Genomic DNA, 278,683 nt, shown 5'->3' with positions numbered 1-278,683 from the left:
GTAATCTGGCACTGGTGCAGTGTTTTTATAATTAATGCATTCCAGGCTTCCATCAAGATGTTTACCAGTGATTTGTGTTTCACCTTGACTGCTGGCATTTGTTAATTGGTGTCAGACAAATGGCAGGTGGTGATTAAAAAAGAAGAAGCTGTGAACGTGGTAGACGTGGGTGACTCCTCACCGAGTCACCAGGCTCAGCTTGACTCCTTGCATACTTCAAGACACGGGGGTAGAAAAAAGACACCAAGGTGTCAAAGAATGAACAGCAAAGACAAATGAAAGTGGGGAGAAAAAACATTTAGACTTTTAAATGAATAGAACTGCTGCTAATTGTGAAAATACACCAAAACTAATCTGGAATTTTGTTCAGGCAGAAAACTCAAACACAATGTCACAAACTACACTGAGCTTCACATCAGGCCATGTGCAAACACTTTTTTCTACTACTGTACATATCAAGTCAACATTTGATTACTTGAATCCTCTATATTTCTACCTCTACGTGTGTGCAGAGCTGTGGAGGAAAAGTCGATGTTTCCAGTTTTTAAAAATCATTTTAAATCCTTAATATTTTTTAAGACTTTATGAAACAAGGAATGATTCTGACATGAAAGTCTAGAGTCAAAGCCTTCTACTGTCTTCATTTTGCAGACTTTATAATACTCTTCCATTAGGTAAATTCTTTGGGTAGTATCCTGCAACATGTTGCTTGCTCTTATGTTGCAATCACACAGAGATTGCATTCAAAGAAACGTTCATTGATTACATAGGCTTCTGGAACTTTTATTGTGCAACACTGCACCTAACAACCCAGCAATACACAAGTTTTAAATCTGCAGATATGGCCCAGAGTATAATTCAGTTAAATTGTATTCCTTTTTTATATATAGTGCCACATCACAGCAATAGTGACCTATTGGTGTGTCGTATGCCTCATGAGCAAACACTTGGTGACAGTGGGAGGGAAAAACTCCCTTTTAACAGGAAGAAACCTCAAGCAGGACGAGGCTCAGGAAGGTGCAGCCATCTGCTGGTTGGGGATTAGGGGAGGAAAATAGGACAAAACACACACTGAGCCAGAGATTAAAATTGAAATGAATCACTATGAATGAATGCAGTAGTCATGTATAAACACATAAAGAGCGAAGAAAAGGGGAGTGAAGAAGAAACGCTCAGTACATCCATGAAAGCCCCGAGCAGCCTAGGCTTATCATAATGTAACTAAGGGAGGATTCAGAGTCACCTGATCCAGCCCTAAGTATATGCTTCATCAAAGATGAATGTTTTAAGCCTAATCTTAAAAGTAGAGATGGTGTCTGTCTCCTGAACGCAAACTGGGAGCTGGTTCCACAGAAGAGAGGCCTGAAAGCTGAAGACTCTGCCTCCCATTCTACTTTTAAATATGCTAGGACCAAGTAAACCTGCAGTCTGAGAGCAGAGAGCTCTATTAGGATGATATTGTACTATGAGGTTTTTAAGATGTAAAGGCCATAAAAAGGGCATTATTGATGTTCACTAGTGCTTGAATGAAATTCTTCAAATTGACTCTACATGTCTCTCTATGACTTTCCTCAGGTACAGAAACCATCTCAATATTCAGATTTCAGCACATGAGCGATGAGGGGCTACTAAAATACAACTGAAATATAAAAATTATGCTCCCATCTCTTTTGACAGCAACTTCTTTTCAAATAAAAACGAAAGATATGAAAGTACTCCCAGTAGACACATTCATGCACAGACTTAGAGACAAATCTTTGCACTATGTTCATTCCTATTCCCAAAATCACATGAAGCTACAGTGACAAAGTCCACCGGGGATAGGACAACAAACAACAGCATAGCAAACATCACTCTTTGACCTTATTAGTCATCATCGCAAACACACCAGTGAGAGAATTTGTTATCTAAAATGAGTCTACATTTTTTTAGGTTGCATGTTATGTGGCATTGCTTGTGCGTGAACGCGTGTGTATAGTTGCCGCCTGTGATTTAATGACTTTAGATTTAATATGACTGCATTTCTGAGCTGATTGCATCAAGTCACTGTCTTCTGTTTACTCGTGTCTGTTTACCCTGGCAGCTTTTTTAGAAAGGAGTTGGACTGTGAAGGATGTGGCTTTCCCCAATACAGAACCTGGTGTGAACTGAATGTGAAAAATGTAGAAAAATACAAGAGACTGCTGGGAAATGTGTTTACCCAGGTAATATTTTCAACCCTTGTCCTCATTTTCACCCCCCTCCCACCTTCCCACCAGCCCAATCAAGCTCTCCTCTCGTGTCACCCTTTACACCCATAATAATATTCGCACTTCCTTTCTAATTTCACAATCTTCCTGGCTCAGTCTTCACACTGAACTGGCATTTTTACTTTGTTCTTGTCAGCCTTTCATGTTTTTCTGCAACAATTTGGTCACAAGACAAATGAGAAAAAGTCCTCGTGAAGCAGAAAAAGGTGCTGACAGATGTCCCAGAAGAAGCAGACGGAGTTTTTTTTTTTTTTTTAAAAGAGAGAAAGAAAAAACTGGTAAACGGGGAGGACTGATTCACCGATACGCATATGATACTGATAATGTATATTTGTGTGTTAATGGTGTGCGTCGATGCGTGTGTGCAGACTGATCTCCTCCCACTAGATGACCATTGAACTGTCACCCCAGTCCTCCTGCTGATGGAGATAACAGGGGGCTGAGGTCCACCTCCACGGAGACACACAGACCTCACACCTCCACCCTCCCCCTTCTCCACATGGACTCGTCCCCCACCAAGGGACTATAAAAAGTCTGCCCCCGCTGAAGTTGTTCAGTCTCGTCCAGAACTCCACCAGGTAAGAGAAGCAACTTTGCGGTACTCGCAGAACAGAATTGGAAGCCGGAGAGGACTAAGTGTAGGGGAACTTTTTGTTAGAACTAAGTTGATAAACAAAGGGAAAAAAAAGAAATTGCTGGAAGTAAAATTCTTAATTCTGACTTTTTGTATTTTTTATTTTATTAGATATAACTTTGGGATTGTTCTCTTTAGCCTGAGGTAATTTTGCAGCAGTGCTTCTCCACCAAGAGCGTCTCCTGCTAATTCTATGACCGTGTTTTACAGCAAAAGCTGAAACAGGATTATGTAGCAGCTTAGGTCTGATCTCCTTAATCATCCTCTGTAATCTACTCAGATTACAAGTTCCTTTAATAGCTTGCTATACATTTAGTGCAAACTCATTCAGGCTAATTCAGCAATGTGCTGGGCTGTTAAGACATTCTTACTTCTAAGACTACTGAGTCTGCTTTAGGCACAGGATTCAAGCTCTGTTGGATTAATGAATTCCCACTATTCAGTTGGATGTTCCTTTCCTAATCATTAACTGCTTTTCTGCTCTAGACCATCACCATGAAATTTGTGGCTCTAGCTCTCACTCTTCTCCTGGCTGTCGGTGAGTACTGAACGCACCCTTTCCAACCTGAGGGAAATCATTTAAAATGCAGGTGGAACTTTAGCAGGTCCACTTTACCCTTTAAAAGTTTTTCCCTCTTCGCTTGCCAAAGGCTCTCAGGCTGCCTCCCTGCAGGCTGATGCACCTTCCCAGCTGGACCAAATCCGGTCCGCTGTGGATGTCTACCTGACTCAGGCGAAGGACGGTGCCGTCAAAGCCCTGGACCAGCTTGATGACACTCCATACCAAGAGCTCAAGTAAAGATTCTCATTCTTGTCCATCAGCCGCACTTTTTTGTAATTGGTCCATGCATTGCCAGGGGTTCGTTTAACTTCCTGCCTTAGTCAGTTTTTACACTTTGCAGTCGACATTTGGTGTGTACACTTAGCTTAACTAAAATGGCTTTGCTTTCCTATCTCTGTTCTCTCTCAGGACCACCCTGGCTCAGCGCCTGGAGGGCCTGCACACTCAGATCAAGACTCTGCAGGCTTCCGTTTCTCCTGTGACCGACAGCGTCTTTACCACAGTCTCTGAAGCCACTGCTGACTTTCGTAACAGCATTGTGACTGATATTGAGGCCCTGAGAGTCGAGCTGGAACCCAAACGTGCTCAACTGAGGGAAGTCATTGAGAGACACGTGGCGGAATACCGCAGCCAGCTCGAGCCCATCGTCAGAGAGTACCATGCCAAGCACAATGCTGAAATGGAAGAACTGAAGACAAAGCTGGAGCCCGTTGTGACTGAGCTGCGTGAGAAGATTCGCACCAATGTGGAAGAGACCAAGGCTGCGTTGACACCCATTGTAGAGAGTATTCGTGCCAGGGTTGCTACACACGTGGAACAAGCAAGGGAAAAGTTGGCTCCCTATGTTGAAGAATACAAGGAGCAGCTGAGGCAGGCCTACGACCGTGCACAAAACGTCAAAACTGAAGACCTTACTGCCCTGAAGGAGAAGATTCATCCTCTGACCGAAGACATCAAGGCAAAGCTCCAGCAAATCTTTGCAATCGTTTCCGAAACCTTCCAGAGCTAAATCCTCCCTACCCTGTTCCTATAACTAACCTCCCTTTCCTATCATGTCTAGATCCATTCCAAATTTCTCTCGATTCCTTCTTTCTTCACAAACAGACCACTTCCCTAAAATTTAGCCTTGCTGATGAATTAAACGGCAGGACTCTCTCTTCCCCAGCTTACTTCATGCATACATGATCAAGCACAAGCTCCCAAACACACAGACGTGTAGATACTCAGCACATAATTGCTCTATTCTTCACATTCTGTGCCCAACTTTTTGTGTAGCAATCATATGTGAATTATTGCACGTGCTCAAACTCCTGTGTAATGACGCTTGTCTGACGAAAAGTGTGCCTTGATGAATTACAGCTCAATAAACATCTGACTGTTTATACTACTCTGAAATGATTTTTCTCTCCTATATGATATGTAAAACTTTTCCTCATCCTAGAATTCCCCAACAGTAGCATTGAACATCTACGCCTTTTTTAGGGTTATCAATGCTCATATTCAGATTCATTAGAGTGTTTAAGACCTCAGTGAACCCCTAAGGTTATGTCACACAGACACACACAGCATTTTAAGAGGTCATCATTGATCAGAAAGGTCTGCTAGAGAAGAATATTAATACAATCAGTTGTACTTAGGAATGGTGTACGATAGCACATGAGACATTTCTGTTTGTGAACACCAAAAGCCGTGATTAATGACTTGATCACACAGTGACCGGTCTATTGACAACTTATGTCTTGTGCTTTATTGGAGAAAAGCATTCTTTCTGCTGTGTGCTGCTACCCTCCAGGCTGGATCCCTTCAACACTGTCCCATTGAGCTACACACACACACACACACACACACACACACACACACACACACACACACACACACACACACACACACACACACACACGCATAGAGTTCTTATATGAACAGTAGTTGTCTGGTCATCATGCAACCCAAGATGATTTGCACAACAACACTGTGAGATGAACTTTCTCCAAAATCTAAAAAAAACAACAACAACATTCATCAGTGGATCCTTGACAAGAGATGATGTTTAAACATGCCAGAGTCTTGCTTCTAACCAGCCTCAGAAATGTATACCTTGGTCAGTGTTAAGGAGTAACCGGTTCGCTAATTAGTAAGGTGTTGAAAATCTGCTCCCAGAAAATACTCTGAATAATAAAAAGCAGCTCGATGATGTCCTCATCTGTCTGCACCCTGTAACACTGGACCGATTAGGGTGTTATTAATGTGCTAAAGGTTGGTTAGGACGAGCTTCACTTATTGCTCCAGGCCATAAGAAACAATAGGTAATAGAGCAGAGAGTTCTACATGTGTGTGTGCACGCGCACATTTTTGCCTTAACTGTTCTCAGGGCGGCAAGTGAGTGCATCTGTGATTAGTGTGTGTCAATGGCACCGTGAATATTGTAATGGATGAGTCCACCATGGAAGTCCCCAGTGAGAGCCTCATGGTGTATAAAACCAGCTTGTTTCTCACTGCAACCAGACACTCCACAGACCTGGATGTACATCTACTGCAGCACCTGAAAACTGGAATACAAATTGTTCTTTTCAGTCCCATGTTGCTTTGCAAAACTGTGGGTGAATGTGTTGACTAGATCTGGATGAAAAGACTGGAAAAAACAAAATAGCACCTCCATCTATGTTATCAGTAAGAGGTGTTGAAATTATGAATGGTAAGTGTTTCGCACTCCAAGTTATCGCATCAAAGCTCATGGGCAGAATCTGTTCCAACAAATATGAACAGAATTGTATTCTCTCTTCTCCTCAGGTCTTCAGCTGTCTCAGAGCTGTGATCTGTCTCTACCCTGCTGCGCAGACGAAGGGTCACTGTCGAGCACAAAGTGCCCCCAGATCAGTGGGGTCAGAGTTCAGCTGGAGATGCAGGCACTTTGGCAGCAGTTTGACCAGCTGGGCACAGAGATGATTGTTACCAAAGCAGGAAGGTGATGAGAATCCTCACATTTATGCATACTCCTACTAAACATCATATCTTGTATGTTTCCTATTTGTCTTCCTGCACTACCTCTCACTAGAATCTGTTTGTTAACTTGCAGGCGGATGTTTCCGACATTCCAGGTACGGATCTCTGGGATGGATCCCTCTGCCGAATATGTTCTTCTCATGGATTTTATCCCTGTCGACAGCAAAAGATACAGGTCAGAAACACAACCTGCATAACTGTGTTTAGTGTATTTGTGATGTTTAACAGTTGTGTTATTTGCACGAATACAATTCTGCAAGCATCGATGCTCTGTAAGTCCTGCTTTGAACATTTTACACTTTTGTGTGTGTGTGTGTGTGTGTGTGTGTGTGTGTGTGTGTGTGTGTGTGTGTGTCAGATATGCATTCCACAGCTCATCCTGGTTAGTGGCGGGAAGAGCAGATGTCGCAGCCCCAAGCAGGATGCATTTCCACCCAGACTCACCTGCCCGTGGAGCCCAGTGGATGAAGCAGACTGTGTCCTTTGACAGCCTAAAGCTCACCAACAACCTGCTGGATGACAACGGACATGTTAGTGAATGTCTTAAATGAGGGGCTATGATGCTAAACGGGCTTTTTCGCACAGAACATTAACTGAGGAGCTGTAGTAAGGATTATTTTGAATTGTGAATCATGCAAAGCTTCGCTAAAAGATTCCAATGGAGCAGACTTTGAAGGCCAGAAAAAGAGATCATAGCAGTGTGCAACAATAAGTACTAAGCTATTTGTGTTTTCTCATGTCCCCCCACTTCCAGATGATACTGAACTCCATGCATCGCTATCAACCGCGCTTCCATGTGGTGTATGTAGATCCAACGCCGAACAGCCACTTGAATGCATACAAGAACTTCTGCTCTTTCTCGTTCCCTGAGACACGCTTCATGGCTGTAACTGCTTATCAAAACCACAGGGTACGGAACTGAGTGAACCAAGATGCAAGCTAAAAAAAAATTATGACATTACAATGTTTTTATCTGTTTGATTTTTGATTATTTTTTTTGTGTGCATTAAGCGATTCTTTGCTTTTCATGCCATTTATTTTAACCTCTCCTCTTAGATCACTCAGTTAAAAATTGCAAGCAACCCATTTGCTAAGGGCTTCAGGACTACAGACCCCCAGGCTTGGTGAGTGTCACACTTTCCCTGCACTTCACCTAATTTAATAAACATATCTGTCCCTAGACCATAGACCAGAAGAAATCACGACATGATGACACTGTTTCTTTATCACTTTTATCACCCGTTAAATAGTGATAAGGCGAAAGTCTTGATGATAGCTAATCTTTGACCTTTGTATACAAAGAACTGACGTTCATAGATGACAGGTTATACATGTCCGGGATGAACACCTTTGCCTGCCATGTATTTAATTTGTGTGTGAGGTTAAGGTGAACACTTACCTCTCCTCTTTCTCACTATGGTTTCTTGTGTGTGTTTGTATGTAGGGCGGGTAATCCCAGTCCTCTAGCAGTGTGGTGTCCAGCAGAGGGCAGAGCAGAATCTCAAATCGACAAATCTGGAGAACAAATAAACTGTGACTCAAAGACCTCAACCAGTCAGTATCTTTTGCATTTTTTTAAAACAGTGTTATATGTGGTTAAAGTCTTTTTAGCTCATGGAATAAAGAAATTTTAACTAGTAGATACCTGTTTGAATTCAACCTACTTAATGAAACTGTACGGAGAAGGATTATTTAAGGAAAAGACTGTAAAAACGCAGCCTGTTTGGGGCTTTATTTGCCCACCAGTCCTGCAGTGTTTTAAAACTGGATAAGAACAACCACATTATTTAAATAAGCTTTTGGCAAATGATTTATATTTATTAGACAGCAGATTTGGTCTAAATGTTCTTCAGTACCTTTCTAAAGATTTTTCTTCTCCATCTTCAGGGCAGGAGGGCCTGGACCCGCTGATGATGGAGCAGTGTGAACTGTTTCATCACAGTAAAGACTCCATGGGAGGCACGGAGAGGAAAGGTGGGAGCAGTTTTTTAGCACCTGCCTCCTGCCTCCATCTCCCCTCCTTCTGGGACCGTGCAGGGTCATCATGAGACCACCAATCTGTCAAGGTTCAAAAGAAGTGTTTTAAATGAAAAAGGACCCTCCTGTTATATAATATTATGTGATAACTTCACACTGTGTTCATTGTCATTTTTAGTAACTATTTTACAAAATAATGCCTAATGGATACTTATAATCATTAATTGTAATTATTATTAAGTGTAACATAAAATCCAATGTCTACATGAATTATGACAAACACTGTGAATAATACCATTCAAGCACTTCAAGGACATAGTAGGGTCTAGTGTTAACGCCGCAGTTATACAGTTATAGTGTTATGTTATCTATGCAGTTATAGTTCGTCTCCATAGCAATATTTATAAAATCGTGTGCAACGTTTGTAATGCATCTGTTTGTTGTCTGAGATAATAAAACAGCACCCTGAAGTTTTGTATGAATGTTTGGTGTGTTTCTGATATTGGAACTGATGATTTGCAAGGGAGTACTGGTGAAAACTACATTCCCCAGGATGCAATGTTTCTTAGGGACAGTTTCCAAACAACCTGCGAGACCTACAATACCGCGGCTTCAGAATAAAAGACGATATGAAAGCATTACAGGCTATACAGAAAGAAATGTCGAGGAAACAAGAGCGATTTAATTTAAATGGAACCAAGTGTAACCTTTTCTGTTGTAAAACTGAAAACTAAGGAATTATAAAGAAAGTACTGTAAACCAGGCAGTTCCTTTTAAACAACCTTGTTTTAAGTTAAATCCTCTTTAAGAAAGGCGTATACTCCAAGCCTTCTGCAGTGGTTTGACACGTGATGTGTTACCGTCAATGTGTAGAGCTGCAAATAATCAGTGCCGTCTAATTTTAGAACTCATTGGGGTAAAAATGTGGGCCTTTCATGCTTTTTTGCTTATGCAGGCGTAATCGGTGTAAATTGTTTTATTTTGAAAAGTATTAGAGGAAATTGTGTGGCTATGTAAGCTAACTTGACGGAGGTGATGCTCGCGCTCTTGCAGCTCTGATGGATGCAGAGGGGTAGATGGAGGAGGAGGTGAAAGACTTGAAGGCGGAGAACAGAGAGAACGTGTCGGGCAGGGGGAAGGATGCGGATTATGGCAGCCTGCCGACCGTCCTGCCTGTCAGCGGTGAATGTCGTTTGACACGAAGATGCGCGGACGGAACTACGCAGGCCTGCAGTTTGTTGGCTCACGGAGGCACAGACTGTAATTTACGCGTCGGTGACACCAAGGATTGCCTGGATCAGCTGTGAGGGCGATTTATTATTATTTTTTATTTTATGCTATTTGATTTATTACTCATGCTAGTTGTTGTAGCATGAGTATCCCCCCCTCGACGTGTCATTTAACATGAAGAAAACAGGAGTGAACGCAGAGTGACCTCGTCTCTTCGTGTTTGTGGTTTAACTGCCATCATGCTTTTAGCCGTCATCTTAGCATCCTCACCACCTGAGCTCTCCCCCTGGGTTGCTGCGGACTGGATGTCAAACTGAAGCGAGTGTCGTTAAGTCAGACTTGAACACGACAAAATCAAAACTTTTACCCGGTTTCACCATGGACATGTTACAGCCTCGCTGGTTAACGGGTATATTTATATGGACGACTTTATGTCTGCTCAGCAGCGGTCAAACCGCCCCCAACTCCTCGGGCCTGTCTCTAGCCATCCGCGTGCCACTGCGGCAAGGTGCTCGCGGCGAACAACCACCGCCGCTGCCACCTGCCGCCTCCGCGAGCAGGAGCCCTGCGCGCAGGCGGAGAGGAGCGCCAGCGGGCGGTATCAGCTTCGTGGACATGATTGATAACCTGCGTGGGAAGTCTGGCCAGGGATACTACGTGGAGATGGCCGTGGGTTCTCCTCCGCAAAAGGTAGAGGTTTCATTCACAAAGAGTAATTGATTTGATGTCCCCTGACTCCTCAGTGTGTATCTCATCACCTTTTTAACCAATGAACACACACCCACTGTAAGAAAATCAATGTAATTAACACCAGGCACACCCAAAAAATCAATATCTTATCCTTAAAACATCCTTCTTTAAGAGTACTCAGACCTATCAGGCAAAACCAGCTTGAAATTATCATTGGATCCAGGGTTATCAATTGGCACAAGACATACCCTGTGATGTTATCTGTATTACACAGTCACCTTAGTGTTGCATCAGTGTGTCAGCATATATGCTCATATATATAGTCTTTGTTAGAGTACGTGTGTGAATCCCTGTGAAAGTGTGAGAAAGGACTGAATGATACGGGCAGATAATGGAACCATTAATTCTGCAGAGTGAGGACTGCCAGCTGGGTGCAGCTGCGGTGTACAGGCTGGCACACAAAGGGCGAGCACGGAGGGAGAGATGGAATGAGAGGATCTGCCAAAAGAGAAGGAGGAAAAAGGAAAAGATGGAGTGGGGTGACAGGGACAGAAGAACATAAACAGAGGGACAAGGGTCAAAGAGAAGAAAGTGGGAGTTTGAGAGTGGAAGAAGAGGAAGGAGAAACAAGTGTGTGTGTGTTACAGAGGGAGGACGTGGAAGTCAGACAGGCAGCTTTCAGGAAACAAAAGCAATGAGATGGTGTGGGAGATGGAAGGCCGAAGGTGCTAAGCGGAGGTGTCACTTTGCCACTGATTCTTCCTGTGTCAGTGAGAGAGACAGAGGTGAGAAGGAGATCTGTCTGCTGCAGATCAGTCCCCGGCAGCAGAGGCCAGTCAGCACTGACAGGCAACACTGTGTGTTGGTGGCTGGAGTGATTGTTATTTATTCATTATTCTAATCTTTCAGCGCAGGAAGCCAAAGTCTGACGTTAAGTGAAATATAGGAAGCCGTGCAGGAAATCTGTCTTCAAAAAAATATATTGATTGTAATTTGAGGAATGCGTCAGAGACTGTTTGTTGGCATTTTCTGAATCGTTGTGTTGCAGACATAACCTTCTAAAAAATAGAAAGAAAACAAAAACAGTGACCTTTGATATGTAGCCGTGGAAGTAAGAAAGAGCATCCAAAATTTAGAGGTGTTAGAAGCTCAGTGAGGTAACCACCCACAGAACACTTTTATTTACTTTCATTTCTGTAATATAAATAACTTTAACTAAAAAGCCAGTCTTCTAGTTTGTTATCTATCATAAATTCTTTATGAGTCAAAAGGGTGTCTTTTTACTTTTGAGCCTGATCATGCCAAAAAAAAATCACTGTCACCCTGGTAACTACCAGCTCGATGGCCCCTGACCTGAGGATAATCAATATGAATTCACTTAAGGGCAAAATCCAATTTTGTTGAAAGCTCGTCAAAACTGTAGCCACCATTTTTCTTTCTCCTGCCTTTATTTCTCTGTGGTATGAAATAAAAATGTGTTTTAACTAACTTTAGGAATTTTTAAGATAGATAAAGGTTCTAATTCTCAAAGATTTTTTCATCTGTGTGGTGTGGACGTAGCTCTGAGTCTGAAAAGTGAACCCAGGGAAGGCTTACTTTAAATCTGCAATGTTTTTAGAGGTCACCAGGGGGCGACTCCTCTGGTTGCAAACTTGGCATCCAGCTGTGTAGTCTGTGGGGATCCTTGTCTCTCTTGCTCTGCAACATCAGAAAACACTGATGAGTTTATCGGCTCAGTCACTAGTGTAATGTCTTAATGAGTAAAATATTAAGTTAATTCTGTAAAATTATTGTCATTGTCACAGTCACCCTAACCCTAACCCCCAAAATTATCAAGGTATGTCAGGGATGTGTGGTGTCTTCAGCTTCACAATCATTTTCGCCACTTTCTCTTCCCTTCTGGTTTAAAAACACTGGGATGGAAAAACACACGGAAAAGTCTTGCTATGAAGCCTCAGTGGGTGACTTCATAGTAGCTGCTTTAATCTTTTATATACAGGTCTGGGAACATTTGGAAAGAACCTAAACACTGTCATCACACTTTGATTAAAATGTGGGAAAATCCTTGTTGATACTTGGAATATTGAGACATCACTCACAAGAGATATGTTTGACATATGTTTAACAGATTACAAGCCAATAAGTCATCTATTAACGGTTAAATACCGACAGTTGTTTTTTGGCAAATACAGTTAATCACTCTCTGGCAGACGATCATGGCGGAGTCTGCAGCTTGGATATAAACATTATTTTTATTGCACAAATGGATGAGTCCGATGGGAAAGTACAAACTACATCCAGAACAGAATGAACTTTGTTAAGCTCAAATTAGAGCTGGGCGATAGAACGATAACGATATGTATCGCGATATAACTTTTACTCGATAGAGAAATTAAGCTATCGCAATAGACCTCGCCGCTCTTGTCCTCTTAAAAAAAAAAAAAAAAAAAAAAAAAAGGTCAGCCAATCCAAATCAAGTAGCGCAGAGCCGAACCAATCACAGCCGCAGCGTCACGTCGCGTGACTTGTTACGTACAGCACAAGTGCCAAGCCGCACGTGTGTTTGTTTGGGAAGCAGCCAGCGGGTAATGGAGCCAGCGCGTAATGGAGGAAATGAGTGTGCCGACTAGAAAAATCAACCGAGCGTGACCGAAGAGAAAACAGATGATGGTTCCAATGCCGGAGAGATTGTCAAACGGAAGAGCCAAAGAAGTTCCGTAGTGTGAAGGTATTTCGGCTATTTCAAGTCTGACAAAAAACAGAGTAGCGTGCACTGTAAATTGTGCCGAAAGCAAGTCTGGAAATACATGCGTCACACTGGTTTCGGTGAAATGAATTTCTACAATACTGTTACTGTTAATTCTACTCTCTGCAGTGTTTAAATGCTTACATATACACACACAGTTACTGTCCCTCCACACATACGACTCGGTTCTGCTTCTATGCCCCAGCTTTGTTTACTTTTTCCCACCGAGGCTTCTAGACTTCTGATTGGCCAACATTTCTGCACGGTTAGGAATCTAACTCCACCTGCTGCTTTGGCATGTTCATAGCAGCGTTTTCCTTCATTTCTGCCTTTATGTGTGGACGGGATTATTTTTTAAAACGAAAACGGAAAATCTCCGTTTTCAAAAATACCCGTGTACGTGTGGACGTAGCCTCAGTCTCTGACTGGAAGCGCTAATTCATCATTCGGCTTTTGTCAGACTAAAGTAACTGTTAAAACTGTTTGAAAAGCTCAGCTATACAACAAGGAGAGATTGAGAATTTCCTTTTAGTTCTCAGTTTATTTGATATTGACAAAAGTTAGTCAGTTTTGTCTGTTCTTCTGTAAAACAAACTAAGATTTATTTTTAGAATTAATATTTTGTTTCTAAGTGGAATTGACAATTTAGTCTGTTTCGTTTGTTCTATTTTGAAACTTAAACGCTTTAGCGGCTGCCTTTTGTGTAGTTTGCAATATTTGCCTTTATTTATCTGAAAAAGTCTCATGTTCCTTAAGTACATCTACCCTGTTGAACTTATTATGGGAAATAAATATTTAAATCAAAACAAGCTGCTGATTATTTCACATTTTACTTGTGAGCAACGGCACATTTAAATCTTACAAATATAGTTATTTGGCTTATATCGTGATAGATATCGTTATCGCCTGAAATGAAAAAAAACCATATCGTGATATGTAAAAATCTCATATCGCCCAGCTCTAGCTCAAACACAACTTCAGCTCTTTGGAAACATCTGCACAGATCATATTTAGGTACATTAGTAACATATCATTAATGCTGCAATCCCGAACAGGTTGGAATTCAGAGATTTTGCATTCCTAGTTGTAAATGTTTTGTGGAACGTCCCCAACAATCCAAGATGGTTGCACTAAATGTAAACAGTGCTAAAACTTTAAACTTTTAATCTGTACAGCCTAGAGCAGGGCGATATGGCCAAAAATATTTATCACGATATATATTTGAAAATTTGCGATAACGATATAACCGACGATATAATTGATGCGAGACAAAATACAACTCCACAACATTACTAGCACAAAAAGACAACCTTCCATTTATTTTCACTTAAACAAGAAGCTGGTTTTTATGTACATTAAAGCTTTATAAAAATGTAACAGTGCAAATGCAAATTCCTTGCTGAAAGTTTAACCAAAAGGCATTTCCAGTAGAAATGGGCTGACATATCCTGAGCATAACCATGTATAATATCCACTGAAGTTAAAAAGAGGTGCTTTGCAGTCTGAGGTACACCTGTGCACTACTCATGATGTCAGATCAACATCCTGATGTGGCACACCTGTGAGGTGGGATGGATTATCTCAATATAGCAGATGTGCCCACTACCACACATTTGGACTGATTTGTGACCACTGTTTGGGAGGGATGGTTATATTGTGTATCTGGAATGAATTTTAGGTCTCTACGTCCATCCCATGGGGAATGGGAGCAGTAACAAAGGTGTTGCGTTTATATTTTTGTTGAGTGTATATGTGTGTTATCATTTTGGATGCCACAAAGGGAAAAATTCCCTGTTAATTTCCTTCTGGTGACTTGGTACCATATTTTCATTGCTGATATTTGTGGCAGCTAGTGGACTTGTCTCAACTTAAGTCAGGGACTTGAACCATAAGACTTTCAAACACAAATAGCTGTTATCCTGTAATCTTAACACCGTCTATTAACAGTATTACAGATGGGGAAAACATTTGCTGCCTACCTTCAGGGCTGAGTTTTATCGTTATAATTTTTTATTTAGTAATTAGATTTTTTTTTTTCATTTTTACTCATTTTTTAAAAAATTCTGTTTACTTTCAGTCAGTTTTCAAAGAGGTTTGTCTTATTTCAGTTTTTATTGTTTGAAAATGTTTAATCTAGTTTAATTAGTTTTAATCTTTTAAAATGATTAAAATGTGGAGGGCATATGGCAGATGCAAGATTTAGGAAAATCAGTGTAGGTCTTATAATATAGTATATACAGTATACAATAGAAATGCAAAACCTTTTGAAGGCAGTTGTTTCTCAGTCTTTTAGACATCCAGAGTCTCATCCATCAATGACTGATCAGGCAAGTTGTAAGAACATTTTTACTAACAAATACAAAAACTTAAGATACTGCCTCTATATTTTTTATTCTTTATTTTTATTAATTTTACAAGTTCACAAAATTGTTTCAGTTAAATTACTTTTTGCTTTTTATTTTTATTTTAGTTGACTGAAATGTGTTTTAAGATCTACTTTTAACTAGTTTAGTTTTAGTTCACTATAATAACCTTGTTATTGGACAACTAATGTGGGTTATGTGGCTAATAGTTAAATGGCTAACGTGCACCAGTCAGGTTAACATTTATGGTAATTGTTCAGTACTTTAGTATTAAAGAAACATATGCTTTACTGATCTCTTGAAATTCTTCATTAAAAAAAACAGGTGATAATCTTTAAGATGCTTCATCAAAGTTTGTTGTGCTGCTGTTCACACGTTCAGCTGCTAGTGAGGGGAGGGGCATTGTGCTGGTCTGCAGAGCTGCAGTTGTTTCTCAGCTAGAGGAGAGGAAGATGCTACTGTTGCAAATGAGTATCTAATCTGATTGTAGTATTTAGTATCAATTATCCAAGTAGCAAAACTTTTTCTCCTATTCATTACAAATGCTGGCTACGGTACCTGTGGTACTGAAAAAAGTTCTCAGAATTTTGGTATGGAAAGGTACCACAGGTATGTGTTCTGGTGACATCCCTGGTGACAGTCATGTCAGAATTGCTACCGGGCCAATAATAATGTGTATGTGAATAATGCTTACAAAATGCATTTTTAATTGCATTTTGGTAGTTATTAAAACAAAAATTATTCATAACAAGTTTATTTGTTTTGTTTTGACTGTCCGTCACACACCCCTGGAGATCCTCAGAGCCAACTTCAAGAAGTAAACTATAGAGTATACAAACCTTTGGATGTAGATATGTATGTGTTAGAGATTAAGAGTGGCACTATAACTCAGAGCACTAGATGAATCATTTGGTCAGCGTTGGCCAAATGGTCTTGAATTTTAATGAGCACATACAGAGACACGAAGGAGACACTTTACATTTATTTATTAGAAGTAATGTTGCGGAAATGACCCTGATCCATTTACAGTAACTTTCAAAAACAGAATGTAGGTCGCATTCTGTTCTCGTAACTGCTAAATGATTTCTCCTCCATAGTGAAGGGGGAAGGGTGTATAATGGATGGAACAGACAGGCACTCTGCCAGAGAGGACAGGAAGACAGATAGAGAGAGTGCAGGGAGAGGCATGAGGTCTCAGTGTGTCAGGATGCAGTGGCTTTCGTCATTTGGGATCCTTGTGTGTGTGGCCCCGCGCACATCTCGGTGACTCAGGATGCGTGTGTGAAAGATTCAGACCTATAAAGTGTAGTCAGCAAATTTCTTTCCAAGAAAGGAGGACAGGGTGCGTACAGAAATATGGCTGACCGTGTTTTTGGGGAAAGTACAGGTGGATGTCAGTGATGTGAACATATGTATGTCTCTGTGTGTGTATGTATGTGTGTGTGTGTTGGTAAGATAGACAGTCAGGATTTATTCTGGGCTTTCAGTGCTGGCCCTTGAGACTCCAGCACTTCTCTGGATATTTAAAGAGCCAATCCATTATTGAACAGCTTGCTGTTGGTTCAGTGTCTGCCTGTGTGTTCATCTGTTTGGGTTTCTCTGTGCCACTCTGTCTCTGCTCTCAGCTGAAGTCTCGGTCTTTCTCTGAATTTCTCATTTATCAATAAAATGCAGTCAGAAATGGTGCTGTGCAACATGGGGTACACAGTCATGCATAGTTGTAAATGATCGTGTAGTATTATACATAATTAACATGAGGCAGACGTGGCTTATTTCTCTTCTCCTCGCTGTCTGCCGCGGTGCTCCATTCATACTTTTACTAACTGTTTTGACCGACTACGCAAAATACGATACTTGCATTAGAGATGCTGACAGAAGAGGAGGAGACGGGGAGTAGAATGGGCAACCTGAGAGGAGGGGAGGGTTGGAGTGGAGACTGAGAGGGGACAGAGAAGGACATTCAGGTCAAAAGGAAGCATCACAGGACACTACAACAATACAGTGATGTGTACAGTAAATTCCTGAGGTGAAAAATGAAAGTCAGTTAGAGATGAGGCTAATTACTTGCCAAAAACAGCCTGTAAGACCTTAAACTATCTATAAAATATTGATGTTTTCGATTGTAGACAGCAAACGTAATATTGTTTTACAAACTTGTGGTATGTGTTTAATAAATCCCTCTCTCTGCTTTCCTGCATTCAGTTGAATATCCTGGTGGATACTGGAAGCAGTAACTTTGCAGTCGGGGCGGCTGCTCATCCTTTCCTGCGCAGATACTACCATCGATCGCTGTGAGTAGAGACTCAGTCAGATATAGAAGTTGTTCGGAAACATTTTATGAAGGCTGGAGGAGAGTAAAACGAATCCTGCCCATTGTTCATTAACAGCTCCACCTCGTACCGCGACCTGGGTAGGAGTGTGTACGTTCCCTACACACAGGGACGCTGGGAAGGAGAGCTGGGCACCGACCTAGTCTCAGTCCCGCATGGACCCAACGCCACGCTGCGCGCCAATATTGCTGCAATCACACAGTCGGATCGCTTCTTTATCAATGGATCTAACTGGGAGGGAATCCTGGGGCTTGCCTATGCTGATATAGCCCGGGTAAGAATCACTCTGTCTTTCCAAAATATGAGAAAAGAAAATCTCAATTCAAACTTTACAAGACACTTACAAATGCCATTATCCAGAGCAGCCTAACATATTAAAGTTAGGGCTAGAAGTTAGATTATGTCTCGACTGCTAATACACTTACTTAAAAGTGACATGTGATGAAATTATAAAGGAGAACAAATGAATGTGAGGACATGCAAAATAGATTTTATTATCACATCATACATCTATATTTAGCTCTTGTGGAAATTAGTGAGAGCATGTGACCAAACTGTCAAGCGGCACAGTATCAGATGTGGGTAAGCGATGCTACTAATCTAGCAAAAGATCAAGAAACTATTGAACTGGTGATGAAAAAAGTTTGGTTCTTTCAATTTAAACCTAAACCTGTGATTCGATTTTGTTACTCAGATGTCAAAGATCAGTGTAGTTTTATTACATACGGCATAAATGCCCACTTTATGATACAATAAAAAGTAAGTAATTTTATTCGCGACAGTAAGGTGTTTGGGGGTTTTGAATATGTAATTATTTGGGGCTGTGACAGTGGTCTGAATTAGGTTCACTTGTTCATATTTTCATGCACAATTTCCACAGAACATGGAAGTGGATTCAAAGTCCAAGGAAAGACCTTGGACTTTGAATCCTGTATCACACTTACACCTATTGGCATAATAACTGCCACACTGACATCTGCAGAAAAGTAATATGTGATTAGACAGCAGAACTGCTGATGTGTCAGGAGGAGGATATTTAAGAAACTGAAAGCAGGTTGGGACGGGACAAAATATTGACCCGGCAATATATTTCATTGCATCCTCCCAAACATTATTTACAGAGAGGTGCCAAATATTAACATTTTTATTGAAACATTTACCTAAAAAATTACAATACTGAACTCTATTAAAATGAGAAAACAGTGAACACACACATTAACACCACGGTGCAGTCAACACATAGTTTTTGCATCTTTCCTTTTTTAGGGTCCGGTTACACAGATGATGTCATGTGTGGTAGATGATTATTCTTTATAATCATTGCTGTATAGATATACCATTTATATCATGATAGTATTGAATCTGTAGCTATGGTCTGATTCCCGGTTCTATTCTGGACTTATTTGTCTGTGTTTCCCTCCAGCCTGATGAGAAATTGGAGCCTTTCTTTGACTCTTTGGTTCGCCAGACTCCTGTCCCCAACCTCTTCTCTCTCCAGCTGTGTGGTGCAGGCTTCACACAAAACTACTCCCTGGGCAGCGCTACAGTTGGCGGAAGCATGGTGAGAAACACTTATAGCTCTTTTCCACTCGTACCTACTCGACTCGACTCGACTCGAGTCTTCTTGGTTTCGGTCATTTTCCATTACAATTGAGCACCACCTAATGCTCATGGGTCGTTATAGCAACACGCCCGAAACTCCTGTGACTTCATTTGTATCTAACACAAACACAAGACAACAGTGGGGGACGTTGAGGCGATGGTATACCTGCTTCTCAGTATATGGCTGTTTGTCAGATTCAGGTACCACGTGGGGTTTTTCATGTAACCATTGCCCTTGTTGCCGGGTTTCAAAAATGGTGGTTTATTTTCATGAAGAAGATGCTCTCATGGTTCATCGAGTGACGCCAATGACTAGCCAATTGGTGACATGCAGTCTGCTGACGTCACATTTTCAGATGGACTCAGATTGGACAGGGCATAAGTGGACAACTCTAAAAACCAAGCAAAGGCAAGCAGGGTTGAGTAGGTACTAGTGCACATGTGTTAGGCCGGATTGGACTCTGTTATTCCCCTTGCTTTCAGATCATTGGAGGTGTGGATCCATCACTCTATGTGGGAGAGCTTTGGTACACACCCATCCGCAGGGAGTGGTACTATGAGGTTATCATCGTACGTATTGAGGTAAACGGACAGGACCTGAACATGGACTGTAAAGAGGTGAGGCTCGATAAGTAGATTCCTACGAAAGCTAAAAAAAACACAAACAGACTAATGAAGGATGTGTAAGAAATTTGAAATATGCCTGACTGTGTCACTGTCTTCTACAGTACAACTACGATAAGAGCATTGTGGACAGTGGAACTACCAACCTTCGACTGCCTAGAAAAGTGTTCCAGGCTGCAGTCAAAGCTATTGAAGCTGCCTCCTCAGTCAGTACTACTATAATGTACCATCACGTTTATATCACCGCCCTGGTCGTCTGGTTTGTACTGAGTGGATTATGAGAACCAACTAATGTCCTTCCGACCCTGATTTTTCAGACCGAGCAGTTTCCCTCTGGGTTCTGGCTCGGGGAGCAGCTGGTGTGCTGGCAGGCTGGCACCACGCCCTGGCACATCTTCCCCGTCATCTCCCTCTACCTGATGAGCGAAGTCCGTAACCAGTCCTTCAGAATCTCCATCCTGCCGCAGGTAGTCACAGCAGTCTCGCTCTGGATCTGAGTATAATTTTATAAAGCTGGAGTTTTAGAAGGGTCAGGGACATAAAGCTGTATTGCTCAACCTTGAATTCTCTCCGGGTGATGTGAAATTAAATGTTATTTTGTAAGATCTTTTAATGAGAAGATTACATTTAAAAATGTTATTCATTTCCGTCATTGGTGCAAGACGCAGTTATGCAAGAATGTAGTTAGCATGCCGCACACTGTATGAGGTCTCGACACCGTGTATTCATCAGTAAGTGAAAAGTTTTAACTTTCATTTGGACTTTGCACAGTACAAAAACTGTGGTCAGAGCAAACACACCAATATATGCAGTTCCACTCCTCATGGAATGAAAGCACAACTAGAAACCGTGACAAAAGAAAAGAGCACGTTTGAATGTCCTTTGAATATATTTTCTAAAGGTTTTAAAAGTAATTCAACGTCCTTTTTTGTTGTTTTTTTATAAATTGGAAGCCGCTCAGACAGACCTTGATGGTGACGAGATTAATAGAATTTGAGATGTCAAAGAAAAGTTCACTGCAATAAATATCTGAGTGGGTTGTGACCTTGATACTGTCAGAAAAATTAAAAGCTTATTTATTTTACTTTGTGTCCCTCTGTTTGAATGTCTGTAGCAGGTATAATACAGTGAATGACTTTGCTATAACAACTGCATATACAGGAACACTTGAGCTGGAAAAATCTGCCTCTGTAATCTGATTGTTATTTGTTCTGAATAAGATCCTTTAAATATGAAAACATATGATCGCTCTCTAGTGGACAGCTTTGCAATTACATCATTGATTCTAGGTCATAGCTCAGTACTGATCAGCAAACAATATCTGCTACTAGTCCAGTGTGGCGTTATAGCCAGGATGTTCATATTAAACAAGTCCGGTTAGTGAGGTTAGTGTATGTACAGTCAAACTGTATGAGCCAAAAAATCATACGGTCAGCTTTTGTGGGGCAGCCACTGAAAAGGAGGTTGACTTAAATAAAGCTAAAACAGCTTGTTTCAGGCAGCTGAGGGCACTTCAGTAAGGCCCGGTACAAGATAAATAAGGATTATTTCCCACTATGCAAAGCTACTCTAACAGGCTCTAAGAATAAAACTGTGCAATGAGAAATTAGGGTGATACAGGCATTTTAGTGAGCTCTCTAGTCTCTGTATAAAAAAAAAGTAACCAAGTTACTCAAAACACAAACCTTGTTGTAAGTAGGGATTTAAACGGTGCTTAAACGGTGCTCGAACCGGTGCTCAAAGAATGGAAAACACAAACTTTGTCCAAAAACCTCTCATGTTTAACTGTTTTCCACTTTTTCTTTGGTCATTTTAGCCTTTTTGGCCAGGGTGAAGGGAGCATCTGCCATCAAACAAGAAGACAGCCGCATGTAACTACGACGGTGTTTGCTAGTTCACCTTACGTGCATTAATGTAATAACATGGTTAGCGTACTCAACGTAAATTACACACGGACAACATTAAGCTACTCACGCAGAGAAGAACGGCTGCTGCTGCCGTCATCATCCATCATCATTTCTGCTACACTGGCAGGGCTAGGTGCCAGGACTCTCCTCTTCGGGTTCTTGGGGGATGTTGCTCCGTGTCCAATAACAGGCACCACACCCGCAGTAGATGTGCTCGATGTGAGGTCTCGCAGCAAGCTATCAAATACGGTGCATTTCTCGGCTTTAAAAAAAGCTCTATGTGTCAGGTGTTTCATCAGATTTGAGGTGTTACCTCCTTTGCACAGTATCACAGTATCACCTTAAAGCACTTGTTGCAGGCTGCTGAGTTTGTGTCTTTTGCTGTAAAGTACAGCCAGACTTTTGACCGCTTCGCCTTGAGCATTTTTAATCTGTAGCTCTGCTCTAAAAGAACGTACGTACCTGGGCCCGCCTACTATCCTCGGAAAGGTAAAATGATTGGCTAGAATCTGAAGTGTATGACATCTCAGGAAAAAAAAGCACCGAAATAAAGCACTGAAATGTGCGCTGCTTTTCGGTCTGGTTACTACCATCTAGTTGTGAGCACTTTGGTTTGGGAACTATTTTCTACACGGACATTTCTTTCTGCAGATTGATTTTGTTTATGTCAGGAGAAAAAAAATGCTTTCTACATTTTATACCATTGTCATGATTTCTGGAGACATCGCTGCTATCTCTCGTTCAGCTTCATCTAGCACTCTGACATTGCAATATCTGAGCATGATGCACAAACTCTCTGTCTCTTTGCCTGTGAATTCCTCCTACACATGCAGGAGTTGAGCAACCAGGCTTGACAGGTACATCTTAGGCCCCTGAAGGCTTTTATCTATATCACATACTAAGATGTTTTTTGAATCTGATAACTCAAGAATGTAGTTGGTACCATCAGTGCATCTACTGGGAGGCTGAGGGGTAGCGCTGGGTGTTGCCCGTATTTTTAATATTTATGCACCTCTAACATCTTATAAAAGCATAGCATTGTTTTAATTTCATGACAATGACATCTAATTTATATCCAAAAATTTTGAATTATGGATGATGTATTACTTCGTCATGTTGCCTAGCGACCACCTAACAATCAGCCAGGTGACCCGCTTTTAGCCATGAAGGCACAATATCGTTTTAATTTCTTTACCGTGTCCTCAAACGCTGTTACAAAATAGCTGAGATGTTTTGTAAAGAGTAAATAACAACAACATGCAGTGATTTGCAAATCTCACATGATGGTGTATTTTAAGAATGAAGTAATGGTGATTACACAAGGGCTGTGCATGCCCGATGCTGGGTGTCTGACTCTACTTTTTTTCTTTTCTTTTGTATGCAGCAATACTTGCGTCCAGTGGAAGACGTGGCCTCTGCTCAGGAGGACTGCTACAAGTTTGCTGTGTCCCAGTCCAGCACCGGCACAGTGATGGGCGCCGTCATCATGGAAGGCTTCTACGTGGTGTTTGACCGCGAGAAGAAACGCATCGGATTTGCTGTTAGCACCTGCCATGGTGAGGAGCAGGGGATGGAGGGATGACAGAGAAAAAATGGGAGAAAAGAGAAGGAGGCAGAAGAAATGTAGGTAGTATTGTTCTGTTTCTTGACTACATACAATCCTGTTTTGTTTTTTTGTTTTTTTTAGTGCACGATGAGTTCCGCACAGCCTCCGTGGAGGGTCCGTTCCACGGGGTCGACCTGGAGGACTGCGGCTACAACATTCCCCAGACGGACGAGTCCACCCTTATGACCATCGCCTACATCATGGCGGGCATCTGCGCTCTCTTCATGCTGCCGCTGTGTCTCATGGTGTGCCAGTGGCGCTTTGCCCGCTGCCTGCACCCACATGGGGACTTCGCTGACGACATATCGCTCCTAAAGTGAAAGGGAAGACGTGGAGGTCATATAAAGACATGTGCTTGAAAGGCAGGATAAACATGGACTGTGGTTAAAAAGTGTTTTAAAATGTCGGTGCTGTTAAAACAGGAGCTTTGAAAAGATTTTTCAGCTAACGTTAACTAAAGAAAATGGTGACAGCCTTGCTGCCCTCAAGTGTTTTGCAAGGATAACTAGAGCCGTTACAAAAAAGCCGTTTTCATCAGCATCAACTTTGCCTGTTTGAGCTACCTATGCAGATCAGCATGGCTATAGAGAGCAGGTGCAGGAAAATGTGAAATGAAAGAATAATGATTATAAATAGTATATAAATAAATCACAACAATGGATTTGTTTTGTAATTCGGAAAGGTTTGTCTCTTAACATTTGGAACTTGAGGAAAGAGCATTTAGAAACATTAAAACACTTTTAATGAAGAAAATCACGCCAGATATGAGTACTGGATGGAGATAATGTAAACATATGGACGTATGAACTGGTCACTGTGTGCGTGTGTGTGTGTGTATAGATGTTCTGTTTGTGGCTTAGAGTGAATGAGACGAGTCTGATACATGTGAGCATGCCTGTAGATGTGCGCAGCTGTACTGTAAGTGAGAAGTGTACTGAGAGGTTTAACAAAAATGGAAACATGATAATAGCGCCAATGAAATGACATATGCCAGCAAATGAATCCTGCAATGCAAAACAAGTATGCATAACGTGGCTAATTTGATTAAATATCAGACGTTATATTTAAAGTATAAAAATCGGTTTTGCTTTGTGTGAAACTGAGACTACTGAACACAGCAGATGTCACTTTTTCTTATTATATTGATGGCTTCAATTATCTACTGTACATAAAGGTTGTGCATTCCAGATCATGTATTTGCGCAGACACACACAAAACACACAGAGCTTATATCCCTGCATATGACTGCTGCACCATCTGATGATTACCACATGTAACAAGAACACATGACAAGCAAACAAACCAAGACTTTATAGGGCTTTTTTTCCACAAACACAAACTGAATCACTCACCACATCTTTCAAGGGGGACCATACATGTATGCTTGGACAAAGATACCAGCCCAACGTATGTTATACACTAAAGAACACTATGTATGTCTATAAGAGACTGTTTGTATTGTCTCCGAACAAGGTGTAAATAGGTCAACTCAGAACTGTTTATTTATCTGCCAGGCGCTGGCAGCACTGTTGAACCAATAAAATACTAATTGTAACTGGAAAATGTGTTGTCTATGTACGTGTGTGTGCGGAATTATTAGGCAAATGAGTATTTTGTCCACATCATCCTCTTCATGCATGTTGTCTTACTCCAAGCTGTATAGGCTCGAAAGCCTACTACCAATTAAGCATATTAGGTGATGTGCATCTCTGTAATGAGAAGGGGTGTGGTCTAATGACATCAACACCCTATATCAGGTGTGCATAATTATTAGGCATCTTCCTTTGCTTTGGCAAAATGGGTCAAAAGAAGGACTTGACAGGCTCAGAAAAGTCAAAAATAGTGAGATATCTTGCAGAGGGATGCAGCGGTCTCAAAATTGCAAAGCTTCTGAAGCGTGATCATCGAACAATCAAGCGTTTCATTCAAAATAGTCAACAGGGTTGCAAGAAGCGTGTGGAAAAACCAAGGCGCAAAATAACTGCCCATGAACTGAGAAAAGTCAAGCGTGCAGCTGCCAAGATGCCACTTGCCACCAGTTTGGCCATATTTCAGAGCTGCAACATCACTGGAGTGCCCAAAAGCACAAGGTGTGCAATACTCAGAGACATGGCCAAGGTAAGAAAGGCTGAAAGACGACCACCACTGAACAAGACACACAAGCTGAAACGTCAAGACTGGGCCAAGAAATATCTCAAGACTGATTTTTCTAAGGTTTTATGGACTGATGAAATGAGAGTGAGTCTTGATGGGCCAGATGGATGGGCCCGTGGCTGGATTGGTAAAGGGCAGAGAGCTCCAGTCCGACTCAGACGCCAGCAAGGTGGAGGTGGAGTACTGGTTTGGGCTGGTATCATCAAAGATGAGCTTGTGGGGCCTTTTCGGGTTGAGGATGGAGTCAAGCTCAACTCCCAGTCCTACTGCCAGTTTCTGGAAGACACCTTCTTCAAGCAGTGGTACAGGAAGAAGTCTGCATCCTTCAAGAAAAACATGATTTTCATGCAGGACAATGCTCCATCACACGCGTCCAAGTACTCCACAGCGTGGCTGGCAAGAAAGGGTATAAAAGAAGAAAAACTAATGACATGGCCTCCTTGTTCACCTGATCTGAACCCCATTGAGAACCTGTGGTCCATCATCAAATGTGAGATTTACAAGGAGGGAAAACAGTACACCTCTCTGAACAGTGTCTGGGAGGCTGTGGTTGCTGCTGCACGCAATGTTGATGGTGAACAGATCAAAACACTGACAGAATCCATGGATGGCAGGCTTTTGAGTGTCCTTGCAAAGAAAGGTGGCTATATTGGTCGCTGATTTGTTTTTGTTTGGTTTTTGAATGTCAGAAATGTATATTTGTGAATGTGGAGATGTTATATTGGTGTCACTGGTAAAAATAAATAATTGAAATGGGTATATATTTGTTTTTTGTTAAGTTGCCTAATAATTATGCACAGTAATAGTCACCTGCACACACAGATATCCCCCTAAAATAGCTAAAACTAAAAACAAACTAAAAACTACTTCCAAAAACATTCAGCTTTGATATTAATGAGTTTTTTGGGTTCATTGAGAACATGGTTGTTGTTCAATAATAAAATTATTCCTCAAAAATACAACTTGCCTAATAATTCTGCACTCCCTGTATATATATATATATATATATATATAGGTGTGTGTTATTAAACTCAACTGCAATAGCCTTGCAAGATTTGTAATTTAAAATAAGCCCTACATGTTTCTTGGCCTTGATGTGGCCCTCTATTTCTTCCATTGTCTAAAACAAACCGTTATAGCTCAACTTTCTTCTGATTGGCTGCCCCTTGCAATCAGAAGAGGTCGATGGGGCTTCTGTGGTCACAGACAGAGCTGTGTGCAAAGGATATTAGGGAAATCTCCCATTTAACATAATTAAACATAAAAAACTACCAAACAGTAATCATTTAGTAACTACATAAGCACCTCGTATTAGAATGATATCTTCAAACTTAAAAAACGAAACAAAAATGACAGAAACGTTCCTGTTTTTCTCCTAATATCTACAATAAAAAGTACAGAACTTTTTCTGTGCTTTTACACATTCCCTCCTGCAATGTAAGCCCAAAGATATGGGATCAGAACGATGCCACCTTGAAATGAAACCGAAAAAAAAATATTGTAACTGAAATAAATGTACTGAAAACTCTTGTATTGAAACTGAAAAAAATTGATAGTGAAAAACAAATAATTGAAACTGTAATTTTTTTGTTTTCGCTTACAAATTTCTTTTTTTTCCAGTTTCAATCCATTTTTCGGTTTCAAACCATTTTTCAGTTTCACTCTGCTGGCACTGTTTTGGCGTCCAGGGGCGCGCTGGGGGGCCTTCAAGACCTTTTCAAAGTCTTGAAGGCAAGCTAAGCCTGAAGGAAAAAAGAAGGAACACACACATGTAAAGGAAGCACTCAAAACTTGCAGCTATCCTAAATGGGCGTTTTTAAAGTCAGCAAAGAGGCACAGAAAAGAAGATCAGACACCAGCGAGGGAGGATAAGAAGGACAGACGCAACAACATTGTCATCCCCTATGTAGCCGGTGTATCAGAGAAACTCAGGAGAGTTTTCTCCAAGCATGACATCCCAGTGTATTTCAGACCCAGCAACACGCTCAGACAGAAACTGGTTCACCCGAAAGACAAAATGCCAAGACACAAACTTAACAATGTGGTGTATGCTGTACAGTGCAGCGAGGAATGCTCAGACCTCGACATCGGAGAGACCAAACAGCCACTTCACAAGTGCATGGCACACCATAGAAGAGCCACCTCCACAGGACAAGACTCAGCAGTCCATCTGCATCTTAAGGATAAAGGACACTCTTTCGAGGATGCCAATGTTCACATTTTGGACAGAGAGGACAGATGGTTTGAAAGAGGAGTGAAAGAAGCCATCTATGTCCACTGTGAGCGACCATCTTTGAACAGAGGCGGTGGTTTACGACACCAACTCTCTGCCATCTATAATCCAGTTTTGAGATCCCTTCCCAGACGCCTTAACGCCCACTCACATCCTGGGCCATCTGACCTCAGGAATTCGCATGATAAGGTGGGGCCAGGTTTCACAATGAGCTCACCCGAAACTCTGGCTGATTGGGACCCACGCCCAGTTTCCCACCTTGGCTCAGGCGATTAGAGGATCATCAGGGGGTCCTTTTGTCCCTCTGTGGGGGGTTTCTCCCACTAGGTTTATATCTGGGACTCTCCACCATTTGACCTTAGAACTGAAGAAGCTTCTCGGATGAGAGGTGAAACGTCTTCAAGTAACTTAAAGAAGTCCAGACGCTTTTCTTTGCAAGCTCTTTTGGCCATGGTGAGTATATCCTTCTCTCATCCTCCCCCTCTTCTCACGAAGCTTCTCCTTCAACCTCAGTTCTCACCTCCTCAGCAAAGAGAAGCAGAGAAGACATCTGCACTGAAGAGGTAAGTGCAAAGAGGTGCAAGGTAAGTGATGACACGTTCTGTGGCCCTTTAAGGGGACGCTGTGGAGCGTGTGAGCAGCTTCAAGTTCCTGGGAGTCCACATCTCCAAGGATCTCACCTGGACGACCAACTGCTCCAAGCTGGTCAAGAAGGCTCACCAGCGCTTCTTCTTCTTGAGGACTCTGAGGAAGAACCACCTGTCCTCAGGCATCCTGGTGAACTTCTATCGTTGCACCATCGAGAGCATCCTGACCAACTGTATAACAGTCTGGTACGGGAACTGCTCTGCCTCGGACCGGAAGGCGTTGCAGAGGGTCGTGAAAACTGCTCAGCGCATCGCCGGAGCACCACTTCCTGCAATAAAAGACATCTACAGGAAGCGGTGTCTGAAAAGGCCTGGGAAAATCATCAAAGACCCCAGTCACCCATCACATGGACTCTTCACCCTCCTGCCCTCTGGGAGGCGCCACAGGAGCCTCCGGACTAAGACCACCAGGTACCGGAACAGCTTCTTCCCCACAACTGTCAGATTCCTGAACTTTGCCTCCTGACATCTGACCCACGTTAACACATGGACTGAACATACCCACACCCACAATGGACAACTGTACCCTCAAACACACAATAATAACATGGACTGAACCACCACTCACAACCACTAGCACTTTATATAGCCTCTGTAGAAACTATCTACACCCTCACTTATCTTAACTGCACTACTGTATAGCTCTGTGTAAATAATCATTCTGTACATTCGATAATCTTTAATCCTACAACTGTTTACAACTTGCATAGTTCCCATTTCTGTATAGCTGTATATCTCAGATTTCTGTAAGTTATTTATTTCATATTCTGTATAGTTTTTCATATTTATATCCTGTTCATAGCCTGTACATAGCTTGTACTCACTACAGACTTATAGTTATAGAATATTCACAACATACTTCATACCGTGTACATTATAACATACCATAATAGACCCATTTCTGTAATATACTCACATATCTATATTATTACTAATATATATTGTAATATATCTATATCACTAAAGCACTTCTGGATGGATGCAAACTGCATTTCGTTGCCCTGTACCTGTGCATGTGCAATGACAATAAAGTTGAATTCTATTCTATTCTATTCTATTTGTATAATATTACAGTTTGTGATGCTTTATACATGTTTTTATTGCTTCATTTCAAACTAGGAGATATAAAACAAACCAGTTTTCATAATAGTTTCTGTCTCTTTAGTTGTTTTCTTAATAAGTTATTTGGAACATCATTGCAACCCGTCAGCTTTTTATTGAGGATTTAGAAAGTTGCTGGTGGCCCGAGTGTGTACAGTGGGGTGTTGTTTTTGTCACATGGTGAAAGTGACCTTGGGGGGAGCAAAAAGAACAACTGCACAATTTAGGGATTCACAGACTTTGGTAATCGTTAAAAAAAATGAAGAAAAATTGTTCTGTGTGAACAAGAAGCTCAAATATAAACCCTACTGACACAAATGATCTGCTATCTGTAAGCAGGAAAATGTTTTCATGAGCCTGGGTGAAGCTAATTTGTATGAGTTTAACCTCCTGGTCAAAAACTTTTAGAAGATTAATACGTTCACCTGCTGATTCTTACTTGGCCTGAATGTTTGAATGTTTGCAGTTTCAGGTCCTACTGATCAGTTTTAAGTACTGTAGAAAGTGAGCAGCAATTTAATCGAGTCCTGGGATGAAATGGGACAAAAGGGTAATGTGACAGCCACATTAGTTCCCTTCCCTCGTTTAACAACGTGTAAGCAGACTGCTTTAACCTGCAATTTACTGCATGTTGTTAGGCTGCATGATACAACCACAGTCTGCTAACCACCCGTGGTGAGCGAAGGTTTTGAGGTCTTGCTCGAGCTACTGATGAAGCTTTATCAAAGCTTGTTAAGTTTCCCAACCACATTTCATCTCGATGGTCCAAGGCTTACATCTTTAAGTTCACAAATATACTTCTGTAATTAATCAGTAACCAATTTATTACTTTAAGTTACAGTGTGAGGGGCATTGATGAACATAAATTAGATTTAACTGGATTATGTGTTTAGGTCAAGAGACACAGACCTTCATCTTCAAGAGGCTCTTCTTAAATGTCTGATTACGATGTCTGTGTTTGTCTGCAGCATCACTGTAGCAAAGAGAGTATAACACAAGGCCACAGTCGTGTGGTATTCTGTCCTGCTATTAAGTGAATAAAATACTGAAAAAACATCTAGACACTAGATACAGTCACTGGCCACTTCATTAGTTACACCTTGCCAGTACTGTTTTGGACCTTCTTTCACCTTCGGAAATGCCTTAATTCTTTGTGGCGCAGATTCAACAAAGACCTGGAAACATTCCTCACAGATTTAGTTTCATATTGACATGATAGCATCACACAGTTGCTTCAGATTTGTCGGCTGTGCATCCATGTTGCAAATCTCCTGATCCACCACATGACAAAGATAATCTGCTGGATTGACATCTGTTATAAGATGAGTATACTGTGGTCATAAAACGATGGGCATGGTCAGCAGCACAGCTCAGGGAGGTTGTACCTCTGGAGAGGCCCCTTCCTACACCTGAAGTTTTTACCAGTGAAAAGAACGGAGGTTTCCTCACAGTGTTTCCTAGTGTTTCATCAACAAAGGAGAATTTATTCCTTAGACTGTGCAAAATTTCTTTCATGGTTATCCTGCTGCAAGGGTTAGCTCTGAGATGGGCCCAAGCCATGCTTGCTCCTCAGCAGTCTTTATTTAACCTGATATGTCAAACCCAATTATTGTGGAAGACTGCTCCGACTCTGGTTATGCTCTGACTCTGGTTATGCTTTCTGTTTTTTTAAATGAGCAGAAATAATACTTGCAATAAATGTAGCCTTTATGCAGCTCTGGAGGCTTGGATCGCTGAATTGGAAACCGAAAAAAAAAAATGGTTTGAAACCGAAAAATGGATTGAAACCGAAAAATGGATTGAAACCGAAAAAAAATGGATTGAAACTGAAAAAACAGTTTCAATTAATTGTTTTTCACTATCATTTTTTTTCTGTTTCAATACAAGATTTTCAGTACATTTATTTCAGTTACAATATTTTTTTTTAGGTTTCAATATTTTTTTCGGTTTCATTTCAAGGTGCCATCGTTCTGACCCCATACAAAGAGTGCTAAGAAGATTTCTTGCATTCAATAGAGCAGCAATTCTTTTATCTTGTACAAAAACAAAAACAGACATGCTGTTGAAATTGCACTTCTTTTTTATATTGAGGGAAAATTGTTAATGATTTCTTACGATAAATCTTCGATTACGATAAATGCTCCAAGTGTTTTGAATAACTTGCTGTTGTTGTTTTAACTGCAGTGCTTTACGCCGTGGCTCTGGGCCAATCAGGAAGCCCACACGACGTTTTGCGCAACGCGTGACGTAGCACCTAGATAGCGACTTTTCGAGCGTTGTACGGAAATGAGATGATTACCTTTGGTTCCCTGAATTTCACAAACGGCAGAGGACTAAACGGGGATTCAGTGGAAAACTAAGCTGAAGGTGTCTGACTACAGATAATTTTCAAACAGCTACTAATTCGTACTACTTTATCTAATAAAAGAATAGCGAGCTTACTCGTTAGCCGCCAGGACAACTAGCTCGCTTACTAAGCTATGATAACAACGAGGCTGGGAACGAAACCCGACTCCCTCTTCAGGTTGTTGACTTTTTTCCTCTTTCTTTTTCTGTTCTTACTACATTATAATTTTATCGAGTGTACGTGGCAGTGTTTTCACAGACACTGTAATTATACAACAAATCTCGGTCAAACGTACAGCTAGCTAGTAATCTGAATAAAAACAAAACAAAAAGAAGTAATCAAAACTAAGAAGTCACGAGAGCGTACTGTTGGGTGACAAGGCAGCTAATGCGTATCAAAGAGAAAGAGCCACGATTTAAATAGCCGTAAATGCCTTTTTAAGGCTATCAATATCATAATTCAGATTTTCGATAGGACAGCCATCGGTAATGTCTTCGGCTGTATGTCTGATGTGGTTATAGATGTTACATACGCACATTTGCGCAGACTGGACGTTTTCCTGGTGATTGATTTGTCACGTTATTTGGTTCTGTGAAAAAACCTGAGGCATACATGTAGTACAACCTGTTGTTTGGCTAGAAGAAACCGCCCACAACAGGTATGATTGATGTTGTTTTGCAGGTGTTGGAATGCACTGTGTGTCTCACTGGTGCAAAGGCTTTGATTTAACCACAGGGTTTATCTAACACAGATGGCATCGAGTTAGTAAGGTGCTGTGAATTTGATACATTGCTTCTGAATACAGCATGCAGATGATAAACACCAAGGCGCACTGATTCACAGATTGTCCTCACTAATGACACCTTTTTCTCTCCCTGTCTGACTCTGTCTGATGTTCAGGTCGCTTTTCCAATGAGGAGAACTCGCCCTTTTGGCCCCGTGCATCACCCTTCCTCGCCATGGCAAAGCTCTATCTGCCTACTTTCCTCTTACTGATTTTTCTGTCCTCCTTCGTCCTCCTGCTGCTCATCCTTCTGACCCCTGTCACCCCCTCACTTCCTTTAGCGCCTGCCTCTGATCCCTCACTTTGGCCGTCACCCTCTTGCAGTCCAGGTCAGTCCTGGGCGGTTCGACTGCACATTGGTCTTAATCACAAGGAAGAAGATGGTGAACACGGTGCTGTGCACATGGATTTCATAGCCAACAAGGTAGAGTACTTCATTCATGCTTTTTCAGATTAGACTTAAGAGCTTGCTATTTGCTGTTGATATTGTAACCATAATAGGCCATTTCGTACACTTGCATTTGGACTTAACACATTCACATTCATTAGCTTTTCATTTCACCAAACCTTTCAGTTGTTTGTTTTTTGCTCCCTGTTCGTATTCTCTTTTTATCCCATGGTCTCTTATCTATGTAGTGATTTGACAGGGTTTGTTTTACAGGTTTGCTGTAAAAATGCTTTAGGACCAAACAGTTCTGTGAAGCATTCTCACTACGATACTTCCCACAGAACTGCATACTGTTAGATCTTTTACGTTTTCCTTTTCTTCTTTTTTTTCCATTCACACAACTGATTGCATTTCTGAGCAACATATCCAACAGCCAGCCAGCTGTTGGCATAACAACAACTAAGCTACAAACACAAGAATGAGTTGGAGGACGCTGTGATTTGGAACATGTGTTTACTGAGTGTCAGGAGTTTCATGATAATGCTGTAGTTGAAAATTAGAGATGTGATTTGGTTCACTTTTAAAATGCATAACATAACATTACAAGTGACTCATTACTTACATGTTAAGTACCGTATACAGAGAGCTGCTAATCTTACACCGAGGCTTCCTGCAGTTCCTGGTGCTGCTCCTGATTACCTCCAAAACCCCACTAACCAATCACACCTACCCACATTAAGAGCACATGCCAGCCTGTTGGAGTTATATTCCAGTAAATCATACCAATAGTGATTCACTTTCATGATCTTCTCATGGTATGTCAGTTAGCACCTGCCAACAGTTCCTTCAGTCTGGATACACACACACACACACACACACACACACACACACACACACACACACACACACACACACACACACACACACACACACACACACACACACAAAATTTGGACTTCCTCCAAATGTTATAAGATCTATAAAAAGGTTTCTCTGGACCAGCAGTGCCTTACATTAGTCTTACATGAAGGTGGCCACGTTTAGATGCATTGTCCTAGTTTAATTTTTTCAGTCGTCATCTTTGTTCTCTCTTGTCACAGGTAGCGGAGCAGGCTGGGCTGCACAACCATGGCCAGATAGGACACCTGGAAGGCCACTACTTGCTGTGCTCTACAAAGCCCGGTGCTGGGTCTGTAGGACGCATCAAGAGACAAACTCTCCGGCCTGAGGATGTTTTAGCAGGACACCCTCATGTTATGTGGTACTCTCAGGAGAGAGTGCTCAGCCGCTCAAAGAGATCGATGGCCTTCAATGACCCCAACTACCCCAAACAGTGGCACCTGGTGAGGATGCATATTAACGAGCGACCGTGGCTCAGGGGTTGGGAAGCGTATCTGTAACCGGAAGGTCGCCGGTTCGATCCCTGGCCTCTCTGTCCTGGTCGTTGTGTCCTTGGGCAAGACACTTTACCCTACTTGCCTACTGGTGTTGGCCAGAGGGGCCGATGGCGCGATATGGCAGCCTCGCTTCTGTCAGTCTGCCGCAGGGCAGCTGTGGCTACAACTTTAGCTTGCCTCCACCAGTGTGTGAATGTGAGAGTGAATGAATAGTGGCATTGTAAAGCGCTTTAGGTGCCTTGAAAAGCGCTATATAAATCCAATCCATTATTATCATCATTATTATTATTATATGACTGACTCTGTCTTTATGATGAAATGTGGCATTAACATTTTTAACTAATTCAGAGGCTGACAATCAATTCATATCTTAATTAAAAAGCACTTTTAGCTCTAAATTCTATTTTAACAACTCAATCAGAATGGAATTTAAGCCAGGCAATTTAAGTGTGAATCAATCTGTGTGCGACGTGACATTTGGTGTTATTTTTAACGGTTATGCCAAATGCTACGGAGCAATATCAGACAGCTTACCAAGGAGAGAGAAGGAAAGTAAATTGTTGCCTAAAGTGAGAATGAAGTGCAAAGTGAAAAGCTAAATACTGCCTCTCAGTTGATTGTAACCTTTGAGCTTGCGCCTCTTTTATAGTTTCCTGATTTATAAGCTTATTACTTTGTTTTTCACAGCTGTCCAATATGTGGGTACAAAAACACAAAACAGCCATAGTGGATTTCAAAGCTCTGATTGGCTTCACAGAAATGCTTGTTGTACAATAAGACCCATACTGCCAGATACACCACTTCACCTTTTCTCCTTCTGTTCTCTTGTTTTGATTTTTGTTCTCGTTTTGATTTACCTTGACATTTCTATTTCCACCTCTTCCTCTCATCCTTTTTTTACTCTGCCTGTTTTTGCAGCACAATGACGTCAGTAAGGGCATGGACATCAACGTGACAGGAGTGTGGGAGCGTAACATTACCGGCCAGGGAGTCACAGTGGTGGTTGTTGATGACGGGGTGGAGCACACCCACCAAGATATTCAGCCAAATTATGTAAGTCAAAACTGTCTAAGCAATTTTTTGATTTATTCCTATTGCTTAACAATGGGAACTGGCATGGATTTATTTGTTTCGTAGGGAATCCAGTGTTGAATCACTGTAATCGATACTTTTTTTTTAGTCAATTCTGCCAGTGGGCTTTTGTATTATAGTTTAGCAACTGCAGGCCAGACAAGAATCATCTTGCTGTGGAGGAACCACTGTGGCAGATTTAACTTTAAACAGCATGTTGTAGATCAGAGGAAAGTTATAAAGTAGAGAGAATGTCGCTGTCAGCAGAAGGGAAGCAGTTTTTTTGTTTTGTTTTGTTTTTTACAGTGTAGACAGACTTACAGTCCGCACTAGTAGAAAGGTGATCACACAGTGAAGAGAACATCAAAGTGAATTGGATAATAAGAAGTTCTAGTTGTAATAGTTTTCTTGATTGTCTTATTAACGATTCTAGTAATGTTTAAAAACTGATTTTATGTCCTCCTTAGAGTCCAGAAGGCAGCTACGACCTTAACTCAAATGACCCAGACCCCATGCCTCACCCTGACATTCACAGCGACAACCACCACGGTACTCGGTGCGCTGGGGAGATTGCAGCTGTTTCCAACAACAGCTTCTGCGCAGTGGGAGTGGCCTATGGCAGCAAAGTAGCAGGTACAGACCGGAAAATCTTGATTTTTTTTTTTTTCCGTTGTTAAAATCTGAAGATGACAGAGTTAATTCTGAATTTATCTCATTTGTGACTTGTTGCTTGCTTCTAAGGTATTAGAGTGCTCGATGGCCCGCTGACAGACAGCCTGGAGGCTATAGCCTTTAACAAACACTACCAAGTTAATGACATCTACAGCTGCAGGTCCGACTGTTTCCCCTGTGTAATTAAGCGGTGTTTTAATATGCTGTAATATCATATTAATGAAGGTTCTCATGTTCTTGCTGATGTTGCTCGTTGTGTGTTTTTTAGTTGGGGTCCAGATGATGATGGGCATACTGTGGATGGACCTCATCCTCTGGGCAAGGTGGGATCATCTATTCACAGAACTCTTTGTCCAGCAGAGGGCAGTAAAACACAACAGCTCAGCAGCTTGGACATGTAGAAGACCACTGCAGATTTTCACTTCATGTTTTTGTTATTTTTTTTGTTTTTATGCTAATGACTTGTTTGTTGTCCCTGTTCCACAGGCAGCTCTGCAGCACGGGGTGATTGCAGGCAGACGAGGATTCGGGAGCATCTTTATAGTTGCCAGCGGTAACGGTGGTCAGTACAACGACAACTGCAACTACGACGGGTACGCCAACTCAATCTACACCATTACAATCGGTAAGAACCGGACATTCTTAGGCGTGCCTGTGCCCGCCCTGTTTCTGCAGGTTTATTTGTGCAGTATGTGTGGCGCATGCAAGTAGTTTCTGTGTTTGTTTGATGCAGGAGCGGTCGACGAGAAAGGCAAGATGCCATTCTATGCTGAGGAGTGCGCATCCATGCTGGCCGTCACTTTCAGCAGTGGGAGGGGCTCTTTGAGGAGCATTGTAAGTCTCATCAAACAAAGACAACTAAAAGAATTAAGTGCATGAATAGCGAGTCAACTTAGTTTAGCTTCATTTAGCTGGGTTAATAGTGGCCATGACAGTGGTTTGACACCTTACATGTTCGGTGAAATTCAGACTAGAGGTGTGTGCGTTCTGAACTAGACAAACAGCTTTAAATCATGTGCATCATGTGTAAAGTAAGCAACTAGACAGAGATTGACTCAAAGGTGAGTCTTGGCATTCTTCCAAGTGGATGTTAGCACAGTTTGTAGATAACTACAGCATTGCGTGATGCTAAATGTAGCAGAAATTTAAAAGTTTAACTAATATTTGAACTGCAGTCTTTAAAGAAATTTGTGGAGGCAGGCTGTTCTGTATCTCCACTCAAGCTGAAATAACTTGTTACATGATTACAAGTATAATAAAAAGTTCCCAAAAATTGTTACTCTCTCCAAAGCCTTCTTTCCACTAGCACAGACTTGGCTTTGCTTGACTCTGTTTTTCCATTAGGTGGTAGTAGCAGGAGGCCAGGGTTCCAACTGTTTGCGTTGCATGCAAATGATGTTACGGGACTTCTGTGCTGCTGTGCGGCACCAATGACCACACCCACATTGAGGTGGTGCTAAATTTTAATCAAAAATCACCAAAACAGAGTAAAGTCGAGCCAAGGTGGCACTGGAAAGGAGACATAAAGTTGAGTTGTGTCTAGGTGAGCTGTCAACCTCTTGGCCAGCACACACGTGTGAGTGAACAGATGATCGCCAATATAGAAAATCTATATAAAATTTTCAAAAGGGTCTGTTTCTTGCTCTACATGTTTAAAAACTGTTGTGCTGCGTATATTTAACCTTACTGATTAAGCCTGCAGATACCAAACTCCAAGACATGACATGCAGACCAGTGTGTTTGAGTTCTCTACTGGAAAGGTCTAAAACTGTAGTGATGGGGACAGCTGTTTGAAAGAGCAGCTCCACATCAAGAGCAACAGGGAGTGTTTTCATCTGAAAACCATGACTAATGTTGACAGGGGTAAGAGCCCATTGAAGCCGCTGACTTGTATTTGCTGTTGTTTGTGCATCACCACGGTAACGCAGTTTGGAGCGGCAGATGTCATCGCCTGAGGGAGAAGAGCTTAGCCAGGAGTGGGCTGCTGACCACAGTATGGTCACAGGCCAAATGCTGTCCAGACGCTGCCTGTTAGTTCAATAGTCTCCAGAAACTTTTACCAAGAACAGCTGCTGTCACCAGCGCGCTGAGTTGGGATTTATTATTGAGTTTATAACATCTGGACAGTCATGAGAAAAAAAAGTAGTGATATCTTAGAAATTACTTCTAAGCTGTTGGCAGTTTTTGCATCTTGTACTAATGGAGGATTGAAGATATTTTAAGGGCTTCAACTCTCATAAAAATAATGTAAGTCCCAAATAATAGCTGTGACTAATTAAAACATGATGCTCAGTGTTGGAGATGAAGAAATTCAGTTGTTTGAAATAAATACACCATGACTATTTCTAAAAGACATGTGGGCCTTATAAAACCTCGTATGTGAGTTAAAAAAGAGCCTCTAATGCTTTGAACAATGGTGACCACGGTTTGGCAGCATATTTTGTTTCTCATGTGTCCATCACATACTGACTTTTACATCAGTGTATCTGGTAGATAGCAGCAGTTGTACTGGCAGCATTTGATTGACTGAATGATTACACTTTGCTACCTTCACTAGGTGTCACCACAAATAGCAGTTATATCGTTGTAGAACGGCGCTTCATTATTCATTACTGGACAACTACAAGGGGCTGCAGTCTGCGTAGCCTTGCCAACAGCTCTAATACCTGTAGTGGATGTTGTAAATAAGGAGGTTGAAAGTTAGAACAAAAGATTGGATGTGTAACTATTAGACTCAGGCAATGCATTACCCACTTAAATAGGTGGCTCAAGGATGGCTTCCTTCAAGGAATGATAGTAAGAGACTGGTTGATTATTTTCCTCAAGCACAACTTTCTAGGGGCAAACAGTTCTTTGTTAATGTTGGCTGTGTCATCTTTGATCAGTGGGACTAAACCCAAGATACTCATGAACAGTTTACTGGTTACTTTGTTTTCTGTTCACTGTTGTTATGTTGCACAGCTCGCTGAGCTTAGCACTCTGTTGGATTTGCGTGTTTAAGGTTTAGTTTGTTCTTGTTTTCATCAGCTGAGAAATATTAGTTGCTGTTCATGCTTTTATCTCATCTTTGGACTATTGTAATTTACTCTTCGTCTGCCTCAGTAAAACCTCCTTGGACCATCTATATCTTCCACAGATTGCTGCTGGTAGGCTTACCAGATCCCCCAACGTTGCTCATCTCACACAGCTGCTGATCTCAATGCACTCACTCCCTATTAAATTTAGAATTCAATGCAAAGTTCAACTTTAGCACCGAAATATATCAGTGAACCTTTGCAGCTATGTGTCACCAGTAGGACTCTCAGATGTTCTGATCAGGGTTTGTGTTCAGCCATAAAAATTCCTCATTTAAAAAGCTAACTGGGCCTTAGTATTTTATTTTGTCTTATCGTCTGTTTCGTTTTTAATTGTCTGTGTTTGATATGAACCACATTGTGATTTTCATCTTAAAAGGTGCTATATAAATGAAACGTTCTTAATAAATTACTTATTGTGGATCAGGAGACACTGCACATTGGTGGCAATTTAACACAGTGCAACAGCACAGAAGACCAAAATACATCATCTTCTTACTAGCTAAACAGAGATTGTATTGAAAATCATACTGCAATACCACCCACATCCAATCATAATTGCCTTTTTAAAAACATTTTTGAGACCCAGTACATGTACAGCACTGCGCTGTATTTGATGTCCATGAGAAAACAGCAATAGATCAACAGCTGGGAATAGCTGTTGATCTTTTGCTGTTTGCTCAAGGAGGTGTCTGGATTGTCTTTGTCTGTGTATACACATTTTAATGTATTCCTCCCTGTGGTTTTGTTCGTTTAACCTCATTTATTTTACTTTTTTTAATCTTAATGTGGCTCTTAAATTCTTCTCTGGGTGTTGCCAGTGTCAAATTGTACTCCAATAACTGCACATACAGAAGGCTGAACTCTGGTTACATTCGTTCAAATGGGTCAAGATGGCTTTTTAAAAGGGTTTGATAACAGTTTATATTCAGACTCCTGACAGTTTTTACTACCGTGACACTGTTTATACTGTGCACAGTTTCTCCAAACTATCCTTCCAACACTCAGCCCATCTGTGTGGTTCTTCAGGTGACTTCAGACTGGTCCATGCAGGGGGGCACAGGTTGTACCGAGGGCCACACCGGTACGTCTGCTGCAGCACCCCTGGCAGCAGGAATGGTGGCACTCATGCTGCAGGTCCGGCCCTGCCTCACCTGGAGGGATATCCAGCACATCATCACCTTCACTGCCACCAAGGTAAGCCTGATGAAATTCAGAAACTTGGTTATTACAGTACACACACACACACACACACACACACACACACACACACTAACATTTGCATTATTTGGTGTAATGTAATTGTCGAGTATCTTTTTGAGTAAAGCCCTTGTGTGTTCTGTTGTTCAGCCAATCAGGTCACAATACCAGCTGTTCACAGAATGATTCAAAATGACATGTCAAAACCTGAAAGGTGAAAATGGGATGCAAAGTAAACTAAATGTAGGCTCTGACACAATTTAGCTCACAGTTCTAACAGTGTTTTGAAATCTTCCCTTAATCTTTTTTTCAGCAGTGTTTTGCTTCAGTGGCTAAAAATCAAGAGTTATTGGCTTATAAAAATTTGTGAGTCTTCATCGCTGACATATAGAGTGCAGTAAAAACAGACAAGCGGGAGAAAGTGGTGATTTCAGTAACATGCAGCTACGGCCCAGCCAACCAGGAATCAAAGAGAGAACTCGGCTGATTAGTCCCTGTGTTAAGTCTTGTGACTGTCGAGCTCCACAAGTTATTTTTATTATTAAGGAATTGTGTGTAGATTGTCAGGATATGGTGACAATTTTTTTTATTTTAATTTTTTTCGTAGCCTTGGAAAGTCCTGCTAATTTTTCTGCACTTCCGATATCGTCAGCGTGTGATGTTGAATGCATTTTGATACATATGAAGCCTCATCTACCCCCATTATTGCTAGTTACTCTTCCAGTAATCATAAATAGTAAAGCAATGCTTCGAGTGTTATGAAGGCCAGATAAAGAATCAGCTTTTATATGGATGGGTAAGCCCTGTCCAAACTTACTGCTGCTATATTTACATAGTTACAGGCAGCAGCCAGTTTATATGAGACTCAGAGAGCCAGCCTTTGTCCAGGGGTAACAAAATTTGCCTAAGAGGAAAGCTGGCTCATTAACGTGCCAGATCTGATGTAGCTCATTTCCCAATACTCCTGGAAGTGGTCTCTGTTGTTTATTTTGTCATTTCTGTTGCTCAATAAAAGCATAAACTCGATCTTGGCTGTGTTTGTTTTGACAGTGCGACAGTAGTGCCGACTGGAAGGTGAACGGAGCAGGATTTCATCACAGCCACCAGCACGGCTTCGGTCTGCTCAACGCGTGGAGGCTCGTCAATGCCGCCAAGGTTCACACATACGCACGTAGAGACACAGCCACTGCTCTCAATAAAGATGTCCACTCCAGGTTAGGCTGAAGATGTCTCTGGTTTCTGTTTCAGGTGTGGGAGTCAGTGCCATTCCTCTTGTCCTATCAGAGCTCTGTAATAAAGGAGGAAACCCCCATTGTGATCTATCCCGATGAGCTCGTCCTTACCTGGGAAGGTAACCCTGCCTCAGTGTCTACTCTTCTCTCTCAGCTCTGTACTGGACATTTACTTGTCAAGTTTACGCACTGCACTCATGTAGCTAACTCCCTCTGCCCCTCCCTCTCTGCCTGCCTGCTCCTCAGACAGGCTGCTTGTCCATATTTGGTAATGTTCTCTTTGTTTGTGAGTTCCCTTGGCGAAATTATTTTTCCAGATTTCTTTGCAGGTTTTTTTCCCCATTTTCTTCAATTTTTTTCTGATATAACTACTTTAACATTTCTCACTATTCATTTTGTTCCTTCATCACTTCTTACCGCTCTGAATCTCTCACATTCAGCTATCTGTGTATGTAATCTCTCCCTTGTACAGTTTTTTCGCATATGGTGACCTCATTCTAGCAGAAACATTTCCTTCTCCCTCATCTCCTCCTCTCCTCCCTCGATCTGTATCTTCCCTCTTTTATGGGCTTGTTGATTTCAGGAATACAGCCAGATGTGTGTGCGTCTGTGTGTGTGCGCACAAAGAGCTGCTGTTAAAGAGGTGCTGTACTCCACATTTTCTCCTTTAAGCGTCGTTTCAGTCAGTATTGGTTGGGGCTCTTTTTTTCTTCACCACTGACGCTGTTCAGACCTGCCCGTCACACTACTCGGGGTTTGTTGTGGTAGTTTCTATGTGTTTTGGCTGACTCACTAACACGCCCCCTTTAGCTTTTCAAAATTTCTTCTTCCCATGTGAACATTTTCTCCACTTGTAAGCGCACGCTGCAACTTGCTCTGACCTGTTCATGGCCAGTCACATCAGGTTTCATCAGCCCAGCTCAGGGCGAGTGGGTGACGTTAGTTTACAGACAACTTGAGTTTGACTTTTCTGAGGGAGAGAGGATGTGTGGGAGCTCGCAGTCTCACGTTCCTGTGAAGAATAGAGGTTTTAGGTTGCTGCGAGGTGAAGGAACGCCAGTGAGTTAGTTGTAAAAGAGAAACACGATGGTAAAAGCTCACAGCTGCTGCGTCATCACATTCTAACCCAGAGCAGTCATTTAGCAGAGTTGGTTTGTGTGGTATACTCAAACCTGTCATCTCAGACAAAAGTTGGGATTGAAAAAAAAAGTTTCAACAATCTTACATCATTTTTATAACTCTACACTGAATTTATTTAGTTTGGCCTAAAGCTCATGACCAGCCCAATGACAAAGATATAAAAAAAACCATCATCTGCTTATTTAGAAAAGCATGCAGTCTTTTATCCCAGGATACATCTTCATCTTCATGTGTCTTCCCTTCTTGAGCTATGAGCACAGGTCAGCAGCGTGCTGTCTGGAGTTTATTACGCACTCACCCCCGCACCCTGTTTATTGAATGCATATCAGGTTTCCTTAAAATTTCCAGTGAAAACCACTGCCAGACCAGTGCATTCATGGAAAATCTTCCAAAATCTGAAGTTGATTTGAACTCTGAGCTGTCAGAGCTTCTAGCATTTAAAACCTTTCTCCAAGCTTCTTCTTTGTCCTTTATTTCATTTCCCCTCTACAGTTGCTTTCTTTTCCTTCTTACTTTCCTCTTCTCCATGTGTCTCCTTGTCCTTGCTGCCCCTCCCTTTTTCTCTACATCTGTCCCATGCCTCTCCATCTTACCGTCCACACCTCTGTTTACACGTCTCCTCCTCTCTCCTTGGGCCCTCTGCGTCCTTCCCTGCCCCGAGGATGTGTTCAGCCCTACATGGTCAGATAGAGCCATGGCCCATTAGCACTCAGAGCCCAGGAAATACCAAGAAATTACCAGACACTCGCACTGGGAGGGCAAGAGGTGGTCAGGAAGACTCACTGATAACAGATTCACGTTTGAGGGAAGATTGAAATTATAGAGTGGTTTTTATTGATTTGCTCTGTTTTAAAGTCTCTCCAGATTAGGACTGATTTCATTCATTAGCTAAACTCTAATTGTTTTTAAAGGAAATGTTATTTGCTTTGTCATAACAGCAGCAAAGAAGTTTTACTGAAATAAAGTTTTGTAAATAATAGGACGAGTAGAAAATTGAATTCTTATCACCACCGTATTGTGAAGCAGCACTTAAAATGACGCTAGTGAGCCCTGAAATAGAAACTTAAACATGCATTCTGAATGATTTCAAGCATATTCACATACTCTTCATTGTTTACCAGGTTAGAATAAAGGGTCAAACTGTCAAACATACAAACAGTGTGAGCCGCTCTGTCTCCTCTCCATCAGTCTCTGCTGCCGACCTGAGACAATCTGGAATGGAGACCCTGGAGCATGTGGCCGTGACCGTGACAGTCATCCATCCTTGCCGTGGCAACGTGGAGTTCGTGTTGATCTGCCCCAGCGGTATGACATCAGTCATCGGGGCTCGCCGTGCCATCGACAGGTAGTTTCTGTCTTTGAGCTTTGTAAAACAACACTTTACGGAAAATGGTAATTGTAAAACGTACTCACGTTTAAGGTTTCTAATGTATCTCAAGATTGCACTGAAAATTGTTTGTGCTGCAGTCTAATGTAGCTGTGTGTGTTTTGTGCTCATAGAGATAATGCAGGCTACCAGGACTGGACTTTCTCCACTGTGCGCTGCTGGGGAGAGAGAGCCCAGGGCCTCTACACCCTCAAGATCTCTGACCACAGTGAGTTTCTGCCCTGCTTACAGCTTGACTTGTTTGGGTTTTTAAATTTTTTTATTTGTTTGACTCTTCATCATGACCTCCTCACTCCACTTTTTCTGTAGAAGATGAATCTTCTGTCCAGTGTGCCACTGTGGGAGTGCTGAAGGAGAGGAAGTTGACTCTGTATGGTTCATCTATGTTGTTCAGCGAGGTCAAGGAAAGACAGAGGCAAGAACCGATACACAGTCGGCATAACACTTGCGCAGATGTTTGGAGTGAACATGTGATTTTTAGGAAGATGTTCTGTGAGTTTGATGGGCTGTGCATCGATTGACAGGCTGGTGGAGGAGGCAATGACTGGGAAGTATCTGCACAGCAACTTCTCTCTGCCCTGCCCTCCAGGCCTGGACCTGCCTCCAGAAATCACCAAGCCCTTCACATCCAACAACCTCAAGGTAAACAGCGCGGCGTTTACGTTGCACACTCAGACAAGCCGCGTCATGGTTACCATGCTGTTGCCCACTGTGTGCTTCAGTCTTTTGAGTTCTTTGCGGACTGTGTTCATTTTCTCCCTGGGGAGGTGATGTGTGTTTGTTGTTGTTTTTTAACATGTTTCTTGTACAACTTTCATGGTTTTAACCATCAATCAGGGAAGTGTTTATCATAAAGTCTCCAGTGATTAAATATATCCTCAGGCCTTCATCTTTCTTATTTAGTTAAGATGTGCGTAACTTAACTTAGCAGTAGGATGGTGGACATGTGAGAGGGTAACTAAAATCTGTGAGCCCCTGGACAAAAGGGTATAAAACAAATCGAGTATTGATTAATTAACCCTTCAGCTAACCTTTAGGTGTGTGTGCTCCTTCTCCTTTTCCATTCTTTATCAGCTCCCTTCCTTTGCACTTTACCAGCACATTCAGCCATCACTGATTGACTCTTCCTGTGGTGATTTACATTCCTTGTTTCTATAACCTGTGTCCTCCTCCTCTTCCAGTTCATGCTGTTGCTTGGCTGTTTTGCTCTCTTCTGGTCCCTCTACTACACATTGGAGGTTATGATGGCCCACGTAGACTTCAGGGTCCTTCTCTGCTTGCCCAGGAGACAGGGTGGTCACAGGAGGGGGCGACAAGGGAAAGGAGTGGAGGAGGCACTGATTGGGGATGAGGAGCAGGACTCAGGGGTGGAGTTGCAGGCTGTGCTGGACTCTGATGTCAAAGAGCCGCTTGCCAGTGGAGAATGGCTGGCAACATAGCACTGAGCCAGATTAAGGGCTAAAACCATCACACTGTTAGTCCTTATAGGACCTCTCAGGCTTACACCTTCATTTTGCCACTCACCAACTTAGCCTTCCACACTCAGCTTCCAGCAGTGGTGTTGGAGGGTCAAACCAGTGCACTCTTGTCCTTCTTTGCATTCCCCTTAAGAGTGGCCTTCAGTGTGTTTGTGCTGCACGCAAAGGTGTGTGGCTTGTGCACATCCCCTTAATAAAGGTGATCACATTTTTTTTTCTGCGATCTCTTTAGACATGAAAGAAAAATTTGGTACGAAGGTTAAAATTCCTGTAAAGTAAGTTAATGCACAGGTCTGGTATGACCATCAGATGGACTTAACAGGGTTCCTGGTTTAATTACATGTGTGAAAGTGTTCATTTGCTCATATGTTTAAAATGTAACCTCAAAGAAGAGCTTGATAGGATACAATACACCTGTGGAAGGAAGAACTGAGATGTGCACTTAAAAAAAAAAAAAAACAGGTGTGAAAGTGTGTGTGTGTGTGTGTGTGTGTGGTGTAACCTGAGCGATTGTGTTTGTGATATGCAAGGTCTTCCATGGAAAAAGTGACCTATGGTAAAATGTGAGGCTTCAAGTGGGTACTGTATTTCAATAAAAAGATTGCTTTTTGAGGAAATTCCTTTATGCATTTATTTTTTTAAGCCTGGTGTTTTCTGTGGCTTATCTACTACTGAGAATTTACAAATAAAAGAAAAATACAAACTTGAAATGGGATTTTTGCATTGTGGGATTTGCAAATCAATTTTTTAATAAAGTATAATATATAGACAATGTGCCTGCTGTACAGATGTACTATGCTGATGGTGTTTTTACAGTGCTTTTTTTTTTTTTAAAGACTATTAAAGAAGTATAATTTTTTTAATGTAAACAGTGTTTGGAGTGATATTGAAAACCATTACTGTGCAAGTCACAGGCAAGTTCAGTGATAATAAACAATGCTTGATTAAGTTTTCTCTTTGACTGATTTTTGTACTTTTAAAATAGTTTTAAAACCAAGTTCACACAAGCACACACCTCCAGTAAGTCACCTGTATAAATTAATCTGGTATGGTAAATGTATGTGTTGAGTGGTTTTACACATTTTTTTAATCGAATAAGTCATTTGAATTGAGTAACTGACTACATTTCAAGGTAATCTGAAACAATCCTGGGTATGGTTACAGAGGTTTTTAAAGTCTATTATGGTAACAGTTGCAACATTAACTTGCACTGAACACAAACAACAGCATGGATACAAAGTAAAGCAAAAACAAAGAAAAATTAACCAATGGGAATGTCAAATCTCAGAACTGCCAGAAGACGACTGTTTTCCCGTAAAATAAGACTTTCCCATTTTTGAATTCTTTTATGTCGACGCTTACACGCCTACAGATAAAAATGTGATAAGTGTTCCCCGTTGCAATGTATTCTTAATCTGGGTCATATAAACATGCATGCATGCATGTTGGTGCGTGGGTTGTTTGAAATATTAGTAGGAGAGATCCCACCCCATTTTCCAACAAGGGAACCCTTAAAGAGCTGGAAACACAAAGTCAATTCGGAGATGTATTTCAAAGTCATTATTTAATAAGTCAATGTACAAAAATATGAGCGCTGATACAGCAGGCGCAGCGATGTGGGACGTGTACTTGACACGGTAGCAGTAAAAATGAGGAGCATTGGTGCAACATGGTTGTGCTTGTAAATTTGAGAAGAACGCTTTACGGCATGTAAACGAATTCGTATTTCTGTCAGAACCCATCAAAATTCAGGGAGGCAGATGCAACACGAGTTCCTTATCGAAGGAAAGACCGGATCAACTTTTGGTATGTGAAAGGTTTTTGTTTGGTTTAACAAGACACTTTTTGGTCATTTTTCATGGCTACAATTGCAGCTTAAGACTACAAACATTCAGTTGTTACTGGTCCGAAGACAAAGCATAGTTGAACCCTGCATTGATCACCAGTGCGAGCATGTAAATAAGGGCTCTGTGACAGTTATTAAGTTTAAGGAGGACCAAAGGGTGTAAGAGATCGTAAAAAGCACCAGAGGTTTTGGTTAAAAGAGGGGCTAAAGAGGTTTGGGGTACTGATGCAAGTGCTGCTCGCTGCAGACAACAGGTTTAGCTCCATCTCTCTGAAGTTGGAGTTAGGATGGTGGCATGGCTGGACCTGGAGATGGAGTTGGACCAAGCCAGTGGCTCTGCAGTGAGCGCCCTTTCCACTGGCGGCTCAGTGACTTTACAGGATCTGTCGAGGTCTTCCGTAGCTCATGCCCTCCTGACTGGCTCCCTTATTGGAGCCCATCTGTAAGCCAATCACATTTTTGCCAGCCTTCATCTGCTCATCGCTGAAGTCTCGCTTGTTCTCCTGTGCCTTCCTGCAATGCAACATTGAAAATTGTCACAAAAAGGTGCCGGAGTCATTGTGTTAACAGGGCTCCGTTTAATTTTAGAGGACTCACTTGAAGAACCAGTTGGGGTCTCCCTTGTATGTGCCTTCATCCTTGGTAACGGCCAAGCTTCCCAAAGCTGACAGGGTCCTCTGCACCGCTGCCAAGTCCTTACCTGTCCCAACACACCATATTAACAACAGCACCAGTCAAAATATCAAATATCAATCTCTGAAAACTAAAACCAATATGTGGAAACAACTAAAACCTGCTGTTCCTCTAATGACCACCTCCTCTAATGGCAACACTCTGAAAATAACACGTGGTGACCACATTCATTAACAAAAAAAAAAACATCTATGGTTGCACCATACAATCCAAGTGCCTAAACCCTCCACTATTAAACAATCCTGAGAGCATGAAACCTGTCTGACCTTCCCAAAGGTCCACGGTCTGGAACATGTCGGTCTTCGTGACGCCGTATTTCTCGGCAGCGTTGAGAAACTGGGAGATCTGTTCCATCTGCTTGAAGGCCATGGGCGAGCTCTGAATCTTCTTCACAGGCTTCTCGCCGGCAAACAGACTGTTAATGAGCTCGCTCAAGACCTGGAGAGAAAAAAATGAAACCAAAAAGGAGAGTAGAAAAGGGAGGGCAGTTAAAGGGAAGAAGAAAGGAAGGAGAAGCACAAATAAAAGATTTTTATCTTAAAGCAATTTCTATTAGAAAACATCCGGGCAGCTTGTGCACTCACACATCCGTCCTTGAGCCAAGCCTGGAAGCCCTGTTTGCCGGGCTCTGGCTTCCCCACACCAGATCCACACTGACGGCTGATCCACTCCACCAGGATCTGCTCCAGGTCTGGGTCGTACTTGCTGTCGATCTTGTCCTGGACCTGCCGACTCAGGCCGTAGGATGGACCTTTGTTAGCCATGCCGGCACCCTGGGGCAGGCGAGAGAAGTGAAGTGAAGGATGGAAATGAACGAGAAATACATGCCTTCAAAGAAAAAGGGCTAAAAGTTATGATCCCTTGATGTCACGTAATGATGGGGATTTCAGTCTCTCTGATCTTAGTCTTACCTGTGATCTCTTTTTATCAAATATTGTCACTTCTATCTTTGTCTTGCATATACGTTTATACCTATTCCATTCATAGTTGCTTTTAGCAGCTCACATGTTTGCACTGCAGTATCATTTAGGTTGAGTCTAAAGCATATGCAGAAACATGCATAGTTGTGCAAAGAATTTAAATAAAGCCACATTTACTCGGGAACACGCATACACCTCCTCCTGACTATATGCTGTAATCATGATACACCAGTACAAACATTAACACCATGCATGTCAGAAGCGTGTATAGAAGCGTAAATGCTCAGCATTCAGTACAATTATAAACCTTCCCAGGAGCACCAGCAGTAACAGTGCTGCGTCTCCCAGTGCAAACCATTCAGCCCCGTCAGGATGGACGGTGTGCAGAGGGAGCTCGCTATCAGCCAGCTGATTTTTGCATATGTTCCTCTGTAATGCCAGCACACACACACACACTCTTTCTTCCTCCCTCTCTCTTTTTTTTTGGGTTTTGCTTTGCACCAACGCACAAACACACATACAGCCAGCACTTGTTTTTTTTTGTTTTTTTTTCTCCATTTTATGCTTCTGTATTGCCTTTGGGCCAACAGCCAATGAGTGCAAATGAGTGCAAAAACTCATATCAAAGTGCTGTCTGCACCATCCAACCTTTGTTGCCATCTTGATGTCAGGTCACGTCAACTTCCCTGTTCCTGGAGAGGTTTAAAGTCGAAACATTGAAAAGGTTAAACTTCTCCTCTGGCTGGAGTAGCGACTCGTTCTGGCACAGGGTGAGGAATGCTGTTGTTCTGTTTTTACACAATGCACAAGTTTTTCTGATTGGATTCTTTCCACTGTAGCAGAGGCCTGTAGGGGCACTGACAGAAGATAAAGTTGGGACTTTTTTTCTTAAAACGTTCCTTTCTTTCACATTCCTCTTATTTTCATTTGCTCATTTATTCTTTCTCACTCAATGATTTGTGAGGCATGGAAACCTGTGATGGAAACAACGTGCAAACACAATACTGGCACATTCCCACTTTGGAATATTCAACCTACTTTTAGCTCCATGTTTTTGTTTTTTCAGTTTTAATTTCACCCGTCTCCTACTCGTTGCTGGATATGCAGCTGATGAGTGAGCCAGTGTAGCTGTGTTTATGTAAATTGCAGATTATAGGCTGTACTTTATGGATTTTTACATTACATTTCAATGTAATTACTTATTTAGTTTAGTTTGGTAAAGGGATAAAAGACATGTGGATTTTTTTGGTGTCGTGGATATGATAAATAAAACCATTGTACCATTGTACGAGTACATATCCCCCATGTCTGCGTATTAGAGGCTGAATGCCAAAGAAGTGAATGGCTCCCAGCCCAGAACGTCCAGAGCTCGTTACCTCCAGCCCAGTTTCATATTCTCTGCATACTCTGTGGTGCTTTTCCAGACCACAGGAAACCAAACACACATGCTGGGGAGCACGCTCACTTACTTACAACCACAAGTTCAGATATTATATCTCTTCCACACACACACACACACACACACACACACACACACACACACACACACACACACACACACACACACCTCTCATTATTCCGCCTGACATTTGCCATTATATAATTATTATTTCAAAGCAATGTGTCTCTGGTATAATTTCAATCTGTCCTTTTTTTTCTCTTTTTAAACACTGGCCCTCCTGAAACACTCTGTGGGCTTTGACCACGAATCCTTCACGCTACACTTTTTTTAAATAGGAAAAGTAATAGACGGCATCTTTACCACACTGTGCACTCAGTGCCTTCTCCCACCACGAAGAGGAGAAAGTGTGCACTGCATAACAACCAAACAAAGCTTATATAATCTTTTTTTTTGGAGGTTAAGTAAATCCATTAAGGCCTAGTCTCTATTTCTGGTATTTATGTGCGTCCAGGGGCCTGATGTTGTGTTTGGGACCCGGCCCAGGTCCAATAAATATCTGCTAAACAAGCTTCTGTGCTGTCTGGCTGCTTCTGCTTAATTCTGCTGCATGGGGAGCTTTTCATTTATAGCGACTTCTAATGCTTTGTACTGTAGAAAGAAAAGGATGGAGATTTTTGTGTATGAGCAATATGGCAGTATGAACATTTAAAAAAAAAAAAAAAAAAATCACCAAAGATGGCCAAAACCACAGATTTGAAGTAAAGGCGAGCCTCAAATACCTCTTCTCAAAACTCCCAAAGAGCTCTATCCCACAGTCATGACTTCATCACCTCAGTCCATTCATCTCTCCCTCTCCTGTGTTTTCCCCCGTCTGTTTCTCTATCACCATGGCAAATGTGCCTAATGCCAGAACAGGAAACCAGTTTGAGGGCTGTGGCAACTGCGGCAGCCCGAGGGGACGTGGCATCGGACAGCCTCGCCTCCTCTACAGTTAACCAGCTAACCGCCATCTAATGATTTGTATGAATAAGCTGTGGGGTGCTTGTGGAAGCGGCGCACGCTCTATCCTTTTGTTTCTCAGCTTTTTAGAGAGTCAGGATTTGGCGTAAATCTGCTGAACTTTGTCAGCTGAGTCATCTGGCTGAAGGATGCCATCCCAGCTTGGTGATGTGCTGGTTTTATTTTATTTTTCCAGTTTATTCCAGGGGCACAGAAAAGTTTACTCCGACCTGCCACTTTCTGAAAGCCCTTTGCAGTTCTGATCATTCTGACAAACTTTACAACAGTTGTACATGTGAGCTGATGTACTTCTAGTGACTGTGTCATGTGAGCACTGCTGTCCGGCTCACAGCAACTATGCACTCTTACAAAGACGTGATCAGTCCCTGGCTTCTATAAACCTCTGCTGTGTTTATGTACTGCTCCTGGATTGGCAGCACAGATAGTGTTATCTCCTCCTGTTGCTGCTGTTCAGAAACTCAGCTACCCACTAATACTCCTTCCCCTCCTTCTTCCCACTGCTACTGCTGGCTGGCTTTACTGGAATCACTGGGTGTGCTGCCATCTTTGATGATTTGCTCATTATCTTCTCTCCAAACGCTGCTCCACATCAGGCAGCAGCTTCATAATGTATTCATAAAGACAGATGGAAACTTTGGACAGCTCTGTATCCTCATTATATAAGTGGCTGTAACTGTCTGCTCTGTAACTCATTACGCCTCAGAAGCTCATGTATGGCAGTGGATCATTTGCTTGTACAAATAAAACTATGCAGATGTGGAGATATATGAAATGCTGTCTGGCTTTTATGTCCTTTCAGTTTAAGGGAAATATATATATATATATATATATATATATATATATATATATATATATATATATATATATATATATATATACATATATATATATATATATATATATATATATATATATCAGCCCTCAAATAAGATATGCACCGCATTACAGTTAAACGGTGAGTTTATTTGCACAAAGTTTTAAGGTATGTATATAAAACGGTACAACCAGGCTTCCCGTACAGCAGTTTTTAATCAGAGAATGAAGATTATAAGCAGCTGTACTCAATCACGTGCAGATATTTGCAAACTTTTATTCAGTCAAATGCGCAAAAATCTTTAGTAAACCCGATAGTCTCTGCATACGTCGTAAACCATTGGTGCATATGGATGTTTGAGCTCCCATCTGCTCCTGGATTTTTCATGCAAACAGCCCCTTTGACCTCCGAAGGATGAAATTAGTCATATTCTGTATGTATTCCTTTTGATATGAATTTAACACCCCGCATCTGACCATCATCAACCAGACAACCATCACTTCCAGGAGTTTTACAAGGGAAAAAAGACAAGCATACTCACTGTGTGAAGCAATAGGTGAGTTCTCCGCTGGTGAAGGCGTGAGTGTGGATGCTTGACTGAGTGTTTGTATATGCTTGGCAAGGGACCTCCCTCTCAAAAATGCCGGCTTAAAAGGAGCAGATGAGGCCAGATGACTTCACTCCTCTACTGAGAGAGTGAGAGAGGGCGGAGGAAGGAGGGAGCAACGAAAGCCAAGAATGAGGGCGAGTGAGAGGGAAAAAAAGGAAACTTCATCCTTAAAAGGGCATGGCCTTTCAGCAGCTCCCTCTCCCTCTGCCTGTTGCGTCTCTTCCTCTCACGTCTAGTCAGAACGCCCAGCCTTATTTGGGTACGGCTGTTCCACGCAGAGAGGAGAGAGACGGCAGCATTGGTTTGGTCGGCGAGAATTCCCCAAATAGTTTCGCCGCATTGCGCTTCGTTCAAAGTGGCATCAAGAAAAAAAAAAGTGACAGCAAGATGGCGGAGGGAGAGGCTGGAGGGAAGCGGGGAGGAAGGGTGATGGGATGGAGGTGGAAAGAAAAGAGAGGAAGTGACAATTGGTTGTGGGGGAAATAACTAAAGTATTGTTCTATACTACTGTAGGGACTGAGCAGTGTCAAAAGTGACTATTTCCACATTTGTGTACACTGAGGAGGGAAGGAGGAGAGGAGAGATAAACAGGATGGGAGTAAGAGAAAGTCATCAAACTTTGAGACAGAAAGCTCCATGTAAGTCCAGGGTGCGTGCATGGATCCCACCGCAAACATTCATGACATTTCCATCACCTCCTTTCCAGTACAAGCACATTTCAGCACGATGCTCCTGTGTGCATATGAGAATTCAAACGTATAGTTACAAACTCTCTGTGAAGCTGGACAGATCACAGAGCGAGAAGCTAGTTCAGACCACTCCTACATAAAACAAAGCATCTATTCATACTGACAATGACAAAGTTACACTCTTAAACTGCATTTAATAAACTCTGCCAGCTGTCATACATTATGTTTTGTCCACATACCTGATAGAAGTAATGAATCGCTTTGCGTCGCAATCACTTTGTCGTGTCACAAAACATCTGTCTTATGATCATTGGTTTCCATCTTTAGCACTCTAATATTCAAGTTACATGACATTGATCTTCTCCTTTAATCCTGCTTCCATAAGCTGTAAAAATAAAAGGAGAGCCAGATGTTTCTGTGTGCTTCATCGAGTGTTTTATTGGGTGACTATGAGATATGAGGTATGTTAGTCTTTGATAGATGAAGACGTAAAATGGCAAAATAAAAACGAATCAAACACAGAAAAGAAATGCACAACAACGTCTCATATGTGCTTCTTTGCACGTGTCAACAGTGTAGGAATAAATCTTCCACACATGGCTGTGCGGTTGGTACTGGTGGTTTTTGTGCTTCGTGCTCAGTGTTGCAGAGTAATCACATTACAGTTACTAAGCTAGCAGTCATATTATTAAGGCTTGATAGAAATCTAAAAAATGTGCAGGAAAACAGCTAAAATCGCAAACAGTTTCCAGGCCAGAAACAACTGCTGACAACAGGACAGCTACTGCTAGCATGCATCTGCAAATACAGCATGCTAACACATAGCTAGCAGCTTGTGGTTTTCGCCTTTGCTCACACTCGAGCACAAAAATCTTTCTCTTAAAAAAGAGTGCTATGTAAGTGTAAGCATCACCCTTTGAAAATGTACCAACTCATGTGTATTTTTTTACATATCTAGTAATATGTTTGTATAAATGACTTTTCATTGAGTAATACTCCCTGTACCAAACCCCAGCCCCAGTAGTACTTGGCGCCATCCCAGTAGGTAGTGCCCAGTTCCTTAAAAGGACGACTTGAAGCTGATTCCAAAAGTGAGTCAGTTCCCATACACCCCAAAGTAAGACGCTAAGCTGCAGCAGAAATAAATACTTGTGCTAAATTTTGCATCCTAACCCTTCAGGGTGTGGATTTTTTCTTTATATGTTACCTGTTTAAATAGAGTTTTAAAGTTGTGTGTTATCAGACTTGAGCATGCTTTAAATGATGGGGTCCCGACTTAGCCTCTTGCTGTCTGCAGGGAGTCAACTCAGCGTGACTGGTATCGCCAACGTGTTTGTAGTGATAATCAGAGACAGGCTGATGGGGGGAGGTTTGGGTTGTTTTGCATATTTTGTTTTTCTTTCTAAGAACTATAAGTGAGATCATATATCATTTATACAATTTCCTCCAACCTCCAATCTGCAGTAAGTTGGGATCTTCTCTCACTTTAACGACTAAAAATAAAGTGCTCTGCTACCGCAAAGAGTACAGTTCTGTACATTAGTGAATGAAATACTCAGATGCAATTGAATGCAGACTTTCAGCCTTATTTTAGCAGGTTGAACAAAAAGTTTACATAAAAATGCTAGAGGAAAATGCTTTTTTAACACGATCCCTTCATTTCAAGGGATCTAAAATAATTGGACAAATGAAATAACCGAAGATAAAATGTTCAATACTGTTGTTATGCTTCTTCGAAAACCCTTTGCTGGCAATGACAGCCTAAAGTCTTGAACTCATTGACATCACCAGATGCTGGGTTTCCTCCTTTTTAATGCTTGCCAGGCCTTTACTGCAGAGGCTTTCAGTTGCTGTTTGTTTGTGAGCCTTGCTGATGATGATCTTGATTTCATCTGTCCAGTGAATGTTTCCCAGAACTGTGCTGGCTTTTTTAGATGTCTTTTAGCAAACTCCAATCTAGCCTTTGTATTCTTGAGGCTTATGAGTGTCTTGCACCTTGCAGTGAACCCTCTGTATTTACTTTCAAGCTGTCTTCTCTTTATGGTAGACTTGGTTATCTATATGCCTACCTCCTGGAGAGTGTTGTTCACTTGGTTGCATGTTGTTAAGGGGTTTCTCATCACCAAAGAAATGACTCTGTGATCATCCACCAATCACAAAACTGTAGACTTTGCCACTCCTTTTTTCAGTTTTCACAGCTCAAGGATTAAGGATAGCTTGTTTCACCTGCATCGAGAGCTCCTTTGAACGTATGCTGTCGGTTCACAGCAAAATCTTCCAAATGCAAGCACCACACCTCAAATCAACTCCAGGCCTTTTATCTACCTAATTGAAAGCTTTAACTTTGCCTTTGTTGGCATCTTTAAAATATCTTTTTAAAAATCTGTCAGTTTCATTAAGTTTGTTGTTATCGGCATTTTTGTTGTGGTCCCCGTCGTTTTACTTTGATAAACTTTGTGTATTCACTCACAGTGAAAACCTTCCACAGTAAAGACAGATTCAGGGGAGCATTTTAATCCAGTATCACATAGCTTGTACTGTTGTGGTGCGAGAAATTCCAGTATTTTATTTGAGTGTCTCTAATTAGCACTTTTCTAAACAAGCTAGCTAGCATTAGTGATCCATCCTCTTGTGTTAGTGTGTTCATCGCAAGGTCTAAAAACCAGTAACAACACCCACTTCAGAGTCTGCAAACAATTTAGATAAAATGTGTGTCATTAGGAGCAGCTGCTTGTTCAGTCTGGCTTAAATATTCACCATTATCAGGAATTTAATATGCCATGAGTGAGCCTGTTATCTCTGTTTCTGTGGTCAGAAATGAACTTTGACCTTAGTTTGATAATAGAATGAAACTGTTCTCATTCCCAACGCATAACATACCGATGATTTGTCACGTCCCGAGGCATCACATAGGAACGTGAAAGGTAACCTTCTGCATCCATATGGATTGTGGATGGAGTCCAATAGAATGATGCTCCTGGCAGTAACACACGTTCCAGCCTTGGATTCCAGCCTTGACCCTAACCATAACCTTATCCCTAACCTCAATCGTATTAGATTGTGTTTTCCAAAGTGATTCATGATGAGAAAGTAAAATAAATGTACATGTGTAGATTCATTCCAAATAGTTCTCATGTTTCTGAACGAGTAACATACCAACGATTTGTCACATAGTGTCAGTATGTTATGCTTTGGGATGAGAATGTGTTGATAGAATAACGGATCTGGATCCTGATGCAAACAGGCAACACTTAACATGTTGTGTGTCTTGCACTGAGTACAAACTGAAGAAAACAAGAGGCTAGCTGTTCGTGTTTTACCAGTCTTTGTGCTAAGTTAAACTCCTCTGAGAAGTAGCTACATATTAAACAATTAATCATATATTCACAAGTTTACAGCTTTTCACAGCAATAAAAACCTCTCTCATGGTTATTGGTATTATTAGATGAACAATTAAGTAACATAAAAGTTCCAGTTGTAAGCCTTTGATTTACTACAGCAGCATTTCTTTCATGTGTAGGATAAGAAATGCTCTTTTTGCACCTTTTTTCTCATATTCAGATATCTCTTGAACTAAATGTATAGTTTGGAGGACTTCCCTTTTCTAAGCTCAAACTGGGCTGTATGTGGTCCATGATGTAAAATGAGTTTGACATCCCAGCTTTAAAGTAACAACATGGACCCACCAGCCTGTGCTTCTGGCTTCTACACAGAAGCTTCCTATTGGAATGACTGGTATGTCCAATTTCTCACAGCATGTGCGTGCATGTGTGTGTAATCTGCTCCTACATCATGTGTTTGTTTAACTGAAGGTGGGTCGTGGCCAGATGCCATCAGCAGTAGCAGCAGCATTGTTATGATCCACTGTCATCCTTCCTAATTTTTTAGAAAAACCTCTCACTGCTTTTTCCATTCATGGATGTTGCCTATGTGAGTGTGTACGAGTTCTGAAATTAAACACACGCCATCACTGTCAACTAAGCTTTTATTATGTCATAACCCAAAAATTTCACACTTTATCTTTATACAGACAGACTTTGTATAATTTATTGACACAGATTTAGATCTTAATCATGGAAATAACTTTGAAGAAGTGATTTTCTTGTTTTTCTTCTAACTATGCACAAACTGTGTTTCTTGGCATATTATGTGATAGCAACAAACATCTTTGTAGTTTTTTGTTTAAATCTAATGCAGGGGCTCTTAAACAATGGGACCTGCCCCACAATAAATCACAAACCTATATCTGGTGGGTGAACACTAGTATTTTGATTTCAATCCATTTAAGGTCCTGGAATGAGAAAGATGAAGTGACCTGGCTCTCCAGGTGGTGTATTAGGCAGCAATGTAGGGGTACAGGATGTAACCAGTGAAGACATTGTACTGAAGATTTGTACAGAGTTTCCTCCCAGACGTCAGGTCAAGGTAGACCTGATCGCCCCTCTGCATTTCCAGTGCAACGACCTGAAAAACAGATGGTAAATTGTGTTTCTCACTGTTTCTCTCAAAAATGACACAGTCTCACATTTAGTAACTGTATTTGTAGCAACCAATTTACCTGCGTGGCGCTGTCCTCCGTATCCTCTCGATTATTCTCCCACACACTGGCTCCGCGCTTCCCATTCTTCATAAGCTGGACCTGCACAGAAAAGTAAGGTACAACTCATTTTGTTGTTGCTATACAGCGAGACCAGTCAAATGTTATCTGATATCAGAAATTTCAATCTGCTTTGTTTACTTTATGGTAGAGGCGCCCATTCTCTCCCACAGATGAGTAGGTTGTGAAAGAAAAGACGTAAACACCAGGAAAGGGGGCAGTGAAGATACCTGAAGAGACAGAGAGTGCAGAGTTAGTGAGTTAAACTCATAGGAGTCATAGGAGTTTAAGCCTTCTTTTTCTGTGTGTGTCTTACCCAAGGACGGGTTATATCCATTGCCACTGTTGAGAAGAACAGAGTTGAAGGGAACTGGAATATTAATATTGAATGGACCAAAGCAACGTTCTGTTGATCCAGGAACCATAAGGGCAATATTTGGGTCCATTGTGGCCTTGAAGGCAACCTTGATTTTATCTGACAGCGAGAAGGGAGAATTAATACTGAACAACAGAGGTCAATGGCCTCAAAACACTTTGAATTTAATAAACAAGGGTGTTCACCTGTGAGTGACTGTACTCTGCCTTTCAGTGTGCTGATGTCATGCCACAAAAAGGTCATCCTTTCTAAGATATCCTCTTCTAATTGGAGCATGTCCCTTGCTGCACAGCAGCAGCCGCGCTGTTGATTGAAAGTGCAATTGCAGTCCGATGTTTCACAAGTCAGAGCTCCCTTCCAGTTAACTGGAAAAAACAGAGGAACACCAAGAAGGGCAAACAGATATGGCTTCAGCCGTCAAACTAAAGTTACTAAACTTAATGTTATATAAGAGTTTGTCAACAAAATAAGGCCGGATAACATACGTGCTGCCTGTTTCAGCATTAAGATGGTGTCGGACTGGGCCTGCACTGGATTACAGAGAAACAGTGACCCCAACAGGAACAAAACTGGTAATACAACCATCTGAAAAAAACAAAAAGCAGAATCCAGTATTTTATCAGACTAGAGAGGCCAAGTACTCCTTTCTTATAGATAGTAAGCTAAACACTGCTGAGCTAATGCAAGCATTTTCAGGCCTATCAGCACTAATTCTCACACCTTTAACTGAGTAACTGAACTTTTTAACATAACTGCTGGAATTACCTAAAACTAGCTACCTACCTTACCATACAACAACTTAAGTATTGTGTGTAAAGTGAAGAAGCTCATGTTTACTCAGAAAATTCTACTTAGATTTTGCCAACCTTTAGCAGTGTATTTTTGATCTTCATTCTGAGGTGTGTTGTAAGGAGGAGTTAAATGCTTGAAGCCATTCCCACCAAACAACAATGGTAAGGACGAATGTGCTGCGTTACTTAAAAATGCTGGTTTCATCTCTTGCTAATTGAGTGTGTACAACATGGCTATTACTTTTCAGCCACATTTAGTGTTGTTTAGGCTTAGTTTTGACCTGCTCTGAGCTATGTTATCTGCCTAGCCAATTAAGCTAGCTGCTAGCAAGTAAAAATACCAAAACTTATGCTTTCCTCAGAAAAATCCCAATAAGCTAGTATATACCCAGCTTAAACTCTAAGAACATGATGTTTATGTCGGCTAGATGTCTACTTGGATTTTTAGCCCTCTGTGTATGGATTCTTATTTCTTAAGAATTTTTTTGTCATCTAGGCTAAGTCCAAGTTTCACATTAATATTTCAAAATTTTGACTTACACAGGCGTTACTCAAAATTTTTAGATGTTTCATAAATTTTAATTTCAAGATTGTCTCAAAAAAGTTCCACTTAACTCTGGCTGGCAAATTTTTTCAGTATTAGCTTTAAAATATGACTGACTTTGTAACTCATACCGACTTTTTGGACTGCTTTTTTAACCTAAATTAAAATGGGTAAAACTGAAATGTAGCAGAAAGCAGAGATAATGAATTTGACCTTGATAATATACATCAATCTGGTACCCGTGATACTCTTTATCAAGGCCATAAGTCAGTAGTTGAAAGCTAGAGTGTTAAGTATTTTGGTTATCTTACTGTAATCATCATAACATGTATATTAGTTAATGTCTGCATATAAACAATTTCCTTTTTCAGTCCCACATACAGCAGTATTTTTTTTTTAATTTTATATGTTTCAAATAAAGGTTAATTATATATCATCCCCCTGCGAAAGCAATGTAACGTTCTTCATTTGTATTTGTTTCACATTTCTATAATGTATATGTAAGGACTTAATCATAAAACTTACTGTTTTTCTGGTCCTCTTCTTGTTCTGAAAGACTGGGCCTGTGTCAGGTTCTTGTGAATTTAAGAAAGTTAATGGCGGAGGATGAATTCAGCTTCTTATTGTTACACTTTGGGTGATCCAGCCCATGAGGGTGCGAATGACAGTAGCTCCACCTTTTCACATGAACACACACACAAACACACAAGTAGACATTGGACAGCTAAGCACTAGCTATCCAATCCCTGCCACGGTGACAGCCTCAATTGCCTCTGTAATACAGTCCTGTAGATCATTTTCCTCTAGTTTAAAAGAACAAAAAGTGTTCTCACAGCACCTTTTAGCACTTATTGTGTGGACAGTAATACTCGTTTTTAGGACAGCAGTATCTGGTTGCCATTGTTCAAATGATGCCAGCTGCTCAAAAATGTAGATAGTTGTCAGGTCCCCGAGAATATAATAACACTGAGATAAGAAGACAAATGGAGCTGAGTTTTATCTGATTTAACAAAAACAATATACAGTATTGCTTTCCCACGATTGCTTTCTCTATAAGTATTGTTGGAAACTCAGATAGTGGTAGTAGCCCAGTTTATCATCGATATGAGATAAAATAAAAAAAAAAAAAGTGGGAAACACTTTAACCTGGTTCAGAGAATTGGCCTAATAAAGTCTTTTGTTGTGCAAGAATATGTTAGCTGACTGCACAATCGTCATAAGATATTGCATTCTGTTGAGGCCTATAATATGTGCCTAGATATGTCTATGTGTAGATAAGAAATCACGATTGCCATTATTTGGGAGTAGATTGATAACATAGACACTTCATTTGTTATCTCACTTAGAAACTTTGATCGTTTGAGTATGAAATTTTGCTTTACAGAGGTTAAACTCTGCTCTCCATGTGGTAGAATGGTGAAGTTGTTTCAAGTGAAATACTTGGAAAATAAATGAATGAACTGCACCAAAAACATTTGGTGCAGAAAATCATATTTTTTAACCAACCACCATTATTTATAGAAATATACAAACATAAGTGGTAGTACAGTGTATATAAGGCAAATCTGAGTTTTTACAAAGTATTGAGCTTGAAAATGAATATTTGGTTTGACCACCTACTCAATCGTTCTTATAATTTCTTTAAGCAGTCTTCAGGAAAAGTTCTCCAGACGTCTTGAAGGAAAATTCAAACCTTTAGATCTTGGCTTCTTTTCATTCGGTTCTCTGTCAAGATGATCCCACATTGCTTCAATAATGCTGAGTTCCAGGCCCTGGAGAGATCAATCCACTCTTTGTCTGTTATCCAAGTATTCTTTTACTGCATTGCCAATGTGAGTAGGGTTATTGTGGTAGGGTTGAACTAAGCATTTTCACCACCACCATCTTAGTGTTCGAAACTTGACATGATGAATAAGCAGTGGATCTGACTGCACTGAGGATATATCCCGGCTACTCTAATTGAACACAATTTATTAAAATAAATAATAGTTTTGATTCACTAGGACTTGAAACTAGCGACTGTGTCTATAAAATCATTTACAGAGAGTTTATTGAAAAAGGGTTCTAGGAGGCATTTTCTTAGACTTCTGTACACCCAAACTTCTATGTAACCAGCTGGCCACTAGTGACTACCTGACAAGATTTTGTATGGTAAATGGCCCAATTGTTAACCCATTGTTAGCTATAAAAATGAATTGCCCCATCATATGGGGAAGCAAATAGATAAATCTGTGTGTGCGCTTAATACAACATCATCCTTAGCATGAAGTTAACAAATAACGTGATTGTACCAAAGTGTATATATTGAAATCATAGTTGGATATTTTTTTACGCATAAAAGTTAAGCATTTAAAATTAAAATATTGGCCCCATTAACAAGGGTTTGCTGTACAGCAGATCCTCATTCACCTCTACTGTTTGTTATTAACCTGAAACCAGGTGTTTTGTTCAAAAAGACGTGGCCCTATTTGATAACAGGGTTTTTCATGTGTTGACAACCACATTTAAAAATGTCCGTACTCCTGGAAAAATGTATTATACACTCAACAAAAATATAAACGCAACACTTTTGTTACTGCTCCCATTCCCCATGGGATGGACGTAGAGACCTAAAATTCATTCCAGATACACAATATAACCATCCCTCCCAAACAGTGGTCACAAATCAGTCCAAATGTGTGGTAGTGGGCACATCTGCTATATTGAGATAATCCATCCCACCTCACAGGTGTGCCACATCAGGATGATGATCTGACATTATGAGTAGTGCACAGGTGTACCTCAGACTGCCCACAACAAAAGGCCACCCTGGAATGTGCAGTTTTTTGCGCTATTGGGGGTCTGGGGACCCAGAACCGGTCAGTATCTGGTGTGACCACCATTTGCCTCATGCAGTGCAACACATCGTTGCATGGAGTCTATCAGATTGTCAATTGTGGCCTGTGGAATGTTGGTCCACTCCACTTCAATGGCTGTGCGAGGTTGTTGGATATTCGTGGGAACTGGTACACGCTGTCGTATACGCCGGTCAAGCACATCCCAAACATGCTCAATGGGTGACATGTCCGGTGAGCATGCTGGCCATGCAAGAACTGGGACATTCTCAGCTGCCATCTGCCCTGAACAATGTGAACCATGATTCATCCGTGAAGCGCACACCTCTCCAACGTGCCAGACGCCATCGAATGTGAGCATTTGCCCACACAAGTCTGTTACGGCGACGAGCTGGAGTCAGGTCAAGACCCCGATGAGGACGACGGGCATGCAGTTGAGCGTCCCAGAGACGGTTTCTGACAGTTTGTGCAGAAATTGTTTGGTTGTGCAAACCAATTGTTCCAGCAGCTGTCTGGGTGGCTGGTCTCAGACGATCTTGGAGGTGAACCTGCTGGATGTGGAGGTCCTGGGCTGGTGTGGTTACACGAGGTCTGCGGTTGTGAGGCCGGTTGGATGTGCTGCCATGTTCTCTGAAACGCCTGTGGAGACGGCTTATGGTTGAGAAATGAACATTCAATGTACGGGCGACAGATCTGGTTGACATTCCTGCTGTCAGCATGCCAATTGCACGCTCCCTCATTGCTTGTGGCATCTGTGGCATTTTGCTGTGAGACAAAACTGCACATTCCAGGGTGGCCTTTTGTTGTGGGCAGTCTGAGGTACACCTGTGCACTACTCATGATGTCAGATCAGCATCCTGATGTGGCACACCTGTGAGGTGGGATGGATTATCTCAATATAGCAGATGTGCCCACTACCACACATTTGGACTGATTTGTGACCACTGTTTGGGAGGGATGGTTATATTGTGTATCTGGAATGAATTTTAGGTCTCTACGTCCATCCCATGGGGAATGGGAGCAGTAACAAAGGTGTTGCATTTATATTTTTGTTGAGTGTATTTGTCTTTTGTTCATCACTTGTGTGTACGGAGTCTCAAATCAGTTGACCTGGTTCATCGCATGGTTTCATGTTCTTCTTATCTGATCTTCTCAATGCCAGGGTATCTCAGGTGTTTTATGTCTGATTTCCTGTCCTCGAGATAATTCATGTAGCACCTGGGGACAAAACTGGCATGCAGTGTTATAACCTCAGATGTGATTTCAAACCAGAGATTGTTTGATACGCGTGTGAAAATGTGCCCGAGTTCATTTCAGTATGACGAAACCCATCCAGAAAAAGACTGCTTTCTTTTGGAGTAAAACAACTAGTAAAAAGGTCCCACTGCTGTTTGTTTGAAAAGTATAATGAAATACTACTAATTCTTTGAACAGTTTTCATTTCTTTTATTTTTCAGATTTAATAATTCAACTTATTGTGACAGAATGTATAAAAACTGCCCAGCAAATTTAACTTCTTAACATCTAGCTAGAGGCAGTTTTAGACTTAAGACGCATTTTGGCCTAATTTTTAGCAAGTTTTAAAAACTCTTTTGATCACGAGTCACGGCTATTCTACTGATGACTTTTCTACTGATCACGCTATCAAAAACTAATGTGGATATTCAGTCTATTAAATGTCTTTGTGATTCAACTTGGGTATCATCCATCCGTCGTGCTTATCAAGAACCTGGTCGTGGGACCAGCAGCCTAAGCAGAGAAGCCCAAACCTCTCTCTCCCCAGCCACCTCCCTGAGTTCATCCAGGGGAACAAAGAGCCATTTCCAGGCCATTTGACAGATATAATCTATTCAGCATGACTTAGGTTTGCCCCAAGGCCTCTTTCCAGTAGGAAATGCCCAGAGCACTTCACCCAGGAGGCGCTCAAGAAACTGGGAAGTGCTAATTCTCATTCCTGTCGCTTTACACTCTACGCTACGAACCGCTCCGGTGCAACCTATTTCATTTCGACTCAACATGCCCAGCGTCCCTGCTTTTGAAGTTCTGCCTCAGGTCGGTGTTAAAGATCCCACAGACCGGGCCTCTGCCAGATTTTCCAAGTGCACCTTCACTATACGTTTGTATAGTGTCCAGCATCTTTCCCCAACTTACCACCAGTTGATATGGACACCTTTATGGACAAATCACTATTTGCAAAGAAGTCTTATGACAGACCCGCCTTCGGGTCTCACTATTGTTACCGATGTGAGAATTGAAGCCCCCCTTTAAGAATCACCAGATGACTCTAGACCACTTTGGTATACAAACCATGGCCGACTCAGTGACTATAAGGTGCCCAGGTCAGCATGTACTTGTACAATTTAACATGTAAAAACATGGTGAAAGTCCTTCACCCGAACATCGTTCTCTGAACCCCTGAACAGGTGACAGGTATAAGATCAGGTTTAAGGTGGTACCGGATGAAAGATTAGTTGGATGCATCTGACTGATGTTATTGGGTAAATAAAATAAAGTATATTAAAATGGACTGAAATCCACCATATACTAAATGTTAAGACATTCATCTCATTGATACTGTATGTGTCATGTATGTCTGTCACCAGAGTGGTAATATGGTTTAATAAGGCTTCATATTCATGCTCACTGTGAGCAAGATTGTAAATAAAGTTTTTTTTAATTTAATTGATATATGTGTGTTACTAAATATAGTTCAATATAAAGTTGGTCTGTGGAAAACATCAATACCTAAAAAAATAAACAGCATAGTACCATCAGTATTTCAATAGTTTAATTTTCCAAACAATCACACAATTGTTCAGGTAAAACAAACCTTTTGATTACAGTTCATGTAATTTTACAAGGTGCATGGCTGCTGATTGTATATACACATTACAGGCCATTACTGAAACAAGAAAATATATGTTTTTTTCAGAACAAAGATACTCTTATAGTTTCTTGGTTTAAGCTTTCAGATTGTACAAGCTGAATCAAAGCACGATGAATTTAAAACCGGGACTTTCTCAAAAGAATCCCCAAACAATAGACTGATGCAGAAAATTTCACCTAGCAGACTCTAACCTTAAAAGTGGAGCAAAACTTGCAATAAAAACCAACCATCCTCCAACTTATTCAGTAACATAAAGCAGAAAGCCACTGAAGGTGTTGTAGTAGCTTTCATCACAGAGATAGCAGCCACTGCTTAAGGTAACAGTCACCATGTCTCCAACTTTCAGGTGCATGGCCACAACTATGGTGGCGCTATCTTCTTGGTCATTGGTATTAAACTCTTTGGCTCTTGCCATCACTTTATTGTTAACCTGCAGATTGGCACAGGCAGCCAGCATGTTGCCGGGAGACCCTGCGTCACTGAAGATGGTGACTGCGAGACTGTAGACGCCTGAGAAAGGAACGGTGAAGACGCCAGTGTTCATGTTGTAGGCTCCGCCCAAGTTAAGGAAGGCATTTTTGTAGATGACGACCTTGTTCATTTCGCTGAAGGGGCCGTAACACTTAAAATTCTCATCGCTGAATAGAGAGAAAGAGAAGGCAACGCGGCTGGCTGGAAATGCAAAAGGGAGGTGGTGTGTTAGCAGTGCAAAAAAATCTGCTTTTGCTGTTATGTCCTTTATAATTGATCACTTACCTTCAACCACCCTGAGACTTTCTTTTGTCTTTTGGAAGTCCTTCTCCAGCTCAGTCATGCTCTTGTTAAAGTAGGTCTTCAGCCTGTTCACCTCTTGCACCATCAGGCAGCAACCACAGGAGAATTTGTCCGTGCTGCATGCTGAACACAAAGACACATTAACACACTTGCAACAGAGAATATATGAGCACACACTTTTTGTGCAGTCACAGTTCCTCACCACTGCCTGCGTTGGGGTCGGGATCTGGAGCAATCCGGACGGGTCCGTTCCAGGAATATGCGTTTTGAGCAAACGCTGCATTCAGCAGACACAGCAGTACAAGAGCTGTGGAGAAAAATGTGAAAGAGATAAACCAATTAAGAAAGAGAAAGCGCTACTTACTAGATACCTGTTTTGTGTGTAAACGTAGGCTCACCTCTCATGCCGACACTAAATGATGGCAGCTTCATGAATGAATGAAAGGTAAGAGAGACTGATGAGCTCAACAAGAGTCATGGATATATATTTTTCACAGCGCTCCTCCCTTATTGCCTTCCAACTTTGACAACGCCCCTTGTTGGGTTTTTTCCCTGTCCTTTTTACCTGTGCAACTGATAAAGCTGTATCATCACCACTTGATCTCAGCTTTAAAAATCACACAGAAGCAGGTACACACCCTGACTCTAAGGCTTTGTTGTGGATGCCGGTGAGGTGTCATCTATCATCTGGAAAGAGGTGTCAGTGTGTTCTCATTAGCAGACAAGGTGTAAAGTGCTGGTTGATAGTCTAGTGTACTTTTCTATGCACAGTTCTAACCTGCCTTTACAAAAGCACTGTCATTTTACATGCTTGTGCTTTCAGTGTGATAGATAAGTTGACATATTTTTGGTCCAACAGAAATGTGTTAGAAGGGCTCTATACACATGGCAGGTAGGAATGATTTCCTGTGTCATTCAGTGGTGCTTTTTGGTAATCTCAGTCTCTCACTGAACGTGAGAATATATGTATATAGTAGGAAGACTGGAGCAACGTTCTACACTGCAGGCTTATACTGTGTATATTATACAGTGTGGTGCTGTGATCATTTTTACATTAGGAAATAATCTGTGTAGATTAGAACGAAATGAAAGGGTGACAAATGAAGCTGCCAGTACTCGTAGTTTCACATGATTTGTTACATTGTTACAGCATCTTAATTAGCTACAGAATGTATTCAGAATTATATACACCAATAATATATTTTAATGCTGCACTGTTTGTTGCAATTTAGGACATGATTAAATCTTGCTTTAGTCATCCATCCGCTTCCGCTTATCCTTTTCAGGGTTGCTGGTACGGACCAGCTGTCCCTGGATACCCTGGACAGGTCGCCAGTCTGTCGCAGGGCTAACACATAGACAAAGACAACCATTTGCACTCACATTCATACCTATGGGCAATTTAGACTTTCCAATTAACCTATCCCCACTAAGTGCATGGCTTCGGACTGTGGGAGGAAGCAAGAGGACCCACGCAAACATGAGGAGAACATGAAAACTCCCAACAAAAAGTGGTGTAATTGACCTCAGGACCTTCTTGGTGTGAGGTAGCAGTGCTAATCACCATGCCACCATGCTGCCCGTTATTTAGAAAGCATCCATCCATCCTATCAAATTTAAGATAGAGGGTTGACTCAAGTGAGTTGTCTACTAATTGGATCAGTTCTTGGTCCTCCAAGGCATCCTTGGGCAAACACACATACCCCCAACGTAACCCTTGATGAATCTATTAGAGTGTGTGTAAATGTTAGACACAAAGTACGAAAATAAAAGTGCAGTTTGTGTGTGTGTGTGTGTGTGTGTGTGTGTGTGTGTGTGTGTGTGTGTGTGTGTATATATATATATATATATATATATATATATATATATATATATAGTGAATGATACGTAGACTCTCTGACTGCTCAACTTGAGGAGTAGTAAGCCAGTACACAAGTATCATTTGATTTGGGCAAGAGTTGGATTACACCCTGCGCTGGTTGCTAGGCCATCACAGGGCTTATTGGGAATTTCATTGGTGTGGAATAGCATTTATTTCAATTTATCTTTTTATTTCACAAAGAAGATAATGATTATATATCCTCTATTTTCCACTCAAATTGTGAACAGCACACTATGCTAGTACCACCGTTACAACTTTGCTTTATTTGTTACAGAATGGATCAAAAATTATAACAAAGGCAACTGTGTTTTTTTAAAGATCTGATTTATTTCATCATTTTTATAGGCTTGACAGATTTCACAGACAAGTAATATAACATTTATAACTAAATCAAAATCAATAGCAGTTATAGCCAAGACACTTCAACAATCTAAAAAAAAGATACAGCTGTAGTAATTCAAGGGTTAATCCACATAAGAGTGTTTAAGAAACATCTCTTCAGCATAATGACATACAATCTCAGAAAGAACAAAACAAGTCACTGATGTCACCATAGAAAATTTTCATCTAGCAGGCTTACATTTTGGCTGTATTAGGCAAACGTTGGTACAAAGCACACTATGCCAACTTAATCAGAAGCATAAAGCAGAAAACCAGTGAAAGTGTTGTAGTGGTTGCTGTCATCGCTTAAGGAGCATCCTTGGAGCAGCCTGGCAGACAGCTGGTCCCCGGCGTTCAGCTGCACAGCCACGACAACACTGGTGCTGTCTTCAAGGTCCTGACCACTTCTTTCAATGGCTTCAGCCACATTTTCGCCGTTAACCTGCAGAGTGACGCAGTTGCTCAGGGTTACGCGAGCAGAGCTGTAAACCGTGACGGAGAGGCTGTAGACGCCGGAGCGGGGCACGGTGAAGATGCCAGTCTCCACATTGTAGCCGTCTCCCAAGTTGATGAAGACATGTTTGTACTTAATTATGCTATCACTGGAGAAGGGGCCATAGGAGACCATGGCTGAGTTGTTGTTTAGAGCGATGGAGAAGGCGCTGCGGCTTCCTGGAAATGCAGAGAAGAAATAGCTTAGCGAAATGAGAAATCTATCAGCTTCGACTTTTAGTTTATTGGCCACTTGATGTCACTCACCTCTCATATTGTTGAGGATCATTTTGGAGCTCATGAGCTCGTCCTTCAGTTTGTTAATGCTCATGTTAAAGAACTTCTCCAACCTGCCTATTTGTTTCTGCATTAGACAGCAGCCACACGACGCCTGGTCAGTAACACACACTGCATACACACACAAATGAGTAGGTTTTCAGGTAAAAACATGCAGAGCTATATTGAGACATGAATGCAGACCTTCTTATTTAACAGCCTCTCACCTTGGCTTTGAACGGGGGCTTGCTGCGGTACATTCTCCAAAGGTCCAAGCCAGGAAAACTTGTTGTCCTGACCGAAAGCTGCATGCAGAAGACACAGCAATACAATTGCTGGAGAAAAAGAAGGGCATCAGACATCTTTGTTATTTTGAAATGTTGAACTGACTCTAAACCACTACTATTTTCTACCTTTTTTCAATTTGTGGAATTGACGAGCTTAATTGGAGATATTCAACATCCCAAAATGTAAAAGATTCTTCTAATATACTTTTCATTTTCACATGGTTTAGTTTCCTAAATGTAAAATTCTAACACGCAGTCTTTAGTCCTTTTTGCCTACTAGAGTCTGAATATTTTGAACCTGAGCTAAATCCATTAATGTTCTTTGCAATTAAAAAATCTTCCTCCAAAATCTTATTTCAATGTAGATACAGCGTCCATCTAGTCTCACCTCTCATGTTGATGCTGATATATGGCAAATGATGATGCTTCTGAAGGGTGGAAGTTTGTACTGACTGATCATGACACGAAAGTAATGGATATATAGTTTTCTAAAAGCCCCTCCCTTGTAACCTCTTTTCACACGACTCCTCCTCTCTCTTTTTTCTTTGTTGTTCATCCCCTTTCCCTCTGTGACTTTATAGCTCAAGATTAATCTGTTTTTTTTTTCATCACTAGAGGCTCTCATTTTCTCAAATCCACACATTGACAGACAGCTTATGTGTGAGTGCTGCTCCAGGGTGCCTTGTTTGATGTTACACACATATCTTTGCTATGAGCAATTTTTTTTTCTAGTCAGATTACTAAACATTGTTTTTGCACTCTCCATGTTCATGATTGAGTTAAAAACAAACAACAAACCTGCCTTTTTGGAAGGATAAACTGTGCTGATTGTAAGCAGGATTTATTTCATTAAGCTGCTGCTGAGATCAGCACGACCCTCTGACTGCCAGTAGTCCTACATGGAAGCTCACCTGCATGTTGTTAGAGTCAGGTAGAAAACAGCAATGCTTTGAGGTAAATCCTAATGCCAATGCTAACATATTTATGATCAAACATTTCATTAATCATGTACACCATCTTACCATGTTAGCATGCTATCACTTTCTAATTAACCTTATAGGTAAAGTACAACTAAAAGACATTCATTCTTACTTATGCTGATGAACTATTTCAGTCCAGACCAATTTGTTTGGGCGGATCAATATTAGAGTGCTGCACCACTATAAGCTGTTGAATTATTTAAATAATTATATGCTGTGGACTATATACTTGGTCGCTTTGGAATCACATGATTGATACCATTGTCATGACTGTGTGGCTGTAATTTGCTTAGTAGAAAGACTGAAACAGAGGGAAATATGTTTAATTATGTTTGAAGAGGTCTATGCAAGCCATAGACAAAATAAAAAAAATCTTTTGCTTTCTTTGCTGAAAAACAGGCTATTCAGTAAAGAGGGCCAATGTGGAGATTTTGATGGCAGAAAAATTAAGACACGTGTAAGCCCCGTGTGACTCAACACAGAACCTGTACGAGCTGATTGGGTGGCCAGTGGTCACTGCGTACCTGCTTAATGCCCAGTAGAAATCTGTATTGAGGCACACAAGTAGGAATACAGTGGAACCACAGTGTGTCTCATGTTTAAAGCCTTTCTGTTAATCTCTGCTAATTATCTGCTTCTGATAGCTTTATACTGAGCAAACAGGGGTATTGCTTTCTATGCTGAAATGAAAGCTTATAATTACTCATTAGTATTTACAACAGCTGAATGTTGTATGAAAACACTCATTTAAACTGTAAACAACCCATTAAATTACAGTCTACCTCCAGATCGGAATCACTGTATTTAAAATTCAATGCTCTTCTTTATAATGATCATGTGTATTAGTGCATTACAGTAACTTACGATTCACTTTCCCCTTACTTTTGGCAGATTGGTTTTACTTGTCTGCCCTAATGCTTTTTCATGTGTCACCTGCAGACTTTCTTGGGCTTTCTTTGACCTGTGATGAATCTAAGATTAATAAAACTACTGTACTTTCTTATGCACAAAAAAACTACTACTCCACAGGAAGAGATTGTTGACTTGAATCCAGACTAATGTAGTTTGCGTGGAATTTAATCCAAAGAAAAAGTAATGCAAATCCAAAAAAATGTCCTTCCTGCAGCTTGACCTTGGTTCAACTTGCAGCAGTTTCCAACTATGTGAGTCTCAGCTAAATAAACCAAACCAAAAGTTCAAAAAAGATAAGAAACTAAAGAAGTTAGCGGCCATTTGCATGCTCGACTCTCAAAGTACAACTTAGTGGCTCAAATGATGTTGCTGGAGACAGCATAGTTTAAAAAGCAGAATCATCCTGTTCCTAATCTCTGCTTGAAGTCTCAAGAGAATATTTGCAATTTTAGCATGAAACAAGAGAGAAGAAAGCAGATAAAATGAAAGACCTCTGCTTTGTTTTTTTGATACTTTTTAGGATATCCATCCATCATGACTGATAAATATCAACCACTAAATCAATTTACAGCTTTCTGCTGTTAATTGCACAGGTTTAAACAAAACAATTTACACTACTGTTACTTCAGATAAATGTGGATGATATTTAAAGTTTATCAGTGAGGTTTAAGTTTCCACAAATCCCAGAGCAGCTTATTTTTCCTTAACTCAGTCAGTAGCATACAGCAGAAAACCAGGGAAAATGTTCTCTGTATTCTACTGCTACCTAACAGTTAGCCTGCAGATCAGTCACCTTCATCCTGTCAATCAATCAATCAATCAATCAATCAGTCAATCAATCCATCCATCCATCCACTTTGTTCATGTAAGTAGGGAACCTTCTGCTTACAGTAAGGTTAATAATGGAGTTCCACAGGGTTCTGCACTAGGACCAGTTCTGTTTATATTATACATGCTTCCCTTAGGCAGTATTATTTGTATCATTTTCTGTATCTAAATTCAGATTAAAATAACAGCTGGCAAAGAAGTGAGATATGGAACTCAACAAAACATTTACCTCACAGCAGGTGCGTTTCCTAAAGTTGCATCTTTTTTCTAACCATATCTAGTCTCACCTCAGATAATCTTGCTAACAGCACGCCAACATGTGCACCTCCCAGGTCTTTTGTTGTCATTGTAGGTCAGGTATCACCTCTCCTCTGGGCCAAAAAAGGTGAGTGTTTTTACTTTGTGTCCACAAGTACATGCTTAGTCATTTTGCACTGAATATACTTTTGTGGTCATATTAATGATTGCAACACTAGCGTCACCAGGTTTAACCAATAATGCTGTAGTATATTTATATATATGAGAACAGTGCCATTCTAAAGCATATGTTGTTATCTTAGAAGGCTGGGATTTGTTGTATCTATTTAGCGTGTCCAACTTTTTCAATCAGGGCGGGGTTGCAACAAACTGTTGCCAAAACATGTAAAATGAGCTCTTCCTTGTTCTCCTGTGAATAGTGTTTGATTACTAACTAGTGCAAAGCAAGATATTTTCTGAATATCTGCACTGAGAGAGAAAAGACTTACACAAGAGTTTCCTTCGGAAAAGTAACAAGTCAGTAAGGAAGAACCAGAGTTAAGGCTAAACAGACCAAACACAAATCAGGACTTTTCAGCTCATCGTATCTGTGTGTGGAGAAAGATCGAAATAAATATGGGAATACTAAATATATTGTAAGTGCAGAATGGAGGGGAAGCTCTAGGCATAAAGGTCAGTGAGATATAGAGAAGATCAGCATTATATTGGTTATGTGTTTGGTCACATAAGAAGGAAGAAATAGACCCAATGCGCTATAAGATACAGTCAGTCAACTCATTTAAAAAAAAAAAAAAATGCTAAAACAGATCACAGAGGTATGTGTTGCAAGTTTATTAATCTTTTATTTACTTACATAGACATATTAAAATTAATTTATATTACATGAATCATGGTTGGTGCAAAATCATTATGTAAACAAGAACTGACTGAACTAGTTCTCTCCAGAGCAAGAAGGCATCCTTGACATCCTTTTTAAAAACCTTAAGCTGTTACATTCTTGCAGCCAGATAAACATCTTTAATCAAAAACATCAGATAATTACTCTTGTGCACATCAGTCTAATTGGCAAATGGTTACTGTAGCACCTACTCTTGCCCAGAATCTGAATCCTGGGAACAGAGGGCCAGTGAACTGCTGCTGGTGTCTGTGGATGAGGGTAGCCTGGTTTTGGGTGATGCTGTAAAAGGCCAGAATCCCTGAATGCTGGTCCAGGTAGATGCCGATCCGTTTGGCCTTTGGTGCACCCAGCAGTTTTTCCTGGTTATTGTGCCAAAAGGAAAATCCGCTCCCAGACCAGTACAGACTCCAAGACAGCTCATTGTGGCCCAAACGGCTCTTGTCATCATTACTCTTGCGTTCTATCTCTTTGTAGGAAACTCCGATGGTGACCTGCATGATGGGAGTGAGGAAAATAAATTCAGTGAGGGGCACAAATGTAAGAGTCGTTTGCTAATCACATTAAAAAACAAAAAACAAAAAGGGAAACAACAGAACTTTAAACTACAAATTGAGACCATAAGATGACTAAGAATATATTTATCAAGGTCATAAATAAATTCAAAAGTAGGATCAAATTTTCATAGATTTTTATACAATGTTACTTTTTCTTTTGCAATCAGAAGAGTCGCCCCCTGTTGGTTATTAAAAGAGCCTGTTTAATGCACAAGTGCATTAAACAGGTTTTCAGAACTGGAGGTCATGTGGCTCTTTTTTAAAAATAACCTACAAAAATAACATATGACAAATATGTATGTTGAACAGATTGTGTCTTTTAACGAGCGCAGCCGTGACTAATAGAAATGTCAGTAATTTTTGTATTTATAGCACTTCTGTCCTTAGGGCCTCTCTGGTACTCTAATACAGTATGACTTGGCATAAACTATGATGCAACTCTGTGCATTGTGTGAGAAAATGAATTACTTTCCAGGCAGAAAGTAATTGAAATGATTGGTTTCCTTTGAAGTTTCTGTATACATGGATTCCATTAGCCAATTAAAATGGAGCACAAAGGGCAGTTCCCTCTATTACCAGACTACCTGTGTAGACAAATGCTGGCTGCATGATTTAAATCCTCAAAAACATTTATTTTAATTAAAATATATAAAACTAAAAATGCTTTATAGCCAAAACCTATCCTAAAAGGAATGGTAGGACATAGAATATTGATTTAAGCCTTCTTTAGTCAGACTTACTATTGTGAGACTTCTATTTTGCTTTTAGGTCTGAAGACTTTTATGGCATTAGAGTTCTTTCATAACCATTACTTAGCACTGACTGGGCAAACAAAGCATGTTAACTAATTCTACGACTCAAACAGTTACAGTTGAAAACACACACACACACACACACACACACACACACACACACACACACACACACACACACACACACACACACACACACACACAATCATATCCAAGCACCTTCTGGCCAGTCCACTCCACCTCCCAGTAATAAGGGCTCCCTCCCAGCGGCTCTTTGCAGAGAACCTGTCTCCAGAACTGGAATCGATCAGGATGGTCTGGTGGGTTCAGGTTCTCAGCCCGCATCGTTGCCTTACGATTGCCATCCGACAGCAGAATGTGGCGATACACTGTGTTGGGGTCCATAGTGGGTTCGAAACGAACTAAAGAAAGAGGATTTGTCATTTTACCTAAGACTGGAACAAACAAAGGCTTCGATAAAGGGGTCTGTATTCTGGAGTACAAAAGACTTACATTTTATGAGTTCATCTCGAGTTTTTGGTTCTGGTTTCATAAATCCCACTGATGATACAGAAGCTGTTAAGACAGAAAAAAAATACACCATTGTAAAAAGGAAAAGTAACATTTAACCCCAAGATACTCTAAGAGGTATCTGTGAAAGGTCAGGTGAGCAAAGCTGTCCACAGCCAGCTTTTATCTCCTACAAGACGGGGTAACTGCCTGACGTGGATATCGTCAATGATAATGTTTGTGCTTTTACCTTGACGTCGAGGAGCAGGCAAGGGTGGAGGTGGGGCTGAAGCTTCATTCACAGAGAGAAGCAACAAACAGAACAGTTAAACTAAAGCATATCTAAACTCTATGACAGCCAACATTAGAGAAACCCTTTCAAGCATTACCTTGAATGTAAGCAGAACCACCAGACCTTGAAGGCAGAGGCCCTGAGGTGAAAAAAAATAAAAACAAGAGTAAAATATGAACTCAGTGTTTTTTCAAATGCCACATTAAAGTATATTCTGTGTGTGTGTGTGTGTGTGTGTGTGTGTGTGTGTGTGTGTGTGTGTGTGTGTATGTTTTACCTTGAGGTCGCAAAGGTGGCAAGGGTGGAGAGTCTGTTTTCATTTCATACACTACAGAAGAAAAGGGTTTACATGTAAAAAGGTGTCCTTTCCACAGTCAAAAGCTAACAGTCAAAATAAAGCTTTTATTGGACTGGTATTTAACGTACCTGTACTTTGGGCAGGAACCTGAGCTGGTAGCGGGTCTGCAGGTAGTGGGCCTGTTGGTACTGGTCCCGCTGGTAGCGGGCCTGCTGCTTCCGGACCACTGGTAGTCAAAGCCAAGGGGTTATTCACTGCAAAAGGAAAATTTTGACCTTATGTTATTAAGAGAAGAGAAAAGACGAGAAGAGAGTAGAAGAGAAGAGCTGACCTATTGTGATGATTTTTTCCAGGCTGCCTTTGCAGAGATCCTGAACTGACTCCTGCAGTTCTTTCATGACTGAGCGGACTGACGTCACCATGGTTTCCTCCTGCCCAATCACTGTGGCATCAGTCTGAACCAGCGGCTCCATGAGGAGGAAGTTCTTGAGAACAAATACCACAAATTCCACAGTCAGAGACTACAGATCTAGTTTAGCACTAAAATATGTGCACTCCGCTTCACACTCGTTACCTTCAAGAAACAGACATCGTCCTGCATGTCAGCCAGTCTGCTCAGCTCTTCACTCTTCCAGTTGAGCTGTGCAACCTGCTGCTCCAGTCTGTTGAGCTGCCCCTCAGCCTGGCTGCCTAAAGAGGCCTCGTGGGTAGAGAGGAGCTCGCTGACCTGGGTGCCTGTTAGATTCACGTTCTTGGCTAGCTCCATGAATAAATCTGTGCTCTCCTTCTCTAGAGCCTGGACCAAGGCCTGGTAGTGTAGACAAGCAAGATGAGGACATATTGTCACCACAATTTCATATTTTTCAAAGTAAACAAGGATGGCATGAATTAATAAGGTTTTCTACATGCCTTGTCTTGACGTGCAAAATGTGGGAGTTCCTTAATCTTCCTATCCGTCTCCTGGAGCCTCCTCTGTACCTCTGCTTGCATCTGAACAAGCTCTTTCTATACACAAACACATGCACACATACATTGTGAGGCAGTAATGACTGTACTTGAGACTGTACAGGCTATTTGTGATATTGTTACATAGTTTTGCTGGGAATCACTATAACATCAGTAAGGCGCACTTCAGACTTGTTTTTCAAGTCCTTCAAGATTAGCTTAAGAAATGTTTTAGTTACACTTGGAAACTGCATTTATAGTGGTGTATTTCTTTTACCAGCATTTTACTTTAATTTTAAAAGTTGTTTAGAGACCCAAAAACAAATAAACAAAAATAAAAGCAGAGTGAAAATATCACCTGAAATAATTACAATTACACACCTGTCTTTCTTTTCTCTCGTCTCTCGGTTTGACAACACGGTGTCCACTGTGTCCATGCTGGCAACACACCTCACACACACACTCCCTGTCGTCATGGCAAAACAGGTCCAGGGGTCGGCCGTGTTGGTGGCAGGGTTTGGGTTCCACAGAGGGAAGCTGTGGGTACACGCTGCCCTTTCGTTGCATTGTATCTGGCTGGACCTCCAAATAGACCGGCATGGATGGTGGGCCGGGGGAAGGAGCTGTGAAGGAGTGCTGCTTCAGGCTGTTGGTCCTCAGCTTCTCCATAGCCTCTGCTAGCAGGGTGCTCTTGGCCAGCGAGGGCCGAGGGTTAAACACCTGCCTACACTGGGGGCAGCTATACTGACCTTTGCTGCCCCCTTTGTCCCAGTGGCTCTGAATACAAGCCAAGCAGTATGAGTGTCCGCAGGGTAGAGTGGCTGGATCCTTCAGGGTTTCCAGACATACTGGACAGGCAAAGCTTTCCTCTTCAGTCCAACCTGAGGCCATGCTCGCTGGGAGGAGATGAGCTTAAACTTTCTTTGTATGGATCACAAAGTTCTCTGTGTGAAGTCACGGAACTGATACTACAGCAAACAGGTCAGAGAAATTAAAGCAATGACACCCAACAAATGACGAGGCTAAAATGCCAGTTCATATGAATCACCTGCTGCTTAAAACATGAAGAAACGGCTCAGGGTGGGGCTGGTTAAACAGGTGGAGTGAGGAGTCTATCAATCTGACATCATGGGTTTCAACAGTTTGTTGGAGCCTCCTAATGGAAAAATGAATTTTGCTACTCAAACGAATTAATTAAGTTTAATCATCCAGTCACATTCATTCTTGCCAGGCAGTCTGCCCATAGGCAAAAAACTGTAAAGAGCGCCTGTTTTAGTCTCCTCTGTAAAGGAAGCGGGCCTACACAGTCCAAACGAGAAGGACTGGTTTTAAAAACCTGTTACATAAACTGACATCATTTGGTGCTTTCCACGTGATTTAATCACTAAATAACGTAAACGTCGTGTCTTAAAACCAAACTTCGGGAGGGGATAAAGAAAGCACAACAGGCTAAGCTTGAATGCTGTGCAATAAGTTTGGCGTCATCACGACGTGGTGAGGGCAACACTGACGCGAGTGAAGCTAGCCGGCGCCATATTGACTGCTGGCAGCCGCCCAGCCGCTGCTGATTCAGCTTTCAAGGTGAGCATTTTCTGTGTTAAAATGACGTTTTACTGTCATACTTGGCACCTTGGTGTGTTTTCTGACATACCGTGAAACACGTTGGGGCTTTGTCATAAGCCAAATCTGAGTGTTAGCTTTGGGGTATGAGCTACTTCAGCTGTTTGGTTTTTGTTTTGATCGCTCGGTCAGTTAGCCTGCGTGCGCTCCTTACTCGTTTTAAAGACACTGAAGATTTTCTCGCCCAAAAAGCCTTCTTTGCATGGGTTTAGTTGGCGATGAGGACGTCTGAACATTGACAATGTCATATTTTATATATATATATCGTCATCACTGCTAACAAATGAATACAGCTAGCTAGCTAGCTGTATTCAACCCAAGTTTGGGAGAAACTTGAGCCAAACGTGAACTCCGTATTCGAAGCTAATATATAAAATACGTTTCTGTGTCTTAACAGCTTTGAACAACAGTTAAACGTAACACCGAGATATGACTGTGAGAGCACAGTGACCAGTATTACTGTAGGTAGGTTTGGGTGAGCCTCTGATCTCGGTTAAGCCAGGGTATCTTCAGCCCTGTTTACCCATGTTATCTGATCCCTCACCTCCCCTGCTGGCAGAGACGAGCAGATTTTAGTTCATCTTTCACTTCTTTCAAGTTGGTTTAACTAGCTGATGAACACAACTAATTGACTAATACATTTACGATCATATCTGTATGTTTTGTTTCCGTTTATAGGATGTTGGCAAGTTCTCGGATTCTGACTTGGTCTTGCCCCAAAAGATCATTACAGCTGTTAAGAGACTCTCATCTCTGTGCTTTTTCCGAGATCACATGTGCTGGATGGCAGGGAGCAAGTCACGAGAAAGGAAGGAGACACTCAGAAATAAGTGGAACAGGCACCCACAAGGATGGACCATCCACAGAGACTGTTTATAGTTCAGCACCAGTATCTTCTTGTAGCTTCAATTATAAGCTGAGACAGACACGGTTTGAAAACCCTCTATTCAAAGCCATTTTATTAAACCACCACCATTCTGCCTCTACAAAAACCAAACAAGTGTGTGATCCTGTGCGCACTTACTGGAACTGTTTAGTCAAAATAACCTGCCTTCAGCGCTGGAGAAAACCTTGGGACTTTCACCTGCCTTCTTTTAGCCACACCAGTAAGATTCAGTGTAGCCTTCTTCAAAGCTATTTAACTCATGGACAGGACTTCGTTAGACCTCTCAGCTTGTCAGCACATAGTCCCTGGACTTTAGAAAACAAGCACAATAAACCACAACTCCCTAGCCTCAGTTTCCACAAAACCATAGCTACTCATCAGGCTGCCACGTGCATGTCAGATACCTGGAGAGATTGCTTATCCCCTGGGAATGAAAACAGATGTCGACAGCACTTGGGACCTAACTTGAAGCTCTACGAGTTGCAGAAGGGGAGGAAAGAACGAAATCAGAGATGGGCATCCGTCCTGGTCTCCCTCTGCTCTCTTGATGGGGAGCCTGCATTTCTCTTCACCCTGCGGTCCAGCACTCTGAAGGGCAGGCACAAAGGAGATGTCAGGTTAGTGGTAGATTAGAAGCAGGCTATGTCTTAAATCTTACTTATTGGAGTACTTTATGAGTCCTGCCTTTTTTTTTCTTTCTTTTTTTTTTTTTTCCGTCCAGCTTTGCTGGAGGAAAGAGCGATCCTTCAGACAGCGATGTGGTGGCCACAGCATTGCGGGAAGCCAGGGAGGAGCTGGGTGTAAATGTGAGAATAGAAAAGGTGTGGGGCGTCCTGAAGCCACTAAGAGATGCGGTGAGTGGAGCTGTGCTGGTAGAACTCTCAAGTAGAAATGCATATTAAAAAATAATTGACAAAATCATACCATATTTATGTTACCCTAAATAAGCACTTACCACTTTTCTTTTTGTAAATTCATTGTTTGGTTGATAAATAATGGTGAAAAAGGATTATGTGACATTGTAAGAGCTCTGTGTTGATTATTTGGTCTGACCATCTGCCCAAAATACCCAAAGATTCCTTATACAAGTAGATAAAATAGAAATGAGCAGGAATTTCTGTAAAAACCTTCAAAACATTCGAATACCTGAGATAAATTTGAATTAAAAATCTGTTCATGTGTTTCGGTCCAGTCGGGCATGGTTATTGCTCCTGTGCTGGCTAACCTCGGTCCTCTAGAGGAGCTGAACTTCAAACCAAACCCTGGGGAGGTACGATCATCTGCCATTTTCTGTCTGTTTGAAAAGAACAGGGTGAGACTAGAGTTGACTAGTCTCATGTTATTCTTGACCCTAATATATAGTACTGTGCAGAAGTCTTGAGCAACTCCTCATTGCTTTATATTTTGCTTCCAAGGAGCTGGACAATTTTTAAAAATATAATTACTGAAGCTGAATCGAATAAAAATGCCAAAAGTTTGAGAGTCTGTTTCCCGCTTCCAGGTGGATGAGATCTTCACCCTGTCCTTGTCTCACTTGTGTAACCCCCAAAACCGAGGCTACACACACTTCCGCACCGGTGACAAATACGGATACACTCTTCCGGTGTTTAGGAATGGCAAACATCGAGTGTGGGGCCTGACTGCTGTTGCCCTAGACCATACCCTGAAACTCATTGTCCCTCCATAATAGAGCACAACAACTGAACTCAACAACTGAAGGATTATTCTGACAAATATAAGCTTTGCACCAAGTGAATCTGAGCAAATCCAAAATGGTTTAATACAGCCGCTTTTGTTTTGGAAGGTAAATTCCTCTCTTGAATTTATTAGAGTGAAGAAGAAGCTCTTTCTGCTAGTGCACTTTCTGAGCCTTAAATTTGTATGATTGTTTAAAAATGAAAAGCAGGTGTTGGAAGCTTTTCTAAGGAAGAACGTGAACCTGGTGGGTCAACGTTATAATTTTACACCGAGTGATTCTTATTCAAACTCTTTACGTTTTTAGGTAAGTCTTTTAATTATTTCTATAATAAAAGTTACCACCTGGGTTAAAATAAAATCAGTGAGTTGCTTTCTCAGATCAATTATGTCACATGACTGTGAATTGTTAAATGTTTGTCAGGGCAGCAAAGTACCGCTGTGACAGCCTGTTTCCTGTGTTAGCTAACATTAGATCAACTGAAGTAATCGGAGTATTTAGGAGTGATGTGGTGTGTTGAAGAACAATGCAATAAACTTTGTTTTAAACATATTTTCTCTGCATGGTTTATTTAATTTACAAGATTGACATCAAAGCATTAAATAAATACAGCAATTTACAGTAAAACAGTCTGATTCCCGTCGGAGATCGAAAGCTTTCATTTTACTTAGCTGTCTACTTTAAAACTGCATGTGGTCTCATATATACTGAGCACATGTATTACAAACTGTGTTTAAAACTGTAAACCTTTGTTTCCACTAAGGTAAGTAAGGTCCTCGAACGCTCTGGTATTTCCTGCCTGGGCCTGATTATGATCTCAAAGGTAACTGGACTGTCCCAGCTTCAAGGCAGTGAGCACTCCAAGGGGTCCTGTGAGTCTGGGAGAAGGTGGCAGTTGAAGGGCCAGCTGAAGGAAAAGAGATCCAGGGCTTGGCTGCATTGCTGCTCGGCCGAGGAGCAGACTGAGCGGCAGGGTTGGAGGACGCCGCCCTGAGGACTACACTGGGGCAGAAACATCCCACAAACCAGCCTCTGCAGAGGCTCAAAGCACGCCAGCTCCATCAGCACCTGGATGACAAAAGGAGGGGAGGGAGGATGGTTCGATGCCTGGTTTGAAACAGTTGCCAGCTACAGCTCCAGATGTCTGATGAAGCTTTTTGATGTGACTTTTACCCGATACTGTCCCAGGAGGGTGGCCGCTTCTCTCTGGTCAGCAATGGACAGCCAGATGTTGGGGAATGAGGTGAAGTTGTAGCTGAGGCCCCGACACATCTCTACTTCAATGTGCTCACAAGACGAGGCTACTTTCATGAGAGGAAATTATTCATTCAGAGAAACACTTACAAATAGAAACCACAAAACCATGTCGACATAGAGGTGAAAAGTGGTAACATTTCTATTTGGTGGTTTTCTCAGAATATGAAGCCATCGGCAATTCCTGTTATTTCAACACTTAAGTTTCTTCCTGCTGCTTTTCATTGGCAGTGGAAACAAAAACTGGCTGTGATTGAGGTCAGAGATAAACCAGACTCACTAAAGGGAGGATAGGTGGAGTTGCCACAGCCCTGTTCATCCGCACCATCGGGGCAGTCGTTCCAGCCGTCACACAGCCACTGCTGCTGAACACACTCCCCTGTGCTGCAGGCGAACTGCCTGGGGCCGCATGTCCCTTTAAAAATAAAAAGGATGTAAAAGAGGTTTATAGAAAGCTAATGCAAAAAAAAAAAAAGTAATATTAAAGTATGAAAACTCACTGCCCAGCACAGACACAGCCTGGTATGTTACATTGAAGCCACTGTCGGCCACTCCCTCATCAGCCACAAACACCACTGTCATGTGAGGGCCAGAGGAGGTCAGCTCTGGGGGGAAGGTGGTACCACAAAACCTGGCACAAAGGGAGAAGAGACACAAAAGGTACTCCAGAAAACTGGTTGTTTAACTAGCATGAAGGTAAATGTGTTTGTCCTTAGTTACCCTCAGAATTAAAGACTGTGGCACTTCTCACCTTCCGAGGACTCTTCCAGCTCCGGTGCTGACGCTATCATGCACCTCCACATAGTCAAACTCACACACATCCTGAGTCTCCAGGCTGAAGTTTCTGAAGCTCAGCGTGATCACGTGACCCTCCTCAACAGATATATGCCATATACACAACTGGAAAACATCAGATTAGTGGAGAAAACTGCGTGGTGTGGTGTGGCTGTCGGACTGAGAATGTGTTATGCATGTGGAAGTACTTCTGAATCTTTATAATTTTGTGTTTTCAATTACTATTAGGATTATTTTTCAGTTTGAATGGTTTAGAATGTAACCTGCTGGTGAGGGTAAGGCCCGGGGTGGTTTGGACTTGCCAGGTAACCATACGGCCCAATCTTCTGCCCACCGCATTCTGTGAAAAAGAAAAGCATCTCTTCAGTGGCTCCCTGTTAATCCCAGAATTGAAGTAAATCCTTCTCCGCATATACAAGGTCTTGAATAATCAGACCCCATGTTTTCTTCAAGACCTCATAGTACCATATCAACCCAATAGGGCACTTTGCTCTCAGACTGCTGGTTTACTTGTGGTTCCTAGGGTATTTAAAAAGCAGAAAAGGAGGCAGAGCCTTCAGCTTTCAGGCCTCTCTTTAATGAAACCAGCTGCCAGTTTGGATTCGGGAGACAGACACCTTATCTACTTTTAAGATTAGGCTTAGCACTTTCCTTTTTGTTAAATCTTATAGTTAGGGATTGATCAGGTGGCCCTGGATCCCCCCTTAGCTACACTGCAGTAGACTAGGCTAACTGCTGGGGGATTCTCTTGATGCAGATGATGGCCGCCCCTCCGTGATTGTGGTTCTGCTGGAGGTTTCTTCCTGTTAAAAGAGAGTTTTTCCTTCCAACTGTTATCAAGTGTTTGCTGGTAGGGGTTCATCTGATTGTTGGGATTTTCTCTGTTATTGCAGGGTCTTCATCTTCCAATATAAAGCACCTTGAGGTGACAGTTGTGATCCAATGTTATATAAATAAAAGTGAGTTGAATTGTGACCTTTGACCTTTCCTGTCTCTGTTTTAGTTCCATATGTGGACTCTCACCCTTGTGCTTGTGGCTGCAGTTTGCCTCGTCCATCTGGTCATGGCAGTTTGGATGACCGTCGCACACAGACACAGGCAGCAGGCAGCGGCCGCCGTCGCACATGAACTCTTCTCTGGAGCAGCTTTCTGAGAAAACACAATGTGCTAACTTGAACATTGTTGCAAAACATATACAAGAGTGAACGCATGTGCTCCCAGATGCAGGCTACTGACTGTGTCCGGGGAGTACCGCCCTGTACTGGGCAGTGAAGCCGTTGCCTGCGATGCTGCCATCAGAGTGGAAGGTGACCCACACCGTACTGCTGTTTGTGTTGGCCGTCGGTGGCGCTACGTTACCACAGAACCTGCAAGGGAGACATTTGTTTTTGATCAGTCTCATTCTTGTTCAGCTTTGGATTGAACTTTGTGCCTGAGCCATGCAGCTATAAATTCTTAAAAGGATTTGTAAGCAGGAAATGTGTTACGTAGTTAGAGGAATTTAATGAATCACGTTACGACACTGTCCAGGAATGTGAGCAAAAAGGTCAACGTGTTGATACGTACAAAATTTCCAAAAACCCTTCAGTACATGGAAACGCTTTCCAATGATGCACGGGCTTTTGGCGCCATCTATCAGCAGTTTAGTGAAACAGCATAATGCTCCTACTCTGATTGTGTATAAAAATGTTGCTTGTGGAAATATGGAGGTGTGAATGATGTTCATAAGAAGGTATGCTTCATGATCGCTGACCTGGTGACCACAGAAGTCTGCTCGATCTGCTCCCGCACCTCCACCCAGTCAAACAGGCAAGGAGAGGGTCCCTCCACAGTCAAAGAGGAGACATGAATCTGGACCAGGTAGGGGGGCGGGACCTGAATCACCCACACACACAGTGAGTTTGGGGGGTAGGACGCAGGGTGATTTGGAGAGCTGAAACTTCCTTCAGTGTCAGTTAAAACACCTCCACATCCTGAGAGGCAGAGAGAGAGAGAGACCTTGTGTCTTAGGTCAACAAAAAGTATTTTGGGTAGAGAGGCCAGACCTACTTGGTTCAGATGGAGGGATTCTGGCAGGTTGTGGTGCAGCTGTACTGTCCTCTTTACTTCTATTGATAGGGACTGTAGGTAAAGCTTGGGACTGTCCATCTCCTGCATGCTGTAGGCCTGAAGTGGCAGTGGTCAGCACCTGATCCTCCACTGCCTGGTTCTTTATCTCTAAATAAGGAAGCAAATACATCTGGGTCAGAAGATTTTTATGATGTGCAGTGAGAGCACTAGTCATGCTGAGAAACCTTTAAACTCCAGTATCTGTGAGTTCATGGTGTACTTTGAGGTTTTAGCATGGATCCTGGGTTTATGAAATCACTCAATACTTTTAATCAGTTTGAGATTGTGGTAATGAAGCAGTTGATGTGCAGCAGTGACTCACGTGTGAGAATGAGGACCAGCATCAGTCCTAGGGCTGCTAATAGGAGCAGGACAGCAGAAGAGACCACTACCACCCCCCAACCGCAGCCCGGAGCACGCACACGCATCACACACACACCGAAAAATCCCCAGACTAGGCCTGAAAGAAATGCATAGTACATCTGTAATCTCTTTTTCCCCCACTTTGTTTTCTTTTTTGTTTTTCAAGAACTGTATTCTGGGAAATGCATTCATTTGGAAATAAGGACATCACTGAAAACTTCCAAACTCACCACGTCTATTTAAAGTTGGCATAACCCTGATGACATCACTATGATATGTTTATGGGATTTGTTTCCTTTGAGAACAGCTAAAGAAGGCATCAACTGTACACTTTTTACAACTTGAGTACAATTATCATGAGGCCACATTTACCTATATTTCAAGAAAACTGAGCTTAAGTGATAAAATGATCCCGTTAGGGTAGAGGCACAAGAAGCAGCAAGCTGATTGGCTGACTCACTTGGTCCTGGTGGTTTGATTGGCTCAGGAGTAGAAGAGGCTGTCCTGAATCCCTCCACCCTCTCCTCCTTCTCCCCCTCCAGCTCAAAGGCGGGATTGCAAAAGACATTCTGCGGATGTAAAAATCAAAGATTCACACAAGTGCTGGTTTTAAAAAAAAGCTTTTTTAAACTCTTCCTCTGCTTTCAAATAAAAAGCAACAAAACACACCTTCAGTTATTAGAACACACACATCTTATGGTTCCATTTCACTACTGGTCGGGTTACATGTAACATTTCATATGACACTGACCCATCATTACCTTCAGATCTGGTTAGCCAGATATCTGACTCCTTTGTGGCTAAATGTCCAGGTATGTTAACCAGCTAGTTACTGTGGAAGTTAGTTTTTGCTACAAAAAAAAAAGGATATTCTAACTGCATCACTGAAAAATTTCAAATTATTTTCTCAGAAGCTTGTGTTAATGAGTTGAAAGTTTGAGATATAAAAATTTGTTTTTCAGTAGTGTAAACAGCTTCTATATGTTATTGATTGTGTCTGATGTTTGCGTGGGAACCCTGCTCTTTGTTATAGCTATAAAGTTAGCCACTTGCTAAAAGAAAAAAAAAACAGCAATGAGAAAAAGTTACAGAAACTAAACTATGACCTATGACCGGGTAAGAACTTCTTTGTGAGATTACCAGTGTGCTTAGACACTTTTCTCACATTGCTGTTTTGTAAAAATTCAAAAAAGCAAACAAATCATTATAGTATCATAAGAAATGTCCAGGAAAGAGCCAGAGTTTGCAAAGCCACACAGTGGGCATAGATATATTTGCAGTATACTCAAACAGCAAAAGTTTGTTTTCTAGACGACAAATACATGTTTCAAAGCAGAGGCAGAATGTGCAGGACAATAACTGCCAACATCGTCTCTTAAGCCTATTAGCGGCTCACTTAATGTGCAGACATTTTACACTGGACTACCTTTCTATTCTTGTTTCAACAATATTACCCAGTCTTCATCATCTGAAGTGAAACCCTTAACAGATTAATCTCCACAACAGCTGAATGGCTTTACTCTAAAGGCTGACAGCTGTGGAAAACAAGCTCGACGGCAGCCTTGAGCTGAGATTGTTTTGTCAAACCAAACTACTTAAGCTCTTAAAACTAGATTTTGATATAAGGCCTTTCTACAAATTACTAAAGTCCAAGTGATGCTGACTAAAGCACGAGATCTGAGCCTTTAGAACATTTGCCCAGTTTGGTAATCCAACTACAACCAGGAAAATTGGCGCCGTAGCTCCATAACATATCCGGTTAAAATCCAAAAACATGGGGAGTCAAAATCAACATATCCTACTCACCTTATAAATGTCTGAGGAGTCAGGGTATACAGCGACTTGGCTGAGTTCAGACATCTTTACTCTCTCAGTGCGCTCCTCTTCTTAAAGACTCCAATGTTGTTCTGAAAACATTTGGGATATGATCCTGAAGATATCCTTTTATCCGCGAGGGAATTTTAAAGATGGTCCCCTGAGTTTTCTTGTCATTGTTCACTTTTTTGCCCTGACTGCAAACCTCCACATGAGCTGTGAAAGCCTACAGCGCTCAATCCCCCAGCACAGCACAGTCCTTTGTTTAGACCCCATCAAAAATGGGGCCTAAACACTGCTAGAAATGAGAGAAAAGTACAATCAAATTCCGATCTTCAGCAGTAGAGATGACTGTGGTTGCTGTCTGTCTAGTTTATCGCAGTAATTATTATTATTTTCTTTTACGTGTGTTTGTGTGCCTGGTTAAAAAGGTTTTAGAAACTTGCTCACATTGCTGAGCAAATCCTTGTCAGGTGAGAGGACTGAGCCCTGGAGGAGGCGGGAAGAAGGACAAGGAATGCCAAAGATGGGGTTGGGGTGGAGGTGCGGGGGTCCCTGTTAAATCTCGGTAATCCCCTTAATGATGGTTTAAGCTCCTAAAATGTTTCACTGAAATGTGCACCTGCGCACAGCCGAGTGAGCAAACACCGAGTGAACGCTGCTGCAGAAACGGAGCAGTCTCAGTCATCTAACACGGATTCTGGGTAAGATGGCACCATAGCAACGACGGCAGCGTTCAGTGTGGAGAAGCAGGAGTGACATCTGATTGTGAGATCTGAAACTGTGTGTTGTGCCAAAAACTGATCATCTGAAAAGAAGTGATTTATGATATTTGTGGGGGTTTTTAAGGTCTAATCTCTTTCTTTTTTTTTTAATTAAAACATTTAAAAAACAATGTAAAAAAATTGGTTTTAGTTTAATTGTTTTAATTAAATTGTGCTTTTTATGGACCTTCTGTGTTTTAAATATATATTTTTATTTTTTTGGATCAATTATTATTATTATTATTTATTCATGTTTGTGTTTTATTATTTTATTTTATTTATTTTTCTGTAATTTTATTCTGTCCTTAATGTTTGGTCAGCATTTACTGTTTCAAAGTGCTTTATAAATACAGTTGAGAGAAAAGCCGATAAGCTGATCATTGATCAGTTTCATGATTGAAGTAGAAACAGGAGAGGGAGGGGGGAGAATGAGAGAAAAAGAGGCACCTCTGCAGCAAAGACACTCAATAACTCCAGCTTTGTGTCTTTTTCATTGTAGCTGAAGTACAGGACAAACTGTTCCTTTTCACCACAATACAAAACGCTCTGAATACCAGATGTTTCTGTTTTTTACAGGACGGTTGGCAACTCTAATAATTAACCTTATGAACAAAATAAAGTTCAACATCATTAACATCATAGCACCCACCCAGCTGTATAGAAACTCCGTCATGCTAGCTAGCACGCAGTACGGAAAAAGTCAGAATAACGAAAATAAACTCCACCTAAACTTGGTTTATATCTGACCCAGAGAGACTGCAGGTCATAACTTCTTACCTGAAGTTCAGTTCACACCGGCGGCTGCCTCGGGTCTCTCTTCCTTCTGTCCCCTTTCTCTCATCCACCTGCTGGCCTCCACCACTTACTAATGTTACTGAATCTGTGGAAGCTCCGTGATAGCCACCATACGAAGTAATGAGTAACGACCCTATCTAAATCCCAGTAACGACTAACGCGTTCCTGATTTTGGTGATAGTAACTAGTTACCGTGCTCGTTACCACAATAATAACGTAGTTACTGTAACGCCACTGGTCTATCAAAATTTAAAACAAATTTCCTCTTATGTGGATCTAATTTTTCTCAGAAACAAAGATCAGATAAAAAAAAAAAATCAGGTAATTCTTTGTTTTTACACTCATCAGGTCCCAATCAGCCCAAATAGCAAAGAAAAGTTAAAAATGCATGCCATGAAAGAGTTCAGGTCTTGGGAGGTTAAATATGCTGTCACATTAATGTTGGGAGCTGTGATGCAGGGTCCCACATTGCATGCAGGTCTGGCACGGATCTGGTGTCAAGCCAGCACTGCTGGCTTGACACCAGATATGGGCCAGGCCTGGCATAGATGGCACTGTCTATGTGATGGCATGCCATATCTGGCTCAATTGTAGTTTTGTTTATGTCGCCCAGGCTCATAGAAATCAGGCCTGGCCCAGATCTGCCATCAAGCTGTCACTTCTGACTGACTGGTGTCATGGCCGGGTGTATGTCTACCAGATGTGGGCCAGGTCTGGCAATGAGGCACTATTTATGTTCCTATTTTCCAATTTTAGTTAGAAGACCCAAATGCCACGTTGCAATACTATACTGCTATGGTAGCCAACGTTTTAAATGCAGATTTGACAGGTTTGTGAGTGTACACTTTATCCAAAACCTAGTGAGGGTTTATGCACGTCTACCACATGCTGGATGTAGCTCAGGAGGTACAGCAGGTCACCTGATTGGAAGGCTAGTGGTTCGATCCCTGGCTCCTCCAGTTTGCATGTCAAGAGTATGATAGTACTTAGGAAGCACGTCATGTTCCTTTTGCACTATTATGTTCCGGCACATGTTGTTATTACGTGGCTTGATTAAGGTACACATTAGGCTGACATCTGGAGCCAGAGCTGAAGCTGGGCCAGCACAGGACCACCAGTGTGTCTGCAGCTGGTCCATGTGTGGGCCACCAAAGGGCCATCATTCTTTGCGGTATGTGGGCCATGTGTAGGCACATTGTGTGGGCCACCAAAGGGCCATCATTCTTTGCGGTATGTGGGCCATGTGTAGGCACATTGTGTGGGCCAGATCCGGGCAATACCAGTTTTGCTATGTGGGGTGCTGGTATCTTATTTCTGAATAAAAATGTTCCAAAGTGTCACACCTTATTTACCATCCTGCAAACACAGAAACATCCCTCACTCACTTTAGTTAGGATGGATTCTCTCTCGTTTCTCCACACAGTTCTGTACATTTAATTAACGTGGACATTCATGTACGCATACCTGATATCTATGTCTGAAATGTTATCTCTTATCTAACTTATTATAATAACATGTAAATTAATATGATAATGGCAATATGGTCTCGAACCTAGAATGTTTATTCCAAACATCTTCAACATGAAACAATGGCTGATCTTTCTATGAAAGATTTTGGTCTTCCAAAGTGAGATTTATTAATTACTCAGGTAATAGCAGAGCCTGTACTGCACCTTTTTAACACTTGATTACAGTGAGTACAGTTGTGAGCAAAGTACTGGTGGTGGCACCACTGTTAAAACAATTTTTAACATTTATTTGCTACAAAAAAAAGGTTTTGAAACTTTTGAATTTCCCATGTTTGTTCTTCGCAACATCATAAGTTGCCCTAACTTAGTTATCTTAAATGACCTTTACTTAGTCTTTTTGGGCAACAAGTTTGAATAATTTATTTAAAGTTCTGGGAACTAATTCGATTTTACAGTGTAGAAAGGTGTAAAAAACAAAAAAACAAAAAACAAAAGAAAAACAACTGCAAAACAAACTTTGTGTCACTGACAACTTTTGTCCACAGCTGTACAGATTTGTTGGAAACAGCTGTTCAATCCATCATAGGCTGTGTATAAATGAGCTTATCAATAAGGTGAAACTTAAGTCACATGGTTTCTGGGAAATCATGTGGTGTAGCCATTCTACTTTGACTTTAGTTTTTTTTATTACTCATTTGAAACTCATGAAACTCCTTATACATCTTATATGACATCTCAGTTATTGGGAGCAGATGGGAGGAGTTTGGGAGGAGCCTCAATTTTATCCCACAACTTAGACATTCACATTACTCACACTCTCATTACACATACATATAGGATCTTGGGGGTGGGCACGATACACGGACTCCAAATTACCATCAGGGTGTACACCTCACCCCTGGTGTCGTTGCCCACCTCTCAATTTTAAATACACGTAGGTATTGAGGGCTAGCAGGAGGGACCGTGCGCTTACCTGCTGCTCTCTGGCAGGTAGCTCCATGCCCGCCTGGGTTTTCAATGCACCTTAGAACACACATGCATCAACACTACAATGAGCGGGTGGAGGGAGGTTTGGAGTCTTCTCTCACCCCCATTCTCTGCGGCCTGCTGGAGCGGGGGGGCTAGGAGGAGGAGTTGGCCGTCCGACTGTGGTCTGGAGTGTGGGGCCTCCCTGCTGCTGCGGAGTCGGGGCGGTCTGCCTCCCCCCACCGCAGGGAAAAGGGTAACACCACCTGGGTCTGGGTGCAGTTCCCCCCTCCAGGGGCAAGGGTACCTAGACCCGGTTCGTAGAGTACGCTTGGGGAGTGTGATCGTGTGTACAGCGTCTCTTCATGTCTGTCTCCACGTTGGTTGAGTGTGGAGTAAGTGCATATGAGAGCATGAGGGGGGGAATGGATGTTTGTATATGTGTGTGCCTGTATGTCTGTGTCTATATGTCAGGTTGGGTGTCAGACGCCACCTCTCTGGGGACATCTCGGGCCCTCCAAGGTTTGGAGGCCTATCTCCCCCTACCACCACTTCCCCTGCCAGTGGCGGACTCCCTCAGACATCGGTGCGTTGGTGGTTCTTTGTGTCCGGGGATGGGCGTCCAGGTACACACCGGCTCACTCCTTGGCGGCCGCTTGTCGGGGCCTGGAGCCTGGGGCTCGCTCGGGCCACTTCGGAGGAGGGGGTGGCCCCGGCCTCTCGGCCTGGGGCTCGGTCACTCAGGCACGGCTGGCTGCCGGCGGAGCTCACGGGCGCGTCACTGCAACTCCCCCTGGCTTCTGCTCCGCGGCTGCTGAGTGAGCCCTCATCTGGGACTCTCCTCAGCTCTTTCTGGGACAGTGGCGCGGCTGCCCCTCTGTTGGTCTTCCTTGGTCTCTTGTGTTCTGGGGGCCTCTGGATGTCTGGAGTTTTGATCTCCTCCATACCTGCTTCATGCCCTGGAGGACGGGGCTGTGGCCCCCCCCACACCCTCTAGCAGATCATTACATGAAGGAACCTTTTAAAAAAACACAAGCGCGTCCATGCTCACAGGTGTACACACGGGTGATGACACCCACAAACTACACCCTTTTTGGCTCCTAACTCAAAGCACACTGTGTTCTGTTGATCTTATGTGCTGCACAATAATGTTTAATATTTAGTATTTACTGTCATATTCCCATATATCATTGTGATGTTGTTTATTCTATTACTCTTGTTCTCTTCTGCTTGTTTTCTTTTTTCTTTCTCAGCAGGTGATCGATATATGCATTTTTTTCCTTTTTTTTTTCCCCTCTGCCCGTTCTGTTGGTTTTTGTCTTTTGCCCTTCTCCCCCGTCCCTCTTCTCAGCTGTTTCTCTTTCCCTCTTTCTTTATCCCCTTCTTTCCCCCAGTCAAGTCTGTCCCGTATTCAGCAAGTGAAAATAAACTAAACAATAAAAGGTGAATCAAATGGACCATTACGGCAAGGCTGGGATGGTCAATTTGGTAAAGTAAATCCATTGGGCATTGTCAAGTGTTCTCTGACTGTGAGGTGCCCACACACTTGAAAAAGACCAGACTTTGAATTTCACTCAACTTTATTTTGACCAGGTAGATAGGTAGGTAGCAGCAGCAGAGACTTTCTGAAGTGGTGGAGGTGGGAAAGCATCGGAGCCGCTTGCCAGCCGAGATGTGGAGGGTGTCGTTGTGGGAGCTGCCAGCCAGGGGGTAAAGAAATGACGCTTGCAGAAGAGAGGGAGATGGAGATCGTGAGGAATGGCCTGACTTACTCAACTGGAGATGACCACAACAGTGAACCGCATTGGCATGCCAAATACCCATGGGTAGAAGATCCAGCAACCTTGTCAAATAACAGGAGAGCAGTAGAAGCAACATTCATCAGAACCGAGATGAAGCTATCTAAAGAACCTGAATGGAAGAAGGCCTATGCTGCACAAGTTCATGAGATGGTAAACCGCAGAGCTGCAGTGAAGCTGTCCAAAGAAGTCCTGCAGAGTTGGACTGGGCCAGTATGGTACATAAGCCACCTCATCGCGCCAAATCCACACTCTGTCTCTACCCCAGTGAGGTTGGTGTGGAACAGCAGCCAGAAGTACAGAGGCCTCAGCCTGAATGACATCCTCATCAAAGGTCCTGATGTCCTGAACCCGATAAGAGCTGTCCTGCTGAGGTTCCGAGCTGGTGTCTACGCCGCCCTTGGTGATGTCCGCAAGATGTACAACTCTGTCTGGCTGGAAGATCGAGAAGTCCACTTGCACAGATTCTTGTGGCGTGACACAGAAGATGCAGACATAGAAGACTATGCCATAACAAGAGTCAACATTGGAGACAAACCTGCTGGTTGCATAGCCCAAGTCGCCATGAGAGAAACTGCAAACCTACCTTCATTCAGTCACTTCACAGAAGAGAAACGTGTGCTGGAAGAAGATGCTTATGTCGATGACATCCTGACATCACACAATGACCTCGACCATCTGAGACGCCTAACAGCCAACATTGAGCACATCCTGAGAGCTGGAGGATTCTACATGAAGCCTTGGGTCTACTCCAGTCAAAGTGGGAGGGAGGAGTCGAAGAAAGAGTTGCCTCGATCAGAGCCAAAGACTATGATCCTGCCGAACCAGCTGACGGAAGATGACAACAAAGCCCTTGGCCTTGGCTACACCATCAATGATGACAAGCTTCATGTCATGGTTGCAGTGAACTTCTCAAAGAAAAGGAGGAAAATGCGCCTTGGTCAAGACCTGCTCAGAGAAGAAGTCAGAGAGCAAACACCTGATCCACTCACCAGGCGAGAACTGCTAAGCCAAGTCTCCGGCCTATACGACCCACTCGGTCTAGTGACTCCCGTCAAACAAAAGGGTGCCATCCTGGTAAGGAGAGCTTTCCAAGAAGCAAAAGTAAAGCACTGCCTCGAAGACACATGGGACGCAGCCTTGTCTGAAGGCCTCCGAGAAGACGCTATAAAGCTTCTGGAAGAGTATGCTGACCTGAAGAAACTGCATTTCACTAGAGCCCTGACTCCACCAGATCCTTGTGCAGAGCCCAGTGCCATCACGTTCTCTGACGGCAGTGAACATGCATATGGTGCAGTGATGTACCTTCGCTGGAGCTGCAGCCATAGTGTCATTGTGAGACTAGTAGAGTCCAAAGCCAAACTGACGCCTCTCAATCACAAAGGCGATCCTGTTAAAGCAGAGATGTGTGGCGCAGTCTTTGCTGCCCGTCTGAAGACCTACTTCCAGAGACACTGCAGAATCCAGGTCAAAAAATGGTACCACCTCGTTGACAGCCAGACCGTCTTGGGTGCAATCCAGCGTGAGAGCTACGGTTTCCAGACCTTCTTCGCAAACCGCGTTGGTGAAATCCAGAGTAGCACTGATGTCCAAGATTGGTGGTGGATTCCTGGGTCAGCAAACATTGCAGACATTCTCACCAGAGGGGCCAGTCCAGATGCCCTAACCGAGGACTCCGAGTGGCAGTCGGTCCCAAAGTTTCTCCAACTTCCTGAAGATGAGTGGCTGAAGAAATCCGCCGGAGAAGTCGCTGCCCAAGCTCGAGAAAAGGTCACAAAGCTACAGAAAAAGACTTTTGTTGCGGTCCTTACCAGAGTCCACATCAAGGCAGCTCAGGACTCAGCACACGTAGAGTCGAGAAGACCACGAGGAGTAGCAACCCAACAGCTAATCGACGAAAGGCGATTCAGCAACCTGAGAAGGCTGATTGGGACCGTGGCGTGGGTCTGGAGGGTTGCCAAAAAGTTCATGAGATCCAAGACCAGAGACCAAGAAAAGTGGGAGGCAGTACCATCTTTGGGTGTCCTCACAGTCTGCGAGAGACAAGATGCTTTTCGAGACCTTTGCCTAGCAGCACAAGAGGGCGTCAACTTCCCAAGCACCACAACAGACAGACTAGTTGTTTACAGAGACCAAACAAGTGGACTTCTAGTCTGTGGTGCTTTCTTTGCCTTTAGACAACAATTCTGATGGCAAAAGAGCTAAACGGGACAGGCAACAAAAAAAAAAAAAAGATTAAACAGTACAGCATGGATACGGCTTTACTCCAGTCTTAACCCTAAAGATAGAAACTGAGTTTTCAATTCCAGAAAAATAAGCAACTTTCACTCTAAAGCCTTTACTGTTTGTGTTGCAGCTAAAACCACTTTAAGAATAATACTGGAACAAATTTAGGTTACACTGGATTTTGGACTGCAGACAATCTATATGTGATAGCATTTCATGTTGAAATAAGTTCGGGCTTTGAAATACTGCTATTAAATAGATTAAATGGTGCTATAAACAATATTTTTTAAATGCAAACAGAATATGGATAAAAAAGTTTTGGTTCATAATTTTTATCAACACATCTTTACCACCAAACTCATTATAACTGGGTCAGCTGGGAGGAGTTTGTGAGGGGCAGACCTTTCATCAAATACTGATATCTGATCAGTATTTAATGATACTGATCTCTATATAAAGAACAGTGTCTTGTAGGATTCATAAGAAGGCAAGTGGAACTACAAAAAACGGAGGTGAGTTAATTATTATTTGGTAACATTTCTGTTGTGTGTGTGTGTGTGTGTGTGTGTGTGTGTGTACCTGTGTTTTGCCATCCCTAGTTTCTCTTCCAAAACTGTAAAAAGATGCATCAGAGCCAGCAAACCTGCAGCAAAGATAATTAATCACCTACATAATGTGATCTTCAGTCAGTTCTTCTTCCTGACATCATCACCTTGTGTCTGTTGGTAAAACCTCAAAATCCCATCCTTTCGTGAACCTCGGGACCAAAAATGGTCCCGCCCCAAAAGTGCTCTAAAAATGTTATACATCAATATTTTTTTCTACTTTAAATTAGTCAGTCTTTTAAAACTACTTCTGCTTAAAATATCCATATCAACTTTTAATTATATTTTCATTGTTTTAACCCTTTAAATCCCAGTTTTATTACATGAGCGCCCTGTTTTTTTAGCCCCAAAAAACAAAAAAACTAAATATTTTCCAAAAAAAACATTTGAAGTAATATTTGTTTGTTATTATAATTAGGCCTTTAGATGGACAAAAGATTGGCACCAACATTAATTTCGATCCGGTTTTAATTTTTTTTGCAGAAGCCAAAAATGTCCCCAGGCGGCGCTGCTGCTCCTGCTCCCCCGGGGAGGAGTGCCTCTGCCGCGGGTGTGTTTCGCGCAGCGCCGGAGCATATGGTTCGGTTCCCGTGTCTGCAGCACACACTTCCGCTACCACGTGAAAACAAATACGTCATTTCCTGTTGATTAAAAAAAATTAATGCACCCTCAAATGATCCTAAGGTCAGAAAATGGTCCGGAACGAGCAGCGGGCCAAGCTGCTGCTGTACGCGGGAAATTAGTCTGCCTTTTCCGGGTATCTGTCTCGAGCAGGCCGCTGGAGAAGGTGTGTATGTTCCAGCAGGCGTCACATGTGGAGCAAGGGCGCCACCCGGTGGACAAATAAAAAAATTACAACTCTAAGGCCTGTAGTCCAAAACAAAACCTAAGCTGGAAACCTGACGATCCCTTTGACCGTAATTTTTCTGGCGTGAAAAATAGCGTTTATAATGGGTTTCAATGGGGCACAAATCGGCCACGAGGTTCGATAGTGGATGTATGCCTTTTATTCAGCCATTTAAGCTCATTTAAAAAACTCAGACTGAAATTTTAAAATAAAATGGGAAAAAAATACATGTTTGAAAATTTGGCTATACTCCATTAAACACAGTGGAAATGGCGTGGAATTAAAAAACGGAAAGGCCACGAAATGGTCCCAGGTTCTACCAAGGGTTTTAATGAATCAATGGTACAGAAGTGGAGGAAGCAAGAAGAATGAGTTTAATAAAGTTTGATTTATCTGACTGCTTTGTTTCGCTTAATGTGCCTTATAATCCCGTGCACCTTATGGTCCGAAAAATGCGTACTGCACACTGCAGTTTAATGTTGCAAAGCACCTCTTTTTAACTTCAGTGGATATTATACATGGTTATGCTCAGTTTTTTGGGCCGGATTGACTCGGTGCAATCCTTTTAGACTCAGAACTTCTCAGTGTTCCCTATAAGTGAATTTCTCCCAAGCCAATTACAATCATGGAGAAACACACTTTGCAACTGTTTACAGTAATAATATTTTATAGCTCTTTAAACCTCAATCTTTCAGGCCTGGTTTAAAGAGCTGATTGTTAAATCATGAACTCCCAAAATATCAACATATCACCACCGGTGGATCACACCTCTCAGATTTTCTCCTCAGTGCACTGTAACAAAAACAAAAACAGACATAACCAACAAAATACTACTAAAATAACACAAACTAGGGCCCGTTGCAGACATGTCCAGCATAAAGCTATCCCTCTCTCGCTTACGAGAAAGAACACAAGCCAAAGCTCACTGATAACATCAAGCTAGCGCTAAGCAAAACCAAAAAATCAACCAGAAATTCACAGGAACGTTTTGCTTCCTGCCGGGACAATATTGTGTGGGAATGAGAACCTCAGGTGCCGTAACTCCTTTTGTTCCTCCTTGAATTAGATCTCAATCACAGAAAATGCCGTACTCCAACCTAAACTTACACTATTAATTCATCATCTTCACTCTGTGCCACTGTTCCTCATCAGGGCTGTGTGAAGCACAGCAAAGAATTCAGTCAAGGCCTTGAGCCATAAACAGACATCACGCACAGACATTGTTTTCATAACCAAACCGTTTTAGACCTTATTCCTAAAATCTACACAAATGCCCTCTGGGTGACATATAACACATTCTAAGTATTTAATGGTAATCAATGGCTCCTTATAAAATTATGCATCTGGATGTTTGTGTGCAGCATTTTGCATATCAGCATAAGCAAAGCATTCTTCATTGCATCAGCGTGTATGTGTGTGTGCGTGTGGATCACTCTTCATTGCACAAGCGTGTGCATGTGTATGTGTGTGCATCACTTCTCAGTGAATCATCATTCCCATGTGTGTGTGTGCGTGTGTGTGTGTGTGTCATTTCTCACTCACTCAACGAGTGCCCGTGTTCATGTGTGTATTTCACTTCATTCTGAATCTGTGTATTTGGAGACGTGTGTGTGTGTGTGTGTGTGTGTGTGTGTTTGTTCATCACTTTCCTGTTCTGGTGTTCTGGGTAAACCACGGCCTGAAGCATGCCCTGGGGTCCTGCCCTCCTCCTTTTCAGTTTGTTTGCGACCATTGCTGCTGCTGCTGCTCAAAGTTCTGTCCGTCCTGGTTCTGACCCCAATTGGGGCAGTCCTTTCTCCAGTGTCCATGCTCACCGCAGGTGAAACCTGCATCTTCTCCTGTGTTTTTTTGTCCATTCTGAGGTGCCTTCTGACCTCAGTTACTCCTCCTGTCTCGGTCACGCCCTTTTTGCCGCCCGATCATCCGTGTTGGTCCATCACTGTCCTGCACAGTGTGAATGCAAAGTTATCAAGGTCAGCATTCTTTTGCTCGGCCTTACTTTTCCTCTGGGCTTGGCGGGCGTCTCGTCACAGCTGAGCTCTGTCAGCTGACGCAGTCTGGGAATTTTCCCCCGTGTAGTGAAACGGGCCTTAGGTTTAGTGCTCTCCGTCTCGTCTGCATGAGATCACATTCATGCAGGTCTGTTGACATTCTCAGGTCGTTGTTGTGGGTCCAGCTGTTGCAGCATTTGGTCAGTGTCACGTATGGGGGAGAGCAGGAGTCCAGTCAGCCTCGGCTTTCAGGGCCGGCAAAGCAGCCTGTAATTAAACATAAAGAGAAAAACAAAAAACAAAAACAGACAAAAAACAAAAGCAAACGAACAGGAAAATGATGTTGTGTTGGCTGTATTTCAACGAGAGGGGAGAAACACCGGGACCAGGCCCTGTGTCAGCCTTCTCTCCCCCTTTTTTTGTTTTTTTTTCTCTCCCGATATAATCAACTCCTAACCCACCAAGTTGACAGGACAACATGCACCTGTTAAAATTCTTAAGATCATGTTTAAAAGCCCAAAAAGAAATTTTCTTTCATTCAGTAATCACTTGTAATCAATCAGCAGAAAACATGTCACAATTTGAATCTTTTAACCCCTAAATTTGTTGTGTCTTGCCTGGTTGGTTAGACCAGTGTCCCCCTTTTTTTTTTTAGTTAAATTGTTGTCCTGCAACCCAGAGGGTTTCTTTGTCAGTAATGTATAGACTTCATCATTTAAGTATGTTAATTTTTCTTTAACCTTGCTGGAAAATCTTCACGTGTTCATGAGTGTAAGCTGTTTCTTCATTGCGTGTATGTGCATTTGTATAAAAGCAGGTTAATTTTAACTTTTTCTCAAACTAGGCGTTACCTTAAAAGGAGCCTTTCTCTCAGATTTCTCTGCTTGTGTATGTTTTTGTTTCACCTTTTTGTTGTGATGCTCCGGACGCCTTCCCAACCTCCACAAGTCCGTTGGCCCCAATTTTATGAGTTAAAAACTTCTCTTAATTCTCTCCTCGCTGCTGTCTGTTTCACAGCTGCTGATTCGTGCTGGGTGTGGTTCCCATTACCTATAATTTTGCTTCGGCCGCTGTGCTTGTGGGGGCAGTTGGTCCAGGTCCGCAGCTTCCTGTATTAACACACTAAGAGATTTATTTTAATTTCATTTTCATCACTTTTAAACCGATAAGCAGGCAACACGCCTACCTCGACAGCGTAAACTGCACGCCAGTCTCCCAACACATTCCTCTCTCTACTCCTCCATAAGTCTCCACTACACACCTCTTACTATCTCTCCTTTTTATTTTTATTACACCACAGAGTAATACACCCAATTATGCCCGTCTATCTCTATGTGGCTCCAAATTCCCTCTTTATTTTAATTTCTCACTCGTCAGGGGACAGGCACACAACAATTTTAACCACTGAAACGAGGAATTTTAACCTTTTTATTTCTTTACTAATCTATGTACCTAAAATTTTACTTTGTATTATGACCGCAGCCCTTAAAACTCGACTGACGCCACAAACCACCGTCAAACCTCTATCCAATGTACTAAAATTAGCACCAACCACTACTGCACTTCACGGCCGCACCACCGGAACACGGCCGTATCATAAACCAAACCTACGGACGTGTTTCGCTCTCGCGTTGCCAGCGTTCAACTGCACCGTGAAGCCAGCATCTGCTTTTCCTTAAATCAACTTCTATTTCATAGCCGGCAAAAGCCAGGACGTCACTGACACCATAAACAAAATAAACAAACCTCGACTTCAATGTACTGGACTAATGGCCGCGTCTTCAGAAGAAATTCTAACGTATTATTGCTACAGAAGCCAGTATTAGACAAAATTAAATGTGGAAGGTAAAGTGGCTGCAACTAGTCCAACGTAGTATGTTATTAGTATCTCGGTAGAAGCAGTTTACTGCAACTAGTCCAACGTAGTATGTTATTAGTATCTCGGTAGAAGCAGTTTACTTAACACACTGGAATTCAGCCTCAACTTATGTTGTTAGTATCTTGCGCCAAAAACCAGACACCGACAAATTTACTGTGAAAATACGTGTAACTCAGTGAACAGATTAATTTGGAAAGCCCAATATGCACATTTGGTATTTATAATACAACAGGCTGTGCTTACCTTTCTGTTTTAGGCCGGCCTTCTGTTCACCTCGCCCCACGATCTCACCAAAAAGCCAAATCTGCACTTCCTCAGCACACCAAAGATCCGGGTCACACGGCACCAAGTTGTTGAAATCTCCCAATTCTTTGAATCTTTGGGCTGAAGGAAGGACAATACTCGGTGTATAAATGCTCAATCAACAATCATTTATTTCCATAGAATTCAACACTTATGAGCATTTAAGCCATCATGATGGGGAGAGCTGCATGCAGAGGGTCACAGCAAGTCTCAAAATGGTGACAGGTTGCTCAGCTTTTTATAGTCTCTAGTGGCCCCCATCTAGTCGTAAAAGCCAAAACATCACATTCTTTCTCTGTTACAGCTCCTAAGTTATGACCTCGGCAGTTGTCTCTCCGCTTTTCTGTAAGGTGGGGGTATGGAATGTGGTCTGTCTATCTCCCCTGTCTTAGACACAGAGTCTCCTGCTTACAATCTTCTCTTCATGATTCAACAATTAAGCATGTAATACATTCACAGCAGATCAAGGATACAGAGTGATGCACACTTATCTAATAAACTAATCAGTGAATATGTTCTTTTAACTCAAAAGTATAACGAGAACTAAACTACATACAGATCACACACTCTGTATTAAAGGGTATAATATGATCTACAGCAGTATTCTAATTCAACTACTTTGATTACATATATAAGGTAACATATAATAACAGAATAATATCACAATATGTCAGCCCATTTCTACTGGAAATGCCTTTTGGTTAAACTTTCAGCAAGGAATTTGCATTTGCACTGTTACATTTTTATAAAGCTTTAATGTACATAAAAACCAGCTTCTTGTTTAAGTGAAAATAAATGGAAGGTTGTCTTTTTGCGCTAGTAATGTTGTGGAGTTGTATTTTGTCTCGCATCAATTATATCGTCGGTTATATCGTTATCGCAAATTTTCAAATATATATCGTGATAAATATTTTTGGCCATATCGCCCTGCTCTATGCACGACCCCCCCATCCCCTGGAAATGAAAGAAATAGCTCCATGGGGTGTAATCCCGATGAGGTATTTTATGGTCTGTGTACCCTTGTAATGAGAGTATGTTTGTGCGCGTGCCTTTAAATTAGATGGTCTTTCTGTTCGAATCTCAAAACAGTCAACAATGATGGCTACTCGTTTTCCAAAAGTTTCAGTAAACTGTGGAGGCATTGTCGCCTGCAGACAGTGCCTCTCAGGCCAGTGCACCAGTGCTCCTAAGTGGGCATACAAAACATCAATGGTATCGGTGAAGACAGAAGACAGTGTTTTGTGCGACACATGGAATAGATGACAAAGATGCTGGACTGGAAGATCAAGTCTCAGACGCATTAGTGTGAGTAAGAGCATTTGGAAACCTGTCAGTTTCTTCGATATTGGCAGGAAATCTTTGACAGTGTTGAAGAGGGACATTAAGACTGCATAACAATATAGTCCAGTGTAATATCTTACTTTTTCGGTATCGTCCTTTAAGAAAGTTTCATTCAGCTCTGTCTTTTGCAACTGTGCTCGAAGCAGTCTGTTCTCCTCCAACAGCCGGTTTATTTCTGCTCTGCCCTGTTGACTGCACACACAGTCCTTCGTCTGCCCTTCAGCTTCCGTGACGCTGTCACTCCCATCACCACTGGATTTGTTACATCCATTTCATATGCTGGTTTGCCTGCAATAATGCCAAATCAAAAGCTATTCAGTCGACATGACGTGGTTCTGCAGCATCACACATTAGCATGTTTTATCTCATTATCTATGACCGCAGCGCATTGAAAAACCCCCCACTAAAAGCCTTTTAGTTTGGTCCTTTTACAGCATCCTGCCATGCGATTACATTTGTTCCTGACCACCGAGAACACTCACGTTAACTTTTATCGAGTGGAAAAAAAGTTAGCGTGTTTATATTATGCTAACATAGCTGTGTCGCTAGCGGTCACGTAGCACATCATTATATACCAGCTAGCCCAACTTCAGTAACCCTACAAATGTCACTGCTGTTTAGTTTTCTGTCTTCATTTATGTTGGAAGTGATAAGAAAGCTGTACGTTTTAATTTGTTTCCAAAACCCCGCAGTCAGGACATGCTATATTGTATTTAGATAGAAGCTAGCGAGCTAACTTGCTGCTAACTTCTAACTCATATGTCATAAATTCCATTTTCATGGATGCCTGGATGTTTAACTCAGTTGTTACACCTGGTAGAGCAGAACGCTGATAATTTTATTAAAGATGAAAGACTTAAGACAGTGTTTTAACTCTCAGTAATGCCACAGTGATCATTTGATATATGGACCTGCAGCAGAGTTTAGGCCCAGACACGGCTAGTGACGTCAGACTGAACAATCGGATAGTGATATGAATTACTTTAGAACTCACCGGAGAGAAAATGCCGCGAGCAAACCAACAAAAAGCTGGGGATTGCACGGAACTCGATATCCGCTCGTCTCACCGCTGCAATCCATGCCTGGCGTCTTTGTTTGGTGATATCGGATACATGGGATCCCTCACGTTGCCGCCAGGATGGAAAACGATGAAAAGATTAATCCAGTTTCTTGCCTTCACGATCGTGAGCTCTAACGTTGCAACCGACTACACAACACGTACCATAGCTGAAGCTGTATCCTTTGTCTGGCCTACTGTGATGGCGGCGGGGGGCGTGGCCCGCCTCATGTAACGTCACGCTCCAAAGCCCTGTGACGTTTCTGTGTTCTGTGACGTTGTCCCAAAGACGTTGTCCACCTCTGTTGGAGGGAGTAATGTGGGTGACTGTGTAGTGTAGTTGGTGTAATAGTTTTCGACTCCACACAGTCACTGCTTTGCTGTGCTTCTGCAGCGTATCCAGTAATGGTGACAAATCCTCCAGTGTTGCAATAGGAAGCTGCTCTTAAGCGCAGAAAGAATTGTTTCCAGGGATTTCTATTTGTATCCAGCTTGGCGTGCAGGATCCTTTGTGTAATCTATGCTTACATATGTATTTTACACACAGACAATGTGAAAAATACAACACATTGCTATGGATTGATGCTGAAAGTGCTAATTGCACTAAAAAATTTAGCTGAAAAAATAACACCAACTAAATAGATAAGCATGTCTGTTAACAAAAAAACCCAAACGCTTTACCCAACTGGGGTTTTTCAACTACCTCAGGGACAAAGCTTTACCAAAATCTTCCAACTCAGACCCTGTGACAAGGTCTGTGAAAACCACGTTTTTATGCCTGAAATTCTACAGTACTACACTCCCACCAGATGAGCTCATGCAGCCTGTCACGAACCGGGACATACAACCATGACAAAACAGGAGATGCACACACAATTTATTGTGTTATTAATTTAGATCAACTGTGCTAATATAGTATACAGCCTGCAATGCGTCCTGTCATAGAACCCTCCAACGCATAGTGAGAGCTGCAGAGAGGATCATTGGTGTCTCTCTCCCCTCCCTCCAGGACATTTACAGCACCCGTCTCACTAAAAAAGCCCTTTGCATAGCGGCTGATCCCACGCACCCAATGCAAAGCTTCTTCAAGCTGCTGCCGTCAGGGAGGAGACTGCGGAGTCTCCAGGCCAGGACCAGCAGACTGAAGGACAGCTTCATCCATCAGGCTGTCAGGAAGCTTAACTCCCTCCCGATTCTGCCCCCTCTCCCCTCCTCTCCTCCATGGTCTCACTGAACTCTGTCACATACACACACACTCTCTGACTCACTCACTGGCCTGCACCAGTTACCAGTCACTTTGTGGAGCATTGGACTGCCATTACCTCATAAGACTTTGTTGTTATACTATCTCTAACCGTATATTACTAGATCTCCATTTGCACTATTTGCCTATTTGCACTACTCTGCCTGGTTTACACTCAATGTCATTTACCCTTACCTGAATATTGTATATTGTATATTGCATAGCTTTCTTGTTAAATTGTATTGTATTTATTTAAATTTTTACTTTTTAATTATTTTATTTGCATTTTTTAATCACTCTCTTATATTTAAATGTTCATTTGCTATTTCATCTAGGGTTTGAGAGTAACGAAATTTCTATTCTCTGTATGTCCTGTACATGTGGCAGAATTGACAAATAAAGTTGACTTTGACTTTGACTTTGAGATATTTGAGGTTGTGCTGAAAATAATGGTGCCAAATAAGGCAAGAAAAACATATTTTAAAGGTGAAATATAGAGGTAAAATCAAAAATAGTCAAGAACAGCCAATTATACCCTGGACCACAGAGGGTTAAATTTGAAAACGGTTTAAAAAAAAACATCCCCATTCTAAAATGTCATGTGACAATCTGATTCATGAAGAGTGATGATGTCACAAGGACATGTGATGATGTCACAAGGACATGTGATGATGTCACAAGCACATGCCTTTGAGCCTTTGAAGTTTTTCTATAAATAGGGGTCAGGAGCAGCAAGTTTTAGTCAGTTTGTTCGCAGCCTTCAAACGTTCGAACAGAGCTATATTTGAAAGTATTTGTAAACCTCTTCAGAGTCACTGAAATTTTTTTTAAACGTTCTCACCAATTCACTGAGCAAACAAACACATTTCGGTCAAGATGACTTTCACCTCAAATCATCTTGAAATATGTAAAGGGACCCTTTTGGGAGGTCACTACAAGGTCGAGGGTTTCCTTGAAGAAGGGGGCTTTGGTATTGTAACCAAATGTTGCAATACAAAAACCAACAAAGTCGTTGCTATTAAAGTCAACAAGAGCGACCCTGAAATTCTGCAACAGGCAAAAATGGAAATTTACATACTGGAGAAGCTGCGAGGCTTGGATGCAGATAGATGCAACATTGTTAAATGGAACGACTTTTTCATCGACGGTGACCGCATCTGCTTAAATTTTGAACTCCTCGATGAAAGCCTGTGGCAGTACATGCGGTACCGGAGGAACCGGGTTCTCCCAGTAACAGAAATCGGGCCAGTGTTATTTCAGCTCGCAAATGCTCTGTCCCACCTGGGTTCTTTGGGAATAGTGCATGCTGACCTCAAACCTGGAAACATAATGGTTGTGGACCGCTATGAGTGTCCCATCAAAGTCAAACTTACAGACTTTGGTTTTGCATGTCCCGCATCTACAGTGATTCCTGGTGACTGTGTGGGGACGGTTGGTTATAGAGCACCTGAGGTTATGATTGGTAGTCTATTTAATGAAGCAATAGACATGTGGTCCCTGGGGCTGGTAGCTGTGGAGCTTGCTACAGGGTTTCCTTTCTACCCTGGGAGAAATGATTATGATGTTTTGAAATTCATCATACAGACCCAGGGACAGCCACCAGATCATGTTTTAGACTCTGGCTTATACACTGATAACTATTTCATAAAAGACAACTACAACGGACAACGCTGGACATTTAAGACCGAAAGACAATTTCAAGATGAGACAGGTTGTCAGTCCAAGGACACTCGATCCATAAAACTTAAGTGCCTCGATGACCTTGAACAACTACTGAAGATATGGGGGTGTTGGGAAAAAATCCAAAATGTATTTGTCAGCCTAATCAAAGAGATGTTAGCATTGGATCCAAACCAGCGCATAACACCCTCGGAGGTTCTCCACCACCCCTTTTTCAATCCTGGCCTCTCTAAGAGTTCTCCCTGCACTGACATGAGTAGCACAGGGGGACAAAACCTTGTGGTCTCTCAGCAGCCTTCTAGTTGCAAAAGAGAAGAATCACAGAAAATCAGCTGCAGTTCCCAATACTCAGAAGAATTTTCTCAACAAGAATACGTCAACGCATCAGCCAACACATCCTCCTCTATAGATGATCTTGAAATATCTAAAGGGACCTTTTTGGGAGGTCACTACGAGGTCGAGGGTTTCCTTGGAGAAGGGGGCTTTGGTATTGTAACCAAATGTTGCAATACAAAAACCAACGAATTTGTTGCTATTAAAGTCAACAAGAGCGACCCTGAAATTCTGCAACAGGCAAAAATGGAAATTCTCATCCTGGAGCAGCTGCGAGGCTTGGATGCAGATAGATGCAACATTGTTCAATGGAACGACTTTTTCATCGACGGTGACCGCATCTGCTTAAATTTTGAACTCCTCGATGAAAGCCTGTGGCAGTACATGCGGTACCGGAGGAACCGGGTTCTCCCAGTAACAGAAATCGGGCCAGTGTTATTTCAGCTCGCAAATGCTCTGTCCCACCTGGGTTCTGTGGGAATAGTGCATGCTGACCTCAAACCTGGAAACATAATGGTTGTGGACCGCTATGAGTGTCCCATCAAAGTCAAACTTATAGACTTTGGCCTTGCATGTCCCGCATCTACAGTGATTCCTGGTGACTGTGTGGGGACGGTTGGTTATGAAGCACCTGAGGTTATGATTGGTAGTCTATTTAATGAAGCAATAGACATGTGGTCCCTGGGGCTGGTAGCTGTGGAGCTTGCTACAGGGTATCCTTTCTACCCTGGGAGAAATGATTATGATGTTTTGAAATTCATCATACAGACCCAGGGACAGCCACCAGATCATGTTTTAGACTCTGGCTTATACACTGATAACTATTTCATAAAAGACAACTACAACGGACAACGCTGGACATTTAAGACCGAAAAACAATTTCAAGATGAAACAGATTATCAGTCCAACGACACTCGATCCATAAAACTTAAGTGCCTCGATGACCTTGGACTACTACTGAGTATAATGTGGGGCTGGGAAAAAATCCAAAATGTATTTGTCAGCCTAATCAAAGAGATGTTAGCATTGGATCCAAACCAGCGCATAACACCCTCGGAGGTTCTCCACCACCCCTTTTTCAATCCTGGCCTCTCTAAGAGTTCTCCCTGCACTGACATGAGTAGCACAGGGGGACAAAACCTTGTGGTCTCTCAGCAGCCTTCTAGTTGCAAAAGAGAAGAATCACAGAAAATCAGCTGCAGTTCCCAATACTCAGAAGAATTTTCTCAACAAGAATACGTCAACGCATCATCCAACACATCCTCCTCTATAGATGATCTTGAAATATCTAAAGGGACCTTTTTGGGAGGTCACTACAAGGTAGAGGGTTTCCTTGGAGAAGGGGGCTTTGGTATTGTAACCAAATGTTGCAATACAAAAACCAACGAATTTGTTGCTATTAAAGTCAACAAAAATAAACCTGAAATTCTGCAACAGGCAAAAATGGAAATTTTCATCCTGGAGCAGCTGCGAGGCTTGGATGCAGATAGATGCAACATTGTTCAATGGAACGACTTTTTCATCGACGGTGACCGCATCTGCTTAAATTTTGAACTCCTTGACCAATGCCTGTGGGACTACATAGAGGACCCGGAAAACCAGGGTCTCCCCATAAGCGAAATCAGGCCAATTTTACATCAACTCACAAATGCCCTGTCCCACCTGGGTTCTGTGGGAATAGTGCATGCTGACCTCAAACCTGGAAACATAATGGTTGTGGACCGCTATGAGTGTCCCATCAAAGTCAAACTTATAGACTTTGGCGTTGCATGTCCCGCATCTACAGTGATTCCTGGTGACTGTGTGGGGACGGTTGGTTATAAAGCACCTGAGGTTATGATTGGTAGTCTATTTAATGAAGCAATAGACATGTGGTCCCTGGGGCTGGTAGCTGTGGAGCTTGCTACAGGGTATCCTTTCTACCCTGGGAGAGATGATTATGATGTTTTGAAATTCATCATACAGACCCAGGGACAGCCACCAGATCATGTTTTAGACTCTGGCTTTTACACTGATAACTATTTCATAAAAGACAACTACAACGGACAACGCTGGACATTTAAGACCGAAAGACAATTTCAAGATGAAACAGATTATCAGTCCAACGACACTCGATCCATAAAACTTAAGTGCCTCGATGACCTTGGACTACTACTGAGTATAATGTGGGGCCGGGAAAAAATCCAAAATGTATTTGTCAGCCTAATCAAAGAGATGTTAGCATTGGATCCAAACCAGCGCATAACACCCTCGGAGGTTCTCCACCACCCCTTTTTCAGTTCTGGCCTCTCTGAGAGTTCTCCCTGACATGAGTAGCAAACGGGGACCAAACCTTGTGGTCTCTCAGCAGCCTTCAAAACAGAAAGATCATAGAGAATCAATCTCCAGCATTGCTTCAACCACGGACAAAAATGACAAAAACACAAACAGGGATTGTAAAAAGCCATTAACAGCAGATTACATTGCAAGAATTAATTAAGCTGCTCCAATAATGATCACTTTGGCTTTTTTGTCTTTTTTAATTTTCACTCCCCCCACCCCAACCAGTCGCGACAGATGGCTGTCCCTTTAAGAGCCTGGTTCTGTCGAAGGTTTCTTCCTTTTAGAAGGGAGTTTTTCCTTCCCACTGTCGCTCATTGCTTGCTCATAGGGAATCACTTGATTGTTGAGGTGGCCAAAACTCTAGGGGAACTAGCAATTCTTGTGAAAATTGAAAAGGGAAAAAAAGCCTAAAAACATAAAAACAACTGATGAATATGTTCTTGAACTAAGGCACAATTTTGCTTAAAATCCATTAAGTAATCTCTGTGTCAAGTTCTTACCAATATTCAAAGCGGAGCAGCGGACAACTTACCATTACATCAGTCCTTCAATCAGACATAATTTGATCCAAATTGGAAATAAACTGGATGTTTATTAAATAAACCAGCTTTAAGCATCATCTAATTGTTGTTTGTAACTCTTTTTAAATATAGTGCTAACCTTTAGCCTCCTAGTAGACATACATGTTTTATAAATGGGAAAATCCTCTTTTCTTTAGAAAAGTTAAGCTCTGACCTTGAAGTCAAGGTCCCTGAGATTTAAACCTTACAGAGATTTTTAGTAAATGCTACCATGGTATTAATTTAAAAATTCTACATTGTCTCGTTCTTGAGTTATTGCATTCACAAACTTGGGTGTCCACAGCGCCCCGCCATATACCAGACTCAAAAGGTGTTTTGTTTTTGTTTGTTTGTTTTTTAAGTTTTTTCATAAAGATTACAACATAAAAATAACACAATTGGGAATATTATTGTCATTTTTGAAAACACTATTTTGATGTTATCTAATGCAGTGCAAAAAATAAATAACTAAATTGATAACTGGCACTGAGTCTTCTGTGTGCACACATTCTGCATCAACACACAGGGAGACACTGAGACTTCAGAAATTTTTCACTGTGTTTGTCTATACAGCCACAACTTTCAGATTTTTCACAAACAAGCAGCACGGATTTTGTCCTCATCATTTCAGCTAGAAGTACTTTATAAGGGGGTCTTTCAAGTGAACATTGAACAGGTACAGGTGCTTGAAATCCTTGAAAATGCTCGTTCAGGAGTTAGGCCTTTTTCATACAATCCCCCCATTTTCAAAGGCTCAAATTGGATTGAACAAGCAAGTTTTTTTGTTAATAATTTGGAGTGTAGAACTCATAGATATCAAATGTTGTTTCCTCCCTTGCGAGGCCTTTACTGTATCTGCCTTCAGTTCTGGTTGCTTTGCACTGTGAAGCTATTTGAAAGTATTTGTCAAAGAACAATGAGCACTAGATATCCACTAGATGGTGTTATAGTAAAACACAAGCATAACCCTCACTTAGACAATTTTACCTGATACACAGTTTGTGACCATGTATTTACTCTTCTGGCACTTTGCCTTCACAATTTTGTATTAATTTCACTACCTTTTGGCATGATCACCTTTTAATTTGTTTCTCACATTTGTGACAAAGACACTGCACTGGAGGCAAACAAGACTGTGTAAATACATTCAGCAAGTTGGATTAGTTTCCAGTTTCTGCTGAATACAAGCAAAAACCAGTCACTTCAGAAAGATGTTCAGAATAAAAGCTGTAAAACTGCCAAAGAGCAGCACGTGAAGGTAACCGACATGAAGATAACAACAGGGTAACAAATGCAAGTGAATATGAGCATCTTTTTATTCGCAGCCTTCCGTAAAGACGCTGAAACACAGTTTATTGCTGTTTATCATGAGAGCACAGGTCAGAGATAAGATCCCTCCAGGCTAAACCCTTTAAATCTAAATGCAAGCCCAAACCGATTGTCATATTTGCATGCCAAACACTGAGTAGCGCAAAGGCCTAGCACTCAGTATTTACATGAAAACAGGAATACTTATTTTCTGTTTATGTAAGAATATAAGGGTGAGAACTGTGTGTCCATGTTCTCATTAAGTAATCCTCCCATTGTTGTCACTGAAGCTTTTGTCTAGCTGTTTATTTATATCTAAAAGCAAAATGACTGTTTTTGTATTTTGCTGTTAAAGCCGCTGCTCCTCATGCCAACCACACCCCTGCAGCAGTTCATTTGTACTGAAAACGCTTCGGGCTCTTTAATTATTTTGGTATCAAGTGTGAAATTAGAGCTGTCATCGCAACAGGGGCCCAATTGATTTTAATTACATGTCTCTCTGGGACCGGGGCAATGAGCAAACTGCTTTCCTGGATCCCATTTCACCTGATGAGGCAGACACGGGATCACTTTTCTGTTTTAAATATCTCGAGCGTACATTTCAGCTAACGGCTGCAGCGGGCTATCAGCCAGTCAGCATTCACCTGTCTGATTCCCACGTGATTTTTTTTAAGCAAAGATGTAACCAGGAGCTTTTTTGGAAACTATCAGAGATAAAGGGCAGAATTCTGCCCTTCTGTCGTTTAAACAACCGCCAGATTATTTACCTGTGGCTAAAGGGATTATTTTCTGTGCACTTTTTGCAAGTTTAATCTGTGTGAAGGCATTATGGTTTGTAATTTCTCCATTCCCAACTGTAATATTAGAGGCTGTTCCCGTGTTTTTACACACTGCACACTGATATGTAACACCTAAAGTTTGGGATTTTGAGACAGAAAAGTTTGTTTGGAAACAGATGTGTGCACTATCTCCTCGTTTAAATATAAGACATTTAAAATAACGCAGTTAAATAGAGTTTCAGCTGACAAAGAGGCGTAAGCTTCTATCAGAAAACAAAAAAATGAAATAGCGGTTGTACAGTATTGCACAATCTCCTGTTTGGGGCTAATTACAGATTTTTTATCTCAGTCTAATTTGTTAATTCAGATTACAGAGCTACACGTTTTGTGAAAGTAAAACATTTAACCACTTTGCCACCTTCATATTTTCAAAACGAATGTTGCAATATGAAATAAAATGAAACCATCAACAATTAAGATAGAGCCCAATTAGACTCGATTAAACCTAAATGAAACAAGCTTTGCGTAAAAGCTCACTTTGGGCACTTTGAAATGGGATACTCCCTAAAAATGAGCACAGGAAACACAAATGAGGTTTACACAACTTATTTTTTTACACAGCATTAGAGCTGGGTGATAGAACGATAACGATATGTATCGCGATATAACTTTTTCTCGATAGAAAAATTTAACTATCGCGATAGACCTCGCCACTCTTGTCCTCTTGAAAAAAAAAAAAAAAAGAAAAGAACAGCCAATCCAAATTAAGTAGCGCAGAGCCGAACCAATCACAGCCGCAGCGTCACGTCACGTGACTTGTTACGTACAGCACAAGTGCCAAGCCACACACGTGTATTTGTTTGGGAAGCAGCCAGCCACCGTACCGCCCGGGTAATGGAGGAAATGAATGTGCCGACTAGAAAAATCAACCGAGCGTGACCGAAGAGAAAACAGATGATGGTTCCAATGCCAGAGAGATTGTCGAACGGAAGAGCCATAGAAGTTCCGTAGTGTGAAGGTATTTCGGCTATTTCAAGTCTGACAAAAAACAGAGTAGTGTGCACTGTAAATTGTGCCGAAAGCAAGTCTGGAAATACAATAAACTGGTGCATGCGCTACGTCCACACGTACCCGGGCATTCTTGAAAACGCAGATCTTTCTATGCGTTTGCACCTTTCGTCCACACGTAAACGGCGTTTTTGGTCACTGAAAACGAAGATTTCAAAAACTCCGGCCAGGGTGGATATTTTTGAAAACTCCGTTTTTGCATTTAAGTGTGGACTAGAAAAATGGAGAAAACGCAGCGTCAAAGGTGTGCGCATTTTTTGATGTCACACTGTGCGCCACGTTATTGTTTCGGTGAAATGAATTTCTACAATACTGTTACTGTTAATTCTACTCTCTGCAGTGTTTAAATGCTTACATATACAGGGAGTGCAGAATTATTAGGCAAGTTGTATTTTTGAGGAATAATGTTATTATTGAACAACAACCATGTTCTCAATGAACCCAAAAAACTCATTAATATCAAAGCTGAATGTTTTTGGAAGTAGTTTTTAGTTTGTTTTTAATTTTAGCTATTTTAGGGGGATATCTGTGTGTGCAGGTGACTATTACTGTGCATAATTATTAGGCAACTTAACAAAAAACAAATATATACCCATTTCAATTATTTATTTTTACCAGTGAAACCAATATAACATCTCCACATTCACAAATATACATTTCTGACATTCAAAAACCAAACAAAAACAAATCAGCGACCAATATAGCCACCTTTCTTTGCAAGGACACTCAAAAGCCTGCCATCCATGGATTCTGTCAGTGTTTTGATCTGTTCACCATCAACATTGTGTGCAGCAGCAACCACAGCCTCCCAGACACTGTTCAGAGAGGTGTACTGTTTTCCCTCCTTGTAAATCTCACATTTGATGATGGACCACAGGTTCTCAATGGGGTTCAGATCAGGTGAACAAGGTGGCCATGTCATTAGTTTTTCTTCTTTTATACCCTTTCTTGCCAGCCACACTGTGGAGTACTTGGACGCGTGTGATGGAGCATTGTCCTGCATGAAAATCGTGTTTTTCTTGAAGGATGCAGACTTCTTCCTGTACCACTGCTTGAAGAAGGTGTCTTCCAGAAACTGGCAGTAGGACTGGGAGTTGAGCTTGACTCCATCCTCAACCCGAAAAGGCCCCACAAGCTCATCTTTGATGATACCAGCCCAAACCAGTACTCCACCTCCACCTTGCTGGCGTCTGAGTCGGACTGGAGCTCTCTGCCCTTTACCAATCCAGCCACGGGCCCATCCATCTGGCCCATCAAGACTCACTCTCATTTCATCAGTCCATAAAACCTTAGAAAAATCAGTCTTGAGATATTTCTTGGCCCAGTCTTGACGTTTCAGCTTGTGTGTCTTGTTCAGTGGTGGTCGTCTTTCAGCCTTTCTTACCTTGGCCATGTCTCTGAGTATTGCACACCTTGTGCTTTTGGGCACTCCAGTGATGTTGCAGCTCTGAAATATGGCCAAACTGGTGGCAAGTGGCATCTTGGCAGCTGCACGCTTGACTTTTCTCAGTTCATGGGCAGTTATTTTGCGCCTTGGTTTTTCCACACGTTTCTTGCGACCCTGTTGACTATTTTGAATGAAACGCTTGACTGTTCGATGATCACGCTTCAGAAGCTTTGCAATTTTGAGACTGCTGCATCCCCCTGCAAGATATCTCACTATTTTTGACTTTTCTGAGCCTGTCAAGTCCTTCTTTTGACCCATTTTGCCAAAGGAAAGGACGTTGCCTAATAATTATGCACACCTGATATAGGGTGTTGATGTCATTAGACCACACCCCTTCTCATTACAGAGATGCACATCACCTAATATGCTTAATTGGTAGTAGGCTTTCGAGCCTATACAGCTTGGAGTAAGACAACATGCACGAAGAGGATGATGTGGACAAAATACTCATTTGCCTAATAATTCTGCACTCCCTGTATGGCTGATCAAACTTCCCACACCTCTATAGCCGCAGAATCGGAATTTTCAAAGCTAAGTTAGACAATGCCACATTGACCACACAGTTCTTCATGTTGGCAGTAGTTAAACCATCACTCAAAAATCATCACTTGACCCAGCTGTCCTAGCCAATCATAGGCCAATCTCCAACTTTAAATATCCCCACAAAAGCAGCTGGAAAATAGCCACAAAGGAATGCCTTATTAAAAGAGTTTCAGTCAGGTTTCAGAGCACATCACAGTATGGAAACAGCTTCGATGAAAGTTAAAAAATGATCTTCTTAAGGCCTCTGACAGTGGATTGATCTCTATGTTCAATACTGTTGACCATAACATGTTATTCGAAGAATCCTCCCACACACACAACACTAACCATTGAGCTTCACAAGGTTTCACACCAGGATCTATTTCTATTTACATAACACATGCCTCCTTCAGGTAGTACCACAAAAGACACAACATACCTCTGCCGTGCTGATGACACCCTCTCTCTCATCCAGTCATGAAGCCAAACAACACACACCTGTCAGTCAACCTAAAGGAATGCTCTGAATGGCATTACCTTGGTCTCCATTAACACTGTGAGGTTTCTTGGCCCAATATGCACTAATATGCACTTTTTAAGGACTGCTTTCTTCAATTTCTGCAATATCTCTAAAGTCCTATCCCAGAGTGATGCTGGAAGACAAGTTCATACATTTATTACTTCTAGGCTGGCCCGCTGTAATTTGTTATTATCAGGATGTGGTAAAAACTCCTTAAAAAGCATTCAACTATATCAAAATGTTGCAACATGAATACTGGAAGGGACTAGAATGACAGTATATGCTCCTATTGACTTCTCTTCATAGGCTCCTTGTTAAATCTGTTGTAAATTGCCATCCTGCTCCTATAGTACTATATCTCCCCACTTGACTCTCAAACTTTAAGCTTACTAGAATATTTAAAAGTAGAATGGGAAGCCAGGCCTCCAGTTTTTAGGTCTCTGTTTGGAGTTATTATTAGTTATTATCAATCTCTGGCTCTCCTACACAGCATAGTTTTTGCCTTGTCTCTTTCTCCTCACCCCAGCTGGTCACAACAGATGACCACTCCCCCCTGTGCCCAGTTCTACTGGGCATTTATTCCTGTTAAAAAGGGAGTTCTCTTCTCCAAATTTCTTGCTAAAAGTGGGTCAGATAAATAATCATGTTTTATTTTTGCAGTTTATCCTTAGATAATAGAGTGGCTTTAGATGACTGGCATCGTAATTTCATGCCTGTTCAACCTTGAGTTGAATACTATACAGCTTGACAGCCTTTGTTCTTATAGAAAAATAGCCATTGAAAAGCTAAAACAGCTGTATTAGACTAATAAAAACCTTTCTCAGCCATGCATGGATTTTCAGTTTATAGACACTAATCATAAAAATTCCCTAATTGGACCTTGTTACACATTTTGGTGGTGGACTCTGAAGCAGACAATTACTTCACACCCCATTTTCCTTAACTTGAATGATAGTAAATTTTGGACCGTAAATAATACATGTAATTGGTATTATGTTTACAATACAGCTGGATGGCCATGATGAACATTGAGACCTCCTGAAAAACAAACAGTTCTAATTGCATTGTAAAAGGTCTACTTCAACAGTTTGTAAATTTGTATTGTACTAGGTCAATAGTCGCTCACCTATAGAGGTTTAATCATACTGACTCAACTCTGCCTTACCTTCTTCAAATTCTTTTGGAGCAACCTCGTTCTCGGCTGAAGTCTCGCGGTGACGGCGCGTTTGCTGTAGCTGCTGTAGCGGTCTTATGGAACAACCTTCCTGTCGCTATCCGGGCGTCTGACTCTATGCCACTGTTTAAATCACGGCTGAAGACTTATTTGTTTAATCTTCTCAGTTTGCCCCATACCAATGAAAAGTCCTTCTCTTTCCTCGGCTTTTTTTTTTTTCTCTTTTTCATGTTCCTTGTCCAAAATGACCTTTTCGGAAATCCAATTTGTACTTGGTTGCCAAGTGCCCGGTCAGACTGCATGTCCCTCCTCAGTGCTTCAAACTCTACCATTGCACACTGTAACTCAATCAATCAAAGCTTTATTCGTCACATGGAGGTTGTGCTGCAGTGAAATGGAACCCCCCCCGACCTTACACACACAGCACAGACATTACATGGGGATACAAGTCGGAGATCGGTAGCGTTACAGAAAAACACTGAATTGTACACTACAGTGGGAAAGTACAAGAGGGAAAAAAGAGACCTCTACTCATGCTGTGCTTCCATGGTAGGACAGCATGGGAACAGGAAACAAAAAATCTCCTCTGCACAAAAGCACATAAATGTCCACAGCACAACATTGTGAGACACATGACAAGCCACGGGGTTGGGTCGGGGGTGAGGAGTCATCTGAAGCGAACACAGCAGCCATCCTGCACAGCGCTACCATTCCAGCGCGGCACACAGACCCGCCGTGTTCCCGCGCAGGAAACAAGCATCGAAGGCGTTTGGAAAGGGAGGGGGATGAGTGTGTGCTTATCAGTGTAAGTGTATGTGTGTGTGTGTGTGTGTCCAGAGTCAAGCTGAGACACTGTCCTTCGCCCTGCCAGGCTAAGTAAACAGTCTTCCAGCCAACTCAGGTGGCCTTGCATAGGATGGGCAGGAACAGACAAAACACAATCATTATCAGGGAGTTTTTGTTCAGCTCCAGCCTTGAGCCCACAGCTGGCGCCGAAGGGGTAGCTGCATGAAATGATGATGGTTTTAACTTTAGTGCGAACAGCTCATAAGAATTTCAAAGCTGTTCTAACAGTCCAATACTGGTCTCTCAATCTGCCGTTGGAGAGCCGTGAGCTTCCTATGATGTTATCCAAACTTACGTTCCGTGGTGTTGTCATTCTTGTGGTCAAAGAGCAGGTTCTGAGAACTCACAACTGCGGTGCACTTCCCAAGATGTGTTCAATTTGCACCCAGAGGTGTTATTCCGAGCTGGCCCCTCCAGATGTAATCAGTTTGCACTCAGAGGTCTTGTTCTGAGTATTCACGGCAGCCGTGTGGTTCTCCAAGATCTCATCCGTGTTGCACTCAATGACCCATTTCGAGAAACTCGCGCCTCATCCCATCGTTTTAATCCCAGTGGGCAGCTTTGTGGGGGTTTGAACTGCCGGTTCCACTTCCTTAATTCTTCGATAAGCCAGGGCCAAGCCAGCTCCGATCAGCAAGAACCCTGTTATCATGGTTCCGAATAGGTGGATATCTTCAGCAGTCAGGCTCACCCAAGCCCAGAGTTCTCGTTGAAGGGGTGTCAATTGCATTCAGAGACCAGTTGATCAATCCATAATTCCTCTTTTAGGTTTTAGAGAACAAACTGTGAGAGAGTGTTCCAGGGAAAAGTAATAGTTTTGTAATAGATGGAAGTTTTCTTCCATCACTCCTGTTCTCACTGGCTTGCACTGGCTTCCAATTAAATACCGCATTCAATTTAAAATGTTACTTTTCACCTACAAAACCATTAATAACTTGGCGCCGAGCTACCTCAATGAGCTTCTCAAGTTACACACTCCTGTCCGAGCACTTAGATCTGCTACCCAAATTCTTTTGGAGCAACCTCGTTCTCGGCTGAAGTCTCGCGGTGACGGCGCGTTTGCTGTAGCTGCTGTAGCGGTCTTATGGAACAACCTTCCTGTCGCTATCCGGGCGTCTGACTCTATGCCACTGTTTAAATCACGGCTGAAGACTTATTTGTTTAATCTTGCCTTTCCAACCTAGTTAACACTTGGTGTGCGTTGGTACATTTTTATCCGTTATGCTTGTGAACTACTTATATCTTATGATTGTCAAGGTTTTTATAATTGATACGTGCCTGGTCCTTCCTCTTTTCCCTCCCATCTCCCTTTTCCTATTTTATTTTTGTCAAGCACCTTGGTATACCCTTGGTTTTTTAGTGTGCTTTATAAATAAAGTTTATTATTATTTATTATTAATAAAAGCACGAGACAAGACGAGGACATAAGAAGCTAAGCAGGGAAGATAAGGGAGAGGAGAGGAGAAAAGTGCGACGACCTTCGCTGAGAGCCAAACGAGAAGGAAACTAGAATAGAACTAGAATAAAGTAATTTAGTTCTGCAGTTTTTGCTAGAGAATGCATTTGAGTACTTTAAATATGTCAATCCACAGAAAACTGGACCCTGCCACACACAGGAAAGATCATTTATGCCCCATTTTTCTAATTTGAGGTTTGCTCATTTTTTGCTGGGGATGAGGCGTTAACCTCTTTCCCTCCAAAATATCGGATAATTTAGATTTTCTCTTCTGTTTTTTGTTCATTCTTTGGGAGAGTTAGCAATTTAGCTCTGCTAAGCGATTTGTTTCTCCCCCTTTGCCAATGCAGTTAAGATTATGACAGAATCCTTCGCTGCTTTCTCCTCCACACTGCATTCATTTTTATTTTTCTTCCTTTTGAAAAGAACTACAAATTGCACACACACAGAATTATAGCACTGTGGATAGTTTAGTGCTGCACGTTTAGAGCTAGCATCTTACTTCTAGCTTCAATATAGGAAGATAATCTGATAAAAGACAGATTATTTGTCATATCTGCATACAGATTTACACATATGTACACATTTGCACCCACACAGTTACATACATGTCAGGAGGATACCCAAGAACAGTGTACCAGGGTCAGAAACAGCAGATGTTTCAATTTCTCATTTTGTGTTACCAGGGATCCTGAGTATCATCAGTACCTCAGCTTTTAGTAAATCCCCATGTATAGGTCTCATCCCTTCAATAATGCAATGCTCATAAGGTGATTAATAACTTCTCTAAGTTTACTTATCTGTCCCATGCCCTACTGAGGTTCTAATGCTCTGTGTGTATCTGTTCTAGTGTCAATGGGAGTCATGTCTGAGCCCTTTATGTATTAAGCTGCGCCGATCTGTTTTATTTACATGAATCGTCAATCCATTGCCGGAGGGTGAACCGGTGAAACTTCTTCACGGTCATCAGCGGGAAGGGTGTGTGCGTGAGGAGGAGGGTGAGGGGGATCTACTCGCATTTGTATTGGCTGATCCTTTTAGTGGGCGTGGCTAACCGTCAATAACAGTGCTTGATAACGAAGTTAATCTTTAATGGATAACTAGACAGAAATACATATTGGAAATACATTACTACCAATTATCCTAGAATATCATTTGACAGCAGTCAGAGGGGATAAAAGGGGGAAAATAGTACAGGGTTTTTTTTTATTTTCTAAGAATTCCTTATAAGTATTTAAAGGTTGTGGGGTAAATGGTGGATATTTAAACCTCAGGGTGTAGACTTCACTTTCTTTATTCCCACTATTCACATGGAAAACAAAAGAAATGACAGAGAGCACAAAAGTTTATTTGTCTGACCCACTTTTGTTAAAACAGCCCATTTCTGGAAATATTTGACTTCATTATGAGATCAAAAAATGACTTTCACACTCAAACTCCTCTCTACTTCAACAAGCTCATGAGTACTTCAGACTAATCCCTTAGTACACCTACGCTTGTTCCTCAAATTAAAAGGTGCCGTCATCCTAAATTGCCATTGAGTTCATTAACTGAAATCCAAATGGAATAACTTCAGCTGCTGAGTTTGTGTGAGATTGTTTACTGATGGACCAAAATCAATGCAGAGGTTTCAGCCTTTGACCTTTAGACAAGCTGAGCACTGATTAGGTGGGTGGTGCACTTGCTTCGTCATGTCTTTGCAGTGTAACTGAACAGTACAGCTTTAAGTGTTTTTTTTAGGTAAAACCTGTTATGTACAAAATACACACAATACTGTTACTTTTTATGCTTACAGCACAACCACCAACATTTCTCTCCCAACAAATTCAAGGCGTATGTGATACCCACCAATGTGTGATCACATTTATGTGAATTAATTTAAGTAATTTCACTTTCAATGTAAGTGATATTTCCATTTGGAAATGCCCTAAATAACTACAGTAATTGTAACAGGAAACTTGGTAACTACCCTGGGATATTTGTAGCGGACGCTTCATTTTTATACCAATAGGTGGCAGTGTGAGACCATGGTTTGGCCTGTTGTTAGCAGCCTGAAGCGCATGCTCCGCGCTGTTTTCTCATAATGGCGGAGTATTCAGGAAACGGCAAGCCACGTCTCCCTGTCTGATCATTTCTTTCCTGTTTACAGGTTCGTATCGTGCCCGAAATAGAATATAATAGCAATCACACCCATTATATAGCATAGACTAACCATTACGGTTGGAAAGTGAAAGCGTACAACATTGTGTCGTACAGTAAATTACACTTTTGTAAGTATTTGTTTACGGCTTTAGCAGCATGCTAAGGTTAGCATGTTAGTTTGGGTCACACACCTCCTATGCTCTGTGATGTTAGTGATCGGCTCCACCGTTATTCTGTATTGTTTTAGTATCTTGTTTCTGCCATAAAGTGTTTCCGTGAATTCAGTGCACATGTCAAGATGGTGCTGATTACACCATTCTTTCAAGCTATTTGAGATTTATAGATTTGTCCTGTTGGAATTCATTTTAAGATAAGATAACCTTTATTAGTCCCACACGTGGGAAATTTGTTTTGTCACAGCAGGAAGTGGACAGTGCAAAAGTTATGAAGCAAAAATTAGGATACAATAAGAATAAATACAGTACACAACTGTACAGAATAGAATAAAATAAAATACTATATACAGTAGAATAAAATAAATATACAATAAGATAAAAATAGAATACAAATATAAATGCTATATACAACTGAGTAAAAATACAACGATGACAGAAAGGATTATTGCACTTAGTATTATTGCATATGTATGGATGTGTGTGCTCGATCAGTTAAAGTCTTTATTATGGAGTCTGACAGCAGTGGGGAGGAAAGACCTGCGAAATCTCTCCGTCCCACACCGCGGGTGCCGCAGTCTCCCACTGAAGGAGCTGCTCAGTGCTGTCACAGTCTGCTGCATGGGGTGGGAGATGTTGTCCAACAGTGATGACAGCTTAGCCACCATTCTCCTGTCACTCACCACCTCCACTGGGTCCAGAGGGCATCCTAGAACAGAGCTGGCCCTTCGGATCACCCTGTTCAGTCTCTTCCTGTCCCCAGCAGAGATGCTGCCGCCCCAGCAGACCACACCATAAAAGATAGCAGAAGCCACCACAGAGTCATAGAAGGTCTTCAGGAGTGGGCCCTCCACTCCAAACGACCTGAGTCTCCGCAGCAGGTACAGCCTGCTCTGCCCTTTCCTGTAGAGGGCGTCTGAGTTATGAGTCCAGTCCAGTCTATTGTTCAGATGAACACCAAGGTACCTGTAGCTGTCCACAGCCTCAATGTCCATACCTTGGATGTTCAGTGGTTGCAGTGGAGAATGCTTGTGCCTGCGGAAGTCTACCACTAGTTCCTTGGTTCTACTGGCGTTGATCTGGAGGTAGTTCAGCTGGCACCAGTCCACAAAGTCTTGGGTTTGAACCAACCATTTTGAACCAACCAACCAACCATTTTGAACCAAGTCTTACAAGAAAATTGGTCATGTTTATTAGATTTGGAATGTGTTAATTCCCTTTAGTCTAGATTGTAACAGTTGGTAACACATATGGAGAATGTGTGTGTGAGCTATGTTAAGAATAAGTAAATACACAGTTGTAATACTGTAAAAGTAATGAAAGGAGTGCATAATTGTGAATTTGAATAAATAATGGCGGAGTATTCAGGAAACGGCAATCCACGTCTCCCTGTCTGATCATTTCTTTCCTGTTTACAGGACACATATATAGCTGTCTACAGGTGCTGCCACCCGGTACCTGTAACACGTACATTTCAACACTTTGGACAGTTCCCACACTACTTTTGTTGTGCATGCTGGAGTCAGTCTGACCTTTTCAAACCATAAAAGGAGAGACCCGGGGTCAGGCGCCCACTTTGACCAGAGAGAGAGACACAGAGACACAGGTGAACTGCAAAATTCAAAACAGGAAATGGCAGTTATCACCCTTGAAAAGTTGCATCAAGAAGAAGAAGAAGACGCTGAACATCTAAAAATATCTACAACAGATTAAAGCATTTGAAAGTCATGCCAATGAGAAATAAGAAAAAAAACAAAAACAAATGCCAAATTGCACAAGAACTGCACTAAAAATCAGTGGCAACATGCTTTACGGATGATGAATCCATATTTGAATAATGGAAAATTATGGAGTTATGAAAAAAGAAAAGTACCATCAGATTTTGATCCACCATGCAATACAATTTAGAAAACATCTGATTGGCAACAGCTTCATGTTTCAGCAGGAAAATGATGCCAAACACGCTGCAAATGCAGTAAAAGCATACCTGGATAGACAAATGAGTGCATCTGGTTATTAGATATTGGAAATAAGCCTGTTTATTTACTCTTATTTTTACATGCCTCGCTGTAACTCTTCAGCACATTTTCTTAAAAATGAAAGAAATCAACAGCTTTTCATTCCAGCTTACTGACTCAAGTCAGGTCACTCATTTCACGAAAACATGATGCTTTTTCTAGTAATAATAAACCAGTGATAAACAACGAGACTTCACTCTTTCTGCACTCTGAGCACAGCTGCTCTTTAAAAGTATTTTTCCTCTGAAAGAACACAGTTATCCTGCAAAATTTCTCCTTGTGATCTTTTAAAAAGATTTTAATCATGTAATAAGAAACTTTGGAGTTTTTCTTATTTCTCTTCTTCCAAACACAATATGAAAATAGATTTTTTTATTCAATTTTTTTTATTCAATAGAGACAGAGGACATGAGTTGAACATGAGCAGGCCAATGACTTGCAGCAAAGGGGACATGCTGCTTAGGTCAGCCAAGACAGTCTTTGTTTTGCCGCCATCTTGTGGATAAATGTTTTACCTGGGTGCAAAGACTAGCCAAGTGAATACGGACAGCCAGTGATGTGTAAACTGTGTCCTGCCACAGGCGACTTTAAAGTCTGCCTTATCAGTGGGTTATACATATATGCTGAGGTCAAAGGAAAACTAAATATACACACACCAGCACTTTGGTGAATTAACTCGAGTCTTTGCTTTAATCTGTGCTAAGTACAGTAGGAGGTTTGGTAGTACATATGAAGATAAGTTCACACATGCACAGAAACATCAGAAGACACATGAAAGTATAGATATTTCTATTTTAGAAAAAAAAATCCATCGTATCTTGTTTTTTTTCTTTACGTTTCTTTGAATCTGTTTAATATAATCTAAGTTGTAGCTCGTTTGTGCAAGTGTCTCTCTTTTTTTCCTTTGATGCTTTTGATGATATGTTTTCCCTGTTCTACCAGACCCAGTGAAAAATGCAGGGAGCTTTCCTCTAGTTTAATATTCTTCAGGCTGCAATAGGTTTCTGCTCAACCACTCTGCTCAGAATATATGTCTTATTCAGTTTTGAGAGTGTGGTAAACCATGTTTTATCTTTGCAATCATAAATTCTTTTTACATTTTGTTTTGCTTTGAATACTACAGATATTATTTGTCATATTATCGGTAGTGTTTGTAGTTGAATAGTGTTATATTATTATTATGTGTTAGGATTTGATCAATCCATGACGTGCACAAATGCATTCACAATGGTCTTTAAAAGCAAATACATTTTTTCTCTCTAACAGCTGCTGTATTTACTTTCCTCTTCAGTCCTTCCTGTACTTGGTCAACCTCCTCTCCTCTTCCCAGTCGGTGTGGCAACTGCTGGGCCGACAGTCTTTGGCCAACAAAAGCGAATACACCCTGAGGGAGATGCCAACCTCCATACCTGTAAGTGTTTTTCTTCTTCTTCTTTTCCACACACTGCAGTTTTTTTTGTCATCCATCTGAGGGCATGTTTGCACTTTTTAATTGGCCTCCAAACACCACCCACCCATTTGTTTTACTTCAAACGCATTCAAATAAACCCTCTCACACTGAGACTGATATACGTTCTCCACCTTACCCATTGTAAATTTCCACACAGTTTTCGTTTTGCACCCTATCCGGTGCATTCTTGTTCAAAGCCTCTCATTTTACTCCACAGGATTTGATTGACAGACTGATTGCCGTGAATTCGGATGGGAAGATTCATTCTCTCTTCCACTACGAAGAGAGTCACACATTCGTCCTAAGGTGGGATTCTTTTTTTTTTTCATATTACTTAACATCAGTGGGGAAGTACACGATATCAGATTATCACCTGGTGACTGCACACACACTTCAGCCTCTGGCAATAGGAGACTGGCATGGTTCTTTATACTTTGATTACCCAGCATTGAAAGGCTGATGAAAGGATTTCTCTGGATAAGAGAGAAATAAGCTGGTGTGTGTGTGTGTGTGTGTGTGTGTGTGTGTGTGCTTGTGTAAATACTCACATCAGCCTGTACTTTGCATTCTGTGAGAGCCGTATAAAATACAGCAATGCATAAGTGTTTTGAATGAATAGAAATGTGACACATGAGAAGGTGTGTCTGTGACTGTTCCTGTATAACTTATTTTCAGACTAGTTAACAAGTTATGCTCCGGTCATTTGATGTTACCAAGATAGATGTCCTTTTGTAATATAGTTAAATTTTCTTTGTACATTTCATTTATCCAACATCATACATTAAGCCAAGAAGAGTTCATTATACTAACAAGAGGTATCAACGCTGGGCCAAAGTGCAGCACGTGGTTAAAGTTTGTAATCCAGCCGGGGTGTAAATATCACTCAGCAGCCAGTCGCAGAGATGAAGCAGGCAGCATCAACACATAAATCTACTCTACCCGGCTTAAATCAAAAGACCACCTCTGACTGAAAAGCTGTAGATTTTACTTTTTTGCACAAATTAATTCAGATTCACACTAATTCTGTTCACAGCTCCAACAAAATGAGGAAGAGGAGGGGGAGAAACACAAGTAGATTGAAGTACAATTGGATGAAAGTCGAGGAGAAGGAAGTTTAGGATGAGGAGGAAGAAAAGCAGCAGGAGCATCTTTAGGGATCCCTATGATGTCATTGAGGTTTATTTCATTAATATTGTCCTCTCACAAAGAAAGATGACTTGTTTTAGTTCACCTACCTACTTCCTGTATTAAATAGTGATGTGCAAAATGTTGTGGAAAACCACGGAGCAGGCACGTATAGTGCATCTGCAGGTAAATGAACATCAGATCTCTCAGACTAAAATCTGTATTATACTTTTAGTCTTAAGAACATATGTTGTATATTTATCACCCTTATGATAAAACCCATGTCAGCCATTGGTTTATGGACTTTGTATTTAGAAGCCTCAACATTTGCTTTATTGCTATCGCTATGTTGTTTTTTGTGAGCCTTTTAGGACCATATTAGGACAAGGGATCAGAATCTGGAGTCGTGCACACTACTGTTTCATTTAGCGTGTATCCATAAGATTTGTGCAGCAGATCCAAGTTGTGCCTTGAAAACAGGAAGGTTGTCTGCATAGAGGAGAACTTTAATAGCAGGCTTGTACAAAGTGAGGCTTTGTGCTCACATTTGCTGCAAACACTCGTTTTAATTCTGTTACCCTGTTTTGATGCAGAATTGAGTTGAAATCAGGCACCTTCTGTTTTAATGTGTTCTTGTGAATTGATTGTGTATCGCATACATTTGATTTGACTTTCTGCGAGACAACAGTCGTCCGCTGGCCAAAAAAAGTTTTCCAAATACCTCCACGTGATCAAGCCTGGATTTAGAAAACAATAGCAAAAAAAATCTGCACCTCCTGCTTCACATGCAATTTGTGTTTGTGTGTTCAGAGGCGGCGGCGAGAGGGGAGACCTCGGCTCATCCAGCTGGAGAGCCTGACCAGGAGGAGTCGAACATTAACTCTGCTCTTCCAGGGCACCCTGCAGACTTGGCTGCTGGCATTGGCGAGGGAGTGCGGCCGCCGCTGGGATGACGTGAACGCCAATCATAGGTCGACTGCAGGTATGCGAGTCAGACCTTCTCAGGAGGGTTTCACTTTTCTCTCTTCTTTATAATTGACCCTTGTTTTCTCTCTCAGCTCCTTGTCTCAGAGTGGGAGGGATTTGAAGCACAAAGGGAGGAGCTTGTCGTTTGGTTGGCTGATATGGATGTCCACCTGAGTGAGGTTGACCAGCTGACAGGAAACACCTGTGAAAAACTGAAACAACTGCAGGTGTGGGGTTGTTTTGATATGACATATATTTGATATGATACATACGTCATCCTAAACTGGACTAACAAAGAACCATGAGTCCAACATGAAACTTACCTTGCATAAGCAGGGCTCGCAAAATTTCAAAATCCCTGGTAGCCCTTCGGGCAGGCACTCTTCAGTTTTTGGTAGCCCAAAATAAATTTAAGAAGCCCAAATAAAAAAAGGAGGACAGTTTTTTGATTGATGTTTTGTTTCCTTTACAATATTGTAAAGGAAACAAGACATCAATCTAAAAATATTTAAAACTCTTAGACTGTTGGAATTGGTTCTCCACTGATATAGAATTGCCAGTTTCAAGTGTATTTTGTCACAACAGTAAGAAGTCTCCAAAGGTTGATTCTGTTCATCTGAATGTAGCGTTTTCAGTGGGAAAAATGTCTCGTCACTCATCCAAGTGACTTCTTCAGTGTCAGCTGACTGCAGGTTTCCCCAATCTTATAAACAGTATATTTGCATAATGACTGAAAGTAGCCCCCTGAAGGAACAGTGGGCTTGGAGGTCAGTTCCTTCATCACAATTATGCAAATTCTCATGACCATTGATCAACAACCACTGATCAAAGACCCATGAGTAGAAGGAAGAAAGAAGTGCCAAGATACAATTGTCAGAAATGGGATTCAAACCTACGCCTCCAGGTGAGACTGCGACCTGAACGCAGCGCCTTAGACCTCTCGGCCATCCTGACACATTGCAGCAGCCAACTAGTTGAATAATCCCACGCAGTTGCTGATTTCCATTTGACATACTTGTATGTTAAGTGCATGTAATAAACAAATAAAAATAATTACTAAGAAAATATATTGATTTAAAAGTTTGTGTTAAATGTTGTAAGTCAGATCGAAATAGAAAGATCAGGTGTGGTGGACAGGAATGATTAGATGTCAACAACTTGATTGGATGGCCAAAGTGTGAAATGTGACGTCCTGTGAGGGAAGCGTGAAAAAGCGTGAGCAGGTATAAAAAGACATTCTGGGTTCTTCTATTTTGTCTTTTGCGAGATGAGCAGTTGGGAAGGTTGGATCTAAGAGGTTCACAGTTGAAAGTTCAAGCAGACACGCTAGAGGGGGAACCACAGCCCAACCTGTGAACTGGTTTCAAATGAATGCCCAGCTGCTTTCCTGTTGGGTGGAGTGGAGGAGTGGAGGATGTAGTTGCAGCTGTCCTGCAGGTGGAGGTGGTGCCGGACAAGCAGAGCAGCAGATTTGTGAGTGTTTTGGACTTGAATTAAAAAGACCAAGACATGCTGATGAGGCTGCTGTGTGATCTAGAGACAAGTATAAGGATGTGTATAAAGATTAGGTCTAGCTGTATTGCTCAGGCTGCGCTACAGCATCTATTCACAGGTGCGATCCCACTACTGAGCGACACGGGGGCTTTGACCTGCTCCGACTCCAACCTGGGCCGGTGCACCCCTCCTTAGGTGACCTGGTGGTCTCAGGCTCCCCCAGGATCACCATATCAATGCCGAACGTAATGCGGACACCCGATCGACATAGCCTGCTGCAGCTCAGAGCTCCTGAGCTCAAACGATCCTCAAACCTCAGCCTCGCGGTAGCTTGGATTACAGGCACGCGCCAACGCACCCAGCGTGAAGCACTTACGTTAACAGGGCTTTTAACCATGTCTGAGGTAACATCATGACACTAACCTGCTGCCCATCATTAGCAAAGTTGTAATGATGGGCAGCAAAGATGAGGAATGAATGGTGCACAATTGTTATATGCAAGTTTTTAGAAAGCTCGTGGTTAACCCAAGAGTATTTTGTCACAATATCAAGAAGAGTAAAGCTTCAATGTCAGAAGTGGGATTCAAAGCCACACCTCCAGAGGAGACTGCAACCTGAACGCAGCGCCTTAGACCGCTCAGCCATTCTGACATTGCAGTGCCAGTTTGGTGGAGGTTACCACTGTTAGATACTTTGGAAGAAACACACATTATCCTTCTCATAACACATATAGCAGCTGTTCAGCCATGGAAACGTAGTGCGAATAATCTACAATGTCATCCATACTGATCATTTGGCTGAAAACTTTTAGGCAGGTTGCCATGACATGACAGTTCACACAGCTTCTCATCGGTTCCATGGTGTAATGGTTAGCACTCTTGCGTGTCTTACTGTTTCCTCCTTTCGACACACCTCCTCCACCACCATTTTTTGACGTTCGGTTACAGATGCCTGTTGCCACCGAGGTTGCCAAGACCAAATCCTTCTCTGCCCTGTTGGACGCGACCCACCATGTCATTATGGCTCAGAGCCGATTTGGCCTGTAGCACAGACGTGGCTGTGGTCCACTTCCTCCCTGTTGCTAGGGTGGGAGCAGCGCCCCTCACTATGGGGTCCCGGGAGTCCTTGAGTGACATCTCAAGCCTCACTCAAGGAGTGCAGTGTTGTTAATCCGCCTGAGGTCATTAGCCAAGTTTTGCCTTCGTTTGTCAAGTTGCCAGGTATCATTGAGGTCTACATTATACCACCGTCCCAGGCTCTTGATGGACATCTCTTAGACTGTTGGAATTGGTTCTCCACTGATATAGAATTGCCAGTTTCAAGTGTATTTTGTCACAACAGTAAGAAGTCTCCAAAGGTTGATTCTGTTCATCTGAATGTAGCGTTTTCAGTGGGAAAAATGTCTCGTCACTCATCCAAGTGACTTCTTCAGTCTCAGCTGACTGCAGGTTTCCCCAATCTTATAAACAGTATATTTGCATAATGACTGAAAGTAGCCCCCTGAAGGAACAGTGGGCTTGGAGGTCAGTTCCTTCATCACAATTATGCAAATTCTCATGACCATTAATCAACAACCACAGAGAGTTAATCCCATACAGCTTATGACAAAATTTGATCCGAAGTGATTGATGGCCCTAATCACGACCTTTTGACCTCCCGCCCCTCCCCCCCGGAAGCGTGTAATGAGCGTGACGAATCGCATCCGGAGAAGGGGGGTGGGAAACCCCCCGCGTGACGAATTGCATCCTGAGAAGGGGGGGTGAACCCCGGAAGCGCGCCATCTGTTGCTAACCGTGTCGAATTGCATCCTGAGAAAGGAGGGGGGGAACCTCCGGAAGCGCGTCATCTGTTGTTGGGAAAAAAAAGGTTTTAGAGGGGAGGGGGAAACCTCCGGAAGCGCGCCATCTGTTGTTGGGGAAAAAAAAAGTTTTTAGAGGGAGGGGGAAACCTCCGGAAGCGTGTCATCTGTTGTTGGGAAAAAAAGTTTTTAGAGGGAGGGGGAAACCTCCGGAAGCGGGCCATCTGTTGGAGGGGAAAAAAAAAGTTTTTAGAGGGAGGGGGAAACCTCCGGAAGCGCGTCATCTGTTGTTGGGAAAAAAAGTTTTTAGAGGGAGGGGGAAACCTCCGGAAGCGCGCCATCTGTTGGAGGGGAATAAAAAAGCAGAGAGGTGGAGTCCGTCACAATTTCTAAGGCACAGACACAAGATGGATTTCCTTCTGCAGCCCTGCAACGTTCCTGTGTCTGATGAGATCTGCTCTCCCAAAGAAGAAGGCTTTGAATATGACATATTCAAATACAGCATATTTACTATGGAAGGCCTCGATCCGGACCTTATGACCCTACCGGAAATACTCCGGAAGTGTCTAGTCATTTTCAGACCTGTTGCGTCATGTTCCCTAAGCACAGCGGTGATGCAGCAGATGATTCTGTGATGTATAGAGAGACAGAGCGGGTGTAATTTTACTTTCTTAAGCTGCACCGGCGTTTGTAATGGAAATAAAGAGTGACTTCCTGTAGAGATTTCAATAGTATTTTATTTTCCTATAATACAGACGCTGTAAAAAACCTTTAAGATACACCATAGCTTGTGATGAAAAGAAGAACTTTCTATCCGCTTGTAACCTACAGGCTGCCTATGTGTAAAAAACGAATAAATATCCCTTAGTGAATACTACTTTTCCTTTTGAGAGACTGAAAAACAAACCAGCGACAGGCGATCTTGTTTCACTCACACACACACACACACACACACACACACACACACACACACACACACACACACACCCCGCGGGCCAAGGAGGAGTTTTTTTCTTCAATACTTTAACAATAAGTTTTCTCAATAGATAGAAAATGATGACGCTGAGGAGTCAACATCCGATATTATCATTGCTTGTAACCCGGTAAATAATTTCGTACATCTCCCCATAAAACAAGTCTTAGTGGAAAAAAGCTCATTTTCGAATAAGTTTATTAAAGCACCCCCCTCTGTGGAAAAGAGTCAACCATGAGGCGAGTTTTGTCAACAGCAAGAACAACTGTTGCCCATAAAGTAAAACAAATATCCGCCTCAAAGTCGTATTTTACCGTTGCAGAATGTGGAAAACAGACAGCCCTCACAGGAGGCACCATAGTTAAAATATTTAAATTTCAACTAAATTTGTAGTAATGATCGGATTTCCTCACTTATCTACACCACACTCCTTGTCCTTGATTTCTTATCGTTTCTTATCGTTCCTCTGTCCCTTAATAGAAACCACATATATAGAAACTATCCTCCCTTTCAGTTGTCTTTTGCACTTCCATATCGCAAAGCAGTTACTGTAGGTTATTTTCTGCTTATGCATTAATGTAATTAATTAACTTATTTATCCTTAAGTAAGGTAATGACTTGAGTTCTAATGCTTTTTGTCTCTTGAGTTAGCTGTCAATGTGGGATTTTTTTCCCCTTTTGTTCAGTTAAAGCTGCCTTTCATTCTTCAACACAGCTTAAACTCTAATAGGTAAGCTTTCTTGTAATTTCTTAGTTCTGCAGGCTTCTTGAAAGACATCCGAGACTCTTCTTTGGATGCTGGCTGCCTTTTGTTTTGTTTTCTGTCAAGATGATCCCACACTGCTTCGATTATCTTGAGGTTCGAACCCTGGAGAGATCAATCCATGACTGATGCGTTGTTTCATCCAGGCATACTTTGACTACATTGGCAGTATGTTTGCGATCATTGTCGTACTGAAAAATGAAGTTGAAGCCAATCAGACACTACGTGGTATTACATGGTCGATCAAAATCTGGTGGAACTTTTCTACATTCATAATTTGATTAATTTGGATAAGAGCTCCAACAACACTGGCTGAAATCCAGCCTCAAAGCACGGTAGAGTATCCACGCTGTGTTAAAGACGGCTATAGACATTCACTGTTGTATCTCTCTTCGGACCTCTTCCATGCATATTTCAAATTTGGATTCATTACTCCATAAGACATATTACAGCTGATTTCTTTTTCCAGTCAATTTCTTGTGTAATTTGGCACACCTCAGCCTTATTTTTCTCTGTTCTCCTTCCTTAAGAATGGCTTATTAACAGCCACCCTTCCAACTCAGATAACTTTTGATGAGGTTTCATGAAATGTTTACAGCACTTGAGTTACTCGCCACGGCCATCCTAAATGCTAAAAACACTAAACTTTAATTCTAAATTACGTAATTAACGTTAACCAGAAAAAACAAGCCAAAGTCGAAATGTTGCTGAGCTGACCTGTGGTATGCTATGTCTTCTAAAGCACGTATAATGTAAACAGAACTGGTCTTTGCACAGAAGCCTGTGGAGCTTCATAATTAACCTCAGTGTGTGAAGAGGACTCTCCATTTAATAATAGCTGTAATAAAATGTTCTGGCCGACAGTGTTAAACGCTGCACTTGGGTCTAGCAGGGAAGATTTCAACTTTTCAATACGAATGAAGGCTGCAAACTGATTAGATTAATGTCTGATGATCTTTTCCGTGCTTCTTCAAGTTTGTAACACCAAACATATTAAAGGATGATGTAAGGCTCACAGGAAGAGTTTAATTAGACACACATTTACTATTTTCTTTATACTCTTTCTTTCTTGACATGTTTAATATGATTACTATCAGAGGAGAAAATGAACCTTGTGTAGTCTAAAAACTTTTTTATTTAATCAAACTGTAATGTTGTTGAACTCTGACAGACGTGTCTTTTAATCTTGTCAACAAATCCTTAATCATCTAAATCTGCCATTTATCATCTTGTAAAATGTTCCCTCTGCTTCTGTTGCACATCTCCCCCCGACACTCTCTGCTTCACCAGCCCTGTGCAGCTGGTTCAACCCCTGCCTGCCTCCTTAAACTGGGGTGTTTAAATCTCTTTACCTCTGTTGTGAACTTCACACAAAGTTTGTGGTAACAAAATCAAACTGACGAGGATCTCGTTTGAAAAACACACACACTCACGAGACAAAATAAAAACAGACTGCTCAAAGCAAAAGCAGAGCCCTCACAGCTGGTAGTACAAACACAGTGACAACATGCGTATTAGATACCCTCAGTGCCAGAAGCATAAATATGAAAAAGGTGGGATCACCAAGAATATCCTAAAAATGGCGTTGAGGTGGGTGTTACAGTGAAAAAAACAAAAAGCAGCCAAATTTTCATCTGAAAATGTTGAATTTTAGTAAAAACAATGCTCTGTAGTTTGATACTGTCGTTACAGACAAAGCAGATGTTTAAAGCCTTTGAACGCTCATTTAAAATGCGCTCATTCTCCTTATCAGCTGGAAACATTAAAGCCGTAAAATGACTTTTTCAAACGGATAAAAACTATTGAACAGCAGCAATGATGAGCCTGTACCAGAATTTGAATGTACATGTGTTGAAGGTACGGGTCTTGTTGAATTATTAAACATACTTTCTTTAATTTTTCGAGGCACAAAAACAACAACTTTTAATTTTCTTCTGCTTGAGTCTCGGCCTCGGGTAGCTCTACTTATCATTGCTCAATCAGTTGTGTGTTTGTGCTACTTTTTCAAGGAGCAGCGGATTATTGGTAAGGGTGACTTTATGTGTTTAGCTACTTAAGTGGAAGTACTGTGGATAGTTTTACCTTACATACATAGATCTACCAATACAGCTTCTGAGGTAACTGTTTACAAAATGTTATAATCTATTCAAAGGTTCTTTGCAATTTTACATTGATAAACATTATCCTTAACACATTTGACCCGCATAAAGTGCTATGGCCATCACACTGTCATTTAGAATTGTTTAAATAACTCGTGTCTTAAGTCCTTCCATCAAACAGAAAATAAAAAAATAAAAAAAATAAAAAAGTCGCATGGATCACTTTATATTTCTAACATTTTGTGATATAAAGTCGTTCATAACAAACTGAAAGGCTGGGAGTTTAAAATGCAAACCGATGGAAGCAGCAGTAGAAGACTATAATGTCACAGAGCACACGGTGTCTATTATTGTGTAGACAATTATAAATAAGAGCTTAATAAAGATGCTTAATTTCTTAAGAAATAAACAGGTGGAGGGATCTTTATCAAAAGTGGATGTTGCATCTGTGGCTAAACCCCTGTACCCAAAAACTTTAAAAATCTACTGTGTGTGAGGCTGTGTAAGTAAAGCTTGCCCTTCACACCCGCGTGTAACAAACCATTTGTTGGGGGTTGTGGATTTGACACCTCAGCATTGTGAAAGTGGGGAAACATGTTTCTGGCTGTGCATAAGATTTCTGCTTACAACTTAGAATCTCAGTTCTAAATGAAATTCAGATGTTTTTTAAGTATGGCTAATGTATTATTTGACTTCTAAGGCACGCACACACACACGCACACACACGCACACGAACAACAACACCAACACAGAGAAGAAGAAGAGGGGGTCGGCAGACTATGAATAAATCTACATACTCTGATATATGGTATGTGTTTTATAAAAACCTACTCTACACCAGCTGAGGAAGTAATTAAACACAATGTTTTGCCAAGTTTCCCCTCTGGGAAAAAGTCTGTCTTCATTTATTCAGTTATTGTACTAATGTATGCACATTTCTATGCTATTAAAGGTACTGAAAAGCTTTACTTACACAATACTTTGGGTACTGAGTTGACTTACAACAAAGATTATGCTGAAATGCTGAAAAAAAAAAAAATATATATATATATATTATAAACTATATAAATAAAAAGTACTTTTAATAAATTAAATTATTTTTTCACATGAAAACAATATTTATATTAATAAATTCTCGTTTAACAGAAATCTCTGATAATGTTTGTGGTGTCAGCTTTTTCCTTTTCAAACTGTGCGAGAGAAGAAGTATCTCATGACATTCACGCCTAATGTGTTCAGCATATTCTGCACAGTCTGCATCGTCACTGGTACCTGTTTAAGGCTGACGGGGGGTTGAACAGCAGGCTCTGGACACGGGCCCCAGTGAGGAACCTGAGCCCTGATGATGGGGAGGGTGAGTGCAAACACCAGAGCCAAAGGTAGCTTCATGGTAAAGATGTGGCTTTATTACCTAAAGAGAGTATGAAAGAAAAGCAGGTAAGGTAACACAAACCAAAAGAAACATGGCCAACGCAAACAAGATTACTGCTACATCAACTCAGGCAACATTTTTCTTGGCAGAAATAATCTAATATTAACTAATTTATAGTTTAATCCTTCGCATGTATCTCCACAGATTTCTCTTACCTCTGTGTTCCAGTGGTTCAGATATGTGCTCTGTCTTTAGAGATAGAGAGACAAGGCCGTGTGACCGATGGTGACATGGAACTGAATCTGAGCCCCAAAGAGAGAATAAGAGTTATGCTTTTGCACCATATTGTGTTTTCACCGTTCTTTCATAGCAAGAAGAATGATTTTCAGTCAAATGATCCCTACAATCAGTATATTTAATTTCAAAATCAGCCACCCTGGAAATCAACCTACCATCTGGATAATTGTCAGATACTTCTTCCACCACAGGTACTTTTGGATCTTAGGTCCACAGGAGGCAAGACTGTAATACAGGTACATCAGGACATGGATCATCGCATTCATATGTGCACCAAAGAATGCTGCAGTAGAAGAAACAATAAGTTTTTAATTTTGTTCTGCTTACTATAGTTAAAAAAAATCTTAAACTGAGTTGCTCTGAACTCCTGCTGTCTGTATCCAATAAAAAGGCAATAGTTGAGGGGGTGGGAGATACAAACAAGTGTAGGTCCAGGGGCCCATGAATCCAGATTAAACTATCCAAGCTACATATGACGATACTATGCTTGTGGGTTTCAGTGAAATTTGTCATCTAGCTTCCTCATCAGTGTTCAGACTCAGTTTACTCTCAGTCACAATCATCTACTTGCAAATATACATATAGCTGCACCTGTGTTTACTAATTAGCAAGTGATAGCGTGTTATCATGCTAAATACATACTGTGAACATGATAAACATTGTACCCAATAGTAAACTTCAGCGATTAAATGCTATTACTCTCAACATGTTGCCTTGTTGGCATTAGCACTTAGCTCAAAGTGCTCCTCTGCCAATGGTATACCTTTACAGAGTTGCTAGCATGGCTGTTAATATGCAGATGCATATTATAAAAAAAAAAAAAAAAAAAAAGCTCAACAAACAACAATAATGAATACATTAACCAGTAGTGAATAAAAGGTTTATAGACAAGTAGCTCCACATGTTTGGTTTAGCTTCCTGAAGCATCCACCAAGGCATTTGTGTCTCTTCCCAGCCCTCACCCAGTATAAACCACAAAACTACAGAGCCGATGAAGGCTTTATCAACAGCAATGCTGATAAATTCATATATATATCATATAGCTGATGTCTGCTGTGTTGTAAGCTACTCACACTGTCCTCCTGCCACCCACTTGATGCCAATCCACCAGAGCGTGAACATGGAGCAATGATGGTAGACGTGCAGGAAGGTGACCTGGTTAAATTTTTTCCTCAGGATGAAAAACACAGTGTCCAGATACTCAATGCCTTTGGAGATGAAATACCTCCACAGAGTTCCTGCCACCTGACTCCCGCAGAAATAAAGAAGGGGAAGAAAAAGACTGTTAACATATGAACATATATGATCAAGAGCTACATGTGTGTGAACTCTGATTTTGGAAATCCTAACCTCGACCCGAGACTGACTCACTTGTGGTTTCTGTTTCAAACTACGTCATAGAGCAACAGGAAGGAAGGTGAAACTGAACACCATTCAACTCCGGCTTGTACTTTTTTCTGATAACAGACCCGTGCTCTAAATGTATGGATGCCTCTCATGTTTCTAAAAGCTCTCTGAGTGACGTGTCCCTGGCAGGCTGACTGTAATTTTCTGAACCATGGGTACAGTGGAGAATTATTAACAGGTAGGGATCTGGTTCCAAGGAAACTAATTATTGTAGACACAAAAGTCTTAAGATAGTAAGTTACATAAACAGCTGAAGTCCCACTACTATATTCAGAGTTTATCTATGCAAGCGTGTGTGTGTGTGTGTGTGTGTGTGTGTGTGTGTGTGTGTGTGTGTGTGTGTGTGTGTGTGTGCAGTCGGGAGAGTTGGGGTATCCAATTTCCTTTTTTTGAATGCCTTCTTGTGAACGCTGTCTGTTTTCCACATTCTGCAACGGTAAAATACGACTTAGAGGCGGATATTTGTTTTACCTTATGGGCAACAGTTGTCTGGCTTTGTTCTTGCTGTTGACAAAACTCGCCTCATGGTTGACTCTGAGAAAAAAACTCTTTCCCACAGAGGGGAATAAACTTATTCGAATATGAGCTTTTTTCCACTAAGACTTGTTTTATGGGGAGATGTACGAAATTATTTACCGGGTTACAAGCAATGATAATATCGGATGTTGACTCCTCAGCGTCATCATTTTCTATCTATTGAGAAATCCCATTGTAAAAGTAATGAAGAAAAAAACTATTCTGCCGTCTCACTCCTCCTTGACCCGCGGTGTGTATGTGTGTGTGTGTGTGTGTGTGTGTGTGTGTGTGCCTTCTGTTTTCCGCATTCTGCAACGGTAAAATATGACTTTGAGACGGATATTTGTTTTACCAAATGGACAATTGCTGTTGACAAAACTCGCCTCATGGTTGACTCTTTCCCACAGAGGGGGGTGCTTTAATAAACTTATTCGAATATGAGCTTTTTTTTCCGCTAAGGCTTATTTTAGGGGAGGAGATGTACGAAATTATTTACCGGGTTACAAGCAATGATAATATCGGATGTTGACTCCTCAGCGTCATCATTTTCTATCTATTGAGAAAACTTATTGTTAAAGTATTGAAGAAAAAAAACTCCTCCTTGGCCCGCGGGGTGTGTGTGTGTGTGTGTGTGTGTGTGTGTGTGTGCCTTCTTGCGAACGCCGTCTGTTTTCCGCATTCTGCAACGGTAAAATACGACTTTGAGACGGATATTTGTTTTACCAAATGGACAATTGCTGTTGACAAAACTCGCCTCATGGTTGACTCTTTCCCACAGAGGGGGGTGCTTTAATAAACTTATTCGAATATGAGCTTTTTTCCCCGCTAAGACTTGTTTTATGGGGAGATGTACGAAATTATTTACCGGGTTACAAGCAATGATAATATCGGATGTTGACTCCTCAGCGTCATCATTTTCTATCTATTGAGAAAACTTATTGTTAAAGTATTGAAGAAAAAAACTCCTCCTTGGCCCACGGGGGGTGTGTGTGTGTGTGTGTGTGTGTGTGTGTGTGTGTGTGTGTGTGTGTGTGTGTGTGAGTGAAACAAGATCGCCTGTCGCTGGTTTGTTTTTCAGTCTCTCAAAAGGAAAAGTAGTATTCACTAAGGGATATTTATTCGTTTTTTACACATAGGCAGCCTGTAGGTTACAAGCGGATAGAAAGTTCTTCTTTTCATCACAAGCTATGGTGTATCTTAAAGGTTTTTTACAGCGTCTGTATTATAGGAAAATAAAATACTATTGAAATCTCTACAGGAAGTCACTCTTTATTTCCATTACAAACGCCGGTGCAGCTTAAGAAAGTAAAATTACACCCGCTCTGTCTCTCTATACATCACAGAATCAGCTGCTGCATCACCGCTGTGCTTAGGGAACATGACGCAACAGGTCTGAAAATGACTAGACACTTCCGGAGTATTTCCGGTAGGGTCATAAGGTCCGGATCGAGATTGAATATGTCATATTCAAAGCCTTCTTCTTTGGGAGAGCAGATCTCATCGGACACAGGAACGCTGCTGGGCTGCAGAAGGAAATCCATCTTGTGTCTGTGCCTTAGAAATTGTGACGGACTCCACCTCTCTGCTTTTTTATTCTCCTCCAACAGATGGCGCGCTTCCGGAGGTTTCCCCCTCCCCTCTAAAACCTTTTTTTTCCAAACAACAGATGACGCGCTTCCGGAGGTTCCCCCCCTCCTTTCTCAGGATGCAATTCGACACGGTTAGCAACAGATGGCGCGCTTCCGGGGTTCACCCCCCCCTTCTCAGGATGCAATTCGACACGCGGGGGGTTTCCCACACCCCTTCTCCGGATGCGATTCGTCACGCTCATTACACGCTTCCGGGGGGGGAGGGGCGGGAGGTCAAAAGGTCGTGATTAGGGTCATCAATCACTTCGGATCAAATTTTGTCATAAGCTGTATGAGATTAACTCTCTAACCACTGATCAAAGACCCATGAGTACCAGGAAGAAAGAAGTGCCAAGATACAATTGTCAGAAGTGGGATTCGAACCCACGCCTCCAGGTGAGACTGAGACCTGAACGCAGCGCCTTAGACCGCTCGGCCATCCTGACACATTGCAGCAGCCAACTAGTTGAATAATCCCATGCAGTTGCTGATTTCCATTTGACATACTTGTATGTTAAGTGCATGTAATAAACAAATAAAAATAATTACTAAGAAAATATATTGATTTAAAAGTTTGTGTTAAATGTTGTAAGTCAGATCGAAATAGAAAGATCAGGTGTGGTGGACAGGAATGATTAGATGTCAACAACTTGATTGGATGGCCAAAGTGTGAAATGTGACGTCCTGTGAGGGAAGCGTGAAAAAGCGTGAGCAGGTATAAAAAGACATTCTGGGTTCTTCTATTTTGTCTTTTGCGAGATGAGCAGTTGGGAAGGTTGGATCTAAGAGGTTCACAGTTGAAAGTTCAAGCAGACACGCTAGAGGGGGAACCACAGCCCAACCTGTGAACTGGTTTCAAATGAATGCCCAGCTGCTTTCCTGTTGGGTGATTTTCATCAACACAGAACACGGGGATAAATGCATTTTTGGTTCCATCCTCTCTCCTCACCAAGGAAATGTCCTACTTTGAGTTTGTCTCCACCTGCTGGGCGGTGGCGTGTTTAGAGTGGAGGATGTAGTTGCAGCTGTCCTGCAGGTGGAGGTGGTGCCGGACAAGCAGAGCAGCAGATTTGTGAGTGTTTTGGACTTGAATTAAAAAGACCAAGACATGCTGATGAGGTTGCTGTGTGATCTAGAGACAAGTATAAGGATGTGTATAAAGATTGGGTCTAGCTGTATTGCTCAGGCTGCGCTACAGCATCTATTCACAGGTGCGATCCCACTACTGAGCGACACGGGGGCTTTGACCTGCTCCGTCTCCGACCTGGGCCGGTGTACCCCTCCTTAGGTGACCTGGTGGTCTCAGGCTCCCCCAGGATCACCATATCAATGCCGAACGCAATGCGGACACCCGATCGACATAGCCTGCTGCAGCTCAGAGCTCCTGAGCTCAAACAATCCTCAAACCTCAGCCTCGCGGTAGCTTGGATTACAGGCACGCGCCACCGCACCCGGCGTGAAGCACTTACGTTAACAGGGCTTTTAACCATATCTGAGGTAACATCATGACACTAACCTGCTGCCCATCATTAGCAAAGTTGTAATGATGGGCAGCAAAGATGAGGAATGAATGGTGCACAATTGTTATATGCAAGTTTTTAGAAAGCTCGTGGTTAACCCAAGAGTATTTTGTCACAATATCAAGAAGAGTAAAGCTTCAATGTCAGAAGTGGGATTCAAAGCCACACCTCCAGGGGAGACTGCAACCTGAACGCAGCGTCTTAGACCGCTCAGCCATTCTGACATTGCAGTGCCAGTTTGGTGGAGGTTACCACTGTTAGATACTTTGGAAGAAACACACATTATCCTTCTCATAACACATATAGCAGCTGTTCAGCCATGGAAACGTAGTGCGAATAATCTACAATGTCATCCATACTGATCATTTGGCTGAATACTTTTAGGCAGGTTGCCATGACATGACAGTTCACACAGTTTCACATCGGTTCCATGGTGTAATGGTTAGCACTCTGGACTTTGAATCCAGCGATCTGCGTTCAAATCTCGGTGGGACCTGCTTATTGGGAGGTGAAACCATACTGCATGTCACATAGTGATAACTTGTTTTTGGTCGCCAAGCGGGCGAAGGCACTGCGTTCAGGTCGCAGTCTCCTCTGAAGGCGTTTGTTCGAATATAGCAGCTGTTCAGCCATGTAAACACATACTACGAAGCTCGTGGCGCCCACTTTCTGTGCTGACTTTGAGGTCGGAAGAGGTTTGGAGCTGTACAGTTAGTGAGTCAGCAGAGTGTTTGTGACTTTTGCGCACAAGCGCACCTCAGCACTCGGATACTCCAATCTGTAACTTTGTGTGGGTTGTAACTGAATTTCAGACAGCTCTTTAGTACCACATAGTGACTGACAAGTGAAGGAACTCTTTAGTGATTGACAAGTGTTTTGTAAAGGCAGACGTCATGGTTAGCTGCTTGATTTTATAAAGCTCTCACAGAAAACACAAGTCATACAGAAATTCAATGTGCCAGAGAAGACATGCAGTATGGTTTCACCCCCCAAAAATCAGGTCCCACCAGATTTCACTCCATAAGAGTTTCCTCTTTTCAAAACTCTCCCAATTCATCCAGTGACCCTGCTTGGCCAGCGCTATGGCTCTGGCGTGTCTTACTGTTTCCTCCTTTGGACACACCTCCTCCACCACCATTTTTTGACGTTCGGTTACAGATGCCTGTTGCCACCGAGGTTGCCAAGACCAAATCCTTCTCTGCCCTGTTGGACGCGACCCACCATGTCATTATGGCTCAGAGCCGATTTGGCCTGTAGCACAGACGTGGCTGTGGTCCACTTCCTCCCTGTTGCTAGGGTGGGAGCAGCGCCCCTCACTATGGGGTCCCGGGAGTCCTTGAGTGACATCTCAAGCCTCACTCAAGGAGTGCAGTGTTGTTAATCCGCCTGAGGTCATTAGCCAAGTTTTGCCTTCGTTTGTCAAGTTGCCAGGTATCATTGAGGTCTACATTATACCACCGTCCCAGGCTCTTGATGGACATCTCTTAGACTGTTGGAATTGGTTATCCACTGATATAGAATTGCCAGTTTCAAGTGTATTTTGTCACAACAGTAAGAAGTCTCCAAAGGTTGATTCTGTTCATCTGAATGTAGCGTTTTCAGTGGGAAAAATGTCTTGTCACTCATCCAAGTGACTTCTTCAGTGTCAGCTGACTGCAGGTTTCCCCAATCTTATAAACAGTATATTTGCATAATGACTGAAAGTAGCCCCCTGAAGGAACAGTGGGCTTGGAGGTCAGTTCCTTCATCACGATTATGCAAATTCTCATGACCATTGATCAACAACCACTGATCAAAGACCCATGAGTAGAAGGAAGAAAGAAGTGCCAAGATACAATTATCAGAAGAGGGATTCGAACCCACGCCTCCAGGTGAGACTGCGACCTGAACGCAGCGCCTTAGACCGCTCGGCCATCCTGACACATTGCAGCAGCCAACTAGTTGAATAATCCCACGCAGTTGCTGATTTCCATTTGACATACTTGTATGTTAAGTGCATGTAATAAACAAATAAAAATAATTACTAAGAAAATATATTGATTTAAAAGTTTGTGTTAAATGTTGTAAGTCAGATCGAAATAGAAAGATCAGGTGTGGTGGACAGGAATGATTAGATGTCAACAACTTGATTGGATGGCCAAAGTGTGAAATGTGACGTCCTGTGAGGGAAGCGTGAAAAAGCGTGAGCAGGTATAAAAAGACATTCTGGGTTCTTCTATTTTGTCTTTTGCGAGATGAGCAGTTGGGAAGGTTGGATCTAAGAGGTTCACAGTTGAAAGTTCAAGCAGACACGCTAGAGGGGGAACCACAGCCCAACCTGTGAACTGGTTTCAAATGAATGCCCAGCTGCTTTCCTGTTGGGTGATTTTCATCAACACAGAACACGGGGATAAATGCATTTTTGGTTCCATCCTCTCTCCTCACCAAGGAAATGTCCTACTTTGAGTTTGTCTCCACCTGCTGGGCGGTGGCGTGTTTAGAGTGGAGGATGTAGTTGCAGCTGTCCTGCAGGTGGAGGTGGTGCCGGACAAGCAGAGCAGCAGATTTGTGAGTGTTTTGGACTTGAATTAAAAAGACCAAGACATGCTGATCAGGCTGCTGTGTGATCTAGAGACAAGTATAAGGATGTGTATAAAGATTGGGTCTAGCTGTATTGCTCAGGCTGCGCTACAGCATCTATTCACAGGTGCGATCCCACTACTGAGCGACACGGGGGCTTTGACCTGCTCCGTCTCCGACCTGGGCCGGTGCACCCCTCCTTAGGTGACCTGGTGGTCTCAGGCTCCCCCAGGATCACCATATCAATGCCGAACGCAATGCGGACACCCGATCGACATAGCCTGCTGCAGCTCAGAGCTCCTGAGCTCAAACGATCCTCAAACCTCAGTCTCCCGGTAGCTTGGATTACAGGCATGCACCAACGCACCCGGCGAGAAGCACTTACGTTAACAGGGCTTTTAACCATGTCTGAGGTAACATCATGACACTATCCTGCTGCCCATCATTAGCAAAGTTGTAATGATGGGCAGCAAAGATGAGGAATGAATGGTGCACAATTGTTATATGCAAGTTTTTAGAAAGCTCGTGGTTAACCCAAGAGTATTTTGTCACAATATCAAGAAGAGTAAAGCTTCAATGTCAGAAGTGGGATTCAAAGCCACACCTGCAGGGGAGACTGCAACCTGAACGCAGCGTCTTAGACCGCTCAGCCATTCTGACATTGCAGTGCCAGTTTGGTGGAGGTTACCACTGTTAGATACTTTGGAAGAAACACACATTATCCTTCTCATAACACATATAGCAGCTGTTCAGCCATGGAAACGTAGTGCGAATAATCTACAATGTCATCCATACTGATCATTTGGCTGAATACTTTTAGGCAGGTTGCCATGACATGACAGTTCACACAGTTTCACATCGGTTCCATGGTGTAATGGTTAGCACTCTGGACTTTGAATCCAGCGATCCATGTTCAAATCTCGGTGGGACCTGCTTAGTGGCAGGTGAAACCATACTGCATGTCACATAGTGATAACTTGTTTTTGGTCGCCAAGCGGGCGAAGGCACTGCGTTCAGGTCGCAGTCTCCTCTGAAGGCGTTTGTTCGAATATAGCAGCTGTTCAGCCATGTAAACACATACTACGAAGCTCGTGGCGCCCACTTTCTGTGCTGACTTTGAGGTCGGAAGAGGTTTGGAGCTGTACAGTTAGTGAGTCAGCAGAGTGTTTGTGACTTTTGCGCACAAGCGCACCTCAGCACTCGGATACTCCAATCTGTAACTTTGTGTGGGCTGTAACTGAATTTCAGACAGCTCTTTAGTACCACATAGTGACTGACAAGTGAAGGATAACTTTAGTGATTGACAAGTGTTTTGTAAAGGCAGACGTCATGGTTAGCTGCTTGATTTTATAAAGCTCTCACAGAAAACACAAGTCATACAGAAATTCAATGTGCCAGAGAAGACATGCAGTATGGTTTCACCCCCCAAAAATCAGGTCCCACCAGATTTCACTCCATAAGAGTTTCCTCTTTTCAAAACTCTCCCAATTCATCCAGTGACCCTGCTTGGCCAGCGCTATGGCTCTGGCGTGTCTTACTGTTTCCTCCTTTCGACACACCTCCTCCACCACCATTTTTTGACGTTCGGTTACAGATGCCTGTTGCCACCGAGGTTGCCAAGACCAAATCCTTCTCTGCCCTGTTGGACGCGACCCACCATGTCATTATGGCTCAGAGCCGATTTGGCCTGTAGCACAGACGTGGCTGTGGTCCACTTCCTCCCTGTTGCTAGGGTGGGAGCAGCGCCCCTCACTATGGGGTCCCGGGAGTCCTTGAGTGACATCTCAAGCCTCACTCAAGGAGTGCAGTGTTGTTAATCCGCCTGAGGTCATTAGCCAAGTTTTGCCTTCGTTTGTCAAGTTGCCAGGTATCATTGAGGTCTACATTATACCACCGTCCCAGGCTCTTGATGGACATCTCTTAGACTGTTGGAATTGGTTCTCCACTGATATAGAATTGCCAGTTTCAAGTGTATTTTGTCACAACAGTAAGAAGTCTCCAAAGGTTGATTCTGTTCATCTGAATGTAGCGTTTTCAGTGGGAAAAATGTCTCATCACTCATCCAAGTGACTTCTTCAGTGTCAGCTGACTGCAGGTTTCCCCAATCTTATAAACAGTATATTTGCATAATGACTGAAAGCAGCCCCCTGAAGGAACAGTGGGCTTGGAGGTCAGTTCCTTCATCACGATTATGCAAATTCTCATGACCATTAATCAACAACCACTGATCAAAGACCCATGAGTAGAAGGAAGAAAGAAGTGCCAAGATACAATTGTCAGAAGTGGGATTCGAACCCACGCCTCCAGGTGAGACTGCGACCTGAACGCAGCGCCTTAGACCGCTCGGCCATCCTGACATACTTGTATGTTAAGCGCATGTAATAAACAAATAAAAATAATTACTAAGAAAATATATTGATTTAAAAGTTTGTGTTAAATGTTGTAAGTCAGATCGAAATAGAAAGATCAGGTGTGGTGGACAGGAATGATTAGATGTCAACAACTTGATTGGATGGCCAAAGTGTGAAATGTGACGTCCTGTGAGGGAAGCGTGAAAAAGCGTGAGCAGGTATAAAAAGACATTCTGGGTTCTTCTATTTTGTCTTTTGCGAGATGAGCAGTTGGGAAGGTTGGATCTAAGAGGTTCACAGTTGAAAGTTCAAGCAGACACGCTAGAGGGGGAACCACAGCCCAACCTGTGAACTGGTTTCAAATGAATGCCCAGCTGCTTTCCTGTTGGGTGATTTTCATCAACACAGAACACGGGGATAAATGCATTTTTGGTTCCATCCTCTCTCCTCACCAAGGAAATGTCCTACTTTGAGTTTGTCTCCACCTGCTGGGCGGTGGCGTGTTTAGAGTGGAGGATGTAGTTGCAGCTGTCCTGCAGGTGGAGGTGGTGCCGGACAAGCAGAGCAGCAGATTTGTGAGTGTTTTGGACTTGAATTAAAAAGACCAAGACATGCTGATGAGGTTGCTGTGTGATCTAGAGACAAGTATAAGGATGTGTATAAAGATTGGGTCTAGCTGTATTGCTCAGGCTGCGCTACAGCATCTATTCACAGGTGCGATCCCACTACTGAGCGACACGGGGGCTTTGACCTGCTCCGTCTCCGACCTGGGCACCCCTCCTTAGGTGACCTGGTGGTCTCAGGCTCCCCCAGGATCACCATATCAATGCCGAACGCAATGCGGACACCCGATCGACATAGCCTGCTGCAGCTCAGAGCTACTGAGCTCAAACAATCCTCAAACCTCAGCCTCGCGGTAGCTTGGATTACAGGCACGCGCCACCGCACCCGGCGAGAAGCACTTACGTTAACAGGGCTTTTAACCATGTCTGAGGTAACATCATGACACTATCCTGCTGCCCATCATTAGCAAAGTTGTAATGATGGGCAGCAAAGATGAGGAATGAATGGTGCACAATTGTTATATGCAAGTTTTTAGAAAGCTCGTGGTTAACCCAAGAGTATTTTGTCACAATATCAAGAAGAGTAAAGTTTCAATGTCAGAAGTGGGATTCAAAGCCACACCTCCAGGGGAGACTGCAACCTGAACGCAGCGCCTTAGACCGCTCAGCCATTCTGACATTGCAGTGCCAGTTTGGTGGAGGTTACCACTGTTAGATACTTTGGAAGAAACACACATTATCCTTCTCATAACACATATAGCAGCTGTTCAGCCATGGAAACGTAGTGCGAATAATCTACAATGTCATGCATACTGATCATTTGGCTGAATACTTTTAGACAGGTTGCCATGACATGACAGTTCACACAGTTTCACATCGGTTCCATGGTGTAATGGTTAGCACTCTGGACTTTGAATCCAGCGATCGGCGTTCAAATCTCGGTGGCATCTGCTTTTTGGGAGGTGAAACCATACTGCATGTCACATAGTGGTAACTTGTTTTTGGTCGCCAAGCGGGCGAAGGCACTGCGTTCAGGTCGCAGTCTCCTCTGAAGGCGTTTGTTCGAATATAGCAGCTGTTCAGCCATGTAAACACATACTACGAAGCTCGTGGCGCCCACTTTCTGTGCTGACTTTGAGGTCGGAAGAGGTTTGGAGCTGTACAGTTAGTGAGTCAGCAGAGTGTTTGTGACTTTTGCGCACAAGTGCACCTCAGCACTCGGATACTCCAATCTGTAACTTTGTGTGGGTTGTAACTGAATTTCAGACAGCTCTTTAGTACCACATAGTGACTGACAAGTGAAGGAACTCTTTAGTGATTGACAAGTGTTTTGTAAAGGCAGACGTCATGGTTAGCTGCTTGATTTTATAAAGCTCTCACAGAAAACACAAGTCATACAGAAATTCAATGTGCCAGAGAAGACATGCAGTATGGTTTCACCCCCCAAAAATCAGGTCCCACCAGATTTCACTCCATAAGAGTTTCCTCTTTTCAAAACTCTCCCAATTCATCCAGTGACCCTGCTTGGCCAGCGCTATGGCTCTGGCGTGTCTTACTGTTTCCTCCTTTCGACACACCTCCTCCACCACCATTTTTTGACGTTCGGTTACAGATGCCTGTTGCCACCGAGGTTGCCAAGACCAAATCCTTCTCTGCCCCGTTGGACGCGACCCACCATGTCATTATGGCTCAGAGCCGATTTGGCCTGTAGCACAGACGTGGCTGTGGTCCACTTCCTCCCTGTTGCTAGGGTGGGAGCAGCGCCCCTCACTATGGGGTCCCGGGAGTCCTTGAGTGACATCTCAAGCCTCACTCAAGGAGTGCAGTGTTGTTAATCCGCCTGAGGTCATTAGCCAAGTTTTGCCTTCGTTTGTCAAGTTGCCAGGTATCATTGAGGTCTACATTATACCACCGTCCCAGGCTCTTGATGGACATCTCTTAGACTGTTGGAATTGGTTCTCCACTGATATAGAATTGCCAGTTTCAAGTGTATTTTGTCACAACAGTAAGAAGTCTCCAAAGGTTGATTCTGTTCATCTGAATGTAGCGTTTTCAGTGGGAAAAATGTCTCATCACTCATCCAAGTGACTTCTTCAGTGTCAGCTGACTGCAGGTTTCCCCAATCTTATAAACAGTATATTTGCATAATGACTGAAAGTAGCCCCCTGAAGGAACAGTGGGCTTGGAGGTCAGTTCCTTCATCACGATTATGCAAATTCTCATGACCATTAATCAACAACCACTGATCAAAGACCCATGAGTAGAAGGAAGAAAGAAGTGCCAAGATACAATTGTCAGAAGTGGGATTCGAACCCACGCCTCCAGGTGAGACTGCGACCTGAACGCAGCGCCTTAGACCGCTCGGCCATCCTGACATACTTGTATGTTAAGCGCATGTAATAAACAAATAAAAATAATTACTAAGAAAATATATTGATTTAAAAGTTTGTGTTAAATGTTGTAAGTCAGATCGAAATAGAAAGATCAGGTGTGGTGGACAGGAATGATTAGATGTCAACAACTTGATTGGATGGCCAAAGTGTGAAATGTGACGTCCTGTGAGGGAAGCGTGAAAAAGCGTGAGCAGGTATAAAAAGACATTCTGGGTTCTTCTATTTTGTCTTTTGCGAGATGAGCAGTTGGGAAGGTTGGATCTAAGAGGTTCACAGTTGAAAGTTCAAGCAGACACGCTAGAGGGGGAACCACAGCCCAACCTGTGAACTGGTTTCAAATGAATGCCCAGCTGCTTTCCTGTTGGGTGATTTTCATCAACACAGAACACGGGGATAAATGCATTTTTGGTTCCATCCTCTCTCCTCACCAAGGAAATGTCCTACTTTGAGTTTGTCTCCACCTGCTGGGCGGTGGCGTGTTTAGAGTGGAGGATGTAGTTGCAGCTGTCCTGCAGGTGGAGGTGGTGCCGGACAAGCAGAGCAGCAGATTTGTGAGTGTTTTGGACTTGAATTAAAAAGACCAAGACATGCTGATCAGGCTGCTGTGTGATCTAGAGACAAGTATAAGGATGTGTATAAAGATTGGGTCTAGCTGTATTGCTCAGGCTGCGCTACAGCATCTATTCACAGGTGCGATCCCACTACTGAGCGACACGGGGGCTTTGACCTGCTCCGTCTCCGACCTGGGCCGGTGCACCCCTCCTTAGGTGACCTGGTGGTCTCAGGCTCCCCCAGGATCACCATATCAATGCCGAACGCAATGCGGACACCCGATCGACATAGCCTGCTGCAGCTCAGAGCTCCTGAGCTCAAACAATCCTCAAACCTCAGCCTCGCGGTAGCTTGGATTACAGGCACGCGCCACCGCACCCGGTGTGAAGCACTTACGTTAACAGGGCTTTTAACCATATCTGAGGTAACATCATGACACTAACCTGCTGCCCATCATTAGCAAAGTTGTAATGATGGGCAGCAAAGATGAGGAATGAATGGTGCACAATTGTTATATGCAAGTTTTTAGAAAGCTCGTGGTTAACCCAAGAGTATTTTGTCACAATATCAAGAAGAGTAAAGCTTTAATGTCAGAAGTGGGATTCAAAGCCACACCTCCAGGGGAGACTGCAACCTGAACGCAGCGTCTTAGACCGCTCAGCCATTCTGACATTGCAGTGCCAGTTTGGTGGAGGTTACCACTGTTAGATACTTTGGAAGAAACACACATTATCCTTCTCATAACACATATAGCAGCTGTTCAGCCATGGAAACGTAGTGCGAATAATCTACAATGTCATCCATACTGATCATTTGGCTGAATACTTTTAGGCAGGTTGCCATGACATGACAGTTCACACAGTTTCACATCGGTTCCATGGTGTAATGGTTAGCACTCTGGACTTTGAATCCAGCGATCCGTGTTCAAATCTCGGTGGGACCTGCTTATTGGGAGGTGAAACCATACTGCATGTCACATAGTGATAACTTGTTTTTGGTCGCCAAGCGGGCGAAGGCACTGCGTTCAGGTCGCAGTCTCCTCTGAAGGCGTTTGTTCGAATATAGCAGCTGTTCAGCCATGTAAACACATACTACGAAGCTCGTGGCGCCCACTTTCTGTGCTGACTTTGAGGTCGGAAGAGGTTTGGAGCTGTACAGTTAGTCAGTCAGCAGAGTGTTTGTGACTTTTGCGCACAAGCGCACCTCAGCACTCGGATACTCCAATCTGTAACTTTGTGTGGGTTGTAACTGAATTTCAGACAGCTCTTTAGTACCACATAGTGACTGACAAGTGAAGGAACTCTTTAGTGATTGACAAGTGTTTTGTAAAGGCAGACGTCATGGTTAGCTGCTTGATTTTATAAAGCTCTCACAGAAAACACAAGTCATACAGAAATTCAATGTGCCAGAGAAGACATGCAGTATGGTTTCACCCCCCAAAAATCAGGTCCCACCGATTTCACCAGATTTCACTCCATAAGAGTTTCCTCTTTTCAAAACTCTCCCAATTCATCCAGTGACCCTGCTTGGCCAGCGCTATGGCTCTGGCGTGTCTTACTGTTTCCTCCTTTCGACACACCTCCTCCACCACCATTTTTTGACGTTCGGTTACAGATGCCTGTTGCCACCGAGGTTGCCAAGACCAAATCCTTCTCTGCCCTGTTGGACGCGACCCACCATGTCATTATGGCTCAGAGCCGATTTGGCCTGTAGCACAGACGTGGCTGTGGTCCACTTCCTCCCTGTTGCTAGGGTGGGAGCAGCGCCCCTCACTATGGGGTCCTGGGAGTCCTTGAGTGACATCTCAAGCCTCACTCAAGGAGTGCAGTGTTGTTAATCCGCCTGAGGTCATTAGCCAAGTTTTGCCTTCGTTTGTCAAGTTGCCAGGTATCATTGAGGTCTACATTATACCACCGTCCCAGGCTCTTGATGGACATCTCTTAGACTGTTGGAATTGGTTCTCCACTGATATAGAATTGCCAGTTTCAAGTGTATTTTGTCACAACAGTAAGAAGTCTCCAAAGGTTGATTCTGTTCATCTGAATGTAGCGTTTTCAGTGGGAAAAATGTCTCGTCACTCATCCAAGTGACTTCTTCAGTGTCAGCTGACTGCAGGTTTCCCCAATCTTATAAACAGTATATTTGCATAATGACTGAAAGTAGCCCCCTGAAGGAACAGTGGGCTTGGAGGTCAGTTCCTTCATCACAATTATGCAAATTCTCATGACCATTAATCAACAACCACAGAGAGTTAATCCCATACAGCTTATGACAAAATTTGATCCGAAGTGATTGATGGCCCTAATCACGACCTTTTGACCTCCCGCCCCTCCCCCCCCGGAAGCGTGTAATGAGCGTGACGAATCGCATCCGGAGAAGGGGGGTGGGAAACCCCCCGCGTGACGAATCGCATCCTGAGAAGGGGGGGTGAACCCCGGAAGCGCGCCATCTGTTGCTAACCGTGTCGAATTGCATCCTGAGAAAGGAGGGGGGGAACCTCCGGAAGCGCGTCATCTGTTGTTGGGGGAAAAAAAAGTTTTTAGAGGGAGGGGGAAACCTCCGGAAGCGTGTCATCTGTTGTTGGGAAAAAAAAGTTTTTAGAGGGAGGGGGAAACCTCCGGAAGCGCGCCATCTGTTGGAGGGGAATAAAAAAGCAGAGAGGTGGAGTCCGTCACAATTTCTAAGGCACAGACACAAGATGGATTTCCTTCTGCAGCCCTGCAACGTTCCTGTGTCCGATGAGATCTGCTCTCCCAAAGAAGAAGGCTTTGAATATGACATATTCAAATACAGCATATTTACTATGGAAGGCCTCGATCCGGACCTTATGACCCTACCGGAAATACTCCGGAAGTGTCTAGTCATTTTCAGACCTGTTGCGTCATGTTCCCTAAGCACAGCGGTGATGCAGCAGCTGATTCTGTGATGTATAGAGAGACAGAGCGGATGTAATTTTACTTTCTTAAGCTGCACCGGCGTTTGTAATGGAAATAAAGAGTGACTTCCTGTAGAGATTTCAATAGTATTTTATTTTCCTATAATACAGACGCTGTAAAAAACCTTTAAGATACACCATAGCTTGTGATGAAAAGAAGAACTTTCTATCCGCTTGTAACCTACAGGCTGCCTATGTGTAAAAAACGAATAAATATCCCTTAGTGAATACTACTTTTCCTTTTGAGAGACTGAAAAACAAACCAGCGACAGGCGATCTTGTTTCACTCACACACACACACACACACACACACACACACACACACACACACACACACACACACACACACACACACCCCCCGCGGGCCAAGGAGGAGTTTTTTTCTTCAATACTTTAACAATAAGTTTTCTCAATAGATAGAAAATGATGACGCTGAGGAGTCAACATCCGATATTATCATTGCTTGTAACCCGGTAAATAATTTCGTACATCTCCCCATAAAACAAGTCTTAGTGGAAAAAAGCTCATTTTCGAATAAGTTTATTAAAGCACCCCCCCTCTGTGGGAAAGAGTCAACCATGAGGCGAGTTTTGTCAACAGCAAGAACAACTGTTGCCCATAAAGTAAAACAAATATCCGCCTCAAAGTCGTATTTTACCGTTGCAGAATGTGGAAAACAGACAGCCCTCACAGGAGGCACCATAGTTAAAATATTTAAATTTCAACTAAATTTGTAGTAATGATCGGATTTCCTCACTTATCTACACCACACTCCTTGTCCTTGATTTCTTATCGTTTCTTATCGTTCCTCTGTCCCTTAATAGAAACCACATATATAGAAACTATCCTCCCTTTCAGTTGTCTTTTGCACTTCCATATCGCAAAGCAGTTACTGTAGGTTATTTTCTGCTTATGCATTAATGTAATTAATTAACTTATTTATCCTTAAGTAAGGTAATGACTTGAGTTCTAATGCTTTTTGTCTCTTGAGTTAGCTGTCAATGTGGGATTTTTTTCCCCTTTTGTTCAGTTAAAGCTGCCTTTCATTCTTCAACACAGCTTAAACTCTAATAGGTAAGCTTTCTTGTAATTTCTTAGTTCTGCAGGCTTCTTGAAAGACATCCGAGACTCTTCTTTGGATGCTGGCTGCCTTTTGTTTTGTTTTCTGTCAAGATGATCCCACACTGCTTCGATTATCTTGAGGTTCGAACCCTGGAGAGATCAATCCATGACTGATGCGTTGTTTCATCCAGGCATACTTTGACTACATTGGCAGTATGTTTGCGATCATTGTCGTACTGAAAAATGAAGTTGAAGCCAATCAGACACTACGTGGTATTACATGGTCGATCAAAATCTGGTGGAACTTTTCTACATTCATAATTTGATTAATTTGGATAAGAGCTCCAACAACACTGGCTGAAATCCAGCCTCAAAGCACGGTAGAGTATCCACGCTGTGTTAAAGACGGCTATAGACATTCACTGTTGTATCTCTCTTCGGACCTCTTCCATGCATATTTCAAATTTGGAATCATTACTCCATAAGACATATTACAGCTGATTTCTTTTTCCAGTCAATTTCTTGTGTAATTTGGCACACCTCAGCCTTATTTTTCTCTGTTCTCCTTCCTTAAGAATGGCTTATTAACAGCCACCCTTCCAACTCAGATAACTTTTGATGAGGTTTCATGAAATGTTTACAGCACTTGAGTTACTCGCCACGGCCATCCCAAATGCTAAAAACACTAAACTTTAATTCTAAATTACGTAATTAACGTTAACCAGAAAAAACAAGCCAAAGTCGAAATGTTGCTGAGCTGACCTGTGGTATGCTATGTCTTCTAAAGCACGTATAATGTAAACAGAACTGGTCTTTGCACAGAAGCCTGTGGAGCTTCATAATTAACCTCAGTGTGTGAAGAGGACTCTCCATTTAATAATAGCTGTAATAAAATGTTCTGGCCGACGGTGTTAAACGCTGCACTTGGGTCTAGCAGGGAAGATTTCAACTTTTCAATACGAATGAAGGCTGCAAACTGATTAGATTAATGTCTGATGATCTTTTCCGTGCTTCTTCAAGTTTGTAACACCAAACATATTAAAGGATGATGTAAGGCTCACAGGAAGAGTTTAATTAGACACACATTTACTATTTTCTTTATACTCTTTCTTTCTTGACATGTTTAATATGATTACTATCAGAGGAGAAAATGAACCTTGTGTAGTCTAAAAACTTTTTTATTTAATCAAACTGTAATGTTGTTGAACTCTGACGGACGTGTCTTTTAATCTTGTCAACAAATCCTTAATCATCTAAATCTGCCATTTATCATCTTGTAAAATGTTCCCTCTGCTTCTGTTGCACATCTCCCCCCGACACTCTCTGCTTCACCAGCCCTGTGCAGCTGGTTCAACCCCTGCCTGCCTCCTTAAACTGGGGTGTTTAAATCTCTTTACCTCTGTTGTGAACTTCACACAAAGTTTGTGGTAACAAAATCAAACTGACGAGGATCTCGTTTGAAAAACACACACACTCACGAGACAAAATAAAAACAGACTGCTCAAAGCAAAAGCAGAGCCCTCACAGCTGGTAGTACAAACACAGTGACAACATGCGTATTAGATACCCTCAGTGCCAGAAGCATAAATATGAAAAAGGTGGGATCACCAAGAATATCCTAAAAATGGCGTTGAGGTGGGTGTTACAGTGAAAAAAACAAAAAGCAGCCAAATTTTCATCTGAAAATGTTGAATTTTAGTAAAAACAATGCTCTGTAGTTTGATACTGTCGTTACAGACAAAGCAGATGTTTAAAGCCTTTGAACGCTCATTTAAAATGCGCTCATTCTCCTTATCAGCTGGAAACATTAAAGCCGTAAAATGACTTTTTCAAACGGATAAAAACTATTGAACAGCAGCAATGATGAGCCTGTACCAGAATTTGAATGTACATGTGTTGAAGGTGCGGGTCTTGTTGAATTATTAAACATACTTTCTTTAATTTTTCGAGCCACAAAAACAACAACTTTTAATTTTCTTCTGCTTGAGTCTCGGCCTCGGGTAGCTCTACTTATCATTGCTCAATCAGTTGTCTGTTTGTGCTACTTTTTCAAGGAGCAGCGGATTATTGGTAAGGGTGACTTTATGTGTTTAGCTACTTAAGTGGAAGTACTGTGGATAGTTTTACCTTACATACATAGATCTACCAATACAGCTTCTGAGGTAACTGTTTACAAAATGTTATAATCTATTCAAAGGTTCTTTGCAATTTTACATTGATAAACATTATCCTTAACACATTTGACCCGCATAAAGTGCTATGGCCATCACACTGTCATTTAGAATTGTTTAAATAACTCGTGTCTTAAGTCCTTCCATCAAACAGAAAATAAAAAAATAAAAAAAATAAAAAAGTCGCATGGATCACTTTATATTTCTAACATTTTGTGATATAAAGTCGTTCATAACAAACTGAAAGGCTGGGAGTTTAAAATGCAAACCGATGGAAGCAGCAGTAGAAGACTATAATGTCACAGAGCACACGGTGTCTATTATTGTGTAGACAATTATAAATAAGAGCTTAATAAAGATGCTTAATTTCTTAAGAAATAAACAGGTGGAGGGATCTTTATCAAAAGTGGATGTTGCATCTGTGGCTAAACCCCTGTACCCAAAAACTTTAAAAATCTACTGTGTGTGAGGCTGTGTAAGTAAAGCTTGCCCTTCACACCCGCGTGTAACAAACCATTTGTTGGGGGTTGTGGATTTGACACCTCAGCATTGTGAAAGTGGGGAAACATGTTTCTGGCTGTGCATAAGATTTCTGCTTACAACTTAGAATCTCAGTTCTAAATGAAATTCAGATGTTTTTTAAGTATGGCTAATGTATTATTTGACTTCTAAGGCACGCACACACACACGCACACACACGCACACGAACAACAACACCAACACAGAGAAGAAGAAGAGGGGGTCGGCAGACTATGGATAAATCTACATACTCTGATATATGGTATGTGTTTTATAAAAACCTACTCTACACCAGCTGAGGAAGTAATTAAACACAATGTTTTGCCAAGTTTCCCCTCTGGGAAAAAGTCTGTCTTCATTTATTCAGTTATTGTACTAATGTATGCACATTTCTATGCTATTAAAGGTACTGAAAAGCTTTACTTACACAATACTTTGGGTACTGAGTTGACTTACAACAAAGATTATGCTGAAATGCTGAAAAAAAAAAAAAAATATATATATATATATTATAAACTATATAAATAAAAAGTACTTTTAATAAATTAAATTATTTTTTCACATGAAAACAATATTTATATTAATAAATTCTCGTTTAACAGAAATCTCTGATAATGTTTGTGGTGTCAGCTTTTTCCTTTTCAAACTGTGCGAGAGAAGAAGTATCTCATGACATTCACGCCTAATGTGTTCAGCATATTCTGCACAGTCTGCATCGTCACTGGTACCTGTTTAAGGCTGACGGGGGGTTGAACAGCAGGCTCTGGACACGGGCCCCAGTGAGGAACCTGAGCCCTGATGATGGGGAGGGTGAGTGCAAACACCAGAGCCAAAGGTAGCTTCATGGTAAAGATGTGGCTTTATTACCTAAAGAGAGTATGAAAGAAAAGCAGGTAAGGTAACACAAACCAAAAGAAACATGGCCAACGCAAACAAGATTACTGCTACATCAACTCAGGCAACATTTTTCTTGGCAGAAATAATCTAATATTAACTAATTTATAGTTTAATCCTTCGCATGTATCTCCACAGATTTCTCTTACCTCTGTGTTCCAGTGGTTCAGATATGTGCTCTGTCTTTAGAGATAGAGAGACAAGGCCGTGTGACCGATGGTGACATGGAACTGAATCTGAGCCCCAAAGAGAGAATAAGAGTTATGCTTTTGCACCATATTGTGTTTTCACCGTTCTTTCATAGCAAGAAGAATGATTTTCAGTCAAATGATCCCTACAATCAGTATATTTAATTTCAAAATCAGCCACCCTGGAAATCAACCTACCATCTGGATAATTGTCAGATACTTCTTCCACCACAGGTACTTTTGGATCTTAGGTCCACAGGAGGCAAGACTGTAATACAGGTACATCAGGACATGGATCATCGCATTCATATGTGCACCAAAGAATGCTGCAGTAGAAGAAACAATAAGTTTTTAATTTTGTTCTGCTTACTATAGTTAAAAAAAATCTTAAACTGAGTTGCTCTGAACTCCTGCTGTCTGTATCCAATAAAAAGGCAATAGTTGAGGGGGTGGGAGATACAAACAAGTGTAGGTCCAGGGGCCCATGAATCCAGATTAAACTATCCAAGCTACATATGACGATACTATGCTTGTGGGTTTCAGTGAAATTTGTCATCTAGCTTCCTCATCAGTGTTCAGACTCAGTTTACTCTCAGTCACAATCATCTACTTGCAAATATACATATAGCTGCACCTGTGTTTACTAATTAGCAAGTGATAGCGTGTTATCATGCTAAATACATACTGTGAACATGATAAACATTGTACCCAATAGTAAACTTCAGCGATTAAATGCTATTACTCTCAACATGTTGCCTTGTTGGCATTAGCACTTAGCTCAAAGTGCTCCTCTGCCAATGGTATACCTTTACAGAGTTGCTAGCATGGCTGTTAATATGCAGATGCATATTATAAAAAAAAAAAAAAAAAAAAAGCTCAACAAACAACAATAATGAATACATTAACCAGTAGTGAATAAAAGGTTTATAGACAAGTAGCTCCACATGTTTGGTTTAGCTTCCTGAAGCATCCACCAAGGCATTTGTGTCTCTTCCCAGCCCTCACCCAGTATAAACCACAAAACTACAGAGCCGATGAAGGCTTTATCAACAGCAATGCTGATAAATTCATATATATATCATATAGCTGATGTCTGCTTTGTTGTAAGCTACTCACACTGTCCTCCTGCCACCCACTTGATGCCAATCCACCAGAGCGTGAACATGGAGCAATGATGGTAGACGTGCAGGAAGGTGACCTGGTTAAATTTTTTCCTCAGGATGAAAAACACAGTGTCCAGATACTCAATGCCTTTGGAGATGAAATACCTCCACAGAGTTCCTGCCACCTGACTCCCGCAGAAATAAAGAAGGGGAAGAAAAAGACTGTTAACATATGAACATATATGATCAAGAGCTACATGTGTGTGAACTCTGATTTTGGAAATCCTAACCTCGACCCGAGACTGACTCACTTGTGGTTTCTGTTTCAAACTACGTCATAGAGCAACAGGAAGGAAGGTGAAACTGAACACCATTCAACTCCGGCTTGTACTTTTTTCTGATAACAGACCCGTGCTCTAAATGTATGGATGCCTCTCATGTTTCTAAAAGCTCTCTGAGTGACGTGTCCCTGGCAGGCTGACTGTAATTTTCTGAACCATGGGTACAGTGGAGAATTATTAACAGGTAGGGATCTGGTTCCAAGGAAACTAATTATTGTAGACACAAAAGTCTTAAGATAGTAAGTTACATAAACAGCTGAAGTCCCACTACTATATTCAGAGTTTATCTATGCAAGCGTGTGTGTGTGTGTGTGTGTGTGTGTGTGTGTGTGTGTGTGTGTGTGCAGTCGGGAGAGTTGGGGTATCCAATTTCCTTTTTTTGAATGCCTTCTTGTGAACGCTGTCTGTTTTCCACATTCTGCAACGGTAAAATACGACTTAGAGGCGGATATTTGTTTTACCTTATGGGCAACAGTTGTCTGGCTTTGTTCTTGCTGTTGACAAAACTCGCCTCATGGTTGACTCTGAGAAAAAAACTCTTTCCCACAGAGGGGAATAAACTTATTCGAATATGAGCTTTTTTCCACTAAGACTTGTTTTATGGGGAGATGTACGAAATTATTTACCGGGTTACAAGCAATGATAATATCGGATGTTGACTCCTCAGCGTCATCATTTTCTATCTATTGAGAAAACTTATTGTTAAAGTATTGAAGAAAAAAACTCCTCCTTGGCCCGCGGGGTGTGTGTGTGTGTGTGTGTGTGTGTGTGTGTGTGTGTGTGTGTGAGTGAAACAAGATCGCCTGTCGCTGGTTTGTTTTTCAGTCTCTCAAAAGGAAAAGTAGTATTCACTAAGGGATATTTATTCGTTTTTTACACATAGGCAGCCTGTAGGTTACAAGCGGATAGAAAGTTCTTCTTTTCATCACAAGCTATGGTGTATCTTAAAGGTTTTTTACAGCGTCTGTATTATAGGAAAATAAAATACTATTGAAATCTCTACAGGAAGTCACTCTTTATTTCCATTACAAACGCCGGTGCAGCTTAAGAAAGTAAAATTACACCCGCTCTGTCTCTCTATACATCACAGAATCAGCTGCTGCATCACCGCTGTGCTTAGGGAACATGACGCAACAGGTCTGAAAATGACTAGACACTTCCGGAGTATTTCCGGTAGGGTCATAAGGTCCGGATCGAGATTGAATATGTCATATTCAAAGCCTTCTTCTTTGGGAGAGCAGATCTCATCGGACACAGGAACGCTGCTGGGCTGCAGAAGGAAATCCATCTTGTGTCTGTGCCTTAGAAATTGTGACGAACTCCACCTCTCTGCTTTTTTATTCTCCTCCAACAGATGGCGCGCTTCCGGAGGTTTCCCCCTCCCCTCTAAAACCTTTTTTTTCCCAACAACAGATGACGCGCTTCCGGAGGTTCCCCCCCTCCTTTCTCAGGATGCAATTCGACACGGTTAGCAACAGATGGCGCGCTTCCGGGGTTCACCCCCCCTTCTCAGGATGCAATTCGAAACGCGGGGGGTTTCCCACACCCCTTCTCCGGATGCGATTCGTCACGCTCATTACACGCTTCCGGGGGGGGGAGGGGCGGGAGGTCAAAAGGTCGTGATTAGGGCCATCAATCACTTCGGATCAAATTTTGTCATAAGCTGTATGAGATTAACTCTCTAACCACTGATCAAAGACCCATGAGTACCAGGAAGAAAGTAGTGCCAAGATACAATTGTCAGAAGTGGGATTCGAACCCACGCCTCCAGGTGAGACTGCGACCTGAACGCAGCGCCTTAGACCGCTCGGCCATCCTGACACATTGCAGCAGCCAACTAGTTGAATAATCCCACGCAGTTGCTGATTTCCATTTGACATACTTGTATGTTAAGTGCATGTAATAACCAAATAAAAATAATTACTAAGAAAATATATTGATTTAAAAGTTTGTGTTAAATGTTGTAAGTCAGATCGAAATAGAAAGATCAGGTGTGGTGGACAGGAATGATTAGATGTCAACAACTTGATTGGATGGCCAAAGTGTGAAATGTGACGTCCTGTGAGGGAAGCGTGAAAAAGCGTGAGCAGGTATAAAAAGACATTCTGGGTTCTTCTATTTTGTCTTTTGCGAGATGAGCAGTTGGGAAGGTTGGATCTAAGAGGTTCACAGTTGAAAGTTCAAGCAGACACGCTAGAGGGGGAACCACAGCCCAACCTGTGAACTGGTTTCAAATGAATGCCCAGCTGCTTTCCTGTTAACAGGGCTTTTAACCATGTCTGAGGTAACATCTAGCAGCTGTTCAGCCATGGAAACGTAGTGCAAATAATCTACAATGTCATCCATACTGATCATTTGGCTGAATACTTTTAGGCAGGTTGCCATGACATGACAGTTCACACAGTTTCACATCGGTTCCATGGTGTAATGGTTAGCACTCTGGACTTTGAATCCAGTGATCTGCGTTCAAATCTTGGTGGGACCTGCTTATTGGGAGGTGAAACCATACTGCATGTCACATAGTGATAACTTGTTTTTGGTCGCCAAGCGGTCGAAGGCACTGCGTTCAGGTCGCAGTCTCCTCTGAAGGCGTTTGTTCGAATATAGCAGCTATTCAGCCATGTAAACACATACTACGAAGCTCGTGGCGCCCACTTTCTGTGCTGACTTTGAGGTCGGAAGAGGTTTGGAGCTGTACAGTTAGTGAGTCAGCAGAGTGTTTGTGACTTTTGCGCACAAGCGCACCTCAGCACTCGGATACTCCAATCTGTAACTTTGTGTGGGTTGTAACTGAATTTCAGACAGCTCTTTAGTACCACATAGTGACTGACAAGTGAAGGAACTCTTTAGTGATTGACAAGTGTTTTGTAAAGGCAGACGTCATGGTTAGCTGCTTGATTTTATAAAGCTCTCACAGAAAACACAAGTCATACAGAAATTCAATGTGCCAGAGAAGACATGCAGTATGGTTTCACCCCCCAAAAATCAGGTCCCACCGATTTCACCAGATTTCACTCCATAAGAGTTTCCTCTTTTCAAAACTCTCCCAATTCATCCAGTGACCCTGCTTGGCCAGCGCTATGGCTCTGGCGTGTCTTACTGTTTCCTCCTTTCGACACACCTCCTCCACCACCATTTTTTGACGTTCGGTTACAGATGCCTGTTGCCACCGAGGTTGCCAAGACCAAATCCTTCTCTGCCCTGTTGGACGCGACCCACCATGTCATTATGGCTCAGAGCCGATTTGGCCTGTAGCACAGACGTGGCTGTGGTCCACTTCCTCCCTGTTGCTAGGGTGGGAGCAGCGCCCCTCACTATGGGGTCCCGGGAGTCCTTGAGTGACATCTCAAGCCTCACTCAAGGAGTGCAGTGTTGTTAATCCGCCTGAGGTCATTAGCCAAGTTTTGCCTTCGTTTGTCAAGTTGCCAGGTATCATTGAGGTCTACATTATACCACCGTCCCAGGCTCTTGATGGACATCTCTTAGACTGTTGGAATTGGTTCTCCACTGATATAGAATTGCCAGTTTCAAGTGTATTTTGTCACAACAGTAAGAAGTCTCCAAAGGTTGATTCTGTTCATCTGAATGTAGCGTTTTCAGTGGGAAAAATGTCTCGTCACTCATCCAAGTGACTTCTTCAGTGTCAGCTGACTGCAGGTTTCCCCAATCTTATAAACAGTATATTTGCATAATGACTGAAAGTAGCCCCCTGAAGGAACAGTGGGCTTGGAGGTCAGTTCCTTCATCACAATTATGCAAATTCTCATGACCATTAATCAACAACCACAGAGAGTTAATCCCATACAGCTTATGACAAAATTTGATCCGAAGTGATTGATGGCCCTAATCACGACCTTTTGACCTCCCGCCCTTCCCCCCCGGAAGCGTGTAATGAGCGTGACGAATCGCATCCGGAGAAGGGGGGTGGGAAACCCCCCGCGTGACGAATCGCATCCTGAGAAGGGGGGGTGAACCCCGGAAGCGCGCCATCTGTTGCTAACCGTGTCGAATTGCATCCTGAGAAAGGAGGGGGGGAACCTCCGGAAGCGCGTCATCTGTTGTTGGGGAAAAAAAAAGTTTTTAGAGGGAGGGGGAAACCTCCGGAAGCGCGCCATCTGTTGGAGGGGAATAAAAAAGCAGAGAGGTGGAGTCCGTCACAATTTCTAAGGCACAGACACAAGATGGATTTCCTTCTGCAGCCCTGCAACGTTCCTGTGTCCGATGAGATCTGCTCTCCCAAAGAAGAAGGCTTTGAATATGACATATTCAAATACAGCATATTTACTATGGAAGGCCTCGATCCGGACCTTATGACCCTACCGGAAATACTCCGGAAGTGTCTAGTCATTTTCAGACCTGTTGCGTCATGTTCCCTAAGCACAGCGGTGATGCAGCAGCTGATTCTGTGATGTATAGAGAGACAGAGCGGGTGTAATTTTACTTTCTTAAGCTGCACCGGCGTTTGTAATGGAAATAAAGAGTGACTTCCTGTAGAGATTTCAATAGTATTTTATTTTCCTATAATACAGACGCTGTAAAAAACCTTTAAGATACACCATAGCTTGTGATGAAAAGAAGAACTTTCTATCCGCTTGTAACCTACAGGCTGCCTATGTGTAAAAAACGAATAAATATCCCTTAGTGAATACTACTTTTCCTTTTGAGAGACTGAAAAACAAACCAGTGACAGGCGATCTTGTTTCACTCACACACACACACACACACACACACACACACACACACACACACACACACACACACACACACACACACACACACACACACACACACACACACACACACACACACCCCCCGCGGGCCAAGGAGGAGTTTTTTTCTTCAATACTTTAACAATAAGTTTTCTCAATAGATAGAAAATGATGACGCTGAGGAGTCAACATCCGATATTATCATTGCTTGTAACCCGGTAAATAATTTCGTACATCTCCCCATAAAACAAGTCTTAGTGGAAAAAAGCTCATTTTCGAATAAGTTTATTAAAGCACCCCCCCTCTGTGGAAAAGAGTCAACCATGAGGCGAGTTTTGTCAACAGCAAGAACAACTGTTGCCCATAAAGTAAAACAAATATCCGCCTCAAAGTCGTATTTTACCGTTGCAGAATGTGGAAAACAGACAGCCCTCACAGGAGGCACCATAGTTAAAATATTTAAATTTCAACTAAATTTGTAGTAATGATCGGATTTCCTCACTTATCTACACCACACTCCTTGTCCTTGATTTCTTATCGTTTCTTATCGTTCCTCTGTCCCTTAATAGAAACCACATATATAGAAACTATCCTCCCTTTCAGTTGTCTTTTGCACTTCCATATCGCAAAGCAGTTACTGTAGGTTATTTTCTGCTTATGCATTAATGTAATTAATTAACTTATTTATCCTTAAGTAAGGTAATGACTTGAGTTCTAATGCTTTTTGTCTCTTGAGTTAGCTGTCAATGTGGGATTTTTTTCCCCTTTTGTTCAGTTAAAGCTGCCTTTCATTCTTCAACACAGCTTAAACTCTAATAGGTAAGCTTTCTTGTAATTTCTTAGTTCTGCAGGCTTCTTGAAAGACATCCGAGACTCTTCTTTGGATGCTGGCTGCCTTTTGTTTTGTTTTCTGTCAAGATGATCCCACACTGCTTCGATTATCTTGAGGTTCGAACCCTGGAGAGATCAATCCATGACTGATGCGTTGTTTCATCCAGGCATACTTTGACTACATTGGCAGTATGTTTGCGATCATTGTCGTACTGAAAAATGAAGTTGAAGCCAATCAGACACTACGTGGTATTACATGGTCGATCAAAATCTGGTGGAACTTTTCTACATTCATAATTTGATTAATTTGGATAAGAGCTCCAACAACACTGGCTGAAATCCAGCCTCAAAGCACGGTAGAGTATCCACGCTGTGTTAAAGACGGCTATAGACATTCACTGTTGTATCTCTCTTCGGACCTCTTCCATGCATATTTCAAATTTGGAATCATTACTCCATAAGACATATTACAGCTGATTTCTTTTTCCAGTCAATTTCTTGTGTAATTTGGCACACCTCAGCCTTATTTTTCTCTGTTCTCCTTCCTTAAGAATGGCTTATTAACAGCCACCCTTCCAACTCAGATAACTTTTGATGAGGTTTCATGAAATGTTTACAGCACTTGAGTTACTCGCCACGGCCATCCTAAATGCTAAAAACACTAAACTTTAATTCTAAATTACGTAATTAACGTTAACCAGAAAAAACAAGCCAAAGTCGAAATGTTGCTGAGCTGACCTGTGGTATGCTATGTCTTCTAAAGCACGTATAATGTAAACAGAACTGGTCTTTGCACAGAAGCCTGTGGAGCTTCATAATTAACCTCAGTGTGTGAAGAGGACTCTCCATTTAATAATAGCTGTAATAAAATGTTCTGGCCGACGGTGTTAAACGCTGCACTTGGGTCTAGCAGGGAAGATTTCAACTTTTCAATACGAATGAAGGCTGCAAACTGATTAGATTAATGTCTGATGATCTTTTCCGTGCTTCTTCAAGTTTGTAACACCAAACATATTAAAGGATGATGTAAGGCTCACAGGAAGAGTTTAATTAGACACACATTTACTATTTTCTTTATACTCTTTCTTTCTTGACATGTTTAATATGATTACTATCAGAGGAGAAAATGAACCTTGTGTAGTCTAAAAACTTTTTTATTTAATCAAACTGTAATGTTGTTGAACTCTGACGGACGTGTCTTTTAATCTTGTCAACAAATCCTTAATCATCTAAATCTGCCATTTATCATCTTGTAAAATGTTCCCTCTGCTTCTGTTGCACATCTCCCCCCGACACTCTCTGCTTCACCAGCCCTGTGCAGCTGGTTCAACCCCTGCCTGCCTCCTTAAACTGGGGTGTTTAAATCTCTTTACCTCTGTTGTGAACTTCACACAAAGTTTGTGGTAACAAAATCAAACTGACGAGGATCTCGTTTGAAAAACACACACACTCACGAGACAAAATAAAAACAGACTGCTCAAAGCAAAAGCAGAGCCCTCACAGCTGGTAGTACAAACACAGTGACAACATGCGTATTAGATACCCTCAGTGCCAGAAGCATAAATATGAAAAAGGTGGGATCACCAAGAATATCCTAAAAATGGCGTTGAGGTGGGTGTTACAGTGAAAAAAACAAAAAGCAGCCAAATTTTCATCTGAAAATGTTGAATTTTAGTAAAAACAATGCTCTGTAGTTTGATACTGTCGTTACAGACAAAGCAGATGTTTAAAGCCTTTGAACGCTCATTTAAAATGCGCTCATTCTCCTTATCAGCTGGAAACATTAAAGCCGTAAAATGACTTTTTCAAACGGATAAAAACTATTGAACAGCAGCAATGATGAGCCTGTACCAGAATTTGAATGTACATGTGTTGAAGGTACGGGTCTTGTTGAATTATTAAACATACTTTCTTTAATTTTTCGAGCCACAAAAACAACAACTTTTAATTTTCTTCTGCTTGAGTCTCGGCCTCGGGTAGCTCTACTTATCATTGCTCAATCAGTTGTCTGTTTGTGCTACTTTTTCAAGGAGCAGCGGATTATTGGTAAGGGTGACTTTATGTGTTTAGCTACTTAAGTGGAAGTACTGTGGATAGTTTTACCTTACATACATAGATCTACCAATACAGCTTCTGAGGTAACTGTTTACAAAATGTTATAATCTATTCAAAGGTTCTTTGCAATTTTACATTGATAAACATTATCCTTAACACATTTGACCCGCATAAAGTGCTATGGCCATCACACTGTCATTTAGAATTGTTTAAATAACTCGTGTCTTAAGTCCTTCCATCAAACAGAAAATAAAAAAATAAAAAAAATAAAAAAGTCGCATGGATCACTTTATATTTCTAACATTTTGTGATATAAAGTCGTTCATAACAAACTGAAAGGCTGGGAGTTTAAAATGCAAACCGATGGAAGCAGCAGTAGAAGACTATAATGTCACAGAGCACACGGTGTCTATTATTGTGTAGACAATTATAAATAAGAGCTTAATAAAGATGCTTAATTTCTTAAGAAATAAACAGGTGGAGGGATCTTTATCAAAAGTGGATGTTGCATCTGTGGCTAAACCCCTGTACCCAAAAACTTTAAAAATCTACTGTGTGTGAGGCTGTGTAAGTAAAGCTTGCCCTTCACACCCGCGTGTAACAAACCATTTGTTGGGGGTTGTGGATTTGACACCTCAGCATTGTGAAAGTGGGGAAACATGTTTCTGGCTGTGCATAAGATTTCTGCTTACAACTTAGAATCTCAGTTCTAAATGAAATTCAGATGTTTTTTAAGTATGGCTAATGTATTATTTGACTTCTAAGGCACGCACACACACACGCACACACACGCACACGAACAACAACACCAACACAGAGAAGAAGAAGAGGGGGTCGGCAGACTATGAATAAATCTACATACTCTGATATATGGTATGTGTTTTATAAAAACCTACTCTACACCAGCTGAGGAAGTAATTAAACACAATGTTTTGCCAAGTTTCCCCTCTGGGAAAAAGTCTGTCTTCATTTATTCAGTTATTGTACTAATGTATGCACATTTCTATGCTATTAAAGGTACTGAAAAGCTTTACTTACACAATACTTTGGGTACTGAGTTGACTTACAACAAAGATTATGCTGAAATGCTGAAAAAAAAAATATATATATATATTATAAACTATATAAATAAAAAGTACTTTTAATAAATTAAATTATTTTTTCACATGAAAACAATATTTATATTAATAAATTCTCGTTTAACAGAAATCTCTGATAATGTTTGTGGTGTCAGCTTTTTCCTTTTCAAACTGTGCGAGAGAAGAAGTATCTCATGACATTCACGCCTAATGTGTTCAGCATATTCTGCACAGTCTGCATCGTCACTGGTACCTGTTTAAGGCTGACGGGGGGTTGAACAGCAGGCTCTGGACACGGGCCCCAGTGAGGAACCTGAGCCCTGATGATGGGGAGGGTGAGTGCAAACACCAGAGCCAAAGGTAGCTTCATGGTAAAGATGTGGCTTTATTACCTAAAGAGAGTATGAAAGAAAAGCAGGTAAGGTAACACAAACCAAAAGAAACATGGCCAACGCAAACAAGATTACTGCTACATCAACTCAGGCAACATTTTTCTTGGCAGAAATAATCTAATATTAACTAATTTATAGTTTAATCCTTCGCATGTATCTCCACAGATTTCTCTTACCTCTGTGTTCCAGTGGTTCAGATATGTGCTCTGTCTTTAGAGATAGAGAGACAAGGCCGTGTGACCGATGGTGACATGGAACTGAATCTGAGCCCCAAAGAGAGAATAAGAGTTATGCTTTTGCACCATATTGTGTTTTCACCGTTCTTTCATAGCAAGAAGAATGATTTTCAGTCAAATGATCCCTACAATCAGTATATTTAATTTCAAAATCAGCCACCCTGGAAATCAACCTACCATCTGGATAATTGTCAGATACTTCTTCCACCACAGGTACTTTTGGATCTTAGGTCCACAGGAGGCAAGACTGTAATACAGGTACATCAGGACATGGATCATCGCATTCATATGTGCACCAAAGAATGCTGCAGTAGAAGAAACAATAAGTTTTTAATTTTGTTCTGCTTACTATAGTTAAAAAAAATCTTAAACTGAGTTGCTCTGAACTCCTGCTGTCTGTATCCAATAAAAAGGCAATAGTTGAGGGGGTGGGAGATACAAACAAGTGTAGGTCCAGGGGCCCATGAATCCAGATTAAACTATCCAAGCTACATATGACGATACTATGCTTGTGGGTTTCAGTGAAATTTGTCATCTAGCTTCCTCATCAGTGTTCAGACTCAGTTTACTCTCAGTCACAATCATCTACTTGCAAATATACATATAGCTGCACCTGTGTTTACTAATTAGCAAGTGATAGCGTGTTATCATGCTAAATACATACTGTGAACATGATAAACATTGTACCCAATAGTAAACTTCAGCGATTAAATGCTATTACTCTCAACATGTTGCCTTGTTGGCATTAGCACTTAGCTCAAAGTGCTCCTCTGCCAATGGTATACCTTTACAGAGTTGCTAGCATGGCTGTTAATATGCAGATGCATATTATAAAAAAAAAAAAAAAAAAAAAGCTCAACAAACAACAATAATGAATACATTAACCAGTAGTGAATAAAAGGTTTATAGACAAGTAGCTCCACATGTTTGGTTTAGCTTCCTGAAGCATCCACCAAGGCATTTGTGTCTCTTCCCAGCCCTCACCCAGTATAAACCACAAAACTACAGAGCCGATGAAGGCTTTATCAACAGCAATGCTGATAAATTCATATATATATCATATAGCTGATGTCTGCTGTGTTGTAAGCTACTCACACTGTCCTCCTGCCACCCACTTGATGCCAATCCACCAGAGCGTGAACATGGAGCAATGATGGTAGACGTGCAGGAAGGTGACCTGGTTAAATTTTTTCCTCAGGATGAAAAACACAGTGTCCAGATACTCAATGCCTTTGGAGATGAAATACCTCCACAGAGTTCCTGCCACCTGACTCCCGCAGAAATAAAGAAGGGGAAGAAAAAGACTGTTAACATATGAACATATATGATCAAGAGCTACATGTGTGTGAACTCTGATTTTGGAAATCCTAACCTCGACCCGAGACTGACTCACTTGTGGTTTCTGTTTCAAACTACGTCATAGAGCAACAGGAAGGAAGGTGAAACTGAACACCATTCAACTCCGGCTTGTACTTTTTTCTGATAACAGACCCGTGCTCTAAATGTATGGATGCCTCTCATGTTTCTAAAAGCTCTCTGAGTGACGTGTCCCTGGCAGGCTGACTGTAATTTTCTGAACCATGGGTACAGTGGAGAATTATTAACAGGTAGGGATCTGGTTCCAAGGAAACTAATTATTGTAGACACAAAAGTCTTAAGATAGTAAGTTACATAAACAGCTGAAGTCCCACTACTATATTCAGAGTTTATCTATGCAAGCGTGTGTGTGTGTGTGTGTGTGTGTGTGTGTGTGCAGTCGGGAGAGTTGGGGTATCCAATTTCCTTTTTTTGAATGCCTTCTTGTGAACGCTGTCTGTTTTCCACATTCTGCAACGGTAAAATACGACTTAGAGGCGGATATTTGTTTTACCTTATGGGCAACAGTTGTCTGGCTTTGTTCTTGCTGTTGACAAAACTCGCCTCATGGTTGACTCTGAGAAAAAAACTCTTTCCCACAGAGGGGAATAAACTTATTCGAATATGAGCTTTTTTCCACTAAGACTTGTTTTATGGGGAGATGTACGAAATTATTTACCGGGTTACAAGCAATGATAATATCGGATGTTGACTCCTCAGCGTCATCATTTTCTATCTATTGAGAAATCCCATTGTAAAAGTAATGAAGAAAAAAACTATTCTGCCGTCTCACTCCTCCTTGACCCGCGGTGTGTGTGTGTGTGTGTGTGTGTGTGTGTGTGTGTGCCTTCTGTTTTCCGCATTCTGCAACGGTAAAATACGACTTTGAGATGGATATTTGTTTTACCAAATGGACAATTGCTGTTGACAAAACTCGCCTCATGGTTGACTCTTTCCCACAGAGGGGGGTGCTTTAATAAACTTATTCGAATATGAGCTTTTTTTTCCGCTAAGGCTTATTTTAGGGGAGGAGATGTACGAAATTATTTACCGGGTTACAAGCAATGATAATATCGGATGTTGACTCCTCAGCGTCATCATTTTCTATCTATTGAGAAAACTTATTGTTAAAGTATTGAAGAAAAAAAACTCCTCCTTGGCCCGCGGGGTGTGTGTGTGTGTGTGTGTGTGTGTGTGTGTGTGTGTGCCTTCTTGCGAACGCCGTCTGTTTTCCGCATTCTGCAACGGTAAAATACGACTTTGAGGCGGATATTTGTTTTACTTTATGGGCAACAGTTGTTCTTGCTGTTGACAAAACTCGCCTCATGGTTGACTCTTTCCCACAGAGGGGGGGTGCTTTAATAAACTTATTCGAATATGAGCTTTTTTCCCCGCTAAGACTTGTTTTATGGGGAGATGTACGAAATTATTTACCGGGTTACAAGCAATGATAATATCGGATGTTGACTCCTCAGCGTCATCATTTTCTATCTATTGAGAAAACTTATTGTTAAAGTATTGAAGAAAAAAACTCCTCCTTGGCCCGCGGGGTGTGTGTGTGTGTGTGTGTGTGTGTGTGTGTGTGTGTGTGTGTGAGTGAAACAAGATCGCCTGTCGCTGGTTTGTTTTTCAGTCTCTCAAAAGGAAAAGTAGTATTCACTAAGGGATATTTATTCGTTTTTTACACATAGGCAGCCTGTAGGTTACAAGCGGATAGAAAGTTCTTCTTTTCATCACAAGCTATGGTGTATCTTAAAGGTTTTTTACAGCGTCTGTATTATAGGAAAATAAAATACTATTGAAATCTCTACAGGAAGTCACTCTTTATTTCCATTACAAACGCCGGTGCAGCTTAAGAAAGTAAAATTACACCCGCTCTGTCTCTCTATACATCACAGAATCAGCTGCTGCATCACCGCTGTGCTTAGGGAACATGACGCAACAGGTCTGAAAATGACTAGACACTTCCGGAGTATTTCCGGTAGGGTCATAAGGTCCGGATCGAGATTGAATATGTCATATTCAAAGCCTTCTTCTTTGGGAGAGCAGATCTCATCGGACACAGGAACGCTGCTGGGCTGCAGAAGGAAATCCATCTTGTGTCTGTGCCTTAGAAATTGTGACGGACTCCACCTCTCTGCTTTTTTATTCTCCTCCAACAGATGGCGCGCTTCCGGAGGTTTCCCCCTCCCTCTAAAACCTTTTTTTTCCCAACAACAGATGACGCGCTTCCGGAGGTTCCCCCCCTCCTTTCTCAGGATGCAATTCGACACGGTTAGCAACAGATGGCGCGCTTCCGGGGTTCACCCCCCCTTCTCAGGATGCAATTCGACACGCGGGGGGTTTCCCACACCCCTTCTCCGGATGCGATTCGTCACGCTCATTACACGCTTCCGGGGGGGGGAGGGGCGGGAGGTCAAAAGGTCGTGATTAGGGCCATCAATCACTTCGGATCAAATTTTGTCATAAGCTGTATGAGATTAACTCTCTAACCACTGATCAAAGACCCATGAGTACCAGGAAGAAAGAAGTGCCAAGATACAATTGTCAGAAGTGGGATTCGAACCCACGCCTCCAGGTGAGACTGCGACCTGAACGCAGCGCCTTAGACCGCTCGGCCATCCTGACACATTGCAGCAGCCAACTAGTTGAATAATCCCACGCAGTTGCTGATTTCCATTTGACATACTTGTATGTTAAGTGCATGTAATAAACAAATAAAAATAATTACTAAGAAAATATATTGATTTAAAAGTTTGTGTTAAATGTTGTAAGTCAGATCGAAATAGAAAGATCAGGTGTGGTGGACAGGAATGATTAGATGTCAACAACTTGATTGGATGGCCAAAGTGTGAAATGTGACGTCCTGTGAGGGAAGCGTGAAAAAGCGTGAGCAGGTATAAAAAGACATTCTGGGTTCTTCTATTTTGTCTTTTGCGAGATGAGCAGTTGGGAAGGTTGGATCTAAGAGGTTCACAGTTGAAAGTTCAAGCAGACACGCTAGAGGGGGAACCACAGCCCAACCTGTGAACTGGTTTCAAATGAATGCCCAGCTGCTTTCCTGTTGGGTGATTTTCATCAACACAGAACACGGGGATAAATGCATTTTTGGTTCCATCCTCTCTCCTCACCAAGGAAATGTCCTACTTTGAGTTTGTCTCCACCTGCTGGGCGGTGGCGTGTTTAGAGTGGAGGATGTAGTTGCAGCTGTCCTGCAGGTGGAGGTGGTGCCGGACAAGCAGAGCAGCAGATTTGTGAGTGTTTTGGACTTGAATTAAAAAGACCAAGACATGCTGATGAGGTTGCTGTGTGATCTAGAGACAAGTATAAGGATGTGTATAAAGATTGGGTCTAGCTGTATTGCTCAGGCTGCGCTACAGCATCTATTCACAGGTGCGATCCCACTACTGAGCGACACGGGGGCTTTGACCTGCTCCGTCTCCGACCTGGGCCAGTGCACCCCTCCTTAGGTGACCTGGTGGTCTCAGGCTCCCCCAGGATCACCATATCAATGCCGAACGCAATGCAGACACCTGATCGACATAGTCTGCTGCAGCTCAGAGCTCCTGAGCTCAAACGATCCTCAAACCTCAGCCTCCCGGTAGCTTGGATTACAGGCACGCGCCACCGCACCCGGCGAGAAGCACTTACGTTATCAGGGCTTTTAACCATGTCTGAGGTAACATCATGACACTAACCTGCTGCCCATCATTAGCAAAGTTGTAATGATGGGCAGCAAAGATGAGGAATGAATGGTGCACAATTGTTATATGCAAGTTTTTAGAAAGCTCGTGGTTAACCCAAGAGTATTTTGTCACAATATCAAGAAGAGTAAAGCTTCAATGTCAGAAGTGGGATTCAAAGCCACACCTCGAGGGGAGACTGCAACCTGAACGCAGCGCCTTAGACCGCTCAGCCATTCTGACATTGCAGTGCCAGTTTGGTGGAGGTTACCACTGTTAGATACTTTGGAAGAAACACACATTATCCTTCTCATAACACATATAGCAGCTGTTCAGCCATGGAAACGTAGTGCGAATAATCTACAATGTCATCCATACTGATCATTTGGCTGAATACTTTTAGGCAGGTTGCCATGACATGACAGTTCACACAGTTTCACATCGGTTCCATGGTGTAATGGTTAGCACTCTGGACTTTGAATCCAGCGATCCGCGTTCAAATCTTGCTGGGACCTGCTTATTGGGAGGTGAAACCATACTGCATGTCACATAGTGATAACTTGTTTTTGGTCGCCAAGCGGTCGAAGGCACTGCGTTCAGGTCGCAGTCTCCTCTGAAGGCGTTTGTTCGAATATAGCAGCTGTTCAGCCATGTAAACACATACTACGAAGCTCGTGGCGCCCACTTTCTGTGCTGACTTTGAGGTCGGAAGAGGTTTGGAGCTGTACAGTTAGTGAGTCAGCAGAGTGTTTGTGACTTTTGCGCACAAGCGCACCTCAGCACTCGGATACTCCAATCTGTAACTTTGTGTGGGTTGTAACTGAATTTCGTTGACCGCGGCCCTGCAGAGAATCAGTGCCAAAAAAACCAAGGTACTCCGAGTTGGCTATGCACGTGCCCGCATTCCTGTCATGATAAACCAACAACGTGCTGAAGAGGTGGAGAATTTTACATATCTTGGCAGCATCATCTCGAATGACGGGGTCTCTGATCGGGATGTCGACGGCAGAGTAGGGAAGGCAGTTGGTGTCCTGCGACGTCTCCAACCTATTTGGAACTCGACCTCCCTGAATGTAAGGGTCAAGATCAGACTACTGAACTCTATAGTCTTCCCTACTGCACGTTACGCTAGTGAAACCTGGCGCTCAACAAGTGCAATTATTCAACACCTGAACGTGCTTCAACAACGTGGCTTGCGGCGAATCCTGAGAATTTCCTACCGGGACCGAATAACAAATGAGGAGGTCCCACGAAGAGCAGGCACCCGCCCATTAGCCGATGTTGTTGCAGAAAGGTGCTTTCGCTTTGCGGGACATATTTTACACCTACCCCCTCATCGCCCAGCTAAGATTACCATGACATGGCGTCCACGCACTGGCAAGCGAAAGCAAGGCCGACCAAAGATCACATGGCGTCGAACATTTATGGACGATCTGAGAACTGTCGACATTGCCTGGGACGAAGCTGAAGCAGTCGCTGCTGACCGACATCGATGGAGATCACTAGCTGCCCGATGCGCCGCTCGGCGTAGGAGGAACATAGTACTAAGTAAAGTAACTGAATTTCAGACAGCTCTTTAGTACCACATAGTGACTGACAAGTGAAGGAACTCTTTAGTGATTGACAAGTGTTTTGTAAAGGCAGACGTCATGGTTAGCTGCTTGATTTTATAAAGCTCTCACAGAAAACACAAGTCATACAGAAATTCAATGTGCCAGAGAAGACATGCAGTATGGTTTCACCCCCCAAAAATCAGGTCCCACCGATTTCACCAGATTTCACTCCATAAGAGTTTCCTCTTTTCAAAACTCTCCCAATTCATCCAGTGACCCTGCTTGGCCAGCGCTATGGCTCTGGCGTGTCTTACTGTTTCCTCCTTTGGACACACCTCCTCCACCACCATTTTTTGACGTTCGGTTACAGATGCCTGTTGCCACCGAGGTTGCCAAGACCAAATCCTTCTCTGCCCTGTTGGACGCGACCCACCATGTCATTATGGCTCAGAGCCGATTTGGCCTGTAGCACAGACGTGGCTGTGGTCCACTTCCTCCCTGTTGCTAGGGTGGGAGCAGCGCCCCTCACTATGGGGTCCTGGGAGTCCTTGAGTGACATCTCAAGCCTCACTCAAGGAGTGCAGTGTTGTTAATCCGCCTGAGGTCATTAGCCAAGTTTTGCCTTCGTTTGTCAAGTTGCCAGGTATCATTGAGGTCTACATTATACCACCGTCCCAGGCTCTTGATGGACATCTCTTAGACTGTTGGAATTGGTTCTCCACTGATATAGAATTGCCAGTTTCAAGTGTATTTTGTCACAACAGTAAGAAGTCTCCAAAGGTTGATTCTGTTCATCTGAATGTAGCGTTTTCAGTGGGAAAAATGTCTCGTCACTCATCCAAGTGACTTCTTCAGTGTCAGCTGACTGCAGGTTTCCCCAATCTTATAAACAGTATATTTGCATAATGACTGAAAGTAGCCCCCTGAAGGAACAGTGGGCTTGGAGGTCAGTTCCTTCATCACGATTATGCAAATTCTCATGACCATTAATCAACAACCACTGATCAAAGACCCATGAGTAGAAGGAAGAAAGAAGTGCCAAGATACAATTGTCAGAAGTGGGATTCGAACCCACGCCTCCAGGTGAGACTGCGACCTGAACGCAGCGCCTTAGACCGCTCGGCCATCCTGACACATTGCAGCAGCCAACTAGTTGAATAATCCCACGTAGTTGCTGATTTCCATTTGACATACTTGTATGTTAAGTGCATTTAATAAACAAATAAAAATAATTACTAAGAAAATATATTGATTTAAAAGTTTGTGTTAAATGTTGTAAGTCAGATCGAAATAGAAAGATCAGGTGTGGTGGACAGGAATGATTAGATGTCAACAACTTGATTGGATGGCCAAAGTGTGAAATGTGACGTCCTGTGAGGGAAGCGTGAAAAAGCGTGAGCAGGTATAAAAAGACATTCTGGGTTCTTCTATTTTGTCTTTTGCGAGATGAGCAGTTGGGAAGGTTGGATCTAAGAGGTTCACAGTTGAAAGTTCAAGCAGACACGCTAGAGGGGGAACCACAGCCCAACCTGTGAACTGGTTTCAAATGAATGCCCAGCTGCTTTCCTGTTAACAGGGCTTTTAACCATGTCTGAGGTAACATCTAGCAGCTGTTCAGCCATGGAAACGTAGTGCGAATAATCTACAATGTCATCCATACTGATCATTTGGCTGAATACTTTTAGGCAGGTTGCCATGACATGACCGTTCACACAGTTTCACATCGGTTCCATGGTGTAATGGTTAGCACTCTGGACTTTGAATCCAGCGATCTGCGTCCAAATCTTGGTGGGACCTGCTTATTGGGAGGTGAAACCATACTGCATGTCACATAGTGATAACTTGTTTTTGGTCGCCAAGCGGTCGAAGGCACTGCGTTCAGGTCGCAGTCTCCTCTGAAGGCGTTTGTTCGAATATAGCAGCTATTCAGCCATGTAAACACATACTACGAAGCTCGTGGCGCCCACTTTCTGTGCTGACTTTGAGGTCGGAAGAGGTTTGGAGCTGTACAGTTAGTGAGTCAGCAGAGTGTTTGTGACTTTTGCGCACAAGCGCACCTCAGCACTCGGATACTCCAATCTGTAACTTTGTGTGGGTTGTAACTGAATTTCGTTGACCGCGGCCCTGCAGAGAATCAGTGCCAAAAAAACCAAGGTACTCCGAGTTGGCTATGCACGTGCCCGCATTCCTGTCATGATCAACCAACAACGTGCTGAAGAGGTGGAGAATTTTACATATCTTGGCAGCATCATCTCGAATGACGGGGTCTCTGATCGGGATGTCGACGGCAGAGTAGGGAAGGCAGTTGGTGTCCTGCGACGTCTCCAACCTATTTGGAACTCAACCTCCCTGAATGTAAGGGTCAAGATCAGACTACTGAACTCTATAGTCTTCCCTACTGCACGTTACGCTAGTGAAACCTGGCGCTCAACAAGTGCAATTATTCAACACCTGAACGTGCTTCAACAACGTGGCTTGCGGCGAATCCTGAGAATTTCCTACCGGGACCGAATAACAAATGAGGAGGTCCCACGAAGAGCAGGCACCCGCCCATTAGCCGATGTTGTTGCAGAAAGGTGCTTTCGCTTTGCGGGACATATTTTACACCTACCCCCTCATCGCCCAGCTAAGATTACCATGACATGGCGTCCACGCACTGGCAAGCGAAAGCAAGGCCGACCAAAGATCACATGGCGTCGAACATTTATGGACGATCTGAGAACTGTCGACATTGCCTGGGACGAAGCTGAAGCAGTTGCTGCTGACCGACATCGATGGAGATCACTAGCTGCCCGATGCGCCGCTCGGCGTAGGAGGAACATAGTACTAAGTAAAGTAACTGAATTTCAGACAGCTCTTTAGTACCACATAGTGACTGACAAGTGAAGGAACTCTTTAGTGATTGACAAGTGCACTCTAAAAACTATTGTTTAAGTTCAACAAAAAAAATTAACGCAACAGTTTCCATTAATCTTTTTGCGTTAAGATAACTTGTGCAGAAATTACGTTGAACCAACAAACTACATTGAGTTAGAGGAATGAACTTTTCCTCTATAAGTAAAGGTAATTTTAATTACCATATACTTAATAATTGGTAACTTAAAAACATGTTTTTAAGTTGTTTACTCAAAAAATTTATGTTCCTCCAACTTCTTTTTCCATATTATTCAAAACTATTTTTTAAGTGTTATGTAATTAATGATAGTAGTTACGAAAACATTATTTTTAAGTTAATCATTTAAAATATTAAGTAGGTGATTTTCTTCATTATCATCATAATTTTAGCTTTTTCTTGTTTTTATTATTGAACTAGCTTTTAAGAATGGAATGAATTCAACATTTTTAAGCAATTAACTTTTTTTTATTGTTTGTACAGTTTGTACAATTTATATTTTACTTTAGGCAATTCAACACCTTATATTTAAACAGTGAAAATAAACCAGAAATCCACTTAGAAAACATTTGTACTAAGTGTTCAGTAAATGTTAACTTTCAGTGTTCAAACTTTTATGCAGTAAACACATTTAAGATTAATTTTACACATACAGGACTCAAAATGGTTAACAATTTTTGAAACAGAGTCAACATGTTTAACATAATGCTGGTTCATTCATCAGCACATCTCTTTGAGGATTAAATGCAGGATAAGTGTTAAGGACAGGGTAGTACAACAACTGTCAAGACACATTTCTTGAATATAATATCAAAAATAACTAGATAGAAAACAATTAGTGTCTTCTATTTTTTATCAACACTATCATTTTTTCCCAGTGGACTTCCAAATACAAAGCAACACAATCTGAATAAAATTTCTTAGTGCTCAAAACAAGTGACATCTTTAGAACATACTGTTCTTGAGACTTGTTACTTTTGCACTGGCTCGCAGTCCATCAAGATCAAGCAACAGCTTCTGAAAGACTTCGAAAGTATATTTCAGTTCCTTGCAATAGCTCAGATTGAGAGCATATATTATGCCCATGAGTAACGCACAGCAACTTGGGATATCCGGGCCCTCCAGGATTTTTGTTCCTTCTACCACAATGGTTGCAGTCTTGTGGTCAGATCCAGGGGTATACCGGTCACCGATGATGGCAATTTTCATCACCTGCCTTTCTAGGTTGGCCTCAAATTCTTCTGTGTCCTTGTAAAGCACATTTAAAAAATAGGTTAGTTGATTATAGATTAGACTTTTATCCTTGCTGAATCTTAATAATTCAGAAGATCAGTGCACACACACACACACACACACACACACACACACTGACCCAAATAGGATCTATCAATAAGCATGAGACAAAATTATGGTATCATAAGACAAATCAATAAAAATACAGCCCATTTTTTGTTTTGATTTTTTTTAACCACACAACATGAACAACATTTTCTATGACCAGTTAGACCTGCTCTACCTAAATCGATTTCTAACATGGGATTTACTTGCTTAATGTGAGGTTCACTTGTGTAGGCCTAAAGACAACATTCTAGTTTGTTTTTAAGAAAACTAAACAACAGTATGCCAGGTTTGGTCATCAATTTAGAATGTAAAACTAAGGAAAACAATAAACTCAAATTGAACATATACATAATTATTAGCTTTGACATATTGGATTAGCTGAAATGATTAAGTGAAACGCTACAATCATTAGTTGAATTGTTCATACAAATTTACACTGTGATCAGTGTGGATTTATTTGTGTTTAAGATGCTGAATTACTTACACCAAACTCCATGAAAAGGTCTTCTTCCTTCTCTCCAAGGTATGTGATAAGGCAGCGGATGGCTACTTCTCTGCGCATTTCAATTGTATTGTGCTATTCAAGAAAAAAAAAAGATAAAGTATGAGTATAAACTACATGGGTGACTGCCAACAAAGTGCATTTCAAAGATAACACAAAGTGCAACACAAAGTCTAAATAGTTATCATACCTCAAGAAGCATGTCCTTGATCTGCCTGATTCTCACTCCTTTAGCTCCTCCCCTTGATGAAACGACATCCATCAGTTTTGGGGTGCAATGGTCAAGTTTAGCCATAAACGTGGATTCCAGGCTTACAGTGGTTATTCTCTTGAACTCTTCCTTTATCTGTAGATGACACAAACAGAAGAATTAATCCTTGCAGAAAATTAGCTATATTGCATTAATGAATGTTCTAATACATTAGTTAAAGAGGAACAACTAAATCTGTATGAACCACAATAGTAAAATGGACAACATCAAAATGGCCCACTATTACTGATTGTTTTTTTTCCCCATACTCTTTAAATGAGTCACTTGTGAAAAGCTGGACCAGTTAAATACTCTGTTATAGGAAACTGCAACCATTATTCCAAGCAAATGTCAGACTTCACCAAAATTATCTTTAAAAGAAACCTGTTGTTTTCAAAGCATTTAAGATAAACTTGCTTTAAACTGATAATCCATCACATTCATCATTTAATTTTTTTACATTTTATTCTGTACTGTTGGAGTCATGTTTCTGCTTATTTACTGTTGCATTCAAAAATATTTGTGTATGAGAATGTTTATTTTTTTTACTTTGTGCATTAGGATTAAGATTGTAATCAGAAAATCAAATATAGAACATATGGGGAGTCATATGAGTGTATTATGTATGAAATGTAAGAGAAAAATTTTTGGTACCTGTGTCGCATCAAATAATGCAGGCCAACGCTCCATGAAGTTCCTGATAGCGGGTGCCTCATATACGATTTCTTGCCTGCGAAGAGAGAATGTCTTACCCATTTTCCCTGCAATCACCTGGCAATTTTCCCTTTTCGTCACTTCACACAAGAGGTCCACTCTTTCCTTCTCCAAACTTCCACTTGTTTCCCCTTGAGGATGTGGAGGTAGGTAATTTACTTCAGCCTTTTTAGGCTTTTTAACATTTTTAGCAGGAGCCTGCTCATGTGCTGGTTTCCTCTTGAGTGAGTTCACCACAATTTCGGGGCAGCCAGTACCTCGAAGTTTGGATCTGAAGTTGTTCATTTTATATTTGAGGCGCTGAATCCATCCATAACATCCATGAAAAGAACCTGGTTCTTTGAGGCAGGGATGTTTTTTAGTCAAGGTCTCTGCTACTTGACTTAGTTGTGCACTTGATGGATAAGCAGTGCACTCAAAAATAGCCTCAGCTAAACTTCCAAGGATGTCTGGAAGTAGTGTGATAAGATCTTTAGTACCAAAAACAGTCCCAGAACAAATGAAGTTTTGATTGCCAGACTGCAGCAGAATCTCCGTACTGGTAGAGAAACGAGGGATTGGAAATTCTATGGGCCATCCATTTGATCGCTGGACTGGTATTTCTGTCTCTAATTCTGAAGAGACAGGCAATGTGTCATGTGACAATGCAGATGAGCAGGCATCATCAGAAAATTGAAGAGGATCATCAGCAAGGCTTGTAAAGGATCTGTCTACATCTGTTAAGGTCAGAGTTACTGTAGGAGGTTCCTGGATATAGATCACCTTGATAGTGTCCTTATCCTTAATGTCAGTTGTTGAAAGCAAGGAGAAAAACTCATTACCAAAATCAGCATCCTTGTAATGCAAACAGAAATCCCCAGAAATCCTAAATGTATCTTGAACAACTGAATGAAGTTCCTCAACTGTTCCAGGGATTCTAGATGGTAATGCCAGTTTCTGGACATCATGTTCTGAAAGAATCACTCGTAGATGGGCTGGTTGTGACATTAATGAATCTGTAATAATAAAAAAAAGGTATAAAATGTTTCAGTGAGCACCATAACAATGAAGGTAAGTAAAAAATGCACAATAGCGTTTCCCACAGAGTTGGCTTCACAAAATACCAGGCCAACACCAAACTCTATTCCTTCTAATTTTTCTCAATCTGTTTTAAATGAAAACATGAAGACTACATTATAACAACGTCAACAACAATAACATACTATGTTCTTGCACATTATTTGCATCTTGTACCCACATCTTAATGTAATGTCAGGCTGATCATCATATAAAAGTTACAAATGAGAAAACCCTGTTACTGTCTTTTTGTTCTGGACTTTTGTTGACTTCCAAATTTGACAAGTCAAGGCTATGTTGGCATTCTATGGGACATAAATGTAACGTTTCAGGGTTACAATGCTTTTTCCACCAAGCATGTAAGGTGTTAAGGGGAAGATATCAGACAGCTCTGCTGGCTCTAGCACTTTCACAGTGTGTGTTTTCTCAAGAACATAGCTCCTGAGATGCTCAATTGACCAAGAACTTAAGCATTTAACAATGAATACAAGCATGCCCTTCACAACAACTATTTGGATCAACTCTCCAAAATCTGTCACACCACCCGTCGAGCCATTAGCCAAAATCATGCCAACTGCATACTTTGTGCCGCTATAACATACATTGTTGGCTATCTGAATGCGTGTTTCACCAGCAAATTTAGCATGCAGTGCTTCCTTGATGTCTTCTCTTAGCACAGTAACATCTACAGTAGACAGTTGTGTGGCCTGCAAGACAGGTTTCACAGCACTGGGATCATGCTGGTTGTATGCCATCATCAACTGATGTTTCATGGACAGTGACAATAGAATATTTCGAAAGCTGTGAGTGTGCCTAACAACACGCTTAAAAAAGTTGTGTTTGGCCTCAAACCGCATGGTCCAAAGCAACACAAGTGGACCATAGGCCCTGATCAGCTGTGGATAATGCTCCAGGTAGTGATGTTTGGGGATTAATTTTTCATGTGGGAAAACCTGGAGAAACCTGTGTCTGTGTTCAGAGATCTTGCTGTCTAGGTAACAGATACTCTCCTCTGTGTGAACATGACTTACAACAAGCTCAGCTATGTCCTTCAGTACTAGAAGTACTTCCCAAGCTGGTTCACCCTCAGGGATTTTTGATCCAATTATGAGGGGTAGGAACCGCAGCAATGACCAGTTTTCATGGGCATTCCCTCCAACACTTTTCTTTGCTGCAAAATTCAGAGGGACCTGTTGTGGAGCATCAGTCTTGTCTGACCATTTGTAGGGGAATGTTTTGATGTTTTTGTTGAGTTCATCAAGAGTGAAGTATTTACTCTTAATGAACACTTGAAGACACAGAGCCAGCTCACGAGGGACTATACCTTCAAACAGATCGTGCAACAAATCAGGTGGGTATCCTGTCAAAACATTGAAGTACTTCAGATTCTCTGTAAGTGCACACTGTCTCTTGACTCCACATACATGTGTCAAAGCAGGGTTCTCCTGCACATTCTGGATGTGCATTTGATGCTGTTCTGTGGTTCTGGGTTGAAATGCGCCTGTTCTTACTTCTGCCACCTGAAACTCTGACTGCTCAGCCAGACAAAATCTACAAAAGTAAGAACTGCAGAAGTTTTCTACAAATCCTCCCACAGAATGGGCTCCAAGATTATCTGCAACAATACTAAACACTGTTCCTTTAACTTTTCTGCCTAATGCTGGGACATACAGGCCCTCCTCCTCCAAGCTCACAAGGTCTTTCAGCAGTGGCTCCAGTACAGTACTGTAACCAAATCTTTTTACATCATCAGCCTTGCAGAGAATTGCTAAGAAGATGGAGGTCAGTGAAGATCTGAGCTGCGCAGGAATATCAGCTATCACCCAGTACACAGCAGTGACTTTGTGTTTTTTCCTTGACGTGCCCAAGGGATTGCATATTTCAAAGTCATCAATATACAGAATAATAGCAATGGTAGGATCTTCTCCAGAAAACAACTCATTTGTTTTATAATAAATGCCATCACAAAATGCCCTGTACTGTGTTCCATCTTTACCTTGAGGTTTTTCATCATGCAAGATCAAATCCTGGATCTCTTTCCGTGTCATAGCCTGAAGCAATGACTTCAGAATAGGAACATACTGGAAGCTTCTGTCTTCCTCCCTACTAAGTGCATACTCCACTGGTTCCACTACAGCAAACTGCTCCTTAAAATATGCCCTTCTCTTGTAGGCAGAAGAAAGTGAACCACCACTACACAAGGTGGAGGTAAAGGGGTTGGCCTCACAAAGCTCTGTCACCATATCTGACACAACAGATTCATCTATCTCACAATTGTTCTTCCTCAGACAGGACTGTAAAATCTCTTTTATGAGGGGGCCTGATGCTGTTTCGGTGATAAAGTGTAATTCCTCAATAATCTCATCAATACACTTGTTAGATACATTAAATTTGCTCTCCAGTTTTAGAAACAACAATGCCATGTTTTTTTCAATGATATTTGGTAGATCTCTCACATCATCATCGTTACCTTGACCATCATTGGTAATCGATAATTCCTCATCCTGAACATCCATATTACTACAATCTTCTGTATTTGAAGAACACACATACCTTTTTAACAGGTTTTCCTTGAAGTCTTGCAGTGAATGAGGAGTATGCCTTCGGCTTCTGTGGGAGGCAAATGTTCCATAAACATTAGTGCTGAAATTGCAGTTTTTAAATACACAAATGACCGTTTCGTGTTTTTTCAAATGTCGACCAAGGTGCTCGAAAAACAGTTTTTCTGTGGAGATTGCACTGGTGCTACAACTCTGGCAAGTGAAAGACAGAGTTTCTGCAGATCTGACTCGTTCCTGAGTTTCCTGAGAGTGATTTCTTGATAGATGTGATCTAAGGCTACCCCAAGTTTTGAAGGAACAAAAACAATCTTGGTGAGGACATGAGAGACATCCCCCTCCATAACTATGGCGTAATCTATAATGTTTTAGCAGCCCTGTTTTTGTAGTGGTTACAAATTTACACAATTTGCACACCCAGCCCATTTTGTAAAAATGTGTACTAACTTAACAAACTACTAATGACCCTAGATAATCATACTATGTACAAACTGCTTACGTAAAGTCTTAATGTCAAGTAGGTTTACATAACCTATGCCAGAATGATGCTGTCGGAATCACATTAACAATATTTCACACAACCTGTGTTAGAAAAAGTAATAAAGCTAGATACAACTTTAAAGATCAAGAACAATACATACTTTAAGCTGTATCACAATAGTAACCACAATAAAATGTAATATTATTTATGGCGTCTCGTTATGCAAGTTTTATAAAGACATAAAATAAGTGAGCCAGACAGAAAAAAAAGGTTTATATGGTTATCCCTCTGACAAAGTTATTCACAGCTTAAAGGCTTCCAATTTAAAAAAAAAGTCAGCCTAAAAAAAGTCACAATTTCTGATCAAAATTAGATTGCATTGTGTAGCAAAACTTCAACCATGCTTTTCCTAGCTACAGCAACACTATCTAGCTAAAGACTTTTGTCAAATGAAACTTTATAAGTCTTAACCACTCCTGTGCTAAAGTTTAGAATGGCTAGCATTAGCTACATGTGGTAGTGCAAAATATTTCCTCAAGTGTATCAGCATAACCATCATACACAAATCCACCAATGAGACTAGCACAAATCCTTTGCTTTAGTAGAACTGTTATTTGTAAATTAAATGTTACTTACCTTGAAATTTCTTTTACATAAGCTTGCAAGTCCGCCATGCAAGCACAGTCTTAATATGTGAATTTGCCCGGGCACGTTAAGTGAGTAGGGGAGGGAACTTGAAATCAGAAGTTACAATGGAGAAAAAATAAGTTATCTATTCAATTTCTTTGAGTAATTGCAACTTGAATTTTGTTTTGGACACATTAATATTGGGATTTAATTTCATATTACATACAAAATTAATTTGATGTAATTACCAAAATTATTAATTCATCACAACCCCAAAAATAAAGTTTGCAACTTAGAAGATCTATCTTAATCAGTAAATTTGAATTTTTATCTTGCAACCATGGATTTAATCAAGTGGTGGTAAAAGGCCTGATGAATTACTTTTTAGAGTGTGTTTTGTAAAGGCAGACGTCATGGTTAGCTGCTTGATTTTATAAAGCTCTCACAGAAAACACAAGTCATACAGAAATTCAATGTGCCAGAGAAGACATGCAGTATGGTTTCAACCCCCAAAAATCAGGTCCCACCGATTTCACCAGATTTCACTCCATAAGAGTTTCCTCTTTTCAAAACTCTCCCAATTCATCCAGTGACCCTGCTTGGCCAGTGCTATGGCTCTGGCGTGTCTTACTGTTTCCTCCTTTCGACACACCTCCTCCACCGCCATTTTTTGACGTTCGGTTACAGATGCCTGTTGCCACCGAGGTTGCCAAGACCAAATCCTTCTCTGCCCTGTTGGACGCGACCCACCATGTCATTATGGCTCAGAGCCGATTTGGCCTGTAGCACAGACGTGGCTGTGGTCCACTTCCTCCCTGTTGCTAGGGTGGGAGCAGCGCCCCTCACTATGGGGTCCCGGGAGTCCTTGAGTGACATCTCAAGCCTCACTCAAGGAGTGCAGTGTTGTTAATCCGCCTGAGGTCATTAGCCAAGTTTTGCCTTCGTTTGTCAAGTTGCCAGGTATCATTGAGGTCTACATTATACCACCGTCCCAGGCTCTTGATGGACATCTCTTAGACTGTTGGAATTGGTTCTCCACTGATATAGAATTGCCAGTTTCAAGTGTATTTTGTCACAACAGTAAGAAGTCTCCAAAGGTTGATTCTGTTCATCTGAATGTAGCGTTTTCAGTGGGAAAAATGTCTCGTCACTCATCCAAGTGACTTCTTCAGTCTCAGCTGACTGCAGGTTTCCCCAATCTTATAAACAGTATATTTGCATAATGACTGAAAGCAGACCCCTGAAGGAACAGTGGGCTTGGAGGTCAGTTCCTTCATCACGATTATGCAAATTCTCATGACCATTGATCAACAACCACTGATCAAAGATACATGAGTAGAAGGAAGAAAGAAGTGCCAAGATACAATTGTCAGAAGTGGGATTCGAACCCACGCCTCCAGGTGAGACTGCGACCTGAACGCAGCGCCTTAGACCGCTCGGCCATCCTGACACATTGCAACAGCCAACTAGTTGAATAATCCCACGCAGTTGCTGATTTCCATTTGACATACTTGTATGTTAAGTGCATGTAATAAACAAATAAAAATAATTACTAAGAAAATATATTGATTTAAAAGTTTGTGTTAAATGTTGTAAGTCAGATCGAAATAGAAAGATCAGGTGTGGTGGACAGGAATGATTAGATGTCAACAACTTGATTGGATGGCCAAAGTGTGAAATGTGACGTCCTGTGAGGGAAGCGTGAAAAAGCGTGAGCAGGTATAAAAAGACATTCTGGGTTCTTCTATTTTGTCTTTTGCGAGATGAGCAGTTGGGAAGGTTGGATCTAAGAGGTTCACAGTTGAAAGTTCAAGCAGACACGCTAGAGGGGGAACCACAGCCCAACCTGTGAACTGGTTTCAAATGAATGCCCAGCTGCTTTCCTGTTGGGTGATTTTCATCAACACAGAACACGGGGATAAATGCATTTTTGGTTCCATCCTCTCTCCTCACCAAGGAAATGTCCTACTTTGAGTTTGTCTCCACCTGCTGGGCGGTGGCGTGTTTAGAGTGGAGGATGTAGTTGCAGCTGTCCTGCAGGTGGAGGTGGTGCCGGACAAGCAGAGCAGCAGATTTGTGAGTGTTTTGGACTTGAATTAAAAAGACCAAGACATGCTGATGAGGTTGCTGTGTGATCTAGAGACAAGTATAAGGATGTGTATAAAGATTGGGTCTAGCTGTATTGCTCAGGCTGCGCTACAGCATCTATTCACAGGTGCGATCCCACTACTGAGCGACACGGGGGCTTTGACCTGCTCCGTCTCCGACCTGGGCACCCCTCCTTAGGTGACCTGGTGGTCTCAGGCTCCCCCAGGATCACCATATCAATGCCGAACGCAATGCGGACACCCGATCGACATAGCCTGCTGCAGCTCAGAGCTCCTGAGCTCAAACGATCCTCAAACCTCAGCCTCCCGGTAGCTTGGATTACAGGCACGCGCCACCGCACCCGGCGAGAAGCACTTACGTTAACAGGGCTTTTAACCATGTCTGAGGTAACATCATGACACTATCCTGCTGCCCATCATTAGCAAAGTTGTAATGATGGGCAGCAAAGATGAGGAATGAATGGTGCACAATTGTTATATGCAAGTTTTTAGAAAGCTCGTGGTTAACCCAAGAGTATTTTGTCACAATATCAAGAAGAGTAAAGCTTCAATGTCAGAAGTGGGATTCAAAGCCACACCTCCAGGGGAGACTGCAACCTGAACGCAGCGCCTTAGACCGCTCAGCCATTCTGACATTGCAGTGCCAGTTTGGTGGAGGTTACCACTGTTAGATACTTTGGAAGAAACACACATTATCCTTCTCATAACACATATAGCAGCTGTTCAGCCATGGAAACGTAGTGCGAATAATCTACAATGTCATCCATACTGATCATTTGGCTGAATACTTTTAGACAGGTTGCCATGACATGACAGTTCACACAGTTTCACATCGGTTCCATGGTGTAATGGTTAGCACTCTGGACTTTGAATCCAGCGATCCGCGTTCAAATCTCGGTGGCATCTGCTTTTTGGGAGGTGAAACCATACTGCATGTCACATAGTGGTAACTTGTTTTTGGTCGCCAAGCGGTCGAAGGCACTGCGTTCAGGTCGCAGTCTCTTCTGAAGGCGTTTGTTCGAATATAGCAGCTGTTCAGCCATGTAAACACATACTACGAAGCTCGTGGCGCCCACTTTCTGTGCTGACTTTGAGGTCGGAAGAGGTTTGGAGCTGTACAGTTAGTGAGTCAGCAGAGTGTTTGTGACTTTTGCGCACAAGTGCACCTCAGCACTCGGATACTCCAATCTGTAACTTTGTGTGGGTTGTAACTGAATTTCAGACAGCTCTTTAGTACCACATAGTGACTGACAAGTGAAGGAACTCTTTAGTGATTGACAAGTGTTTTGTAAAGGCAGACGTCATGGTTAGCTGCTTGATTTTATAAAGCTCTCACAGAAAACACAAGTCATACAGAAATTCAATGTGCCAGAGAAGACATGCAGTATGGTTTCACCCCCCAAAAATCAGGTCCCACCGATTTCACCAGATTTCACTCCATAAGAGTTTCCTCTTTTCAAAACTCTCCCAATTCATCCAGTGACCCTGCTTGGCCAGCGCTATGGCTCTGGCGTGTCTTACTGTTTCCTCCTTTGGACACACCTCCTCCACCACCATTTTTTGACGTTCGGTTACAGATGCCTGTTGCCACCGAGGTTGCCAAGACCAAATCCTTCTCTGCCCTGTTGGACGCGACCCACCATGTCATTATGGCTCAGAGCCGATTTGGCCTGTAGCACAGACGTGGCTGTGGTCCACTTCCTCCCTGTTGCTAGGGTGGGAGCAGCGCCCCTCACTATGGGGTCCCGGGAGTCCTTGAGTGACATCTCAAGCCTCACTCAAGGAGTGCAGTGTTGTTAATCCGCCTGAGGTCATTAGCCAAGTTTTGCCTTCGTTTGTCAAGTTGCCAGGTATCATTGAGGTCTACATTATACCACCGTCCCAGGCTCTTGATGGACATCTCTTAGACTGTTGGAATTGGTTCTCCACTGATATAGAATTGCCAGTTTCAAGTGTATTTTGTCACAACAGTAAGAAGTCTCCAAAGGTTGATTCTGTTCATCTGAATGTAGCGTTTTCAGTGGGGAAAAATGTCTCGTCACTCATCCAAGTGACTTCTTCAGTCTCAGCTGACTGCAGGTTTCCCCAATCTTATAAACAGTATATTTGCATAATGACTGAAAGCAGCCAATTGAAGGAACAGTGGGCTTGGAGGTCAGTTCCTTCATCACGATTATGCAAATTCTCATGACCATTGATCAACAATTACTGATCAAAGATACATGAGTAGAAGGAAGAAAGAAGTGCCAAGATACAATTGTCAGAAGTGGGATTCGAACCCACACCTCTAGGGGAGACTGCAACATGAACGCAGCGCCTTAGACCTCTCGGCCTTCCTGACACATTGCAACAGCCAACTAGTTGAATAATCCCACGCAGTTGCTGATTTCCATTTGACATACTTGTATGTTAAGTGCATGTAATAAACAAATAAAAATAATTACTAAGAAAATATATTGATTTAAAAGTTTGTGTTAAATGTTGTAAGTCAGATCGAAATAGAAAGATCAGGTGTGGTGGACAGGAATGATTAGATGTCAACAACTTGATTGGATGGCCAAAGTGTGAAATGTGACGTCCTGTGAGGGAAGCGTGAAAAAGCGTGAGCAGGTATAAAAAGACATTCTGGGTTCTTCTATTTTGTCTTTTGCGAGATGAGCAGTTGGGAAGGTTGGATCTAAGAGGTTCACAGTTGAAAGTTCAAGCAGACACGCTAGAGGGGGAACCACAGCCCAACCTGTGAACTGGTTTCAAATGAATGCCCAGCTGCTTTCCTGTTGGGTGATTTTCATCAACACAGAACATGGGGATAAATGCATTTTTGGTTCCATCCTCTCTCCTCACCAAGGAAATGTCCTACTTTGAGTTTGTCTCCACCTGCTGGGCGGTGGCGTGTTTAGAGTGGAGGATGTAGTTGCAGCTGTCCTGCAGGTGGAGGTGGTGCCGGACAAGCAGAGCAGCAGATTTGTGAGTGTTTTGGACTTGAATTAAAAAGACCAAGACATGCTGATGAGGCTGCTGTGTGATCTAGAGACAAGTATAAGGATGTGTATAAAGATTGGGTCTAGCTGTATTGCTCAGGCTGCGCTACAGCATCTATTCACAGGTGCGATCCCACTACTGAGCGACACGGGGGCTTTGACCTGCTCCGTCTCCGACCTGGGCCGGTGCACCCCTCCTTAGGTGACCTGGTGGTCTCAGGCTCCCCCAGGATCACCATATCAATGCCGAACGCAATGCGGACACCCGATCGACATAGCCTGCTGCAGCTCAGAGCTCCTGAGCTCAAACAATCCTCAAACCTCAGCCTCCCGGTAGCTTGGATTACAGGCACGCGGCACCAGACACGGCGAGAAGCACTTACGTTATCAGGGCTTTTAACCATGTCTGAGGTAACATCATGACACTATCCTGCTGCCCATCATTAGCAAAGTTGTAATGATGGGCAGCAAAGATGAGGAATGAATGGTGCACAATTGTTATATGCAAGTTTTTAGAAAGCTCGTGGTTAACCCAAGAGTATTTTGTCACAATATCAAGAAGAGTAAAGCTTCAATGTCAGAAGTGGGATTCAAAGCCACACCTCCAGAGGAGACTGTAACCTGAACGCAGCGCCTTAGACCGCTCAGCCATTCTGACATTGCAGTGCCAGTTTGGTGGAGGTTACCACTGTTAGATACTTTGGAAGAAACACACATTATCCTTCTCATAACACATATAGCAGCTGTTCAGCCATGGAAACGTAGTGCAAATAATCTACAATGTCATCCATACTGATCATTTGGCTGAATACTTTTAGGCAGGTTGCCATGACATGACAGTTCACACAGTTTCACATTGGTTCCATGGTGTAATGGTTAGCACTCTGGACTTTGAATCCAGCGATCCGTGTTCAAATCTCGATGGGACCTGCTTATTGGGAGGTGAAACCATACTGCATGTCACATAGTGATAACTTGTTTTTGGTCGCCAAGCGGGCGAAGGCACTGCGTTCAGGTCGCAGTCTCCTCTGAAGGCGTTTGTTCAAATATAGCAGCTGTTCAGCCATGTAAACACATACTACGAAGCTCGTGGCGCCCACTTTCTGTGCTGACTTTGAGGTCGGAAGAGGTTTGGAGCTGTACAGTTAGTGAGTCAGCAGAGTGTTTGTGACTTTTGCGCACAAGCGCACCTCAGCACTCGGATACTCCAATCTGTAACTTTGTGTGGGCTGTAACTGAATTTCAGACAGCTCTTTAGTACCACATAGTGACTGACAAGTGAAGGAACTCTTTAGTGATTGACAAGTGTTTTGTAAAGGCAGACGTCATGGTTAGCTGCTTGATTTTATAAAGCTCTCACAGAAAACACAAGTCATACAGAAATTCAATGTGCCAGAGAAGACATGCAGTATGGTTTCACCCCCCAAAAATCAGGTCCCACCGATTTCACCAGATTTCACTCCATAAGAGTTTCCTCTTTTCAAAACTCTCCCAATTCATCCAGTGACCCTGCTTGTTTTACTGTTGCACCCAACCATTCTACAACTGAAATGCCTTGGACTGTTAACCATTTCAGGCAAGTGGAGTGAACCATATTTTGCTACATTCTCATCTGATTGGGGCTTCCTTTTCTTGATTTTTGGAGAGAACTCTTAATTACTGGTATTATTCAGGTCTCGCTCACATGTTTGTCCCTGGTTTCTCAGCCAAGAGGAGCTTGAACTCCAGATACTGTGAGTTCTTTTCACACATTGAGATCATTGTTAATTTTTAGCAACGACGTGATCTTGTAGAAATAATTAGGTGTCATGGATTTAGCTATAAATGCGACTCTTATTTTTTACCTTACTGGAAAACATTTCTGCATTTTACCCATATTTTATTTTTAACTCAAAATCAAAAATTCCAGATTCTCCTACATGTTGGTTTTGGACCAGATAGGACGACAGATTTCAGGTGGCCCTGTGTTTTTCTCTATTACATCTGCCACTGAAACTCGATAATCTTTGTGTGGCTCCTCCTGGGTTCTCACCCTCTCCTATCTGGCTCACATGACTCTCATCTTCTGAAAAATCTATGTTTGAATCTCGCTCAATTATTCTGTTGAGAATTTTCTCTGCCTTTGTTAAAGAGTTGTCTACTAGGAAAAAGTGAAATAAATATAAGTACAAAGTCCCGACGTGCACTAGAGTACACATTAATAAATTAGTCATTTCCTCTGTGAAACTAAATAAGCATAATTCTTAAGAACCCCTCAAATTATTTACTAGATGTTTATTTTTGAAAAGTAATCAAGATCTGAGTTTAACAAAACATTTTAATTGTATCAAGTTTACCTTTCTTTCTTCCATAAAATGTGCTTGTGGGCATGCCAGCCATTTTGAAAAGGTGGGGGGAAAAAACAAAACAATTGGCAAGGCCACGCCCCCACACATTTGATATAATTTTAAAGGTACTGTTGTCCTCTCTAAGAAACATCAGGACTTAGATGAGTGGTAAGTAGAGTATGAGAGCTACAAGCAAAAACTAAATGTGTACTAGTGCGCAAAAATGAAGTACTGGGTCATCAGGAGGTTATGAGGGACATTTATAAAACTAAAAATCCCACAAACCTTGAAGGGCACTTGAAAAGCTCACACAAGAAGGCTAACCTAGCTTACCTTGAAGAGCTCATCAGGGGGAGCACACTCCCCCTCCTTGAAGAGCTCCCCCACTCAACCCGCATCCCCAGAAAACAGCTAACCCCAGATAAGGCAGCGTGATGCATCCCGAGACAACAGGACGGGGACACCTATATAACTGTGTGAGTCAATCGCCTTCAAAAAGTTTATCAATTCACTTGAACCAAAATTAGGAGCACCCGGTGCTGCAAGAGTTAATAGTCTCAATACCCAAGGATAAGCAGAAGAGCATGACTGATATGATGGAGCTGGGATTTGGTGACACTTAATTTTTGCAAAACACTACTAAAACTATAACTGGCGCTAATCAAAACATTTTTATACATATTGCAGTTTGTTGCTCATTATAGAGTTGTGCTCAAGTTAATAAGGGTTAAAAGCTACAGTCAGCACGATGTCTGGCTGATCTATGGAGGGGAAAGGCTTCGAGCATGGAAGGCCGCACGCGCTTACATAACACTGATATCATGTTATTCTCTGTGATCTTTTATTCAATTATATCTTTAAGTTAAGTTTTAAGTAGTGGCAGTTAATTACACGAGATTCATTTAATATTATATACCTGAGTCAGAGAATCACATGCAGATCAACTTGACAACCTGGGAGACCTTGTAGCTGCAATATTGTGTCTCCATAAGGGACAGTAGGCAGAAGCAAACACATGATTTTTGGGGGGCAAATGTTAGGATTAAAAATGGCTAATTTGTTTTTGATGTCTTTTCTTAATATGAGTGGCTTTAGTAATTTTCAGACACACTTTGCAAATGTGCTTATAATGAGTTGGCACTCAGTCTTTTGAAGGTCATAAGCTTCGTTCGGCGTGATGGTCCGGACTGATAAAGTGTAGGAAATGCCTTGAGTGCAGAGGGCTAAATGCAAACACGCTTACACACACATAGGATATGATTAGAATAAGTCCCTGGGACATTCTGAATATTCTAAACCAATTCTGAATCACTAGAAGGTCAGTAGATAACAACATTAGGTTATTAGGGTTAGGAAGAGAGGTGTTTTGGTTTTTTGTCTCTTACAGAGAAAGGAACAGACACCAGACGAGGTCACAGATAGGCGAGGATCCTTCGCAGCAGAGACGGACACAGTGACTGCCGAGACGCCAGCTGGGTGCAAGTGTCATGGCGTTTGGGCTCCAGCTAGTCACCTCAAAAGGATGGATCCCATAAACACAGCAATAACCATGAAGGGGTTGGCGGAAATCCGGGAACACCAGACCAACGAGGTTCGAGAGGCTCTTGGGCAAAAGGGGGACGCGTTCCTGTTCTTTTTCTGGAGGATACACAGGACACACAGGACCCGAGGATACACAGATCGTCGTTTGAAATCGAGGCAGAATAATCCCCTGATCTGTGCCACGACTGAAGGGTTGTCTAACCCCTGAGGTTGAAGAAAGAAGAGCAGAGGATCACCCAACTGGACGACACTGGTAGCTGCAGCAATAAAATAAAGGCTAAAAGCTCCTTGGACAGAGGTTCTAGTCTGAGTACGTCTGAAGGGTATAAGGTAGCACCAAATAAAGCTGTGGGAGAACTGGGGAGTGTCATCTGTACCGGCTACTGTTGTAATAATAGTTTTTCTTACATCTGAACTGCGCAAACTCAGAGGTCATCTCACATGTGGTTCGCCCATCAGGGGGACAAAGGACCTCAGGAGTAAGAAGAAATGAACCCGGCCACACTGGAGTACAGGGTGTAGGTGAGCTCATTATTCTAACGAGCTCATCAGGGGAAGTGTTAGATTATAATATTATTTTATGCCATGTTAGACCCCTAATTAAAGGTTGTGAATTATTATGTAGTTTTAGTTTGCATTATTCTCCTGAATTAGAAGAAGCTGATAACTATTGCATTTGTTAAACTGATTTGCATTACATTAGACTGCTGATTTATTGTGGATGAATGATGTTGTTTTATGATGTTATAAGAAATACTGTTTGCAGAAAGTCATCGCCTTATTTGTCTGATTAGAAGAGAACGGAACATGCTGGAGTTTTCTGCCCCATCTCAGCAGGAGCAGATAAACAGGGAGCCAAGGTCGTAGCTTAGGCGCCGTGTGAGAGAAAGCATGTGAATGTTTAGGCTTTTATGATAAGGTGGGGACACCAGAGGCTATAAGAGTTTGATCAATGCTCCACCATTTTGAGATCTGAGGCTGTCTGCATACAGTGTCCATCTCCCACGCGTGTGACTATTAAAATCATCGTTTGACTTAACCCGGCCGGACCAGTGTTGTTATTGTGGTTTTTCCTCTTGTATCCATCCCCAATTTTGAACTCGTAACAACAACTACACGAAGTTTGCAAAACGATGGACATATGGCCAATCCTTTTGGTCAGGGGATAACCAAAATCGGATGTCTGGTGTAGGTTTTTGATTAACAATAAAACTGTTAATATAGAAAAAGTGGAGGTAGTGGTGGACGGAAGAGCTTTATGTATAGATGTAGAAAAAAATGGGAGTAAACTCAGGATTATTAATGTCTATGGACATACAGAGTTGAAAGAACGGACGGCATTATTTCAAATATTACAACCATTTCTTTGTAATAGAAGACCGATAATAATGGGTGGGGATTTTAACTGTACACCAGAAACAAGTGGAATCCAGGGGGCGGCTTCAACAGTGAAGAAAGATTCAAGTACTTGTGCATTAGATAATTTGATTAAAGACGGTAATTTGAAAGACGTGTTTAGATTTCTTAACCCGTCAGACCCTGGATATACCTGGTCTAATAATAAGTCCTCTTCACGGATTGATTTTTTGTTTGCCAGTGAAGGCTTAATACCCCTGTCATGTAAAGTGGAACCAGTACCTTTTTCTGATCACCATAAGGTCATGTGTGGATTTAGTATTCAATCTTCTTTTCAGTCGGCCCCAGGGCCATGGAAACTAAACCTGAATCTATTGAAGGACGGAAAGGTTACGGGAAGGTATAAACTTAAATTACAACAATGGGTCTCTCTACAACCACTATATGAATCTGTAGGGGAATGGTGGGAGAGTATAAAGATTAGGACCCAAGTATTTTTTAGTCTTGAAGGGAAAAGGCGGGCAAAGAGGAGGTTATTGAGAAAGCAAGAAAAATTACAAAGGTTTTACAACCTCCTGAATTTGGGCTTTGATGTTAGTGAAGAGATTACAAATCTGAAAAAAGAAATGATGGTAGTTTTAAATGACAAAAGCAAGGGAGTATTAATATGGAGTAGGGTAAAACATGTGGAAGAAAATGAAAAATGTACGAGATATTTTTTTTAAAAATTGTATAAATCTAAACCTGCTATTGACAGCCTGATTAATGAAGAAGGGAAAGAAGTGAAAAGTACCCAAGAAATTTTAAAGGTAGTGTATTCCTTTTATATCAACTTGTACAAAGAACAAAGTATTGATGAGGCGATTGTAGAATCCTTTATCTCAAAGTTAACACAAAAATTGGATCCAGAAGATGGTATAAATTTAGATGAAGGTATAACACTAGAGAAAATCACAAGAGCCATGGAAAGTATGCAAGATATCAAGTCACCAGGTATGGATGGCTTACCTAAGAAATACTATCAGGCCTTTTGGGAACAACTTAGCCCGTCGTTGTGCAAGGTTTATAAAGAAGCATGGGATAAAGGTGTATGGTCAACGTCCATGAATACAGGAGTGATTTCCCTGTTATGGAAAAGGGGTTCTAAAAAAGATTTGAGAAATTGGAGACCCCTGACATTGTTAGGGGTAGATATTAAGATTTTAGCAAAAGCCCTTTTTTTTTCGTTTACAGACAGTAGTACCTAATTTAGTTGGAGTGGAACAAACATGTGGGATACAAGGACGTAAGATGACAGATAGTTTAGTGATTATAAGGGATAGCTACCTTTATAGCCATGAGCGGAATATCGCCCTTTGTGGGTTAAGCTTGGATTTAGAAAAAGCCTTTGACAATGTCAGTCATGCCTTTCTGATGAAAGTCCTAGATAAATTAGGATTTGGAGAAGTCTTTCAGAGATGGATTGAGGTGTTGTATTCTGGTTGTAGTAGTGTTGTGAATGTGAATGGTGTACAGACTACTACAGTTGCAGTGAAAGCTGGAGTAAGGCAGGGATGCCCGTTGTCTCCCACCTTATTTATATTGGTGATGGAGCCATTAGCGTGTGCATTACGAGCTAATGAGCTAATTAAAGGGTTGACCCCACCGGGTAGCGGAGGGTTGGAAATTAAATTTTCCATGTATATGGACGATATAACTCTGCTGCTTACGGACAATAAGTCGATTGAAGTAAGTTTGGCAGTTTGTGAAGCTTTTTCAGCAGCCTCAGGGATGAAAATGAATAAAGAGAAGAGTGAGGTGATTTATTTTAAGTGGCGGAAGATTAAAGAAAAATGGGGATTGCAAGAAAAATCAGAAACGTTGAAAATTTTAGGGGTGGAAATAGGAGAAAATATGAGAATTAAGAACTGGAATTCAAAATTACAAAAAATATGATGATGATGATGATAGGGTGGGGGTCGCTAGGACCCCCTCGGGGCATATATGTGTTATGATGATGATGATGATGATGATGATAGGGTGGGGGGGGGGGTCGCTAGGACCCCCTCGGGGCATATGTGTGTTATGGTGATTAGGGTGGGGGTCGCTAGGACCCCCCTCGGGGCATATGTGTGTTATGATGATGATGATGATGATGATGATAGGGTGGGGGGGGGGTCGCTAGGACCACCGTGGGGCGCTTGTGTTATCACGGCGTCGGTGGCGTCTGGGGAGCGGCGGCGCGGGAAGAAGCGGCGCAGTTGGGACAGTACGTGACGGTGCAGTTTGTACACACGTGCACTCGGCACTCGCGGCACAGGATCTTGGTCTTGACGTCTTTGCTCATTTTTGCTCAAATGAAAAAGAAAGAGGAAAAAGGGGCAATTATGGAACTGGAAAGGGAAGGGAAATCGGTTACTGGACGGGATAATATTTTGAAGATGGTAGAGGAGTACTACAGTTCATTGTTTGGTGTGGAAGAAGTAGATAGAGGGGCTCAAGAAATGGTTTTAGGTTTTCTGAAAGAGAGGTTACCAGAGGACGCAAGGAAGCTTTTGGAAAGGAGCATAACAAACCACGAACTATACGAGGCGATAAAGACAATGAAGAATAACAAGGTACCTGGGATAGATGGACTCACAAAGGAGTTTTACATCACCTTTTGGGATCTCATCGGAGACCACTTGTTGGAGGTATTTGAAGAAATGTGTGAAACGGGTAGAATGCCAAAGAGTATGAGGACGGGTGTGATAAGTTTTCTACATAAGAAAGGCTCACCTGCTGTGCTTTCAAATTATAGGCCTCTTTCAATGGTCTGCGTGGACTACAAAATTTTGAGTCGAACTCTAGCAAGACGCCTGGCCCGAGTCTTGCCTGCTATTATTAATGCAGACCAGACATGCGGGGTAAAGGGCAGGCAGATTGGTTGGAACTTACAATTACATAGAGATGTGCTTACATACATTGAAGAGAGGAACTTGACAACAATATGCGTAACACTTGATCAGGAAAAAGCTTTTGATAGGGTCAATCATGATTTCTTATGGAGGGTGATGAGAAATTTTGATATAGGAGGTAAATTTTTGAATTGGATAAGTATGATGTATACTGACATAATCTGCAAGATAAAGATAAATGGACACTTAACAGAGGAAGTACAACAAACGAGAGGGCTACGGCAGGGTTGCCCCCTGTCCGCCCTACTCTATGTTATATATGTAGAACCTTTAGCATGTGCAATAAGAGGAAACGAGAAAATTAGAGGAGTGCCCTTGCCAGGGGGGAGGTGTTGAAGATCTCCCAGTACGCTGACGACACAGTTCTTTACTTGGAAGATGATGGAAGTGTGAGGGAGATGATACGAACAATACAGACCTTTGAGAGCGCTGCGGGGTCAAAGGTCAATGAGGAGAAATCAAAATATACATTTTTGGGACGATGGGCAGGTAGGAGACAGACGCTTTGCGGGCTTTCTTTGTGTGAAGGGTCCATGCAGGTCCTGGGCATTGATTTTGGAAATCCAGCAAATTACAACTGGGATTTGAAGATAGCGAAGATCTTAAAGAAATTGGGGATGTGGTCAAAAAGAAAGCTCACTATAACTGGCAAAGTTTTGGCCGTAAAAGCTGACATCTTACCTGCCCTACTCCATTTGGCATATGTCTTTCCAATGCCACAGACTCATAGGAAGGTGCTAACACGGGGAATTTTTAAATTAATATGGGGGGGTATGAATATGTAAAAGAACAACTATGTATCAGACAATATCAAAAGGTGGGAGGGATGTCCAATACATCCCTTTGAAATTGGATGTGATGTATTACAGTAACATATGTGCTCCTCTCCAGTCACCCCTTTCCTGTCAAAGTGGAACTCTGGAGCAGAGCAGGCGGGGCCTGAGATCTGCCCCTTCAGCCAAGCAAACAGGGCCTACCGTGACGCCGGAAGCCGGGACGAGGAGTCACTGCGGCTTCCTGCGAGGCCAAAGAAACACACACTCTGGCTTCTCTTCAAAACGTACAAGTCTTTCGCCTTTTACTAAAGACTTCCGTGGAGAGTGAGGCTAAGGAGTTGCACCTATTTTTGGCAGGGTCTGCCGTCTGGCTGGCCCCTCTCCTCGTTGTTCAAAAGAAGAAATAGAAGAAAGCGCGTGTAGCAGATTTCAAATGGTTGACTGCGTTGTGATGACAGACTGGCTGGAAACTGGATTTATTTCTAAAAGACAAAGTGCAGCAGCAAAATCAGTGTCACACAGCAACAGCAGGCCTCTCCTCATCCCAGTGTGGAGTCCATGCAGCTCTGCTTACAATATATAAAAGAAAATACAATCTATCAAAACAACGATTCTCCCAACAGCCACTTTAAAGTCAAATGTTATAGTGGGGTAAAACAGAGACAAATATGAAGCCACTAATAATAACTTGTAATATTTAAATCCCCACTAAGATGGATCAATTACACAATACATATTCAAACAACTTTAACTTTTCTCAACATGGCTGAAAATACTATGCAGTGTGCAGCCTCAGGTGATGAACTCATTATACACATAAAACATAACCTATACATTTACACATACCTAGAAGACAAAGTGCAGCAGCAAAATCAGTGTCACACAGCAACAGCAGGCCTCTCCTCATCCCTGTTTAGCACAAGTAAGGACCACATAAACGGATGGTGTAACAGATAAAACGCAGTTCCAATTACTATTTTTCTCGTTCAAAGCAATCAAAAACACTTTGGGAGCTTTTAGCCATGAGAACTAATAGTTAGCAAAGAAAAATACACCAAATTTAAATGTATAATTTAGTACAGGGAGAGGAGCTACAGAAAGTGTGCCTCACCAGTGTGGAGTCCATGCAGCTCTGGCTGGGAAACCCCACACACGCAACATGTTTACAAGTGGCGTCACACTGATTAATGCCCCACTTCAACAGTGACACGTGGAACCTTAGTTTTACATAAATTAAATTTACACAATAAAAAATAAATCAACTATATACAATACAGTTTTGAGAATGTTCACACTCAGTATATCTCAGCTACACGCACAGTTCCAGGAAGCTCCGCAGGCCTCTGAGGTACTGTAGGTGGGCGGAGATTTGAAGCGGCTCCCTCCCTGTGAGCCAAGTGAAAGAGCGCACCGTCACAAGCGAGAAGTGTCCCGAGAAGGCGGCTCAGCCAGGAACCTGCGGGAGGCCATCGCTTCTCGGCCTTTTGGCTAAGATCAAGTGTAGTAGCTGTTCTTATCAGTTTAATATCTGATACGCCCCCGATTTGGGGGCAACGTATTAAACGCATTTTTAGAACAGGGAGCCGAATAAGGGGCTCGCTCCGTTCGCTCCACGCATTGACCCGGTATTGCAGCGCCTCCGGGAACGGTGCCCCCTTTGCTGACTTTGTGCAAAAGCAAGAAAGCCAAACAAAGTAAGGTCGGCCAAACCAAGAGCCAGAAAGCAGCCGCAAGCGGCGAAAGTGCAGGGATAGAAGCTCAGAGAAATAAGGAAAAAAACTGGGAAGATAGCGAGGAACTGAATATATTATTAAAGGAACAGGAGGTTTTGTTTCAGGAGAGGGCAAAAACAAGAATGTTTAAATTTATGCAGGAGGAGTATATGCAACAGGAGAAGTGCTCGGCCTATTTTTTTGCTCAAATGAAAAAGAAAGAGGAAAAAGGGAAGGGAAATCGGTTACTGGACGGGATAATATTTTGAAGATGGTAGAGGAGTACTACAGTTCATTGTTTGGTGTGGAAGAAGTAGATAGAGGGGCTCAAGAAATGGTTTTAGGTTTTCTGAAAGAGAGGTTACCAGAGGACGCAAGGAAGCTTTTGGAAAGGAGCATAACAAACCACGAACTATACGAGGCGATAAAGACAATGAAGAATAACAAGGTACCTGGGATAGATGGACTCACAAAGGAGTTTTACATCACCTTTTGGGATCTCATCGGAGACCACTTGTTGGAGGTATTTGAAGAAATGTGTGAAACGGGTAGAATGCCAAAGAGTATGAGGACGGGTGTGATAAGTTTTCTACATAAGAAAGGCTCACCTGCTGTGCTTTCAAATTATAGGCCTCTTTCAATGGTCTGCGTGGACTACAAAATTTTGAGTCGAACTCTAGCAAGACGCCTGGCCCGAGTCTTGCCTGCTATTATTAATGCAGACCAGACATGCGGGGTAAAGGGCAGGCAGATTGGTTGGAACTTACAATTACATAGAGATGTGCTTACATACATCGAAGAGAGGAACTTGACAACAATATGCGTAACACTTGATCAGGAAAAAGCTTTTGATAGGGTCAATCATGATTTCTTATGGAGGGTGATGAGAAATTTTGATATAGGAGGTAAATTTTTGAATTGGATAAGTATGATGTATACTGACATAATCTGCAAGATAAAGATAAATGGACACTTAACAGAGGAAGTACAACAAACGAGAGGGCTACGGCAGGGTTGACCCCTGTCCGCCCTACTCTATGTTATATATGTAGAACCTTTAGCATGTGCAATAAGAGGAAACGAGAAAATTAGAGGAGTGCCCTTGCCAGGGGGGAGGTGTTGAAGATCTCCCAGTACGCTGACGACACAGTTCTTTACTTGGAAGATGATGGAAGTGTGAGGGAGATGATACGAACAATACAGACCTTTGAGAGCGCTGCGGGGTCAAAGGTCAATGAGGAGAAATCAAAATATACATTTTTGGGACGATGGGCAGGTAGGAGACAGACGCTTTGCGGGCTTTCTTTGTGTGAAGGGTCCATGCAGGTCCTGGGCATTGATTTTGGAAATCCAGCAAATTACAACTGGGATTTGAAGATAGCGAAGATCTTAAAGAAATTGGGGATGTGGTCAAAAAGAAAGCTCACTATAACTGGCAAAGTTTTGGCCGTAAAAGCTGACATCTTACCTGCCCTACTCCATTTGGCATATGTCTTTCCAATGCCACAGACTCATAGGAAGGTGCTAACACGGGGAATTTTTAAATTAATATGGGGGGGGGGGGGGGGGGGGGTATGAATATGTAAAAGAACAACTATGTATCAGACAATATCAAAAGGTGGGAGGGATGTCCAATACATCCCTTTGAAATTGGATGTGATGTATTACAGTAACATATGTGCTCCTCTCCAGTCACCCCTTTCCTGTCAAAGTGGAACTCTGGAGCAGAGCAGGCGGGGCCTGAGATCTGCCCCTTCAGCCAAGCAAACAGGGCCTACCGTGACGCCGGAAGCCGGGACGAGGAGTCACTGCGGCTTCCTGCGAGGCCAAAGAAACACACACTCTGGCTTCTCTTCAAAACGTACAAGTCTTTCGCCTTTTACTAAAGACTTCCGTGGAGAGTGAGGCTAAGGAGTTGCACCTATTTTTGGCAGGGTCTGCCGTCTGGCTGGCCCCTCTCCTCGTTGTTCAAAAGAAGAAATAGAAGAAAGCGCGTGTAGCAGATTTCAAATGGTTGACTGCGTTGTGACGACAGACTGGCTGGAAACTGGATTTATTTCTAAAAGACAAAGTGCAGCAGCAAAATCAGTGTCACACAGCAACAGCAGGCCTCTCCTCATCCCAGTGTGGAGTCCATGCAGCTCTGCTTACAATATATAAAAGAAAATACAATCTATCAAAACAACGATTCTCCCAACAGCCACTTTAAAGTCAAATGTTATAGTGGGGTAAAACAGAGACAAATATGAAGCCACTAATAATAACTTGTAATATTTAAATCCCCACTAAGATGGATCAATTACACAATACATATTCAAACAACTTTAACTTTTCTCAACATGGCTGAAAATACTATGCAGTGTGCAGCCTCAGGTGATGAACTCATTATACACATAAAACATAACCTATACATTTACACATACCTAGAAGACAAAGTGCAGCAGCAAAATCAGTGTCACACAGCAACAGCAGGCCTCTCCTCATCCCTGTTTAGCACAAGTAAGGACCACATAAACGGATGGTGTAACAGATAAAACGCAGTTCCAATTACTATTTTTCTCGTTCAAAGCAATCAAAAACACTTTGGGAGCTTTTAGCCATGAGAACTAATAGTTAGCAAAGAAAAATACACCAAATTTAAATGTATAATTTAGTACAGGGAGAGGAGCTACAGAAAGTGTGCCTCACCAGTGTGGAGTCCATGCAGCTCTGGCTGGGAAACCCCACACACGCAACATGTTTACAAGTGGCGTCACACTGATTAATGCCCCACTTCAACAGTGACACGTGGAACCTTAGTTTTACATAAATTAAATTTACACAATAAAAAAGAAATCAACTATATACAATACAGTTTTGAGAATGTTCACACTCAGTATATCTCAGCTACACGCACAGTTCCAGGAAGCTCCGCAGGCCTCTGAGGTACTGTAGGTGGGCGGAGATTTGAAGCGGCTCCCTCCCTGTGAGCCAAGTGAAAGAGCGCACCGTCACAAGCGAGAAGTGTCCCGAGAAGGCGGCTCAGCCAGGAACCTGCGGGAGGCCATCGCTTCTCGGCCTTTTGGCTAAGATCAAGTGTAGTAGCTGTTCTTATCAGTTTAATATCTGATACGCCCCCGATTTGGGGGCAACGTATTAAACGCATTTTTAGAACAGGGAGCCGAATAAGGGGCTCGCTCCGTTCGCTCCACGCATCGACCCGGTATTGCAGCGCCTCCGGGAACGGTGCCCCCTTTGCTGACTTTGTGCAAAAGCAAGAAAGCCAAACAAAGTAAGGTCGGCCAAACCAAGAGCCAGAAAGCAGCCGCAAGCGGCGAAAGTGCAGGGATAGAAGCTCAGAGAAATAAGGAAAAAAACTGGGAAGATAGCGAGGAACTGAATATATTATTAAAGGAACAGGAGGTTTTGTTTCAGGAGAGGGCAAAAACAAGAATGTTTAAATTTATGCAGGAGGAGTATATGCAACAGGAGAAGTGCTCGGCCTATTTTTTTGCTCAAATGAAAAAGAAAGAGGAAAAAGGGAAGGGAAATCGGTTACTGGACGGGATAATATTTTGAAGATGGTAGAGGAGTACTACAGTTCATTGTTTGGTGTGGAAGAAGTAGATAGAGGGGCTCAAGAAATGGTTTTAGGTTTTCTGAAAGAGAGGTTACCAGAGGACGCAAGGAAGCTTTTGGAAAGGAGCATAACAAACCACGAACTATACGAGGCGATAAAGACAATGAAGAATAACAAGGTACCTGGGATAGATGGACTCACAAAGGAGTTTTACATCACCTTTTGGGATCTCATCGGAGACCACTTGTTGGAGGTATTTGAAGAAATGTGTGAAACGGGTAGAATGCCAAAGAGTATGAGGACGGGTGTGATAAGTTTTCTACATAAGAAAGGCTCACCTGCTGTGCTTTCAAATTATAGGCCTCTTTCAATGGTCTGCGTGGACTACAAAATTTTGAGTCGAACTCTAGCAAGACGCCTGGCCCGAGTCTTGCCTGCTATTATTAATGCAGACCAGACATGCGGGGTAAAGGGCAGGCAGATTGGTTGGAACTTACAATTACATAGAGATGTGCTTACATACATCGAAGAGAGGAACTTGACAACAATATGCGTAACACTTGATCAGGAAAAAGCTTTTGATAGGGTCAATCATGATTTCTTATGGAGGGTGATGAGAAATTTTGATATAGGAGGTAAATTTTTGAATTGGATAAGTATGATGTATACTGACATAATCTGCAAGATAAAGATAAATGGACACTTAACAGAGGAAGTACAACAAACGAGAGGGCTACGGCAGGGTTGCCCCCTGTCCGCCCTACTCTATGTTATATATGTAGAACCTTTAGCATGTGCAATAAGAGGAAACGAGAAAATTAGAGGAGTGCCCTTGCCAGGGGGGAGGTGTTGAAGATCTCCCAGTACGCTGACGACACAGTTCTTTACTTGGAAGATGATGGAAGTGTGAGGGAGATGATACGAACAATACAGACCTTTGAGAGCGCTGCGGGGTCAAAGGTCAATGAGGAGAAATCAAAATATACATTTTTGGGACGATGGGCAGGTAGGAGACAGACGCTTTGCGGGCTTTCTTTGTGTGAAGGGTCCATGCAGGTCCTGGGCATTGATTTTGGAAATCCAGCAAATTACAACTGGGATTTGAAGATAGCGAAGATCTTAAAGAAATTGGGGATGTGGTCAAAAAGAAAGCTCACTATAACTGGCAAAGTTTTGGCCGTAAAAGCTGACATCTTACCTGCCCTACTCCATTTGGCATATGTCTTTCCAATGCCACAGACTCATAGGAAGGTGCTAACACGGGGAATTTTTAAATTAATATGGGGGGGGGGGGGGGTATGAATATGTAAAAGAACAACTATGTATCAGACAATATCAAAAGGTGGGAGGGATGTCCAATACATCCCTTTGAAATTGGATGTGATGTATTACAGTAACATATGTGCTCCTCTCCAGTCACCCCTTTCCTGTCAAAGTGGAACTCTGGAGCAGAGCAGGCGGGGCCTGAGATCTGCCCCTTCAGCCAAGCAAACAGGGCCTACCGTGACGCCGGAAGCCGGGACGAGGAGTCACTGCGGCTTCCTGCGAGGCCAAAGAAACACACACTCTGGCTTCTCTTCAAAACGTACAAGTCTTTCGCCTTTTACTAAAGACTTCCGTGGAGAGTGAGGCTAAGGAGTTGCACCTATTTTTGGCAGGGTCTGCCGTCTGGCTGGCCCCTCTCCTCGTTGTTCAAAAGAAGAAATAGAAGAAAGCGCGTGTAGCAGATTTCAAATGGTTGACTGCGTTGTGACGACAGACTGGCTGGAAACTGGATTTATTTCTAAAAGACAAAGTGCAGCAGCAAAATCAGTGTCACACAGCAACAGCAGGCCTCTCCTCATCCCAGTGTGGAGTCCATGCAGCTCTGCTTACAATATATAAAAGAAAATACAATCTATCAAAACAACGATTCTCCCAACAGCCACTTTAAAGTCAAATGTTATAGTGGGGTAAAACAGAGACAAATATGAAGCCACTAATAATAACTTGTAATATTTAAATCCCCACTAAGATGGATCAATTACACAATACATATTCAAACAACTTTAACTTTTCTCAACATGGCTGAAAATACTATGCAGTGTGCAGCCTCAGGTGATGAACTCATTATACACATAAAACATAACCTATACATTTACACATACCTAGAAGACAAAGTGCAGCAGCAAAATCAGTGTCACACAGCAACAGCAGGCCTCTCCTCATCCCTGTTTAGCACAAGTAAGGACCACATAAACGGATGGTGTAACAGATAAAACGCAGTTCCAATTACTATTTTTCTCATTCAAAGCAATCAAAAACACTTTGGGAGCTTTTAGCCATGAGAACTAATACTTAGCAAAGAAAAATACACCAAATTTAAATGTATAATTTAGTACAGGGAGAGGAGCTACAGAAAGTGTGCCTCACCAGTGTGGAGTCCATGCAGCTCTGGCTGGGAAACCCCATGTTTACAAGTGGCGTCACACTGATTAATGCCCCACTTCAACAGTGACACGTGGAACCTTAGTTTTACATAAATTAAATTTACACAATAAAAAAGAAATCAACTATATACAATACAGTTTTGAGAATGTTCACACTCAGTATATCTCAGCTACACGCACAGTTCCAGGAAGCTCCGCAGGCCTCTGAGGTACTGTAGGTGGGCGGAGATTTGAAGCGGCTCCCTCCCTGTGAGCCAAGTGAAAGAGCGCACCGTCACAAGCGAGAAGTGTCCCGAGAAGGCGGCTCAGCCAGGAACCTGCGGGAGGCCATCGCTTCTCGGCCTTTTGGCTAAGATCAAGTGTAGTAGCTGTTCTTATCAGTTTAATATCTGATACGCCCCCGATTTGGGGGCAACGTATTAAACGCATTTTTAGAACAGGGAGCCGAATAAGGGGCTCGCTCCGTTCGCTCCACGCATTGACCCGGTATTGCAGCGCCTCCGGGAACGGTGCCCCCTTTGCTGACTTTGTGCAAAAGCAAGAAAGCCAAACAAAGTAAGGTCGGCCAAACCAAGAGCCAGAAAGCAGCCGCAAGCGGCGAAAGTGCAGGGATAGAAGCTCAGAGAAATAAGGAAAAAAACTGGGAAGATAGCGAGGAACTGAATATATTATTAAAGGAACAGGAGGTTTTGTTTCAGGAGAGGGCAAAAACAAGAATGTTTAAATTTATGCAGGAGGAGTATATGCAACAGGAGAAGTGCTCGGCCTATTTTTTTGCTCAAATGAAAAAGAAAGAGGAAAAAGGGAAGGGAAATCGGTTACTGGACGGGATAATATTTTGAAGATGGTAGAGGAGTACTACAGTTCATTGTTTGGTGTGGAAGAAGTAGATAGAGGGGCTCAAGAAATGGTTTTAGGTTTTCTGAAAGAGAGGTTACCAGAGGACGCAAGGAAGCTTTTGGAAAGGAGCATAACAAACCACGAACTATACGAGGCGATAAAGACAATGAAGAATAACAAGGTACCTGGGATAGATGGACTCACAAAGGAGTTTTACATCACCTTTTGGGATCTCATCGGAGACCACTTGTTGGAGGTATTTGAAGAAATGTGTGAAACGGGTAGAATGCCAAAGAGTATGAGGACGGGTGTGATAAGTTTTCTACATAAGAAAGGCTCACCTGCTGTGCTTTCAAATTATAGGCCTCTTTCAATGGTCTGCGTGGACTACAAAATTTTGAGTCGAACTCTAGCAAGACGCCTGGCCCGAGTCTTGCCTGCTATTATTAATGCAGACCAGACATGCGGGGTAAAGGGCAGGCAGATTGGTTGGAACTTACAATTACATAGAGATGTGCTTACATACATCGAAGAGAGGAACTTGACAACAATATGCGTAACACTTGATCAGGAAAAAGCTTTTGATAGGGTCAATCATGATTTCTTATGGAGGGTGATGAGAAATTTTGATATAGGAGGTAAATTTTTGAATTGGATAAGTATGATGTATACTGACATAATCTGCAAGATAAAGATAAATGGACACTTAACAGAGGAAGTACAACAAACGAGAGGGCTACGGCAGGGTTGACCCCTGTCCGCCCTACTCTATGTTATATATGTAGAACCTTTAGCATGTGCAATAAGAGGAAACGAGAAAATTAGAGGAGTGCCCTTGCCAGGGGGGAGGTGTTGAAGATCTCCCAGTACGCTGACGACACAGTTCTTTACTTGGAAGATGATGGAAGTGTGAGGGAGATGATACGAACAATACAGACCTTTGAGAGCGCTGCGGGGTCAAAGGTCAATGAGGAGAAATCAAAATATACATTTTTGGGACGATGGGCAGGTAGGAGACAGACGCTTTGCGGGCTTTCTTTGTGTGAAGGGTCCATGCAGGTCCTGGGCATTGATTTTGGAAATCCAGCAAATTACAACTGGGATTTGAAGATAGCGAAGATCTTAAAGAAATTGGGGATGTGGTCAAAAAGAAAGCTCACTATAACTGGCAAAGTTTTGGCCGTAAAAGCTGACATCTTACCTGCCCTACTCCATTTGGCATATGTCTTTCCAATGCCACAGACTCATAGGAAGGTGCTAACACGGGGAATTTTTAAATTAATATGGGGGGGGGGGGGGTATGAATATGTAAAAGAACAACTATGTATCAGACAATATCAAAAGGTGGGAGGGATGTCCAATACATCCCTTTGAAATTGGATGTGATGTATTACAGTAACATATGTGCTCCTCTCCAGTCACCCCTTTCCTGTCAAAGTGGAACTCTGGAGCAGAGCAGGCGGGGCCTGAGATCTGCCCCTTCAGCCAAGCAAACAGGGCCTACCGTGACGCCGGAAGCCGGGACGAGGAGTCACTGCGGCTTCCTGCGAGGCCAAAGAAACACACACTCTGGCTTCTCTTCAAAACGTACAAGTCTTTCGCCTTTTACTAAAGACTTCCGTGGAGAGTGAGGCTAAGGAGTTGTACCTATTTTTGGCAGGGTCTGCCGTCTGGCTGGCCCCTCTCCTCGTTGTTCAAAAGAAGAAATAGAAGAAAGCGCGTGTAGCAGATTTCAAATGGTTGACTGCGTTGTGACGACAGACTGGCTGGAAACTGGATTTATTTCTAAAAGACAAAGTGCAGCAGCAAAATCAGTGTCACACAGCAACAGCAGGCCTCTCCTCATCCCAGTGTGGAGTCCATGCAGCTCTGCTTACAATATATAAAAGAAAATACAATCTATCAAAACAACGATTCTCCCAACAGCCACTTTAAAGTCAAATGTTATAGTGGGGTAAAACAGAGACAAATATGAAGCCACTAATAATAACTTGTAATATTTAAATCCCCACTAAGATGGATCAATTACACAATACATATTCAAACAACTTTAACTTTTCTCAACATGGCTGAAAATACTATGCAGTGTGCAGCCTCAGGTGATGAACTCATTATACACATAAAACATAACCTATACATTTACACATACCTAGAAGACAAAGTGCAGCAGCAAAATCAGTGTCACACAGCAACAGCAGGCCTCTCCTCATCCCTGTTTAGCACAAGTAAGGACCACATAAACGGATGGTGTAACAGATAAAACGCAGTTCCAATTACTATTTTTCTCGTTCAAAGCAATCAAAAACACTTTGGGAGCTTTTAGCCATGAGAACTAATAGTTAGCAAAGAAAAATACACCAAATTTAAATGTATAATTTAGTACAGGGAGAGGAGCTACAGAAAGTGTGCCTCACCAGTGTGGAGTCCATGCAGCTCTGGCTGGGAAACCCCACACACGCAACATGTTTACAAGTGGCGTCACACTGATTAATGCCCCACTTCAACAGTGACACGTGGAACCTTAGTTTTACATAAATTAAATTTACACAATAAAAAATAAATCAACTATATACAATACAGTTTTGAGAATGTTCACACTCAGTATATCTCAGCTACACGCACAGTTCCAGGAAGCTCCGCAGGCCTCTGAGGTACTGTAGGTGGGCGGAGATTTGAAGCGGCTCCCTCCCTGTGAGCCAAGTGAAAGAGCGCACCGTCACAAGCGAGAAGTGTCCCGAGAAGGCGGCTCAGCCAGGAACCTGCGGGAAGCCATCGCTTCTCGGCCTTTTGGCTAAGATCAAGTGTAGTAGCTGTTCTTATCAGTTTAATATCTGATACGCCCCCGATTTGGGGGCAACGTATTAAACGCATTTTTAGAACAGGGAGCCGAATAAGGGGCTCGCTCCGTTCGCTCCACGCATCGACCCGGTATTGCAGCGCCTCCGGGAACGGTGCCCCCTTTGCTGACTTTGTGCAAAAGCAAGAAAGCCAAACAAAGTAAGGTCGGCCAAACCAAGAGCCAGAAAGCAGCCGCAAGCGGCGAAAGTGCAGGGATAGAAGCTCAGAGAAATAAGGAAAAAAACTGGGAAGATAGCGAGGAACTGAATATATTATTAAAGGAACAGGAGGTTTTGTTTCAGGAGAGGGCAAAAACAAGAATGTTTAAATTTATGCAGGAGGAGTATATGCAACAGGAGAAGTGCTCGGCCTATTTTTTTGCTCAAATGAAAAAGAAAGAGGAAAAAGGGAAGGGAAATCGGTTACTGGACGGGATAATATTTTGAAGATGGTAGAGGAGTACTACAGTTCATTGTTTGGTGTGGAAGAAGTAGATAGAGGGGCTCAAGAAATGGTTTTAGGTTTTCTGAAAGAGAGGTTACCAGAGGACGCAAGGAAGCTTTTGGAAAGGAGCATAACAAACCACGAACTATACGAGGCGATAAAGACAATGAAGAATAACAAGGTACCTGGGATAGATGGACTCACAAAGGAGTTTTACATCACCTTTTGGGATCTCATCGGAGACCACTTGTTGGAGGTATTTGAAGAAATGTGTGAAACGGGTAGAATGCCAAAGAGTATGAGGACGGGTGTGATAAGTTTTCTACATAAGAAAGGCTCACCTGCTGTGCTTTCAAATTATAGGCCTCTTTCAATGGTCTGCGTGGACTACAAAATTTTGAGTCGAACTCTAGCAAGACGCCTGGCCCGAGTCTTGCCTGCTATTATTAATGCAGACCAGACATGCGGGGTAAAGGGCAGGCAGATTGGTTGGAACTTACAATTACATAGAGATGTGCTTACATACATCGAAGAGAGGAACTTGACAACAATATGCGTAACACTTGATCAGGAAAAAGCTTTTGATAGGGTCAATCATGATTTCTTATGGAGGGTGATGAGAAATTTTGATATAGGAGGTAAATTTTTGAATTGGATAAGTATGATGTATACTGACATAATCTGCAAGATAAAGATAAATGGACACTTAACAGAGGAAGTACAACAAACGAGAGGGCTACGGCAGGGTTGCCCCCTGTCCGCCCTACTCTATGTTATATATGTAGAACCTTTAGCATGTGCAATAAGAGGAAACGAGAAAATTAGAGGAGTGCCCTTGCCAGGGGGGAGGTGTTGAAGATCTCCCAGTACGCTGACGACACAGTTCTTTACTTGGAAGATGATGGAAGTGTGAGGGAGATGATACGAACAATACAGACCTTTGAGAGCGCTGCGGGGTCAAAGGTCAATGAGGAGAAATCAAAATATACATTTTTGGGACGATGGGCAGGTAGGAGACAGACGCTTTGCGGGCTTTCTTTGTGTGAAGGGTCCATGCAGGTCCTGGGCATTGATTTTGGAAATCCAGCAAATTACAACTGGGATTTGAAGATAGCGAAGATCTTAAAGAAATTGGGGATGTGGTCAAAAAGAAAGCTCACTATAACTGGCAAAGTTTTGGCCGTAAAAGCTGACATCTTACCTGCCCTACTCCATTTGGCATATGTCTTTCCAATGCCACAGACTCATAGGAAGGTGCTAACACGGGGAATTTTTAAATTAATATGGGGGGGGGGGGGGTATGAATATGTAAAAGAACAACTATGTATCAGACAATATCAAAAGGTGGGAGGGATGTCCAATACATCCCTTTGAAATTGGATGTGATGTATTACAGTAACATATGTGCTCCTCTCCAGTCACCCCTTTCCTGTCAAAGTGGAACTCTGGAGCAGAGCAGGCGGGGCCTGAGATCTGCCCCTTCAGCCAAGCAAACAGGGCCTACCGTGACGCCGGAAGCCGGGACGAGGAGTCACTGCGGCTTCCTGCGAGGCCAAAGAAACACACACTCTGGCTTCTCTTCAAAACGTACAAGTCTTTCGCCTTTTACTAAAGACTTCCGTGGAGAGTGAGGCTAAGGAGTTGCACCTATTTTTGGCAGGGTCTGCCGTCTGGCTGGCCCCTCTCCTCGTTGTTCAAAAGAAGAAATAGAAGAAAGCGCGTGTAGCAGATTTCAAATGGTTGACTGCGTTGTGACGACAGACTGGCTGGAAACTGGATTTATTTCTAAAAGACAAAGTGCAGCAGCAAAATCAGTGTCACACAGCAACAGCAGGCCTCTCCTCATCCCAGTGTGGAGTCCATGCAGCTCTGCTTACAATATATAAAAGAAAATACAATCTATCAAAACAACGATTCTCCCAACAGCCACTTTAAAGTCAAATGTTATAGTGGGGTAAAACAGAGACAAATATGAAGCCACTAATAATAACTTGTAATATTTAAATCCCCACTAAGATGGATCAATTACACAATACATATTCAAACAACTTTAACTTTTCTCAACATGGCTGAAAATACTATGCAGTGTGCAGCCTCAGGTGATGAACTCATTATACACATAAAACATAACCTATACATTTACACATACCTAGAAGACAAAGTGCAGCAGCAAAATCAGTGTCACACAGCAACAGCAGGCCTCTCCTCATCCCTGTTTAGCACAAGTAAGGACCACATAAACGGATGGTGTAACAGATAAAACGCAGTTCCAATTACTATTTTTCTCATTCAAAGCAATCAAAAACACTTTGGGAGCTTTTAGCCATGAGAACTAATACTTAGCAAAGAAAAATACACCAAATTTAAATGTATAATTTAGTACAGGGAGAGGAGCTACAGAAAGTGTGCCTCACCAGTGTGGAGTCCATGCAGCTCTGGCTGGGAAACCCCATGTTTACAAGTGGCGTCACACTGATTAATGCCCCACTTCAACAGTGACACGTGGAACCTTAGTTTTACATAAATTAAATTTACACAATAAAAAAGAAATCAACTATATACAATACAGTTTTGAGAATGTTCACACTCAGTATATCTCAGCTACACGCACAGTTCCAGGAAGCTCCGCAGGCCTCTGAGGTACTGTAGGTGGGCGGAGATTTGAAGCGGCTCCCTCCCTGTGAGCCAAGTGAAAGAGCGCACCGTCACAAGCGAGAAGTGTCCCGAGAAGGCGGCTCAGCCAGGAACCTGCGGGAGGCCATCGCTTCTCGGCCTTTTGGCTAAGATCAAGTGTAGTAGCTGTTCTTATCAGTTTAATATCTGATACGCCCCCGATTTGGGGGCAACGTATTAAACGCATTTTTAGAACAGGGAGCCGAATAAGGGGCTCGCTCCGTTCGCTCCACGCATTGACCCGGTATTGCAGCGCCTCCGGGAACGGTGCCCCCTTTGCTGACTTTGTGCAAAAGCAAGAAAGCCAAACAAAGTAAGGTCGGCCAAACCAAGAGCCAGAAAGCAGCCGCAAGCGGCGAAAGTGCAGGGATAGAAGCTCAGAGAAATAAGGAAAAAAACTGGGAAGATAGCGAGGAACTGAATATATTATTAAAGGAACAGGAGGTTTTGTTTCAGGAGAGGGCAAAAACAAGAATGTTTAAATTTATGCAGGAGGAGTATATGCAACAGGAGAAGTGCTCGGCCTATTTTTTTGCTCAAATGAAAAAGAAAGAGGAAAAAGGGAAGGGAAATCGGTTACTGGACGGGATAATATTTTGAAGATGGTAGAGGAGTACTACAGTTCATTGTTTGGTGTGGAAGAAGTAGATAGAGGGGCTCAAGAAATGGTTTTAGGTTTTCTGAAAGAGAGGTTACCAGAGGACGCAAGGAAGCTTTTGGAAAGGAGCATAACAAACCACGAACTATACGAGGCGATAAAGACAATGAAGAATAACAAGGTACCTGGGATAGATGGACTCACAAAGGAGTTTTACATCACCTTTTGGGATCTCATCGGAGACCACTTGTTGGAGGTATTTGAAGAAATGTGTGAAACGGGTAGAATGCCAAAGAGTATGAGGACGGGTGTGATAAGTTTTCTACATAAGAAAGGCTCACCTGCTGTGCTTTCAAATTATAGGCCTCTTTCAATGGTCTGCGTGGACTACAAAATTTTGAGTCGAACTCTAGCAAGACGCCTGGCCCGAGTCTTGCCTGCTATTATTAATGCAGACCAGACATGCGGGGTAAAGGGCAGGCAGATTGGTTGGAACTTACAATTACATAGAGATGTGCTTACATACATCGAAGAGAGGAACTTGACAACAATATGCGTAACACTTGATCAGGAAAAAGCTTTTGATAGGGTCAATCATGATTTCTTATGGAGGGTGATGAGAAATTTTGATATAGGAGGTAAATTTTTGAATTGGATAAGTATGATGTATACTGACATAATCTGCAAGATAAAGATAAATGGACACTTAACAGAGGAAGTACAACAAACGAGAGGGCTACGGCAGGGTTGACCCCTGTCCGCCCTACTCTATGTTATATATGTAGAACCTTTAGCATGTGCAATAAGAGGAAACGAGAAAATTAGAGGAGTGCCCTTGCCAGGGGGGAGGTGTTGAAGATCTCCCAGTACGCTGACGACACAGTTCTTTACTTGGAAGATGATGGAAGTGTGAGGGAGATGATACGAACAATACAGACCTTTGAGAGCGCTGCGGGGTCAAAGGTCAATGAGGAGAAATCAAAATATACATTTTTGGGACGATGGGCAGGTAGGAGACAGACGCTTTGCGGGCTTTCTTTGTGTGAAGGGTCCATGCAGGTCCTGGGCATTGATTTTGGAAATCCAGCAAATTACAACTGGGATTTGAAGATAGCGAAGATCTTAAAGAAATTGGGGATGTGGTCAAAAAGAAAGCTCACTATAACTGGCAAAGTTTTGGCCGTAAAAGCTGACATCTTACCTGCCCTACTCCATTTGGCATATGTCTTTCCAATGCCACAGACTCATAGGAAGGTGCTAACACGGGGAATTTTTAAATTAATATGGGGGGGGGGGGGGGTATGAATATGTAAAAGAACAACTATGTATCAGACAATATCAAAAGGTGGGAGGGATGTCCAATACATCCCTTTGAAATTGGATGTGATGTATTACAGTAACATATGTGCTCCTCTCCAGTCACCCCTTTCCTGTCAAAGTGGAACTCTGGAGCAGAGCAGGCGGGGCCTGAGATCTGCCCCTTCAGCCAAGCAAACAGGGCCTACCGTGACGCCGGAAGCCGGGACGAGGAGTCACTGCGGCTTCCTGCGAGGCCAAAGAAACACACACTCTGGCTTCTCTTCAAAACGTACAAGTCTTTCGCCTTTTACTAAAGACTTCCGTGGAGAGTGAGGCTAAGGAGTTGTACCTATTTTTGGCAGGGTCTGCCGTCTGGCTGGCCCCTCTCCTCGTTGTTCAAAAGAAGAAATAGAAGAAAGCGCGTGTAGCAGATTTCAAATGGTTGACTGCGTTGTGACGACAGACTGGCTGGAAACTGGATTTATTTCTAAAAGACAAAGTGCAGCAGCAAAATCAGTGTCACACAGCAACAGCAGGCCTCTCCTCATCCCAGTGTGGAGTCCATGCAGCTCTGCTTACAATATATAAAAGAAAATACAATCTATCAAAACAACGATTCTCCCAACAGCCACTTTAAAGTCAAATGTTATAGTGGGGTAAAACAGAGACAAATATGAAGCCACTAATAATAACTTGTAATATTTAAATCCCCACTAAGATGGATCAATTACACAATACATATTCAAACAACTTTAACTTTTCTCAACATGGCTGAAAATACTATGCAGTGTGCAGCCTCAGGTGATGAACTCATTATACACATAAAACATAACCTATACATTTACACATACCTAGAAGACAAAGTGCAGCAGCAAAATCAGTGTCACACAGCAACAGCAGGCCTCTCCTCATCCCTGTTTAGCACAAGTAAGGACCACATAAACGGATGGTGTAACAGATAAAACGCAGTTCCAATTACTATTTTTCTCGTTCAAAGCAATCAAAAACACTTTGGGAGCTTTTAGCCATGAGAACTAATAGTTAGCAAAGAAAAATACACCAAATTTAAATGTATAATTTAGTACAGGGAGTGGAGCTACAGAAAGTGTGCCTCACCAGTGTGGAGTCCATGCAGCTCTGGCTGGGAAACCCCACACACGCAACATGTTTACAAGTGGCGTCACACTGATTAATGCCCCACTTCAACAGTGACACGTGGAACCTTAGTTTTACATAAATTAAATTTACACAATAAAAAATAAATCAACTATATACAATACAGTTTTGAGAATGTTCACACTCAGTATATCTCAGCTACACGCACAGTTCCAGGAAGCTCCGCAGGCCTCTGAGGTACTGTAGGTGGGCGGAGATTTGAAGCGGCTCCCTCCCTGTGAGCCAAGTGAAAGAGCGCACCGTCACAAGCGAGAAGTGTCCCGAGAAGGCGGCTCAGCCAGGAACCTGCGGGAGGCCATCGCTTCTCGGCCTTTTGGCTAAGATCAAGTGTAGTAGCTGTTCTTATCAGTTTAATATCTGATACGCCCCCGATTTGGGGGCAACGTATTAAACGCATTTTTAGAACAGGGAGCCGAATAAGGGGCTCGCTCCGTTCGCTCCACGCATCGACCCGGTATTGCAGCGCCTCCGGGAACGGTGCCCCCTTTGCTGACTTTGTGCAAAAGCAAGAAAGCCAAACAAAGTAAGGTCGGCCAAACCAAGAGCCAGAAAGCAGCCGCAAGCGGCGAAAGTGCAGGGATAGAAGCTCAGAGAAATAAGGAAAAAAACTGGGAAGATAGCGAGGAACTGAATATATTATTAAAGGAACAGGAGGTTTTGTTTCAGGAGAGGGCAAAAACAAGAATGTTTAAATTTATGCAGGAGGAGTATATGCAACAGGAGAAGTGCTCGGCCTATTTTTTTGCTCAAATGAAAAAGAAAGAGGAAAAAGGGAAGGGAAATCGGTTACTGGACGGGATAATATTTTGAAGATGGTAGAGGAGTACTACAGTTCATTGTTTGGTGTGGAAGAAGTAGATAGAGGGGCTCAAGAAATGGTTTTAGGTTTTCTGAAAGAGAGGTTACCAGAGGACGCAAGGAAGCTTTTGGAAAGGAGCATAACAAACCACGAACTATACGAGGCGATAAAGACAATGAAGAATAACAAGGTACCTGGGATAGATGGACTCACAAAGGAGTTTTACATCACCTTTTGGGATCTCATCGGAGACCACTTGTTGGAGGTATTTGAAGAAATGTGTGAAACGGGTAGAATGCCAAAGAGTATGAGGACGGGTGTGATAAGTTTTCTACATAAGAAAGGCTCACCTGCTGTGCTTTCAAATTATAGGCCTCTTTCAATGGTCTGCGTGGACTACAAAATTTTGAGTCGAACTCTAGCAAGACGCCTGGCCCGAGTCTTGCCTGCTATTATTAATGCAGACCAGACATGCGGGGTAAAGGGCAGGCAGATTGGTTGGAACTTACAATTACATAGAGATGTGCTTACATACATCGAAGAGAGGAACTTGACAACAATATGCGTAACACTTGATCAGGAAAAAGCTTTTGATAGGGTCAATCATGATTTCTTATGGAGGGTGATGAGAAATTTTGATATAGGAGGTAAATTTTTGAATTGGATAAGTATGATGTATACTGACATAATCTGCAAGATAAAGATAAATGGACACTTAACAGAGGAAGTACAACAAACGAGAGGGCTACGGCAGGGTTGACCCCTGTCCGCCCTACTCTATGTTATATATGTAGAACCTTTAGCATGTGCAATAAGAGGAAACGAGAAAATTAGAGGAGTGCCCTTGCCAGGGGGGAGGTGTTGAAGATCTCCCAGTACGCTGACGACACAGTTCTTTACTTGGAAGATGATGGAAGTGTGAGGGAGATGATACGAACAATACAGACCTTTGAGAGCGCTGCGGGGTCAAAGGTCAATGAGGAGAAATCAAAATATACATTTTTGGGACGATGGGCAGGTAGGAGACAGACGCTTTGCGGGCTTTCTTTGTGTGAAGGGTCCATGCAGGTCCTGGGCATTGATTTTGGAAATCCAGCAAATTACAACTGGGATTTGAAGATAGCGAAGATCTTAAAGAAATTGGGGATGTGGTCAAAAAGAAAGCTCACTATAACTGGCAAAGTTTTGGCCGTAAAAGCTGACATCTTACCTGCCCTACTCCATTTGGCATATGTCTTTCCAATGCCACAGACTCATAGGAAGGTGCTAACACGGGGAATTTTTAAATTAATATGGGGGGGGGGGGGGGGTATGAATATGTAAAAGAACAACTATGTATCAGACAATATCAAAAGGTGGGAGGGATGTCCAATACATCCCTTTGAAATTGGATGTGATGTATTACAGTAACATATGTGCTCCTCTCCAGTCACCCCTTTCCTGTCAAAGTGGAACTCTGGAGCAGAGCAGGCGGGGCCTGAGATCTGCCCCTTCAGCCAAGCAAACAGGGCCTACCGTGACGCCGGAAGCCGGGACGAGGAGTCACTGCGGCTTCCTGCGAGGCCAAAGAAACACACACTCTGGCTTCTCTTCAAAACGTACAAGTCTTTCGCCTTTTACTAAAGACTTCCGTGGAGAGTGAGGCTAAGGAGTTGCACCTATTTTTGGCAGGGTCTGCCGTCTGGCTGGCCCCTCTCCTCGTTGTTCAAAAGAAGAAATAGAAGAAAGCGCGTGTAGCAGATTTCAAATGGTTGACTGCGTTGTGACGACAGACTGGCTGGAAACTGGATTTATTTCTAAAAGACAAAGTGCAGCAGCAAAATCAGTGTCACACAGCAACAGCAGGCCTCTCCTCATCCCAGTGTGGAGTCCATGCAGCTCTGCTTACAATATATAAAAGAAAATACAATCTATCAAAACAACGATTCTCCCAACAGCCACTTTAAAGTCAAATGTTATAGTGGGGTAAAACAGAGACAAATATGAAGCCACTAATAATAACTTGTAATATTTAAATCCCCACTAAGATGGATCAATTACACAATACATATTCAAACAACTTTAACTTTTCTCAACATGGCTGAAAATACTATGCAGTGTGCAGCCTCAGGTGATGAACTCATTATACACATAAAACATAACCTATACATTTACACATACCTAGAAGACAAAGTGCAGCAGCAAAATCAGTGTCACACAGCAACAGCAGGCCTCTCCTCATCCCTGTTTAGCACAAGTAAGGACCACATAAACGGATGGTGTAACAGATAAAACGCAGTTCCAATTACTATTTTTCTCGTTCAAAGCAATCAAAAACACTTTGGGAGCTTTTAGCCATGAGAACTAATAGTTAGCAAAGAAAAATACACCAAATTTAAATGTATAATTTAGTACAGGGAGAGGAGCTACAGAAAGTGTGCCTCACCAGTGTGGAGTCCATGCAGCTCTGGCTGGGAAACCCCACACACGCAACATGTTTACAAGTGGCGTCACACTGATTAATGCCCCACTTCAACAGTGACACGTGGAACCTTAGTTTTACATAAATTAAATTTACACAATAAAAAATAAATCAACTATATACAATACAGTTTTGAGAATGTTCACACTCAGTATATCTCAGCTACACGCACAGTTCCAGGAAGCTCCGCAGGCCTCTGAGGTACTGTAGGTGGGCGGAGATTTGAAGCGGCTCCCTCCCTGTGAGCCAAGTGAAAGAGCGCACCGTCACAAGCGAGAAGTGTCCCGAGAAGGCGGCTCAGCCAGGAACCTGCGGGAAGCCATCGCTTCTCGGCCTTTTGGCTAAGATCAAGTGTAGTAGCTGTTCTTATCAGTTTAATATCTGATACGCCCCCGATTTGGGGGCAACGTATTAAACGCATTTTTAGAACAGGGAGCCGAATAAGGGGCTCGCTCCGTTCGCTCCACGCATCGACCCGGTATTGCAGCGCCTCCGGGAACGGTGCCCCCTTTGCTGACTTTGTGCAAAAGCAAGAAAGCCAAACAAAGTAAGGTCGGCCAAACCAAGAGCCAGAAAGCAGCCGCAAGCGGCGAAAGTGCAGGGATAGAAGCTCAGAGAAATAAGGAAAAAAACTGGGAAGATAGCGAGGAACTGAATATATTATTAAAGGAACAGGAGGTTTTGTTTCAGGAGAGGGCAAAAACAAGAATGTTTAAATTTATGCAGGAGGAGTATATGCAACAGGAGAAGTGCTCGGCCTATTTTTTTGCTCAAATGAAAAAGAAAGAGGAAAAAGGGAAGGGAAATCGGTTACTGGACGGGATAATATTTTGAAGATGGTAGAGGAGTACTACAGTTCATTGTTTGGTGTGGAAGAAGTAGATAGAGGGGCTCAAGAAATGGTTTTAGGTTTTCTGAAAGAGAGGTTACCAGAGGACGCAAGGAAGCTTTTGGAAAGGAGCATAACAAACCACGAACTATACGAGGCGATAAAGACAATGAAGAATAACAAGGTACCTGGGATAGATGGACTCACAAAGGAGTTTTACATCACCTTTTGGGATCTCATCGGAGACCACTTGTTGGAGGTATTTGAAGAAATGTGTGAAACGGGTAGAATGCCAAAGAGTATGAGGACGGGTGTGATAAGTTTTCTACATAAGAAAGGCTCACCTGCTGTGCTTTCAAATTATAGGCCTCTTTCAATGGTCTGCGTGGACTACAAAATTTTGAGTCGAACTCTAGCAAGACGCCTGGCCCGAGTCTTGCCTGCTATTATTAATGCAGACCAGACATGCGGGGTAAAGGGCAGGCAGATTGGTTGGAACTTACAATTACATAGAGATGTGCTTACATACATCGAAGAGAGGAACTTGACAACAATATGCGTAACACTTGATCAGGAAAAAGCTTTTGATAGGGTCAATCATGATTTCTTATGGAGGGTGATGAGAAATTTTGATATAGGAGGTAAATTTTTGAATTGGATAAGTATGATGTATACTGACATAATCTGCAAGATAAAGATAAATGGACACTTAACAGAGGAAGTACAACAAACGAGAGGGCTACGGCAGGGTTGCCCCCTGTCCGCCCTACTCTATGTTATATATGTAGAACCTTTAGCATGTGCAATAAGAGGAAACGAGAAAATTAGAGGAGTGCCCTTGCCAGGGGGGAGGTGTTGAAGATCTCCCAGTACGCTGACGACACAGTTCTTTACTTGGAAGATGATGGAAGTGTGAGGGAGATGATACGAACAATACAGACCTTTGAGAGCGCTGCGGGGTCAAAGGTCAATGAGGAGAAATCAAAATATACATTTTTGGGACGATGGGCAGGTAGGAGACAGACGCTTTGCGGGCTTTCTTTGTGTGAAGGGTCCATGCAGGTCCTGGGCATTGATTTTGGAAATCCAGCAAATTACAACTGGGATTTGAAGATAGCGAAGATCTTAAAGAAATTGGGGATGTGGTCAAAAAGAAAGCTCACTATAACTGGCAAAGTTTTGGCCGTAAAAGCTGACATCTTACCTGCCCTACTCCATTTGGCATATGTCTTTCCAATGCCACAGACTCATAGGAAGGTGCTAACACGGGGAATTTTTAAATTAATATGGGGGGGGGGGGGGGGGGGGTATGAATATGTAAAAGAACAACTATGTATCAGACAATATCAAAAGGTGGGAGGGATGTCCAATACATCCCTTTGAAATTGGATGTGATGTATTACAGTAACATATGTGCTCCTCTCCAGTCACCCCTTTCCTGTCAAAGTGGAACTCTGGAGCAGAGCAGGCGGGGCCTGAGATCTGCCCCTTCAGCCAAGCAAACAGGGCCTACCGTGACGCCGGAAGCCGGGACGAGGAGTCACTGCGGCTTCCTGCGAGGCCAAAGAAACACACACTCTGGCTTCTCTTCAAAACGTACAAGTCTTTCGCCTTTTACTAAAGACTTCCGTGGAGAGTGAGGCTAAGGAGTTGCACCTATTTTTGGCAGGGTCTGCCGTCTGGCTGGCCCCTCTCCTCGTTGTTCAAAAGAAGAAATAGAAGAAAGCGCGTGTAGCAGATTTCAAATGGTTGACTGCGTTGTGACGACAGACTGGCTGGAAACTGGATTTATTTCTAAAAGACAAAGTGCAGCAGCAAAATCAGTGTCACACAGCAACAGCAGGCCTCTCCTCATCCCAGTGTGGAGTCCATGCAGCTCTGCTTACAATATATAAAAGAAAATACAATCTATCAAAACAACGATTCTCCCAACAGCCACTTTAAAGTCAAATGTTATAGTGGGGTAAAACAGAGACAAATATGAAGCCACTAATAATAACTTGTAATATTTAAATCCCCACTAAGATGGATCAATTACACAATACATATTCAAACAACTTTAACTTTTCTCAACATGGCTGAAAATACTATGCAGTGTGCAGCCTCAGGTGATGAACTCATTATACACATAAAACATAACCTATACATTTACACATACCTAGAAGACAAAGTGCAGCAGCAAAATCAGTGTCACACAGCAACAGCAGGCCTCTCCTCATCCCTGTTTAGCACAAGTAAGGACCACATAAACGGATGGTGTAACAGATAAAACGCAGTTCCAATTACTATTTTTCTCGTTCAAAGCAATCAAAAACACTTTGGGAGCTTTTAGCCATGAGAACTAATAGTTAGCAAAGAAAAATACACCAAATTTAAATGTATAATTTAGTACAGGGAGAGGAGCTACAGAAAGTGTGCCTCACCAGTGTGGAGTCCATGCAGCTCTGGCTGGGAAACCCCATGTTTACAAGTGGCGTCACACTGATTAATGCCCCACTTCAACAGTGACACGTGGAACCTTAGTTTTACATAAATTAAATTTACACAATAAAAAATAAATCAACTATATACAATACAGTTTTGAGAATGTTCACACTCAGTATATCTCAGCTACACGCACAGTTCCAGGAAGCTCCGCAGGCCTCTGAGGTACTGTAGGTGGGCGGAGATTTGAAGCGGCTCCCTCCCTGTGAGCCAAGTGAAAGAGCGCACCGTCACAAGCGAGAAGTGTCCCGAGAAGGCGGCTCAGCCAGGAACCTGCGGGAGGCCATCGCTTCTCGGCCTTTTGGCTAAGATCAAGTGTAGTAGCTGTTCTTATCAGTTCGCACTTGATTCTCGGTCTTAGGCTAGGACTGCGATCCTCTCCTTTGGGTGTCCGGGCGGTGAAACCTTGGGTATTTTCTGCAGCTGGAAGGTAGGTGGCGCTTATAGAAATTATTTATTGTACATTGAAAACTTTCCAGTGTTTTGTTTGTTGTTGTTTGATTGTATCAGGCGCTGCCTGATTTTGGGTGCCTCCGCCATGGCGGCTTATGCCAGCATGCGGAGGCACCACAGTGTGCGTTTCAACTTGGCTGAAAATGTTGGAGAACTACCTAAGATGTCCAGGTTGGATTTTTCTAGGAAGCTGATTCAACAGGTGCTGGGCTTCTCGCCAAATGACTTAAACTGCATCCTGACTCTGCCTTTCAACAGAGGTTTCGACGTAAGTTTTTGTTCAAGCGCTTTGCTAGAGGAGTTTTGGATGAGGTACGAGAATGTGAGACCACAATTTGAAATTTTCAATGTGGAGAAATTGACGGACAATACCTTGAAGACGGTAATTGTCAGAATGTTTAATGAAACGGTAAATGCCCAAGATATTTGTGTATGGTTGGGGAGGTACTGTACAGTGAAGGGTCAGGCAAGGAAGGTAAGGGATATGGATGGGATATGGAACTGTGCATGGAAGGTACCCATACAGCAATGGGAAGACCCGCAAGGGTTCCGGGGTCTAAAACACCTCCCGTCCATGATAGTCTTGGGGGAAAATAGAGGCTACATTCATTACCAGGGCCAACCAAAGCTCTGCCGGAGGTGTGGGGAGCATGGGCATCTGGTAGAGGCGTGCGAGGAAATCATTTGTGGGAAATGTAAGGAAAAAGGACATACGTACGCTGAATGCAAAAATGACCGTAAGTGCAATTTATGTGGAGGGGAAGGTCATCTCTTCAGGGACTGCCCGAGGTCTTTTGCAAATAAACTTAAAAGGACAAACCCGATTAACGAGCAAAACCTGATTGCAATAGGAAATGAGGTTGTCTTGATTGATGCAGCTGGGGCAGATAATTTGAACCTGCCGCCAGCACCTGTGAATGGAGGGGAGGAACAGGGAGGGGCGGGAAATGGGGAGGAGCATGGAAGACCTGCCCGACCAGAAACCTCAGAGGAGGGGGAGAGCGGGCAGGAGGAGAGTGGAGCTCAGGAAGGAGAAAGGGGTGAAAGTGACAATGCCCAAGAGCAGCCCCCCCCCGCCCCCCCCGACACCCAGTTGGCAAAGAGGACTGCAGCAGAATTGTCTTCCGGGACAATTGTTTCAGGGAAGAGGGGTAGGCTTGAAACACCGTCAGAGAGCTCCTCTGGGGAGGACTCCAGGGTCTTCCCCTCTGGCTCGCCAAACGAGGTTTCCTTTCTTAATATAGTTTTACAGTCAACTCCTAAGGATCGTATGGCTAATGCAGCTTTGCGACAAAGGCCGTCACCTAGAGTCCGTAAGGGGAATAGAGCGACTGTCCTCCCTCCGGAACCAGGTGAGGTGAAGGAAGAGCTATGCTCACAAGAAATAAATTGATGGTACGACCCCCGAAGTTTTGGGTTGAGCCCTTGAGGAGAACAAACTCCCTTCAGTTTTATAATGACTAGCCTGCTTCTTGTTTTACTCTTCATGGCTCTGACCTTCTCATCTATAAATGTTAGAAGTGTTAGGACCAAAGTGAGAGCCCAAAGTGTTTTATCCTTTTTAAATAGTGTAACGTCAGATGTGATTTTAATTCAGGAATGTGCAATACCTTTCTTAAAAGCATACAATCAGTGGCAGGACATGTGGCCGCAACTGTCAATATGGAGTGGATCAAACGGGAATAAAAATGATGGAGTAGCCGTCTTGGTTAAAAACCCCCTCGTGCTGGTGAAGGGGAGCACTGTGGTGAGAGAAGGAAGAGCACTTTTAGTCAATTTGAAATATATGGAAAAGGAATTTAACCTCTTAAATGTTTATGGATCTAATGATAAACATGAGAGATATGATCTCCTAGAGGCACTGCAGCCCCACTTGTTGGGGAGGGTGCCTTTAGTGTTTGGGGGGGATTTTAACTGTGTTTTAAGCAGGAAGGACAGGAAACGAGCCAGGCAAGATTTTAAGGTCGATAAGACGTCACTCTTACTGCAGGGGTTGGTTAGAGATTTTAAACTAACAGACTGTTTTGCAGCGGTGCACCCCAGGGAGGAGGGCTATACCTGGTTTAGTGGGGATGGCGTTAGGGCCTCTCGGATCGACTACTTGTTTGTGAGAGACGCTTTACCAACTGAGGCTAGGTTGATGCCTGCCTTCTTTTCTGATCACCTGATGCTGACCGCTACTATCTCCTTTGGTTTAGGTGTGACGATGGGGAGAGGAGTGTGGAGGCTTAACTGCTCCCTGCTGGAGGACCAGAACCTGGTCAGGCAGTACAGGGAGCGGTATAGTGAATGGCAGACTCTACAGGATCTTTATGAAACACGGGCTTTGTGGTGGGAAATGGTGAAGGGAAGGACACAGTCATTTTTTAAACAGGCAGGAAAAAAGAAGAAGGCTGCGGAGGACAGACGCATGAGGGGATTACAGAAACGACTACAGAGATACTATCTCTTAAATCAATGGGGGATGGACTTTAATGAAGAAATTAAAGAGGTCAAAAAGGAAATGCAGGTGATTGCGGACACAAAAAGTAGGGGGGTCATATTGAGAAGTAGAGAGAAAGAGAGAGAAGAAGGAGAAAAATGCACAAGATATTTTTTTAAAAAAATTATGAGTAAACCTGGTTTTGTCTCTCAGTTAAGAAACAGAGCCGGAGAAAAAGTTGTGAATACCGAGGATATCATGCGGGTGATTGAAGATTATTACAAAGAGTTGTATGGGGAGAAAAATGTGGATGGACGAGTCATTACACAAACCTTGGAATTTATTGATAAGACTGTTGAGGCTAGTGACACTCTAGGGCAAGCTTTTACATTGTCCGAGCTAAGCCAATGTCTTAAGAGTTTTAAAGCTGGGAAGTCCCCTGGGACAGATGGACTGTCGATTGAATTTTATCTGACCTTTTGGGACATTTTGGCTGCGGACCTACTTTCAGTGTTTATAGATTTTAGCAAATTAGACAGGTTGCCTGATAGTTTTAGAATGGGTTTAGTCACGCTTATTTATAAAGGCAAAGATAAGACTGACTTGAAAAATTGGAGACCGATTACGCTTCTAAATTGCGATTGCAAGCTATTTAGCAAGCTCTTAGCAGCACGGATACGACCAGTTTTAAGTCAGATAATCCACCCGGATCAAGCCTGCGCTGTAAAGGGCAGGAGGATCGCGGACAGCCTCGTACTGATCAGGGATACCATTTGTTTTGCGAGGGATAGAAACAAGCGATTAATCGTCTTGAATTTGGATTTTGAGAAAGCTTTTGACCGAATATCACATCAGTATCTCATTAGAGTGCTGCAGAAGATGGGCTTTCCAGAACGACTTATTTCTTGGGTGAAGCTGCTATACAATGGGATAGAGAGTAGATTTGTTGTGAATGGGACCCTGACCAGTGCGGTGGAGGTACACTGTGGTGTTCGTCAGGGATGCCCTTTGTCTGCACCCCTATATGTCATTTGTATAGAACCATTGGCACAGATCTTGAGGAAAGATAAAGGCATAAAGGGGATGGAAATACCTGGGAGTGGTGGTCAAGCAGCAAAGTGTGTCCTGTACATGGATGATATTAACATTTTATGTACAGACCTTCCATCGGTGAAGAGGACCTTTGAGGCTACGGATTGGTTTGGGAAGGCCTCAGCCTCCAAACTCAACAAGAGTAAGACTCAGGCACAATTTTATGGACCATGGGGGACTACAGAGCTGACTGGACTTGAGATGGACGTGACACAAATTGACCAGAGGATTTTAGGGGTTAGATTTGATAAGGAAGGGGGAGGGAAGACAAATTGGCCTGAAATTATAGGGAAAGTAAAGCAACGATTGGGGTTCTGGGGACTGAGAACGCTGACTCTTGGGGGGAAGGTTTTAGTCATTAAGGCAGTGATCTTACCCTTGCTTCTATTAGTTAGCGCAGTTTTTCTGCCACCCAGAAATGTGCTGCAAGAACTGGAACGGGCCATTTTTATCTTCCTATGGAGCTCTAAATGGGAAAGACTCAGAAGGGGGATAATGAAGAAGATGAAGGAGGATGGAGGAAAGGGAGTCCCAGACTTGTATTTGTTCATGGGAAGCCTCTATACGAGCAGCCACATGAGACAGGCTACGGGCCGTAGTAGTAACTCCCAAACACAGGCATGGGTTAGATTTTGGTTGGGCAGCTACCTAAGACAGAGAAAACTTATACCAGTAGATCTTAGAGTACCCGTCTCTTTTAGTCTTCCTTCAGCCTATGCTGAGTTAAAATCCTTCTTAGTCTCTTTTAATTTGGAGGATCAAGGCTTGGACATTTTAACTAAACACCGTTCTCTCATTTCTGTTGTGCAGGGGCGGGAAGATGTGACTCCAGTTAGAGGTCTCTCTATTGGAGAAGCCACAGAGGTGTGGCGTTTGGTGAACCATCCCATTCTTTCAAACAAGCTCCGGGATTTGTCCTGGATGGTGGCTCATGGGATCCTCCCAGTCAGGGCCGTAATGCACTCCAGGGGAATGTCTGCAACAGCTATGTGTCCCCGACCTGGTTGTGGCGCGCCAGAGACGGTGAGGCACCTACTCTGGGAGTGCAGCGCTGCCGGAGACCTGTGGGAAATGGCCGGCTCCTCACAATTCCCGTACTTACCAGCAAGGGAGGTCCTAACAGCACAGTTAGTACTCTATGGGGTGAGCCAAGGAGTAAAGGCACAAGGGAAAGGCCTTGAAAAGCAGTGGCTCACTCTCGCTGCTATAAAAGACGCCATCTGGACCTCCAGAAACTTGCTGGTGAGCAAGCACATGCAGATCCCCCCCGTGGCTGCTCTTCGAATGGCAACAGCAACAATAAAAGAGATCTGTGCTACAAACATCAAGCTGAGAGAGCAGCCACAAAGAAGAATCGCCTCTGTGCCCATTCGGATGGAGGAGCCGGTGCCGCACACAGAAAGGTCAAAGCAGCAGCGGCCTGACTCTCCGGGAGAGGCTGGTGGGAAGGAGCAAGGTGGGGAGGATCCCCTCTGAGCACCAGGAGCTTGTAAAAGGATGGGATGGTTAATTTTAACCTTTTAAATTTTATTAGCTTGTATTTTTAAGGGGGTGAAGGGAGGTAATAAAAAGAAGTAATCCTTTTAAATGGGGTGGGATTGTGAACCAAATGAGATGACGATGTTTTGACTTATGTCTGAGTGTCAATAAAATTTTTTCGAAAGAAAAAGCTGTTCTTATCAGTTTAATATCTGATACGCCCCCGATTTGGGGGCAACGTATTAAACGCATTTTTAGAACAGGGAGCCGAATAAGGGGCTCGCTCCGTTCGCTCCACGCATCGACCCGGTATTGCAGCGCCTCTGGGAACGGTGCCCCCTTTGCTGACTTTGTGCAAAAGCAAGAAAGCCAAACAAAGTAAGGTCGGCCAAACCAAGAGCCAGAAAGCAGCCGCAAGCGGCGAAAGTGCAGGGATAGAAGCTCAGAGAAATAAGGAAAAAAACTGGGAAGATAGCGAGGAACTGAATATATTATTAAAGGAACAGGAGGTTTTGTTTCAGGAGAGGGCAAAAACAAGAATGTTTAAATTTATGCAGGAGGAGTATATGCAACAGGAGAAGTGCTCGGCCTATTTTTTTGCTCAAATGAAAAAGAAAGAGGAAAAAGGGAAGGGAAATCGGTTACTGGATGGGATAATATTTTGAAGATGGTAGAGGAGTACTACAGTTCATTGTTTGGTGTGGAAGAAGTAGATAGAGGGGCTCAAGAAATGGTTTTAGGTTTTCTGAAAGAGAGGTTACCAGAGGACGCAAGGAAGCTTTTGGAAAGGAGCATAACAAACCACGAACTATACGAGGCGATAAAGACAATGAAGAATAACAAGGTACCTGGGATAGATGGACTCACAAAGGAGTTTTACATCACCTTTTGGGATCTCATCGGAGACCACTTGTTGGAGGTATTTGAAGAAATGTGTGAAACGGGTAGAATGCCAAAGAGTATGAGGACGGGTGTGATAAGTTTTCTACATAAGAAAGGCTCACCTGCTGTGCTTTCAAATTATAGGCCTCTTTCAATGGTCTGCGTGGACTACAAAATTTTGAGTCGAACTCTAGCAAGACGCCTGGCCCGAGTCTTGCCTGCTATTATTAATGCAGACCAGACATGCGGGGTAAAGGGCAGGCAGATTGGTTGGAACTTACAATTACATAGAGATGTGCTTACATACATCGAAGAGAGGAACTTGACAACAATATGCGTAACACTTGATCAGGAAAAAGCTTTTGATAGGGTCAATCATGATTTCTTATGGAGGGTGATGAGAAATTTTGATATAGGAGGTAAATTTTTGAATTGGATAAGTATGATGTATACTGACATAATCTGCAAGATAAAGATAAATGGACACTTAACAGAGGAAGTACAACAAACGAGAGGGCTACGGCAGGGTTGCCCCCTGTCCGCCCTACTCTATGTTATATATGTAAAACCTTTAGCATGTGCAATAAGAGGAAACGAGAAAATTAGAGGAGTGCCCTTGCCAGGGGGGAGGTGTTGAAGATCTCCCAGTACGCTGACGACACAGTTCTTTACTTGGAAGATGATGGAAGTGTGAGGGAGATGATACGAACAATACAGACCTTTGAGAGCGCTGCGGGGTCAAAGGTCAATGAGGAGAAATCAAAATATACATTTTTGGGACGATGGGCAGGTAGGAGACAGACGCTTTGCGGGCTTTCTTTGTGTGAAGGGTCCATGCAGGTCCTGGGCATTGATTTTGGAAATCCAGCAAATTACAACTGGGATTTGAAGATAGCGAAGATCTTAAAGAAATTGGGGATGTGGTCAAAAAGAAAGCTCACTATAACTGGCAAAGTTTTGGCCGTAAAAGCTGACATCTTACCTGCCCTACTCCATTTGGCATATGTCTTTCCAATGCCACAGACTCATAGGAAGGTGCTAACACGGGGAATTTTTAAATTAATATGGGGGGGGGGGGGGGGGGTATGAATATGTAAAAGAACAACTATGTATCAGACAATATCAAAAGGTGGGAGGGATGTCCAATACATCCCTTTGAAATTGGATGTGATGTATTACAGTAACATATGTGCTCCTCTCCAGTCACCCCTTTCCTGTCAAAGTGGAACTCTGGAGCAGAGCAGGCGGGGCCTGAGATCTGCCCCTTCAGCCAAGCAAACAGGGCCTACCGTGACGCCGGAAGCCGGGACGAGGAGTCACTGCGGCTTCCTGCGAGGCCAAAGAAACACACACTCTGGCTTCTCTTCAAAACGTACAAGTCTTTCGCCTTTTACTAAAGACTTCCGTGGAGAGTGAGGCTAAGGAGTTGCACCTATTTTTGGCAGGGTCTGCCGTCTGGCTGGCCCCTCTCCTCGTTGTTCAAAAGAAGAAATAGAAGAAAGCGCGTGTAGCAGATTTCAAATGGTTGACTGCGTTGTGACGACAGACTGGCTGGAAACTGGATTTATTTCTAAAAGACAAAGTGCAGCAGCAAAATCAGTGTCACACAGCAACAGCAGGCCTCTCCTCATCCCAGGGGGGGGTATGAATGGAAAGAGATGGGAACAATAAAGGATATAGAGAGGGAATTTGAGGGGATATATCGGCATGAATTACAAAGATGGGGAATAGACACGATTAAGGACAGGTGGAAGGATTATTATGAATGATGTAAAAGATGTTTTTGTGAAATATGAAAAGTATTCAATGGAATGTTGAGCAAATGGAAATGTAAGATGGTGTTGTAAGTAAAAAAAAAAAAGAAAAAAAAAAAAAAAAAAAAAAAAATCTGTTCTTATCAGAAGACGGAGGGGAGGAACAGGAGGAGGAGGGAAAAGGGGAGGAGCATGGAAGACCTGCCCAACCAGAACCCTCAGAGGAGGGGGAGAGAGGGCAGGAGGAGAGTGGAGTTCAGAAAGGAGTAAGTGGTGAAAGTGAAAATGCTCAAGGGCAGCCCCCCCCCGTCCCCCCTGGCCTTCCTGATTCACAGGTGGCAAAGAGGACTGCAGCAGAACTGTCTTCTGGGACAATTGTTTCAGGAAAGAGAGGGAGGCATGAAACACCTTCAGGGAGTTCCTCAGGGGAGGACTCCAGGGTCTTCCCCTCTGACTCACCAAATGAGGTTTCCTTCCTTAACATAGTTCTGCAGTCAACGCCAAAGGAGCGGATGGTAAATGCAGCTCTGCGACAAAGGCCGTCACCTAGAGTACGAAAAGGGAATAGAGTGGCGGTCCCCCCTTCGGAACCCGGAGAGGTGAAGGAAGAGTTACACTCACAAGAAATAAATTGATGGTATGCCCCCCCAAAGTTTGGGTTGAGCCTTTGAAGAGAACAATCTTTCCTTAGTTTCATAATGACTAGCTTGTGTTCTGTATTAATCTTCATGGCTCTGACCTTCTCATCCATAAATGTCAGGAGTGTTAGGTCTAAAGTAAGAGCCCAAAGTGTTCTATCCTTCTTGAATAGTGTAACATCAGATGTTATTTTAATACAGGAATGTGCTATACCTTTCCTAAAAGCATATGGTCAGTGGCAGGATATGTGGCCACAAATGTCCATCTGGAGTGGATCAAATGAAAATAAAAATGATGGAGTAGCCATATTGGTGAAAAACCCTCTGGTGTCGGTGAAGGGAAGTACTGTAGTAAGTGATGGAAGAGCACTTGTTGTTAACCTTATTTATATGGAAAAGGAATTTAAGCTCTTGAACATTTATGGCCCAAATGACAAACACGAAAGATATGATCTTTTAGAGGCTTTGCAACCCCACTTGTTGGGAAAAGCGCCTTTAGTGTTTGGAGGGGATTTTAACTGTATTTTAAACAGGAAAGATAGAAAAAGAGCCACACAAGATGTGAAGATTGATAAGACGTCACTTTTACTACAAGGTTTAGTCAGAGACTTTAAATTGATAGATTGTTTTCCAACGGTTCATCCAATGGAGGAGGGTTTTACTTGGTATAGTGGAAACGGTGACAGGGCCTCTAGAATTGATTATATCTTTGTTAGAGACTTTTCACCAGTAGAGGCCACTTTGATTCCCGTCTTTTTTTCTGACCATCTGATGTTAACTGTTAAAATTTCCCTTGAACTAGATATAACAATGGGGAGGGGAGTGTGGAGGTTAAACTGCTCCCTACTGGAGGATCAGGATCTGCTCAGACAGTATAAGGAGAGGTATACTGAATGGCAGACTCTCCAGGATTTCTATGCAACACGTGTCTCATGGTGGGAAATGGTGAAGTGTAGGACTCGGTCCTTTTTTAAACAAGCAGGAAAGAGAAAGAAGGCCGCAAAAGACAGGTGTATGAGAGGACTACAGAAAAGGTTACAGAGGTACCATCTCTTAAATAGGTGGGGTTTACACTTCTACGAAGAAATTAGAGAGGTTAAAAAAGAAATGCAGAAAATAGCAAATGATAAAAGTATGGGAGTCATACTAAGGAGTAGAGAGAGAGCGAGAGAGGAGGGAGAAAAATGTACGAGAAAAAATTATGAACAAACCTGGCTCTGTCTCTCAGCTAAGAAACAGAGCTGGAGAAAAAGTAGTGAGTACTGAAGGTATAATAAAAGTGATTGAAGAATATTATGAAAACCTGTATGGGGAGAAAAATGTGGAGGAAAGAGTCATTGAGCAAACCCTGGAATATATTGATAAGATTGTTGAGTCTAGTGATATGTTAAGTCAACCTTTTACTACAGCCGAGTTAGGTCAGTGTCTTAAGAGTTTTAAAACTGGAAAATCCCCTGGTTTAGATGGCCTGCCGATTGAGTTTTATCTGACATTTTGGGATATTTTAGCTACTGATTTACTTTCAATTTTTACAGATTTTAGTGAATTAGATAAGCTGCCTGAAAGTTTTAGAATGGGTTTAGTCACACTCGTTCATAAAGGGAAGGATAAAACTCTCTTGGAAAATTGGAGACCGATTACGCTTTTAAACTGTGACTGTAAATTATTCAGTAAGCTTCTAGCAGAAAGGACAAGACCGGTTTTGGACCAGATAATCCACCAAGACCAAGCATGTACTGTAAAGGGCAGGAAGATCACGGATAGTCTGGTGTTGATTAGAGACACGATTTGTTTTGCTCGAAAGAGAAACAAGCGACTGATTGTTTTGAATTTAGACTTTGAAAAAGCCTTCGATAGAATATCTCACCGGTACCTTTTTAAAGTTTTGCAGAAGATGGGTTTCCCAGAAAGGCTTATATCCTGGGTAAAGTTGTTGTACACAGATATAAAGAGCAGATTTGTCATGAATGGGACCCTGACGAATGCAGTTCAGGTGAACTGTGGTTTACGACAGGGATGTCCCCTGTCCGCTCTTTTATATGTTATTTGTATTGAACCCCTGGCACAAATTTTGAGGAAAGATAAGAGTATAAACGGGATGAACATACCTGGGAGTGGGGGGCAGGTGGCAAAGTGTGTACTGTACATGGATGATATTAGCATCCTGTGTACAGACATATCCTCGATGAGAAGGACTTTTGAAGTTACGGACTGGTTCGGAAGGGCTTCGGCCTCTAGACTCAACAGGGGCAAGACTCAGGTACAATTCTACGGGCCATGGGAGACTATAGAATTGACTGGACTTGGAATAAATGTGACACAAACCGACCAAAAAATTTTAGGGGTTAGATTTGATAAGGATGGTGGAGGAAAGGCAAATTGGCCGGGAATGATAGGAAAAGTGAATCAACGATTAGGCCTATGGAGACTGAGAAAGCTGACTCTTGGAGGGAAGGTTTTAGTAATTAAGGCAGTGATTTTACCCTTGCTTCTTTTAGTCAGCGCAGTCTTTTTGCCACCAAAGGACGTATTGTTAAAACTAGAACGAGCCATCTTTTACTTTCTATGGGACTCCAAATGGGAGAGACTTAAAAGAGGGATAATGAAGAAATTAAAGGAAGATGGTGGCAAAGGAGTCCCAGATCTGTATTTATTCATGGGAAGCCTCTATACAAGTAGCCATATGAGACAGGCTACGAGTCCTAATAGTAATCCTCTGACACAGGCATGGGTTAGATTTTGGTTAGGTAGCTACCTAAGACAAAAGAAAATCCTGCCAGTAGATCTTAGAGTCCCCGTCTCCTTTGATGTTCCTGAAGCCTATGTAGAGCTGAAATCCTTTTTAACCTCCTTTAAATTGGAAGATCAGAGTTTGGACATTTTAACAAAACATCATTCTCTCATTTCAGTTGTGCAGGAGAGGGGAGAGGTGGTCCCAGTCAGAGGCCTCCCTATTGGAGAGGCCATAGAAGTGTGGCGTCTGACAAACCATCCCGTCCTTTCTAACAGGCTCCAGGATGTGTCCTGGATGGTGGCTCATGAGATTCTCCCAGTCAGGGCTGTCATGCACTCCAGAGGAATGTCGACAACAGAAATGTGTCCCCGACCGGGTTGTGGCGCGCCTGAGACGGTGAGGCACCTACTCTGGGAGTGCAGTGCTGCTATAGACCTGTGGGACATGGCCGGCTCCTTAAATTTCCCATACTTACCAGCAAGGGAGGTCCTGACAGCAAACCTAATCCTCTATGGGGTGAGCCAAGGAGTGAAAACGCAAAGAAAAGGCTTTGAAAAGCAGTGGCTCGCCCTTGCTGCTATAAAAGACGCCATTTGGACCTCCAGAAACTTGTTGGTGAGCAAGCACACGCAGATCCCCCCCGTGGCTGCTCTCCGAATGGCAACAGCAACAGTAAAAGAGATCTGTGCCAGAAATACTAAGTTGAGAGAGCAGCCGCAAAGAAGAATCGCCTCTGTGCCCATTCGGATGGAGGAGCCGGGTTCGCACATAGAAAGGTCTAAGCAGCAAAAGCCTGGCTCTCCGGGAGAGGTCGGTGTGGAAGGAGCAAGTTGGGGAGAGTCCCCTCTGAGCACCGGAAGCTTGTAAGGGGTGGGATGGTTTTTTTTAAATAATTTAAATTCTCTATGGAAAAAAAAAAAAAAGGAAAAAACATTTAAATATTTGTTTTCCTGTTGTATTTTAAAAGGGGATGGGAGATAATAAAGAACTAATCCTTTTAAATGGGGTGGGCTTATGAAAAAAATGAGATGATGATGATGTTGTTATATGTCTGAGTATCAATAAAAATTTTTCCAAAAGAAAAAAATCTGTTCTTATCAGTTTAATATCTGATACGCCCCCGATTTGGGGGCAACGTATTAAACGCATTTTTAGAACAGGGAGCCGAATAAGGGGCTCGCTCCGTTCGCTCCACGCATCGACCCGGTATTGCAGCGCCTCCGGGAACGGTGCCCCCTTTGCTGACTTTGTGCAAAAGCAAGAAAGCCAAACAAAGTAAGGTCGGCCAAACCAAGAGCCAGAAAGCAGCCGCAAGCGGCGAAAGTGCAGGGATAGAAGCTCAGAGAAATAAGGAAAAAAACTGGGAAGATAGCGAGGAACTGAATATATTATTAAAGGAACAGGAGGTTTTGTTTCAGGAGAGGGCAAAAACAAGAATGTTTAAATTTATGCAGGAGGAGTATATGCAACAGGAGAAGTGCTCGGCCTATTTTTTTGCTCAAATGAAAAAGAAAGAGGAAAAAGGGAAGGGAAATCGGTTACTGGACGGGATAATATTTTGAAGATGGTAGAGGAGTACTACAGTTCATTGTTTGGTGTGGAAGAAGTAGATAGAGGGGCTCAAGAAATGGTTTTAGGTTTTCTGAAAGAGAGGTTACCAGAGGACGCAAGGAAGCTTTTGGAAAGGAGCATAACAAACCACGAACTATACGAGGCGATAAAGACAATGAAGAATAACAAGGTACCTGGGATAGATGGACTCACAAAGGAGTTTTACATCACCTTTTGGGATCTCATCGGAGACCACTTGTTGGAGGTATTTGAAGAAATGTGTGAAACGGGTAGAATGCCAAAGAGTATGAGGACGGGTGTGATAAGTTTTCTACATAAGAAAGGCTCACCTGCTGTGCTTTCAAATTATAGGCCTCTTTCAATGGTCTGCGTGGACTACAAAATTTTGAGTCGAACTCTAGCAAGACGCCTGGCCCGAGTCTTGCCTGCTATTATTAATGCAGACCAGACATGCGGGGTAAAGGGCAGGCAGATTGGTTGGAACTTACAATTACATAGAGATGTGCTTACATACATCGAAGAGAGGAACTTGACAACAATATGCGTAACACTTGATCAGGAAAAAGCTTTTGATAGGGTCAATCATGATTTCTTATGGAGGGTGATGAGAAATTTTGATATAGGAGGTAAATTTTTGAATTGGATAAGTATGATGTATACTGACATAATCTGCAAGATAAAGATAAATGGACACTTAACAGAGGAAGTACAACAAACGAGAGGGCTACGGCAGGGTTGCCCCCTGTCCGCCCTACTCTATGTTATATATGTAGAACCTTTAGCATGTGCAATAAGAGGAAACGAGAAAATTAGAGGAGTGCCCTTGCCAGGGGGGAGGTGTTGAAGATCTCCCAGTACGCTGACGACACAGTTCTTTACTTGGAAGATGATGGAAGTGTGAGGGAGATGATACGAACAATACAGACCTTTGAGAGCGCTGCGGGGTCAAAGGTCAATGAGGAGAAATCAAAATATACATTTTTGGGACGATGGGCAGGTAGGAGACAGACTCTTTGCGGGCTTTCTTTGTGTGAAGGGTCCATGCAGGTCCTGGGCATTGATTTTGGAAATCCAGCAAATTACAACTGGGATTTGAAGATAGCGAAGATCTTAAAGAAATTGGGGATGTGGTCAAAAAGAAAGCTCACTATAACTGGCAAAGTTTTGGCCGTAAAAGCTGACATCTTACCTGCCCTACTCCATTTGGCATATGTCTTTCCAATGCCACAGACTCATAGGAAGGTGCTAACACGGGGAATTTTTAAATTAATATTGGGGGGGGGGGGTATGAATATGTAAAAGAACAACTATGTATCAGACAATATCAAAAGGTGGGAGGGATGTCCAATACATCCCTTTGAAATTGGATGTGATGTATTACAGTAACATATGTGCTCCTCTCCAGTCACCCCTTTCCTGTCAAAGTGGAACTCTGGAGCAGAGCAGGCGGGGCCTGAGATCTGCCCCTTCAGCCAAGCAAACAGGGCCTACCGTGACGCCGGAAGCCGGGACGAGGAGTCACTGCGGCTTCCTGCGAGGCCAAAGAAACACACACTCTGGCTTCTCTTCAAAACGTACAAGTCTTTCGCCTTTTACTAAAGACTTCCGTGGAGAGTGAGGCTAAGGAGTTGCACCTATTTTTGGCAGGGTCTGCCGTCTGGCTGGCCCCTCTCCTCGTTGTTCAAAAGAAGAAATAGAAGAAAGCGCGTGTAGCAGATTTCAAATGGTTGACTGCGTTGTGACGACAGACTGGCTGGAAACTGGATTTATTTCTAAAAGACAAAGTGCAGCAGCAAAATCAGTGTCACACAGCAACAGCAGGCCTCTCCTCATCCCAGTGTGGAGTCCATGCAGCTCTGCTTACAATATATAAAAGAAAATACAATCTATCAAAACAACGATTCTCCCAACAGCCACTTTAAAGTCAAATGTTATAGTGGGGTAAAACAGAGACAAATATGAAGCCACTAATAATAACTTGTAATATTTAAATCCCCACTAAGATGGATCAATTACACAATACATATTCAAACAACTTTAACTTTTCTCAACATGGCTGAAAATACTATGCAGTGTGCAGCCTCAGGTGATGAACTCATTATACACATAAAACATAACCTATACATTTACACATACCTAGAAGACAAAGTGCAGCAGCAAAATCAGTGTCACACAGCAACAGCAGGCCTCTCCTCATCCCTGTTTAGCACAAGTAAGGACCACATAAACGGATGGTGTAACAGATAAAACGCAGTTCCAATTACTATTTTTCTCGTTCAAAGCAATCAAAAACACTTTGGGAGCTTTTAGCCATGAGAACTAATAGTTAGCAAAGAAAAATACACCAAATTTAAATGTATAATTTAGTACAGGGAGAGGAGCTACAGAAAGTGTGCCTCACCAGTGTGGAGTCCATGCAGCTCTGGCTGGGAAACCCCACACACGCAACATGTTTACAAGTGGCGTCACACTGATTAATGCCCCACTTCAACAGTGACACGTGGAACCTTAGTTTTACATAAATTAAATTTACACAATAAAAAATAAATCAACTATATACAATACAGTTTTGAGAATGTTCACACTCAGTATATTATATCTCAGCTACACGCACAGTTCCAGGAAGCTCCGCAGGCCTCTGAGGTACTGTAGGTGGGCGGAGATTTGAAGCGGCTCCCTCCCTGTGAGCCAAGTGAAAGAGCGCACCGTCACAAGCGAGAAGTGTCCCGAGAAGGCGGCTCAGCCAGGAACCTGCGGGAGGCCATCGCTTCTCGGCCTTTTGGCTAAGATCAAGTGTAGTAGCTGTTCTTATCAGTTTAATATCTGATACGCCCCCGATTTGGGGGCAACGTATTAAACGCATTTTTAGAACAGGGAGCCGAATAAGGGGCTCGCTCCGTTTGCTCCACGCATCGACCCGGTATTGCAGCGCCTCCGGGAACGGTGCCCCCTTTGCTGACTTTGTGCAAAAGCAAGAAAGCCAAACAAAGTAAGGTCGGCCAAACCAAGAGCCAGAAAGCAGCCGCAAGCGGCGAAAGTGCAGGGATAGAAGCTCAGAGAAATAAGGAAAAAAACTGGGAAGATAGCGAGGAACTGAATATATTATTAAAGGAACAGGAGGTTTTGTTTCAGGAGAGGGCAAAAACAAGAATGTTTAAATTTATGCAGGAGGAGTATATGCAACAGGAGAAGTGCTCGGCCTATTTTTTTGCTCAAATGAAAAAGAAAGAGGAAAAAGGGAAGGGAAATCGGTTACTGGACGGGATAATATTTTGAAGATGGTAGAGGAGTACTACAGTTCATTGTTTGGTGTGGAAGAAGTAGATAGAGGGGCTCAAGAAATGGTTTTAGGTTTTCTGAAAGAGAGGTTACCAGAGGACGCAAGGAAGCTTTTGGAAAGGAGCATAACAAACCACGAACTATACGAGGCGATAAAGACAATGAAGAATAACAAGGTACCTGGGATAGATGGACTCACAAAGGAGTTTTACATCACCTTTTGGGATCTCATCGGAGACCACTTGTTGGAGGTATTTGAAGAAATGTGTGAAACGGGTAGAATGCCAAAGAGTATGAGGACGGGTGTGATAAGTTTTCTACATAAGAAAGGCTCACCTGCTGTGCTTTCAAATTATAGGCCTCTTTCAATGGTCTGCGTGGACTACAAAATTTTGAGTCGAACTCTAGCAAGACGCCTGGCCCGAGTCTTGCCTGCTATTATTAATGCAGACCAGACATGCGGGGTAAAGGGCAGGCAGATTGGTTGGAACTTACAATTACATAGAGATGTGCTTACATACATCGAAGAGAGGAACTTGACAACAATATGCGTAACACTTGATCAGGAAAAAGCTTTTGATAGGGTCAATCATGATTTCTTATGGAGGGTGATGAGAAATTTTGATATAGGAGGTAAATTTTTGAATTGGATAAGTATGATGTATACTGACATAATCTGCAAGATTATACCATGCGTCCATGCATTCCTCTCATGAAAATTGGCCGACGCCGCCGCCATCCTTCATTGCTTCTCGCCTACTGATAAGAACAGATTTTTTTTTTCCTTCTTTTTATTTTCTTTCCACAACAATTCCAACATTTTACCTTTTCCTTTAAAATGATAAGGTTACATTCACCTTTCTCCCGACATTCGTTCATAACAAACAACAAAAAAAAAAAAAAAAAAAAAAAAATCCTATTTTCATCTTTCCCCATACAAAGTAACATTTTCAAATAACTTATCATATGAAATATATAAAATAAAGCAGGAGGAGTACGAGGAAAATGAGAAATGTTCAGCTTTCTTTTTTAAAAAAATGAAAAGTAGGGATAAAAGAGGGGTTATAACGAAATTAGAGAAGGATGGGAAAATGATCGAGGGGAGGGAAAATATGTTAAAAGTGGTGAAAGAATATTATGAGGATTTGTTCAGGAAAGAAAAACTAGAGGGAGAGAAGGGGGATTTCTTCTTAAAGAAAATAAAGAAGAGATTAACGGGAGAAGAAAGGGATAGGCTAGAAGGAGAAGTGACAATAGATGAGGCATATAACGTGATAAAGGGAATGAAGGCAAATAAAGTGCCGGGAATAGATGGTCTGACAAAGGAATTTTATGAGACGTTTTGGGGAGTGGTGGGGATACATTTGTTGGGGGTTTTTAAGGAAATCATGGAGGGAGAGGTGATGACAGAGAGCATGAAGATGGGCGTGGTTTCTATATTATTTAAGAAAGGTAATCCACATCAACTCGATAATTATAGACCTCTAACCATGTTATGTGTGGACTACAAGATTTTGAGCAAGATACTCGCAAATAGACTCGTAGGAGTAATGTCACACATAGTGGAGAAGGATCAAACGTGTGGGGTCCAGGGGAGGCAAATTACTTGGAACGTACAATTACATAGGGATATACTTACATATGTAAGAGATAGAAATATAGCAGCAATTTGTGTTAGTTTGGATCAGCAAAAGGCGTTCGATAGGGTAGATCATGATTTTTTGTGGAGGGTAATGGAGGAAATGGGGTTAGGAGAGGCTTTTATAAAAAGGGTAAAAATTTTATACAAGGGCATAAACTCAAAAATTAAACTAAATGGTTTTCTTACAGAAAAAGTGTACCAAACAAGAGGTTTGAGACAAGGGTGTCCATTATCTGTCGTACTTTACGTGCTTTATGTCGAACCTTTGGCCTGTGCAATAAGGGAGAGCCAAATAGTGAAAGGGATAATGATGCCACGGGGGGAAAGCTTAAAAATATCGCAATATGCAGACGACACGATATTATATCTGGCAGATGATGATAGCCTAAGGGAAGTGATAGAAATTTTAAAAGCTTACGAAAAAGCGACGGGATCGAAAATAAATAAAGAGAAAACAAAGTACAAATATTTGGGGATATGGGAGGGTAGAAAAGACAACATTTGTGAATTCACTTTGTGTGAAGGTCCTATGGACATTTTAGGAATTTCATTTGGAAATAAGGAAGGTGATGCTTTCTGTAATTGGAAAGAGAAGATGAATGCGGTGGATAAAAAATTAGGCCTATGGAAAGCAAGAAAACTTACAATATCGGGGAAAGTTTTGGTCATAAAGAGCGAGGTAGTGCCGAAACTATTACATTTGGCCTATGTGTTTCCGATGCCTCAGATTTATAGAGTACAAATAACGAGGGGGATATTCAAATTCATATGGGGGGGTTATGAGTATGTAAAAAGAGTACACATGTATCAAGAAATTGCAGATGGTGGGAAAGGGGTACCGAACGTTCCTTTAAAGTTGGATACAATATTTTATGCAAATGTTTGTACATTATTGAAAAAGACTTATATGCATAAATGCCAAATATTGTTATGGTTTTGGTTAGCGATACCATACCGGTTTTTGATTGGGTGGGAAAATAAAGGTCCCAAAGCAGAGTCTAGACCAGAATATTTGCAGAGGATGGTTAGATGGGGGAAGAAACATTCGGAATGTAAAGAGGTGGATACAGTATTAAATCATAAACTTTTATACAAAAAACTGGTATGGAAAGCTAATCACAATCAGGTAACGGTGAGCCCGGAAGTGTGGGAACTTGCACAGGACAAGAGTTTCAAAAATGTTTTAAAGGACTTTAACTGGATGCACTTACATAAAAGGCTACCAGTGAGGGTCACAATGCATGCACATAATTTGGGGAAACAAAAAAAGTGTCCAAGGGAAAATTGTGTAGAAGAAGAAACAATTGAACATGTACTATGGGGATGTGAATACGCTAAAAAGGTATGGGAATGGGTAAAGGGGAAGTACAAAGGGTTGGGGATGGTGACGTATGAAGAAATCACTTTTTTTAGGGCTAAGGGCAAAACAAATGAGAGACATAAAATACGTTGTATGTTGTTGTCAATTATTAAGCTTAAATTATGGAAGGCAAGACAGGGCTGCATAACGGGGGGATTTAAATGGGGGGAAATTGGGACGATTAAGGCTATAGAGAAGGAATTTGAAGGGATATATTGGTACGAACTACAAAAATGGGAAATCGATACGATTAAGGATAGATGGAAAGATTATTTTTTGAAAGTACCCAAAAGGAGGTGGTAGATAAAGGGTAAGGGGTAAAGTGGGGAGGGGGAGATAAGGAGTAATATGATAAGTTATTTGAAAATGTTACTTTGTATGGGGAAAGATGAAAATAGGATTTTTTTTTTTTTTTTTTTTTTTTTTGTGTTATGAACGAATGTTGGGAGAAAAGTGAATGTAACCTTATCATTTTAAAGGAAAAGGTAGAATGTTGGAATTGTTGTGGAAAGAAAATAAAAAGAAGGAAAAAAAAAATCTGTTCTTATCAGTATCGGGATCGAGAATAAATAAAGAGAAAACAAAGTACAAATATTTGGGGATATGGGAGGGTAGAAAAGACAACATTTGTGAATTCACTTTGTGTGAAGGTCCTATGGACATTTTAGGAATTTCATTTGGAAATAAGGAAGGTGATGCTTTTTGTAATTGGAAAGAGAAGATGAATGCGGTGGAAAAAAAATTAGGCCTATGGAAAGCAAGAAAACTTACAATATCCGGGAAAGTTTTGGTCATAAAGAGCGAGGTAGTGCCGAAACTATTACATTTGGCCTATGTGTTTCCGATGCCTCAGATTTACAGAGTACAAATAACGAGGGGGATATTCAAATTCATATGGGGGGGTTATGAGTATGTAAAAAGAGTACACATGTATCAAGAAATTGCAGATGGTGGGAAAGGGGTACCGAACGTTCCTTTAAAGTTGGATACAATATTTTATGCAAATGTTTGTACATTATTGAAAAAGACTTATATGCATAAATGCCAAATATTGTTATGGTTTTGGTTAGCGATACCATACCGGTTTTTGATTGGGTGGGAAAATAAAGGTCCCAAAGCAGAGTCTAGACCAGAATATTTGCAGAGGATGGTTAGATGGGGGAAGAAACATTCGGAATGTAAAGAGGTGGATACAGTATTAAATCATAAACTTCTATACAAAAAACTGGTATGGAAAGCTAATCACAATCAGGTAACGGCGAGCCCGGAAGTGTGGGAACTTGCACAGGACAAGAGTTTCAAAAATGTTTTAAAGGACTTTAACTGGATGCACTTACATAAAAGGCTACCAGTGAGGGTCACAATGCATGCACATAATTTGGGGAAACAAAAAAAGTGTCCAAGGGAAAATTGTGTAGAAGAAGAAACAATTGAACATGTACTATGGGGATGTGAATACGCTAAAAAGGTATGGGAAGGGGTAAAGGGGAAGTACAAAGGGTTGGGGATGGTGACGTATGAAGAAATCACTTTTTTTAGGGTTAAGGGCAAAACAAATGAGAGACATAAAATACGTTGTATGTTGTTGTCAATTATTAAGCTTAAATTATGGAAGGCAAGACAGGGCTGCATAACGGGGGGATTTAAATGGGGGGAAATTGGGACGATTAAGGCTATAGAGAAGGAATTTGAAGGGATATATTGGCACGAGCTACAAAAATGGGGAATCGATACGATTAAGGATAGATGGAAAGATTATTTTTTGAAAGTACCCAAAAGGAGGTGGTAGATAAAGGGTAAGGGGTAAAGTGGGGAGGGGGAGATAAGAAGTAATATGATAAGTTATTTGAAAATGTTACTTTGTATGGGGAAAGATGAAAATAGGATTTTTTTTTTTTTTTTTTTTTTTGTTTGTTATGAACGAATGTCGGGAGAAAGGTGAATGTAACCTTATCATTTTAAAGGAAAAGGTAAAATGTTGGAATTGTTGTGGAAAGAAAATAAAAAGAAGGAAAAAAAAAATCTGTTCTTATCAGTAGGCGAGAAGCAATGAAGGATGGCGGCGGCGTCGGCCAATTTTCATGAGAGGAATGCATGGACACATGGTATAATCTTGCAGATTATGTCAGTATACATCATACTTATCCAATTCAAAAATTTACCTCCTATATCAAAATTTCTCATCACCCTCCATAAGAAATCATGATTGACCCTATCAAAAGCTTTTTCCTGATCAAGTGTTACGCATATTGTTGTCAAGTTCCTCTCTTCGATGTATGTAAGCACATCTCTATGTAATTGTAAGTTCCAACCAATCTGCCTGCCCTTTACCCCGCATGTCTGGTCTGCATTAATAATAGCAGGCAAGACTCGGGCCAGGCGTCTTGCTAGAGTTCGACTCAAAATTTTGTAGTCCACGCAGACCATTGAAAGAGGCCTATAATTTGAAAGCACAGCAGGTGAGCCTTTCTTATGTAGAAAACTTATCACACCCGTCCTCATACTCTTTGGCATTCTACCCGTTTCACACATTTCTTCAAATACCTCCAACAAGTGGTCTCCGATGAGATCCCAAAAGGTGATGTAAAACTCCTTTGTGAGTCCATCTATCCCAGGTACCTTGTTATTCTTCATTGTCTTTATCGCCTCGTATAGTTCGTGGTTTGTTATGCTCCTTTCCAAAAGCTTCCTTGCGTCCTCTGGTAACCTCTCTTTCAGAAAACCTAAAACCATTTCTTGAGCCCCTCTATCTACTTCTTCCACACCAAACAATGAACTGTAGTACTCCTCTACCATCTTCAAAATATTATCCCGTCCAGTAACCGATTTCCCTTCCCTTTTTCCTCTTTCTTTTTCATTTGAGCAAAAAAATAGGCCGAGCACTTCTCCTGTTGCATATACTCCTCCTGCATAAATTTAAACATTCTTGTTTTTGCCCTCTCCTGAAACAAAACCTCCTGTTCCTTTAATAATATATTCAGTTCCTCGCTATCTTCCCAGTTTTTTTCCTTATTTCTCTGAGCTTCTATCCCTGCACTTTCGCCGCTTGCGGCTGCTTTCTGGCTCTTGGTTTGGCCGACCTTACTTTGTTTGGCTTTCTTGCTTTTGCACAAAGTCAGCAAAGGGGGCACCGTTCCCGGAGGCGCTGCAATACCGGGTCGATGCGTGGAGCGAACGGAGCGAGCCCCTTATTCGGCTCCCTGTTCTAAAAATGCGTTTAATACGTTGCCCCCAAATCGGGGGCGTATCAGATATTAAACTGATAAGAACAGCTACTACACTTGATCTTAGCCAAAAGGCCGAGAAGCGATGGCCTCCCGCAGGTTCCTGGCTGAGCCGCCTTCTCGGGACACTTCTCGCTTGTGACGGTGCGCTCTTTCACTTGGCTCACAGGGAGGGAGCCGCTTCAAATCTCCGCCCACCTACAGTACCTCAGAGGCCTGCGGAGCTTCCTGGAACTGTGCGTGTAGCTGAGATATAATATACTGAGTGTGAACATTCTCAAAACTGTATTGTATATAGTTGATTTATTTTTTATTGTGTAAATTTAATTTATGTAAAACTAAGGTTCCACGTGTCACTGTTGAAGTGGGGCATTAATCAGTGTGACGCCACTTGTAAACATGTTGCGTGTGTGGGGTTTCCCAGCCAGAGCTGCATGGACTCCACACTGGTGAGGCACACTTTCTGTAGCTCCTCTCCCTGTACTAAATTATACATTTAAATTTGGTGTATTTTTCTTTGCTAACTATTAGTTCTCATGGCTAAAAGCTCCCAAAGTGTTTTTGATTGCTTTGAACGAGAAAAATAGTAATTGGAACTGCGTTTTATCTGTTACACCATCCGTTTATGTGGTCCTTACTTGTGCTAAACAGGGATGAGGAGAGGCCTGCTGTTGCTGTGTGACACTGATTTTGCTGCTGCACTTTGTCTTCTAGGTATGTGTAAATGTATAGGTTATGTTTTATGTGTATAATGAGTTCATCACCTGAGGCTGCACACTGCATAGTATTTTCAGCCATGTTGAGAAAAGTTAAAGTTGTTTGAATATGTATTGTGTAATTGATCCATCTTAGTGGGGATTTAAATATTACAAGTTATTATTAGTGGCTTCATATTTGTCTCTGTTTTACCCCACTATAACATTTGACTTTAAAGTGGCTGTTGGGAGAATCGTTGTTTTGATAGATTGTATTTTCTTTTATATATTGTAAGCAGAGCTGCATGGACTCCACACTGGGATGAGGAGAGGCCTGCTGTTGCTGTGTGACACTGATTTTGCTGCTGCACTTTGTCTTTTAGAAATAAATCCAGTTTCCAGCCAGTCTGTCGTCACAACGCAGTCAACCATTTGAAATCTGCTACACGCGCTTTCTTCTATTTCTTCTTTTGAACAACGAGGAGAGGGGCCAGCCAGACGGCAGACCCTGCCAAAAATAGGTGCAACTCCTTAGCCTCACTCTCCACGGAAGTCTTTAGTAAAAGGCGAAAGACTTGTACGTTTTGAAGAGAAGCCAGAGTGTGTGTTTCTTTGGCCTCGCAGGAAGCCGCAGTGACTCCTCGTCCCGGCTTCCGGCGTCACGGTAGGCCCTGTTTGCTTGGCTGAAGGGGCAGATCTCAGGCCCCGCCTGCTCTGCTCCAGAGTTCCACTTTGACAGGAAAGGGGTGACTGGAGAGGAGCACATATGTTACTGTAATACATCACATCCAATTTCAAAGGGATGTATTGGACATCCCTCCCACCTTTTGATATTGTCTGATACATAGTTGTTCTTTTACATATTCATACCCCCCCCCCCCCCCCCCCAATATTAATTTAAAAATTCCCCGTGTTAGCACCTTCCTATGAGTCTGTGGCATTGGAAAGACATATGCCAAATGGAGTAGGGCAGGTAAGATGTCAGCTTTTACGGCCAAAACTTTGCCAGTTATAGTGAGCTTTCTTTTTGACCACATCCCCAATTTCTTTAAGATCTTCGCTATCTTCAAATCCCAGTTGTAATTTGCTGGATTTCCAAAATCAATGCCCAGGACCTGCATGGACCCTTCACACAAAGAAAGCCCGCAAAGCGTCTGTCTCCTACCTGCCCATCGTCCCAAAAATGTATATTTTGATTTCTCCTCATTGACCTTTGACCCCGCAGCGCTCTCAAAGGTCTGTATTGTTCGTATCATCTCCCTCACACTTCCATCATCTTCCAAGTAAAGAACTGTGTCGTCAGCGTACTGGGAGATCTTCAACACCTCCCCCCTGGCAAGGGCACTCCTCTAATTTTCTCGTTTCCTCTTATTGCACATGCTAAAGGTTCTACATATATAACATAGAGTAGGGCGGACAGGGGGCAACCCTGCCGTAGCCCTCTCGTTTGTTGTACTTCCTCTGTTAAGTGTCCATTTATCTTTATCTTGCAGATTATGTCAGTATACATCATACTTATCCAATTCAAAAATTTACCTCCTATATCAAAATTTCTCATCACCCTCCATAAGAAATCATGATTGACCCTATCAAAAGCTTTTTCCTGATCAAGTGTTACGCATATTGTTGTCAAGTTCCTCTCTTCGATGTATGTAAGCACATCTCTATGTAATTGTAAGTTCCAACCAATCTGCCTGCCCTTTACCCCGCATGTCTGGTCTGCATTAATAATAGCAGGCAAGACTCGGGCCAGGCGTCTTGCTAGAGTTCGACTCAAAATTTTGTAGTCCACGCAGACCATTGAAAGAGGCCTATAATTTGAAAGCACAGCAGGTGAGCCTTTCTTATGTAGAAAACTTATCACACCCGTCCTCATACTCTTTGGCATTCTACCCGTTTCACACATTTCTTCAAATACCTCCAACAAGTGGTCTCCGATGAGATCCCAAAAGGTGATGTAAAACTCCTTTGTGAGTCCATCTATCCCAGGTACCTTGTTATTCTTCATTGTCTTTATCGCCTCGTATAGTTCGTGGTTTGTTATGCTCCTTTCCAAAAGCTTCCTTGCGTCCTCTGGTAACCTCTCTTTCAGAAAACCTAAAACCATTTCTTGAGCCCCTCTATCTACTTCTTCCACACCAAACAATGAACTGTAGTACTCCTCTACCATCTTCAAAATATTATCCCGTCCAGTAACCGATTTCCCTTCCCTTTTTCCTCTTTCTTTTTCATTTGAGCAAAAAAATAGGCCGAGCACTTCTCCTGTTGCATATACTCCTCCTGCATAAATTTAAACATTCTTGTTTTTGCCCTCTCCTGAAACAAAACCTCCTGTTCCTTTAATAATATATTCAGTTCCTCGCTATCTTCCCAGTTTTTTTCCTTATTTCTCTGAGCTTCTATCCCTGCACTTTCGCCGCTTGCGGCTGCTTTCTGGCTCTTGGTTTGGCCGACCTTACTTTGTTTGGCTTTCTTGCTTTTGCACAAAGTCAGCAAAGGGGGCACCGTTCCCGGAGGCGCTGCAATACCGGGTCGATGCGTGGAGCGAACGGAGCGAGCCCCTTATTCGGCTCCCTGTTCTAAAAATGCGTTTAATACGTTGCCCCCAAATCGGGGGCGTATCAGATATTAAACTGATAAGAACAGCTTTTTTTTTTTTTTTTTCTTTTGGAAAAATTTTTATTGATACTCAGACATATAACAACATCATCATCATCTCATTTATTTTCATAAGCCCACCCCATTTAAAAACTGATAAGAACAGCTACTACACTTGATCTTAGCCAAAAGGCCGAGAAGCGATGGCCTCCCGCAGGTTCCTGGCTGAGCCGCCTTCTCGGGACACTTCTCGCTTGTGACGGTGCGCTCTTTCACTTGGCTCACAGGGAGGGAGCCGCTTCAAATCTCCGCCCACCTACAGTACCTCAGAGGCCTGCGGAGCTTCCTGGAACTGTGCGTGTAGCTGAGATATAATATACTGAGTGTGAACATTCTCAAAACTGTATTGTATATAGTTGATTTATTTTTTATTGTGTAAATTTAATTTATGTAAAACTAAGGTTCCACGTGTCACTGTTGAAGTGGGGCATTAATCAGTGTGACGCCACTTGTAAACATGTTGCGTGTGTGGGGTTTCCCAGCCAGAGCTGCATGGACTCCACACTGGTGAGGCACACTTTCTGTAGCTCCTCTCCCTGTACTAAATTATACATTTAAATTTGGTGTATTTTTCTTTGCTAACTATTAGTTCTCATGGCTAAAAGCTCCCAAAGTGTTTTTGATTGCTTTGAACGAGAAAAATAGTAATTGGAACTGCGTTTTATCTGTTACACCATCCGTTTATGTGGTCCTTACTTGTGCTAAACAGGGATGAGGAGAGGCCTGCTGTTGCTGTGTGACACTGATTTTGCTGCTGCACTTTGTCTTCTAGGTATGTGTAAATGTATAGGTTATGTTTTATGTGTATAATGAGTTCATCACCTGAGGCTGCACACTGCATAGTATTTTCAGCCATGTTGAGAAAAGTTAAAGTTGTTTGAATATGTATTGTGTAATTGATCCATCTTAGTGGGGATTTAAATATTACAAGTTATTATTAGTGGCTTCATATTTGTCTCTGTTTTACCCCACTATAACATTTGACTTTAAAGTGGCTGTTGGGAGAATCGTTGTTTTGATAGATTGTATTTTCTTTTATATATTGTAAGCAGAGCTGCATGGACTCCACACTGGGATGAGGAGAGGCCTGCTGTTGCTGTGTGACACTGATTTTGCTGCTGCACTTTGTCTTTTAGAAATAAATCCAGTTTCCAGCCAGTCTGTCGTCACAACGCAGTCAACCATTTGAAATCTGCTACACGCGCTTTCTTCTATTTCTTCTTTTGAACAACGAGGAGAGGGGCCAGCCAGACGGCAGACCCTGCCAAAAATAGGTACAACTCCTTAGCCTCACTCTCCACGGAAGTCTTTAGTAAAAGGCGAAAGACTTGTACGTTTTGAAGAGAAGCCAGAGTGTGTGTTTCTTTGGCCTCGCAGGAAGCCGCAGTGACTCCTCGTCCCGGCTTCCGGCGTCACGGTAGGCCCTGTTTGCTTGGCTGAAGGGGCAGATCTCAGGCCCCGCCTGCTCTGCTCCAGAGTTCCACTTTGACAGGAAAGGGGTGACTGGAGAGGAGCACATATGTTACTGTAATACATCACATCCAATTTCAAAGGGATGTATTGGACATCCCTCCCACCTTTTGATATTGTCTGATACATAGTTGTTCTTTTACATATTCATACCCCCACCCCCCCCATATTAATTTAAAAATTCCCCGTGTTAGCACCTTCCTATGAGTCTGTGGCATTGGAAAGACATATGCCAAATGGAGTAGGGCAGGTAAGATGTCAGCTTTTACGGCCAAAACTTTGCCAGTTATAGTGAGCTTTCTTTTTGACCACATCCCCAATTTCTTTAAGATCTTCGCTATCTTCAAATCCCAGTTGTAATTTGCTGGATTTCCAAAATCAATGCCCAGGACCTGCATGGACCCTTCACACAAAGAAAGCCCGCAAAGCGTCTGTCTCCTACCTGCCCATCGTCCCAAAAATGTATATTTTGATTTCTCCTCATTGACCTTTGACCCCGCAGCGCTCTCAAAGGTCTGTATTGTTCGTATCATCTCCCTCACACTTCCATCATCTTCCAAGTAAAGAACTGTGTCGTCAGCGTACTGGGAGATCTTCAACACCTCCCCACTGGCAAGGGCACTCCTCTAATTTTCTCGTTTCCTCTTATTGCACATGCTAAAGGTTCTACATATATAACATAGAGTAGGGCGGACAGGGGGCAACCCTGCCGTAGCCCTCTCGTTTGTTGTACTTCCTCTGTTAAGTGTCCATTTATCTTTATCTTGCAGATTATGTCAGTATACATCATACTTATCCAATTCAAAAATTTACCTCCTATATCAAAATTTCTCATCACCCTCCATAAGAAATTATGATTGACCCTATCAAAAGCTTTTTCCTGATCAAGTGTTACGCATATTGTTGTCAAGTTCCTCTTTTCGATGTATGTAAGCACATCTCTATGTAATTGTAAGTTCCAACCAATCTGCCTGCCCTTTACCCCGCATGTCTGGTCTGCATTAATAATAGCAGGCAAGACTCGGGCCAGGCGTCTTGCTAGAGTTCGACTCAAAATTTTGTAGTCCACGCAGACCATTGAAAGAGGCCTATAATTTGAAAGCACAGCAGGTGAGCCTTTCTTATGTAGAAAACTTATCACACCCGTCCTCATACTCTTTGGCATTCTACCCGTTTCACACATTTCTTCAAATACCTCCAACAAGTGGTCTCCGATGAGATCCCAAAAGGTGATGTAAAACTCCTTTGTGAGTCCATCTATCCCAGGTACCTTGTTATTCTTCATTGTCTTTATCGCCTCGTATAGTTCGTGGTTTGTTATGCTCCTTTCCAAAAGCTTCCTTGCGTCCTCTGGTAACCTCTCTTTCAGAAAACCTAAAACCATTTCTTGAGCCCCTCTATCTACTTCTTCCACACCAAACAATGAACTGTAGTACTCCTCTACCATCTTCAAAATATTATCCCGTCCAGTAACCGATTTCCCTTCCCTTTCCAGTTCCATAATTGCCCCTTTTTCCTCTTTCTTTTTCATTTAAGCAAAAATGAGCAAAGACGTCAAGACCAAGATCCTGTGCCGCGAGTGCCGAGTGCACGTGTGTACAAACTGCGCCGTCACGTACTGTCCCAACTGCGCCGCTTCTTCCCGCGCCGCCGCTCCCCAGACGCCACCGACGCCGTGATAACACAAGCGCCCCACGGTGGTCCTAGCGACCCCCCCCCACCCTATCATCATCATCATCATCATAACACACATATGCCCCGAGGGGGGTCCTAGCGACCCCCACCCTAATCACCATAACACACATATGCCCCGAGGGGGTCCTAGCGACCCCCCCCCCCCCACCCTATCATCATCATCATCATCATCATCATCATCATCATAACACATATATGCCCCGAGGGGGTCCTAGCGACCCCCACCCTATCATCATCATCATCATCATATTTTTTGTAATTTTGAATTCCAGTTCTTAATTCTCATATTTTCTCCTATTTCCACCCCTAAAATTTTCAACGTTTCTGATTTTTCTTGCAATCCCCATTTTTCTTTAATCTTCCGCCACTTAAAATAAATCACCTCACTCTTCTCTTTATTCATTTTCATCCCTGAGGCTGCTGAAAAAGCTTCACAAACTGCCAAACTTACTTCAATCGACTTATTGTCCGTAAGCAGCAGAGTTATATCGTCCATATACATGGAAAATTTAATTTCCAACCCTCCGCTACCCGGTGGGGTCAACCCTTTAATTAGCTCATTAGCTCGTAATGCACACGCTAATGGCTCCATCACCAATATAAATAAGGTGGGAGACAACGGGCATCCCTGCCTTACTCCAGCTTTCACTGCAACTGTAGTAGTCTGTACACCATTCACATTCACAACACTACTACAACCAGAATACAACACCTCAATCCATCTCTGAAAGACTTCTCCAAATCCTAATTTATCTAGGACTTTCATCAGAAAGGCATGACTGACATTGTCAAAGGCTTTTTCTAAATCCAAGCTTAACCCACAAAGGGGGATATTCCGCTCATGGCTATAAAGGTAGCTATCCCTTATAATCACTAAACTATCTGTCATCTTACGTCCTTGTATCCCACATGTTTGTTCCACTCCAACTAACTTAGGTACTACTGTCTGTAAACGAAAAAAAAGGGCTTTTGCTAAAATCTTAATATCTACCCCTAACAATGTCAGGGGTCTCCAATTTCTCAAATCTTTTTTAGAACCCCTTTTCCATAACAGGGAAATCACTCCTGTATTCATGGACGTTGACCATACACCTTTATCCCATGCTTCTTTATAAACCTTGCACAACGACGGGCTAAGTTGTTCCCAAAAGGCCTGATAGTATTTCTTAGGTAAGCCATCCATACCTGGTGACTTGATATCTTGCATACTTTCCATGGCTCTTGTGATTTTCTCTAGTGTTATACCTTCATCTAAATTTATACCATCTTCTGGATCCAATTTTTGTGTTAACTTTGAGATAAAGGATTCTACAATCGCCTCATCAATACTTTGTTCTTTGTACAAGTTGATATAAAAGGAATATACTACCTTTAAAATTTCTTGGGTACTTTTCACTTCTTTCCCTTCTTCATTAATCAGGCTGTCAATAGCAGGTTTAGATTTATACAATTTTTAAAAAATATATCTCGTACATTTTTCATTTTCTTCCACATGTTTTACCCTACTCCATATTAATACTCCCTTGCTTTTGTCATTTAAAACTACCATCATTTCTTTTTTCAGATTTGTAATCTCTTCACTAACATCAAAGCCCAAATTCAGGAGGTTGTAAAACCTTTGTAATTTTCTTGCTTTCTCAATAACCTCCTCTTTGCCCGCCTTTTCCCTTCAAGACTAAAAAATACTTGGGTCCTAATCTTTATACTCTCCCACCATTCCCCTACAGATTCATATAGTGGTTGTAGAGAGACCCATTGTTGTAATTTAAGTTTATACCTTCCCGTAACCTTTCCGTCCTTCAATAGATTCAGGTTTAGTTTCCATGGCCCTGGGGCCGACTGAAAAGAAGATTGAATACTAAATCCACACATGACCTTATGGTGATCAGAAAAAGGTACTGGTTCCACTTTACATGACAGGGGTATTAAGCCTTCACTGGCAAACAAAAAATCAATCCGTGAAGAGGACTTATTATTAGACCAGGTATATCCAGGGTCTGACGGGTTAAGAAATCTAAACACGTCTTTCAAATTACCGTCTTTAATCAAATTATCTAATGCACAAGTACTTGAATCTTTCTTCACTGTTGAAGCCGCCCCCTGGATTCCACTTGTTTCTGGTGTACAGTTAAAATCCCCACCCATTATTATCGGTCTTCTATTACAAAGAAATGGTTGTAATATTTGAAATAATGCCGTCCGTTCTTTCAACTCTGTATGTCCATAGACATTAATAATCCTGAGTTTACTCCCATTTTTTTCTACATCTATACATAAAGCTCTTCCGTCCACCACTACCTCCACTTTTTCTATATTAACAGTTTTATTGTTAATCAAAAAACCTACACCAGACATCCGATTTTGGTTATCCCCTGACCAAAAGGATTGGCCATATGTCCATCGTTTTGCAAACTTCGTGTAGTTGTTGTTACGAGTTCAAAATTGGGGATGGATACAAGAGGAAAAACCACAATAACAACACTGGTCCGGCCGGGTTAAGTCAAACGATGATTTTAATAGTCACACGCGTGGGAGATGGACACTGTATGCAGACAGCCTCAGATCTCAAAATGGTGGAGCATTGATCAAACTCTTATAGCCTCTGGTGTCCCCACCTTATCATAAAAGCCTAAACATTCACATGCTTTCTCTCACACGGCGCCTAAGCTACGACCTTGGCTCCCTGTTTATCTGCTCCTGCTGAGATGGGGCAGAAAACTCCAGCATGTTCCGTTCTCTTCTAATCAGACAAATAAGGCGATGACTTTCTGCAAACAGTATTTCTTATAACATCATAAAACAACATCATTCATCCACAATAAATCAGCAGTCTAATGTAATGCAAATCAGTTTAACAAATGCAATAGTTATCAGCTTCTTCTAATTCAGGAGAATAATGCAAACTAAAACTACATAATAATTCACAACCTTTAATTAGGGGTCTAACATGGCATAAAATAATATTATAATCTAACACTTCCCCTGATGAGCTCGTTAGAATAATGAGCTCACCTACACCCTGTACTCCAGTGTGGCCGGGTTCATTTCTTCTTACTCCTGAGGTCCTTTGTCCCCCTGATGGGCGAACCACATGTGAGATGACCTCTGAGTTTGCGCAGTTCAGATGTAAGAAAAACTATTATTACAACAGTAGCCGGTACAGATGACACTCCCCAGTTCTCCCACAGCTTTATTTGGTGCTACCTTATACCCTTCAGACGTACTCAGACTAGAACCTCTGTCCAAGGAGCTTTTAGCCTTTATTTTATTGCTGCAGCTACCAGTGTCGTCCAGTTGGGTGATCCTCTGCTCTTCTTTCTTCAACCTCAGGGGTTAGACAACCCTTCAGTCGTGGCACAGATCAGGGGATTGTTCTGCCTCGATTTCAAACGACGATCTGTGTATCCTCGGGTCCTGTGTGTCCTGTGTATCCTCCAGAAAAAGAACAGGAACGCGTCCCCCTTTTGCCCAAGAGCCTCTCGAACCTCGTTGGTCTGGTGTTCCCGGATTTCCGCCAACCCCTTCATGGTTATTGCTGTGTTTATGGGATCCATCCTTTTGAGGTGACTAGCTGGAGCCCAAACACCATGACACTTGCACCCAGCTGGCGTCTCGGCAGTCACTGTGTCCGTCTCTGCTGCGAAGGATCCTCGCCTATCTGTGACCTCGTCTGGTGTCTGTTCCTTTCTCTGTAAGAGACAGAAAACCAAAACACCTCTCTTCCTAACCCTAATAACCTAATGTTGTTATCTACTGACCTTCTAGTGATTCAGAATTGGTTTAGAATATTCAGAATGTCCCAGGGACTTATTGTAATCATATCCTATGTGTGTGTAAGCGTGTTTGCATTTAGCCCTCTGCACTCAAGGCATTTCCTACACTTTATCAGTCCGGACCATCACGCCGAACGAAGCTTATGACCTTCAAAAGACTGAGTGCCAACTCATTATAAGCACATTTGCAAAGTGTGTCTGAAAATTACTAAAGCCACTCATATTAAGAAAAGACATCAAAAACAAATTAGCCATTTTTAATCCTAACATTTGCCCCCCAAAAATCATGTGTTTGCTTCTGCCTACTGTCCCTTATGGAGACACAATATTGCAGCTACAAGGTCTCCCAGGTTGTCAAGTTGATCTGCATGTGATTCTCTGACTCAGGTATATAATATTAAATGAATCTCGTGTAATTAACTGCCACTACTTAAAACTTAACTTAAAGATATAATTGAATAAAAGATCACAGAGAATAACATGATATCAGTGTTATGTAAGCGCGTGCGGCCTTCCATGCTCGAAGCCTTTCCCCTCCATAGATCAGCCAGACATCGTGCTGACTGTAGCTTTTAACCCTTATTAACTTGAGCACAACTCTATAATGAGCAACAAACTGCAATATGTATAAAAATGTTTTGATTAGCGCCAGTTATAGTTTTAGTAGTGTTTTGCAAAAATTAAGTGTCACCAAATCCCAGCTCCATCATATCAGTCATGCTCTTCTGCTTATCCTTGGGTATTGAGACTATTAACTCTTGCAGCACCGGGTGCTCCTAATTTTGGTTCAAGTGAATTGATAAACTTTTTGAAGGCGATTGACTCACACAGTTATATAGGTGTCCCCGTCCTGTTGTCTCGGGATGCATCACGCTGCCTTATCTGGGGTTAGCTGTTTTCTGGGGATGCGGGTTGAGTTGGGGAGCTCTTCAAGGAGGGGGAGTGTGCTCCCCCTGATGAGCTCTTCAAGGTAAGCTAGGTTAGCCTTCTTGTGTGAGCTTTTCAAGTGCCCTTCAAGGTTTGTGGGATTTTTAGTTTTATAAATGTCCCTCATAACCTCCTGATGACCCAGTACTTCATTTTTGCGCACTAGTACACATTTAGTTTTTGCTTGTAGCTCTCATACTCTACTTACCACTCATCTAAGTCCTGATGTTTCTTAGAGAGGACAACAGTACCTTTAAAATTATATCAAATGTGTGGGGGCGTGGCCTTGCCAATTGTTTTGTTTTTTCCCCCCACCTTTTCAAAATGGCTGGCATGCCCACAAGCACATTTTATGGAAGAAAGAAAGGTAAACTTGATACAATTAAAATGTTTTGTTAAACTCAGATCTTGATTAATTTTCAAAAATAAACATCTAGTAAATAATTTGAGGGGTTCTTAAGAATTATGCTTATTTAGTTTCACAGAGGAAATGACTAATTTATCAATGTGTACTCTAGTGCACGTCGGGACTTTGTACTTATATTTATTTCACTTTTTCCTAGTAGACAACTCTTTAACAAAGGCAGAGAAAATTCTCAACAGAATAATTGAGCGAGATTCAAACATAGATTTTTCAGAAGATGAGAGTCATGTGAGCCAGATAGGAGAGGGTGAGAACCCAGGAGGAGCCACACAAAGATTATCGAGATTCAGTGGCAGATGTAATAGAGAAAAACACAGGGCCACCTGAAATCTGTCGTCCTATCTGGTCCAAAACCAACATGTAGGAGAATCTGGAATTTTTGATTTTGAGTTAAAAATAAAATATGGGTAAAATGCAGAAATGTTTTCCAGTAAGGTAAAAAATAAGAGTCGCATTTATAGCTAAATCCATGACACCTAATTATTTCTACAAGATCACGTCGTTGCTAAAAATTATCAATGATCTCAATGTGTGAAAAGAACTCACAGTATCTGGAGTTCAAGCTCCTCTTGGCTGAGAAACCAGGGACAAACATGTGAGCGAGACCTGAATAATACCAGTAATTAAGAGTTCTCTCCAAAAATCAAGAAAAGGAAGCCCCAATCAGATGAGAATGTAGCAAAATATGGTTCACTCCACTTGCCTGAAATGGTTAACAGTCCAAGGCATTTCAGTTGTAGAATGGTTGGGTGCAACAGTAAAACAAGCAGGGTCACTGGATGAATTGGGAGAGTTTTGAAAAGAGGAAACTCTTATGGAGTGAAATCTGGTGAAATCGGTGGGACCTGATTTTTGGGGGGTGAAACCATACTGCATGTCTTCTCTGGCACATTGAATTTCTGTATGACTTGTGTTTTCTGTGAGAGCTTTATAAAATCAAGCAGCTAACCATGACGTCTGCCTTTACAAAACACTTGTCAATCACTAAAGAGTTCCTTCACTTGTCAGTCACTATGTGGTACTAAAGAGCTGTCTGAAATTCAGTTACAGCCCACACAAAGTTACAGATTGGAGTATCCGAGTGCTGAGGTGCGCTTGTGCGCAAAAGTCACAAACACTCTGCTGACTCACTAACTGTACAGCTCCAAACCTCTTCCGACCTCAAAGTCAGCACAGAAAGTGGGCGCCACGAGCTTCGTAGTATGTGTTTACATGGCTGAACAGCTGCTATATTCGAACAAACGCCTTCAGAGGAGACTGCGACCTGAACGCAGTGCCTTCGCCCGCTTGGCGACCAAAAACAAGTTATCACTATGTGACATGCAGTATGGTTTCACCTCCCAATAAGCAGGTCCCACCGAGATTTGAACGCGGATCGCTGGATTCAAAGTCCAGAGTGCTAACCATTACACCATGGAACCGATGTGAAACTGTGTGAACTGTCATGTCATGGCAACCTGCCTAAAAGTATTCAGCCAAATGATCAGTATGGATGACATTGTAGATTATTTGCACTACGTTTCCATGGCTGAACAGCTGCTATATGTGTTATGAGAAGGATAATGTGTGTTTCTTCCAAAGTATCTAACAGTGGTAACCTCCACCAAACTGGCACTGCAATGTCAGAATGGCTGAGCGGTCTAAGGCGCTGCGTTCAGGTTACAGTCTCCTCTGGAGGTGTGGCTTTGAATCCCACTTCTGACATTGAAGCTTTACTCTTCTTGATATTGTGACAAAATACTCTTGGGTTAACCACGAGCTTTCTAAAAACTTGCATATAACAATTGTGCACCATTCATTCCTCATCTTTGCTGCCCATCATTACAACTTTGCTAATGATGGGCAGCAGGATAGTGTCATGATGTTACCTCAGACATGGTTAAAAGCCCTGATAACGTAAGTGCTTCTCGCCGTGTCTGGTGCCGCGTGCCTGTAATCCAAGCTACCGGGAGGCTGAGGTTTGAGGATTGTTTGAGCTCAGGAGCTCTGAGCTGCAGCAGGCTATGTCGATCGGGTGTCCGCATTGCGTTCGGCATTGATATGGTGATCCTGGGGGAGCCTGAGACCACCAGGTCACCTAAGGAGGGGTGCACCGGCCCAGGTCGGAGACGGAGCAGGTCAAAGCCCCCGTGTCGCTCAGTAGTGGGATCGCACCTGTGAATAGATGCTGTAGCGCAGCCTGAGCAATACAGCTAGACCCAATCTTTATACACATCCTTATACTTGTCTCTAGATCACACAGCAGCCTGATCAGCATGTCTTGGTCTTTTTAATTCAAGTCCAAAACACTCACAAATCTGCTGCTCTGCTTGTCCGGCACCACCTCCACCTGCAGGACAGCTGCAACTACATCCTCCACTCTAAACACGCCACCGCCCAGCAGGTGGAGACAAACTCAAAGTAGGACATTTCCTTGGTGAGGAGAGAGGATGGAACCAAAAATGCATTTATCCCCGTGTTCTGTGTTGATGAAAATCACCCAACAGGAAAGCAGCTGGGCATTCATTTGAAACCAGTTCACAGGTTGGGCTGTGGTTCCCCCTCTAGCGTGTCTGCTTGAACTTTCAACTGTGAACCACTTAGATCCAACCTTCCCAACTGCTCATCTCGCAAAAGACAAAATAGAAGAACCCAGAATGTCTTTTTATACCTGCTCACGCTTTTTCACGCTTCCCTCACAGGACGTCACATTTCACACTTTGGCCATCCAATCAAGTTGTTGACATCTAATCATTCCTGTCCACCACACCTGATCTTTCTATTTCGATCTGACTTACAACATTTAACACAAACTTTTAAATCAATATATTTTCTTAGTAATTATTTTTATTTGTTTATTACATGCACTTAACATACAAGTATGTCAAATGGAAATCAGCAACTGCGTGGGATTATTCAACTAGTTGGCTGTTGCAATGTGTCAGGATGGCCGAGCGGTCTAAGGCGCTGCGTTCAGGTCGCAGTCTCCCCTGGAGGCGTGGGTTCGAATCCCACTTCTGACAACTGTATCTTGGCACTTCTTTCTTCCTTCTACTCATGGGTCTTTGATCAGTGGTTGTTGATCAATGGTCATGAGAATTTGCATAATCGTGATGAAGGAACTGACCTCCAAGCCCACTGTTCCTTCAGGGTGCTGCTTTCAGTCATTATGCAAATATACTGTTTATAAGATTGGGGAAACCTGCAGTCAGCTGACACTGAAGAAGTCACTTGGATGAGTGACGAGACATTTTTCCCACTGAAAACGCTACATTCAGATGAACAGAATCAACCTTTGGAGACTTCTTACTGTTGTGAGAAATTACACTTGAAACTGGCAATTCTATATCAGTGGAGAACCAATTCCAACAGTCTAAGAGATGTCCATCAAGAGCCTGGGACGGTGGTATAATGTAGACCTCAATGATACCTGGCAACTTGACAAACGAAGGCAAAACTTGGCTAATGACCTCAGGCGGATTAACAACACTGCACTCCTTGAGTGAGGCTTGAGATGTCACTCAAGGACTCCCGGGACCCCATAGTGAGGGGCGCTGCTCCCACCCTAGCAACAGGGAGGAAGTGGACCACAGCCACGTCTGTGCTACAGGCCAAATCGGCTCTGAGCCATAATGACATGGTGGGTCGCGTCCAACAGGGCAGAGAAGGATTTGGTCTTGGCAACCTCGGTGGCAACAGGCATCTGTAACCGAACGTCAAAAAATGGTGGTGGAGGAGGTGTGTCGAAAGGAGGAAACAGTAAGACACGCCAGAGCCATAGCGCTGGCCAAGCAGGGTCACTGGATGAATTGGGAGAGTTTTGAAAAGAGGAAACTCTTATGGAGTGAAATCTGGTGAAATCGGTGGGACCTGATTTTTGGGGGGTGAAACCATACTGCATGTCTTCTCTGGCACATTGAATTTCTGTATGACTTGTGTTTTCTGTGAGAGCTTTATAAAATCAAGCAGCTAACCATGACGTCTGCCTTTACAAAACACTTGTCAATCACTAAAGAGTTCCTTCACTTGTCAGTCACTATGTGGTACTAAAGAGCTGTCTGAAATTCAGTTACTTTACTTAGTACTATGTTCCTCCTACGCCGAGCGGCGCATCGGGCAGCTAGTGATCTCCATCGATGTCGGTCAGCAGCGACTGCTTCAGCTTCGTCCCAGGCAATGTCGACAGTTCTCAGATCGTCCATAAATGTTCGACGCCATGTGATCTTTGGTCGGCCTTGCTTTCGCTTGCCAGTGCGTGGACGCCATGTCATGGTAATCTTAGCTGGGCGATGAGGGGGTAGGTGTAAAATATGTCCCGCAAAGCGAAAGCACCTTTCTGCAACAACATCGGCTAATGGGCGGGTGCCTGCTCTTCGTGGGACCTCCTCATTTGTTATTCGGTCCCGGTAGGAAATTCTCAGGATTCGCCGCAAGCCACGTTGTTGAAGCACGTTCAGGTGTTGAATAATTGCACTTGTTGAGCGCCAGGTTTCACTAGCGTAACGTGCAGTAGGGAAGACTATAGAGTTCAGTAGTCTGATCTTGAGCCTTACATTCAGGGAGGTCGAGTTCCAAATAGGTTGGAGACGTCGCAGGACACCAACTGCCTTCCCTACTCTGCCGTCGACATCCCGATCAGAGACCCCGTCATTCGAGATGATGCTGCCAAGATATGTAAAATTCTCCACCTCTTCAGCACGTTGTTGGTTGATCATGACAGGAATGTGGGCACGTGCATAGCCAACTCGGAGTACCTTGGTTTTTTTGGCACTGATTCTCTGCAGAATCAGTTACGAAATTCAGTTACAACCCACACAAAGTTACAGATTGGAGTATCCGAGTGCTGAGGTGCGCTTGTGCGCAAAAGTCACAAACACTCTGCTGACTCACTAACTGTACAGCTCCAAACCTCTTCCGACCTCAAAGTCAGCACAGAAAGTGGGCGCCACGAGCTTCGTAGTATGTGTTTACATGGCTGAATAGCTGCTATATTCGAACAAACGCCTTCAGAGGAGACTGCGACCTGAACGGAGTGCCTTCGACCGCTTGGCGACCAAAAACAAGTTATCACTATGTGACATGCAGTATGGTTTCACCTCCCAATAAGCAGGTCCCACCAAGATTTGAACGCAGATCGCTGGATTCAAAGTCCAGAGTGCTAACCATTACACCATGGAACCGATGTGAAACTGTGTGAACTGTCATGTCATGGCAACCTGCCTAAAAGTATTCAGCCAAATGATCAGTATGGATGACATTGTAGATTATTCGCACTACGTTTCCATGGCTGAACAGCTGCTAGATGTTACCTCAGACATGGTTAAAAGCCCTGTTAACAGGAAAGCAGCTGGGCATTCATTTGAAACCAGTTCACAGGTTGGGCTGTGGTTCCCCCTCTAGCGTGTCTGCTTGAACTTTCAACTGTGAACCTCTTAGATCCAACCTTCCCAACTGCTCATCTCGCAAAAGACAAAATAGAAGAACCCAGAATGTCTTTTTATACCTGCTCACGCTTTTTCACGCTTCCCTCACAGGACGTCACATTTCACACTTTGGCCATCCAATCAAGTTGTTGACATCTAATCATTCCTGTCCACCACACCTGATCTTTCTATTTCGATCTGACTTACAACATTTAACACAAACTTTTAAATCAATATATTTTCTTAGTAATTATTTTTATTTGTTTATTAAATGCACTTAACATACAAGTATGTCAAATGGAAATCAGCAACTGCGTGGGATTATTCAACTAGTTGGCTGTTGCAACGTGTCAGGATGGCCGAGCGGTCTAAGGCGCTGCGTTCAGGTCGCAGTCTCCCCTGGAGGCGTGGGTTCGAATCCCACTTCTGACAACTGTATCTTGGCACTTCTTTCTTCCTTCTACTCATGGGTCTTTGATCAGTGGTTGTTGATCAATGGTCATGAGAATTTGCATAATCGTGATGAAGGAACTGACCTCCAAGCCCACTGTTCCTTCAGGGTGCTGCTTTCAGTCATTATGCAAATATACTGTTTATAAGATTGGGGAAACCTGCAGTCAGCTGACACTGAAGAAGTCACTTGGATGAGTGACGAGACATTTTTCCCACTGAAAACGCTACATTCAGATGAACAGAATCAACCTTTGGAGACTTCTTACTGTTGTGAGAAATTACACTTGAAACTGGCAATTCTATATCAGTGGAGAACCAATTCCAACAGTCTAAGAGATGTCCATCAAGAGCCTGGGACGGTGGTATAATGTAGACCTCAATGATACCTGGCAACTTGACAAACGAAGGCAAAACTTGGCTAATGACCTCAGGCGGATTAACAACACTGCACTCCTTGAGTGAGGCTTGAGATGTCACTCAAGGACTCCCGGGACCCCATAGTGAGGGGCGCTGCTCCCACCCTAGCAACAGGGAGGAAGTGGACCACAGCCACGTCTGTGCTACAGGCCAAATCGGCTCTGAGCCATAATGACATGGTGGGTCGCGTCCAACAGGGCAGAGAAGGATTTGGTCTTGGCAACCTCGGTGGCAACAGGCATCTGTAACCGAACGTCAAAAAATGGTGGTGGAGGAGGTGTGTCGAAAGGAGGAAACAGTAAGACACGCCAGAGCCATAGCGCTGGCCAAGCAGGGTCACTGGATGAATTGGGAGAGTTTTGAAAAGAGGAAACTCTTATGGAGTGAAATCTGGTGAAATCGGTGGGACCTGATTTTTGGGGGGTGAAACCATACTGCATGTCTTCTCTGGCACATTGAATTTCTGTATGACTTGTGTTTTCTGTGAGAGCTTTATAAAATCAAGCAGCTAACCATGACGTCTGCCTTTACAAAACACTTGTCAATCACTAAAGAGTTCCTTCACTTGTCAGTCACTATGTGGTACTAAAGAGCTGTCTGAAATTCAGTTACAACCCACACAAAGTTACAGATTGGAGTATCCCAGTGCTGAGGTGCGCTTGTGCGCAAAAGTCACAAACACTCTGCTGACTCACTAACTGTACAGCTCCAAACCTCTTCCGACCTCAAAGTCAGCACAGAAAGTGGGCGCCACGAGCTTCGTAGTATGTGTTTACATGGCTGAACAGCTGCTATATTCGAACAAACGCCTTCAGAAGAGACTGCGACCTGAACGCAGTGCCTTCGACCGCTTGGCGACCAAAAACAAGTTACCACTATGTGACATGCAGTATGGTTTCACCTCCCAAAAAGCAGATGCCACCGAGATTTGAACGCAGATCGCTGGATTCAAAGTCCAGAGTGCTAACCATTACACCATGGAACCGATGTGAAACTGTGTGAACTGTCATGTCATGGCAACCTGTCTAAAAGTATTCAGCCAAATGATCAGTATGCATGACATTGTAGATTATTCGCACTACGTTTCCATGGCTGAACAGCTGCTATATGTGTTATGAGAAGGATAATGTGTGTTTCTTCCAAAGTATCTAACAGTGGTAACCTCCACCAAACTGGCACTGCAATGTCAGAATGGCTGAGCGGTCTAAGGCGCTGCGTTCAGGTTGCAGTCTCCCCTGGAGGTGTGGCTTTGAATCCCACTTCTGACATTGAAGCTTTACTCTTCTTGATATTGTGACAAAATACTCTTGGGTTAACCACGAGCTTTCTAAAAACTTGCATATAACAATTGTGCGCCATTCATTCCTCATCTTTGCTGCCCATCATTACAACTTTGCTAATGATGCGCAGCAGGATAGTGTCATGATGTTACCTCAGACATGGTTAAAAGCGCTGTTAACGTAAGTGCTTCTCGCCGGGTGCGGTGGCGCGTGCCTGTAATCCAAGCTACCGCGAGGCTGAGGTTTGAGGATCGTTTGAGCTCAGGAGCTCTGAGCTGCAGCAGGCTATGTCGATCGGGTGTCCGCATTGCGTTCGGCATTGATATGGTGATCCTGGGGGAGCCTGAGACCACCAGGTCACCTAAGGAGGGGTGCACCGGCCCAGGTCGGAGACGGAGCAGGTCAAAGCCCCCGTGTCGCTCAGTAGTGGGATCGCACCTGTGAATAGATGCTGTAGCGCAGCCTGAGCAATACAGCTAGACCCAATCTTTATACACATCCTTATACTTGTCTCTAGATCACACAGCAGCCTGATCAGCATGTCTTGGTCTTTTTAATTCAAGTCCAAAACACTCACAAATCTGCTGCTCTGCTTGTCCGGCACCACCTCCACCTGCAGGACAGCTGCAACTACATCCTCCACTCTAAACACGCCACCGCCCAGCAGGTGGAGACAAACTCAAAGTAGGACATTTCCTTGGTGAGGAGAGAGGATGGAACCAAAAATGCATTTATCCCCGTGTTCTGTGTTGATGAAAATCACCCAACAGGAAAGCAGCTGGGCATTCATTTGAAACCAGTTCACAGGTTGGGCTGTGGTTCCCCCTCTAGCGTGTCTGCTTGAACTTTCAACTGTGAACCTCTTAGATCCAACCTTCCCAACTGCTCATCTCGCAAAAGACAAAATAGAAGAACCCAGAATGTCTTTTTATACCTGCTCACGCTTTTTCACGCTTCCCTCACAGGACGTCACATTTCACACTTTGGCCATCCAATCAAGTTGTTGACATCTAATCATTCCTGTCCACCACACCTGATCTTTCTATTTCGATCTGACTTACAACATTTAACACAAACTTTTAAATCAATATATTTTCTTAATAATTATTTTTATTTGTTTATTACATGCACTTAACATACAAGTATGTCAAATGGAAATCAGCAACTGCGTGGGATTATTCAACTAGTTGGCTGCTGCAATGTGTCAGGATGGCCGAGCGGTCTAAGGCGCTGCGTTCAGGACGCAGTCTCACCTGGAGGCGTGGGTTCGAATCCCACTTCTGACAATTGTATCTTGGCACTTCTTTCTTCCTTCTACTCATGGGTCTTTGATCAGTGGTTAGAGAGTTAATCTCATACAGTTTATGACAAAATTTGATCCGAAGTGATTGATGGCCCTAATCACGACCTTTTGACCTCCCGCCCCTCCCCCCCGGAAGCGTGTAATGAGCGTGACGAATCGCATCCGGAGAAGGGGTGTGGGAAACCCCCCGCGTGTCGAATTGCATCCTGAGAAGGGGGGGTGAACCCCGGAAGCGCGCCATCTGTTGCTAACCGTGTCGAATTGCATCCTGAGAAAGGAGGGGGGGAACCTCCGGAAGCGCGTCATCTGTTGTTGGGAAAAAAAAGTTTTTAGAGGGGAGGGGGAAACCTCCGGAAGCGCGCCATCTGTTTGAGGAGAATAAAAAAGCAGAGAGGTGGAGTCCGTCACAATTTCTAAGGCACAGACACAAGATGGATTTCCTTCTGCAGCCCAGCAGCGTTCCTGTGTCCGATGAGATCTGCTCTCCCAAAGAAGAAGGCTTTGAATATGACATATTCAAATACAGCATATTTACTATGGAAGGCCTCGATCCGGACCTTATGACCCTACCGGAAATACTCCGGAAGTGTCTAGTCATTTTCAGACCTGTTGCGTCATGTTCCCTAAGCACAGCGGTGATGCAGCAGCTGATTCTGTGATGTATAGAGAGACAGAGCGGGTGTAATTTTACTTTCTTAAGCTGCACCGGCGTTTGTAATTGAAATAAAGAGTGACTTCCTGTAGAGATTTCAATAGTATTTTATTTTCCTATAATACAGACGCTGTAAAAAACCTTTAAGATACACCATAGCTTGTGATGAAAAGAAGAACTTTCTATCCGCTTGTAACCTACAGGCTGCCTATGTGTAAAAAACGAATAAATATCCCTTAGTGAATACTACTTTTCCTTTTGAGAGACTGAAAAACAAACCAGCGACAGGCGATCTTGTTTCACACACACACACACACACACACACACACACACACACACACACACACCCCGCGGGCCAAGGAGGAGTTTTTTTCTTCAATACTTTAACAATAAGTTTTCTCAATAGATAGAAAATGATGACGCTGAGGAGTCAACATCCGATATTATCATTGCTTGTAACCCGGTAAATAATTTCGTACATCTCCCCATAAAACAAGTCTTAGCGGGGAAAAAAGCTCATATTCGAATAAGTTTATTAAAGCACCCCCCTCTGTGGGAAAGAGTCAACCATGAGGCGAGTTTTGTCAACAGCAATTGTCCATTTGGTAAAACAAATATCCGTCTCAAAGTCGTATTTTACCGTTGCAGAATGCGGAAAACAGACGGCGTTCGCAAGAAGGCACACACACACACACACACACACACACCCCGCGGGCCAAGGAGGAGTTTTTTTTCTTCAATACTTTAACAATAAGTTTTCTCAATAGATAGAAAATGATGACGCTGAGGAGTCAACATCCGATATTATCATTGCTTGTAACCCGGTAAATAATTTCGTACATCTCCTCCCCTAAAATAAGCCTTAGCGGAAAAAAAAGCTCATATTCGAATAAGTTTATTAAAGCACCCCCCTCTGTGGGAAAGAGTCAACCATGAGGCGAGTTTTGTCAACAGCAATTGTCCATTTGGTAAAACAAATATCCATCTCAAAGTCGTATTTTACCGTTGCAGAATGCGGAAAACAGAAGGCACACACACACACACACACACACACACACACACACACCGCGGGTCAAGGAGGAGTGAGACGGCAGAATAGTTTTTTTCTTCATTACTTTTACAATGGGATTTCTCAATAGATAGAAAATGATGACGCTGAGGAGTCAACATCCGATATTATCATTGCTTGTAACCCGGTAAATAATTTCGTACATCTCCCCATAAAACAAGTCTTAGTGGAAAAAAGCTCATATTCGAATAAGTTTATTCCCCTCTGTGGGAAAGAGTTTTTTTCTCAGAGTCAACCATGAGGCGAGTTTTGTCAACAGCAAGAACAAAGCCAGACAACTGTTGCCCATAAGGTAAAACAAATATCCGCCTCTAAGTCGTATTTTACCGTTGCAGAATGTGGAAAACAGACAGCGTTCACAAGAAGGCATTCAAAAAAAGGAAATTGGATACCCCAACTCTCCCGACTGCACACACACACACACACACACACACACACACACGCTTGCATAGATAAACTCTGAATATAGTAGTGGGACTTCAGCTGTTTATGTAACTTACTATCTTAAGACTTTTGTGTCTACAATAATTAGTTTCCTTGGAACCAGATCCCTACCTGTTAATAATTCTCCACTGTACCCATGGTTCAGAAAATTACAGTCAGCCTGCCAGGGACACGTCACTCAGAGAGCTTTTAGAAACATGAGAGGCATCCATACATTTAGAGCACGGGTCTGTTATCAGAAAAAAGTACAAGCCGGAGTTGAATGGTGTTCAGTTTCACCTTCCTTCCTGTTGCTCTATGACGTAGTTTGAAACAGAAACCACAAGTGAGTCAGTCTCGGGTCGAGGTTAGGATTTCCAAAATCAGAGTTCACACACATGTAGCTCTTGATCATATATGTTCATATGTTAACAGTCTTTTTCTTCCCCTTCTTTATTTCTGCGGGAGTCAGGTGGCAGGAACTCTGTGGAGGTATTTCATCTCCAAAGGCATTGAGTATCTGGACACTGTGTTTTTCATCCTGAGGAAAAAATTTAACCAGGTCACCTTCCTGCACGTCTACCATCATTGCTCCATGTTCACGCTCTGGTGGATTGGCATCAAGTGGGTGGCAGGAGGACAGTGTGAGTAGCTTACAACACAGCAGACATCAGCTATATGATATATATATGAATTTATCAGCATTGCTGTTGATAAAGCCTTCATCGGCTCTGTAGTTTTGTGGTTTATACTGGGTGAGGGCTGGGAAGAGACACAAATGCCTTGGTGGATGCTTCAGGAAGCTAAACCAAACATGTGGAGCTACTTGTCTATAAACCTTTTATTCACTACTGGTTAATGTATTCATTATTGTTGTTTGTTGAGCTTTTTTTTTTTTTTTTTTTTTATAATATGCATCTGCATATTAACAGCCATGCTAGCAACTCTGTAAAGGTATACCATTGGCAGAGGAGCACTTTGAGCTAAGTGCTAATGCCAACAAGGCAACATGTTGAGAGTAATAGCATTTAATCGCTGAAGTTTACTATTGGGTACAATGTTTATCATGTTCACAGTATGTATTTAGCATGATAACACGCTATCACTTGCTAATTAGTAAACACAGGTGCAGCTATATGTATATTTGCAAGTAGATGATTGTGACTGAGAGTAAACTGAGTCTGAACACTGATGAGGAAGCTAGATGACAAATTTCACTGAAACCCACAAGCATAGTATCGTCATATGTAGCTTGGATAGTTTAATCTGGATTCATGGGCCCCTGGACCTACACTTGTTTGTATCTCCCACCCCCTCAACTATTGCCTTTTTATTGGATACAGACAGCAGGAGTTCAGAGCAACTCAGTTTAAGATTTTTTTTAACTATAGTAAGCAGAACAAAATTAAAAACTTATTGTTTCTTCTACTGCAGCATTCTTTGGTGCACATATGAATGCGATGATCCATGTCCTGATGTACCTGTATTACAGTCTTGCCTCCTGTGGACCTAAGATCCAAAAGTACCTGTGGTGGAAGAAGTATCTGACAATTATCCAGATGGTAGGTTGATTTCCAGGGTGGCTGATTTTGAAATTAAATATACTGATTGTAGGGATCATTTGACTGAAAATCATTCTTCTTGCTATGAAAGAACGGTGAAAACACAATATGGTGCAAAAGCATAACTCTTATTCTCTCTTTGGGGCTCAGATTCAGTTCCATGTCACCATCGGTCACACGGCCTTGTCTCTCTATCTCTAAAGACAGAGCACATATCTGAACCACTGGAACACAGAGGTAAGAGAAATCTGTGGAGATACATGCGAAGGATTAAACTATAAATTAGTTAATATTAGATTATTTCTGCCAAGAAAAATGTTGCCTGAGTTGATGTAGCAGTAATCTTGTTTGCGTTGGCCATGTTTCTTTTGGTTTGTGTTACCTTACCTGCTTTTCTTTCATACTCTCTTTAGGTAATAAAGCCACATCTTTACCATGAAGCTACCTTTGGCTCTGGTGTTTGCACTCACCCTCCCCATCATCAGGGCTCAGGTTCCTCACTGGGGCCCGTGTCCAGAGCCTGCTGTTCAACCCCCCGTCAGCCTTAAACAGGTACCAGTGACGATGCAGACTGTGCAGAATATGCTGAACACATTAGGCGTGAATGTCATGAGATACTTCTTCTCTCGCACAGTTTGAAAAGGAAAAAGCTGACACCACAAACATTATCAGAGATTTCTGTTAAACGAGAATTTATTAATATAAATATTGTTTTCATGTGAAAAAATAATTTAATTTATTAAAAGTACTTTTTATTTATATAGTTTATAATATATATATATATATTTTTTTTTTTTTCAGCATTTCAGCATAATCTTTGTTGTAAGTCAACTCAGTACCCAAAGTATTGTGTAAGTAAAGCTTTTCAGTACCTTTAATAGCATAGAAATGTGCATACATTAGTACAATAACTGAATAAATGAAGACAGACTTTTTCCCAGAGGGGAAACTTGGCAAAACATTGTGTTTAATTACTTCCTCAGCTGGTGTAGAGTAGGTTTTTATAAAACACATACCATATATCAGAGTATGTAGATTTATTCATAGTCTGCCGACCCCCTCTTCTTCTTCTCTGTGTTGGTGTTGTTGTTCGTGTGCGTGTGTGTGCGTGTGTGTGTGCGTGCCTTAGAAGTCAAATAATACATTAGCCATACTTAAAAAACATCTGAATTTCATTTAGAACTGAGATTCTAAGTTGTAAGCAGAAATCTTATGCACAGCCAGAAACATGTTTCCCCACTTTCACAATGCTGAGGTGTCAAATCCACAACCCCCAACAAATGGTTTGTTACACGCGGGTGTGAAGGGCAAGCTTTACTTACACAGCCTCACACACAGTAGATTTTTAAAGTTTTTGGGTACAGGGGTTTAGCCACAGATGCAACATCCACTTTTGATAAAGATCCCGCCACCTGTTTATTTCTTAAGAAATTAAGCATCTTTATTAAGCTCTTATTTATAATTGTCTACACAATAATAGACACCGTGTGCTCTGTGACATTATAGTCTTCTACTGCTGCTTCCATCGGTTTGCATTTTAAACTCCCAGCCTTTCAGTTTGTTATGAACGACTTTATATCACAAAATGTTAGAAATATAAAGTGATCCATGCGACTTTTTTATTTTTTTAATTTTTTTATTTTCTGTTTGATGGAAGGACTTAAGACACGAGTTATTTAAACAATTCTAAATGACAGTGTGATGGCCATAGCACTTTATGCGGGTCAAATGTGTTAAGGATAATGTTTATCAATGTAAAATTGCAAAGAACCTTTGAATAGATTATAACATTTTGTAAACAGTTACCTCAGAAGCTGTATTGGTAGATCTATGTATGTAAGGTAAAACTATCCACAGTACTTCCACTTAAGTAGCTAAACACATAAAGTCACCCTTACCAATAATCCGCTGCTCCTTGAAAAAGTAGCACAAACAGACAACTGATTGAGCAATGATAAGTAGAGCTACCCGAGGCCGAGACTCAAGCAGAAGAAAATTAAAAGTTGTTGTTTTTGTGGCTCGAAAAATTAAAGAAAGTATGTTTAATAATTCAACAAGACCCGCACCTTCAACACATGTACATTCAAATTCTGGTACAGGCTCATCATTGCTGCTGTTCAATAGTTTTTATCCGTTTGAAAAAGTCATTTTACGGCTTTAATGTTTCCAGCTGATAAGGAGAATGAGCGCATTTTAAATGAGCGTTCAAAGGCTTTAAACATCTGCTTTGTCTGTAACGACAGTATCAAACTACAGAGCATTGTTTTTACTAAAATTCAACATTTTCAGATGAAAATTTGGCTGCTTTTTGTTTTTTTTCACTGTAACACCCACCTCAACGCCATTTTTAGGATATTCTTGGTGATCCCACCTTTTTCATATTTATGCTTCTGGCACTGAGGGTATCTAATACGCATGTTGTCACTGTGTTTGTACTACCAGCTGTGAGGGCTCTGCTTTTGCTTTGAGCAGTCTGTTTTTATTTTGTCTCGTGAGTGTGTGTGTTTTTCAAACGAGATCCTCGTCAGTTTGATTTTGTTACCACAAACTTTGTGTGAAGTTCACAACAGAGGTAAAGAGATTTAAACACCCCAGTTTAAGGAGGCAGGCAGGGGTTGAACCAGCTGCACAGGGCTGGTGAAGCAGAGAGTGTCGGGGGGAGATGTGCAACAGAAGCAGAGGGAACATTTTACAAGATGATAAATGGCAGATTTAGATGATTAAGGATTTGTTGACAAGATTAAAAGACACGTCCGTCAGAGTTCAACAACATTACAGTTTGATTAAATAAAAAAGTTTTTAGACTACACAAGGTTCATTTTCTCCTCTGATAGTAATCATATTAAACATGTCAAGAAAGAAAGAGTATAAAGAAAATAGTAAATGTGTGTCTAATTAAACTCTTCCTGTGAGCCTTACATCATCCTTTAATATGTTTGGTGTTACAAACTTGAAGAAGCACGGAAAAGATCATCAGACATTAATCTAATCAGTTTGCAGCCTTCATTCGTATTGAAAAGTTGAAATCTTCCCTGCTAGACCCAAGTGCAGCGTTTAACACCGTCGGCCAGAACATTTTATTACAGCTATTATTAAATGGAGAGTCCTCTTCACACACTGAGGTTAATTATGAAGCTCCACAGGCTTCTGTGCAAAGACCAGTTCTGTTTACATTATACGTGCTTTAGAAGACATAGCATACCACAGGTCAGCTCAGCAACATTTCGACTTTGGCTTGTTTTTTCTGGTTAACGTTAATTACGTAATTTAGAATTAAAGTTTAGTGTTTTTAGCATTTAGGATGGCCGTGGCGAGTAACTCAAGTGCTGTAAACATTTCATGAAACCTCATCAAAAGTTATCTGAGTTGGAAGGGTGGCTGTTAATAAGCCATTCTTAAGGAAGGAGAACAGAGAAAAATAAGGCTGAGGTGTGCCAAATTACACAAGAAATTGACTGGAAAAAGAAATCAGCTGTAATATGTCTTATGGAGTAATGATTCCAAATTTGAAATATGCATGGAAGAGGTCCGAAGAGAGATACAACAGTGAATGTCTATAGCCGTCTTTAACACAGCGTGGATACTCTACCGTGCTTTGAGGCTGGATTTCAGCCAGTGTTGTTGGAGCTCTTATCCAAATTAATCAAATTATGAATGTAGAAAAGTTCCACCAGATTTTGATCGACCATGTAATACCACGTAGTGTCTGATTGGCTTCAACTTCATTTTTCAGTACGACAATGATCGCAAACATACTGCCAATGTAGTCAAAGTATGCCTGGATGAAACAACGCATCAGTCATGGATTGATCTCTCCAGGGTTCGAACCTCAAGATAATCGAAGCAGTGTGGGATCATCTTGACAGAAAACAAAACAAAAGGCAGCCAGCATCCAAAGAAGAGTCTCGGATGTCTTTCAAGAAGCCTGCAGAACTAAGAAATTACAAGAAAGCTTACCTATTAGAGTTTAAGCTGTGTTGAAGAATGAAAGGCAGCTTTAACTGAACAAAAGGGGAAAAAAATCCCACATTGACAGCTAACTCAAGAGACAAAAAGCATTAGAACTCAAGTCATTACCTTACTTAAGGATAAATAAGTTAATTAATTACATTAATGCATAAGCAGAAAATAACCTACAGTAACTGCTTTGCGATATGGAAGTGCAAAAGACAACTGAAAGGGAGGATAGTTTCTATATATGTGGTTTCTATTAAGGGACAGAGGAACGATAAGAAACGATAAGAAATCAAGGACAAGGAGTGTGGTGTAGATAAGTGAGGAAATCCGATCATTACTACAAATTTAGTTGAAATTTAAATATTTTAACTATGGTGCCTCCTGTGAGGGCTGTCTGTTTTCCACATTCTGCAACGGTAAAATACGACTTTGAGGCGGATATTTGTTTTACTTTATGGGCAACAGTTGTTCTTGCTGTTGACAAAACTCGCCTCATGGTTGACTCTTTTCCACAGAGGGGGGGTGCTTTAATAAACTTATTCGAAAATGAGCTTTTTTCCACTAAGACTTGTTTTATGGGGAGATGTACGAAATTATTTACCGGGTTACAAGCAATGATAATATCGGATGTTGACTCCTCAGCGTCATCATTTTCTATCTATTGAGAAAACTTATTGTTAAAGTATTGAAGAAAAAAACTCCTCCTTGGCCCGCGGGGTGTGTGTGTGTGTGTGTGTGTGTGTGTGTGTGTGTGTGTGTGTGTGTGTGAGTGAAACAAGATCGCCTGTCGCTGGTTTGTTTTTCAGTCTCTCAAAAGGAAAAGTAGTATTCACTAAGGGATATTTATTCGTTTTTTACACATAGGCAGCCTGTAGGTTACAAGCGGATAGAAAGTTCTTCTTTTCATCACAAGCTATGGTGTATCTTAAAGGTTTTTTACAGCGTCTGTATTATAGGAAAATAAAATACTATTGAAATCTCTACAGGAAGTCACTCTTTATTTCCATTACAAACGCCGGTGCAGCTTAAGAAAGTAAAATTACATCCGCTCTGTCTCTCTATACATCACAGAATCATCTGCTGCATCACCGCTGTGCTTAGGGAACATGACGCAACAGGTCTGAAAATGACTAGACACTTCCGGAGTATTTCCGGTAGGGTCATAAGGTCCGGATCGAGGCCTTCCATAGTAAATATGCTGTATTTGAATATGTCATATTCAAAGCCTTCTTCTTTGGGAGAGCAGATCTCATCGGACACAGGAACGTTGCAGGGCTGCAGAAGGAAATCCATCTTGTGTCTGTGCCTTAGAAATTGTGACGGACTCCACCTCTCTGCTTTTTTATTCCCCTCCAACAGATGGCGCGCTTCCGGAGGTTTCCCCCTCCCTCTAAAAACTTTTTTTTCCCCCAACAACAGATGACGCGCTTCCGGAGGTTCCCCCCCTCCTTTCTCAGGATGCAATTCGACACGGTTAGCAACAGATGGCGCGCTTCCGGGGTTCACCCCCCCTTCTCAGGATGCGATTCGTCACGCGGGGGGTTTCCCACCCCCCTTCTCCGGATGCGATTCGTCACGCTCATTACACGCTTCCGGGGGGGAGGGGCGGGAGGTCAAAAGGTCGTGATTAGGGCCATCAATCACTTCGGATCAAATTTTGTCATAAGCTGTATGGGATTAACTCTCTGTGGTTGTTGATTAATGTTCATGAGAATTTGCATAATTGTGATGAAGGAACTGACCTCCAAGCCCACTGTTCCTTCAGGGGGCTACTTTCAGTCATTATGCAAATATACTGTTTATAAGATTGGGGAAACCTGCAGTCAGCTGACACTGAAGAAGTCACTTGGATGAGTGACGAGACATTTTTCCCACTGAAAACGCTACATTCAGATGAACAGAATCAACCTTTGGAGACTTCTTACTGTTGTGACAAAATACACTTGAAACTGGCAATTCTATATCAGTGGAGAACCAATTCCAACAGTCTAAGAGATGTCCATCAAGAGCCTGGGACGGTGGTATAATGTAGACCTCAATGATACCTGGCAACTTGACAAACGAAGGCAAAACTTGGCTAATGACCTCAGGCGGATTAACAACACTGCACTCCTTGAGTGAGGCTTGAGATGTCACTCAAGGACTCCCGGGACCCCATAGTGAGGGGCGCTGCTCCCACCCTAGCAACAGGGAGGAAGTGGACCACAGCCACGTCTGTGCTACAGGCCAAATCGGCTCTGAGCCATAATGACATGGTGGGTCGCGTCCAACAGGGCAGAGAAGGATTTGGTCTTGGCAACCTCGGTGGCAACAGGCATCTGTAACCGAACGTCAAAAAATGGTGGTGGAGGAGGTGTGTCGAAAGGAGGAAACAGTAAGACACGCCAGAGCCATAGCGCTGGCCAAGCAGGGTCACTGGATGAATTGGGAGAGTTTTGAAAAGAGGAAACTCTTATGGAGTGAAATCTGGTGGGACCTGATTTTTGGGGGGTGAAACCATACTGCATGTCTTCTCTGGCACATTGAATTTCTGTATGACTTGTGTTTTCTGTGAGAGCTTTATAAAATCAAGCAGCTAACCATGACGTCTGCCTTTACAAAACACTTGTCAATCACTAAAGTTATCCTTCACTTGTCAGTCACTATGTGGTACTAAAGAGCTGTCTGAAATTCAGTTACAGCCCACACAAAGTTACAGATTGGAGTATCCGAGTGCTGAGGTGCGCTTGTGCGCAAAAGTCACAAACACTCTGCTGACTCACTAACTGTACAGCTCCAAACCTCTTCCGACCTCAAAGTCAGCACAGAAAGTGGGCGCCACGAGCTTCGTAGTATGTGTTTACATGGCTGAACAGCTGCTATATTCGAACAAACGCCTGCAGAAGAGACTGCGACCTGAACGCAGTGCCTTCGACCGCTTGGCGACCAAAAACAAGTTACCACTATGTGACATGCAGTATGGTTTCACCTCCCAAAAAGCAGATGCCACCGAGATTTGAACGCAGATCGCTGGATTCAAAGTCCAGAGTGCTAACCATTACACCATGGAACCGATGTGAAACTGTGTGAACTGTCATGTCATGGCAACCTGCGTAAAAGTATTCAGCCAAATGATCAGTATGCATGACATTGTAGATTATTCGCACTACGTTTCCATGGCTGAACAGCTGCTATATGTGTTATGAGAAGGATAATGTGTGTTTCTTCCAAAGTATCTGACAGTGGTAACCTCCACCAAACTGGCACTGCAATGTCAGAATGGCTGAGCGGTCTAAGGCGCTGCGTTCAGGTTGCAGTCTCCCCTGGAGGTGTGGCTTTGAATCCCACTTCTGACATTGAAGATTTACTCTTCTTGATATTGTGACAAAATACTCTTGGGTTAACCACGAGCTTTCTAAAAACTTGCATATAACAATTGTGCACCATTCATTGCTCATCTTTGCTGCCCATCATTACAACTTTGCTAATGATGGGCAGCAGGTTAGTGTCATGATGTTACCTCAGACATGGTTAAAAGCCCTGTTAACGTAAGTGCTTCTCGCCGGGTGCGGTGGCGCGTTCCTGTAATCCAAGCTACCAGGAGGCTGAGGTTTGAGGATCGTTTGAGCTCAGGAGCTCTGAGCTGCAGCAGGCTATGTCGATCGGGTGTCCGCATTGCGTTCGGCATTGATATGGTGATCCTGGGGGAGCCTGAGACCACCAGGTCACCTAAGGAGGGGTGCACCGGCCCAGGTCGGAGACGGAGCAGGTCAAAGCCCCCGTGTCGCTCAGTAGTGGGATCGCACCTGTGAATAGATGCTGTAGCGCAGCCTGAGCAATACAGCTAGACCCAATCTTTATACACATCCTTATACTTGTCTCTAGATCACACAGCAGCCTCATCAGCATGTCTTGGTCTTTTTAATTCAAGTCCAAAACACTCACAAATCTGCTGCTCTGCTTGTCCGGCACCACCTCCACCTGCAGGACAGCTGCAACTACATCCTCCACTCTAAACACGCCACCGCCCAGCAGGTGGAGACAAACTCAAAGTAGGACATTTCCTTGGTGAGGAGAGAGGATGGAACCAAAAATGCATTTATCCCCGTGTTCTGTGTTGATGAAAATCACCCAACAGGAAAGCAGCTGGGCATTCATTTGAAACCAGTTCACAGGTTGGGCTGTGGTTCCACCTCTAGCGTGTCTGCTTGAACTTTCAACTGTGAACCTCTTAGATCCAACCTTCCCAACTGCTCATCTCGCAAAAGACAAAATAGAAGAACCCAGAATGTCTTTTTATACCTGCTCACGCTTTTTCACGCTTCCCTCACAGGACGTCACATTTCACACTTTGGCCATCCAATCAAGTTGTTGACATCTAATCATTCCTGTCCACCACACCTGATCTTTCTATTTCGATCTGACTTACAACATTTAACACAAACTTTTAAATCAATATATTTTCTTAGTAATTATTTTTATTTGTTTATTACATGCACTTAACATACAAGTATGTCAAATGGAAATCAGCAACTGCATGGGATTATTCAACTAGTTGGCTGCTGCAATGTGTCAGGATGGCCGAGCGGTCTAAGGCGCTGCGTTCAGGTCGCAGTCTCACCTGGAGGCGTGGGTTCGAATCCCACTTCTGACAATTGTATCTTGGCACTTCTTTCTTCCTTCTACTCATGTATCTTTGATCAGTGGTTGTTGATCAATGGTCATGAGAATTTGCATAATCGTGATGAAGGAACTGACCTCCAAGCCCACTGTTCCTTCAGGGGGCTACTTTCAGTCATTATGCAAATATACTGTTTATAAGATTGGGGAAACCTGCAGTCAGCTGACACTGAAGAAGTCACTTGGATGAGTGACGAGACATTTTTCCCACTGAAAACGCTACATTCAGATGAACAGAATCAACCTTTGGAGACTTCTTACTGTTGTGACAAAATACACTTGAAACTGGCAATTCTATATCAGTGGAGAACCAATTCCAACAGTCTAAGAGATGTCCATCAAGAGCCTGGGACGGTGGTATAATGTAGACCTCAATGATACCTGGCAACTTGACAAACGAAGGCAAAACTTGGCTAATGACCTCAGGCGGATTAACAACACTGCACTCCTTGAGTGAGGCTTGAGATGTCACT

At 42.4% G+C, this 278,683-nt stretch overlaps 14 protein-coding genes, 7 long non-coding RNA genes, 48 other non-coding genes and 4 pseudogenes across 84 annotated transcripts; 39 read left to right on the top strand and 34 right to left on the bottom strand.

The window, feature by feature from the left end:
• Positions 1–2,731: 2,731 nt before the first annotated feature.
• LOC147314152 (apolipoprotein A-I-like) lies at positions 2,732–4,832 on the top strand. The gene is made up of 4 exons (XM_086260885.1): positions 2,732–2,827; positions 3,370–3,421; positions 3,534–3,678; positions 3,854–4,832. The coding sequence occupies exons 2-4, from the start codon at positions 3,379–3,381 to the stop codon at positions 4,452–4,454; spliced, it is 789 nt and encodes a 262-aa protein (XP_086117011.1). The 5' UTR covers positions 2,732–2,827; positions 3,370–3,378; the 3' UTR covers positions 4,455–4,832.
• A 455-nt stretch (positions 4,833–5,287) lies between these two features.
• On the bottom strand, positions 5,288–8,499 carry LOC147314151 (uncharacterized). Its single transcript, XR_015124595.1, has 5 exons — positions 8,302–8,499; positions 7,845–7,960; positions 6,890–6,957; positions 6,488–6,598; positions 5,288–6,372 (listed from the first exon to the last, which is right to left on the bottom strand). It is a non-coding gene; the product is annotated as an uncharacterized LOC147314151 (long non-coding RNA).
• On the top strand, positions 6,485–8,882 carry LOC147314150 (T-box transcription factor TBX1). The gene is made up of 6 exons (XM_086260888.1): positions 6,485–6,620; positions 6,804–6,975; positions 7,200–7,355; positions 7,502–7,569; positions 7,890–7,999; positions 8,333–8,882. Exons 1-6 carry the CDS (start codon positions 6,523–6,525, stop codon positions 8,491–8,493), a joined length of 765 nt encoding a protein of 254 aa, XP_086117014.1. The 5' UTR covers positions 6,485–6,522; the 3' UTR covers positions 8,494–8,882.
• A 550-nt stretch (positions 8,883–9,432) lies between these two features.
• Positions 9,433–25,097, top strand: bace1 (beta-secretase 1). The gene is made up of 9 exons (XM_086260884.1): positions 9,433–10,342; positions 17,654–17,742; positions 17,839–18,055; positions 19,205–19,342; positions 19,867–20,001; positions 20,112–20,213; positions 20,325–20,474; positions 23,299–23,470; positions 23,602–25,097. Exons 1-9 carry the CDS (start codon positions 10,031–10,033, stop codon positions 23,838–23,840), a joined length of 1,554 nt encoding a protein of 517 aa, XP_086117010.1. The 5' UTR covers positions 9,433–10,030; the 3' UTR covers positions 23,841–25,097.
• Positions 25,098–31,882: 6,785 nt separating this feature from the next.
• pcsk7 (proprotein convertase subtilisin/kexin type 7) lies at positions 31,883–46,310 on the top strand. 3 transcript variants are annotated; one of them, XM_086260881.1, is made up of 18 exons: positions 31,883–32,179; positions 32,684–32,772; positions 32,903–33,210; positions 34,275–34,517; positions 35,490–35,624; positions 36,110–36,275; positions 36,384–36,474; positions 36,583–36,637; positions 36,801–36,939; positions 37,048–37,148; positions 40,418–40,585; positions 41,639–41,743; positions 41,837–41,939; positions 44,149–44,305; positions 44,461–44,555; positions 44,657–44,762; positions 44,872–44,989; positions 45,529–46,310. In XM_086260881.1, exons 3-18 carry the CDS (start codon positions 32,962–32,964, stop codon positions 45,784–45,786), a joined length of 2,289 nt encoding a protein of 762 aa, XP_086117007.1. In that variant the 5' UTR covers positions 31,883–32,179; positions 32,684–32,772; positions 32,903–32,961; the 3' UTR covers positions 45,787–46,310. The 3 variants fall into 3 exon arrangements, with proteins under 3 accessions (XP_086117007.1, XP_086117006.1, XP_086117009.1); XM_086260880.1 differs by lacking the exon at positions 32,684–32,772; XM_086260883.1 differs by lacking the exon at positions 32,684–32,772 and having other exon boundaries at positions 31,886–32,022.
• Positions 46,311–47,362: 1,052 nt separating this feature from the next.
• Positions 47,363–53,221, bottom strand: tagln (transgelin). Of its 2 annotated transcripts, XM_086260886.1 has the most exons (6): positions 53,062–53,206; positions 49,933–49,976; positions 48,949–49,137; positions 48,631–48,802; positions 48,269–48,371; positions 47,363–48,184 (listed from the first exon to the last, which is right to left on the bottom strand). In XM_086260886.1, the coding sequence occupies exons 2-6, from the start codon at positions 49,942–49,944 to the stop codon at positions 48,046–48,048; spliced, it is 615 nt and encodes a 204-aa protein (XP_086117012.1). In that variant the 5' UTR covers positions 49,945–49,976; positions 53,062–53,206; the 3' UTR covers positions 47,363–48,045. The 2 variants fall into 2 exon arrangements, with proteins under 2 accessions (XP_086117012.1, XP_086117013.1); XM_086260887.1 differs by lacking the exon at positions 49,933–49,976 and having other exon boundaries at positions 53,062–53,221.
• Positions 53,222–57,786: 4,565 nt separating this feature from the next.
• cbln18 (cerebellin 18) lies at positions 57,787–60,779 on the bottom strand. The gene is made up of 7 exons (XM_086262768.1): positions 60,653–60,779; positions 59,278–59,377; positions 58,978–59,157; positions 58,733–58,891; positions 58,558–58,646; positions 58,378–58,458; positions 57,787–58,283 (listed from the first exon to the last, which is right to left on the bottom strand). Exons 2-7 carry the CDS (start codon positions 59,375–59,377, stop codon positions 58,155–58,157), a joined length of 738 nt encoding a protein of 245 aa, XP_086118894.1. The 5' UTR covers positions 60,653–60,779; the 3' UTR covers positions 57,787–58,154.
• A 4,953-nt stretch (positions 60,780–65,732) lies between these two features.
• LOC147314145 (complement C1q tumor necrosis factor-related protein 3-like) lies at positions 65,733–67,135 on the bottom strand. Its single transcript, XM_086262767.1, has 4 exons — positions 67,021–67,135; positions 66,825–66,929; positions 66,605–66,745; positions 65,733–66,520 (listed from the first exon to the last, which is right to left on the bottom strand). Exons 1-4 carry the CDS (start codon positions 67,052–67,054, stop codon positions 66,087–66,089), a joined length of 714 nt encoding a protein of 237 aa, XP_086118893.1. The 5' UTR covers positions 67,055–67,135; the 3' UTR covers positions 65,733–66,086.
• Positions 67,136–68,790: 1,655 nt separating this feature from the next.
• cbln20 (cerebellin 20) lies at positions 68,791–70,405 on the bottom strand. Its single transcript, XM_086262766.1, has 4 exons — positions 70,329–70,405; positions 69,881–69,988; positions 69,645–69,785; positions 68,791–69,557 (listed from the first exon to the last, which is right to left on the bottom strand). Exons 1-4 carry the CDS (start codon positions 70,333–70,335, stop codon positions 69,133–69,135), a joined length of 681 nt encoding a protein of 226 aa, XP_086118892.1. The 5' UTR covers positions 70,336–70,405; the 3' UTR covers positions 68,791–69,132.
• Positions 70,406–73,734: 3,329 nt separating this feature from the next.
• ftr86 (finTRIM family, member 86) lies at positions 73,735–78,300 on the bottom strand. The gene is made up of 11 exons (XM_086260864.1): positions 77,549–78,300; positions 77,132–77,227; positions 76,797–77,030; positions 76,554–76,707; positions 76,351–76,476; positions 76,202–76,252; positions 76,022–76,063; positions 75,883–75,924; positions 75,636–75,698; positions 75,342–75,544; positions 73,735–74,307 (listed from the first exon to the last, which is right to left on the bottom strand). The coding sequence occupies exons 1-11, from the start codon at positions 78,056–78,058 to the stop codon at positions 73,972–73,974; spliced, it is 1,857 nt and encodes a 618-aa protein (XP_086116990.1). The 5' UTR covers positions 78,059–78,300; the 3' UTR covers positions 73,735–73,971.
• A 129-nt stretch (positions 78,301–78,429) lies between these two features.
• On the top strand, positions 78,430–81,921 carry nudt8 (nudix hydrolase 8). 3 transcript variants are annotated; one of them, XM_086260878.1, is made up of 6 exons: positions 78,441–78,748; positions 79,185–79,252; positions 79,466–80,290; positions 80,395–80,527; positions 80,866–80,943; positions 81,175–81,921. In XM_086260878.1, the coding sequence occupies exons 3-6, from the start codon at positions 79,467–79,469 to the stop codon at positions 81,358–81,360; spliced, it is 1,221 nt and encodes a 406-aa protein (XP_086117004.1). In that variant the 5' UTR covers positions 78,441–78,748; positions 79,185–79,252; position 79,466; the 3' UTR covers positions 81,361–81,921. The 3 variants fall into 3 exon arrangements, with proteins under 3 accessions (XP_086117005.1, XP_086117004.1, XP_086117003.1); XM_086260877.1 differs by lacking the exon at positions 79,185–79,252 and having other exon boundaries at positions 78,442–78,748; XM_086260879.1 differs by lacking the exons at positions 79,185–79,252; positions 80,866–80,943 and having other exon boundaries at positions 78,430–78,748.
• An 18-nt stretch (positions 81,922–81,939) lies between these two features.
• On the bottom strand, positions 81,940–102,907 carry mfrp (membrane frizzled-related protein). 11 transcript variants are annotated; one of them, XM_086260866.1, is made up of 17 exons: positions 102,771–102,901; positions 101,290–101,430; positions 98,284–99,434; positions 96,304–96,367; positions 87,697–88,003; positions 86,351–86,459; positions 85,850–85,987; positions 85,468–85,635; positions 85,172–85,391; positions 84,655–84,785; positions 84,442–84,567; positions 83,682–83,758; positions 83,375–83,523; positions 83,124–83,254; positions 82,904–83,038; positions 82,543–82,673; positions 81,940–82,437 (listed from the first exon to the last, which is right to left on the bottom strand). In XM_086260866.1, exons 5-17 carry the CDS (start codon positions 87,748–87,750, stop codon positions 82,213–82,215), a joined length of 1,794 nt encoding a protein of 597 aa, XP_086116992.1. In that variant the 5' UTR covers positions 87,751–88,003; positions 96,304–96,367; positions 98,284–99,434; positions 101,290–101,430; positions 102,771–102,901; the 3' UTR covers positions 81,940–82,212. The 11 variants fall into 11 exon arrangements, with proteins under 11 accessions (XP_086116992.1, XP_086116991.1, XP_086116997.1 ...); XM_086260865.1 differs by lacking the exon at positions 101,290–101,430 and having other exon boundaries at positions 102,771–102,907; XM_086260871.1 differs by lacking the exon at positions 101,290–101,430 and having other exon boundaries at positions 87,697–87,797; positions 102,771–102,907.
• Positions 101,442–102,950, bottom strand: LOC147314140 (uncharacterized; the record flags this gene model as incomplete). Its single annotated transcript, XM_086262721.1, has 1 exon — positions 101,442–102,950. A coding segment is annotated over one exon (669 nt), but the record flags the coding sequence as incomplete, so codon positions are not given.
• A 2,580-nt stretch (positions 102,951–105,530) lies between these two features.
• Positions 105,531–109,944, top strand: LOC147314139 (uncharacterized). Its single transcript, XM_086260863.1, has one exon. The coding sequence runs from the start codon at positions 105,867–105,869 to the stop codon at positions 109,308–109,310; it is 3,444 nt and encodes a 1,147-aa protein (XP_086116989.1). The 5' UTR covers positions 105,531–105,866; the 3' UTR covers positions 109,311–109,944.
• Positions 109,945–121,073: 11,129 nt separating this feature from the next.
• Positions 121,074–125,212, top strand: LOC147314138 (uncharacterized). Its single transcript, XR_015124836.1, has 3 exons — positions 121,074–121,154; positions 124,630–124,749; positions 125,006–125,212. It is a non-coding gene; the product is annotated as an uncharacterized LOC147314138 (long non-coding RNA).
• A 340-nt stretch (positions 125,213–125,552) lies between these two features.
• On the top strand, positions 125,553–127,298 carry LOC147314137 (uncharacterized). Its single transcript, XR_015124835.1, has 3 exons — positions 125,553–125,964; positions 126,724–126,895; positions 126,972–127,298. It is a non-coding gene; the product is annotated as an uncharacterized LOC147314137 (long non-coding RNA).
• A 1,139-nt stretch (positions 127,299–128,437) lies between these two features.
• LOC147314136 (signal recognition particle RNA) lies at positions 128,438–128,736 on the bottom strand. The gene has a single exon (XR_015124867.1).
• Positions 128,737–134,364: 5,628 nt separating this feature from the next.
• On the bottom strand, positions 134,365–136,886 carry LOC147314135 (uncharacterized). Its single transcript, XR_015124834.1, has 3 exons — positions 136,749–136,886; positions 135,831–135,900; positions 134,365–135,680 (listed from the first exon to the last, which is right to left on the bottom strand). It is a non-coding gene; the product is annotated as an uncharacterized LOC147314135 (long non-coding RNA).
• Positions 136,887–139,589: 2,703 nt separating this feature from the next.
• On the bottom strand, positions 139,590–139,672 carry trnal-cag (transfer RNA leucine (anticodon CAG)). The gene has a single exon. It is a non-coding gene; the product is annotated as a tRNA-Leu (tRNA).
• Positions 139,673–140,383: 711 nt separating this feature from the next.
• Positions 140,384–140,682, bottom strand: LOC147314133 (signal recognition particle RNA). The gene has a single exon (XR_015124922.1).
• Positions 140,683–141,170: 488 nt separating this feature from the next.
• On the top strand, positions 141,171–141,242 carry trnaq-uug (transfer RNA glutamine (anticodon UUG)). The gene has a single exon. It is a non-coding gene; the product is annotated as a tRNA-Gln (tRNA).
• A 1,342-nt stretch (positions 141,243–142,584) lies between these two features.
• trnal-cag (transfer RNA leucine (anticodon CAG)) lies at positions 142,585–142,667 on the bottom strand. Its single transcript has one exon. It is a non-coding gene; the product is annotated as a tRNA-Leu (tRNA).
• Positions 142,668–143,378: 711 nt separating this feature from the next.
• Positions 143,379–143,677, bottom strand: LOC147314130 (signal recognition particle RNA). Its single transcript, XR_015124868.1, has one exon.
• Positions 143,678–145,579: 1,902 nt separating this feature from the next.
• trnal-cag (transfer RNA leucine (anticodon CAG)) lies at positions 145,580–145,662 on the bottom strand. Its single transcript has one exon. It is a non-coding gene; the product is annotated as a tRNA-Leu (tRNA).
• A 654-nt stretch (positions 145,663–146,316) lies between these two features.
• Positions 146,317–146,609, bottom strand: LOC147314128 (signal recognition particle RNA). The gene has a single exon (XR_015124871.1).
• A 1,902-nt stretch (positions 146,610–148,511) lies between these two features.
• Positions 148,512–148,594, bottom strand: trnal-cag (transfer RNA leucine (anticodon CAG)). Its single transcript has one exon. It is a non-coding gene; the product is annotated as a tRNA-Leu (tRNA).
• Positions 148,595–149,248: 654 nt separating this feature from the next.
• Positions 149,249–149,547, bottom strand: LOC147314126 (signal recognition particle RNA). Its single transcript, XR_015124864.1, has one exon.
• A 488-nt stretch (positions 149,548–150,035) lies between these two features.
• trnaq-uug (transfer RNA glutamine (anticodon UUG)) lies at positions 150,036–150,107 on the top strand. Its single transcript has one exon. It is a non-coding gene; the product is annotated as a tRNA-Gln (tRNA).
• Positions 150,108–156,410: 6,303 nt separating this feature from the next.
• Positions 156,411–158,187, bottom strand: LOC147314124 (uncharacterized). The gene is made up of 3 exons (XR_015124833.1): positions 158,050–158,187; positions 157,132–157,201; positions 156,411–156,981 (listed from the first exon to the last, which is right to left on the bottom strand). It is a non-coding gene; the product is annotated as an uncharacterized LOC147314124 (long non-coding RNA).
• A 1,928-nt stretch (positions 158,188–160,115) lies between these two features.
• trnal-cag (transfer RNA leucine (anticodon CAG)) lies at positions 160,116–160,198 on the bottom strand. Its single transcript has one exon. It is a non-coding gene; the product is annotated as a tRNA-Leu (tRNA).
• Positions 160,199–166,395: 6,197 nt separating this feature from the next.
• On the bottom strand, positions 166,396–168,912 carry LOC147314122 (uncharacterized). The gene is made up of 3 exons (XR_015124831.1): positions 168,775–168,912; positions 167,857–167,926; positions 166,396–167,706 (listed from the first exon to the last, which is right to left on the bottom strand). It is a non-coding gene; the product is annotated as an uncharacterized LOC147314122 (long non-coding RNA).
• A 2,668-nt stretch (positions 168,913–171,580) lies between these two features.
• Positions 171,581–171,663, bottom strand: trnal-cag (transfer RNA leucine (anticodon CAG)). Its single transcript has one exon. It is a non-coding gene; the product is annotated as a tRNA-Leu (tRNA).
• Positions 171,664–172,374: 711 nt separating this feature from the next.
• Positions 172,375–172,673, bottom strand: LOC147314120 (signal recognition particle RNA). The gene has a single exon (XR_015124918.1).
• A 2,648-nt stretch (positions 172,674–175,321) lies between these two features.
• On the bottom strand, positions 175,322–175,404 carry trnal-cag (transfer RNA leucine (anticodon CAG)). The gene has a single exon. It is a non-coding gene; the product is annotated as a tRNA-Leu (tRNA).
• Positions 175,405–178,109: 2,705 nt separating this feature from the next.
• LOC147314118 (uncharacterized) lies at positions 178,110–180,256 on the bottom strand. The gene is made up of 4 exons (XM_086262765.1): positions 179,912–180,256; positions 179,198–179,353; positions 178,990–179,082; positions 178,110–178,412 (listed from the first exon to the last, which is right to left on the bottom strand). Exons 1-4 carry the CDS (start codon positions 180,254–180,256, stop codon positions 178,110–178,112), a joined length of 897 nt encoding a protein of 298 aa, XP_086118891.1.
• Positions 180,257–186,060: 5,804 nt separating this feature from the next.
• trnal-cag (transfer RNA leucine (anticodon CAG)) lies at positions 186,061–186,143 on the bottom strand. The gene has a single exon. It is a non-coding gene; the product is annotated as a tRNA-Leu (tRNA).
• Positions 186,144–186,854: 711 nt separating this feature from the next.
• On the bottom strand, positions 186,855–187,147 carry LOC147314116 (signal recognition particle RNA). Its single transcript, XR_015124870.1, has one exon.
• Positions 187,148–189,853: 2,706 nt separating this feature from the next.
• Positions 189,854–190,152, bottom strand: LOC147314115 (signal recognition particle RNA). Its single transcript, XR_015124866.1, has one exon.
• Positions 190,153–198,980: 8,828 nt separating this feature from the next.
• On the top strand, positions 198,981–199,093 carry LOC147314114 (U5 spliceosomal RNA). Its single transcript, XR_015124897.1, has one exon. It is a non-coding gene; the product is annotated as a U5 spliceosomal RNA (small nuclear RNA).
• Positions 199,094–200,187: 1,094 nt separating this feature from the next.
• LOC147314113 (U2 spliceosomal RNA) lies at positions 200,188–200,378 on the top strand. Its single transcript, XR_015124913.1, has one exon. It is a non-coding gene; the product is annotated as a U2 spliceosomal RNA (small nuclear RNA).
• Positions 200,379–202,269: 1,891 nt separating this feature from the next.
• Positions 202,270–202,382, top strand: LOC147314112 (U5 spliceosomal RNA). Its single transcript, XR_015124896.1, has one exon. It is a non-coding gene; the product is annotated as a U5 spliceosomal RNA (small nuclear RNA).
• Positions 202,383–203,476: 1,094 nt separating this feature from the next.
• LOC147314111 (U2 spliceosomal RNA) lies at positions 203,477–203,667 on the top strand. Its single transcript, XR_015124909.1, has one exon. It is a non-coding gene; the product is annotated as a U2 spliceosomal RNA (small nuclear RNA).
• A 1,885-nt stretch (positions 203,668–205,552) lies between these two features.
• Positions 205,553–205,665, top strand: LOC147314110 (U5 spliceosomal RNA). Its single transcript, XR_015124895.1, has one exon. It is a non-coding gene; the product is annotated as a U5 spliceosomal RNA (small nuclear RNA).
• A 1,083-nt stretch (positions 205,666–206,748) lies between these two features.
• Positions 206,749–206,939, top strand: LOC147314109 (U2 spliceosomal RNA). Its single transcript, XR_015124912.1, has one exon. It is a non-coding gene; the product is annotated as a U2 spliceosomal RNA (small nuclear RNA).
• Positions 206,940–208,823: 1,884 nt separating this feature from the next.
• On the top strand, positions 208,824–208,936 carry LOC147314108 (U5 spliceosomal RNA). The gene has a single exon (XR_015124887.1). It is a non-coding gene; the product is annotated as a U5 spliceosomal RNA (small nuclear RNA).
• Positions 208,937–210,030: 1,094 nt separating this feature from the next.
• On the top strand, positions 210,031–210,221 carry LOC147314107 (U2 spliceosomal RNA). Its single transcript, XR_015124908.1, has one exon. It is a non-coding gene; the product is annotated as a U2 spliceosomal RNA (small nuclear RNA).
• A 1,884-nt stretch (positions 210,222–212,105) lies between these two features.
• Positions 212,106–212,218, top strand: LOC147314106 (U5 spliceosomal RNA). The gene has a single exon (XR_015124894.1). It is a non-coding gene; the product is annotated as a U5 spliceosomal RNA (small nuclear RNA).
• Positions 212,219–213,301: 1,083 nt separating this feature from the next.
• LOC147314105 (U2 spliceosomal RNA) lies at positions 213,302–213,492 on the top strand. The gene has a single exon (XR_015124910.1). It is a non-coding gene; the product is annotated as a U2 spliceosomal RNA (small nuclear RNA).
• A 1,885-nt stretch (positions 213,493–215,377) lies between these two features.
• On the top strand, positions 215,378–215,490 carry LOC147314104 (U5 spliceosomal RNA). The gene has a single exon (XR_015124886.1). It is a non-coding gene; the product is annotated as a U5 spliceosomal RNA (small nuclear RNA).
• Positions 215,491–216,584: 1,094 nt separating this feature from the next.
• LOC147314103 (U2 spliceosomal RNA) lies at positions 216,585–216,775 on the top strand. The gene has a single exon (XR_015124907.1). It is a non-coding gene; the product is annotated as a U2 spliceosomal RNA (small nuclear RNA).
• Positions 216,776–218,661: 1,886 nt separating this feature from the next.
• On the top strand, positions 218,662–218,774 carry LOC147314102 (U5 spliceosomal RNA). The gene has a single exon (XR_015124893.1). It is a non-coding gene; the product is annotated as a U5 spliceosomal RNA (small nuclear RNA).
• A 1,094-nt stretch (positions 218,775–219,868) lies between these two features.
• Positions 219,869–220,059, top strand: LOC147314101 (U2 spliceosomal RNA). The gene has a single exon (XR_015124905.1). It is a non-coding gene; the product is annotated as a U2 spliceosomal RNA (small nuclear RNA).
• A 1,890-nt stretch (positions 220,060–221,949) lies between these two features.
• Positions 221,950–222,062, top strand: LOC147314100 (U5 spliceosomal RNA). The gene has a single exon (XR_015124892.1). It is a non-coding gene; the product is annotated as a U5 spliceosomal RNA (small nuclear RNA).
• Positions 222,063–223,145: 1,083 nt separating this feature from the next.
• Positions 223,146–223,240, top strand: LOC147314099 (U2 spliceosomal RNA; annotated as a pseudogene).
• A 5,238-nt stretch (positions 223,241–228,478) lies between these two features.
• LOC147314098 (U2 spliceosomal RNA) lies at positions 228,479–228,649 on the top strand (annotated as a pseudogene).
• Positions 228,650–230,537: 1,888 nt separating this feature from the next.
• On the top strand, positions 230,538–230,650 carry LOC147314097 (U5 spliceosomal RNA). Its single transcript, XR_015124891.1, has one exon. It is a non-coding gene; the product is annotated as a U5 spliceosomal RNA (small nuclear RNA).
• A 4,721-nt stretch (positions 230,651–235,371) lies between these two features.
• Positions 235,372–235,554, top strand: LOC147314096 (U2 spliceosomal RNA). The gene has a single exon (XR_015124914.1). It is a non-coding gene; the product is annotated as a U2 spliceosomal RNA (small nuclear RNA).
• A 1,883-nt stretch (positions 235,555–237,437) lies between these two features.
• LOC147314095 (U5 spliceosomal RNA) lies at positions 237,438–237,550 on the top strand. Its single transcript, XR_015124890.1, has one exon. It is a non-coding gene; the product is annotated as a U5 spliceosomal RNA (small nuclear RNA).
• Positions 237,551–238,649: 1,099 nt separating this feature from the next.
• LOC147314094 (U2 spliceosomal RNA) lies at positions 238,650–238,840 on the top strand. The gene has a single exon (XR_015124903.1). It is a non-coding gene; the product is annotated as a U2 spliceosomal RNA (small nuclear RNA).
• A 6,447-nt stretch (positions 238,841–245,287) lies between these two features.
• LOC147314093 (U2 spliceosomal RNA) lies at positions 245,288–245,478 on the bottom strand. The gene has a single exon (XR_015124904.1). It is a non-coding gene; the product is annotated as a U2 spliceosomal RNA (small nuclear RNA).
• Positions 245,479–246,577: 1,099 nt separating this feature from the next.
• Positions 246,578–246,690, bottom strand: LOC147314092 (U5 spliceosomal RNA). The gene has a single exon (XR_015124889.1). It is a non-coding gene; the product is annotated as a U5 spliceosomal RNA (small nuclear RNA).
• Positions 246,691–248,587: 1,897 nt separating this feature from the next.
• On the bottom strand, positions 248,588–248,743 carry LOC147314091 (U2 spliceosomal RNA; annotated as a pseudogene).
• A 3-nt stretch (positions 248,744–248,746) lies between these two features.
• Positions 248,747–248,889, bottom strand: LOC147314090 (U2 spliceosomal RNA; annotated as a pseudogene).
• Positions 248,890–249,988: 1,099 nt separating this feature from the next.
• On the bottom strand, positions 249,989–250,101 carry LOC147314089 (U5 spliceosomal RNA). Its single transcript, XR_015124885.1, has one exon. It is a non-coding gene; the product is annotated as a U5 spliceosomal RNA (small nuclear RNA).
• Positions 250,102–258,382: 8,281 nt separating this feature from the next.
• Positions 258,383–258,454, bottom strand: trnaq-uug (transfer RNA glutamine (anticodon UUG)). Its single transcript has one exon. It is a non-coding gene; the product is annotated as a tRNA-Gln (tRNA).
• A 488-nt stretch (positions 258,455–258,942) lies between these two features.
• LOC147314087 (signal recognition particle RNA) lies at positions 258,943–259,241 on the top strand. Its single transcript, XR_015124865.1, has one exon.
• Positions 259,242–259,952: 711 nt separating this feature from the next.
• trnal-cag (transfer RNA leucine (anticodon CAG)) lies at positions 259,953–260,035 on the top strand. The gene has a single exon. It is a non-coding gene; the product is annotated as a tRNA-Leu (tRNA).
• A 2,749-nt stretch (positions 260,036–262,784) lies between these two features.
• On the top strand, positions 262,785–262,867 carry trnal-cag (transfer RNA leucine (anticodon CAG)). Its single transcript has one exon. It is a non-coding gene; the product is annotated as a tRNA-Leu (tRNA).
• Positions 262,868–264,778: 1,911 nt separating this feature from the next.
• On the top strand, positions 264,779–265,077 carry LOC147314084 (signal recognition particle RNA). The gene has a single exon (XR_015124920.1).
• Positions 265,078–265,788: 711 nt separating this feature from the next.
• On the top strand, positions 265,789–265,871 carry trnal-cag (transfer RNA leucine (anticodon CAG)). Its single transcript has one exon. It is a non-coding gene; the product is annotated as a tRNA-Leu (tRNA).
• Positions 265,872–268,538: 2,667 nt separating this feature from the next.
• Positions 268,539–270,992, top strand: LOC147314082 (uncharacterized). Its single transcript, XR_015124830.1, has 3 exons — positions 268,539–268,676; positions 269,525–269,594; positions 269,745–270,992. It is a non-coding gene; the product is annotated as an uncharacterized LOC147314082 (long non-coding RNA).
• A 6,099-nt stretch (positions 270,993–277,091) lies between these two features.
• On the top strand, positions 277,092–277,390 carry LOC147314081 (signal recognition particle RNA). Its single transcript, XR_015124919.1, has one exon.
• A 711-nt stretch (positions 277,391–278,101) lies between these two features.
• trnal-cag (transfer RNA leucine (anticodon CAG)) lies at positions 278,102–278,184 on the top strand. Its single transcript has one exon. It is a non-coding gene; the product is annotated as a tRNA-Leu (tRNA).
• Positions 278,185–278,683: the final 499 nt, after the last annotated feature.

The sequence above is a fragment of the Aulonocara sp. 'chitande type north' Nkhata Bay genome, linkage group LG14, assembly GCF_057382095.1.
Source record: "Aulonocara sp. 'chitande type north' Nkhata Bay isolate Kocher_YH1m ecotype deep benthic linkage group LG14, A_spYH_male_GT1.1, whole genome shotgun sequence".
In the NCBI taxonomy this organism is placed as follows: domain Eukaryota; kingdom Metazoa; phylum Chordata; class Actinopteri; order Cichliformes; family Cichlidae; genus Aulonocara; species Aulonocara sp. 'chitande type north' Nkhata Bay.
The sequence above is the reverse complement of the archived record's forward strand: the minus strand, read 5'-3'. Positions and strand labels throughout refer to the sequence as shown.

Bases quoted from the DNA above. Each gene is read 5' to 3' on its own strand.
- LOC147314152 (XM_086260885.1), top strand. From the start codon at position 3,379: ATGAAATTTGTGGCTCTAGCTCTCACTCTTCTCCTGGCTGTCG. The intron at 3,422-3,533 runs GTGAGTACTGAA...CGCTTGCCAAAG, and splicing joins CACTCTTCTCCTGGCTGTCG to GCTCTCAGGCTGCCTCCCTG. The intron at 3,679-3,853 runs GTAAAGATTCTC...GTTCTCTCTCAG, and splicing joins ACTCCATACCAAGAGCTCAA to GACCACCCTGGCTCAGCGCC.
- LOC147314150 (XM_086260888.1), top strand. From the start codon at position 6,523: ATGTTTCCGACATTCCAGGTACGGATCTCTGGGATGGATCCCTCTGCC. The intron at 7,570-7,889 runs GTGAGTGTCACA...GTTTGTATGTAG, and splicing joins ACTACAGACCCCCAGGCTTG to GGCGGGTAATCCCAGTCCTC. The intron at 8,000-8,332 runs GTCAGTATCTTT...CTCCATCTTCAG, and splicing joins TGACTCAAAGACCTCAACCA to GGCAGGAGGGCCTGGACCCG.
- bace1 (XM_086260884.1), top strand. From the start codon at position 10,031: ATGGACATGTTACAGCCTCGCTGGTTAACGGGTATATTTATATGGACG. The intron at 17,743-17,838 runs GTGAGTAGAGAC...GTTCATTAACAG, and splicing joins AGATACTACCATCGATCGCT to CTCCACCTCGTACCGCGACC. The intron at 20,214-20,324 runs GTCAGTACTACT...CTGATTTTTCAG, and splicing joins CTATTGAAGCTGCCTCCTCA to ACCGAGCAGTTTCCCTCTGG.
- pcsk7 (XM_086260880.1), top strand. From the start codon at position 32,962: ATGGCAAAGCTCTATCTGCCTACTTTCCTCTTACTGATTTTTCTGTCC. The intron at 34,518-35,489 runs GTGAGGATGCAT...CTGTTTTTGCAG, and splicing joins ACCCCAAACAGTGGCACCTG to CACAATGACGTCAGTAAGGG. The intron at 36,475-36,582 runs GTCCGACTGTTT...TGTGTTTTTTAG, and splicing joins AATGACATCTACAGCTGCAG to TTGGGGTCCAGATGATGATG.
- tagln (XM_086260886.1), bottom strand. The intron at 48,803-48,948 runs GTGAGTGCACAA...TTTTCTCTCCAG, and splicing joins CTTGGCTCAAGGACGGATGT to GTCTTGAGCGAGCTCATTAA. The intron at 48,185-48,268 runs GTGAGTCCTCTA...GTTGCATTGCAG, and splicing joins GACCCCAACTGGTTCTTCAA to GAAGGCACAGGAGAACAAGC.
- cbln18 (XM_086262768.1), bottom strand. From the start codon at position 59,377: ATGGTTGTATTACCAGTTTTGTTCCTGTTGGGGTCACTGTTTCTCTGT. The intron at 58,892-58,977 runs GTGAACACCCTT...TCTCGCTGTCAG, and splicing joins CAGAGTACAGTCACTCACAG to ATAAAATCAAGGTTGCCTTC. The intron at 58,647-58,732 runs GTAAGACACACA...CTGTCTCTTCAG, and splicing joins TGGATATAACCCGTCCTTGG to GTATCTTCACTGCCCCCTTT.
- LOC147314145 (XM_086262767.1), bottom strand. From the start codon at position 67,054: ATGAAGCTGCCATCATTTAGTGTCGGCATGAGAG. The intron at 66,930-67,020 runs GTGAGCCTACGT...TTTTCTCCACAG, and splicing joins ATTTAGTGTCGGCATGAGAG to CTCTTGTACTGCTGTGTCTG. The intron at 66,746-66,824 runs GTGAGGAACTGT...CTTTGTGTTCAG, and splicing joins CGACCCCAACGCAGGCAGTG to CATGCAGCACGGACAAATTC.
- cbln20 (XM_086262766.1), bottom strand. The intron at 69,786-69,880 runs GTGAGAGGCTGT...GTGTGTATGCAG, and splicing joins AGCCCCCGTTCAAAGCCAAG to TGTGTGTTACTGACCAGGCG. The intron at 69,558-69,644 runs GTGAGTGACATC...CTGCATTTCCAG, and splicing joins GATCCTCAACAATATGAGAG to GAAGCCGCAGCGCCTTCTCC.
- ftr86 (XM_086260864.1), bottom strand. From the start codon at position 78,058: ATGGCCTCAGGTTGGACTGAAGAGGAAAGCTTTGCCTGTCCAGTATGT. The intron at 77,228-77,548 runs GTGTGTAATTGT...GTTTGTGTATAG, and splicing joins ACGAGAGAAAAGAAAGACAG to AAAGAGCTTGTTCAGATGCA. The intron at 75,925-76,021 runs GTAATGCTTGAA...CTGTGAATGAAG, and splicing joins TGGTTCTGCTTACATTCAAG to CTTCAGCCCCACCTCCACCC.
- nudt8 (XM_086260878.1), top strand. From the start codon at position 79,467: ATGTTGGCAAGTTCTCGGATTCTGACTTGGTCTTGCCCCAAAAGATCA. The intron at 80,291-80,394 runs GTTAGTGGTAGA...TTTTCCGTCCAG, and splicing joins AGGCACAAAGGAGATGTCAG to CTTTGCTGGAGGAAAGAGCG. The intron at 80,944-81,174 runs GTACGATCATCT...TCCCGCTTCCAG, and splicing joins TCAAACCAAACCCTGGGGAG to GTGGATGAGATCTTCACCCT.
- mfrp (XM_086260865.1), bottom strand. From the start codon at position 87,750: ATGTCTGAACTCAGCCAAGTCGCTGTATACCCTGACTCCTCAGACATT. The intron at 84,786-85,171 runs GTCAGCGATCAT...TCTCCCTTGCAG, and splicing joins CAGACTTCTGTGGTCACCAG to GTTCTGTGGTAACGTAGCGC. The intron at 84,568-84,654 runs GTCAGTAGCCTG...GTGTTTTCTCAG, and splicing joins GGCGGTACTCCCCGGACACA to AAAGCTGCTCCAGAGAAGAG.
- LOC147314139 (XM_086260863.1), top strand. From the start codon at position 105,867: ATGACTTTCACCTCAAATCATCTTGAAATATGTAAAGGGACCCTTTTG.
- LOC147314118 (XM_086262765.1), bottom strand. From the start codon at position 180,256: ATGAACAACTTCAGATCCAAACTTCGAGGTACTGGCTGCCCCGAAATT. The intron at 179,354-179,911 runs GTACCAAAAATT...TGTCATCTACAG, and splicing joins CATTATTTGATGCGACACAG to ATAAAGGAAGAGTTCAAGAG. The intron at 179,083-179,197 runs GTATGATAACTA...TTTCTTGAATAG, and splicing joins TCAAGGACATGCTTCTTGAG to CACAATACAATTGAAATGCG.